This window comes from Juglans regia, chromosome 9 (genome assembly GCF_001411555.2).
Source record: "Juglans regia cultivar Chandler chromosome 9, Walnut 2.0, whole genome shotgun sequence".
Taxonomy (NCBI): Eukaryota; Viridiplantae; Streptophyta; class Magnoliopsida; order Fagales; family Juglandaceae; genus Juglans; species Juglans regia.
The window spans coordinates 16355225-16643582 of NC_049909.1; the positions used below are offsets into that span (position 1 = coordinate 16355225).

Genomic DNA, 288358 nt, shown 5'->3' on the forward strand with positions numbered 1-288358 from the left:
GCTTCTTCATCTAGTATCAAGCAAGGAGATTGAACACAGAAAGATGAGGGTGTTTGAAGTCATTTCTGCCCCATATCCTTATGCTACTCACATTCTCAACTCTCCATCTTAAACCTTCTTTTAACAGCTTCATTGCTCCCCATACACTCCTCCATATAAATGATGGTCTATATCCCAATTTAGCATCAAACAAAGAAACTGAACTGAAGTATTTTTCTTTGAAAATCTTGGCTGCCAAACAGCTCCCTGGATTCTGTAAGAGCCTCCATCCTTGTTTGGCCAACAAAGCCAAATTGAAACTCTCGAGATCTCTGAATCCCAAACCTCCCATCTCTTTTGATTTTCCAAGTTTTTCCTAGCAGCACCAATGAATGCTGCTGCTATTTGATTGGTTGCCCCACTAGTTTTTCCCAAACTCCCTGCTATTTGAGTTTGGTTGAGTTGGGGCAGGGGTCGGTTCCAAAGTTAACAAATTAATTTTTGTTGTTGATGCCGAGTTTAATGTTGCTGGATTACTGTAGTTGAACAGTGGGCTCGAGCTGGGAGATGCCGGAAGAGAAGAAATCAAAGGCTGATGTTGGTGCAGTTCCAGCGATGGAATGAAATGATGAAGTTCAGGCAGCTCAGTTGCAAATTGCTCTCTGGTGCTATTGGTAAGCTTGTTTTGATTTAGGAAAGAGATTGTTATTTTTGTGTTGCTGGTTAATTGTCATGCTACCTTTTTTTCATAAATTCAAGTGTTTGCACTTTTGTTTTACCTATGTATATTCTCATGAAAGATCTTAGTTTTTATGATGTTCCTTTCGAGGTTAATCGTTGGTCTTTCCCTATCATGGGTCTTTACTTCCTTTAAGATAACAAAAAGATCCTAGGTAAAAAATGAAGGATTTTGTCCTCTTTAAAGCACAACATCTAAGAAAGAGTTATTATTTTTTTTTTGAAACTTGAAGGTCCAGCCTTCTTATTATTAAAAAAAAAAAAACACCTCACTTATGGCAGAGGCAATAACCGTGGTAACAAACTACACCATCCCTTCCCAACTAACATTGCTAAAGAATAAAGAATAAAGAATTATTTGTTTGTCAAATGTCTACCATGTTGCAGCCATGAGACAACTCAATAGATTGTTACAAATGAACACACACATATGCTCTTTAAACAAGAGCAACCTCTTTAATATTCTTCCCTGTCTCCTTTTTTATGAATCCAACGTAAAGGTTGCTCCCACTTGAGTCACACTCTGAAAGCTTAGTGTCTCGACCACCTTCTGACATGCTTTTTATGAAGTAAACTAGGTGTCTCCAATTCTCCCCTTCAAACAACTTCTTATTCATTCTTAAATATGTGAATGCACACAATCCATTCCCAGAGTTCGACCTACTTGTCTCCAAAACTTGTCCATATGCACTTGCATCATACCTCTCTAGAGCATTCTCCCCTGCAAGTTCTATCCTAGCACTCCTAGTCGCCATCTTTACTTGTTGAACTAATCCTTCGGGCGAACTGTTTGCATTGCCGGGCTGTTCTCCATCTTTCATTTCCATGCAAGTGAAGTTAAATACAACTCCATGTTTGCCCATCATTCGTGCTATTGGAAGGTAACCATCTCTATGTCTAGTATTATAGTATCCAGCAGTTAGTTCAGGAGCATGTGACCTTGTTCTATAATGCCAGTGGATTCCAGCTACTTTTGCAGAAAGTTTTGCTTCAGTTCCTTGAAATATTCCTCTTGCAGCAAGAAGGATCCTATCACCATGCTCTAATAGCTTTCCTGAATACCAGTCGAGAAAGAACTCTGCATACTTGCTGCTCCATGTTCCATCCCTACGGAAAAATCCAGTATCCTCAGGAAATTGATTATACTGGCCACAATCATGGGGTCCACTTGTTCCCCAGTCTCTCTTCCCTATTGCCTCTGCTGCTGCTTGCAGGGAAGTTCTCATATACTGCATGATATATATAGATGCTTGTGTTAGAATATAACAGAGCTTAATTGGGATATATACAATTTCTTGAATTTCAGGTCATCATCATAAGCTATTGGAGTATGAACTTGTCCTTTTTCCTATTTTAAGTAAGCAACATTTACCTTGTCATAGCATTGAAATTCTCCAATTCCAGGAAACCTCCAAGTTCCATTGCTCTCTGGATAAGATGGATATCTGAGCTCCCCACAAGGACCCATTCCCACTTGAATTTCCTACCAAAAGAAAAAAAAAAAAGAATTTGAGTTCCTAAAACTGAAAGAAATGATTTCATTAATTGTACTCGTGTTGGAAAATGGATGATTAAGCATTCAGCTCCACCAGTGTCCCCAAAAGGATCAGAATTTTGAAAATTCTCTAAATAATTTTTTTTTATTAAATTTAAATCCATACTTCTCAATCTCCCCAATTTCCACAGAAATCTGAAACAGGTAATTTAATTGGTGTTCCCGATTCATTAAATTTGGATCTTACATGAACTACGTGCATTATATACTCGATAGAAAAAAAAAATAGAAAAAGAAAGATTGATACAAGAAAATAGTAGTTCCTTATATGTATGTTCTTGTGAAACTTGATAAAAAGAACCTACCAAAAAAGGACCAAAAAGAAAAAAAAAATAAAACGAAACTTGATGATAAAAAAGATGTAATATTTTTGTTTTCTAATACTGTTTAAAATCACTATTCAATTAACTGAATAATTAGTCCCAATGGGTATTAGTATGTAAATATGTCTGTAGATGGATGCTTACCACAATAACGTCGCCCAAGAAATCTCTGAATCTGTCACGGAAACTCCTCATGTAATCGCTGTAGACCTGAATGGGTGTTCTTCCTCTAAGAACAGGCAATGAATCACACCCCAAGGATATGTACTCAGGATTCCTCCTGCCTGATCTGTCTGTGTACACAAGCTCAGGGTTCTTGCTGATTTCTTCCAGCGCCCATGGAGGTAGAGGAATGCTGCAAGATTCAAGATAAAAATGATCGATTATTAATTGAAATTAATTATAAGTACTCCATCTCAAAGAAGAAAAGACCACTCAAAAACCTTTACCACCCACTAAATCATGTGATAAAAATTGAAAATAATAAATCAAGACCCATAAATATAAGCATTAATTAAATAGAAATCCAATCATGCAGAGATCCCAATTAAAAATTAGATCCTACCTGCAAGAGTCTCCAACATTTCCTCCACACTGATGAAAGGACATAACAACTTGGAGCTTCAAGCCATGCTTCTGAACCATCTGTACGAGCTCAGCATACCCTTCCCAGTTGTACCTCAGAGGTCCATCTTTCTCCACCAATCCCCACCATGCATCCACCATAACTCCTTCCACTCCTGCACTCTTCAGGGCCATCAAGCTAGCATTCATTGCTCGAGGCTTGTTCAAGTTCCCTCCGTGCGTTACTGTGTCGAGCGGCAGCATCAAAAACACAGGGACCCTTGCATCATTTTCCATGGAATGCCCACCCGAGAGTGCATGAAGCTGCTCAGGCTTCTCAGTACTACTTCTCCGGTACCCTTCCAACATCGAGGCCTTCGACTTCGAGAATGAGAGCTGTGCATCTTGCACTGAGTTTCTGATCACTCGGATACGGCATGACGGCTTGGTTTGAGCAAAGCAAAGTGCGCCTGAGAAGTAGTCGCCGGGAGTTTTCAGGCTTTCGGTACTGTCTTTAAGATTGATAAAAGAAGCTGAGGAACGTAGTGTTAAAGTCATTATTCTTTTTTTGCCGGTGGTATTTTGAGAAATATTGGTGAGGAAAAAGAGAGATGTGAGGATGGATAATGTTAGCTGTGGACCTGTGGTGTATATTTATAGAAGAGAATCTCTAGTTTTCCAGAAAAAGGAAAAAGTGGGAAAAGACATCAAATGGCCAGTCAGCTCCCTTTTTCCAAATTAAAGGTCATTTTCACTATATATACGCGGTTACACTTAATTAATTTGTCCATCTGATCGACATGAAAAATGAAAGGAGTTGCTTGGAAGTTTCATTTATTATTATTAACGGCACTAATATATCCAGTATATTTCTATGAGTGCTATAGATCATTCAAGAGATTATATAAAAATGAACTTACAAACTGACGTAATTTAATTAATTATGTGATCTGTTAGATCTATTTTATAATAAAAATAATTTTACAATCTGACGTATCACATTAAGCTACCGTATCAATTTGTAGATATATATTTGTATAATCTTTTTGTGTGTCAAAAGTATTTATCTATTTCTATATATCTAGAAAGATAGGAAAAAAATGAAAACACCTACGTACACACATATGGTAGAATAAGAATTGATTACAAATAACCTCTAGGAGTTGGCTTAAGTGGTAAAACCCTTGGGCTTGGAGATATGCTCACCCAGGTATAAGGTTCAAATTCTCTTTAAGTGCAAACAATCTCTTGGGGCCATTGGATTAGTCGAGAGCCTGTGCACTCCCAAGATTAGTCGGGACGTTGTTCCTGAACATCCAATGCCAATAAAAAAATTGATTATAGATCATCATTCAAAAATTAGTTTTATTAAAAAAAATTTCTTTTAGCCTGCCCTAGTAGTAATTAGATTCTGAACTAATGGAACTCATGAATTTTCCTTTGAATGTCGTAGATACCTATACTAGACATGCACAAGTACTGATATATATATTACTAGGTCCCTGCAGGAAATTAGTAAGTGTAAATTAAGTATTACTATAATATATATATATATATATATATTTATATGAGTTGAAATATCTAGAATGGTGCAAATTAACCCTTTGATATTTTGACTCAAATATTGCCATCATAATGGGCTAGCTGTACGTACTTGTCCTAGTCAAAGAGTTGTTTGTTTATGCAAGCTGGTGAGTCAGGCAACCCCACATGAAGAAGAAAATAGCATATATATATATCGGTCTGATAATTCATGATGAGTAGTTTTGTTTTGGCAAAAAAGCATATAAAAAAGCATAATATTATATATATATATATATATTGCAAATAATTAATCCACAAAAATAAGCTAGGTTCTCCTTGCTCTACGTATATATAACTTGTTGTGATGTGCTAGCTGTCCGTCCTAGCTTTATATATTCGGGGCCTTTTATGTGGATGAAAAATAATAATAACATTAATAATATATAAATAAGAGAATTTAATTTGATAAATTTTCTTGGTTCTGTTTTTGCAACTTGCTTAAGATAAGAAAGACCACCTAACTTAATTACGTTGTAACCAAGTCATGATCATCGATCTCTTTGCTTTCATGATTTTCAATATTATTGAATAGTCCGCGTACGTGCTCATGTGTCTTTCTGTTTTTGTTTGCTTCTAAGTTTGAATTAATATTCATTTCCTAACCTCCCAATGAAGGATAGCCATACACTTTTTACTAACAGTCGCTTGATGGGCTCCACTACTAATTAGAATATTAATTTTCATCATTTCCATATATATATATATATATTAAAAAATTTTATTTACAGTCTTGAATGGAGGAGTATTGTATGTGTAGTCTCATTGATAAATGATGGTAAAAGGAAAAAAAAAAAATTATTTTAAATAAAATATTATTATAATTTTAAAATCTTTTTAAATATAACTGTATGGACTTACATGTGCGGTTTCTAAATGAGAACCGTATATAGATCACTAACTCATGACTTTGCAATCTTCCAAGTTTTACTTGTCAAAAATATTTTTAGTCCTCACCGAAGTAGGAAAATGCATTGCATGCATGCCTCAAAGCAAGCAAACCTTTCTGCTTTTTGTTTTTTTCAAAAATAATGTCGCGGATTCCTCTAATTAATTAAATGTGAGATCGATGCTTTAGGCAAGCAACTAATATGCTTTCATATAATTTTGTTCCCCATATTTTTTGTATGGCTTTTTATATATAGTGATCATGATCATGATCATCTAGATGATCATAATTGACTTCTGAGCACAAATTTGTGGTACTTGAGATTCTAAATCAATGCTCATGGCTTTTCAGTGCAACTTTCGGCCTTCGATCTGCCATGTTGCTTCCTTAGAATACCAGCTAATTATAATTAATTGAATTAAGTACCATATATATCATGGCCATTGAGTACTCGTGTCTCCGATGCGGATCGAAAAAACAAAAATAATAATATTTAATTATAATATGCTTGCATTAATATAATTAATAATGCTTTTTATATATAAAGCCTATATATATATTAATATAGTGATTTGTTGTGAAGTGTCGATTCGATGGGTACTGACATATATATATATATATATATATATATAGCTGAAATAGAAGGGAAGAAAACGATCGAGCTAATTTAATTAATTAATTACATGGAATTAATTAAAATTGAGCACGTGGCCGCTAGCTGATCCTAACGTGTACGTGTATACTGTATATAAAGACAAATAGGGAATTGTTTTGCCTCCTTGCATGATATAGATAGTTTGGTCTTCATGCGAAGGAGAGTTCACTACAAGAAATAACGCTTTTTTCGGCACCTAAAATCGCTGCTAATAACCACAAAAATCGCTGCAAATAAGTATTTGCAGCAATTTTTGCTGCGTCGGCAGTCCGTCACAGTTGTTGCGCCTTTTAAAAAATTCGCCAGCGAAATGAAAAATTTGTTGCGAAAAATATTTATTTGCAGCGATTTTTTTTTCCCGCAAATATAATTAATTTCGCCGCAAATAATGACGGGATTTCACTCTTCTATCGCTGCGAAAAAGTATTTGTTTGCAGCACTTTATATTGTTGCAAATACCCAAAAAATCACCGTAAATAGCGCATATTTTTGTTACAGCGATTTTTAGAAACGCTGCAATTAGTAGCTTGCGTCGATATAAAGCATCGCAAATTTTATTCGGGGCGGTAATGTTTGCCATAGTATATTATTTGCAGCGTTTTTTAGTCTGTCGCCAATTCTTCATGTGTCTTCAAGCTTATTTGCGGCGACTTTGTTTTGCTGCAAAAACTTATTCGCATCAAGTTTTAGGTGCCGCAAAAAACCCCGACATATGTTTTTTGTTTTTGGCATCCAACTACGTTCGCCGCAGATGAGGAATATTTCTTTTTACGGCGAAATATTACTCGCCGCAAAAAATCGTTATTTGATTTTATTGTTTTGGCGTCCACGCTTGTTCGCCGTAAATAAGCTTTTTTCATGTTCAAATTATTTTCTCGGCGAATTTGAAATCGCTGCAAAAGTGTTTTTCAACCTAAAATATAAAGTATACGTACAGAATGCACAATTTGTAGTGGGTACCTAATTCCCTGCTCCAACTGATTCACAACATTACCAAATAGTACTTTAATCCAATACTTGAAAGCATAAAATGTTGTACATTAATATAAATTCAAGTTCTCATCCAATACATGATCAGTACATCATACCCTTTAAGGTTACTATAAACTGGCATATGGTGCATTAATGGAAGGCAATAAAGTCTTACAAATAGAAGTAGCTAATGTCTCTTACAACTTTAAAGTACAGATCAAACATCCACAATCCAGGTGATACAAGTATAAACAAATATCAAAAATATTTGGAAGGGTGGAGTTCATCCGCAACTTCGAATGAGGGGACATTGATGATTTGTGATGACTTGTATATTGAGCGGCAAAGATCGATCCAGCTGTCTGGAACAGGGTTATCGCCGCAAACATACACTGCCTTCTACATTCGCTGCACAAAAGAAATATCCAAGTTGGAAATCTGCAATTAATATGAAAACAAATGGTGTACATGAACAAATAATGGGGCAATTAATAGGAAATCTGCAGTGGAGTACACTGCCTTCTACATTATATAATTTTTTGAAAGCATAAAACTCACATGAACAAATAGCAGAAATTATGTAAAACCTATTAATACATTCTAAACCAAAAGAGGAAAAGAAATCATGTACATGAACCATGATTTCTTTTCTAGCTAGCTAGCTACCTAATAGTAATATATATTGTTAATCTAATTAAAAAAGGTATTAAAATGGAAGTATATATATGTATTCAAGATGATTATGATCTATATTAGATCATGTGGTACATTATATTTGCATATACCACATGCATAAAAAAAAATATGATTCCAAATGTGCACGGGTTGTGATCTATCAAGCTGCCATCTACAATTTGAGTACAAGGCACGAATCAACATCAACTATCAAGCTGCTGAGAGTAATAAAAACTATCAAGCTCTACTCTAAAACAAGTAAACAACATAACTAAATTTAACAAGAAAAGACTACACTTAGTGTTTTTTTATCTGTCCAGAAGCCTCGTATGATCTGAAGTTACTTCATGCTTTTGAAGGAATTTCTCCATTAATTCTACGAACATCCTATTAAACATAAAGAAAGTTAAGTTTGACACCCACCACACTTATACATCCATCATAAAGTTCCCAACTCTTGAAAACTATAACATAATTTAAGGCCTAATTTGCAATCAAAGTACATATCAATACTCATCCCAAGCATGCTGAGTAAAAACAATCCCAGACTCAGAGTCTAAGTCAAAACCTCTATATGCGTCTAAATGTCTAGGCTCAATAGGTACGCAATGGGATATGGGGGTAAACATATAAGTAATTCACAGGTAGATATACAAGTGTTGATGTCTGTTCTGGTAATTTTTTACAGGATACCATCAAGTACCTTAAAATCTATTCGGTGGCGTAGCTCACGTCCAGGATATGTGCATAGTCCAAAGTATGTGTCACCACCATGATCAGTACCCTGTGCACATTTTGCATAAAGAAGTTAATGGATCATATCACTGCAAGTCTAAAACATACAAAGATACATGCATGACAGATAAGCAGAAGGAAATGGCTTAAAATACACAAACGTTCTGCAGATATGATTCTTTTCTTTCTTCTTTCATTTTTCGCTTCTAATTTATAGATGATTGAGTTAAGAAAGTTTGAAGATCTTTTACTTTTTCTTCTTTTAAGTCTTCTTTTCAACCAAAAGAGAAATGATACTTGGACGGTATATAAAATGACAAGTTATTTCGTTATCCCATTTATCATAGACTTTATAACTCAAAATATACTTTTCTGACTAACCTCTTGATATATAAAAGCCGACAAGTGACTAGAACTACTTAAAATAGAATCAGACAAGTGTCCAAAGGATCAATTATTCTAAAAACTTAAACTTAAAAACACAACTCCAACAATACATATCAAGCTAACACAAATTGGCACCACCTTAATTGCCTTTATATGTGCAGCCAGAATCTGCACATGGAGCCTAGAAACTGAAACAAATGTTTTATATATCCTAGGAGTCAAAACAGATGTTTCATAGGGAAGACAAACTGCTAATCAAATGTTAAAGAATCAATAATCATAAAAGTTTAAACTTTTATGAACTCAGCCCCTCAAGGTCTATCAAGTTAAGACACTAATCGAACATCAAAATGATTCATTTTCCATAATTGCATAATCCAGTTTGCAAAACCAAACTATGGTCAATGTACATAATGTTTAGAAAGAAAGGCATTCAAAAAGTAGATACTCCTTAAAATTACCTAATTATGCTAAACCCTTCTCATACACAACATACCATCCAAGAAATGATTTTGAACCTAAGAAACAATCAAACAAAAAATTTCCTCCTCGCTGTGTGTACTGAAAACCAAATCCTCTCTTAAGAACTTCATATCCTTTAAATGCTTGACATATTTTGATAGAAAGCCTCTATGACTGTAAGTTCAGAGCATATTAAACCAGAATTTCATAACTAATACCACACACATTGCTGTTACAAAGCAGGAAGACAATGTAAGTATAAAAGAGTGTAAAAATAGTACCGGGTTGACAAAAAACAAGAACAATAATGTTAAAGAAAATGCCAGCAAGAAGCTGCATCAATTAAATAAGAAGCATGTCAATGAACCAGGACAAAGAATTGCAAACACTCCAGCAAACGGACGTCAATGCAATTTTGCTTTTTGCCAATATTGAATTTATGATCTCTCATCATTAAAAAAAAAAAAAAAAGCTCTCATTGAACCTTGTATGCTGCAGAAAAACTGTGTTGACACTTGTAGATATCTACTAATACAATCTATCACTTGGGGAACCAAGATTGGCCAGATGTATGGCGGATGTCAAAAAGCAAGTTAGGTCCATGAATAAATGTCTTATATTTCTCTCAAATGGACCACAAAATTTCTTCAACAATCTTTTTTTATTTATATCAGTCCATGAATAAATGTCTTACGATCTTTTTTTTTCTAATAAGTTAACTGTATTTCACTCTTTTAGGGAAGAAGAATGTATCAGAAGAATGTATCAGCTCATTCCCTACATGATGCCAGCCCAATCAACCAAAAAAAAAAGGAAAAAAAAACTAAGTCCATGTAGAGCATCAAAGTGTTAATATTATTCTGTCTTAAATACATGCTAAATCCAGTACTAGGCCAGGCATGTATAATGCCAACACACACACCTCAGCAAACCCAACATTATTCACGGCGTATTTTGGGGGACTATATATATATATAGTTATATTATATACTACTGTTTTTAGGGTTTAAAGGCCCGGCTATCTATCTATCCATCTATATATCTAGATATAGCTAGAGGCCTTGGCCTTTGTTAATAATGATCATTCTTTTTTCTTTTTCTGATCTCCAGGGCTATATGTGAACTTATTTCTATCATCATTATGAGAACCACAAAGGAAGTTATCCAGTATATGTTGAGCAAACTTGCTGACTTATTTGGGCTGCTAAATATGCCATTAATTATGATTTCTATTTCATATACCTTGTTCTGTTCTGGCTCTTACTCCCCATGCTTCCATGCTTACCTAAGTGTGTAGAGTGTTTAATTACAGAGAGAGAGAGAGAGAGAGGGGTCCCCAATGCTGCCCTGTACAGACAGAAACAGCGCACAGCTTCCCAAACATCATCATTAAATCAATGATGACAAAGTCCAGATTATCCAAGAAACTTGACATACGAAAATGGCAGATATGGGCTTCTATTTCTGCCATTTGAATTAAAAAAAAAAATTTTGAAACAGGTGTTCTAAGTCTTACGGCAGCTCAAGTGGCTGCAAATAGACTAAGGCCTTTAGGAAGTGGTCCTCCAAGCAGATTCCCAGAGTTTAAGTCATAGTGCAGTATTGTCATTGCAAACTACCAAAAATAGAAGCCCATTCCAAACTACTTATAACCATCTGATAAAACATAAACGGCCTAATTTGAAATTTGTATGTAACCCTTCATACACTAATTTGAAACGAGAACCAAACATACCGTTCATACTACAATCCTCACCTATAGCATACCATAACTAATTTGTGTACATAAAGTAGGCCTATCTATACTTGAGCAGAAGCACAAATTGGGAACTCGTATATAATGTATAAAAATTACATGAAATTCATATCATTTGTATAGAAGTCCATAGTAGAAGTAAATTGCATAGGGGAATGAAGACCTTCCGTGAATTTGGGCAAGATGCTTTTGTCCAGTCAAGCATCAGACAAAATACACATCCACGTACCATCAGTACATAACATATAAAATCGGATTCGCAGCGAACTTATGTGTTGGCAGAACATTTTGGGATTTTGTGGCGGTTTAATTCGCCGTAAGTATCGTTAAAATCGTTGCAAAAGTTAAAAGAATTTTTACGGCGAAAAGTTTCGCCGCAAATAAGCATAAAATCGCCGCAAAAAAAGACAATAATACGCACGGGTTGGAAGCCGCGTCGACCAAACCTATCGCCGTAAATAATGACTTATTGCGGCGAGATTTATTGCAGCAGACCAAAAATCGCTGCAATAGAGCCATTTTCTTGTAGTGGTTTTTGGGCTTAGCTGTGACCACGAGTTGAATATCTTAGGTCTACCATCATTATATATTATTATTATTTTTGAGGATTTCAAATCTTATCTTTCATTTTCCGTCTCTTTCATTCTCTCCGTTCATTGCAACACTTGGAAGAAAAAGAAGAAATAGAAAGTATAAGAGAAAATTAAAGCGATCAAGCTGGAGGTATAATTCGATCGATCGAGACTGCATATATATATATTTGCATTTTGGGACCGTAAATAATAATATTTTTATTGGAAAATCTCATTGAGGAGGTCGTATTCGTGCGTAATATTAACTTTGTCAAGTGCTGGCCGGCGCCTGTTGGCTGCATGATATATCTTTGAAAAACATGATATTGCTTAATGTTTGTTACATTGAAATTTTGAATGGCTCTCCCACCAAAAAGCTTAAAAAAAAGAAAGAGAGAGAATAGAAAAGAAACCCCACAACGGTGCCATGCAATATTTAGGGCAACCAGCTTGTAGCTAGATGTTTGAATCGATCCATCATGATCACGAGTACTTCATGATCATGTGCAGGTTTTATTAAAAATATTCAAAAATTACTGTATGTAACATGCTACAACAGAATGTAGTTTTTCCCGCGACCATGTCTGTCTATAATACTCAGATTTAATGCCACAAATGACTTTTTCTGGCATTATCTAGTCGTGGCAACATCGTCAGAAATAACTGGCCCAACATACTACTATATCTTGCGAACTCTATTTCTGTCCCAAAAAGGCTCTTTTCTGGCATTACCAAATCCTCAGATAAAGCATACATTCGCCCAGGAAAAGGTGGCCCAGCAGGTGGTCTCTTCGCTAGGAAAAAGTAATTATGGTGACTTGCCAGAAATGTATTTCCCATATTGGATTTCCGTCCATAATATATATGCCAGAATTAACCTCATTTTATTTGTAACCAAATTGTATCGTCAGAAATACTTTTTTCCCAGCGGTTTGTAATTGTCAGATTTATAGAGTTGTGGCATATATAGGTTCTTCAAAAACACGCAACATCTATAAAAATTATTCACCAGAAATAATAATTTTTGACAGGAACACAATGTCAGAAACGGTCTTCCAGATAATCCATTAAATAGATCAATTCAAGACATGCTTAACATACCGAAAAAAATATATTATTATTATTATTATTTTTTTTGTACAATTAATGCCACGGCTTACATTCAGATTTTATGTACTTGGTTCAGTATATGCAGATTTTATACTTGTAAGTGCATGGCTTACATTCAATATTTATGGACATGCACAAATCTGTCTTAAGCCGTAAACTACATCTATAGTGTTAACCAGAAGTGGCCAGCATAAATCCAAAATTATACCCAAAACGTAAGAACAGAAAGGGGAGCTAGATTAGCGTACATGCATATATTAAAATGGTACATCGTTTCATTGCATTTCACCAGCATGCACATATTTACATAAAACATGCAGTGGTGCAGGCTACACAAAATAACAAGCATGTATTAACTTAAAGCCTGATCGTGCATCTCATACATGAAGTTTTGGGATGTTCATTCTACATCCTTACATGAAGATCTTCCTAAACTGCATGCATGGAGGCTTGGATTCTTGGTTCTTTGTTCTGCTCAGGCACTCCAATTCTACCTTGTGGGATCTTTAGTCCCTATAACAGATAGCTGCAATATTGGATAAAGTTTGTCAAATATTATGTAAAAGTTCCCCAATTCTAGACTCAGAACCAGAATTATGTAAAAGGTCCCCAACAACTAATTATTTTCATCTCCTTTATAATAATGTAACTTCAAAACAGAGGAGGTGTAATGTGTAAAATCACCAACAGTTGTCCATAGTGTGTGCTTATGAATTAACACTAACATTGATAGAGAAATATAAAAAGCAAAAATGCATATTAGTCTATTATAAATAAATGTTAATACATGAAGTTGATAAATGTGTAACATCTAATGCAAATCATTCAAGCTTCATCCACCTATTTGACAGTCATTAGAATATAGTTCTGACTTTTTAACACTATTCCCAGAGTTTGTGAAAAGTCCATATATTGGTTGGAACACATCTCATTAACACTCAAATACTAGTTCTGGTGCCCTCGATTCATAGTCAACCCACTATCACTTTAGCATTTTAGTATTGACAGACCATCATTCAACTGGTCACTACAAAGAATATACTTTCCATGTCAAAGTTATGAACTTGATTTATGAACTACAATTCAGTTAACTTTCCTTATAAAGATCATGTAGTCATCTAACATGATGACTTCTAAAAAATGCAAGTAAAATAGCAGTGTGCAATTTTAGGGAAATGACATTAAAAAACTGGCTAGCATTAGGGAAAATATCATACCTGTACCATGCTAACCCATGCAAGATGCCTTTGTAAATACTATATTTCCATGGGCCTACTATCAAAAGGATACATGCTCTTTACTTAAATCTTTGTCTTGGCATAATTCACCACTTCCAACCAAGTCCCCACAAAACACCCAATATCAATTTTAAACAAAAGGATGCACCCAGATTTTACTTCTACTCCAACAACTTCAAAAAAGTTCAACATGATCAAAAAAACTCCCCACATCCCCATTATTGGAGGAAGGCTATGCATCTCCCGGAGTCTCCCGTTGAGACTCCCTCTGTGACTCCAATTCTGTAACACGGCTATTCAGCCTGTCAAATTCTTCAAAACAAGCTTGCATTTTTGAGACATCAACCATAAACGTCTCAAGTTTCCTCTTGAAGCCCTCCGCCTCAGCCTTGTTCTTCTCATTCTCCTCCCTAAGTCGTATAAACTCTCTATTGGACAACAATGATTCAGATGGTTTAGGTATAACTAAGTGGCCTAACCCTCTAACATAGCCCAATCGAGATCCCAAAACCTCCTTGAACACAGCATTTGCATTTGCATTATCATCCCCCGCATCTTCTGGTGGCATCTCATTCAACAGCTCCACCATCATATTCTACATTAGAATATAAGCATATCAGTTCTAGGCATTAACCATGTGAATAATCTCTATATATGTCTAGCAAAAAGTAAACGGTCCACATCTGAATTCACTCACGTAATTTTGCTCAGCAGCTTCAGTGACAAATCTCCCCTTTTTTCTAGACCAATGCACCTCTTTGTAAAAAGTAACATAATTCGGAGCTTGTTCCCGCTTCAATGAGTTAACAAACCTTATTAGTACATTCCACAAATGATATGAGTTAGAAATTAAACACAAAAATAAGTATGGGTTTAATGCTTTTACCTTTTCCTCCATTAGCCTAACAAAAGACTTCCTGCCACCCGTGTGATTTATCCTTTGATTGGACCTATTTTGTTTGTTCCGCGCAGATAGGTTCTACAATTAAAACAGGTTGTTGAATGTTATTTTGTATGAAATGATAAAACCTTTAATAACTAATAAAAACCAGCTAATAAACTTTAAAGGAATAGCATAAGAAAAGTTGTTGCCTTAAAGTCTTCACTCCCCCATCTCTCACACAAACATTGCCAAACAGCCTTGTCCACCAACTGTCCCTCCAGAAATTGCAGCTTCATGTGTATCATACTCCATGTACTTGCAGTGCAGTAGGTAGTGATAATCATTATATTTTTGAGCAAGTGCTATTGCCACTGTCTCTCGATAGTTGCTTTTGGTCCAATCCAATACAAAATTAGCCTATTAAAAACATTGACAAATTATATAAAGTTAAGTAAATACACTTGGATTCAATAAATTGGGCTTATGTGACACAATTCTTACTCGGACACGATCCGTTAGCTCATCCTTGTTCTGTTTATCAACACGACTCCAACTTGCATGTCGCATGTCTGCATAAACTTTCACAATCCAGGTCACGCTTGTTGAAAACATTGTCGCATTCTGACATGATACTCCTCTTTGGCCATCCTTAATTTCTACTGCTATTTTGCCAAATTTGCGAATGCGATCAAATTCTGTGCTTCTAGCCGATCCCCGTCCACGTTTTTTCTCGGGTGGAGCTAGAAAAGAAGACCACAGAATTATAATAATATGTTTAAAACAAGGATAGTAATTGCTGAATATTTATAATATTACTAGTAACACATGTATGAGTGGATTAATCTCTATACCTACAGGGACATCAATGTTAGACAATGATGCCTCATTAGCTGGAATTCTCACCTCCTCAGGGATCTCACTCGGTCCTTCAGTCTCCGCATCCGAAAATGAAATTCTCTCGTCTCTTAGCATGTGTGCTCAAAGCAGAGTTTCTGTTCCTCTACCACGAGCTGCTGCGCGATTGCCAGCACGCCCACCTTGTAAATTCTTGGTTCCTCTCATAGGCTGAACCATTATATAACCAACCACAACCCAAGTTTGTGGTTGGTTATATACAAGTAATGGAAAAATTAGTCTGAACTATATGGGTTACCAACCACAAATTAGCTTATAGAGAGTGATTAACCAAGTGAGAAAAAAACCACGTTAACCAAGTATATATAAGAATACTTATATCTGTATAAACTATACATTACCAAGTATCTAATAATGTCTAAAAAATGAGCAATACCACCCAGTTTTTACCCAAAGTGTAGAGACCTACTTGAAATGCATCAAAGTATAATATGTATCGAAAAATGTAAACTGAAAATTTCAAATAAGCACATTTAATGGCAAAGTCCTGGCATGTTAGTGCTGAAAAAAGTGTGCATGATCTTCTGATTATAAGGTAGAACCCTAGTACTAGTTGAAGCTCAAAACAAATATATTGCTTGATAATCCTGGAGAGAGCCCACCTACTAAATGCTTAAAAATAAAATAGATTTCACATGCATATAGTCCTACCATCGACACTTTAAGAGTGCTTAATAAACTGGTAACATTTTTTTCAAAACCGTAACCCATCCACCTCATTTTGTAAAGCTGAACAATTGTGTTTCTTGCGAACCCAACCATATTATTTGAGGCTTTCAGAAATATCATTACACATTATCTGATTAACCCATTGTTGAGCAGTGGAGATTAAAGGTAATGGAGGACTTACTTCTTGGTGTTCAGAAAATATCCTGCCCTCTACTGAGTGCTGAGATGTGTTGAACTTGGTGTTGTTGTAGTGCTAGTCAGCAATTGTTTATCAGATAATCCTCAGTTTGTCACAATTGCCTAAGTGAAAAACTGAGTTTCCGAGACTTGGTGAAGGAAATAATGGAACTAACCCTCAATCTAACCATGTATTCACTTTTACCATGGTAAAAGGGTAGTAGCTGCCAGCAGGTATACCAACCCTCATACAGCCTGTCTGAAGAGACTGTTCTTTGAAAGTGGAGCCAAAATATTTCAGTTTCCCACGTAAATGAACCCCTCTTACCGCGCCTTGTTTGAGGCCTCAGTTTCCAGTCCACGTTTTGGTTTGATAGTACTTGGGCAACAGGACAGTTTGGTTGGTCATGAATATACTTGTTTTTGTATGAATACTACTTGGGCGAGACATTTTGGGCCATTGGTAATTATTTTGGCCTTAATACAAAACATAACAATTGCTCCATTTATAATATAGCTGGAACCATTAACATTATTTCAACCACAAATCCATTAACATTATAGTTGGACTAAATGCACCTAAAGCCTACCAACGGCCCAGGTTCCATTTAAAACCATTAACCTTATTTCATTTAAAACCATTAACATTATAGCTGGACTAAATGCTCCTCAAGCCTACCAACGACCCAGGTTCCTTTTAGACTTTTTAACATTATTGAAATTTGTTTTTTTTTGCTCCAATTTCATACCTGTATTTCTAAATTTCATTTGTTGGGTTTATATTATATACATGAAGTTATTGATGAGATATAGACACCAATTGACATCAATTAGAATTATATGTCCAACCTTTGCCTGCCATTAAATAGGAAAAATTGACTAATAAAATGTAATAAGAGAAGTTTCCCAAATTATAGGCTGTATTTTGTCCAGTTCTATACCATTCCAACGAGATCTTACAACTTTTGCTCCTAGAAAAAAACATCTCTGCACTTATGGTTAGGATACCAATTTTTTGATTTATTTCCATCATTTTTCATTCATATTAATGATTTTAAATTAATATGACATGAAGTAGAAAAGGAATCAGCCTTTCTAGACAGAAATGATACTCTCGATGGTTGCTTTGACATTATTGTTCCATGGCACAAGTACGCACATGTATGCTCAATCAAATGGAAAAAGTATATATTCCAAACCATATATACTTGCCATTGTTGACACATCATGGCAACAAGCTTCAGGACAGTTTGCTATATAGTACATTCCAAAAACATACATAGTAGAGCTGGTTGTTTCCATAACTCCAATGCAATCATACCTAATCAGATTTAACACTTCTAAATGCCATTTTCTAGCATCTTTTACCATTAGTTCCCAGGACTGATTTTTTTTTAATTTTTTTAAGTCATTAGTTCCTAGTTTCATCTTCCCTAGTCTTTGTATTCCAATTCACATAATAGAGATACATGGTAGCCAAGGTTGAAAGAATATTTCACACACATCATAAACATGTTTTTTTCACCATTCCAAGGACTATCAACATTTTCTTCTCACTGAATATTCATAATAGCAAGGAAGTCAACCTATTAGTGGTCAATAAGTAGTTTTCAAAAATATCACCTGTTGAGTTCTACAACAAATATTTATTTCTAATATGACATGTGATCTGATATATTCAGTCAAAGCTTATCATGCCATTTTCACACATTTTCTGATATCTACATAACAGAAATGACAATATCCAGCAATTCGAGTTGTATATATAAAGTATAGCAATTTTCTGATCATTATATTTATGCAAATCAACTAGTAGTTAGAATTGAATCTGTCTTTAGTCAATGTCTGTTTCTGAACTCGAATGGAAATCTTCCTCATCATCATCCTCATAATGGTCAATATTGGGATCATCGTCAAAAGTGTCACCGTCCACCTCATCGTCAATAAAAGTATGGTCGATATCATTCCCAACATCACTGTGTACCGTATTTAAGTCATTAACTGCAACTGGTTCTTCATCCTCTCGATGCAATTGATTCACCAAACCACTATCACTTTGATTGACTGTACCATAATCATTGGTAGCATCTTCCTCTTGATATGCCTCACCATCATAGGAGTCCTCACCTTCGTCTAGGGCCGTTGGGATCGATGGAATGTCGTACACATTCCTGTTGGTTATCTTTTGTACCACTTTCCAATTTCCACTTATACTTGGGTCTTTTAAGGTAAAAAACTTGTGAGCACTGACAAGCAAGGGCGAACGGCTCATCCTGATACCATTTTCTAGATGTATTCACACTTGTAACATGGTCACCTACACGTATGCCTCGTCTAGGATCACCAACGTCCCACCAATCACATTTAAACAAGTATACAAGATGCCAGCCCATGTAGCATAATTCCAATATATCTGTCAACACACCATAGAAATCAACCGAGTTGGACTGATGTACTCCTTGTACAACGACCCCACTATTTTGTGTACGTCGGTGTTGTTCACGGTCCTTTGTGTGAAACCTAATTCCATTCATTATGCATCCACTGTATGACCCAACCCATGGATCTGGTCCGCATGCCAGAGCATAAACTTCATCTGTAACTTCACCCGGGTTTGAGTTGCGCAATTCTCGAATCTGTAATTTTCATTGATAATAATTGTAAGCGTCTTATGTGAAGAAATGAAATATGCACTGTGTAGAAATGAAAGTGTCAACAATTATGTAAGTAATGTTCATGACTTACATGGTTCTTGAACCAGTTGGGAAATTCTGTTTGGTGCCTACGATCAACGTTGTTAGTGTCCTCTTCTTTCATCTTGTCATAGTGTTGTCTGCACATAGAGACAAGTAGAATAGTATAATTACTTTTTAAAAAAGTATACAAGATGAAGGTTGAGTATGAAATTTTGGTATAGAGTACTATCGTACTTACTCTAGGTACTGTTCAATCTCAGGACAGTTGTTGAGCACGTACCACTCCGCTTTTGCAAAAAGCGGATCATCCAACCTTTTAGAAGAGGACGAACCCATCAGCCGAACCTTTTGAGAGAAAACAAACAAACTTCCCTCTTGATGGTCTTGACCGACATCTACATTTCGTTCCTCTCTATTAAAAGTTGTCTCAATGTCATGGAGATAAGTTGAACAAAATGTAAGGCATTCCACATGAACATAGGCCTCGGCAATTGAGCCTTCTGGACGGGCTTTATTTTTGACATAACGCTTGAACTTTCCTAAATACCTTTCGAAAGGATACATCCACCTATATTGCACAGGTCCCGCAAGTAAGGCTTCGTGTGGCAAATGGATGGCGAGATGCACCATTATATCAAAAAATGTAGGTGGAAATATCATTTCCAGTTTACAAAGAAGAATAGAGATGTCAGTTTGTAGCCTTTGTATGACATCAATGCATAATGCCCGTGCACACAATTTTTTGAAAAATGTACTTAACTCAGTCAAAGCTTGTCGAATATCACTCGTAAAGTATCCACCAATCACAACTGGAAGTAATCTTTGCATAAAAATATGACAATCATGACTTTTCATGCCTAAGATCTTTGATTCACTAACGTTAACACATCGAGCAATGTTTGAGGCAAAACCATCAGGAAACTTAACATTTACCAACCACTCGCAAAAAGATCTCTTCTCCAGTTTATTTAACTGGTAACATGCCAACCTCATCGCATAACGATCACCATCCTGTTGTAAGTGTAATTCTTTTCGTATGCCAAGGTTGGCTAAATCCCTTCGTGCATTGGCGGAGTCCTTACTTTTTCCATCAATATTCATCAAAGTGCCTAATATGCTATCGCAGATGTTCTTCTCAATATGCATGACGTCGAGGTTATGCCTCAAACCTAAGGAAGACCAATAAGGTAGCTCAAAAAATATACTTCTTTTTGTCCAATTCAACTCATTGGCTGTGCGTTTCCTCTTCTTTGTAGTTTTCCCAAACTATACATCTGTCACTTCTTTCAACTGTTCCATTATAGCATCTCCTGACAAATGTATAGGTTGATGCCGATAATCCGTATTACCATTAAAATCAACCTTTTTAGATCTCCACCTGTGCCCTGCCGACAACCACCGACGATGACCCATGTAACAATGCTTTCGCCCATAGACCAACCACAATGAATCTGTCTCATCATTGCATGTTGGACATGCCAGCTTTCCCTTTGTGCTCCACCCAGAAAGATTAGCATACGCTGGAAAGTCATTAATGGTCCATAGTAATGCGGCATGTAAGCGAAACCTAGATGAGGTAGAGGCATCGTATGTATTAACTCCATCTTCCCACAAATATTTCAATTCGTCAATTAAAGGGCGTAGATAGACGTCAATATCATTACCAGGTGCTTTTGGGCCAGGGATTAGCAAAGATAGTATAAGGTATGGATCTTTCATGCATAACCAAGGGGGCAAGTTATAAGGTACGAGTATCATTGGCCATATACTGTATGGTTTAGCTATATTGTTAAATGGGTTAAAACCATCACTAGCTAAACCGATTCTCACATTACGAGAATTTGAGGCAAATGTAGGATAATGGAGATCAAAATCTTTCCAGACCTTCGAATCTGCAGGATGCCTCATGACATTATCATCGTTGACCCGTTCAGAAGCATGCCATTTCATTGCGACGGCAGTCTTACTTGACACAAATAGTCTTTGCAACCTTGGGATCAAAGGAAAATATCTCAGCACTTTTTGTGGAATTTTCTTTACCTTATTAGTGCTTAACACCCACCTCGGAGTGTTGCATTTAGGGCACTTCTCTTTATCAGAATGTTCATTCCAAAAAAGAACACAATCATTCAAACAAGCATCTATCTTGGTGTAATTAAAGCCGAGGCTATGTTCCAAGCGGCATGCCTCATTGTATGAGTCAGGGAGAAGAGTATTAGGAAATGCATCTTTCAACAACTTGATAACCATGTTAAAGGATTTAACACTCCAACCACCAACTGTCTTGATATGAAGCAACTTTACGATAAATGATAGCTTTGAGAACTTTAGGCACGATGGATAGAGTGGACGACGTGCATCTTCTAACAAGTCAGCAAAGTTGGCACCTGGACCCCCTTCTGATACACCATGAGTAGGTCTTTGAACGCTGTCTGAGTGGTCCATAGAGGCTCCATGCTGAATGTCATCCAGCATCTCATCCATATCATCAATGTAGCCATCATTCAAGCTTGTCTCATCACCAGAATTTGAGGAACTAACACCCAATACTTCATCCTCACCGTGGAATATCCAGGCCTTATAAGAAGGATCAATCCCTATGATAAATAAATGGTCTTCGACCACATTTATTGGTTGGAAGAACATATTACGGCATCTACGACACGGACACCTAATGTCAACTCCTCCGGGTGCATGTTCCCGAGCCATAGCGATGAACTGGTTAACCCCCGATGCATATTCGTTAGACACAAATCTATCTTCAATATCCATCCACGTCTTGTCCATCTAGATATGATGCCACAAATGAAAGTGTGAAATGTAATCTCTATTGATGAATGTACAAAGTTCGAAACAAATAGCAAAATAACGAAAGACAAAATAAAAACAATTAAGCAAGTTGTTATTCTACTTGCTTAAGCCTATATCTATTTAATAAAAAAAAAAACCTGGATAACGAAATGGAAAGACTTCACTCAAGGACTATAATGACAGTTGTTGTCCGGGACTCTCCCCTATAATTTGGATATTTCATGTTGATATAGGACCAATATCAACATGGTATACATTGTAAGGACAAAGTAAAGAATATAGTGTACAGTGTAGGATATCTTAGATGGTTCAGGAAATGGCCTAGCCATAGCCAAGCTTCCAAGTTTGGCTAGAATATTAACTTTTGACTATACCAAATGACTTTTAGCTAGGTGAGTCCACATTGGACTAGTCATATTAAAGTGAAAATAAGAATATAATATTATATAGTTTAATAATATTTTATTGCATTTTGAAATTGTATATTTTGGCTGGAACACTTCATAAATAAGTAGAAAAAAGCAAAATATCTGCCCCAAGAAAGATCTAACACAATGTGAAAATTTTAACAGGTTCCAGCTAAATTTTAACGCATTTAGCGCATACAAACAGTCTACAAATATGCAGAAAAATAGTATAGAAATAAAAGTCATCATAAATAAGATAAACTTGTTGTTCTGTTTTGCTGATCTAGTATGCAAAGTGCCCAAACTGGTATGCATGTGTTCTGTTTTGCAAAGAAAAACACCTGCTAACATTTTATTCTGATCTGGTATGCATGTGCTCTAGTTTTGGGTGTGCTCACATGAGAGGTAGACAAACAGACATTCAAAAGAGCCCAATGGCTTGAAACTTTATAAGGCAGGCATTTATTACTAAATTATATACATCACAACCCAAAAACAATTTACAAAGTACTTCAGGTATGCCTAAATTTTCAGGTTAGTAGTGTTCACCAAATACTATTAGTTTGTATCTTTTCTTAGCCTTTTCTCACAAACACGATAAACCAAATTATTTATACATAAAAAGTAATCTAAACACAAATTATTTATATATACAGATTAGGATACCTTGGATTCAAAGGTCTTCAACAAAATAAATGAAACAAACAATTTAGTTTAATAAAAGATTGGGTCTAAGTCGAAAATTTTGAGATAACATATGATGACTTCAGAAATTTTATTTTTACAACTAAAAACACTACACAGCTGTATAAAAATGATTGATTTACGGAAACAACACAGTTGTATAAAAATGAAACTACAGTTGTACTATTTCCCACATATATTGTTAGTGCTATTTGTTACTGCTATTTCCCACTCGGGCAGGGCTTCGATAAGTAGTTCTTACTCCTTGGAGGCAAGTGGTATCGATAAAAGTAGAGCTACTAAATGCAAGTTGTGGAGGAAAGCTTCAAACAAAGTTCTGATCGAACTAAACTGCTTAATCAAACAAAACAAAACAGGGTTGCATTATAAACTCCACATCTAAAAACTAAAATACCATATGATTCCCCAACCCAACTATATCATTGTATAAAGGTAAGAAAAACTAAAAGATGGGAGTAAACACAATCCCTGTCATTTTGCTGTGAGTATCGACAACTTCACAGCATAATGTTTCTCTATTTTGCCTTGGGAGCAATGTCTAAATAACAAACCACGTCAGTGAAAGATACACTAAATTTAATAGGAATTTAGTCCAACTTCAACAACTAGACCATAAAATTATATGATGCCAGTTTGTGAAAAATTTTCCCAGTACCTTTAAAAAACAATATTCTGACTTGTAAAGACTAAACCACCAGAGAGTTAACTCTAAACCAAATGCAGCCAGAAAATGTAAAAACAAATTGTTCTTTTCAACCAAATGCAGCCAGAAAATCTACAAACAAATTGTTCATTTCACTTGGTATTTTCCCATCCAACAAATGTCCATTACATGCAATTAATAGAGTTGTCAAACAGAGGAGGATAATGGTTCTTTTAATTGAAATAAGCACATTCAATTGACGTTCATGGGATGTTCAACTATGTCTATGACTAAATTTCAGGTAACCAAAATAAAAAATATAACATTTAATAATCGTATATTATTAAACTAACAGATTGCATGAACTATCTACTAAGGAAATAAATAGGGAAACAATAAAACTTGAGAGTAAATGATTGGGCTGACCTTGCTGGATTCGCCCTAGATCCCTACGGTATAGGAATATAGTTCAATCGATATCAAGCACTAATTAGTGTCGAGGATCGCAACTCGCAAGCTCGCCACATAAATTCTTCATCCACAATTGATTCTCGTGTGTGAGGATGGCCTGAGTTGTAGAAATTGTTGTCGATTTCAACAATCAACTAAGTCGGCTAGCTAAAGTTTGGGATGGATTTCGGCACAGATGGTGACTGAGAATGGGAGAGAGGGTTTTATCGGTGTAGGTTTTTGAACAAAACCCAATATGGAGAATCGTGGTGGCTGTTACGAGAAGGTGGTGGTAAACTGTGGAGGTCAACTGGTTAGGGCATGGGTTTTCTAGAATCTCGCGGGAGGAGATCTTTCGCGAGAAGGAGAAGAGGCAGAGGGAGAGGAAAGAGAAAAATGTGGGTATAATTACAACATAAAGTTTATTGCAGCGACAATAGCTGCCCCAATAAACTTGTTGACAACTTAATTAGCAAGCGTCTAACTATTACTGCCGCGGAAGACTAAAACGCGTTGTAATATATCAATTATGTCCATAGCTTTTACGGTCACACTAATTTTTGCCGGAAAAAGATACTTTTTGTGGCCAAATTCTGAGACGTCGCAAGTTTAGTGTCTCAACAGGACAAGCAGCCTTTTTGCCGCCAGATTTTTGTTGCCGGAAAAAAAAGTGGCCGCAAAAGCCACTTTTTGTTGTAGTGACAGAACTCTTTCTATTTATTATCATTATCGTGGATTCGTAGTCATGTTTAAATTAATTAACCATGCACATGGAAAGAAAAACAAGGCAGTATCATCCAACCAAAGAGAAGAAAAGAAGGCGAATTATACATAGATCAGGCCGTCACTCACGGTTTTGAATTTGGAATATTTGAAATGACGATATCATGCATGCATGCAAATAAAAAGAATTACCTGTCAACTTCTATCGATTGGTAATTAATAAATAGTACTCTCTCTCTCTCTCTCTCCTCTCTCTCTCTCATTTGAATTCAAAAGTGAAAAAGTGCATGCATGGGATCCTGTACTTTTGGAGAGAAGCTGCATGCATGGAAGTATTAAATTAATAATTTTAAGGAAATCTTAATTTGATGTTTTATACCCGCATTAATATTGAATATAAATAAATAACAAAGAAATCATGAAAATATCAAACTCTATGGATCTATTAATAATATTAAAAAATTTAATTTGATTGTGAATGAATTAAGTATTAAATTAATAATTCAGAGTACTGTCTAATTCTAATGGTTATATAATTATAACCACAAACTAACCCTCGATATATATATATATATATATATATATATATATTTATATACACTTAAATAGCTTAATTAATTTGCATGCTGACTATCAAGGAAAACCCTAGAGTTGTTTTATTTAATTATAAGTCTAGTATAAACCCACAATATTAGGAATCTAATCATGTGTCATGTGGGTCATCGAAAATGATACTCTTTCATAAAGTTCACAGCCATCATGAATTGCAAAAGGGATCGAGGTAGTGAAATGCTTGAATTGGGGACAAGTTATTTAATTTGCCTACTTCTTTCAAACTTGCAACACAAACAGCTAGCTAGTTGTTGCTCTCTCACAAATAATGACAATATATGTCCGCATATATTGTTTTTCAAGCTGTCATCGATCCCTAGCTTGTTAATTATCTTGCTTATGGTTCACCATTTCTGAAGTACTGTATTAACTTCAAACAAATTAACATAAAACACCTCACTGCCATGACCAGCTATAACTCATAGAGCACACAAAAGGCCCAATCCAATGAGTCTAACGAAGAATTGGTATGGCCTAGACCTACTCTTCCTAATTTACAGTTTGAAAAAAGATTTTTTCAAACCCAATTTTCCGTTTCTACTGATAAATTGTATGAATGGAATATTGATGGACTCTCTAAATAAGAAATTTTCAATACCTTGAATAAAATGTTCATGGTTGCAAATGACTATGTTAATAACAACAGTCTTAGTCAAACTGAGACCATTGATCTATTATACTACATGATTTTCTAGTATGCTTCAACATTGGTGGGATAAACATCTCCCAAGAGAAGCAAAAGAAACTATTCAGAATGCAGTTAAGCATGATGATGATGTTTTACCTATTTTTTATACTACCATAGGAAAGGGGTATCCCTGATGATGTTAATACTTTGATCTATACTATCTTTAAACATTTTGTTGAAACTTCCTCCAACATTACTAATCATCTTAGTGATTATTTGAATAATTTGAGATGTTGTCAAATGTCTGATTATAGATGGTATCAAGATGTTTTTGTTTCTGGAGTTATGCTTGGGGATGATAGTCACAAACCCTACTGGAGAGAAAAGTTCATTGATGGATTACCACATTTATTTGCTTGCAAAGTTAAGGATAAGCTTACTGATATCTCGGGACTTCTTGATTATGATGATTACACTTATGATAATATTATCAGTACAATTAAGAAGCTTGGTATTAGTATGTGTAATGATTAAAAAATGCTTTGTCAACATATTAAGAATAGTAAGAAAGTCAAATATGAAATGGGTAATTTCTGTGAACAATTTGACATTCCTCCTAACTATTGCTCCTTCTAGACAGAAGCACTAGTGTTTTGATAAATCTAGTAATTACAAAACTCACGCTAAGAAAAATTATACTAAGCGTGATGAATTTTATAAGAAACGTATTTCTTCTAATAAGAAAAAACCTTTTTATAAGGAAAATACTTCCAAAAAGCCTCTTATTATTAAACCCATTTATGATAAGATTGATAAGATCAAATTGATCTATTATTTAGCCTACATCTTGAATATCGTCACTGAAGAAAAATGGAGAACTATATATATATATATATATATATATATATATATATAATAGACCTCATATCCATACTCCCTTGTAAGTTGGATAAAGACCTCTTGTTTATGCGAACTCCAAAACTTAAAAGTGGGAGAGAGAACTTGAGATAAATTTCCTGAATTCCATAACCAAGATTATTGAATGCCCAAGAATGGTGAACCAAAAGGCTTATTATGATATATATGATCGTGATTATAATATTTGAGAAATTATTTGTATAAATTTTAAATAGACAAACCTCATATAGGCCATTATAAAAAAAATGGATCTCACCTTAAAAAAAGTGTAAAAGAAACTATTCCTTATTAGTGGAATCGGCCACTTTTTTACATAAGACTTATATAAGATTTGTCTCTTTGAAGTTTGTATCTAGCATTACTCTTATAATATATATAATACTAATTATAAATTAAACACACACACAGAGAAAAAAATATCATGTACTGCTAGTCATAGGGACAGAACGCAAGCAAATTGAGCGGCCTGGAATGTATCTTGATATGGTTCCTATCGTAGCTCATCTATTGGGCAAGCAAAAAAATATCTACGTCCCATGCAGGCTCGTGCATGGCTGCATGCCAGCTTAATTCTGAGATTACGTAGGATCTAGCTGGGAAATTTCGTGTTGATGCACACAAAGTTATGTACGTAGATGCATGCATCCCTTCTTAAAAATATCTCCCATTAACTTTAAAGATATTTCTACTGATGGCTGATTTCTTCATAATTCTTTAATCTTGGAAGTTTCTGAAGTACTGATATTTTGAGAATATAGGATTCTCCAATCTCGCAGAATGCGCGCTTCAGCATATATATAAAGTTTATCCACAACATTACATATTTTCATCAATTTTAAATAACTAGTAAGTCTTTTAGAATAAAAACAATTAAGAGTTCATCTTGGCATTCAATATGTCCAGCATATAATGGTGCACTACTATAATAACTTCTTATTGATAATGGATTTCACTGTCATAACTTTTACAAATTGGCATCACTATATTATATATATATTTATATATATATATATATATATATATATATATAATATCCCAACAATTTTTTCTCAACCTTTGAATAAGTTGATTAAATTCCTAGCATTCAAAACCTGTTGAAATTTTGTTGTAAACATTGGCAAAGAAGAATATCAACGATTTCCATAACTTCATTTATAAATTTAAAATAAGTATTAATTCATATGATGCTATCGCATTATTAGTTGATGAAGCATCCCGGCCACATTGATTATATCATGAGTTTCTATTACCAATAATACTTTTATGAATCGAGCAAGCGGGACCAAACATTTTTATTAAGCTATAAATTGACAAAAAAAAAATAGTAGAACCCAACCCAACCCAACTGTGTTAGAGCACCGAATTACAAATAACATAGGACTTAAAAATAAAACAACTGAACCAAATGAAGCCAAAGGATAGTTTGGAATTAACTCCCCAACCTCCAAATACCTACTGCAGATGTGGTAGTTCCAGCAATATATCATATATGTATTATCTCAAAAAAAGAACGTACCTGTGTAGCATGGGAAATATTTTACTAGTCTCAAACTCTTCAAAATTCAATTCTGGGTTTTCCTGTACTTTCCTTCTGATTCCCACATCCTCGATCAAATTTTATGTATATGTCTTTATTTCCAACCTCAATAAATAATGAATTTCATGGCATTTCAGCAAGTATTTTGAAAAAATCTTCTAACCAGAAAATCATGTGCTTGAAACAAATGGCAAAAACCATTAAGAACCCAAAAGTCACTTGGTCAAGAAATACAAGACAACTAGCCAATCACAGCAATCCCATGATAATAAAAATATCTAATTTAATAAAAAATCAATAACTGATACAAAATCAAAATAAAAACAACCCTTGTCATAAATGCACTTCATATGAAAAAAACAAATTGCACTTATATTTTCATAAGTACTAAGATCCTATTAGAAAGCCCATAAGAACATAACCCAAGTAGATGGGATTCGTTCAAGATAAATGAATGGGAAAAGCAAACATATGTACAAAACCTGTCCAATTAAGACCCAACATTATTATCATGCTTTTTAACTCCACTACAACTCCAATATCATTTAATTCCAACACTTCAACACAATCCATCTCCATCCAAAGATCATACATTAACACCAAACATCTCAATACAATGCATTTATGTAGCATTTAACAAAGTCAAGCATAATTATGCAATTACAGACCATTTCTACACTCATTGGACAAATACTAATGTAATCAATGAGTAAATATTGAATGTGTCCATTACATAACTATGATACAAATATGAAATTACTCTTGAAACCCATGAACCTACTATTACTAAATCCACAGTCCACTTAAACTCAACATACAACAAACTAACACAATCACATAGCTTCACAATCTCAACCATGGCCTCCCTTGATTCAGGAAATCCAACACCACAACACAACTACACACTTAATCCCATCACTTCACAAATACCATTCACAATCAATAAGCCTATCAACAATGAATAGAACACACACATTCAATCCATCATCCAATTAAATTCAATATGTAACACGACACAAAATATACATACTAAATCCATAGTCCATTTAAACTCCACACACAAAAAACTAACACAACCCCATATCTCAAAATCCCCATGCTCCACCTACAACTCCATTTCAACCCCAACCGTCACAATCACTATATTCAGTCAACATGCCCATTTCAAAACTTTACAACACGCATATTCAATTTATCATCCATTTAAACTCAATGTACAACAAAGCCAAATAATCACATAGCTTCACGAATTTCAAATCGATACTATAATCATGATTCACAATTTCAAAATCTCCACAATCTCAACCAAGCATACATACACACCATACCCCTTTATCACTTGACATAAGCTAAACCAACACAATCATATAGCTCCAAAATATCACAACCTTCACATCACTATTCTTAGTTCATTGAAACTAATACATTCAATATATATATAAATATGCTCATCTCATTTATACACCAATCCTAAACACAATCATAAAGATTTATAAACTTTATTCATGGCTCAATACAATTCCAACCAAGTATAACACAACTTGCCTATGTTCAAGCATTCAAATACAATATCATTTAATCAAGTGTAATTATTAATCTAAGAGATAGGGAAATATGGGTTATACCAAAATTTAGGAGTAGGCTAGAGGTGGAACCAGAGGCTGCGTGGGCGAGGAGAGAAAATGTTGCTATTGAAATAGAGGGCCTCTCATCCGTGGAAGAGAGGAGGTGAAATGGCGTGGCACATGGTGGCTGGTGGTGGCTTCCACTAGTGTGTCCGAGTTACAAAAGGGAGGGGCTCCACCTTGGGGCATCTCCACGAGGGATCACGGCTTCGTGGTTTGTGGATGAAGGAGACGTTAGGGCTAGGCGCCACTAGATGGTTCTGTGCTACAGGCAACGGCTGGGTACGGAGGAGATGGAAGCTTCAGTGAGGAAGGGGGCATGTGATGGTGGCTTGCGGGTGATGTTCAACACAAAGGGGCTTGATTGTGGTGTTGTGTGGTGGTGGTTGGCCGTGGCTGGCGTGTTCGTGGTGGCTGATGGCGTGGGTGGCGGGTGAGAGATGGGAAAAACAGAGGGAGAAATTAAGAGAGAGAGAGAGAGAGAGAGAGAGAGAGAGAGAGAGAGGGTGGTCAAAGACTTACCGACATGACGAAACTACTATCGAAGACAGCAGGGACTACGACGACACAAAGGCAGAGAGAGAGAGAGAGAGAGAGAGAGAGAGAGAGAGACGTGGGTGGGGGGGTTCATACCATATAGGTATCGAGGGGAGAAAAAAGAAAAAAGGGAAAATTATTTAGTACGTTTTGAATTTTCCGTCTATTTTCGTTTTAATGGCATTTTGCGGCAATGGAATTTCGTTGCTAATAATTCAATAGTCACTGCAAATAATCAAATATCCTCAAAATATTTAGCGGCAACTTAATGTCGCTATGAAGGATAGGTTTATTGGCGGAAACTATTTGCGGCGATATCATTTTCGTCGCAAAAGTAAATGAATCATAAAAATTAGCTTTTTGAGACAAAATTTATTTCAGTGCAAATAATTCATCGCAAAAAGTTACTATTTGCTACCAAATAAAACATGCGAGAAAAAATTATGTCCCAAAATTCACTATTTGTTGGCGAAACTATTTGCGGCAATATCATTCTCGCCGCAAAAAGTAAGTACTAGCGGCACTTTTTTATTAGTAAAAAATGAATCATAAAAATTAACTTTTTGCGACAAAATTTCTTTCAGTGCAAATAATTCATCGCAAAAGGTAACTATTGGCTACCAAATATAACTTGCGAGAAAAAATTCTGTCCCAAAAACTACTATTTATTGTAGTGATATTTTGATTTATAAAATTTAAATTTTAAGGTTTATCTTCTAAAATAAAATAAAATTATGCCGTCATATATTAGAGTTATTCTGTCAATTACAAATATGAGATGACAAACGCCACTACAAGAAATCGGGCCTTTTCCAGCGATTTTAAAATCGTCGCAAAAAAAAATCGTTGTAAATAGACTCTATTTCCGGCGATTTTCAAGTCGCCGCACAATTTCCTCTGTGAAATTGGGAAATGGAGAAAAATCATTTTGGCTTGACTTTTTGCAGCGACTTGTTTATCTTTAGCGGCAAATTTTTTCGCCGCAAAAAAATTTTTTTGCACTGTAGCGTGTTAGTTTTCCGTCGAAATGAAAAAATCGCTGTAATTAATGGTGTTTACAGCGACAATTGTCGCCGTAACAAAATATGCTGCAAGTAAAACTTATTTGCGGCGAATAAAAATCGCCGAAAAAGGCAGATAAAATTTAAATCAAGCGGGTTAGGTTTTTCCCTCATTTGTTTCCCTCGCCGAACTCTCCCCGCCCCCTGCCCCCCTCTCCCCACATTCTTCTCCTTCAAGCCTCCGCCACGCACAGCCGTCACCGACGACCCCATCACGCCACCGCCACCTCACCTCGACAGCCAACCCTTCCTTTTCCCCCAGCCCCCGCGCCGATCTCTTGCCTTTTCCCCAAATGTAGCCTCACCTCTCTCTCTCGGATTTCTCTATATCGCCGCCGCTGGGGGCGCCGTTCGCCACCACCCACATCTCGGAGCCGTCGACAGTCCTCCGTTGGAGCCCCCTTCTCGTCCACGCCTAGCCGAGCAGCCCGTGGCCCTCCCTCTCTCCCTTGCTCTGTTCGCAACCCACGACCACCAGCTGTCCTCAGCGCTGCCGTGCTCCTCCCGAGCCACCACTCCACGCCAAGCTACCACCACGACCACCCCTGGTATGGGTTTTCAAGTTAATCTCCAAGTTAATCATGATAACGTGCTTCGACCTTGAAAGGTTAAGCGTGAAACATGAATAGTACTATATTATTTTCCTTTTAGATTTTTCCATAGATCTAAGAACAAATGCATGTGCATGTTTGTACTTATGTGTTTTTGTGTGGGTATATTGAAGCATCTCACCTGTTATTAGCCGAGAGTCATGAAATGTTAAATCCCATTTTATATTGAATGCATTTTAGTTATGACATATAACTGTATGTATATTAGGTTAAAGAGATTTCTATACATGCATTTAAAGGATACATGCTAGGTGATCTGTGAAAAAAAAAAATGATACCATTGCTTACAAGAGGAGAATAAAATAAGTTTTCTTATTAACACTTGGGGGCTTTTGTTGCTTTTTCTGAGTGAACATAAGAAATCATTGTATTGAGCAGATTTGAGCTAATGGGATATCTAGAGCAATCATTTTACAGTTTGATTGATGATAATTGGAGGCAAACTGTTCGATTGATGATAAACAAGACCATGATTTCCATTTGCTCTCATAATACTGTAAGTTTATTTCACGTGAAAATGATGATATATGGAATAATTTGGCAGGATTGCAAAAGGATCCAAGTGAGTTTCATTCAAGAGCTTGATGTACATGACATGACTACCCCAGGAATTTGGTCCCCAACCTAGACCTCCCAAAACGTCTAATTTTCTTTTTTGTTTTTGGTAAATTTAGATCAGTTCAGATAGCTAGGCAATTGGAAAATAATAAGTTGGCCGATATATACCATGTACATGTAATCTTTAGTACTTCAATGCATACATGCTACTTCCTGGCTTCTAGTTTCAGCCCGGTTCAAGTGTATATATTGAGCGATAAAAAATAGACATACTTTAAGATAGAGATCATACACGTAAAGTATAAGGTCTCACAATTTAATAATACATGGAGTAATCTAATTACTTTAAAAGGCAAAGAATGGGAACCAATTTAGTAATTAATTACCCTTATAATGAAATGAAATAGTACTTTATGAACTAAATTAGTATACCTTGAAAAGCTGGGACACGAAAAGCTGCCTTTTGTGGGTTTTATCTTTTGTTAATTAGATTTCTGTTGAGGAAACATGACTTCTTCCCCATATGCTCTTCTCCTGGTGAGGGCAAGACAATGGTCTATGCTGTACTTAAATCCTAGTTACATAAAGAAAATGGGAAATTTAAAATGATTATTTTACATTAATTGTGAACATTTTCACAAGGATTAATATTGTGGAAGAAAAACCAATTGATGGTTTGTAGCTAGGAGATCCTTAAAACGATTAATTTTCTTGTTAATGCTCCTTGACTAATTAGGTAGACATCCATTTCTAGAACACGACGTAGGACAGACATACAACCTGCATTAATTGCTTATTAGTTAATTGTTGGGATGCTATTATTAACTGTGCCAACCTTGTTGTGCAATCCTCATAACTTCTTTCAAGACTTCAGTTCTCTAAGGTGTCATCTATGGGCCAGTGTTAGTTTAGAAAAGTTACCGGACAGTAAAAGAGGAAAATATTCACATGTTCATTGTTGTACCAAGGATTTCATTACACGGTCAACAAAATCTGGAACTTCTACATCTCCTGCTCATTTGTCTGTAAGTTAGTGTTTTCACATGTTCATTGTTGTACCAAGACTCCTAGAGTACTTAAATGTCTTCTGTTTCAAACTTTGGTGCAACTTAGTACACAAGATTTATGTATGTAAATAATATTTCTTGATGAATATACTGATTGATGTTTGTGAAACTGCATCTTAATGGGTAGAATTCATTGTTAGAGAGTGAGAACCTCCGATGGTGGTGGCGTAGAACGGAGAGTCTTGTAGAGCTCTGTTTGACATGCATCTTTCTATTTACAGATAAATGAGAGGCGGGTACACAAAAGCTAAAGACTTTATAGGTGTACAAAATCATCAAGTTGAGATGATAATATATCTTCTGGTTCCCCAGTTTTGGCTGTGTTTAGTCTTTGTTATAGAGGGCTGATGACTATGGCTAAGAAGTAAGGGGTGCTCTTGCAGAAATTCTTTTCTCCATTATAGTTTATTAGTTTACATTGACCAATATCTCCAATTATCCAAGAAGAAATTCTCATTAGTTTTATATATATAATAGTCTGTCCAAGTTTCTGAAGGGGATCTATGAGCTTGCTTGTTTCATATCCATGGGGTTGGCCTAACCAGTATACTCCTAATGGCATCATGGATCGAGGGGTACCCTTGGGGCCATGGGGTTGGCCTAACCAGTATACTCCTAATGGCATCATGGATCGAGTGGCCTTGCCACCCCACCAACATTTTTTTTTTTATGTTAATTGCCTTAAGAACCTACTACAATGTCCTAGTGCTGACCAATTTGGATCCCAAGGTCTTGGCACATTGATGTATGCAGGAACAGGGATAGTTAAGGGAAGCAATCCATCTTTAGAGTGGGATGAACTGGAACTCAAGATCTCTCAGGTATGTTTATGGGTGTCATGTGTAGAACACTAGCAACGTTAATAGCAAATCCCTTTGCATCAATCATCAGCATTTTTAAAGACATTTTTTAATGCTATTTTAATATGTCCTGATATGTTATGTAGTTCACCAAATTGCTTAAAATTGGAGTGCCTCAGCTTGAACAGTTGACGACAGGAGTATAAATTGAAAGGTTAGTGATTCTCAACATGCCATTGATTGCAGCAGCTGTTGATGATAAAGAACATACACACACTATTCCTATGAGGTGTTTATTCTATTCACTGTAGTGTAACCATTAGTTCATAAATTCGTGTTTTACAATATCATGCATTGCAGTAGAGACATTATCCTAGAATGCAAGATGCAAGTTCTGCTAATTATTTTGTTCAAAACATTAAATTCACCAAAGCTTAAGATATTGCTTAATCATTTCCATCATCTTTATATATAACACCAAGTACACAATGATTTTGATAAATTTAAGATACATATTTTCATATTTTTTTCCTTTTCTTTTTCTGTTGGAGGATTAGGGTAAAAAGCCAGTGTTAGCATTTAGGAAGTCACCTGGGCTGTATACTTGTGAATAGGATTCCAGCAAGTGCTGGTATTGGGATTTGTTGCTTGTTTGTATATTCTGAAGCCATTATTTTACATGTACAATTTTGTGTTTGGAATAGCTTGATTTTGATCTGGTGCCTGAAAAAATGTCACTAGATTCACCAATTTCTGGAAACGAACTTGCTTGTTTGATTTTGTTGGATGTTTCATCTTATAACTTAAAAAGGTTTCTCCCTATCATTGTTCTCCCGTTCATCTCATTTGAGGCATTCTTCTCCTTTTTAAGGCATGTTTTGTGAATTTTTTTTTTTAATTTTCTGAAACACTAAATTTATTGCGGCGACATTAAATCGCCGCAAATAATATTTTGCGGCGAACCCTACCCGCTGGAAATACTTAATGACGACGATAATCTAAAATCGCTAGGAAAAAATAATGCTTATTTGTGGCGATTTATTAACTTTTTGTGACGGTTAATATCGCTGCAAATGACTTTTTTTCAACGATTTTAATGGTAAATGAAAAGGCCATTTCTGTCGATTTTTTAAACATTTGCGACAGGCTAAAATCGCCGGAATTATTAGTTTTCCTGACGATTTTTTAAAATCGCCGCAATCGATTTTTTAACTTTTTGTGACGGCGATTTTTTAAAATCGCCGGAATTATAAATCGCTGCGAACTCGCAGCGATTTATAAATCGCCGCAAATTATTAAATGCAGCGAAACTTGCATGTATTTGCGACGATTTTTAGCACTGCAAAAGACCCGATTTCTTGTAGTGACCTTAGGTCCTTCCAGATGCATTTGCATATCCTAAAAGCATCAAAGAATAAACCATTTCCCTAGATGTTAAATGCCACAAATGATGCCAAGATCAAGATAACACAAAATGAGAAAGCAGCATGAATTCATGCGTAGCACCAAGACATGATGTGCATGCAAGTACTTGTAGTGGTATATATAATGCTTTCTTGGCGAGATTAAAAAGCGATAATGCAGCAGCGCATCATTTTTTAATATTCACTACAAGAAAACTGTTAAGATATATAATAAATAATAAAATCTACATTTTCCTATCAGCTTAAACTTTTGGAATAAGTGATGATTACACATAGTATCAGAGCAGTTCGAATTCTGACTATACACTCTATCCCATTTAATTAAATATTCCATGTGTTGGATCACCTATTGAGGGGAAGTCTGGCCCATACGTGAGAGAGAGTGTTAAGATATATAATAAATAATAAAATCTATCTCTTCCTATCTGTTTAAGCTTTTGGGATAAGTGGTGATTACACAAAAACTGCTTATTTATGACCAGCTATTTCCTGTAAAAATGACTACTTTTTGCTCAAATGAGTGTTTTCGTCACAAATAATCATTATCGTTACAAATAATCGGTCGTAAATACTCGTTTTTGTAGTGATTAATGGAATGCCTTTCCTTCAGGTTTCAGTTTAAATCAAATAAATAAATCCATAAAAATAATGGCTTCCATCATAAACTAATTTTCTCATACGCTCCCAAAACTCTCTTATAATTGATTCATGTATTCTCTTACATGTAACTCATGCCTATGCAGACAAATAGATAACTGGATTCTGCCACCAGATATTCAACAGTACTCTGCACTAGGAAATGCAGACCCTATTGATTTGCCTCCAAGACGATAGCACTTGATACTAACGGGGATATCATGGAACCAACTGAATATGATTGTCCTCTCCACCCATATAGAAAAATAGGGTATATAATGCGATTTCAAATTCTGGGCTCATTCCAACCAAAGTGCTTGATACGGATTTGAGAACCCCATTCCATTCAAACTCATCATGAATCATGTAAGCAACTGGGTGTCGGAGTCTGGCTACAGGTTAGAATAGGTAACAGAAAAAATTGTTAAACAATTTATGTCCCCATGATTTCCAATTTTTCTATCGAGATCTGTTCCCAACCCATGATTGTAAGTGTGAGCTACTTCTATTTCTGACAATTTCCTGGATAACTTACCAGTCACCTCTAGCTTGAGATCGAGTCTCCTATGGAAGTAGTTTACAATTAGATTCTTAATTTTTCTCAAGTCTGACATCTGGAGGGTACGTAATGTCATTGTTTGTAGTATATATTCTATATCATGAGGGCGATTATTTAACTTCTTATTGATCTGGATGTTAATATATCAGCTAAAGAAGAAACCCAAGTTCTAGGTCTATTATATTTATAATGAAAACCTGGTTCCACCTTTCATCTTCTCTCTTTTCTTAGCTTCTATATATAATCTTCAACTATAATTTGCACCTATTTATGATGCATGCTTAATTTTGTTTGGAAAAATGGGTTAACAATATTGCATTTCGATCAATTTGAATTGAAATTTCCAGAGATCAAAACAGTACGTACTTGGATCTCACCTGCCTCAAAGAATGAAATGGAAAATTTAGACAACATAATAAAGCTTGAGCTTTTGATTCCAGAGGTGTATTTTTTTTTACAAGTAAAATAATAATTTATTAATATGAGTAAATAGGCATTGCCAAAGTACATATGAGGTACTATACAAACAAAATATATATGCACCTAGCTAGTTACATGATTCCAGAGATGCATGTAAATCTAAACAGTTTAGATCACCTTGCTATATATTGAGAAAGCAGCTTAATTAGTTGTAGGTTGTAGCCACGAGAAAGCAACACAGTTCACTGCCTTGAAAAAATGTTGGCCCCAAAATTTTCCAACATTAGCGTATTGCAGATCTCTTTAACCTTCTCAGATCCAGTCTGTTTTTCTTTTTTCTCTGCAGTACCATAGTACACTAACCTGTGGATTGTTATAAATGAAAACACACATGCTCTTTAAACAAGAACAACCTCTATAACATCCTCCACAGTTTTGATCTCTTTGATGAATCCCACGTAAAGGTTACTCCCACTGGAGCCACGCTTTAATAGCTTAGTGTCTCGACCACCTTCTGACATGATTTTTATGAAGTGAACTAGGTGCCTCCAATTCTCCCCTTCAAACAACTTCTTATTCATTCTTAAATATGTGAATGCGCACAATCCATTCCCAGAGTTCGACCTACTGGTCTCCAAAACTTGTCCATATGCTCTTGCATCATACCTCTCTAGAGCATTCTCCCCAGCAAGTTCTGTCCTAGCACTCCTAGTTGCCATCTTTACTTGCCGAACTAATCCTTCTGGTGAACTTTCTGCATTTCCGGCCTGTTCTCCATCTTTCATTTCCATGCAAGTGAAGTTAAATACAACTCCATGTTTGCCCATCATTCGTGCTATGGGAAGGTAACCATCTCTATGTCTAGTATTATAGTATCCAGCAGTTAGTTCAGGAGCATGTGACCTTGTTCTGTAATGCCAGTGGATTCCAGCTACTTTTGCAGAAAGTTTTGCTTCAGTTCCTTGAAATATTCCTCTTGCAGCAAGAAGGATTCTATCACCATGCTCTAATAGGTTTCCAGAATACCACTCGAGAAAGAACTCAGCATACTCGCTGTCCCATGTTCCATCCCTACGGAAAAATCCAGTATCCTCAGGAAATTGTTTATACTGGCCACAATCATGGGGTCCACTTGTTCCCCAGTCTCTCTTCCCTATTGCCTCTGCTGCTGCTTGAAGGGAAGTTCTCATATACTGCATGATATATATAGATGCTTGTGTTAGAATATAACAGAGTTTAATTGGGATATACATACAATTTCTTGAATTTCATGTCATTATCAGAAGCTATTGGAGTATGAACTTGTTCTTTTTCCTATTTTAAGTAAGTAACATTTACCTTGTCATAGCATTGAAATTCTCCAATTCCAGGAAACCTCCAAGTTCCATTGCTCTCTGGATAAGATGGATATCTGAGTTCCCCACAAGGACCCATTCCCACTTGAACTTCCTGAACAAATAAATGAATTTGAGTTCCTAATTAAACCGATGTCCCAAAAAGGACCAGAATTTTTAAAACTCTCTAAATAGTTTTATTTTTCTTTAATATAAAGCCATAATTTTTTTACTAATTATGTTTCTTTAAGTGAAGACAAACTCCGTCAAAACTTCATTCATTCATAAGATTCATGTTTGGATTCAAAAATACTACTCTTAACTCATTTCATCTCATCATTACAACTTTTTCAAACTTTCTAATAAAATACAATAAACAATTCAGTTTTTTTGAATTTTAAAATAAAAATAATATTAAAAAATAATATTATAATAATATTTTATTCAATCCAACCGAACTTTTCACTGACGTTCCCAATTTCCACGGAAATCTGAAACAAGTAATTTAATCGGTGTTCCTGGTTCATTAAATTTGGATCTTACACGAACAATGTGTATGATACTTGATGGAAAATAAAAATAGAAAAAGAAAGATTGGTATATGAAAATAGAGTAGTTTCTTATTTGTATATATGTTCTGGTGAAACTTGATGATAAAAAAGATGTAATATTTTTCTTTCCCAATACTGTTAATTAAAATCACTATTCAATTTACAAAATAATTAGTCCCAATAGGTATTAGTTTGTAAATATGTCTGTAAATGGATGCTTACCACAATAACGTCGCCCAAGAAATCTCTAAATCTGTCACGGAAACTCCTCATGTAGTCGCTGTAGACCTGAATGGGTGTTCTTCCTCTAAGAACAGGCAGTGAATCACACCCCAAGGATATGTACTCAGGATTCCTCCTGCCTGATCTGTCTGTGTACACAAGCTCAGGGTTCTTGCTGATTTCTTCTAGCGCCCATGGAGGTAGAGGAATGCTGCAAGATTCAAGATATATAAAAATGATCGATTATTAATTGAAATTAATTATATCTCCTGCATATGAGAGAATAAAAGACTACGGATCAAAAACCTTTCTCATCTACGGTGTCGGTTTAGTTATACAAAATCAAACTATCTCATCTCATATACTCATTATAAATTTTTTAAATTTTTACATAAAATATAATAACAATTCAATATTTTTAAATCTCAAAATAAAAAATATATTATAATAATATTTTATTTAACTTTTTACAAAATATCTTATCCCATTTTTATTATGTAATCAAACGAGATCAGGTGATGAAAATTGAAAATAAATCAAGAGTAACCATAAATATAAGCATTAATTAAATAGAAATCCAACGATAGATCCCAATTAAAAATTAGATCCTACCTGCAAGAGTCTCCAACATTTCCTCCACACTGATGAAAGGACATAACAACTTGGAGCTTCAAGCCATGCTTTTGAACCATCTGCACGAGCTCAGCATACCCTTCCCAGTTGTACCTCAGAGGTCCATCTTTCTCCACCAATCCCCACCATGCATCCACCATAACTCCTTCCACTCCTGCACTCTTCAGGGCCATCAAGCTAGCATTCATTGCTCGAGGCCTGTTCAGGTTCCCTCGCTGCGTTACTGTATCGAGCGGCAGCATCACAAACACAGGGACCCTTGCATCATTTTCCTTGGAATGCCCACCCGAGAGTGCTTGATGAAGCTGCTCTGGCTTCTCACTTCTCCGGTACCCTTCCAACATCGAGGGCTTCGACTTTGAGAATGAGAGCTGTGCTTCCTGCACTGAGTTTCTGATCACTCGGATACGGTATGACGGCTTGGTTTGAGCAAAGCAAGGTGCGGCAGAGAAGTACTCGCCGGGAGTTTTCTGGCTTTTGGTACTGTCTTTAAGATTGATAAAAGAAGGTGAGCAACGTAGTGTCGAAGTCATTAATCTTTTTTTGCCTTTCTTTGGTGGTGTTTTGAGAAATATTGGAGAGGAAAAAGAGAGATGTGAGGGATGGATGAATTGGTTACTGGCTGTGGCACTGTATTTATAGAAGCTAGCGAAACTCAGGTCACGTACGTCGCTTTTTCCAAACGTCACTTTCACCATACGCGTTTAATTTGTCAATCTGATCGACTTGAAAAATGAAAGGAATTAAGGAATTGCTTGGAAGGTTCATTTATTATTATTAATGGCACCATTAAAATATCATATATATTTAAAATATCATATATATATGTATGAAGATTTTGATTGAACATTATTTTAACTCATATCATTGTCATTATAATTTTTATAAATTTTTATATAAAATATAATAAAAAATTAATTTTTTAAAATTTTAAAATAATAATAATATTAAAAAAAATAATATTTTATTCAATTTTCAACTTTCATCTCAACTAATTTCATCTCATCTACGAAAACAAATGAGACTTTAAAACTATTTCATAGAATTTTTATTTTTTGAAAGATTAATGAGACAAAAGATATAGATATATATAGCCAAAAGATATATATATATATATATATATATATATATATATGTAGACGAATAAGAATTGATTACTCATTACATATTCAAAAAATCGTTGATATTCATGCTATAATATCATTGAATTTGCCTTTGATTATGAATATCTGCATGCTATATCATTGATATTCATTTCCAAACAGTTTTGAAATTTTGAGTGCTGTAGGTACCAATACTAAACACAATTGGTATATACTAGGTGCCTGGAACGTGTAAATTAAGGCCTTTTTTTTTTTGGACCCTCAAAGCATTCTTAAATATTTTCGAAACTTATCATAATTTATCTTTCAAACTTCACTTAAAAGATAAAATATTTTTTAATTTTAAATTTTAAATTTTTTTTATCTAATCATTACTTAACTATTATCCAAACTCAAAACTCAATATAATTTTTCTAAACTTTTAAATAAAACATAAAAAATAATATAACTTTTTTAAATTTTAAAATAAAAATAATATTTAAATAATTTTGTAACTTTATAATATTTTTAATTAATTTTTAATTTTTAATTTTTTAAAATTTAATAAAATATCTTAATTCAAATTAAATTATTATTATTTATAAATTACTTTATTAATATATACAAAATTATGAGATATTTCAAATAAGCCCATTACTAATCATAACCTAACAGGTGGATAAGTTAGGTGGATAAGTTGAAATATCTGAAGTGGTGCAAATTACTCTTGATATTTTGACTCAATTGCCATGTGGGACAAACTCTTGATATTTATGACTCAATTGCCTAGTAGCTGTACTTGTCCTGGTTTGAGAGATGTTTGTTTATGCGAAGTTAGTCAGACAATCCTGCAGTAAGAAAATAGCATATATAAATAAGGAAAACTCTACTTGACATCCACTGTTTGTTGCATTCATTTACACACATGATGTGTCCCGAGCCCCACCCCAACGCACGTTTTTGGTTTCATTTTAAATTTCTCCTTTCGTCTTCAACATTCGTTCCTCTCCCCCAACCTCTCGCGTTTTCCCGAGCCCCCCTCCCCCAAACACGAGATTGCCCTTTCGTCTTTAAGATTCGTGGCCATCGACCTCAGCCCTAAGCCACCACGACCCTTAGAGTCATCGAGCGAGCTCGCGGCCACCGACCTCAGCCCTAAGCCCCCTTGACCTCAAGCCCTAAGCCCAAACCTCAGAGCCATCGAGCTCGTGGCCACCGACCGACCTCAGCCCTAACCCACCAAGACCCCACCACGACACCATTTCGCCCCAAAGCCCCACCATACTACAAACTCGATTCCCTAGCCCTTGGTGTCATTTCAGTCCGTTTGGAGCATCTCTGTCCACCAACGAAGCCCTTGCCACCACGACCTCAACCCCAAGCCAGAAGGTCCCATCTTAGTCCACCGAAGCCGCCCTCAGTCCACCAACGAGGGTTAGCATACATTTTATTTCCCCTCTGTTTTAGCATACATTTTGTGTATACAGATTAAAAAATGTATACACAAAATTTATACTGTGTAGCATACATTTTATCACAAAATTTATACTGGGACCTTCTGACATTTTAGCATTCATTTTACTTTGACTGTGAAGGGTTAGCATACATTTTTTTTCCCTCTGTTTACTCCATATCTGTATCATCACTTAGTCGATTTTCATCACTTAGTAGATTTAGCATACATGTTTTCAAGTATAAATTTAATCTGCACTTAAAAATTAGAACAACTTAGTATAAATTTTTGAAGTATATAGAATAATGTATTTATCATCACTTAGTGGATTTTCAAGTATAAATTTAATCTACACTTAAAAATTGGTTGAATATTTAGCCTGGGACAGTTGCCTTTAGGATTTAAGATTCAAAGATTTGGTAGAACCATTATTTATATGCATTTTGTGATGATGTGGAACCTCACCAAGGAGCAGGACCTGTAGAGCTTTATTTAAGTACATTGAAGGTAACTATAAAAGAATTAGAAAAATCTATATATGAATCAGAACCTACACCATTTGTTTAAGTGCATTGAAGGTAGCTTCAAACCTATTGAAAATCACATCTATCTACTTTCTAGAAATCAGAACTCATTACTTATTAAAGAAAAATAAGAATTCATTGACAACAAATAAATTATGTTAGAGATCATGATTCTTATTTGTTTGCCTACCCAAACTATAATACGGTAAAACAAACTTTGATATTTGTCATATTTGCATATCAATTTGTTGATCAGCAGGGTGTATTTTATCATGTTAATTGTGGGAGTGCGCACTGTGTGCAGGGAGATGCGAGGTGTGAATTGTTCGTATGGGCAGATATACTTCATCTGCTAGAGGATAATTTTTGTGTAAGAGAGAATAAGGATGATGTACTATAGTGTGAGTATGATGTTCGGAAAAGAGAAGATAAACTAAGAGAGATGGGGAAGAATCTGAAAAGTGAAAAGTACAAATTGTTCTGTTTGTACTGGGTTCCTACATTTGTAATAGTGTTGGTTTGGTTCGGATGAATTCCATGTAAAAAGCACGTTGTATGGATTAGATTGGTAGCTCATGAATGGAAACAACTTGTTAACATCATGTTTTAATGAACATGTAATGAAAGAAGCTAAATCAACCTATGTAAGGTTTCATTGTAAAAATATGCACGAAGTCATCTGTATGGGTAGCTTCTGTGCAGTTTCATGAATGGAAACAACTATCTTTCCGTTGTTGGAAAATTGACTCTCAGATTAAAAATATGCTTACAGTAAAGTGGGTAGTTACCAAACATTAAAACATTTGAGCTATAGATATGTATTAATTAAGTGTATTTGGATCGCAGGATTTATGGTTGGCCACTGTGGTTGGTGATATTGTGTTTTATTTCCAGGATAGCATGGCATTTGAATGACTCTAATAGATATGGTGTTAGGGCCATGATTCAGCGTATGTTACGTGATTTAAAGAGAAAGAAAACCTCCATTAGAATTGGATGATTGATGCAGACTGCTCAATGTGCTCATGGTTGGTGTGGACAAGCGAAAACAAAGCACTATGAGCATTTATCTATATTACAAACAACTCAATAATAACTTCTCCCCTGTGAACAACGAAAGCTGATGATTCAAATAGGAAATACGTGCTATACCACGAATTCGAAAATCTTTTCTTTATTTCTGTAGTTTTTCTCATTCCTCCACCCGAATATACAATTAAGTTATAACCACAACTGATTACAAAAAAAAAAAAAAATGCAAAAAGAAGGAGTTACAACCATTAATACAACATGTCTCTCTTCTCCTTGGAAAAGAGAGAGCAGTCCCACCCTCCAAAATTTTAGAGAAACAGAAAGAGTTTCAAGAAGCACAAGCAGTTGCAACACTTGTGTGAAGCACAACAAGGGAGGCATAAGACCCATCCTGGATATTAATCAAAGTCTCATGCTTTCCTTTCTCCACAATTGCTTCTGCTCGCCGGACAATTGCAGTCCTCGTTCTCCTACTATAGTATCATAACCCTGCATTTTGCATCATGAAGAACAAATGTTTTAAGTGCCGAGTATTTGCAAATGCACCTTTGAGAAAAGAGTGCTCCAAGAATTGGTCGATCATTAAAGTTGGACCTAAGAAATAAATTTTGCAGCAATAAGAAACAAAATGATAGTACTTAGCATAAACCCTTTCATTTTCCCACTTCTGATTCTGCAACTTCCTTCTGATTGCCATTGCCTTCTGTGTTGCGTTGCATTTCAAGCAACTTTTGTTGATCCTCATCAATCTCTCGTGCATTTACTTCTTTTACATCTTTAGGCTTTTTGCTTGTAGATTGCCGATACATAACCCCACCAAGCATACAAATTAAAAGCTCCATTGTTCCCACAAATGTCGAATGCATGTCCCAAACAACCAAACTAATCACAACCGTTAATAGCTTGTCCGCTATCCCAAGAACAGTAAATCTTGTTACTGAAATGGCCCTCCGGCAAGAAAATCCAAAGAAAGAGATGGATAAACCAAACAAGCAAGATAACCCCACCGTTAAAACACCTGGAAAGAGTACCAATCTGACATGGAGAAGCAGCTCACTGTTGGTGAAGAGAGAAAGGTAGAATATAATTGTTGCAGGCGTGAATATATAGGTCAGGTATGTATGCTTTCCTCTAGAAATGAGTAATTCCCAATTTTACAATATAAATATATTCACATGATCCAACTATACCAACCAAAAATGAACATTGCTGAGTGGATTTGGTTTTTCACAACATCAATTGTCAAACTTCATTTAATTTCTCACTTGAAGAACTCAATGGCAAGTCTTATCTAATGGTAAATCTAACAAGAAAAAGAAAAGAAATTGATCAAATAAGCAGCGTTGTTGACTATCTACCAATGAAAAATCAAGGAAAAAAAAACAATTCAAAGAAAAAATAAAATTTAAAATAAAGAAAAGGCTAAAGCGAATAAAATTCCAATATTATGTTGAAAATTTTGAATCTCATATCAATATTAATGGCAATAACTTAAGAATCTTCTAATCAACACCACCAATTTTTTCCCAAAATACAATCACAAAGGAGAAAGCATCCATAATCTTGGCCATTAATCATATGTGGAGAACCAAGGAATGGCTCCAAAACATTTATAAGAGATATTCCAGATAAATTCACCTTTTGGATGAACATATATTTGCCACCCGAAGCAATATAAAAAAAAGCGAGATAATGCTAGACATTAAGAACTTCGGGGATTAGATGGGTATGCTGCTATGCTTTCCATGTTTCTCTCTCTATATCTCTCGGATTACTCGGATTACCCTCTTTTTCAAGAGGGATTTTAGAAAGAGAAACAATGAGAGATGCAGAAAACAAAGAAATAAAATAAGCAAAAAAGGGAAAACTAGCGGCAGGACTTCGAGTCGTGGACTAATATTTAAGCATTGTAAATCACTAAAAGAAGAAAAACAATGGAAATGCTATATAACAATTCTCTGAAAACTCAAGTAAATGAACATACAAAGGTATATTGAAGCCCAAAAAACTCAAATCAAATTAATAAAGAAAAAATAAAAAATAGCCATTGACGATAAGGGGGAGGGAGGAGAATCTCACATTTACAAATGCATTAATTTGAAATCAACCCAAGCATACATAAATAAGTATTACAGAGAGTGAATGAACGAGAAAATGCAACGGAAATAGAGAGAGAGAGAGAGAGATAGAGAGAGAGAGAGAGAGAGTTATTACAGAGGGGAGTGGCGGCGCTCGGGAGAAGTAGGAGCGTCGCGAGGTGGTGCTAAACAGAGAGACAATGTTGCGAGGTGGCGCTGGGAAGAGGAAGCCGACGTGGGTTCGTGGCGAGGAAGGAGGGTGGATTTCGCGGGATTCAAATCTGGTTTCGGGTTTGCTTCGTTCAACGAGCTCGCGGGAAGTGGCGGCGTTGGGCAGACGGAGGAGCGCTGCTCGGTGGCGCTGACGAGAGAGACGGTGTCACTGGGAGGCACTGGGTAGAGGAACCTAACGCAGGTTTCTGTCGAGGGAAAAGGTGTTCCGCAGGAGGAATTTGAATGGGGATGAAATTATTGAATCGCACATTTTGGTTTTAAAACAAAAAAAAAAAAAAGCGTCACGTAGTGTGTGCAACGAATGCACTACTATAGTGGTTTCTAAGTAACAGACCTCTATAAATAATAAATAATAGGGTGATGCTACAGCCCCGCTGGGTGCTTCGTTGGGAGCTTCTGTTGAGATGTAATATTATGTTACATGTATTTTAACATAATATTACATGTATTTTACATGTATTTTTTATATAAATTTTTTAATATTTTAAAATATTTTTAAAAAATAAAATAAATTTAAAATATTATTAAAAAAATACTTTCTTAATTAAAAAGTAAAAAAAATATATATTAAAAAATATTTTCTTAATCACGAAGTAATATTTTTATAATTTTTTATTTTACTTCATGATTAAGAAAGTATTTTTTAATAATATTATGATTTTTTTTTAAAAAATATTTAAAATGGTCATGCTACAGCCCCCGCTAGGGCTCCTGCTAGGCTTAGCATGTACTTTTCTATGTGTATTTTTTTAATTTATTTTTTATATAAATTTTTTTACACTTTTAAATATTTTTAAAAAATAAAATAAATTTAAAATATCATTAAAAAACACTTTCTTAATCAAAAAGTAAAAAAAAATTATTAAAAAATACTTCTTTAATTATGAAATAGAATAAATGTAAGACTTCCACCCACTAAATCATGTGATGAAAATTGAAAAGAGCAATGCTACATACAGTCGTGGAATGCGCAAACGTTATACAGTCGCTTTAAAAAAGAGTGAGGTCCACTATTAAAAAATTAATTTCTTTTCATATGGATCCCATATTTATTCATTTTTTTTAAAACGACTACACAGCACTTGCACACTCACGACTGTAAATATTTTTTCACAATTGAAAATAATAAATCAAGACCCATAAATATAAGCATTAATTAAATAGAAATCCAATCATGCAGAGATCCCAATTAAAAATTAGATCCTACCTGCAAGAGTCTCCAACATTTCCTCCACACTGATGAAAGGACATAACAACTTGGAGCTTCAAGCCATGCTTCTGAACCATCTGTACGAGCTCAGCATACCCTTCCCAGTTGTACCTCAGAGGTCCATCTTTCTCCACCAATCCCCACCATGCATCCACCATAACTGCTTCCACTCCTGCACTCTTCAGGGCCATCAAGCTAGCATTCATTGCTCGAGGCTTGTTCAAGTTCCCTCCGTGCGTTACTGTGTCGAGCGGCAGCATCACAAACACAGGGACCCTTGCATCATTTTCCATGGAATGCCCACCCGAGAGTGCATGAAGCTGCTCAAGCTTCTCAGTACTACTTCTCTGGTACCCTTCCAACATCGAGGCCTTCGACTTCGAGAATGGGAGCTGTGCTTCTTGCACTGAGTTTCTGATCACTCGGATACGGCATGACGGCTTGGTTTGAGCAAAGCAAAGTGCGCCTGAGAAGTAGTCGCCGGGAGTTTTCAGGCTTTTGGTACTGTCACTACAAGAAACATGCCCTTTCCCGGCACTTAAATTCGCCGCAAATAACCCCATAAATCGCTGCAAATAAGTATTTGCAGCGATTTATGTTGCGCCGGACTTTCGTCGCAATTGTAGAGCCTTTTAAAAGATTAACTAGCGATTTACAAAATTCGCCGCCAAAAATTTTTATTTACAGCGATTTTTTTGACTGCTAATATTATTAATTTCGCCGCAAATAATGTTGAGATTTCCGTCTCGTTTCGCTGCGAAAAGTATTTGCAGTGTTTTCTATCGTCGCGAATACATAAAATATTGTTGCAAATATCTTTATATTATTTGCAGCGTGTTCAAAACTCGTCGTGAATAATATTTTTTGCAACGGTTAAAATCGCTGCAAATAAGATTGTCTCTTTTGCAGCGACTAAAACCCGCCGCAAATAAGTTAATATGACCAGAAAATTATTTCCGGCGAACTATAGTCGCCGGAAATGATTTCAGGTAATTAAAAAAAATTGCACAAAACAGCAACATGAATTCTTCAATGACAGCAACATACTCATCACCATCAAGAAGATGTTCTTGAAGACCCAAATCTGGAAATAAAGTATAAATTGATCATGTATTAGAATGGACTCATGCATTCATGATATGGACTCATGCATTCATGATGATGATCAGAAAAGAGGGGAGGGGCGATCAAGGTGAATTTATAGATGCAAGTGCAGTTAATATGCAATACAAAGCAGGGTAAATAGACATAACCATGATTAAAAATCGTTTTTTTCTTAAAAAATGGGGGCATGCATTTTTTTAAGAAACATGGGTGGCAAGTCTCTTTTCTTAAAGTTAGAATGGTTGATGGTGAACAACTGCTTTTATGGGGGAAAAAATTATATGGCACAACTACAATATCATCACCACAAATGGATGAAAAAGACTTACACAAGGGGTCTTTTAGCAGCTTCTCATTATTAGTTCCAGCATAAGTCATCACAGGAAGCACCTATTGATGGAATACAAAAAAGGAAAAAATTAATAAGTAACAAATCAATTACTTGGGCTTCACACTTAGTTGAGTTGATCATTAAAGAATCAAAAGGAGAATAGAGGTCAAGAATGTATAGTGGAAAACACATTATGTATCGAGCAAAAATAGAAAATTATCTCAGCACTGAACAATAATGAAAACTTTTTTATGACTGATTGTAAGGAATTTAAGTACTGTGATCCAACTGTACACAATCAACTAGGAACTCTGCTGCAGATAAATAGAACCATCACACGGCTTATCAGAAATTATCACAGATTATACCAAATACTTCAATACTGCACATCAGATTCAAGTATCCGGACATAAAAGTTCACTATTTAAATTTACACCTTAGTGATGTGGCTGGAACACCTTCGCTGACACAGCAATTTACCGACTGCTGTTGCTCTCTCTCTCTCTCTCTCTCTCACACACACACACACACACACACAAGCATGCACAGACACAAATCAACTGCAACACCATTAAAAAATTTTGAAATTAGATGAGGACCTCAAGCTACGAGTGCTTCTAACCAAACTTAAATTATTTTCACTAGGTAGGAGTCATCTTTAACCATTCGGCAGCAGAGCAGGTTTGTCAAACCGTATTAGAAAGAGGATAAGCCTAACTTAAAATACATTTACATTCTATTCATGAACTGAAATTAAGACCAGTAGATTTCAGAAATGATGCTATGATTTGAATTGTCAAAGATGAGATCCATAAGCTTATCTGTATAGAATGATTTCAATGACCAACTGGCATGAATAAAATAATAATATAAATTGATATTGGTTGAAAGTGTGCAAGAATACATGTGGATATCAAATGCAAATGAAATTGAGTAGTCATGAAGACTGATATACTCATACAAAGAAGACTGGCAATGGATGGCAGTGTTATGATGGTGATGAGTAATCTCTTCATGAACTGAAATTCGAGTTCAACCTTTTCAACATTCATGAGAAGGACAATATGGGGGGAAGGGTTACACAGTCACAGCAAAAGAGATCATTCGTAAAGTTTTGTAATTGAAAAAAAAAAAATTTGAGAGAGACACAACCAATGCTGACTTGCAAACCTGATTGAAAAGACAATAACAATTGAAAAATTCTTTAAAGTACCATTCACCAATACCAAGAATCAAATGGAAGGCATCCAATTGAATTCTCCAGTTATTTTGTTAAGTATACTAACTCTCATATAACTACACAATATGATCACTCTCATAAAACTACACAATGTGATCTATCTTCAATAAAACTACTCTCCTCTTAGCATAATTATCAATGCCTTTTCCTAAAAACACCCAAATAATGAGATAATAAAACCCCTAAATTAGATTAAAGATAATAATAATAACAAGAATTCAAGAAGAAATAATCCTGCATCACATTAATTAGCATAATAATATATGCTAATTAATGTACTTTCATTCTTTACAGCAAGCTGCCTAGCTATAATTATATATATATATATATATATATCATGCAATAAGAAGCTGCAGTAGTAGTAGTACTAGGCTAGAAGCTAGATTCCTCTCAAACCTTTTGAAATAAGAAATAAAAATAAGTCAATTCTAATAACCATAGAGATTATAAATTTGGAATGAAACTCCAAGTTTAATATATGATGAACAAGGTTACCAACCAATTCTTTAAATTCAGTAAAACAAACACAATGATTTAACATCTTTATTAAGTTCCAATAAGGTATAGTCCACTCACTTTAAAGCTAGTGAAAGAAGTCAGAATAACAATGAACTACAAATGCAGTGCTGGCTGGCACCAAAAAATGGTAGCAGTGGAGGAAGCTATGAAGAAAGAAAGACTTTGAAACAAAGTAATTAGCTAAGCAGATTTATATGCAACTTAATAGAAATCTTCTAGTCACTTTATGTTGTAGTGACATTGTTCTAAATTAGAGTGGCAAGCTGTGCAAACTTCAGACTGGTTAGTTTTTCATTTGCATAGTTGCAGGGATATCAAAACCCATGTTAACAAATACCAAGAAGATTCCTCCCAAACATTTTGAAATAAAAATAATGTTAGATGGTACTAAGTTGGATGGAAAGCTAGATAATCATAATGAGCATCTTATACTTTTGATGAGTCTGCAACTAAGTTAGATGGAAAGCTAGAAATCCAATGAACTTGGTGAAAAACATGCATTATACTTTTTATCTACCACCTACAGCTAAGTTAGATAAAAAGTCAGAACTACAACGAACTCAAGTTGCAAAGACCTAAATTGCGAGAAGATTTCATTATAAACCTCTGCACTTACATATGGAAAGCAGAGGGAGAGAGAGATTCACCAAAAGCATATGCTGCAACATTGCCCTTGGTATATGTGGCAGCTACCTCTTGGATTTTCTGCATAGCATTGAATGAGCCCAACTGTGATTATTTATTATGGCCATAATGTCAATTACCATGAACATAGGTGTGCTATTTATTATGGCCATAATGTCAATTACCATGAACATAGGTGTGCCTAACAACCTTGTCAATTACACTAATGAAAGATATTATCAAATGATTTTTTTTCCCCTTTTAGGCAAATAAGGCTATATTGAGAAATACCTAAATCATCCAATATAATCATGCTTTTTTGGATATATGCTAAAACCAGCATGTAGACCATGAGTTATGAATTAGAAAAGGCTTAGATCATGTGCATATAGAAGATAAAGATGTAACACCCCGTATCCGGGAGGGTCGGAGCAGGACATGAAACAAAACCCTAGAGCTGCCAGTATAACACCAACATCATTAACAAAAAAATTGAAACAAAATCCTAACTTCATGTTCATAACCCAAATCCATTAAAGAATTACCTCCATCACAAAGCACCTCACAACTCTAAGCCACCAACGCAGATATCAAAGACACAATAATCTTGTTTATTACGCACCCTTGCAGCACAAAATAGAGAGATGAGAGAGAGAGAGAGAGCCAGTGGAGGAGAGATGACCCACCGACGAGGACGAAGAGCATGGTGGTTGTGGTGGTGGAGCAGGACCGAGGAGGCGTAGAGCTCGCGGAGCAGAACAACTCCAGCCCGTCGGCGTTGTGTACTCACACGGAGACTTTAGAGAGAGAAACATAGAGAGGGAAAGATGCGGACATCGAGAGAGAGAGAGACCGGAGAGGAAGAGAGCCGTCGGGGGGGGGGGTTTCCTGCGAAACAGAGGGGAAATGAGAGAGGGAAATATCGGGCGGGAGGGAAAAATGAAGGAGTCTGCGGGTTCTGGTAACTTTTAATTTTGAATATTACTTTTTCCGGCGATTTAATATCATCGGAATAAAGCGAAAAAAATCTTGTTTTTAGTTCCAGCGATTTTTGAAGTTAAAAAATCGCCGCAAAAAGTAATTTTCACAATTCCGTCAACTAATAATTTGCTGCAAATAAATTTTAACTTTTTGCAGCGAATACTTCTGTTGCAAAAAGTAAAAATCGTTGCAAAAGATTTATTTAGTATTTGTAGCGAACTTTTACGTCGCAAAAAATTAAAAATCGCTGGAAAAGATCATTTTATAAATTTGATGAAAAAATATTGTGGCGATGTAGAAATCGCCGCAATTAAACCCTTTTTGCAGCGATTTTATTTCCAACAAACATAAAATCGCCGCAAAAAGTCTTATTTCTTGTAGTGTCTTTTAGATTGATAAAAGAAGCTGAGGAACGTAGTGTTAAAGTCATTATTCTTTTTTTGCCTTTCTTTGGTGGTATTTTGAGAAATATTGGAGAGGAAAAAGAGAGATGTGAGGATGGATAATGGTAGCTGTGGACCTGTGGTGTATATTTATAGAAGAGAATCTCTAGTTTTCCAGAAAAAGGAAAAAGTGGGAAAAGACATCAAATCCAGTCAGCTCCCTTTTTCCAAATTAAAGGTCATTTTCACTATATATATACGCGGTTACCCTTAATTAATTTGTCCATCTGATCGACATGAAAAATGAAAGGAGTTGCTTGGAAGTTTCATTTATTATTATTAATGGCACTAATATATTCAGTATATTTCTATGAGTGCTATAGATCATTCAAAGAGATTATATGAAAATGAACTTATAAACTGACGTAACTTAATTATTTGATCTGTTAAATCTATTTTATAATAAAAATAATTTTATAATCTGACGTATTACATTAAGCTACCGTATTAGTTTGTAAATTTATATTTGTATAATCTTTTTGTGTCAAAAGTATTTATCTATTTCAATATATCTAGGAAAGACAGAAAAAAAAATGAAAACACCTGCGAACACACATATGGTAGAATAAGAATTGATTACAAATAACCTCTAGGAGTTGGCTTAAGTGGTAAAACTCCTGGGCTTGGGGATATGCTCTCCCGGCCTAGGTATAAGGTTCAAATTCTCTTAAGTGCAAACAATCTTTTAGGGTCATTGGATTAGTCGAGAGCCTGTGTACCCCCGGGATTAGTCGGAACGTTGTTCCTGAACATCCAGTGCCAATAAAAAAAATTGATTATAGATCATCATTCAAAAATTAGTTTTATTAAAAAAAATTTCTTTTAGCCTGCCCGAGTAGTAATTAGATTCTGAACTAATGGAACTCATGAATTTTCCTTTGAATGTCGTAGATACCTAAACATGCACAAGTAGTACTGATATATACTAGGTCCGGCCTGCAGGAAATTAGTAAGTGTAAATTAAGTATTACTTATAATATATATATATATATATATATATATATAATTAACTAGATGAGTTGAAATATCTAGAATGGTGCAAATTAACCCTTTGATCTTTTGACTCAAATATTGCCATCATAATGGGCTAGCTGTACGTACTTGTCCTAGTCAAAGAGTTGTTTGTTTATGCAAGCTGGTGAGTCAGGCAACCCCACATGAAGAAGAAGCATATATATATATATATTGGTCTGATAACTCATGATGAGTGGTTTTGTTTTGCCAAAAAGGCATATAAAAAAGCATAATATTATATATATTATATATATATAGCAAATGCTAGGTTCTCCTTGCTCTACGTATATACTTGTTGTGATGTGCTAGCTGTCCGTCCTAGCAGCTAGATAATATTCGGGGCCTTTTATGTGGATGAAAAATAATAATAACATTAATAATATATAAATAAGAGAATTTAATTTGATAAATTTTCTTGGTTCTGTTTTTGCAACTTGCTTAAGATAAGAAAGACCACCTAACTTAATTACGTTGTAACCAAGTCATGATCATCGATCTCTTTGCTTTCATGATTTTCAATATTATTGAATAGTCCGCGTACGTGCTCATGTGTCTTTCTGTTTTTGTTTGCTTTGAAGTTTGAATTAATATTCATTTCCTAACCTCCCAATGGAGGATAGCCATACACTTTTTACTAACAGTCGCTTGATGGGCTCCACTACTAATTAGAATATTAATTTTCATCATTTCCATATATATATATATATATATATTAAAAAATTTTATTTACAGTCTTGAATGGAGGAGTATTGTATGTGTAGTCTCATTGATAAATGATGGTAAAAGGAAAAAAAAAATATTATTTTAAATAAAATATTATTATAATTTTAAAATCTTTTTAAATATAACTGTATGGACTTACATGTGCGGTCTCTAAATGAGAACCGTATATAGATCACTAACTCATGACTTTGCAATCTTCCAAGTTTTACTTGTCAAAAATATTTTTAGTCCTCACCGAAGTAGGAAAATGCATTGCATGCATGCCTCAAAGCAAGCAAACCTTTCTGCTTTTTGTTTTTTTCAAAAATAATGTCGCGGATTCCTCTAATTAATTAAATGATCGATCGATGCTTTAGGCAAGCAATTAATATGCTTTCATATAATTTTTTTCCCCATATTTTTTGTATATATGGCTTTTTATATATAGTGATCATGATCATGATCATCTAGATGATCATAATTGACTTCTGAGCACAAATTAGTGGCTGAGATTCTAAATCAATGCTGATCATGGCTTTTCAGTGCAACTTTCGGCCTTCGATCTGCCATGTTGCTTCCTTAGAATACCAGCTAATTATAATTACTTGAATTACGTACCGTATATATCATGGCCATTGAGTACTCGTGTCTCCGATGCGGATCGAAAAAACAAAAATAATAATATTTAATTATAATATGCTTGCATTAATATAATTAATAATGCTTTTTATAAAGCATATATATATATATATATTATTGATGATCGAAGATGGTGACGCTAATCAATAGAGTAATTCTATAGTGTAATCGTTTTGAAAAAGAGTAGGGTTTATTATTAAAAAATTAATTTTTTTCATATGAATCTTATATTTTATTTATTTTTTTTTAAAACGATTATACGACTATTTTACAATTCATGATTGTAAATTTATTTTTTCTAATTAATAATATAGTGATTTGTTGTGAAGTGTCGATTCGATGGGTACACAATATATATATATATATATATATATATATATATATATATATATATATATATATATATAGCTGAAATAGAAGGAAAGAAAACGATCGAGCTTATTTAATTAATTAATTACATGGAATTAATTAAAATTGAGCACGTGGCCGCTAGCTGATCCTAACGTGTACGTGTATACTGTATATAAAGACAAATAGGGAATTGTTTTGCCTCCTTGCATGGTTTAGATGGTTAAGAAAGGTTTGAATTTAAAGATGAGTTGAGATAGTTTGTAAATAATAAAATAAAAGTTAAATTATTTATTATATTTTATGTAAAAATTTAATAAAATTATTTTAAAATTTAAAAAAATTAATTGTTTATTATATTTTATGTAGAATTTATAATAATAAAATGAGATAAGTTAAGATGAGTTAAAAAGAATTACGAATACAAATGAAGCCTTAATTTGGTCTTCACGCCAAGATGAGTTTTTGGGCTTAGCTGTGGCCACGTAGTTGATCTTAGGTCTACAATCATTATATATTATTATTATTTTTATTTTTGAGGATTTCAAATCTTATCTCTTTCATTTTCCGTCTCTTTCATCCCTCTCTCCGTTCATTGCAACACTTGGAAGAAAAAGCAGAAATAGAAAGTATAAGAGAAAATTAAAGCGATCAAGCTGGAGGTATAATTCGATCGATCGAGCTAGCCATCATGAATTGCAAAAGGGACAAGTTAATTAATTTGCCTACTTCTTTCAAACTTGCAACACAAGCAGCTAGCAAGCTGTTGCTCTCTCACAAATAATGATAATATATGTCCGCATATATAGTTTTTCAAGCTGTCATCGATCCCTTGTTAATTATCTTGCTTATGGTTCACCATTTCTGAAGTACTGTATTAAATTCAAACAAATTAACATAAAACACCTCACTGCCACGACCAGCTATAACTCATAGAGCACACTCAAAAATGCCCAATCAAATGAGTCTAACGAAGAATTGGTATCCCAGACTTATTCCTCCTAATTTACAGTTTGAAGAAAGATTTTTTCAAATCTAATTTTCTGTTTCTATTAATAAATTGTATGAATGGAATATTGATGGACTCTCTAAATAAGAAATTCTCAATACCATGAATAAAATGTTCATGGTTGCAAATGCCTATGTTAATAACAACAGTCTTAGCCAAATTGAGACCATTGATTTATTAACTACATGATTTTCTAGTATGCTTCGGCATTGGTGGGATAAGCATCTCCCAAGAAAAGCAAAAGAAACAATTCAAAATGCAGTTAAGCATGATGATGATGTTTTACCTATTTTTTATTCTACCAAAGGAAAGGGGTATCCCTGATGATGTTAATACTTTGATCTATACTATCCTAAAACATTTTGTTGAAACTTCCTCCAACATTACTAATCGTTTTACTGATTATTTGAATAATTTGATATGTCATCAAATGTCTGATTATAGATGGTATCAAGATGTTTTCTTTCTGGAGTTATGCTTAGAGATGATATATAGTCACAAACCCTACTGGAAAGAAAAGTTCATTGATGGATTACCACATTTATTTGCTCGCAAAGTTAAGGATAAGCTTACTGATATCTTGAGACTTCTTAATTATGATGATTACACTTATAATAGAAGCTTGGTATAAGTATGCGCAATGATAAAAAAAAATGATTTGTCAACATATTAAGAATAGTAAGAAAGTCAAATATGAAATGGGTAATTTCTGTGAACAATTTCACATTCATTCTAACTATTGCTCCTTCTATATAGAAGCACCAGTGTTTTGATAAATCTAGTAATTACAAATCTCACACTAAGAAAAATTATACTAAGCGTGATGAATTTTCTAAGAAACGTATTTCTTCTAATAAGAAAAAACCTTTTATAAGAAAAATACTTCCAAAAAGCCTCTTAATATTAGACCCATTTATGATAAGATTAATAAGATCAAATTGATCTATCATAGTGCCTACATCTTGAATATCATTACTGAAGCAAAATGGGGAACCTTATATATATATAATAGACCCCAGTATCCATACTGTCTTGTAAGTTGGATCATAAAGACCTCTTGTTTATGCGAACTCCAAAACTTAAAAGTGGGAGAGAGAACTTGAGATAAATTTCATGAATTCCATAACCATGATTATTGAATGCCCAAGAATGGTGAACCAAAAGGCTTATTATGATATATATGATCGTGATTATAATATTTGAGAAATTATTTGTATAAATTCTAAATAGACAAACTTCGTATAAGTCATTATAAAAAAAAAAAAAGGATCCCACCTTAAAAAAAGTGTAAAAGAAACTATTCGTTATTAGTGGAATCTACTTTTTTACAGAAGATCACATGTATAAGACTTGTCTATTTGAAGTTTGTACCTAGCATTACTTTTATAATATATATAATACCAATTATAAAACACACACATAGAAAAAAAAAATATCATGTACTAGTGCTAGACATAGGGACAGAAGGCAAGCAAATCGAGCCTGGAATGTATCTTGATATGGTTCCTGGCGTAGCTCATCTATTGGGCAAGCAAAAATATATCTACGTCCCATGCAGGCTCGTGCATGGCCGCTGCATGCCAGCTTAATTCTGAGATTACGTAGGATCTAGCTGGGAAATTTCGTGTTGACTCACACAAAGTTATGTAGACGCATCCCTTCTTAAAAATATCTCCTAATTTTAAAGATATTTCTAATGATGGCTGATTTCTTCATAATTCTTTAATCTTGGAAGTTTCTGAAGTACTGATATTTTGAGAATATAGAATTCTCCAATCTCGCAGAATGCGCGCTTCTGCACCTAATTAGGTCCTTAGAGATGCATTTGCATATCCTAAAAGCATCAAAGAATAAACCATTTCCCTAGATGTTAAATGCCACAAATGATGCCAAGATCAAGATAACACAAAATGAGAAAGCAGCATGAATTCATGCGTAGCACCAAGACATGATGTGCATGCAAATACTTGTAGTGGTGTATATATAATGCTTTTTTGGTGAGATTAAGAAACGATAATGCAGCAGCGCTTCCTTTTTTAATATTCACTATAAGAAAGCTGTTAAGATATATAATAAATAATAAAATCTACTTCTTTCTATCAGTTTAAACTTTTGGGATAAGTGGTGATTACACATGGTATCAGAGCAGTTCGAACCCTGACTTTACACGCTATCACATTTAATTAAATATTCCACGTGTTGGACCACCAATTAAGGGGAAGTCTGGCCCACTTGTGAGGAGGAGTGTTAAGATATATAATAAATAATAAAATCTACCTCTTCCCATCAGTTTAAGCTTTTGGGTAAGTGGTGATTATACAAAAACTGTTTATTTATGAACAGCTATTTTCTGTAAAAATGATTATTTTTTGTTAAAATAAGTATGTTTTCGTCACAAATAATCATTATTGTTACAAATAATTCGTCGTAAATACTCGTTTTTGTAGTGATTAATGGAATGCTTTCCTTCAGGTTTCAGTTTAAATCAAATAAATAAATCCATAAAAATAATGGCTTCCATCATAAACTAATTTTCTCATACCTCCCAAAACTCTCTTATAATTGATTCATGTATTCTCTTACATGTAACTCATGCCTATGCAGACAAATATATAACTGGATTCTGCCACCAGATATTCAACAGTACTCTGCAATAGGAAATGCAGACCCTATTGATCTGCCTCCGAGACGATAGCACTTGATATTAACGGGATATCATGGACCCAACTGAATATGATTGTCCTCTCCATCCATATAAAAAAATAGGGTATATAATGAAATTTCAAATTCTGGGCTCATTCCAACCAAAGTGCTTGATACGGATTTGAGAACCCCATTCCATTCAAACTCATCATGAATCATGTAAGCAACTGGGTGTCGGAGTCTGGTTGCAGATTGGAATAGGTAACAGAAAAAATTGTTAAACAATTTATGTTCCCATGATTTCCAATTTTTCTATCGAGATCTGTTCCCAACCCATGATAGTAAGTACTGTGAGCTACTTCTATTTCTGACAATTTCCTGGATAACTTACCAGTCACCTAGCTTGAGATCGAGTCTCCTATGGAAGTAGTTTACAATTAGATTCTTTATCTCATGTCTGACATCTGGAGGGTAGTGTCATTATTTGTAGTATATATTCTATATCATGAAGGCCCTCATGATATAGAATATTTAACTTCTTATTGATCTGGATGTTAATAAATATTATAATATATTAGCTAGAGAAGAAACTCAAGTTCTAGGTCTATTCTATTTATAATGAAAAAGGCCTGGTTCCACCTTTCATCTTCTCTCTTTTCTTAGCTTTTATATATAATCTTCAACTATAATTTGCACCTATTTATGATGCAGGCTTAATTTTGTTTATTGCATTTCGATCCATTTGAATTGAAATTTCCAGAGATCAAAACAGTACTTGGATCTTACCTACCTCAAAGAATGAAATGAAAAATTTAGACAGCATAATAAAACTTGAGCTTTTGATTCCAGAGGTGTATGTTTTTTTTACAAGTAAAATAATAATTTATTAATATAAGTAAATAGGCATTGCCCAAGTACATATGAGGTACTATACAAACAACATATATATGCACCTAGCTAGTTACATGATGCCAGAGGTGTATGCAAATCTAAACAGCTTAGATCACCTTGCTATATATTGAGAAAGCAACTAAGTTGTAGGTTGTAACCACAAGAAAGCAATACAGTTCACTGTCTTGAAAAAATGTTGGCCCCAAAATTTCCCAACATTAGCATATTGCAGATCTCTTTAAACTTCTCAGATCCTGTCTATTTTTCTTTTTTCTCTGCAGTACTATAGTACACTAACCTGTGGATTGTTATAAATGAAAACACACATGATCTTTAAACAAGAACAACCTCTATAACATCCTTCACAGTCTTGATCTCTTTGATGAATCCCACGTAAAGGTTACTCCCACTGGAGCCACGCTCTAAAAGCTTAGTGTCTCGACCACCTTCTAACATGCTTTTTATGAAGTGAACTAGGTGTCTCCAATTCTCCTCTTCAAACAACTTCTTATTCATTCTTAAAAATGTGAATGCACACAATCCATTCCCAGAGTTCGACCTACTTGTCTCCAAAACTTGTCCATATGCACTTGCATCATACCTCTCTAGAGCATTCTCCCCCGCAAGTTCCGTCCTAGCACTTCTAGTTGCCATCTTTACTTGCCGAACTAATCCTTCTGGTGAACTTTCTGCATTTCCGGCCTGTTCTCCATCTTTCATTTCCATGCAAGTGAAGTTAAATACAACTCCATGTTTGCCCATCATTCGTGCAATGGGAAGGTAACCATCTCTATGTCTAGTATTATAGTATCCAGCAGTTAATTCAGGAGCATGTGACCTTGTTCTGTAATGCCAGTGGATTCCAGCTACTTTTGCAGAAAGTTTTGCTTCAGTTCCTTGAAATATTCCTCTTGCAGCAAGAAGGATTCTATCACCATGCTCTAATAGGTTTCCAGAATACCACTCGAGAAAGAACTCAGCATACTCGCTGTTCCATGTTCCATCCCTACGGAAAAATCCAGTATCCTCGGGAAATTGTTTATACTGGCCACAATCATGGGGTCCACTTGTTCCCCAGTCTCTCTTCCCTATTGCCTCTGCTGCTGCTTGCAGGGAAGTTCTCATATACTGCATGATATAGAAGCTTGTGTAAGAATATAACAGAGCTTAATTGGGATTTATATATATACAATTTCTTTAATTTTAGGTCATCATCAGAAGCTATTGGAGTACTAACTTGTCCTATTTCCTACTTTAACTAAGCAAAATTTACCTTGTCATAGCATTGAAATTCTCCAATTCCAGGAAAGTTCCAAGTTCCATTGCTCTCTGGATAAGATGGATATCTCAGTTCCCCACAAGGACCCATTCCCACTTGAACTTCCTGAACAAATAAATGAATTTGAGTTCCTAATTAAACCGGTGTCCCAAAAAGGACCAGAATTTTTAAAACTCTCTAAATAGTTTTATTTTTCTTTAATATAAAGCCATAATTTTTTTACTAATTAAGTTTCATCAAGAGTCAAGGTTGATTTTCCATATCTTTTAAGTGAAGACAAACTTCGTCAAAACTTTATTCATTCTTAAGATTGTTTGGATTAAAAAACACTACTCTAATTAATTCTTTTTATCTCATTATTACAACTTTTTTAAACTTTTAAATAATATACAATAAATAATTCAACTTTTTTAAATTTTAAAATAAAAAATAATATTTTATTTAACCCAACTCAACTTTTCACTGACGTTCCCAATTTCCACAAAAATCTGAAACAAGTAATTTAATTGGTGTTCCAGTTGGTTCATTAAATTTTGATCTTACACGAACAATGTGTATATATATATATATATATATATATATATATATATATAATACTTGATGGAAAATAAAAATAGAAAAAGAAAGATTGGTACATGAAAATAGAGTAGTTTCTTATTTGTATATATGTTCCGGTGAAACTTGATGATAAAAAAGATGTAATATTTTTCTTTCCTAATACTGTTTAAAATCACTATTCAATTTACAGAATAATTTGTCCCAATAGGTATTAGTTTGTAAATATGTCCGTAGATGGATGCTTACCACAATAACGTCGCCCAAGAAATTTCTGAATCTATCACGGAAACTCCTCATGTAGTCGCTGTAGACCTGAATGGGTGTTCTTCCTCTGAGAACAGGTAGTGAATCACACCCCAAGGATATGTACTCAGGATTCCTCCTGCCTGATCTGTCTGTGTACACAAGCTCAGGGTTCTTGCTGATTTCTTCTAGCGCCCATGGAGGTAGAGGAATGCTGCAAGATTCAAGATATATAAAAATGATCGATTTTCAATTGAAATTAATTATAACTCCATCTCAAAGAAGAAAAGACCACTCAAAAACCTTTCACACCCACTCGTGGCAGTTTGATTACATAAAATCAAATTATCTCATTTCATTTCGTATAATTATTATAATTTTTTAAAATTTTTATATAAAATATAATAAATAATTTAATTTTTTTTAAATCTTAAAATAAAAATTATATTATAATTATATTTTATTTATGTGAATTGCATAAACAAACGAGATCATGAGATAAAAATTGAAAATAAATCAAGACACATAAATAGAAGCATTAATTAAATAGAAATCCAATCATAGATCCCAATTAAAAATTAGATCTTACCTGCAAGTGTCTCCAACATTTCCTCCACACTGATGAAAGGACATAACAACTTGGAGCTTCAAGCCATGCTTTTGAACCATCTGCACGAGATCAGCATACCCTTCCCAGTTGTACCTCAGAGGTCCATCTTTCTCCACCAATCCCCACCATGCATCCACCATAACTCCTTCCACTCCTGCACTCTTCAGGGCCATCAAGCTAGCATTCATTGCTCGAGGCCTGTTCAGGTGCCCTCGCTGCGTTACTGTATCGAGCGGCAGCATCACAAACACAGGGACCCTTAGATCATTTTCCTTGGAATGCCCACCCGAGAGTGCATGAAGCTGCTCGGGCTTCTCAGTACTTCTCCGGTACCCTTCCAACATCGACGCCTTCGACTTCGAGAATGAGAGCTGTGCCTCCTGCACTGAGTTTCTGATCACTCGGATACGGTATGACGGCTTGGTTTGAGCAAAGCAAAGTGCGCCGGGTGTTTTTTGGCTTTTGGTGCTGTCTTTAAGATTGATAAAAGAAGGTGAGCAACGTAGCGTTGAAATCATTGTTTTTTATTCCTTTCTTTGTTGGTGTTTTGAGAAATTAAGCTCAAAATATTGGAGAGGAAAAAGAGAGAGGTGAGGGATGGATCATGAATCTGGTACTGGCCGTGGCACTGTATACTTATAGAAGCGAAACTCAGGTCAGGTCGCTTTTCCAAAACGTCATTTTCACTAATACGCGCTTAATTTGTCAATCTGACCGACTTGAAAAATGAAAGGAATTGGTTGGAAGGTTCATTTATTATTATTAATGGCACCATTAAAATATCCTATATATATCTCCTAATCTTTTTATTTTATATATGTATAACGTGAATAGTAATAAATAATAATTATTATTTATGTTAAAGTATAATAAATAGTGATTACGATTCACGTTAAAAGTTAATAGTAATAAACAGTTATTACTGTTTACGTTAAAAGTTAGCTGTAATGAATAGTGATTACTGTTCATGAATCAATGTTCACGTTAAAGTCAACAGTAATGAACAGTGATTGAAAAATTTAGAATTTTAAATCTCAAGCCTTCATTTTGAATCTTTAGAATTGATCTAAAAGTAGAAATTAAATCATTAAAAATAAATAAACTTAAAATTGACAATTAAAATATAATTCAACTTTAATTTATAAAATACTAATCTTTTATCATTAAATAAAAAATAGAGATTTGTTAAATATTTTTAAGAGAATAAAATCATATAAATAATTAGAATTTTTAATATAATTTAAATCTCATAATATTCTTAATTAACTAGATAAAATGATTTTTTTAGTGCTCCCTAAGTCATTGAGTAGTGTGGTTAAATTCTACAATTTATATATTTTGTTAAGAAAACTATTACTAGAATATCCAAAATCTTTTAATTTTCATATTACTCATATTACTGTAACATTTTGTTATCATTATGATGCTTGTTAAAATTTAATTTTCTACTCCTGTACATTAAATGATTGACTAATTAATTTTATTTAAAAAATATATATTATTTTTACATTTTGTGGATATTAGTCACTAGGAAAACGTGCATTGCACGTCACTCACTACTAGTACTTAAAACAAGCTATAATGTCATGAACAATAATGAACAGTATTTTATTTGGCAATTTTATCTTAAACTTCTGTCCCTCAGTATCCAATTGTATTACGATTTTGCTCCTTTTTTATATAACGGCAACCTCGACATCATAGAGTACAGTGAGTTCTTGAGCCTTTTTGAGCCAGCCAGACCGTTTCTTTTAGAATGTGACTTGCTTGCTATTTGCATTCTCGATCCATCTCAATCTTTCCTCTACCTATTCTTGAGAGCATCAAACCCAACTGATCAAAAACCCTTACAAAGCCAGAAAACCAAACTGATTCTTGTCAACACACAAAACTCTGTTTTATCTTGCTGAGAAGGAGTTCTCTTTGGCTTTTGGGGTTACCTAGTAAACTTGGGAAAGGTAGGGTGGGTTGTTAATTTAAGAGAAGAATAAGATAAAGAGAAGAGGGGAGAGAGAGAGAGAGGTTTTACCCCCAAATGGCAAGAGCCTATAAATGGCAACCTTGCATGGCTCTGCATTTTATTTAGAGTTTACACATGACTCTCTTTGCCATATTTGGAGTGGTATTCTAGTGCTATTGGATCTCTTTTGGGCCCTATTTAATAATTTATTTGTTTTTTGAAATACAATATCCATGTGGGTCTGGTAGGAGCTACTCACGGCAGCAAAGTGGAGGAAAATCAAAGGGAGAGAAAGAGAGAGGGCTTTGGGCTTCGGCCTGTTGCAGGGGAAGAGAGAGGTTTGTGGGAGGATCAGATCGGCGTGGGGAAGGCTACCGGTGATTGTGCTTGGTGGTGGCGCGACAACGGCTGTCAACGACACTGGGAGGAGCCAAGGAGGAGAGAGATCTAGAGGGAGAGGTGCGTGCGGCTGGAGGGATAAAGGAGAGAGAGAGAAAAGGAAAAGTTAGGGAAAAAGTTAGGCTTTGAGATTTAAATACCAATATTTTATCTTGAGTCTCTAGATTTGATCCAACTGTAGAGGTTAAAATATTAAAAATAAACTAACTTAAAATAGATAATTAAAATATAAATATTATATCATAAATTTAAAATCAACTTTAATTTATAAAATATTAATCTTTCATCATTAATTAAATTATAAAGTTTTACTAAATATTTTTAAGAGAGTAAAACCATATAAATAATTAGAGTGTTTAACATAATTTAAATTTCATAATATTCTTAATTAATTAAAATCATTTAGATAAATTGATTTTCTACAATTATAATATTTTTAAGATTTTTAAAATATAAGAGGCTTACTTAAACGACGAAAGAACGTGAGAACAATATAAGAATAAAATATTATGTATTTTTTAGTGCTCTCTGAGTTATCGAGTAGTGTGGTTGAATTTTACAATTCATATATTTTATTAGGAAAACTATTACTAGAATATCTAAAATCTTTTAATTTCTATACTATTCATATTACTGTATCGGTTATCATTATTGACTAATTTATTTTATTTAAAAAATTATATTATTTTTGCCTTTTGTAAATATTAGTAATCTCTAATTTATTTTCTCCTAACTAGAAAAAGTTGCCTTGCACGTTGATTCACAACTAGTATATATGAATATCTCTGAAGAGTTATTCAAATTAAAAATCATTTTTTAAAATATCCTTTGCTTTTAACCTGGCCTAATATTTAGACTTAAACACATGAATTTGGTCACTCAAGCATTTTTTTTTTAGATATTTTCAAAATTTTTCAAAATTTATTTCCCAAATATCACCAAAAGACAGAACACTTTTTAAGTTTAAATATTCAATTTTTTTATTTAATTATTATTTAGTAATTATTTAAATACAAAACTCAATACAATTTTTCCAAATTTTTAAATAAAACACAAAAAATAATATAACTTTTTGCAATTTTAAAATAAAAATAATATTAAAAAAATATATTCAAATAATTTTGTAACTTTATAATATTTTTATTCAATTTTTTTTTTCTCACATTTCTTAAAATCTAATAAAATATTTTAATTTAAATTATTTTTTTATTATTTATAAATTATTTTACTACTATTTTATTAATATATATATATATATATATTTATATACAAACTTAGAGATATTTCAAACAAGCTAGATAAGCTGAAATATCTGCAAGTGGTGCAGACTCTGATATTTTGACTCAATTACCAAGTGGGACAAACTCTTGATATTTTTGACTCAAAAATTGCCGTGTTAAATATTAGCCGTACCTGTCCTAGTCCTAGTAGCTGTACCTGTCCTAGTCAAAGAGTTGTTTGTTTATGCAAGGTTAGTCAGACAATCCCGCAGGAAGAAAATAGCATATAACATGATCAATGCCATACACTGAAATATATCTATCTCGGTCTCTTAATTTCTTTTGCCAATTATGGCATAATATTATATGAAATTTGTTAGTTACAAGTAGTTTGGTACACTAAATTATGTATTAATATTTATATAATTTTTTTTATTATAAAAAATAATATATTTTTTTAAAATAATAAGCTCGTTTGTCTTATAAAAATTATTTTTATCTTTAATTTATATTTTTGTATTAAATAAATACCACGATTTAGGATGTAAAATTCGCTTACAAGAAGATTTTCCACATTATATATATATATATATATATGTAGCAACTTCCACAAAATGAGCTCAATAATTAAGAGTAGTTCTGATCTTTCATTGCTAGCTAGCTAGATAATGGGGCCTTTTATGACGACGACGACAGCTAGGTCTCTTCCAGTCGTTGGGGCTACATGATCTGAACTTACGTTTTCGTAACCAATTCTTTGCTTTCATTTTCATTGAATAGTTGTGCCATGTCTTTTTGTTTGCTTTGAAGTTTGAACTATATATTTCCTAACCTCCCTAGCTATGAGGGATCATCCCCATACACTTTTTGCTAATAGTCGCTTGATGGGCGGCTAGCTCCATCTAGATTGAGTACTTCTAAGCACGAAGTTTGAGATTCTAACTAGGGTATAGATTTAAAAAGTATTTTATTTCATCTTATTATTATAATTTTTTTAAATTTTTAAATAAAATATAATAAATAATTTAAATTTTTTAAATTTTAATCAAATTTTTTTAAATTTTAAAACAATATTAATATTAAAAAATAATATTATAATAATATTTTTTTTAACTTTCATCTAAAATCATCTCATCTTATTTTTAAAGCCAAACCAGCCCTAAATCAATTTTCATAGCTTTTAAGTGCAACTTTTGTTCTGCCGTATTGCTCACTATAACAAAAAAAACTTTTTGGGACGATTTTCTTTTGGAATGAAATGACAATCGTCCCAAAAAATGAGATTTAGGGACCAATTTTAATTTCGTCTCAAAAAAATGATGGAATAACAAAATTGTTCAAACGCATTCGAACGGGATAATTAGGGACGAAGTATTTTGTCCCTAATAATGAAACCGTTTGTATGTAATGTTTTAACCGTTCAAACGTACATTTTGACGCGTTAAGTACTACTATGATAGCGGGAAATTGTTCTACCGTTCGAACGTACAATTTTCACCGTTCGAATGATTAATCAGCACTGTTCGAACGTATATTTTGGCGCGTTAAGTATAATTATTATAGTGAAAAATTGCTTTACGTTCGAACGTACAATTCTACCGTTCGAATGATAAATCAGCACTATTCGAACGTGCAATTTGGAGCGTTAAGTAACATTATTATAACGGAAAATTGATCTTCCGTTCGAATGATGAATCATTACTGTTCGAACGTTATTTGCATGGTTCAAATGGTGATCATATGTTTTTTTTTAGAGAATTATATTTATATTAACTAGTAATTATAAAAAATTTATCAATTAAATAATAGGAATAATATCAATCAATAATTAGTTTAGAAAATATAAACTAATACTAATTCATAATTAAATACTGAATTTACAAAACGCTAAATATTGTCCATTCTAAAAAGAAATAAATAAAAAATAGGAGATCCTAAGACCCCAACTCTTTGCACACTTCATTGACTGTAGTTAAGTGTTCCCATATCTGTGTCAGTCGAGTACTGATGGAGACTTGAGTCGCAGACATGACATCAAGCTTCGTACGTAACTCAGAGATGGTACCAGTAATCTCTGTATGAAACTCAGACACAGCAGAATGAACCTCCATATGCACTGCATCGATCAATGCTGATGTTTGTCCGCTGATCGCTGCACTCATGACCTTGGCAATGTCCTCACGAGTAGCGTTGTGTACTGATGCCTCGGTCTGTCTGGATGTCCCAGAGGCCAATACTCCTTGATCTCCTGGCTGTGCATCTCTCTGAGGATCAATCGGGTTTGGAACATGTCCACAAAGACGCAGTCTCAAGTGTCCTGTGCTGCGTGAGAGGGTGGTGCTGTTGATCGGTCCGATCGGCTCCCGTTTACGCTTAGCAACATCAGGCACGACACCGGCAAATAGCAGAAATCAGATAATCAGGATCCCGAATGACAATATATCTATCGAAATGTACCGGAACTCTGATCGAATCCTATCGAATATATAACCCACCAGGTCGATAGTAATACCACGAGCAACCCGTATCATAAGTTTCGTCCGGTCAATGCCAATCTCTATCTTGTGCTGCCGAGGGTCAATATTATTGACGATGATCAAATTCAGGATCTTGAAGAAAGAAGATAGATCTGCCTGCTTGATGCTCTTCGTCCCATCATACGGGGGAGCATCTGGACCAACAACTAGATCCCTCACCTCATGATCAACAAGGGTATCGACCTCATCTGTATAAACTGGTGCCTCCTCCTCAGCTGTCTTCGCCTCAGCTGAAGGATCAGACTCTCTAGGCACCACGTTTGGATATGCATCTGGCAGCCTAGGAATACCGAGATGCTCAGAGAGTCCGTCCCGTGAAAATACAATTGAAACTCCTCGGACAGAGATCCTGTATGCCCCTTCGTCATCTGGGCTGGCACCACCGAGCTCTCTATAGAACTCAGAAACAATGTCAATATAGGAGACGGTCTCCCATGATTCCTCCCACTCATTTAAGACAGGTCCCCAACCACGATCGCTGAAGACTGATGGCAGGGAATGACTCTCCCAGACAAGACTCTGGAAGTCAGAAAACTTCACTTGTCACTCTAGTGAAACAGTCCTCTCCATGCCTGGACTGATACTAGTCTCAGCTAGATTGCGTCACTTACGTCCCGCCCTAGAAGAAAATATTTTAATCAACCTGAAATTTATAATTAAAGAGTTTATCCATACAACATTAACGATAAAAATATAATAAATAACTAATCACTAAATTACATATGAATAGTAATTTAATAAAGTGAGACATTGTAAACAACATAATTTTATAAAAATAATATCACATTATTTAATATTAATTAGATTAATATTAATAGAAATTAAATATTTAACAAAATGTGATAAATTTCTATATTAATTTAATTATAATATAATATTTATTCTCGTTAAGATTTAATAGAACTACAATATGGAATAAAAACATTGATTCACTAATATTAATAAAATTAATTATTCCGTTCGAACGCTTAAAATAATGTTCGAACGGTATGTAAACCTGTTTGGCTTGTATACCGTTCGAACGTATAAAACAACGTTTGAACGGTAGACTACATGTTTGGTTAGTACCGTTCGAACTCCCTAACCAGAGTTTGAACGATATGCGAATTTAACTCAGAGACTACGCTGAGTTGACTCAGCCATTGAAATCTGTTAATGATAAATCTTCAGTAACAGATAAGCACCAACACTCATCCATTCCGATAAAGATGCACCACAATACGGCAACACAGCAACTATCTTCTAGATAGAATTCCAAACCTCTAGACTCCTATTGTATTTAAACTTCTACTTCTATTGTACTACCTACGCTTATAAATATACAAGGCCTGCACAATATTTAGTAAGGCAAAATATTTAAAACTCATTCAGATATTATCACATGGTATCAAGAGCCTATAGACTTACGTCAAACACTCATGGCAGACTCTTCCTCTACTTCTGATATGCCTCCTCCTGGTTTTTCACGTAACCCACCTTTCCCACCACCTACGTCCACCTCTGTTGTGCCTCTTCACAATCTCATTACCATTAAACTCACACGGGATAATTACCTTCTATGGAAGGTGCAAGTAGTTCCATATTTAAAAGGCCAACATCTCTATGGTTTTGTCGATGGCAGTTTCACCTGTCCACCTCTACTTGTCAATTCCTCTTCAAATCAGCCAATATCAAATCCAACCTACACATCATGGATGCTTCAGGATCAACTCATCTTGAGTGCTCTCAACTCCTCATTATCCGAATCAATATTGACTCATATAGTTAACTGCACCAGTTCTCGTGATGTGTGGTCTACTTTAGAAACCATGTTCACTGCTTCCTCTTGTGCTCGATCTATGAACCTGCACTACCAGCTTGCAACGCTCAAGAAGGGCAGTTCCACCATAGCTGACTATTTTCACAAATTCACGTCTCTTGCGGACACCTTGGCTGCTGCAAATCAGCCGCTTAACGATTTCAAACTTGTTTCTTTTCTGTTAGCAGGTCTTGGTCCGGAATATGACCCTTTCGTCACCTCAGTGACCACCTGTGTGGAACCAATTTCTCTTCAGGATCTCTATGGTCACCTACTTGCTCATGAGCTCCGTCTGGAGCAACATCAACCTCCTGCAGATCTATCAGTGGCTGGTGCAAACTTTGCTGGCAAATCTGTCTCTTCTCGTCCTAACCGAGGGGGGCGTTATCAATCTTTCTCTGGCCATCGTGGTGCAACCAACTCTTACAGAGGATCAAGAGGCAGGGGACGTGGTCGCTCTCAGCCCTCCAAATTGGTTTGTCAAGTCTGCAACAAAGCTGGTCATACTGCTCTCCGTTGTTACCACAGGTACGATGACAACTATCAAAGTGAATCATCCAACATACAAGCCTATCCTGCCTCATCATCTCAAAATTCTGATCCTTCTTGGTATCCCGATACTGGCGCAACGCATCATCTCACTTCTGACTTTGCCAATCTGAATGTTAACGCTGAGGAATACACTGGATTTGATCAGATTCGAATGGGTAACGGTAATGAAATTCCTATTCGTCACTTGGGCACTAGCCGAATCTCCACACCAAAATTTTCTTTTTTATTACACAATGTCTTACACGTTCCAAACATCACCAAAAACCTCATTTCTGTCCAAAAATTCACTGAAGCCACTAACACCTATTTTGAATTTCATCCCACTTGTTTCTTTGTAAAGGACCACGCAACAAGGACAATTCTGCTTCAAGGGCCGAGTATTGTACCCACTCTCACCAATCACAAAGTCCTCTCCTTCAGCTCTCATTGGTGAACGTACATCTATCTCCCATTGGCACTCTCGCTTAGGCCATCCTGCTTTCAACATTGTTCGAAGAGTCATCTCCCAGTTCAACCTTCCAGTTCCAGTTCAATCCAATAAATCCGAACTTACATGCTCTTCATGTTTAAGTTCCAAAAGCAAGCAATTACCTTTCTCTCGGTCTTCTACTCGCTCTTTGAGTCCTCTTGAGTTAATTTATACTGATGTATGGGGTCCTTCACCTATTCTTTCAAATAATGGCAATCATTATTACATTACGTTTCTAGACGATTACAGCAAATACACTTGGTTTTATCCAATTTCTTGCAAAAGTGATGTCACTAGTATTTTTAACAAATTCCAACCATATGTTGAGCTCTTCTTCAATTGTAAAATAAAATCCATCCAATCTGATTGGGGTGGTGAGTTCCGCCCTCTAACCAAAATTTTTGACACTCTCGGCATTGTTCATCGTCGTTCATGTCCTCACACACACCAACAAAATGGTACAATTGAACGAAAGCATCGCCACATTGTTGAAACTGGCCTTGCACTTCTCCATCACAGTCACATCCCTCTAACCTACTGGGATGAAGCTTTTCACACTGCATGCTATCTAATAAATCGAATGCCCACCTCTCTTTTTCATCATAAATCACCTTTTGAAAGTTTGTTTAAACTCACTCCCGATTACAGCTTTCTTCGTGTTTTTGGTAGCGCTTGCTGGCCAAATCTTCGACCCTACAACCAATACAAACTCCAACCTCGCTCTACTCGCTGTATTTTTCTTGGCTATAGCATTCATCACAAAGGCTATAAGTGTCTCAATCCATCCACTGGCAAATACGTAATCTCCCGCAATGTCGTATTTGACGAATCTCAATTCCCATTCCAAGCTGAAACTCATATTTCCCCTAAGCCAACAGCCTCCTCCACTCATCAAACACTCTGAATGGCGTTAGGCCATGAACAATGAATTTGATGCTCTGCTGCGTAACCATACATGGTCCCTTGTTCCACCAGATAAAGCTCATAATGTTATTGGGTCAAAGTGGGTATTTCGGATCAAACGGAGAGCTGATGGCCAAATTGATCTGTACAAAGCAAGGTTAGTCGCAAAGGGTTATCATCAACAATCTGGTATTGACTATTTTGAAACTTATAATCCTGTCATTAAACCCACCACCGTGCGCACTGTGTTATCCCTAGCCTTCTCGGCAGGATGGTCAATTCGGCAAGTTGATGTTCATAACGCTTTTTTGCACGGCGAACTCTCTGAAGAAGTGTTCATGTCGCAGCCTTCTGGTTTCTCTCATCCTCAATATCTACATCATATTTGCAGATTACATAAGGCCATCAATGGCCTCAAACAAGCTCCAAGAGCATGGTTCTCTAGATTGACAAACCGCCTTCTAGAACTCTGTTTTCGTGGCTGCCAGTCAGATTCTTCTCTCTTCATACAGATCACCGATACAATCACTACTTACATTTTGATTTATGTCGTTGATATTATTATCACCAACTCCAAGCCCTCTACTATTGATGTCTTACTGCACTCACTGTCTGCATCATTCCCAATTAAAGACTTGGGTGGCTTAAATTTCTTCCTTGGCATAGAAGTTGTCCGTGATAAAGGAGCCATTGTGCTCTCACAGCATCGTTACATTCTTGACTTGTTAAAAAGAACAAATATAATGGATGCTAAACCCATAGGCTCCCCCATGGCAACAGCAACAAGCCTCTCGGCATTTGATGGTGAACCTTTTTCAGATCCTACTTTATATCGTAGTTCGGTTGGTGCTCTACAATATCTATCCATCACTCGCCCAGATATTGCCTATTCTGTCAACAAGCTTTCACAGTTTATGCAAGACCCCAAGTTACCTCACTTGCAATCAGTCAAGCGACTACTTCGGTACCTCAAACAAACACTCACATTTGGCCTCCAAATATCAAAATCCACCAGCACTCAACTCCGAGCATTCTCGGATGCGGACTGGGCAGGCTCGCGTGATGACAGAAGATCAACAGGTGGTTTTTGTATTTTTCATGGTAACAATCTTATTTCCTGGAGCTGTAAAAAGCAGGCAACGGTTGCATGCTCTAGTATTGAGGCTGAATACAAAGCCTTGGCAAACACAGCTGCCGAGCTTCAATGGCTCCAATCTCTCCTACTCGAACTGGGTGTTCCTCAAACTAAAACACCAATTTTGTGGTGTGATAACATCGGCGCTACGTACCTATCGGCTAACCCAGTCTTTCATGCATGAACAAAGCATGTGGAAATTGACTTCCACTTCGTCCGCGATATGGTAGCTCAACAACGACTTCATGTTCAGTTCCTGTCAACTCGAGATCAGCTAGCAGATGTTTTTACCAAAGCATTGTCCACTACTTGGTTCATGACACTCAGAGACAAGCTCAACGTGGTCTCCACCACCTTGGGCTTGAGGGGGCGTGTTAATGATAAATCTTCAGTAACGGATAAGCACCAGCACTCATCCATTCCGATAAAGATGCACCACAATACGGCAACACAGCAACTATCTTCTAGATAGAATTCCAAACCTCTAGACTCATATTATATTTAAACTTCTACTTCTATTGTACTACCTACGCTTATAAATATACAAGGCCTGCACAATATTTAGTAAGGCAAAATATTTAAAACTCATTCAGATATTATCACAAAATCTATGGAATCCTTTGATTCCATCGATTTTTTAACAAACAAATACAAATAGACTTAAATAAACCTTCCTACAATGGATTTAAGCAAATCTACGGTGAGTATTGATGAATAAATTGTTTTATCCTAATTTAAACAAATAATCCGTAAAAAACCTAAATTTAAACGGTAAAATAGTTAGAAAAATAGCATACCGGTGCTTATAGGAAGAGGCTTCGACTGGGTGCTGTTTGCGGTGGCGACAACAGCTTTAAATGGCGGAGATTGACGGTTCACTTGGAGAAAATGAAGTTTTGTTAATAGTTCGAACGTCCGTGAAAATGACTGTCCGCGAGAACTTATTTATGCAATACCGTTCAAACGGTTAAAATACGTTCGAACGGTTTACTTCAATAGATTTAAATATTATGCTAATATATTAATATATTATATTTTAGTTATAGTCTAATTAGATGACACAATATATGCTAGTACTATAGATGACATTATATATGATACTATATATATGTTATATATATAGTCTAATATATTAACATAATATATTTTAATTATAATCTAATTAGATGACACTATATATCACACTATATATATGTTATCTATATAGTCTAATATATTAACATAATATATTTTAGTTATAGTCTAATTAGATGACCCTATATATGATACTATATATATGTTATATATATATATAGTAAAATATATTAACATAATATATTTGTGGTATAGTCTAATTAGATGACACTATATATATGTTATCTATATAGTCTAATATATTAACATAATATATTTTAGTTATAATCTAATTAGATGACACTATATATGATACTATATATATGTTATATATATAGTCTAATACATTAACATAATATATTTGTGTTATAGTCTAATTAGATGACATTATATATGCTAGTACTATAGATGATATTATATATGATACTATATATATGTTACATATATAGTCTAATATATTAACATAATATATTGGTGTTATAATCTAATTAGATGACACTAAATATACTAGTACTATAAATGACATTATATATGATACTATATATATGTTATATATATAGTCTAATATATTAACATAATATATTTGTGCTATAGTCTAATTAGATGACACTATATATGATATTACTATGTTACTAAACTATAGTATCATCTAATATGTCTATATATATTAATGTTGTTATTTTATTTGAAGGTATAGTGTAAAAAAAATATTAGTAAATATTTACAAAACTGTTCGAATTGTTAACAATAAACGTTTGAACGGTTAATGTTCGAGCGGGAATGCATCCATTACTGTTCGAACATACTATTTATACGTTCGAACGTGAAAATTTAAGAGGGAATTTTTTTCCCGCTACATATTCTCACGTTTGAACGATTAGTAAATAACCGTTTGAACATGAAATCTTCTGCAAATACATGACAGAACATCACAATCTCGCTCTCCTCCTGCACGCCACTCTCAGTCTCTTACGAAACATAGACCCTTCGCGACACCAGGTATAATTCTTCCTCAATCTAGCCCCCAAACTCAAAAGAGTTTTTATCTCACTCAATTATTCTCGGATTACTACTTGTTGGGGAGCTCCTTTGCACGGCATATAATCTAATCTCCTTGTCTTTTGATCTCAAAAAATTCAGGTATGCCTTTTTATATTCTCATTTTGGTTTAAATATAATATTTTGCAATGTTAAAAATTTGTATGCTTTTGATATGGTTATTTATGTTGCTGTGAGTTCGTGATTAATGGGGTTTTTCGTTGTTGAAGACAACTGAAATCTGGAATGAATCCGTTCGAACGGGTTAGTCTTACCATTCGAACGTGTATGTTATGTTCGAACATAGTTTAGCACCGTTCGAACGTAAATTATACATCAATGTATTTACAATTAAAATACAAATATATAAGGATAGTTGTAAATTATATGTATTACTAATCTTTAAATTAAAATACAAATAGTGAGGATTTAATAACACTTAAATAGTTAATTCTAAATTAATAAAATTAAGTATTTAAATTAAAATGCTATTAAATCTTTAAATTAAAATACAAATAGTTAAGATTTAATAATACTTAAATATTTAATTCTAAATTAATAAAATGAAGTTTGTAAATTAAAATACTACTAAATCTTTAAATTAAAATACAAATAGTTAAGATTTAATTATATTTAAATACTTAATTCCAAATTAATAAAATGAAGTTTGTAAATTAAAATACTACTAAATTTTTAAATTAAAATATAAACAGTTAGGATTTAATAACACTTAAATAGTTTACTCTAAATTTATAAAATTAATATTTAAATTAAAATAATATTAAATCCTTAAATAATACCTACTAATTATGTTTTTGTTGTATTGTTGTATAAATAATATGTTGTTATTGTTTGACATATGTTGGTATATCTTGCATTGTTTGTTCATCAAAATAAACTTTAGACCCGTTCGAGAGTTATCAATCCGGATGAATGCTTGATTGATAACTCTTGAATTGTCCAGAGTGGACAGTTTGGGATTGTAAGATCATTCTCGCAATTATCGAACTATATCTGTTGTCGTCCAACATTATGAGTTTGGTAGATTCATCCATTGTTCTCCAGATATGCCGTTTCGGTGATGGTGCAACGACGTGTTAATCATCAGTGCACACAACCAAATGAACATATTTAGAGAACTATGGAGAGATGTTGCCGAAATTTTGTTGGACGTAATAGATAATAGACCATAGGTTGGCGAGTATGATCTTACAATCTCGAACGGGATATGACCAACTACCTGATGAAAGGTGGCATACTCCTTGATTGATACATGATACATGCTTGTTTGCTGATGCACACGTGATTGTTTGTAATGAATATAGTCGGCATGGATAAGAGTTGGATGAGAGTTAGCGATCGATTAGGTTAGAATTATAATATATATGCTGAAGGTGTTCAGAAATTCTTAGGGTAGATTTGGGGGGTGGGATGAGACACAAAATTCTCATCTCATCTCATCTCATCAATACACATTTTTCAAATTCCTATATAAAATATAATAAACAATTTAACTTTTTCAAATCCCAATTCAACTTTTTCAAATCTCAATACAATAATAATACTAAAACATAATATTTTAAACACTAAAACAAAATACAAAATTCTCATCTCACCCGCAAACCTGCCCTTAGAGTTCGCATTTGGTACATGCGATAGTGATGGGCGTATTAGATGTCCATGCAGAGAATGCAGGAATTTGCGTTCTCATAAGATAGACTTGGTGAGAGAGTATTTGTTTGTCAAAGGTAGGGGTGTAAATTCAAACCGGTAAACCGGAAAAACGGTCCGGACCAGACCGGTTTTACTGGTTTTGAACCGGTCTGGTCCGGGACCGGTTCTTAGAATGTGAAAACCGGCGAATTCCGGTCCGGTTCTGGTTTAGGCATTTTTTGGACCGGACCGGACCGAACCAGACCGGTTGATAAAAAAAATATAAAAAAAAATATTTTTATATATAAGTTTTATACAAAATATTATATGTATATATATTAAATATTAATATATATAAGTTTTATATATAATGTATAATTATAAATTTATACATTAAATATTAATTTATAATTTCATATATATATATATATATTCATATATGAAATAATTTCATATTCTAATTTATAAATTATTGCATTAAATGTTAATACAATATATAAGTTTATAAATAATACTAATAGTCTAATATAGACTATAGACTATAGTTATATTTATAATTAATACTAAAAGTTTATAACTAATAATAATATTAAATATATAATTTATAACTAATACTAATATATAACTTATAATTATACCAATAGTCTTAAAAAAAGGAAAAATCGGACCGGACCGGACCGGAAACCGGTAAAACTGAAATTACCGGTTTAGGAGGGTAATCGGTGCGTAATCGGTTTTGGAAAATACAAAACCGGTACATACCGGTTCGGTCTTAGATTTTGTTCAAAACCGAACCAGATTGGACCGGTTACACCCTTAGTCAAAGGTATTGATAAGGGTTATAGTGATTGGGTCTTACACGGCAAACCATATCTAACTTCATTTGAGGCTCCACATGAAGAAGAAGAGATCGATGAAGATGTACAACCAGAGGTTGTTGGAGATGAATACGATAAGGATATGGAGCAAATGAGGTGACATCAGTGCGAGAATGTTTATGGATGAAGGTGATACGGACACATCAAGCTCAAATGATGGGGGCCATAACACTTTTGCACGATTGTAGAATGATTCATAGCGTGAGCTATTACCAGACGATGATGCCTCGAATCTAACAAGGTGTGTGAGAACAAATGATTGGAAAATAACTGGATTAAAAAGTCATGATTGTCATGTCTTTTTACAGTGTATCTTGCCTATTGGTATCTGTGGGTACTTGACGAGAGATGTGCGAATGGTTTTGACAGAGTTGGATGTATTTTTTAAAAACTTATGTGCTAAGACGTTGAATGTAGAAGCTTTGGCGAATGGAATGAGAAATTGACATAATATTGTGTATGCTAGAAAGTATTTACCCATCGTCATTCTTCGACGTCATGTTCAACTAGCCGTTCATTTGCCACATGAGGCTCGACTTGCAGAATCAGTTCAATATAGATGGATGTATCCCATTGAACAATTATTGGGAAAGTTGAAACGTACAGTGGGTAACAAGGCCCGCCCAGAAGGATCAATTGTAGAAGCATATATTGACAATGAGTGGCATACCTTCTGTTCCGAATATTTCCACGGAGTTGACACTCAGTTTGATCGGCCGGAAAGAAACTTTGACGTTGACCGAACAAGACAACGGAATGTGTTTTCGATTTTTTCCCAACAAGTACGTCCAATTGGTGCAATGCGTGGATATGACTTGTGTGGAAGAGAGTTCGAGAAAGATCAGTAGTACGTGTTGAACAATTACCCTGAGATAGAGAACTACTTGAAGTAAGTTATAACTTTTTTTTAATTTAAATTCGCTCATTTACTTGAGATGGTTTGAAGAACGGATAATGACATTACATTTGCTTTACTCAATAACGAATAAAAAATATTGATTTAAATTTTGATATAATATATGTTTTACTCAATATGTAGGTTGTACAAATGCATGCGGATAATCCAAATGATATATCGGATGAACTGTATGCATTGGCACGTGGCTCATCTAGACGAGCTGTACGATATTCTGCATGTATTTCTCGGGGAAGTAGGTATCACACAATTGATCAAAATTGTTATAGAAAAATCCAAAATAGTGGTGTCCTAGTAGAAAGAAATAATGATGGAGAAAATATTGATTTCTTTGGGGTTATTGTCGATATAATTGGAATGAAATATTTGGAAGAGCTTGCGGTGTATCTGTTTAAGTGTGATTGGTGGGATTTAAGCAATCCTCGAACTGGTGTTAATAAATCAAAAAAATTGTATGAAGATGATTATTTTATTTTAGCTTCTCAAGCATCTCAAGTATTCTACTTAGATGACCCGAAGTTAGGAAATCAATGGTGAGTAGTACAAAAATATTCTCTAAGAAATATATATGATGTTATCCCCCAGGTGTAAGGACAAGATGAAGAAGAAGATGACCCCTCTACTCAAGAAGCATACCAAAAGAGTCAACCCGCCTTAAATTTGTTTGTGGATTTGTGTCAGTATGAGATGATTCCATTAATTAGAGAAAATATTGAGGCTGGAATTATTGATGCAACATTTGAAGAAAATGTTAATCATCTGAAGTATCTACAGATGATGAGAGCGAATTGTCAAATGAAACTGATACAGATTATGATTGACCAATTATGTGTTAACATTACACTTGATGAAAAATATTTTACTTATTGAATGTATCAGTAGTTTGAAATTATGCCGCCAAAGAGAAAGGAAGTTCGCAACCCATCTCAACTGGTTCTTACCTCTTCTTCAGACTTACCATTAGAGATTGATTCTACAGAACAAGGTAAAAATCTAATACTCATAAAAGTTATTAATTAAGATTCTATAATGGACATATAAATGAAATTGATTATAATGTTATATTTTATAGAGTCTACAGTACAATCTCGTCAAGGTCGAGGCACTACTAGAGGGGTGACGTTGGAAAAATATCGTAAGGTGGGTAAGATCAAGGTTAACATTCCTGACGAACATACCGAGGGTGAAGGACAACCAACAGTTTGGCTTGCATCGCATTTGTTTGCTCTTACACGAACTTACGCACCTTTAGCAACGACTTCATGGAAGAAAATCCCCCAAGATGTTAAAGAGTTTATCAAGAAGCGTTGTTTGGTAATGTTTAAAATATTGATTTAGTAGAATAAATTTCTATATTTTACTTAAATTTAGAATATTATAAATGATAATGTGTTTGTGACTATTTTTTTTAAGAATGATTTCGAATTAAATTTTGGTCGGAGAGAGGAGCGTAAGACTGTGGAAGAGCTTATGGGTAATGCATTCTGTAAATATAAGGCGATGTGTGGTGAGCATTATAATAAGTTTGAGAAGAAGGAAGATGCACGCCAACATCCTTTTTAAGATGTCCAACCTTCTGAATGAGAAAAACTTCGTGACATGTTTGAGGATCCATCATATCAGGTTTAATTAAATTTAATTATTTTACTTGTCCTATTTGTCATTTCGCTTTATAATATTTTCAATTTCTTTGTAGGAGCAAAGTTTTATAAACAAAACAAATAGATCAAAATTGAAGATTAATCATCATGCAGGCTCAAGATCTTTCCATCGCCTCTTTAAGAAATTGGTATTGCTATTTTTTTTATTGGATATAGTTAATTATTTAGATGAATCATAATGATTTTATATCTTAACACATTTATTGTAGCAAGATTTTAATACTAATTATGACCTGACAAAATTATATGCTGCATCGTACACTGATCGTAATAGAGAGTAGACTCATCCTGATGCCCGTGAAAATTATGTAAGTATTATAACATATTTTAATTAAATATATTAGGCTATTTATGACGATATTAATTTTTTATCTTATATATGTCTAGTATAAAATAGTTACCCTACGTGCTGACTCTGCGTCAGATCAAAATTCCTCAACAAGTGATATTGATATTTTTACACAAGTCCTGGGTCAACGTTCAGGATATTTGAGGGGTTTGGGTCGCTGTGTAAAGCCTTCTCCCTCTTCCTCTTCTTCTGGGATTTTATCTATGACTTCTATAGCGGTAGAGATTGCGAATTCCAAAATCGAAGAATTAACAATAAGACAATATGATTAGATGCTCAATTGGCAAAACAACCAGATATGAAGATGCGCCTCAAACAACATGAAGAACAATAATAAGAGTTTAGAAGATAGATGCAACTCCAAGTGCAGCAGCTTCTGCGACAGTACAGGCCTCCAAGCAACTGATAATTTTTTGCGTACAAATTTTGGGATTATCTATTTATGTACGACCAATGCCAGTCTCATGGTTATTTATTTAGTTCGCACTTATTATAAAACTTTTGTGAGTGTTAAACAGTTTCTAATGTATATTTTCAAATATTATGAATGTTTATTTGGTTTTCTATTATTGGCTTTCAATAAAATAGTTATCGTTCGAACAACAAAATAACGTTCGAACGCTCATAGAGTTCGAACGTTCATAAGTTCGAACGCAATTTATTTTCGTAGAATTCGAACGATCACACAACGTTCGAACGTCATTTATTTCCGTAGTGTTCGAACATAACTTATATCGTTTGAACCCATATACCATTCGATATGACCCTTTAACGTTCGAACGCAAAGCTAAATTCATACCGTTCGAACGAATTTATTTTTGTTCGAACGTATTTTACAATCGTTCAAACACGTTACTACTGTTTGAACGTAAAATTGTTTCCATTCGAACGATATTCTAAGACGAATTTCAACTGTGACAAAAGAAATTTCCGTTCGAACGGTTTCTTTCAATTTCATCTCAAAAGATATTTTTGGGACGAAATGATGATTTTCGTCCCAATATACCTTCTGGCACAGTGTTGTTGGAACGAGCTCGGGACGACTTTTTTTCGTCCTAAAAATTTTTTGGGGATGAAACGGCTATCTTTTGGGACGAAAATTTTCATTCCAAAAGAGCCTTTTTGTTGTAGTGGCTTAGTGTCATTGATACTAGGGCTGTACACTGATGGGTTCGGTGTTGGTTTCGGCGCAAAATCGAGATACCACCGACGTCTGCAATGGGTCTGTTGAACCGGCCGAAACAGAGGGTTTGGGGAGAGAAAACCGATCATATCAGTCTCGACGTGCGTCGGCGCAGGCTTCGGTCCACCGTAGGCGTCTTCTGTGAAGGAGGAGTAACTGAGGAAGAGTGAAGAAGTGTCTCGCCGTCGCTGCCATGGAAGAAGAAGAGAGTTGCAGAGGCTAGAGAGGAAGAAAATGACGCGGGGAAGAAGAAGAGGGGCATGGAGGGGTTATAAATTCATCTTAAAACGAGGCTTAAAAGCCAAACGGTGCCGTTTTATTATAATTTTTTTTTTAACTTTCAAGCTCTAAAACGACGCCGTTTTATATACATATATTAATATATATATATAAATAGACCGGATCGGCCGGTTCAGTAATTTTCCAGGGGTTCAAACCGGCCCCGAACCGTCGATATCGGTTTTCCTTCAATTCATTTCGACCGCCGACCGGTTCTTTGCCGTTTCTGGCTGGTTCTGTGCTCCGGCTGTCGGTCTGATCGGTTCACAGCCGGTTCCGACTGTTCCTGTACAGCCCTAGTTGATACAAAGTAAAGAATATATAATTTGTGGCAATATATGACACTACTTTCTTGGCACGAACAAGACACGATACGAAATAAACGGGTTTGAGTTTGATATGAATGTGTTTGAGTCAAAATGAGTTGACCTAATAAGACACGATTAATAAACATGTCAATTTCGGATCAACCTACGAAACTTACAATATTCATCCCTTATAATACGAATAAATTATATTTTTAAAATTTTATAAATGTCTAGTCTTATGTCATTTTTTGTTGTTGAGAATATCTAATATTAATAAATTAGTATTTGACTACTTAATATTAAATTATTAAATATTTTTTTATAACATATAATTTTATTTTATGAAAATATTAATTTTTATATTATATATATTATTAATTTGGATATTGATAATAAAATAATTCTTCTTTCTTTCATTAATGTAGTGTGTATATATATAGCAAAACGATTTTGTACATTAATTGCATGCATGAGATCAGGTCTTCTTGTTGACTGTCGACGATTGGATATATTTCTCTCCTGTCATTCGAATACCTTAATTGAACTGACCATTGAGAGTCATGAATGCGTGCCGAAAAGATAAAAATATTTAATAATATTCAGCTTGCATTAATATAATTAATTGCTATGTATAAATTAGCCAATTCTTGCTGAAAGCTGCATGTTCCATGCATGCGTGCATGCAGTACTATGAAGAAGATCACGCATCATGCTAATCAATAATCGGGTCATTTGTTGTGAATTGTCGAATTCGATGGATGCACGTGACATTCATATCTGAAATAGATTGGAATAAAACGATGGAGCTTTATTAATTATATGGAATTAATTAAAGAGTAATATTAGGTACAAATTCTATACGAACCTTTTATAAAAATATAGGTCCCATCAAAAAATTGCGAGTTTTTCATATTTTTCTCTAATTGAGTCTATCTTTTATATAAATGATTTGTGCGAGATTTGTGTATTTAAAATTTATATGTATCATTTTTCTTAATTAAAAGTGAGCACGTGGCTCTAATTACGTTTATGTATGTGTATGTATATACAAATATAAATAAAGACAAATTACAGCTAATATTTTTGCCTCCAGCTTGCATGATATAATAGATAGGTTGATATATGCAAATTAAAGGAGGGTTTCTGGGCTAATTACTAATTAGCTGCGGCCACGTAGTTCTAATTTTTCAACCTCATAATTTTTTGTGGAGGATTTCTAATCTCATATCTTTCAATATTATTCGTCTCTCTCTTCCCCTCATCCGTTCATTGCAAACTTACCTCATATTTCTCATTGAGGACGTCGTACGTACGTATATATATATAGTTTTGTTATTTATCAGTTTTTTCATACATTACATTTATTTTTATTTTATTTATTATTTTATTCTTTTTAAATTAATTGAATTTTTTTAATTATCATCCATACACTATATATTTAATAATAAAAAAAATTATATTTAATATATGATGTGAGGATAATGGATAAAATTTTTAATAAAAACATTAATGCTTCTCCCTGGGTCCCGACAATAGATCCCATTCATATTTTTTTTTTAGTTAATAATTAAGTATTTTTAAATGATGTTGAGGATTTTTTTGAAAAAATATTTAAACGAATTAAAAAATGCATGAAAAAAATGATCTTATTGCTTAGCAGTGTCAGACCCAGCTGTTTTGCAGAAATGCTCTATTAGACCTGGAACTTTTGGTGATCTGGTAAAGGCTCTAACCTCAATCTGTGATCGAGATACCATTGAATTATTTGCTGTTGCAGCTAGGAACATTTGGTATAGGAGGAACATGGTTATCTTTGAGAATTCTTTTATTCATCCACGTGAAGTTATGCAGACAGCCAAGAAATCTCTGGTTGAATTCAAAGCTGCTCAAACAAAGCTTCCTTCACCTTCTCAAAGGACGATAACAGAGGATTGGCATTGGAAACCTCCTCCACCAGGGGTTACTAAGATCAACTGGGATGCAGGATTAAATGAAGGACAAGGCAGAGCTGGTTTTGGTTTAGTAGCTCGTGATTCTCAAGGAAATGTGATAGTGTCCAAAAAATTTTCTAGGCCAAGCTTATTTGATCCTCTACTTGCTGAAGCTCAAGGGGCTTTGTATGCAGCTGATCTAGCAATAGAGTTGGGATGCAGTTCAATCATTCTGGAGGGTGATTCTCTATCAGTTGTCAAATACTTAGCACAACCAGTGGATAGATGGGATCGGGTGGGGATGATTCTAAATGATATTAAGTCTAATCTTTCAAGTCTAGCTAGTTGGGAAGTTAATTTTGTTAAACGTGCAGCTAATGTTTTTGCTCATCAACTTGCAAAAGCTGCACTTTCAATTCCTGCGGAGGTTGTTGAATTGGTTGTTAGTCCAGATAGTTTGGATGTTGTAATCCCTGATGTTGTTTAATGAAAGTGATCTTATTTAAAAAAAAAAAAGTGTCAGACCCACTCTAGATGGTCCTAGCATTGATACGTACGTAAAAACGTGGGCATCATCCAACTAAAGAAAAAGAAATGAAGGGGAATTACACGTATACAGCCTGTCAGTCACGATTTTGAATTTGAAATATTTGAATAGGAGAAATGATTTATACAAATTTTAAATTATAAAAAAATATTTCATCTTAAAAAATTATTTATTATTAAGGAGATCTATATTTTTATAAAAGATTTATATAAAATTTATTTATTTCAAACTTGTATTTAACATTAATTTTTTTATATATAGACGATGTTATCATGCACACAAATAAAAAGAACTTGTTGACTTCTGTCTATTGATGATACTCTCTCTCTCTCTCATTAAAATTCTTTTATTTTTTATTTCTTAAGAAAAGGAGAAAAGGAACGACCAACATAACAATTCTTCCTAATATAATTATAGGAGTCTCTTCCTATTATAAAATATCCGATTTGTACTATAGCTACTGTCTTAAAGGTAAGCCCATTATTATAATATCCTCAAAGTATCCAACTAGTCTAAAATCCACCGTATGACCCAAAAATCATAAATAATTTTAATTTATATTTTAATTCAAACTCCTGATCTTAAAATCATAAAATAACAGTTTGTACCAATTAATCAACTACCCCTTGGTGGTGTCTCTCATTTGAATTCAAAAGTTAAAAAGTGGGACCCACTTTAGGAGAGAATTGAGAAATATTAAATTAATAATTTTTAAAAAAATTGATGCATTTTATTCCGCAATATTGAATGTAATAATAATAATAAAAAGAAATCATGAAAATATCTGACTCTGTCTGAGAAATTTGATTTGATGTGAAGGAAGGTTTATTCAGATTACCGTATAGACTCTTCTGATGGTTAGAACCACACAAATTAACACTTGATGATGTATATACTTGAATGTAGAATTTAGATACAGAAACACTTTTATTTTATTTTATCTTATTATTATAATTTTTTTAAATTTTTATATAAAATATAATAAATAATTTAATTTTTTTAAAATTTTAAAATAATAATAATATTATTAATATTAAAAAATAATATTTTACAACTCATTTAAAATTTATTCACCTCATCCCACTATCCCAACCAGCCGTTAATTTGCTGAAAACCACACGGAATGTAATCATGCTACGGTTCCCATGCAATCCTAAATATCCTAAGCTCACCAGTGGAATGCATGCAGACTCCCTCCCACCAGCTTCTGTGATTACGTGGGATCCAGCTAGGAAATGGGAAATAATAGTATGCTCTCTCATTCTAATAGTCTATATATTTATTTATTTTTATTTAATAATTAAGAAAATCACTATCAGTATTAATATTTTTTTTTATTTTTTTAAATATTTAAAAAATATAAAAAAAAAAAATAAGGAAGTGGGATTTAGGGGCAGCACCCTAGCAATACACATAAGAAATTTTAGCCCAATTTAAATAGTGAGATGAGATAAGATGATTTTAGATAAAAATTAAAAATTAAATAAAATATTATTTTTTAATATTTTCATTATTTCAAAATTTAAAAAAATTATGTTTATTATTTGGGAAAAGATAGTCTCCCACCCCATTTGAACAACTTGCATTATTATTATTATTATTATTATTATTTTACTTAGTGATTAAGAAAGTGATTTTAAATATATTGGTGTATTTATTTTTATTTTTTAAAAGTATTGAAATGTATTAAAAAAATGTGAAAAGAAAATAAAGCTGGGCAGTACGCCCAGCGGTAAAAGTGGGGCAGCATAGTATCCTCACTCTTATTATATTTTATGTAAAAATTTAAAAAAATTATAATGATGAGATGAGATAGATGAAACCTCAATATCTAAACTGGGTTGACGCACACAAAATTAATACAAATGCATCCCTTCACTCTTCAATGACTTTGCGTAAACCATTTTTTATCACAAACTTAAACTGAAAATGTGCTTGCTGAAAGCTGATGAACAAAATGACATGGGGACCGGAAGAAGTCATCCTTATTGAGTAGAAATATCAAAACTTGGAGCCAACGTCATTACTGTGTAAAAATGAATGGAAATTACCTCGAACTCTTGTATTTATTAATTCAGGTTAACTGGAAATGATAAAAAAAAAAAAAAAAAGGAAGAAAAAAAGAGGACCTTAGCTGCATTTGCATATCCCAAAAGCATCAAAGAATAAACCATTTCCCTAGCTGTTTGTGCTGTAAAGTTACTTTTATTGTAAAGTAAATCTAACGTATCATATGAAATCATATTAGTTTGTTAGTTTACTTTTGTGAAATCTCTTTGTGGTTATAATAGTTCTTTCTACATATTAATTTATTTGTAATTTTGTATCATACTCGTCCAACCATGGCCTTTGTAGTTAATACAGTGACTCAGATCATACGGTCACCTTGAGAGTCTCCTATGGAAGTAGTTCTGATGTCTGGAGGGTAGCGTTAGTGTTTGTAGTATTCTATATGATGAGGGCGATTATCTAACTTCTTATTCTGGATGTTAATATATTAGCTAGAGAAGAAACCCATGTTCTAGGTCTATTCTATTTATGATACTTGGTTCCACCTTTCATATTCCCTCTTTTCTTAGCATCTAAAATCTTCAACTAACTTGAAGTTTTCTCAGCAAAACAATGGAAGGAAAGGATATACATGTCACTTACAATTTGCCCACGTCTTCGGGGAAAAATGTAACCTTGATAATCAACCCTGCCTTCATCTTCTTCTAGGTAAAACTGGAAAAAACAGAGATAAAAAATCATAAAACTCACCCTTAATTCCTAGCGTAAAATTAACAAGTTCAAAAACTTTAGGGTGTTTGAATACAGTCAACTTCAGAGAAAATCAAAAGCTACTTTATAATCAACGTATTTAGATTGAATTTGTTACTAATCGACAACAAAGCAATGGTATTAGCTGGGAGATTTCATACAGCCTGTAGGCATTCAAAGGAGTCGATCCTTTAGTATGTTCATATGTGAAATGTATCAACAGTGCTCCAACCCACCACACCATTCAACTCCCCTCAACCTACAACACCAGACATAGGAAAAGCTGAGTAGCAAGACACACACCTGGAGCCAGTTGTGGAAGCCAGAAACTTCTTCTTCACCATGCTGCTTAATTTCTCCAACAAATACGTGTTCAAAAGCGGAAGAGGAACCAGATGTAACACCTCGTCCATAGAGGTCAAACCAGAGACTAGTCATCATACTTTTAAAATCTTGATAGTTCTCAGATTATAATACCCTTGGATGAGAGATACTTGTGAAGATATTTGACTGGTGCAGTTCAATTAATTTCTTCTATAAATGAAGCTTGCTCTTGCCTCTCCTCAGACGAGACAACTTCTTTGCACCCTTCGTCTGGGTTATAATTGTCTAGGAGAGAACAGAAACGAGAAAAAGTACATCTGTGGAATATATTTTCGTTCACCCAGCTTAATAGGCTTCCTTGTGCCATATCTTCTTTTTGGAAGACCTTCTTCCCATCTCCACAGTCAATTTCATAGTCCTTACCAGGTACCAGACGGTTTATATCAAGTTCCCAAAGCTTGTTGCAAGCTTGTGACAGGTCAGCAAGCTCCTCTTCAGTGGGCTCTAAATAAGCACCATTTTCAACCTCATCAGAGTATTCTTGCTCAGTGGGAGCACGTTTGTATCCATGCCACTGATCCGTCTGAATCTGTCAATAGGTTGATCAAGTGAATCAGTTAGAAATTGATGATACAAGTAAATCTTCTCAGAATTTCTTGTTATGAAGAATATTATAAAATCCTACACAATTGATTGTGAATAGTGAATCCTAGTTTCTCAAATGCAGCTTATACTATTTCAAAATTGTTCAGTGGTACTATTTCAAGGTAACATGTCCAATTTTCTAGCCAAAGATCATCACTAAACCCCAGAACACAGTTGCTTCGAGGTACTGGATCTTCATTATCTAAACAAAAAACTACTAAATAGAATAAACCAAACATTTTTGTGGTCAGTAATTACTCTCTTTTTAACCAAAAAACATTTTCATCCCTGTCTCTCTCTAAAACAAACACACAAACCTTTTTTTTAGATCCATACATACAGCCCCAAAACGTTTGTAATGCTAACTACACAATGGAACTTGACAATAATAGTGCCATTGAGAAGTGAACAGAGAATAGATGACACTGCCCAAAATCATCTATCGGGACCAAGAGCAAGTTTACTGTGTTTTTGAAAGGTGATGAGTTGAGCAAGGAAAAAAAAAACCTTGTGTGACAGCTTTCGAGGCTTTTCACCAACAGTCTTCCAACCACCATTCTTCTCCTCATCATTCTCCTGTAAGAAGAGTTCAATCCCACCATAAATAACTCAAAATCTTAAAAGCAAATCCCATCATTTTTCTTTATAATAGGAGAATTAACAAAATCAACCTCTTCGTCTCAACGTTTTGGTCATAACCATTTTTAGAATATAATTTAGTTATTCAATTTAGCTTCACACTTCACCCCATTTCAACTAAATATTTCATGTATCAGGTCCATTTATTGAAAGATTTTGACCCACACATGGGGGAGAGTGTTAGAATATAAGTTAAAAGATTAAATTCACTTAATCCTATCAAATTAAGCTTTTCGATAAGTGGTAATCTAACAACCATGTTGCTCAACATCTTCAACCTTTTCTTGTCCCTCATGCACAGTCTGTATTTATATATTGTACAGATCATTCGTATTGTGAAGAGATCACAGAAGAGTTCAAAACTTAAAAGGAGGACGACCTATATCATGAATTAATACTCAATATAAAAGGTATGTTGACCTTTCAAATCATTATTCTTCATGACAGCATAGCAGGAATGGAGAACAAAGAGTCCTTTTAATGATCAAACGCATTCAAACATACAAGCACAAATAGGTGTTTAAAATAAGACTAGAGTTCCTATAAATGATCACAATCACATCCGAAGAGGGATACCTGCTTGTTGTCACCAGTAAATTTTAAATAAGAAATGCTTTTACAGAGATAAACACCAGAAAAAATTTACAAGTGAGAAGATCGAGACCATTCTCTTTGAGACAAAGGACTTGCCTTCTATCGGGTCAGTGTCGAGGGATAGTACACCAACTAGTTGGCTATTTTGAACATTATGACTAAACCCTGAAGATATCACAACTTAACACTACTCGAATTAATCAAAATTCTACAACACAAATCGCAGCCAATCCCCAGACTACAGTAAGACCCACCAAATGAGAGCAATAAAAAACACACACAAAAACTAAATCACCTTTTGAGGCCACCTCGAAGGTCTGGAACCCCAGAAATCCCAATCCTCATTCCCAAATTCACCTTTTTCCTGCAAAACCACATTTCCATTTCCATTTACACTCAAATTCCACACCGTAAATATCAGAAATCGTATTCACCAAACCTGTCTGCTCGGCCGGTTCTGAGTATAAGTATGAAGTCGATCAGAGCCCTCTTCACCTAGATCCGGCTCTCCAGACGCAACCTACGATTTTCAGCGCTGGTCAGTGATCGCGGGTGTCCAACTGTGAAAAAAAAAACGATCGATGGCAAAAAACCGACAAACCGACCGACCGGCCGCTGTCCAAACGGCGCCGTTTCTACCTAGGGTTTAAAGTTTTAAACAACCCGTGCTCCAGCCTCCCTCTCAGTCTTTGCTTCCCTATTCTCCTTCTCGAGCCCTCATTTTCAAATTCTCCAATTTTCATCCTCTTCACTCTTCACTCTCCAGCGGCAGCGGCCCAGCCTCCACGTCCCTCCGGCAAACGGCGCAACCCCGGTAATCCCACTCCAATTCAGACCCGTCAAGGAGTCCACCGCGTGTTAAAATAACCCCCACGGAGTCCACCGCAAGCCGTTGTTTTTTTTTAAGGTATGATTTCCTGTTTTTGTAACTTTATCGTCGTATCAATTTATGTCCATATATTTTTAATTATTTATTTTGTATTGTGTATGGACAGGGATTAAAAAACTTTGGATCAAACTTTTGCACTGTGAAATTAAATCCGAGAGCTAATTCGGAATTCTCACTGTGAGTGTTCTTGTTAGATCAGAATCAAATTATTAATTTGTGTGGTATTTGCTGATTTAATATTGTGTTGACAATTTTGTTATAAAATTATTTTGATTCTTGAAATAATTTATGAAGTTGGTGAGCGAACTAAAATCTAGATTAGAGTGGCTTGTGATATTTGTCACGTTGCAAATTAGTTACTATATAATTGTGTTGATTTTTTTTTGTTATTTGTTGTTTTAATTGTTGTGTAATGACGTGTTGTATATAATTTTTCACATTAGATGACTTCTTCGTCAAGTCCAACTGATATTGATTCGAACTCATCCTCAGTTGGAGAGAATGATAATTTGTTAAGGAATCTTGTAACTCACAAATATAGTGAAGAGGCTGTAAGGTTGGCGCTTGCGGAGATGATAATCATTGATGAATTGCCATTTAGAATTGTTGAAGGGCAATGATTTAAGAAGATGATTTAGTTGCTTGAACGTAGATTTAAAGTGTCATGTCGAGTCACGGTTGTAAGAGATTGTATGAAACTTTTTGTATCCGAAAAGGTCAAGCTTAAAAAGCAGTTTAAAGATGGGGGAATGAGGATTTCATTAACTATCGATACATGGACATCGGTACAAAATCTTAATTATATGTGTCTAACTGCACATTTCATTGATAGTGATTGGAAATTGTAAAAGAAAATTATTAATTTTTTTTTAATCCCTAATCATCGAGGGGATACTATTGGGAAATATATTGAATCGTGTCTCCTTCATTGGGGCATTGATAAGATATTTACTGTTACTGTTGATAATGCTAAGTCAAATGATACTGCAATTTCATATTTGAGGCATTTTTTGACGGGAAATATTTTGGGGGGAAAGTATATGCATATAAGATGTTGTGCTCATATTCTGAACCTTGTCGTGAATGAGGGTCTTAAGGAGTGTAATGATACGATTATAATGGTTAGAAATGCGGTTAGATATGTGCGCTTCTCCCCTGCAAGATTAGACAAGTTTAATAGATGTGTAGAAAAAGAGAAAATTGATTGTAAAAAAATATTGTCCCTTGATGTGCAATCCCAATGGAATTCAACTTACATGTTGTTGGAGGTGGCTGAAAATTTTGAGAAGGCTTTCAAGCGGATGGAAAGTGAAGATTATAATTTTCTCTATTACTTTAAAGATGGAAACATTGGGCCTCCTAGAGCTGAGGAGTGGGAGACAGTGCGAGTTTTTGTGAAATTCTTAGAAATGTTTTATGATGCCATTTGTCGATTTTCTGGATCTTTACATATCACGGCAAACACCAGTTTTTTAGAGATTTGTATGCTCCAAAAAGAGTTGGTTAGGCTAAGTGAGAGTGAAAATAGTTGTTTGATGAACATGGCCATAAGCATGAGAATGAAATATGATAAGTATTGGGGTTCATTGGATAGGATGAACTTATTGTTATTGATTGCAGTTGTCCTTGATCCACGTAGTAAGTTAGGGTTTCTTACTTTCCACTTGAAAAAAATTCATGATGAGAGTCGGGCTAAAAAATTGGTGTCGAGTGTGAGACAGTTATTATCAGACTTGTATGCGGAGTATAATGCTACGTTCGGTTCTACCTCGACAAGCGAAAAACATGTTCCCCATCTGGCATCTACACCCACAAATAATGGTGAAAACAATCATGAGTCACGATTTTTTTATGAGTGGTTGCTAGCATCGACTGCCTTTGGATCTATAGCTGCTAAAACAGAGATAGACTGGTATTTATCAGATAGTTGTGTGGCATTCAACCAATCTTTTGACTTGTTAAATTGGTAGAAAGTTAATGAGCCTAAGTATCATATACTTGCGAGGATTGCACGAGACTTATTAGCTATGCATGTTTCCACGGTTGCATTAGAGTTAGCATTTAGTACGGGAGGTCGTGTACTTGATCATTTTCGGAGTTCCTTGGCTCCGAGCACTATTGAGGCACTTATTTGTACTCAGAATTGGTTACGACATCCGTCAACGCCAATTGATATTCGAAAGTCCATGGATAATGTTGAGAGCTACGTGGTAGAATCTGGTAATGTTTTTCTCATTCAATTTTCATATTCATTTACTTTTATAATTTAATTTAATTCATTTTTCATTATTCTAATTTATTAATATTGATTATTTGATATTTTTCCATATAGAGAGCGGAGCATCATTCATCACAACTATTGATGACTAAAGAATCAAATACTGCATTAGGAATCTATTTGGAATCTTGAGGAATGAAGATTTGTGAAATTTTATTTTTAGAACAATTGTTGCTTATTTGCTTAAGACAATTTGGTTTTATTTGTAATGTGTATTAAACAATAAACATCTGGTGGAGTTTTTTATTTATTTATTTTTAGTTATCTAGTAATTAGTATATAAGACTATAAAATTTAAATAGTATTAGTAGTATATATATAGTAGTTATTAGTTGCTAATAGTATACATGACATTAAACTTAAAATGAAATTTAATTAAAATTCAGCAAAAAAATTTCAAAATGTTGATGATCTTGAATAATAAATTGAGCCTAAAAAAAAATTGAATTGGATTTTAAAAATGTCTAAAAAGAATGGCCCAGACCGATAAATCGATCGTGAACCGGCTGACAACCATTCGGCCGGTTTCACCCTCTTACACGATTAGTTTCAACCGATTTTCTCTCTCAAAAATAACGAAGTTGGTCGGTTTTGATTTTTGCACAAAACCAAATCGAGGGGATCGGTTTTCACCTCTAGTTAGCCATATGAACAGTTGAATGAAAGGAGAGAGAAACTGTGAGAGGGGTTGGTAGTTGAATAAATTCGAGGGTGGACCCTGAAGGCGGGAGATGGCAATATTGTAAATAAGTTTTTTTGTTTTTGCAATAACATGCTTTTGCCGACAAATTCGGGCGAGACGTGTCTTTCCTTTTTTCTTTTAAAAAGAATTAAATTAAATTTTCAACTCTTGGGAGGAGAATAATCATAATCAAATAAGAGTAATTATTAACCAATTTCGGGAGAGATCTCATTTAAAAAAAATCATTTTCTACTCTTAGAGGAAAATAATCACAATCAAATAGGAGTAATCATTAATAAACTTTAAAATACAAATATTTAATATTTTCATCCTATTATATATTATAAGTTAACTTGATTTTAAAAAATAATGATTATGTAAAGAAAAAATCTACTCATCATTCTCACATTACATACCATACATAATTTTTTAATTTTTAATTTTTTTCTCTTATTAAATATGTGATGGATAGATGGTGAGTAGAAGAACTCAATTAGTTTAGTAAGAATAAAACTATTTTTTTTTTTAAAATAAAAATAAGTGTGATGTGTGGTGTATGAGAATGATGAGTATCAAAACTCGTAATTTTGCTTCAAGTACAAAAAATAATAAAAGAATATAAATTTTGCTCAAATTGTCTATATAATATTTTTTTTTCAGATAATAATCCATATATATCAGCATTTAATCTCTCTAAATTAAACCACTTAGGGTAACCGAACTTAATTCATCTCAACTTATCATTACAATTTTTTTAAATTTTAACACAAAATATAATAAATAATTTAACTTTTTTAAATCTCAAAATAATAATAACATTAAAAAATAATATTCTAACAATATTTTATCATCTCAACTCAATTCAATTTAATTCAATTCAATTTAATATCCAAACGCAATCTTAATTTAATCAAACGATGTTGTAGATTTTTGGAAAGAAAATAATAAAATGTAGTGGAAATGAGAGGTGACACGTCTATGCTAAGAGATATAGTGGAAATGGGAGGGTGACACGACAGTGAACTAGTGTTGAATTATAATCAACAAGAACAGTGCCCATAAATTAGCCACATATATGTATATGAAAAGCTTTTACAGAAGTGTGGGTACTCATGAAGTCAATTCCTTCAAAAAAAAAAAGAAAAAGAATTTTAGATTGTTGCGTATATAAAATGGCAAGTGGCCGTACGTCAGTTTCATTATCTATAGATTCGAAAGAACTCCTGATCCATTGATCATGATATATATATAATATTACGGACGTAGAATCGATCCCTTGGTTTGTTGCCAGCTAAGTAAGTTCTCGGCCAATGTTGATTCACATGATCATCGATGCATGTTCACTGCCTTGTTCTCTATATTTAGTTAAAGTTATACCTCAAGTAAAACCAAATTATTAAGCATGTATGTTAACAAGTCATGATGTATTGCTCTTAAATTTCTGCTATAAATAGCGCCTGATCATCTTTACATCTCCATAACAAAACTGCACGAACGCATTATCAGCACTAACATCAATAGTGATTAGCACTTGGGTAAGGTAAAAGTTTGAGATCATCAGATGGGTTCGGAGAGAACTTTGCAAGCTACTCTTTTCTTCTCACTCATCAACCTTCTCTTCTTTACCCTTGTAAGTGGTAATTGCTACATTTGTCCTAAGCCTAAGCCAAACCCTAACCCAAGCCCGAGTGCCAGTAGTACTCCTGCAGCCACGCCCAATAGACGCCCTGAAGCTGGGAGTCTGTGCCGAGCTACTTAATGGAACGGTCGGTGCAGTTGTTGGGACCCCACCAGATGCCCCTGCATGCTGCTCTCAACTTGGAGGGCTTGTCGATCTTGAAGCTGCAATCTGCCTCTGCACTGCCATTAAGGCTAACATTATTGGCATCAACCTTAACATTCCCGTTTCCCTTAGCTTGCTCATCAATACTTGTGGGAATAAGTCCCCTCTGGCTTCCAATGTGCCTAGCTACGCATGCAAGACTTCTTTAGATCTATCTATCTGATTTGCAACGCTGCTGTGTATTTTTGTTTTTTTGTATGTTTTTCTGATCTCCTTCATGATGAAGTGTTTGTTAATCGTCTTCTAGCAAGCGTTGGTTAATAATGCAGACCCCAGGATCTTACAATTCTGATTGTTTATAAGTACTTTGGACTGCTTTTCAATTCTGTAGTGGCATGTCTATAATAATTGTACTACGTACGTACGTACGTGATCCTTATGCGTCAATTTCTACTGTACAAAACTGTCCAGGCCGCTAGGCATGCAGCTTGTCTATTTTAATTTTTAAGCTAACTTTGAATGATATATATTTATAAAGGACAATATATAGCATTCTTCGTTAACATTTTCTTTTTCCTCATATAATACATGAGCCCGTCGACTAATCATCTGCATATATATAGTATGTACACGAAGCACGTATGCCGTGATTTACGTAACCGCAATGGCAATATGACATATATCCTTAATTGTATAAATAAAGGGTAAAACTTAAAAATTTTATTTATTATTCTCACGTCATATACCAAATATAATTTTTTATTTTTTTCTCTTACTAAATATATAGTTTATAGATGATAAATAGAATAACTTAATTAGTTTAAGAAAAATAAGATTAAAAAAATAAAAAATAAAAAATAAATATAATATATAATGTTTAGAAATGATATATATATAATGTCATATACAATAAACCTTAAACGTCACGACGATCGACGTTCTCGAATCGCAGTGCTACATGCATGGATGTCATCGAGATCCCACGCGAGAAGCCCAAATGGGCTGCATATTTTATTATTTTTTAGTGCAAACAAGATACTAATACAATCACAAACCCACAGCTTTTGTGGGTGCTCATGTTGTATAAAGATTAATGTTATATATAGTCGTAGAGCGTATAAATATTGTGTAATTATTTTAAAAAAGAGTAAGATCTATTATTATAAAATTAATTTTTTTTATATAAATTTCGTATTTATTTATTTTTTTAAAAATAAATGCACGACATTTACATACTTACAAGTATTTGCAACTATAATTTCTTTTATACAAAACAACGGGCTCTGGCAGTAGTTTCGTAGAAACCCTATATACGTATACATGTACATTATAATATTCCCCACGAGACTCTTTTTTCCTCACCATTAATTACGTTCCCAACGACAACGAGTTGCTGTTGAGAAAAGTATGATTTTTACAAGGACATGTAAGTTTTCGTGACTATAATACTTTGATCATTACCATCGGAACATGTTCGACGGCTAGCAGACCGTACGGTTTCTACGGTACTGTACTGTTATTCCAAAATCTCTTCTGCAGTACTATAACTCCGTTGATTCTCAACTACATTGTTCCGATGATTCTTCTCATGATATCTCTGTTGGCAAGGGCAATACTCTTAAGGCTGTAGTTTCGTAGAAACCCTCTATAGCAATTATATTCTAAAATATTTCTTTTATATATATACTAGGAAAGGACATGTGTTCAGTTTAATTTTACATAATTTTTTATTTTCTAAACAAAAAAATTATTTTAAAAAGTAGAAATAATGAATTATAGAAAAAAAAATTCAGTTCATCATCTCCTATATTATACAGTAACATGTAATTTCTCATTTGTACCATTCAATTTAAACATATATATATTATATTGACGTTTAAATATGTATGTTTATACATCAAGAAAAGAAAAAGAAATCACATATTGATGTGTGGTGTGGAGATGATGAATAACATTTCTTTAAAAAAAATCATTTTAAATCTATCTCTCACATGAAAACCCAATTTTCATTCACGACACATGAGTATGCATAAAATGATACAATAAATGCCAAGATGCAAAACACAACATAAATACACACAAGCATAATTCAATTAAATAAACAACACATTCTCACATCTAACCGACCTCCATACTCATTGGACTCAAAATCTGACACAACCAACCAGACTGTAGAAAATTTGTTTGTGCAAAAATATATTCAGATCTCACAAAACTTTTTGGAAAATTACTTACAGTGAAAATATAATTTTTAAAGGATCAAGGATGTGTAAGAGGTGGCGGCACAATAACGTAACAATGTATTTTGGACTATGACCATGGATCTCAAAAGGCCAAATTTTGAATATATAGGAACAAAGGCTGCGTTTGGATGTTGAAATGAGTTGAGTTGAGTTAAGATGAAAGTTGAATAAAATATTATTAAAATATTATTTTTTAATATTATTATTATTTTGTAACTTGAAAAAGTTGAATTATTTTTTATATTTTGTGTTGAAATTTGAGAAAGTTATAATGATTATATAAGATGAGTTGAGATGAGTTTGAGATCCAAACTGACCCACTTGGGATGGCTAGGGAAGGGTTTAGAGATGTTGGTGAAGCAAATAGTGATAGTAGTTGGCTGCAGGTGGCGGCGTGGGTGGCGGTTGGAGGCCAAAATACCCAAATCAAAAAATGAGTTAGAGGGGTTTTAACGATGGTGGATTAGAGTTGAGGTTGGGTGGTTTAGGTAGCTGGATGGTTGATGGTGGTGTGGTGAAGAGATGGTGGCTAACGGCGGCGCGACGACGACACTAGAACGAAAAAGGGCCTTGGCATGGATTCCCTCGTGGCTGTTAATGGCGGCACGAGAGGGGTTGATATTGGAAGGGGAGGGACGCCAGTCGGAAGATAAGAGAATGGACTGGGTGGTGTTGGCTACCCTGGCGTGTGGCGGCGCACTGGAGGGGACAAAGAAATGGATGGGCCGCGACTTTGATTCCCTCATGGCGGTTAACGGTGGCACGAGAGGGACTGAGATTGGAAGAGGAGCGACACTGGCCGGAGGGGAAGAGAATGGGCGGGGTGGTGTTGGCCACGCTGGCGTGTGGCGGTGCACTGCAAGAGACGAAGAAATGGACGGGGGAGAGGGGAGGAGGGGCTCACCCGCGGGAGAAGACTAGGGGCAAAATGGGAATTTGGAAATAGAAGCATGGACAAAATGGAAAAACAAATTGTTAGAAGAAAATACTGTTCATCTCGATTCACACTTATATATATAGTAGATATGTTCTTTATTACTCTTATTAAAGGCCAACCAACCATGTGGGCCAACCTTCAACAAGTCGAAAACCCAATCTATGATCTTTGCAATACTTATTTTAAGGCATGCGAATTTCAAACACTTATTTTAAAAAAAAATAGAGTCTATCATTAAAAAATAAAATTAGATGCCATATTTACTCTTTTTTTTTATTTTTTTTAAAGGAAGTGAGCTTGTACACCACAACAACAAATATCATCTCTCTCTCTATCTGATTCACAATGGATATTGTGCTATTATAATCAACATTCTTATAGGAAAACTATCTCTTGTTGCCTCTTCCTAACATTTTCTTGCCCATAAAAGAAAAAAGAAAGAAAAGATAGCTGATGATAAGATCTTTAGTAACCTAGGCATTGAGTGGCTTGTCAGAATCTGTTGGTGAAATACACAATAATATAATAAAAATTACAATTGAAATAAAATTAAAACAAAGCTAGTTTGGACTGATGCACGGAAATATCGCTCTCTTTAAAGAGATTCAAGTATTCTGCAGTGTACAAAGTCTCAAATTAACCAGTGCATCAGAAATCTTCTTGACTTGACTCCTCTAGGATACAACAGCCCAACTGATCGTCGTATGACTCAAGCCTACTGTGCAGAGTAGGCTTGAGTCCAAATCTCCACTCAAAAGAACACATTTCTTTTATCTGGAAATACTCTAAAAAATATATACTCACTAAGTATATTTTTGTTTATAACACTTTTTTATCAAATATTCCACACACGTACACACCGTAAGACTACTCAAATATATATATAAATATAAAATGTGTATTGGACAAAAAAGTGACCCAGAACTTAAAGGACGTAAACGGAAATAACATTTACTAAATAAATTAACAACTACAAGGCCGTTAAGAAACATTGAAGAAACCGTTAAAGCAATAAAACTTATTGAAAACCAAAACGGTATGATAACTTAAAGACAAACTCTCTCCGTTCCGCTACTGGCAAATCAAGAGAATAAAAGCAAGCTTAAAACCGTTCAAGCAATAAATCTCATAAATCTTAATAATTATTTTAAAAAATACCAACAGAAACTAACTTCCCAACGAGCAGGAAATTGGACGCATAAACAGCAGCATAAAGATCAGAGTTGAGAGAGGATAGTTCATCATCAACACCGTAAATTTTGTATTTGTTTTGTACAAAAGAGTCTTGAGAGATGAGAAGGTTGATGTCGGGCCGAGTAGAAGACAACATGGGTATTAGGTAAAGACAGAAAACAAGAACGTGTATAGAAGAGGACGATAAAGGAACAACAAAGAGGAGCAAAGTTGTCATGGAAGAGTACACCACAAAGAAAGTAGAGTATTTCACCTCGAGCAGTGATAGCCTTACAACTTCACTACACTTTATTTACAACTTATCAATAAAATAATATTTTTTTAAATTATAAACACATCAAATTAAAATTAAAACTAAAATAAATATTTTGTTTTAAAAAGTATTATTTTATTAGAAGGTTGTAGAAAAATTGTAAAGGAGTAGTTGTTTTATCATCTCTCTTTCACCTAAGAGGGTATTGTTACTTAGAAAAAAAAATATTTCTCCAGCCGCTGAACTTATAATTTGGCAAATATATATATTACTAATAAGAGTTTATGCTACTTGTAAGTCTAATGTGTTAACACACTTCTTGTGAGACCTCAATTACATGTGTCACAGTACACCAATGGTGAGTCTTAGGCTTGTTTAGATGTTGAATTGATTTGAGTTCTTTATTAATGATAGTAAGTTGAGATAGTGAAGTGAATTTTGTGAAGTCCACCTAAGATGAGTTTAGATCTGTTTAAATTTTAAGATAAATTTAAATGTATTTATAGAAAGTTGAAAAAAGTTGTAAATCCTGTGTGTAAAGAGGTGTTGAGTTGAAAAAGTTATGGGTCTCACGTGTAAAGAAGTTTTGAGTTAAAATGAATTTAGTGATTTACGAGTGCTTATATGTTAAGACTCAACTTAAAATTAGACTGATATGAGTTGATCTCAATTTAGTTGGCCTTCTAAACGTGGCCTTAGTGGGTCAAAATATGGACTTATAAATTGAAATTTTCTATTAATAATATAGATTATTTAAAAAAAAATTCAAATGTCACAATAAAAAAAAAAAATTACTTATAAAAAATAATAACAAAAAAAATTTGGTGCAGTATTCTGGTTAAGTCATGATACACCTTGTGTTGCCTCAGACAACTAATTCTGCAGGTACCAATTATTTTTGGGTTCCACCCATTTGCTAGCAGGGGTATATATGATGATGCTAATTGAGCTGAAACGAAGTACAGCAAGAATGTCCTCGATAAAGATAAGAAAATGTTGCTCCAGCATGAAAGCTTAGCAGTTTAACTGACTCATTCATGAAATTATAAAAAAAAAACCATGAAAACACAAGTTCTGACAGACATTTACAGCAAAAAAACTGTCTCTGAAAGTGATGTACAAGTGTTCATGATGCTGCTGTTCCCCTATGACACCTTCGGAAGCTTACCATTCATCAATCTATCCAACACGGCCTCGCCTCCCCAATTGGAAAAAAGAGGGCGAAACCGTTACACTGCTGTACATTATTCAAACAAATGTTGTCTGTAATTTTTCTGTAGGGTGAGTTCTTTAAGAAGAAGAATTATTTTGTTTGTCAGGACATACTAAACACACGGACATGTGACAAAATTGACAGAAGAAACTACAATTAATGCACATACCGACCGAATAAAAGTAGATGCATGGGGCAGAGGCCTTCCCTTAAAGACCGAAACCAAAGGGGCCGATCACAAATAGGAAGATAAAATTCACTGAGTATCAGAAGTTTGCAACCGAAGCTTGGGGTTGTCAACAACCCTCGTGGGCTTCCAGTCAGATATTTCCTTGCTTTGTCTGAGTGCGACGAAGTGAAGTGCATCACTCTGAACTTGATAGATATGACAAGCCCATGGGTAAGACTCTGGAGCAGACCAAACCTCCTGCTCTTCGAATACCGTCTCCTCAGCAACTGACTCGGCCACACAGTACACTGAGTCAGGCTCTGGCTCTCTGAAACCTGCAACAGTGACGCATCCTGGAGAAACATATCCCTCTGGAGCCCGTGGATGCCAAATCGATACTGGAGTTGTGTAATCATCAAAGCAGTTCCTCCATACCTACACACGTAATTAGATGTTTGCTCTAATTTATGATATAAACCAGAAAGTCTATTAGTCAAGGAGTCATGCCAATGATAAATCATCACCAAATCATGCAAATATTTGCTTGCCAAAAGCACTAAGTGAGACACAAAAGGATTCTGGCATGTGTTTAACAAACTCGAATCTCCATTGAGGTTGCTCGGGAAGAAAAAAAGTCTATTGAGAGTTATGATGTGAAGGAAAGCTTAGCGCTCAGTGCAGTCAGGCTTGGCTCTTCCTCAAGTTCACGGGGAACAAACTTGATCTTTTCAACTTTTCCTTCAGTCCGATGTGATGACAGTACTGTGCCCGGACCATCACATTGACTGAAGTTTTTCACGTTTATAAAAGTGATGACTGCTTCCATTAGTATGCCAATCACCATTCCGGTCCAATATCCACCAATGTGCCAAACCTTCCGACATTGAGTAGTGATCACCTCAGTCTATCTACTACCTTCGCTTTGGCTCAGCCTAAGGGTTATACATATGATTTGACAATTGATCCTTCACATAGCAAACCAAATTGTCTCATGTATAGTATGTCACCTGGCTAGTGATATATGGAGAGTACATATTAATGGTTAAAAAAAGCTCCATATGAACAAAGGCAGCAAGGTCAATCTACAATTACCGTAACGTCACGTATATATATTGCAAAGGAAGGTTGGCTGCAAAATTCCCATCATACGTTCCATTTACTATATGCTCCTCACTTTATGTTGCTGTTGTTTTTATTATTATAATCCAGACTTTTTTAGGTGTAGAAGGCTAAACAAAAGCACTCACTCTCTTTGCCAAGTAATATTGTTTCATTTCCCTTTTCACAAAATACCGTTTCTGTCATCACCAGCAAATTAGGATCAAACTAGCAATGTATATGACTTGAGTTCGTTCAATGACACTTAAGAGGACAAACATATAATAGTTGGCCAATCTATCACAATGCAATTGATCACATATTTCTTACCAGGTCATAACCCACTGGAAGTACAAACGATCTGTCCACATTATGATAAACAGCAGCAACATTCGGAGCATGGATACCAACATGGGCAATATCCCCAATGGAGACATACCTGAAATGAAACAAGCCAGTTTTCAGTTATGATTATCAAATATGTTAGCAGCATAAGGTGTCCTAAAAGCATAAATGAAGTCAGATTTTATGGTTGAAAGGTTAAGATTTAAATTTGACAGTTTTAATATTGTCTAGGTTAAGTCCACAAGTTATAGGTGGAAATAAAACTAAAACTACAAACATTCTTTTTCCGGAATAGACTGGGCGGATTGTCCGCCTGGTATTTAGTAGGCGGGAGGGTGGGATTATAAACATAAAATAAAGAAGCCCACCTGCCTGGTATGGTATATAATGTAAGAAACCGTAATTTTTACCTCCATCCCCTTATTTTGATTCAGCCGCAGCCCCTTCACTATTTCTTCGTCTTCTCCCCTCTTCTTTCTTCTCTACTCTTCCTCTTCTTCTTCCCCTCCATCTCCCTCACCTCCCCCCTCCGCCTCCTCCTACTCCGCCTTTTCTTCTTCTCATCCTCTTCTCCATGTGAAACCCACGGCCTCGCTGTGGGTCTCCTTAGAGATCCACGGTCACTGCTTGGCTGTGGGTCTCTGTTGTGAGACCCATGGCCACTGCTTGACTGTGGATCTCTACAGAGACTCATGGCCCGGCTTGGCTGTGGAAGCCCATGACTTGGCATGGCTATCTCCTCTTGATCTGTGTTTTTTTTTTTTTAAATTTATGAAATGATTGAGAAGTTTAGGTTTAGTTCTGGGACTTGGTGTTTAGATCTATGATTTGGTGTTTGGATCTGTGATTTGGGGTTTGAATCCGTGATTTATGGTTTGGGTTACGGATTACCAGATGGTGGGTTGTACAATCCGTCTGCCCGTTTGGCGGTCAGGGATTCAGTGGAGCCGGGGGTGGGCCGAAAAATGCGAATAAGATTTGAAACTAAGACCTAGTCTCGCTGCCTTTCTACCACCTGAGCTGCATTTCTCAAGATCATTTGCATTAGGTGAACATTCTGTTCCATTCCAGCTTATCAACCATGTCAAGGAGGCTTTTGGAACTAAAAACCAAGAGCCTTTTTTGCAAATCTAAACTAGTGATTTTCAGTGAAACACCAGAAACAGGAGTTGTGTCCAATGATAAATCATATGTGCAGTACAAACTATATAGATGCTCAAATATATTGCAACAAGTTACAACAAAGTACTTATATAAAAAAACAAGTTGCAACAATCATGGTCGCTATTAAATAATAAGAAAAATGACTATATAATTCAAAAGGAGTTGAAAAAACACAATATACGTAAGTAATTACCCATATGGGCAAATAGGCCTCCAAATGCTACACATTCCACCATCTTCCGAGACCTAAAAAACAAAAGATGACAGTTCTTTACTTTGTCAACAGTTTTGTAAGAATGTAATACATCTTCTAAAAGGAAATAAGAAAGCAAGGTAATCAATAGAACACCTGTTTTTTGCACAATGTGCAACGCCCTTTTGATTCTTGTTCACTACTCCAGATCTTCACAAAGTTAACAACGTGTTTAACAAATCTTCTCTCGTCGGATGTAGAACTATCTGATGAGAGCCGTCTTAACTTCACAATGGCTTTGTTTGAAGAAGGTAATTCTCTCCCATCTGCTTCGCTCCAAGCAAAAGACACGTATCTCTGGCGTGAAGGAACCTGAGTGTAGAAAATCCATCCAAATATCACTATACATCCACAGAAGAATTAAGCTTTATGCATGCTACTGACCTTTAGAATGACCCCTTTCCTGTCAGATGCTTTCCACATCTTATGCACTACCGCACAGATCCTAACTGCCTGGGGCTCTCTTTGCGCTGATTCTTCGTTAACTCTGCACTTGATGACTCGGACAAAATTTTCTGACCTCCTAAAATTTTTGAGATGGAGAATGACGTGAGAAGGCTGGTTACTTCCTGCTTTTGCCAATTCCACTGCCATGAGCTCTTCCCATGGCACGTCCCACATGATCTTGCAAGGTTTTTTATCCAACTTGTCCTGGGCCGGACACTAGATGAAAGCAGGAGAGTGCATGGATATCAAAGACAAAACTTCAAAACGATCTATAAGGTATATACAAGAAAGACTCCACTAACCTGTAGTAGCATGACTCGTTTATTGGTCACTAAAACAATCCTGTCATAAGGCACATAAAAGTGTTGTTCATAATAGTCTGACCAGGCAAATTTTGAAGGCTCCTTGAATATTTCAGTACAGCCAAAATGCCGACTTGCTTCTGCAAGGTACAATATCATCTGGATACCAGAAAATAAATGAATATATGTGAGAAACAAATGCAGAACACACACACTCACAATAATTCTATTGACAGATTTTCCAAATGAAACAATTGATGAACTAACAGACAAGCATTCTCTGAACCATGCTTCTTATATTTGCAATTCTTTTTCTTTTCTTTACCAATCAAAAAGAACTGCAAATATAAGAATTTCAGAACTCTAAAGCCACTGAATATTAATTATCAGTATATTTCACCTCTCAACTTTAAAGAACAATATAAAAGGTCATTTCATTATCGACTAACTATAGGAGTAACGTGTACATAATTGTTCACATTCTTCATACTCTACTGATGAGTTAAATGTGATAAATTGAAAAGCAACGGAAATGCACCTGTCCACTGGCCTCTCTCTCACAATACTCTCTAAGAACACCATTAGAATGGATAGCCCTTGGGTTTCTGATTCTTTGGAAGGTGGTCGTACTAGAGAAAGCCTCCAAGCATTTGGTCCAACTTGCACCAATTCCATCAACGGTCAATGAGAAAAAATCTAATGCCCCACTCACTGGTTGTACAACAAATCCCAGGAAAGCACGTCCAAGTCCATGAGCAAGTCCTAAGAGACCATTCTGTCGGGCACTCTCAACAGGCTTTGTCACTACTCCCGACACCCCAAAAGCAAAACCTTGTGCAAGAGCTTCAGTTCCTTTAATAATCCCATCACCCACCCCAGTGATTCTCCTCGACGATGCCTGATCCAAATCATATCAGCTTTCAATTTACGTTACACTGTGTAGCTTGCCGCTTAAGAATAAGAATACTTTACCTGCTTTGAACGTAATTGCAGAAACTGCCCATCTGTAGATAGCTCTGCCAATCCTTTACCAAGAGAAGCCAATGTTGAACTTGTCATACCAAGCACATCTACTGAAAATATCAAATGTAAAGGATTATGGATGAGATCTCTCCAGATTCGGTTTCCAATTGCAGGGATAATGGAACTTTGCCGCATGAATCTGTCTTTGTGCATTACCCGCCTTAGATGCATCTGGAATAAAGGGACTACAGTGTTATGAGAAGCTATAAACTTAGACACACCTAGAATAAAGGGACTACAGTGTTATAAGTAGCCATAGACTTATATCTATACCATATTAAAGTTCATATAGCAACATTCTCTGGGATTGTGTGTCATGTGGTGCATTTGGAGAGAAAGGAAAGCGAAAATTTCAGAACTACCCATGCTGAAGTTGAGGTTATTATTCCTGTGTTTCTCCCATGACTGGACGTCAACAATGATTCTTTTGCTTTCCAAAGTTGGGGGAGTTTTGGATTTCTTGGATTCTCGATATTATTTTTTTAATCTTTTTGTTTCTCCTGTATGCTTCTGTGTACTAGGGTTTTGCTCCTTTTTTATGAACAAGTGACACCTCAAGATCTTATCTTTTTAATAAGGCCCCAGGTTACAAAAAATAAAATAAGCAAAGTTAATATTTTGCCATCAATTTATATGTAGGAAGTCTCCGCAACAATAACAAAGGTATCTCCAATTGTCCCTTTCTATATGAGTAGTGTTTGGAATAAACAGTTCAATTCATCTTCACATTAATCCTATAGAAGGCCATGCAGACACAATAGCTTGGTTCCATCATAGTCTTGAGTACATACAGCTGAAACTCCAGATGCAATAGGGAGATCTAAGTCACTTCCCAAGTGTCATGGAAACAAAATACTCAATCCATCAAGTTTCTGAAAGCGGAGGTCCTTCAGCATTTTCCTATATTATCCCTAACCCTTTTCAAAAGGCAAAAATTCTATCAGAAGTTCCCTAAATTTTACTTTCTTATTGGTAACCATGTCATTTTAATAAATAAACATAGACATAGATCGGGGCAGAGGGATACATAATAAATAAAGAAAAAGAACTGGGATTTACAGGCTCCTTTTAATTTTCTTTTTGCAGACCTGTAACAGAGAGCAAATTCATATTTCTGATAAAGAAAATTCCCTCAGATACTTGGAATTACATGGGCCTGGGGTTAGCTGAAAGGTAAGAGCTTTCAAGTTCCACTTTTCAAATTGTCTTAATACTTATGTTTGTCATGCTACAAGATATGGTAGGTAAGACTGCCAGCATCAACCAGAAATGCAATGAAGAAAGTGCTTCCACTAAATTGCAATTATTCAGAATGTATAGTCTAGATTGGGTAGTTCTCGGCCAAAATGCATGTAAAGCACACCAGACAGTAACAGTATCCTCTAAGCCTTTTGCATATCTTTTTGTCTAAATAAATTAACTGCATATTCGATACTCATGAACATCTGATTACATCCCATTAATAAATTTCACAGTAGGATTTGGCAACGTAATATGGAAGCAATCTGGTTCCCCAGATAGGTTAGACACCTGACCTGTATCTTGAATGCATTTCCAATGGCCGACAGTATGGGACTCCATACACCAAGAACCCCATGAGGTCTCTGTGCTGGTGCTGTCTCAAGGGACACTTTCAACCTTAGTTCTGAGACATCAATTAGGCTGAAAAAAAGGAATAAAGGTATAAGATCACCAACTCAAATAGCAGAATATTATCTTGTCACTGTTTGACTTGAAACTTTGGAACAACCAAAACAATCCCCTTAACTTTTTAAGAAAGTTTCAAATTAAAAAACCATTTGTAGTGTTGCACAAGGACAGAATGCACTATATTATCGCATCATGGCTTAAAATGGCACTGATTCTAACATGTGGGTCTTTTTGACTTCATAGGTCAACCAGTTGAAGTATGGCTTACCAAACAGTAATCCTACTTATCAAAGAAAAAAAACAGTATTCTTAAGATAAGTCGCATACGTTTCAAGACTTCAAGACAATATTAAGAAACCCAATTGTATTTTTTGAGCTACTATCACCCGTTTGGTGATACAAAAATGTTAACAGAAGCATCTCTTGCATACAGCATGGTCAAAGGTCCACAAGATGAGTTTATGCTAGTAAAACACTGCCAAATGATGTGTCATTGTTAAGGAGAAGAGTTTCTTATAATTAATTAAGCATTGAAGATGTTGTAATTCTTTTTACTAAACTTATGCTAAAAAAGAAAATAGAAACAACCACGGGCAAAAAGAACATGATCTGGTAAAGCTTAATGATATAATACATGCCATGAGTGAGAGAGAGAGAGAGAGATGAAAATTGTAAAATTTTTATCAAGGCATTGATTATGACAAACAACAAAATCGGGAAAATTACATTTACATAATAAACACACTCATGTAATTTGTTTTGACAACTTTAGTTCTTATGCAAGTCTCATACAGTAAAAGAAACAAATTGGGATTTGAAGAAGAGATCGTACATGAAACAGAAACATAGTAAAACAGAAATCATGAATACTAAAGCAGGAGCTGGATATTTTTCCAAACAACATAGCTTCTTAGGCATCACTCAGCCAACAATTTTGACTTAATTTCTTAACAGAATAATCTTTTTGGGTAATCCATTAAAATTTCACTTTTGGTAGATAATGGAGGAAGAAAACAAGATTCTTACTCAAAACGTATCTCAGGATCAACTTCTGTGACACTAGAACTTTGGGGAATACGATCTAGCTGAAGATTGTTGTAGAAATCGACCACCGCCCAAATAATTGGTTCATGAATATTTAGCCTCCAACACTTTTCAGTCACCTATAGCGACAACATAAATATTGGTCATATGGTGGACATATGTATCTTCTCAATTTATACCATGTACAAAAATAATTCCGAACATCTTTTTAATGAAGCATTACCCGAATATAAACATATGGGTAGACCTGGATGCCATCAGTGTTCTCATTGCGTTTTGTAACAGTCATCTTGAATACTGGATGATTCACATCAGAGGTCTGCTCAGGTGCCAAGAGCACTGGCATTGGTGTCAGAGGGAGTTGGTTGTTCAGCTGCAGATGACCCAGTATCAGCTTGAACCTGACATAACAAAAGACAGATTTTTTGCTTCAATTAAGAGGAGAAAAGTGAGCTGTAAACAGTCTTATTGAAGGATTTCCTTAACCTGCTAGAAGGTAATAATCTCATTGCTATCTGAGCGTCTATATATACAGCATGGCTACTTCTATATAAAGTTCATCTACCATTTCTCATTAAGCAATATATTAATTAAAGACATGTTTTTATCAAAGAGATCTGAGAGAGAGTTCACCATTAGGACAAAAAGAAAAGAAAGAAAGAAACCCAAAAGGCAGTCCACAATCACAGCAATGCCTTAATCCCTAGGGATGGCTCACAGCCAGGGACCAGGCCTGAGAAATGGTGGTCACTGGACTCTTCCTGCTCCCTCTTGATGATATGGACCAACACAAAAAAAGGTTGCACTGGTGGCTTGAAGATATCGACAAAATAAAAGTGACAAATGACTAGTAACAGTCAAGCCAAAAGGAAGGACAAAAATGAAAAAATTTCAGCTTCCAAACAATTGCTGCTTAGCCTCTCCTCTCACAACTACATGTACCAGTGTTCACTTATCAGCACTTTTTTTAATCTAATAGACGTAATACTTATTTGAAAAGCAAAAAAAAGAAAGGTAGCCTCTGAATCTTTGCAATAGGGAGACAGTCCACCTCACAGCAGAACCATCCAAAGCACCAGTTCAGAGAATCTACTGAGATACAAAAAGGGCAGAAAGGAAAGTAGTAAAATCAGTAACCCAGGGTTCTACATCTTGCAGAAGTACCATAGATTCTTTTAGTTCAATCACGGTGAAAATACCGGCAAGCTCACTGTGAGAACCAAGAAGTATAAGGCATGACTTTTTTACATGCCTAGAGTAAAGGATAGAGGATTAAAGCACGCATAAAATTCTGTTACCTGCTCGTTTTTCCACCATCATAGCCTGCTGAATAAGATATAAGAACTCTCTCCAAGTATAGGTAGGAGAGCTCTTTTGGTATATGGTCGACAACAGAAACCCCAAACACTCCCAACTCGATCATAAACTCTACAGGTGCAGCATCATTCTGCATCTTGCTCTGTATGTGATAATTTCCCCAGATTCCAGTTAGTGTCCCATCTTCCATGAACCTAGCAACCTTGACATCACCCATTTCAAAAACTAGGAACTGTAGATCCTGCTCCTCTGCCGAAATTAACCCAATCCTTTCCGGATTGAGTTTCCATACACTATTGATATCATTACCAACTACCTTAGCATCTATAAACCTTTCGCCATATGGATCCTCCCAGCAGAAATTTGTGGTAGAAAGAGGTTGCAACTGAATCCAGGCATCTTCAGTAAGTCCTGATTGGCGAATGCTGATTGTTTTGTGAAGTGCTCTATTCTCAAATCTATTCAAGGAAATATTTCATATGTTAGTCACAGTAATGCATGTGTGTGTGGTGTGAATATACTTCAAATATACAGGGTGAAGCACTATATATGGCTAACACAAGTGGGAAGATACCTGATAGGACCATTGGTTGACCCAAGACGGAATACAACAACAAAACGTGATCCTTCTTCATAGCCCCGGATTTCTGTCCTCAAAAATCTCCGAGTACCATTGTGCCTCCTCAAAACCAGGGAAATGGTATCTTCTTTTATAACTTTAATAGGAAATGACCAATTGGTATCCTCTAACCGGACCTAGCATACGTTATAAAAACATAACCATGTAAGTTTTCAATTATCATCCTATTATCATTAGAGATATCCTAATCATGGATAGCATTTTCTATGAATATACAATTATAAGATTCTACAAATGCAAAATTCAATTACATCGGGAGTTTATGGACTAGACTGACAATTTCATTAACGCCGAAGACACTCTTCGGGCCTTAATGGAGCCAAGGAAGAAGGAGGTGGAAAGAGTGGAGAGGAAGGCAAAGGCCCCAGCCAAGGCTATGGGCCACGAGAAGCCGGGAAAGAGTCCCACGATAAGAGAAGGGAGGAAGCGCTGACGAAGGGACCGGGACCTCGCTACGATCGACTGACGTTTACCATCCACGAGGCCGACCCCTCCACCGTCCATGAAGATGATGATCGAGGCATTGTCTGCCACTACTGCACGTACTATAGGTTCACCTTGCACAATACCGAATATTGCTCCTCCCAACAAGGGAGGAGGGAACACACACAACGGACAAGGCAACATTATCTGCCCGCCCGAAGGCAGGAGCGGGAAAGGAGTGGGAAAGGAGTAAAATGAAATTTTATTGATACGAATGAAGTAGGCGAAGCCTGTGTACACAAGAAGTATACAAAAGAACACCAAAATACATTCTAGGAACCAGAAATTAAGAACAGAAAATATGAATACTAGTTCCATTAAACACAATGGCTGAAAACCAGACTAATAAGGTGTGTACAAAAAAGTTCCGAAGTTCATTGTACGCTCCCTATCTTCAAAGCACCGAGCATTCCTTTCCATCCAAATAAACCACATAATGCACAAAGGAACCATCCTCCAAACTGCAACCACTTGGGGATAGCCTTGAATCTCCTTCCAGAAAGCTATTAAATCCACCACCCTCAAAGGCATAACCCAAGCCACACCAATTCTTCTAAAGATCTCGTCCCACAACACTCTTGTCACCTCACAATGCAGTAATAAATGATCCACTGATTCTCCATTCTTCTTGCACAAATTACACCAATACATAACAATGAGACCCCTCAAATTGTCTGTGGTCAAAATATTCCCAAGAGAGGCGGTCCATATGAAAAAAGCTACTTTTGAAGGCACACGAGACCTCCAAATACTCCTTCACTCCACTATTTTTTTAAATGTTCCTCACTTAAAAATCTTTTTAGAAAACACTTATCAAACACTACTATGTGTGCAGAACAAATACAACAAAAATCTCAAAAAAAGAAAAAAAAAACTAAAAATAGTTGTTGACAAGACCCTATTGTTCCAAATTCACTACTTTTGTTATTAATTTGTACTTATTTTTGTCAGATTGGTGGGCAAATACCAACACTCTATGGTTGCTAAAGATCTTCAATTCCGAACTCTGCTAAAGAGAGAAAGTACAAACATGAGCCCTACTCTCAACCCAATGAGACAGTAGACAATGGCATAACTTTAAAAAGATCGCAAACAACATCCAAGGATATGTATGTCTTACCAAACAAGTGTTAGGCCGACAAATGGAGATGATCAATCAATTCAGTATGGTGCAGACATATATAAAAAATCCCTCAAAAAATAAAAACGAAAGAAAGAAGAAGAAAAAAATCCTAAAAAGATATGCAAACTCTACAAACCTTCCTCTCCCCACTCTCAACTCAATGAAACACCAAACAATAGGATAACTTTTTTTTTTGGCATCGGGATCTGGGAACAAAAGTTCCGACTAATCCTAGGGGTACAAACAATGGGATAACTTTAAAGACATCATAAACAAAATGCAAGGATATCCATCTCTTAACAAACAAGGGTAACATTGACAAAGGGAAACAAAAAATCAATTCAATATAGTGCGGAAATATATGTGCATCCTCCCCTTCAAAAGAAGAAACAAAACCCTATAAAGATATACACCCTTCGCAAACTTCCCTCTTATGTGTTGGATACATCTCAAAGTAAAACCTCAACATAAGCTGCATCTTATCCTATCTTTCAGGGTTAGGAAAGCGACAGGAATTTACAATCAGAAAAAGTGACAGGAATTTGTTATAAGGATATTTTGTCATTTGACTATGTTTTCAACATATAGGGAAAGTCTCATTTTCACCCTCACACCTCAAACTACCAAAACCAACAATTTACACACCACACTGTTAAACCTAATGGAAGACCTAGGTTTCTATTAGGTTTAGCTGACCCTCAATTTAAATGTCTAAAACATGGCCTCACTAAAACTCAATGTAATAATAATAATATAATATTTTTTAATAAAAATAAATAATAAAATATATTAAAAAACAAGAAAAAGGAAGAAAGAACCCCCTATGCTCGCGAGCCATTCATTGGTAGTTCGAGAACGAGTCATCACGTGGTGACTCAAATCAAAGCCATGTGGAAGATGGTCCCTATCTGCATTATGTGGTGCATATGGCAGGAGCATAACGACCAGACATTTGAAGATAAGTAACGGACAATAGAGGAACTTCGATCTTTCTTTTTTAGAACTTTATTTCTATGGGCCATCGCTGTAGACTTTAATGGCCTAGACTTTCATGAATTTTTTGTTTCCATTACTGCGACCTAGATAGGCCTTATCTCTTGTATACCCTTTTGTTTACTCGGGCTATGCCTATCATCTTTAATAAAATCATTTACTTGTATATAAAATTTAAAGTCACCACCCATGTGGTGACTGATGGAGACTAGAACTTCACTTCGACAAGCACAAAGTAGATTAGCACCCACATCCCAAAGTCAATTGACTTCTCAGGGAAGGGAAATCATCATAGTAATCATGACACGGTTCTGGTGTCCACCATATCTACCAGATGCGACAATTATGACGGCTAACAATCATTGTGCCACTGCTTCCAACCTGGGGCATAGGTTACGCCCTAAGCCCAGTAGACTAGCACTAAAATGAAGGGTTTTAGAAAGAAGGAATAAAAGAAAACCATCCTATTATACCATGTCAAATCACCAATTAACCCAAAAGCATGAGCTGATAAGAAAGGGTGAAAATAATCATTTGAAACAATATTTTTGACATTTTCCATGCAAATCCTTTTTTTTTTATAGGTAGTAAAAAATTTTATTCATAAAAAAAGGAGGCATAGCTCAAGTACACATGAGGTATACATGAGAAGTACCTAATTAGATTTACAACTGAAAGTAGAAAATCATGGACATTTAGTCCATTAAAATCAATGACCCCCGCCCATAAGAACAAAGTTTTAAAGAAAAGAACTTTAAGCTCATTCATCGTCCTCTCACGATCCTCGAAGCTTCTATCATTTTGCTCCAGCCAAATGCACCAACACATGCATATAGGGGCCATCTTCAATATTGCTGCCACCTGAGGATTGCCTTGGAGCCCTCTCCAGCTTGCTAGAAAATCCACCAGCCTACGAGGCATGGCCCATGATAATCCTATTCACCTCAAAACATAGAAGCAAGTGATCAACTGATTTCCCATTCTTCTTATACATGCAACACCAGTACAACACCATTACACAACGTTTCCTCATATTGTTTGTAGTAAGAATCTTGCCTAGGGAGGCTGTCCAAACAAAAAAAGCTACTTTCAAATGAGCTTTCGTCTTCCATATATTCCTCCAAGGAAAAGTTGTCATACCTTGGCTAGTTAGAACTTGGTAGAACGATCTAACTCTGAATCTACCTTTCTTGGAGGGGCTTCACCTGATCTTATCTATGTTGCCCTCAGTCACATTGGTGGAATATAGTAAGGCAAAGAACTCGGTGATAACCTCCAACTCCCCATCTTGTGCTGCCCTAATGAAATCTACATTTCATTGAGGGGAACCACGAGAGAAGACCAAGAGATCAGCTACTGAAGCATCCCTTGCCCGCATGAGATACAAAACGCCGGGGAATGTTTCTTTGAGGCTTTGTTCACCACAACATTTGTCGTGCCAAAATTTGATTCGAGAACCATCACCTACTTCAATACGTGCATGGCCTAGGAAAGTCTCCCATCCTTTTCTAATGTGTTTTTACAAACCCACCCCACATGGTCCACGTACCAAATTCAAGCTCCATCCTCCCCAAGACTCCCCAACCTTCAAATCTATAACTGACATCCATAGGGCCCCCCTCTTTTGTTGGTACCGCTACAACCATTTACCCAACAAAGCTTGATTGAATTTCATCAAATTGCGGATCCCCAATCCACCCCGAGATATTAGTGTGCAAATGGTTGACCAGTTCACCAGATGTAATTTGAAATCATCCCCTATCCCACTCCACAAGAAATCCCGTTGTAGCTTCTCAATATGATTGGCTACCTTTGAAAGGTGCGGGAACAAGAACAGAAAATAGGTTGGACTCAACAAGAGAAACTTTGCTACTTGGACTCCAAACTTGACATAATTGGAGCCCCTATACACTCCAACGAATGAAGCCTTGCCTCCACAACCAACCTATGATATGCTTACGAAAAAGGAAAGACAGACATAGGGAACCATTCAAAACAACATATCATATCAAATTGAAAGTTACTGTCATCCAAGGCAAGGCGGAAGGCACTAGGGATCCAACAATAGATGTAGTATTTTGAGCTAAATAAAAAATGAACAAGTATTGAAACATGCACTGAATGTTAACATTATTGCAACAATGAGCAGTAAACTAACCAGGAGGTTATCTGAACTGCTTGTTTCTGAATGCACAAAGGAGATTCTTGAATCAGAAGCATGGAGAAGCTTTGGTTCATCTTCACTGAAAAACTTAATAAATATATCTTGGCCAAGTCTGTTTGTAAATGTCATGAATGGTCGAACAGTAATTACCTAAAAAGAAGATAGTAATTCCAAACCACATTTACTTAACAAGATGATGATGGTAATTATAATGGTAAATAAGAGAGTCAACAGCCACACAACATGATGTATAAGAAGCTTCTAAGTGCTCAACTACCTTTGTAGGAACAGACTGATATAGGCATGGTTTTGTAGTAATAAAAAGCCGTATACAGTTGCCATCAGCATCATAGGCATAGAGATCCAAAGATCCGTCCTATAGACAAAAGTTAATTATGCTCTTAACAAACATTTTCTCTCTGATTGATAAAATATTATGACACCAAATAAGGCTGATAGTGGAAATACCATGTCACCTAGGGGCGAAAGATCTTTAACTGGTCCAAACCGTTCGTCACCAGACTGGGCAATAGACATGGAAAGTCCCAACATATTAAAATTCATGGCAGAAGCTATTGTGTGACCTCCAAATAATTCCTCTTCAGTGATTTCCTCATATAATACTTCCTTTTTGTCCTTAGGCTGAATAGGAAGAGCAATCTTCCATGTATGTTTCTTTCCTGGCAAGTCCACAAGCCTAAATGTAAGTGGGGGGCACCTAGCAACTTCAAACCAATAAGGAGCATAGACTCTAATGATCTTTGCCAGCAATAATTGCTCCTTGTTGTAATTCTGTTCAAGAATGATTTGAACAATCCTGCATATGCCATATTTCGGAAGCACATTAGAAAAAACAAAAAGAATAGTTCAATTTATTGACCTAACATAGCTCAAATGCAAATAATCTTAACAAACTTAAAACTATGAAGCAATTAAGCAAATATTAGAACCTTCCAGATATTGAACTTCTCAAACTTATTGTTTTAGATGGAACTCCATGAGGATCAGACATGGGAACAGCTTCCTATAACAACCAAAAAATGGGAGAGGTCAAATTGGACTACTAACAGATTCCAAGAAGGAACGCATTGCAGCATAAATCAGGGATTATAAGTTTTACATGTTTTGGAAGCCATCCTCCTTGTGGAAGCAATGAAAAGAACAAAGGATTTCGTATGTCAGCACTGTAAATCTTTACAGTTTCTCCTAGACCAAATACTCCTCTAGAACAGGCAACAAAATGACCACTTGGTTGCATTTCAAGAACAGAATACTCAGCTGCAAGAGGAAGAAAATTGGTAACAGAAAGTGGTGACTTAACCACAAGACTCCAGTCCTGAATAGGATTAGAATGAATGTCTTTCGCAATCTCTGTTGCTTGTATGCTCAAGCAGAACCACAATTTATGGGAACGACTAGATGAAGTCCCCGTTATCTGGGTACAGCATAACAGTTCGTCACACTCAGTAAGACTTGATACACATATTCCAGAATAAACTTTTGGCTTACCATAATCCTCTGGTTCGCCAGGTTTTTCCACTACAGAACTCCATGTATATTCATCAGGATTAGCGAGATTAAAAGGCCTTACTTGCAAGACATACATTCCAGATTGTGACAAACTAGAGAGAGGAACAGGCACAGTGTCTCCAGGATTCAACTGTCCAATAGATATATCCCGCTTGAATTCACATGATATTTGTTTCCTACTCTTGATCCATCTCCTTTGCCTCGCATGGCTCACAAGCTTCTGAGTATCAAAAGACCCAGGCCATTTTAGACTATGAACATCTGAAGCATAAACCCAACCATCAGCATCATTGCTAGACGTCTTGTCCAAATGCCAATCATCAACCCATTCCCAGCCTGATGGCAACTCAACTTCAGAAATTGCCTGCATAATTGTTGGTGGTCAGACACAAGCTAACAGCTCTAAATTCATTATGAACTTGTCTAAAAATCACATGGTTCTGAAAAAAACTGTATGAGCCCTTCAACATCTAAACCATGTCCATTTAAAAAAAAATGTGAGCAGGAATTACTATATACAAGTTGTAAAATCACATTTTCCATAATGTGAATATGATGGTGATTTTGGTAACTTCTTTAATCATACAATACATGGTGTTATGATATTTGTCTTTCCGATGCATGTTAGCAATGATTTTTGCATATGCTCGCACACTACATAATACCAATATGAAAGTCATATCACAGGACCCTGGTCTGCCTTGTTGGTGATGTTCATCTGATATTGAATGACTCATGTTATTATGAGTTGGGTGGCTCTTTGTTCTTTCACATTATGGTCACACAAGATTGTAGACCACCTGTACTGATAAGTTTCAGAAGCAGCTAAGAGGCAGTCATCATGCCGCAGAAATCTACAGGCTATTTTAACCCCCCATAAATTTCTGAGTCATTGCACATATGTCCACTTCTAGTGCTATTTTTTCAGTACTTCTCTTCTCCAATCCATTTTGAAGGATTACTCAAACTTTTATTTGTTAATGTCTTTTTCTGATAACATTCAGTTTCCAACATAAACTAAAAAGAAAAAAAGAAGAGATAACCACTTACAAAAAGTAGGAATAAAGTTACTATCATTATTTATGAACTACTAATGCTTTTAGCAAAACACTGCGTGCAATGACCCATCTGCCAATAAGGGATTATGACTTTATCCTGGAAACTAATAATGCAAAAACTGAAGCATACCTTTAGCATAAGATGCATCCTACATGACAATTGTTCCAAGGCAATTTAAGTACTCACCTGATGGGAGCTTCCACCTTCTGAGATATCTTGGCTTGATTGAACCACTCTACCAACCCAACCAATGCTTGGGTCATATTCTTCAGTTTCAATGAACTCATCAGTTTGAATGCTTTTACCATCAATTTGTAAACCTTTCTGATCCGTTGTTTTATCTTGTGGTTTCATGTTCTCTGTGGAAGCTTTGGGTGCAAGACACAACTCGAGTATAAAATCTGTATTGTTATGTATTGAAACCAGTGACCTAATATTCACATATCTATTCCCATCCTTGACACTTACTTCACTGGCAACAACGTCATTGCCAAACCGCCAACAAGCAGCAGGTGCAGCATAGTTTAGCCTCACAGTAGTCCAAGGCCCTTCTCTGCTAGGACTAATCTGAATATGTCCAGAATTTCTATTGCTAACAACGGGTTGATTACTATCTTCATCTTCAGATCTTGGTGACAGGAGTATGGCACATCTTATTCTCCCACATGAGCCTTTACATTTGTCACTCTCAATCATATTCTGCATAATGGCCATGAAGAATGAATGTTACTAATTGATGCTTCATTATCAGCTAGAAAGTATGCACTAATCTAATCAACCTTATAATATATATACAAGAAGAAACCAAAATGAAACAAGAAAATTAAAATTCACCACAGATTCTGTTGACGATAAGTCTATCCAGGTCAATCTGGTCACATAATCATCAGAATCTGAACTGCCTTGGATGTTTCCTGCTATCTGCTTCAGGGGCACTGAAAAGTATCCAATCGGATCACCTGTAATACATGATATTCATTATTAAAACATACATTGCGGTTTGTGATCAACATGCAAGGCTAAAGGAGTTTATTCAGATTTATAAGGTAATACGTACACAAGAGAATTTATATTTTTTTGTGATAAGTAGAATAAGTTTACTGATGCAAAGGCACTATCCAAGTACACTAGGAGCATACAGTAGAAACACTTAACTAGGAAGAGTAATTAGGTCTAACAAATCCTGAAAACTGAAACAGGAAAAGCATAAATATGCTGCGGACTAAAGAGAAAGAGATCACACTTGCGGGAAACTCCTTGCCGAGGGCCTGTGCACCCTAGGGATTAGTTGGGACGTTGTTCCTGGACACCCGGTGCCAATAAAAAAAAAAAAAAAAGAGAAAAGAAAGGGATCTAAAAAAGGAATCCTCAACCTCCTCCACAACCTTCTCACAAGCCTCAAAGCTTTGAACACTGCACTCCCTCCAAATGTATAACATGAGGCAGTGCGAGATCATATTAAAAAATCTTCACTATGTTGGCAGCCAAACTGACCTTTCCAGCACTTAAAACGATCCACCACCAAGTATGCATGAGCCAATCCACCCTAGAAAAGGCTGAAAACAGCTTTTCGTAAGGCACTGGCTACATTACAATGCACTATCAAGTGATCACACAGTTTCCACATTCTTCTTGTATATATAATACCAATTTACTGCAATAATCCATTGCTTCCTTTCATTATACAGGATAAGGAGTTTCCTGATCCCACAACCCAAGCTAGGAAAGCCAATCACAAATCTTTACCACAAATATCCTTCAATGAAAAAGGAGAACTATGGAGACAACACCCTATAAAAACATTTGACTTCAGATATCCCTATCTTTGATAGAGCCCACTAATCCCATCTTCTCTTTCTTGTCTCAATCAAACAAAAAACAAAAGGCCATAGAACGAGGAAAAGGCCTCTCCCAATCTTGTACAGCTCTAACAAATCCCTTCTCTCATTGATTGGATTCATTTGAGCTCTGCAAATTATTTTCCTTAGCTCATGCGATAGTGAACAAGACTAAGGATGCCTCCTCAAGAGGTTTATCTCCACATTATACATCATGCCGGAAAATGATCCTGAAGCCATTTACCTCCTTGTATCTGGTAATTCCAGAGAACGCCCCCAACGATTGAATATTTTCCAAAGACCAACCCATAAACCCCTATAGCCTCACCAGAGAACCAATCCCCCACATACTACCATATTTTGCATCAATTACCTCTCTCCAAAGGTTTTCTATCTTGAAAGAGTACCATATAATCACTCCCCAAAAAGAGTACCTCTATCCTTGCAGTTAATGGAGAACAGCCATTGGACCGGATTTGTCATAAAATTGAGATTTTTTCATTTCCTTCCTTATCACACAAGGGCCCCTTAGGGAGCGGGCTTATTTATTGAAAAAGGGGGAGTGAGAGGGGAAGGAAGAATGGAAATGGTGTGGGGAAGGTTCGGAAAGCCCTCACTTCATTGATAGGATATTTTGATTCCCTTTTCCTCTCATCCCCGCGGTTCTGGTCTCTCCATGTCTCGATTCAATTGGTGACACCAGGTGGAAGAGGAAAGAGTGACATTAAATTAGTGGGCAATTTGATAAAGTACTTCTCATCAGTTGATTCTTCTTCCCTTTGAAAAGTATAACCTTTTTCAGCCCACTCATCTTCCGTCTTCTCAATGATATCCTCCCAAATGGTCTAGGTCTTCAAATGAGCTCCTAATGGAAGGCTGCGATACGCCATAGGCAGTAAAGCAACCTTATCAAGAATGCCTCTAAGTCATCTGCATCACCCACATTTTCCATTGTAAGTAATTCCAATTTTGACAGGTTCATGTTCAACCCAGATACAGCCTTCAAAGAAAGGAATAAACAGTGTAAAGAATGCTTATGGTCAGGGTTTGTTTCACTGAAGACCAGGGCGTCATTTACAGGAAGAGATGCAAGATGCCAAGTCCTTACGCATTCCCAAACCCTAAGGAATGCCTGATGATAGACCCTCCCTCACGAATGGTGATATCATCCTGCTTAATGCCTCAATCACAACAAGAAATGGTAGGGGGAATAAGTGTTCAACATGAAGTAGACCATGAGAGCTATGAAAGAAACCGATAGGAGTGACACATTCCATGACCATGAGAGCCTAATATTTGCCTGCCCTAATGGAAGTGTTTTGGGATTTGGGCATGATTTTTCCCAGCCCCTTTTATAGCGTGCTTGCTAGAACTTTTGCAAACACTTCATAGACTCCTACAAGTCTGATTGGTTGGAAGTATTCTATATCTATTGCTCTTGCTTTCTTTGAACAAGGACTATGCATGTTACATTATAACTCTAAAAAGTCACCTTTACCATGGAAGTCCTGAAAATCCTCCATCAAATCATTTTCAATCACTACTCAACAAACGTGGAAGAACTCCATGGAAAATGCATCTGGGCTCGGGACCTTATCTCTATTCAAAGCCTTTATTACCTCTTCCTCCTTAGATGATCTCTCCAGCAGCTGGACTCCTCCAGTCCCAAGGAGTTAAAGGAGGCCATCCAACTTAGGCCTCAAACTGAAATGCTCAGTAAACGTTGAACTGCTCTGTTGCTTCAACTTTAGCTGCCAACCACCCTACACTGACCCCGATGAAAACCAGTCTGCCATCATGTTGCTCTGCTCCACAATATTGACTGTAGAAGTCCTTGTTTCAGTGAAAGCTTAAAGACCCAAAAAATGCTCAGCAAACCCATTTGAAAGAAATTTTTTTTTACCCATCACACAAGTAATTGTAACCACAAGATAACCCACAACAAAGTACTAACTAGACTACCAACGTAGAAAGAAAAGAAAATGAGAGTCATCACAGGCTAGAAACACCATAAGCATCAGATACCTGAGAGCGGGGGAGAGAGAGAGAGAGAGAACATTTTTATTTATATTTGTTATTAGGTAAGAGATTCTAGATAATTACATTATCGTGAGTAGGGCCTAAGCCCATACTGATTATATGTGCATATCGTCAGTCAAAAGACAATCTCTATCATAGGGGAACTAATGACATAAGTCACAGTAACATGAGGTTCCTTAGTGCTGTTCTAGAGCAATACTTTAGTAGTTTCAGATTTCTTTTTCTTCTTTCTTTCTTTTTTGTTTTTATATATTTTAGTTAAAAGTAGGAAAAATGAAATCTGCTCAAGAGCTTGGGCTAAGATAAATCGGATTATCATTAGATACAAAGGCTTCCAAAGGGTTAAAATCAGCTAGCACAACATTTTAGTGACCAGAAAATAGACGATCAACCACTCAATTGAAACTGATGCTTTCCTTTAGATTCAAGATTGTTTTGAAGTTAAACTAATTATTCTTTGGTTTAAATAATAAGTACTTAATTCACCATGCATCTTATTTAAAACAACAAGGACCCAACTGAACTGCAGATCCATATATGGTGAACTTTTAGGCCTTGTTTGGGAACACATCTCATCTCAAAATCTCTCATAATTTCCTTCTCAAACATCACTCAAATTGTTGGAAAGTTTCCAAAATCTGCCTAGTCAACTCTGTTGTATTCTAGGAGATATTGGGTGTAAATGTGTGAATATTCTAGGAGATTAGTTTCCTTAGAAGTTAGTATTTAATTTATTCTTTCCTTTTTTCTCTTCAGCTGTAATCTATATATACTGCCTTGTACCTATATTTCGAATTTTAATGAGAATAATTCCTACAAATTACTCTCTCATTCTAGATGGTATCAAGAGCAAGGTTCCTTTTCTGATTCATCTAAAAACCCTATTCCCTCTGGTGGCTCAAATCAGCCCCTAATATCTTGTTTTTTCTTCCTTCTTCTTTGCCTTTCTTTTCTGTTGCTGTCAAGCCTTTTACCATGGCTGATACTTCAAACGAGGCCAAATCCAAAAGCAAACCAGAACCAAAACCTACCCATTCTGAACCCTACTCTGTCCAAATCACAAACATACGACTGAATGAGGCAAACTTCCTACGCTGGTCACAATCAGTCAGGATGTATATTCGAGGGAGAGGGAAGATAGGGCACTTGACTGGTGAAACCAAGGAGCCCGAGAAAACAGACCCATCCTATGTTATATGGGATGCAGAAAATTCAATGGTGATGGCATGGCTTGTGAATGCTATGGATGAAGAAATTAGTGCCAACTACATGTGCTATTCGACTACAAAGGAGCTCTGGGACAATGTCAGTCAGATGTATTCTGACCTTGGAAATTACTCTCAGATATATGAATTGCAGCAGAAAATCAGCAATACTCACCAAGGAGAAGGCAGTGTGACCAGGTATTTCAATGTTCTTAAGGGACTTTGGCAGGATTTAGACTTATTCAATAATTATGAATGGAAAAATTCTGATGATTGCAATCATAATAAGAAGATGGTAGAGAATGCCAGAATTTTTAAATTCTTGGCTGGACTTAATGATGAATTTGATGAAGTTAGGGGAAGGATTCTAGGGAGACAGCCATTACCTCCACTTGGAGAGGTATTTTCTGAGGTGCGAAGAGAAGATTGTCGTCGGAATGTCATGATGAAAAAAAAGGAGGATGAAACTGTGGAGAACTCTGCTTTAGTTGCTGCCAACCCTGCTCCTTATTGTGCTACTAGCACAGATCTGTCCACTGCCAATATTTCTGCACAGCGGTCCTATTCTAACCAAAGGAGGTTTGAAGATAAGCCTCGGGTATGGTGTGATTATTGCAATAAACCACGCCACACCAGAGAGACTTGCTGGAAACTCCATGGAAAGCCTGCAAACTGGAAGAGCAGCAAATCTGGAACCTCTGGCAGCAACTATATAGCCCCTAGAGTGAATGAAACAAAGGCTAATTTCCTAAGTGCTGAGCAGGTGGATCATCTTCTTCAATTGCTGAAATCCACTCCTACATCCGGTCCTCCTACTGGTTCCTTGGCCCAAACAGGTGATACCCCTAGTACCTACTCTTGTGGCTTAACTCTTGCACCATGGATTATTGATTCTGGTGCATCCGACCATATGACTAGTACTTCACAATTTTTTCAATCTTATTACCCTTGTCCTGGTAATAAAAAAGTCAGAATTGCAGATGGAAGTTTCTCATCCATTGCAGGAACAGGTTCTGTCCAAATCTCTGACAAAATTGAACTAAAATCTGTCCTTCATGTTCCTAAACTTGCTTGTAATTTGCTGTCTGTTAGTAAACTCTCACGGGATTCTAACTGCAGTGTCATATTCTTTGATTCCCATTGTGAATTTCAGGACCAACTCTCGGGGAGGATGATTGGCAGTGCTAGGATGATTGATGGACTCTATTATCTTGATGAGACCCTATTCAACATTAAACAAGCTCAGGGTTTGAGTAGTAGTAGTACTAGTTCAATGCCTGTACGAGAACAAATTATGCTTTGGCACCTCAGACTTGGACATCCTAGTTTTCTCTATCTAAAACATTTGTTTCCCAGCTTATTTAAAATTGTTGATTGCAACTCTCTTCATTGTGATACTTGTCATTTTTCTAAGAGTCATCGAAACACTTATCAATCAAAAGGTTATTGTGCTTCAAAACCTTTTTATTTAATTCATAGTGATGTTTGGGGTCCCTCAAAAATCACTACTGCATCTGGAAAAAAATGGTTTGTGACATTTATTGACGATCATACACGGTTGTGTTGGGTGTATTTGATGAGTGATAAATCTGAAGTTGAAAAATTATTCAAGCATTTTTATCATATGGTTGAAAATCAGTTCCAAACACAAATCAGTATTCTTAGAAGTGATAATGGTACTGAATACTTTAACAAAAGTTTAGGAACTTTTTTTGTCAGCAAAAGGTGTTCAACATCAATCTACTTGTCGTGACACCCCACAACAAAATGGTATTGCGGAGAGGAAAAATCGTCATTTATTAGAGGTTGCACGTGCCCTCATGTTTTCTATGCATGTTCCTAAATATTTATGGGGTGATGCTATTTTGACTGCCTGTTATCTCATTAATAGGATGCCTACTCGTGTTTTAAAATATATCACTCCTTTAGCCTGCCTAAAGGACCTTTTCCCTACTTGTCGAGTAACATCAGATTTACAACTAAAAGTTTTTGGGTGCACTGTTTTTGTTCATATACCAACCCATCTTCGGTCCAAACTTGACCCTAGGGCAGAAAAATGTGTTTTCCTCGGATATGCTCCTAATAAGAGAGGGTACAAATGTTTTAACCCTATTACAAAGAAAACTCACATTAGTATGGATGTTTTTTTTCCTTGAAAAACAGCCTTACTTTAGCCATAACTATCTTCAGGGGGAGAAAGAGAAAAGTGAAGATGAGTTATGGCAAACTTCTAATATTTTTCCTAATGTTTTCATTGACATTGACATGAACATCCATACTCCTTTAAAAGGTCAGGAAACAGAAAATTTATCTAGTGAAAATAATGGAATTCCTAGTCTACCTGTACAAGGTATAAGTGATTCACAACTAGGGGGAGAAATACTACCAGATATTACCTCATCTGAACTTCGTGTTTATACTAGAAGAAGAGATCGTCAAAATAATAGAAATCCTTCTTCCAATCCGGAGCAAAGCCAATCGTCATCACCTTTACAAGTTGGTCCTTCCAATACACCAGGTAACTCTTCCACTCCTGCTCCTTTTAAAGACAATTCTGCTGCTGATCTAGACTTACCTATAGCCCTTAGGAAAGGAGTTAGAACCTGCACCACACATCCTATTGCCAAACATCTATCCTATCATAGACATTCTGATACTCATAAAGCCTTTACATCCAATATTTCTCACTTGTTTATTCCAAGAACCATTCAGGAAGCCTTGGATCACCCGAAATGGAGATTGGCTGTTAAAGAAGAGATGAATGCACTAATTGCTAATGGCACTTGGGAAATTGGTGATCTACCAAAGGGGAAGAAGACTGTGGGCTGTAAATGGGTATTTACAGTCAAATTCAAGGCTGATGGTAGTATAGAGAGGTACAAAGCAAGACTTGTGTCAAAGGGGTTCACTTAAACATATGGAATTGACTACCAGGAAACTTTTGCTCCTGTAGCCAAGATGAACTCAATCTGTGTGTTACTATCCCTAGCAGTGAATTCAAACTGGCCCTTGTATCAATTAGATGTGAAGAATGCCTTCTTAAATGGAGACCTAGAGGAGGAAGTTTTTATGGATCTACCACCAGGATTTGAAGGCAAAGAAGGCAAGGGAAAGGTGTGCAATTGAGGAAGTCTTTATATGGACTTAAGCAATCTCCTAGAGCTTGGTTTGAACGCTTTGGGAAGGTAATAAAGAGTCACGGTTACTGCCAAGGTCAAGCTGACCACACTATGTTCTATAGACACACTGGTGGAGGCAAAGTAGCTATACTTATTGTCTATGTTGATGATATTATTCTGACAGGGGATGACAGTAATGAAATTTACAGATTAAAGAATATTCTTGCTAAGGAGTTTGAAATCAAAGACTTAGGTAACTTGAAATATTTTCTTGGCATGGAGTTTGCAAGGTCAAAGAAAGGTATATTTGTTTCTCAACGAAAATATGTTCTTGATTTACTCGGAGAAACAGGTTTTTTAGGTTGTAAAGCTGCAGAAACACCTATAGAGCCTAATCTAAGACTCCAACCAGCTAAACCTGAAGAAATAATCAATAGAGAACATTACCAAAGATTGGTAGGGAAACTCTTGTATCTCTCTCACACACGGCCTGACATAGCTTTTGCAACAAGTGTGGTAAGCCAGTTTATGCACTCACCAGGACCTGAACATTTTGATGTTGTATACAAAATCCTAAGGTACCTAAAGGGGACTCCAGGTAAAGGCTTATTGTTTGGAGGTCATGGGAGTTTACAAGTTGAAATATACACTGATGCAGATTGGGCTGGAAGTGTCACTGATAGAAGATCAACTTCTGGCTATTGCACATTTGTTGGAGGAAATTTAGTAACATGGCGCAGGAAGAAACAAAATGTGGTGGCAAGGAGTAGTGCAGAGGCTGAGTTTAGGGCTGTTGCTCATGGAATTTGTGAAGCACTATGGATTAAAAGATTGCTAGAAGAGTTGAAAGTTACTAGTTCATTACCAATGAAACTGTATTGTGATAATAAAGCTGCAATAGCTATTGCTCACAATCCAGTTTTTCATGACAGAACAAAACATGTGGAGGTGGACAAGCATTTCATCAAGGAAAAAATAGATAGTGGGGTAATCTGTTTGCCCTATATTTCTACAGCTGAGCAAGTAGCAAATATACTTACAAAAGGACTGCCTAAGAAACAATTTGAAAACTTAATTGGCAAGCTGGCTATGGAAGACATCTTCAAACCAGCTTGAGGGGGAGTGTTGGAAAGTTTCCAAAATCTGCCTAGTCAACTCTGCTGTATTCTAGGAGATTAGTTTCCTTAGAAGTTAGTATTTAATTTATTCTTTCCTACTTTATTCTTTCCTTTTTTCGCTTCAGCTGTAATCTATATATACTGCCTTGTACCTATATTTCGAATTTTAATGAGAATAATTCCTACAAATTACTCTCATTCTAGACAAATACAAACACTTTTCAATTTCAAATCTTCAACTTTTTGTTATCTAATTATTACTTAATCATTACAACTTTCCTAAACTTCCAAACAAAACACAAAAAAACAATTCAACTTTTTCAAATTCCAAAACAAAAATTATATTAAAAAATTATATTCTAACAATATTTTAACTTTATAATATTTTGATTCAACTTTTTCTCTCTCATTTCCCAAAATCCAATAAAACATTTTAACTCAAACCATTTCACTACTATTCACAGATTTTTCATCTCATCTCATTCCCCAAACGAGGCTTTAATCAGCAAACATAAAGGATGGCCTTTGCACCAAAGGATGAGCTCCCATGAGAATCAATTTTTTTCTCAAGTACATGTTTGCATTTTTATTATTCATGATCATCCCATTCCCTATCTTTCCATAGAAATAAAGATGTTTCCTCCACATGCCAAACAAAAAATTTCCAAATATGTTTCCAATAATGTCATCCTGGAAAAAAAACGATGCATGGAGTTGAACGGGGGATCTCCCTCCTCATGTGCTGCTGCTGCATTGTGGATCTCAAATGTGTGTGTGCCCACCATATGCAGAATTCCTCTTCATAATTTCATTGTGTCCTAATTCAACTATAAGAGAATTGGAAACAACACACAATTGGCTAATAGATCTAAATACTCAAAGAAGTACCTTTCGCCATGTCCGTCACAACTAATTCAGCCAAGTAGTAGTCCTGTGCAAATTTGGGCAATAAGAAATGATAAGGTGATAGAAATAAAAAAAAGTTTGAAATACTTCATAACTGTGAAAGCAAAAATGTCATCACAAAATGTGGTAACTTCTATAATTACAGCTTGAAATGAATTGAAAATATGTGGAGAGAACTTATCCATTGTCTAAAACCAGATTCTCTTTTGCAGAATCCAAAGGACTGCTGAAGAAAAACTTTTAAGTAAAATTTTGTAAATTAGGGCTTGTTTGGATTCACAAGTCATCTCAGCTCATCTCAACTCATCTCACTACTATTCATTACTATTCAGTAACTTTAACTCACAAATTTCACTACTATTCACAACTCATCTCATTACTATTCACAATCCATCTCAACTAATCTCAGCTCATCTCAAGTCATCTTCGAATCCAAACATCTCCTTAGTCTCAAGGATTAAACACGTAAACCTCCTCAACAATGGAGCTTGCCAAAATACAGTACGAGCTTATGATATATTAATCCCAACATCATCGGATTAAGCAAATTAGTTATGGAGCTAATCTATGATGCTAAGTACTCATGATCAGAAGCCTGAAAGTTCGTTCCTAAGCACATGTAATCACAAGTTTTCAGCTTAAGTCCCTTCATAAGTACATTCACTCACAATTTTTCAGCTAGCAAGGAATATAATTGTAGAGGATTTATCAAAGTAGAATTGAGAAGAGACAAAATTATGCAGAGCCGATGTTTAAATTAAACTGTCAAAATTTCCGTGCCACTGAAAACATCTGGAATGTAAATAATAGAGCTTTAAGGATCTTCTATTCTTTGTAAGCTCAAAGATCAGGAAGTGAAGACTCATGAAAAGACACAGGTAAAAGATATTTCCTAGAAAATGTAATGACAAGGAAAAAAAGATTTATCCACTTACTGGTGAATCAACTTTGAAGAAAAATACTTCATTCCAGTTGACCATTTCAAACTCAGAAGATGAGAAGTTATCTGAACTGCTTCCACATGTGCGTGCACTCTGCTGATGAAGCTGTGACTCAGAAGAGAGGTTCTGAACAGGACTAAGACGAATTGCTACGGAATATTGGTGAGAAGTTACGGCTTCAACTCTTGGGAACTGCATTACAGGTATATCCATGCATATGAATAACAAAGTAAAATCAATTGCAAAACGAGAAAGGCATGCCATAAATTCGTGATCCCTCCATCTCAAAATATATGCTTTGGTTTTAAATGCCACGAGTATGGAGGAAAAGGAATAAGTATTATAATTTTCATGGAATATACTTCACTATATAACTGAGCATTACTTCTAGTGAGATGCTTTATTTTTTGAAAAGGGCAACGGAAGCACAGGGAAGTAAAAAACCCATGCCTCCAGTTCTAGAAAGTGGCCGCTTATCCAGGGCATTCCATGATATAAAGAATCACATCTATTAAAAAAGTATAGTAGTCACTGTAGCCATGTATGTTTTAACAGCAGTATAGTTGTCTGTCTTGTTAATAAAATTATTAGTAATAGTTTAACTTTATGACCAGGGTAATGGAATGAAAAAAAAATGCCAGTCTTCCCATATTTTGCAAAACATTTTTTCGATAGGTAATATTCTGCAAAACATCATAAAGAAATTAATCGAATTACATGCAACTTCATCTTTGAATGAAAATAGCTCACATACCTGTCCATCCACTATAACGACTGTCACCATTGTTCTAGCTTTTCTGCGAACTTTTCCTTTCAAGTGAGAATCTGACACGTTTTTTGAGACTAGAACTTTTACAGGCTTCACATCCCCGGATGGCATCCAAATTATATTTGGAATTCCCCTCATATCTGTAGCTCTAATGAAGATGTCCTGACCAAGCTTGTTTTGAGGGATTATATAATAATCTCTGGATTGATGAATATCAAATACTGATCTTCCACCATGAGTAGGAGAAAATGCTTCCTATTTGATGCAATGTAAATATAAGAGGCGTTGGCAAAAGAACAGAAAAGTAGAAATTTTAGCAGATGCAGACATACGGAACAACAACAAAAAACAGTGCACATGTAAAAACACAAACAATGAGAGAAGATAGAGATTTACTCTCTTTCTTTGATATTCATGGACATGACTCAGATTGTTCCAGCTTGCATAGGCTTGAATGATCATATTTGCATTAGAGACTGAGACATTTAAGTTTAGATCCCTAGTTGAGGTGACACGTAACTGAGAAGCTGCACCTGGGGCATTAAAATCGTAGAGGTACCTACAAGAATGACTATAAATTAGGAAATGAACAGAAATAATGATTTTATAGTAAAGATTAAACAAAGTATCATAAACAAACTCTCGAAAGCTTTAAAGAAATATTTAAAAATCAAGAAATACAGTGAACAAATAAAAAGATGAGACTATCTTGCTTACAAGTGACTTTGAAATTTGCCAATGATCTGAAGCTATAAACTAGAGGTGAAGATTGCAATCCTTCAAGATTGAGATCCATAAATCCAAGATTTGTTGTGCGATGAAGTGTTTTTTTTATTTTGTTATAAAAAAACATATAGAGTTGACACTTGAGATCAGAATATCATCGGCAAAAATGCATGTGCAAATAATTTTTTATTTCCTTCTATCTTGAGGGAAGAGTTTAGTTCATTGCGATGACAATGTTCTTTCTTTCTTTTTTTTTTTTGCGGGCCCAGGTGGGGTGTTGGGAGCATAAAAAAGCAGAGAAATGTACTAATAGAGAAGAAAACATGGTTCAGGATTCCTACCACATGGAAATTCCTAACAAACCTCTTTAGAGATCAAGGTAATGAAAAAAAAAACCAAGAGGTGTTTCTTTAAATATAAGAAGGAATCAATATATAAAACTAGAATTGGGAGAATCCTTCTAAAGAATTACAGGATCAAATTTAAAGAACCAACAACTTCTATATTGGGGGACAGCAACTTAAGAACCGAGAACCCAATGCTATTAAATGTGTGATTATTTCTCTCTCCAAATGGGGGAATGCTTTTCAAATAACACTATCCCCAATGCCTTCAACCCTTTTCAACTGAAGCAAGCCTCAACCACTTCTTGAGACATTACCCAAAACTTTTTGAAGAATATGTTGACACATCAAAAGATGAGTATAATCAGAGTGGCACTACCCTCGTGATGCAGGAAAGGGGTTACAGGACACGCGATTGAAGAAAGTTGACTGACACTATCCTATATAAGAAAGGCTATTTTTTTCTTTAATCATTGTAACAAGTCTAGACATAGGCAAGAGACTTGTTCGGGGCTTCAGAATAGGGAAAGTTGCGCAAGCATCGACAATAAGGATGAGCACTCCCACGCTATCATTTCTTCTACTTCTAAAAATGTAGCACCAGCAAAGAAACGATAGAAATGCTCCATCGACTTACAACAATGCATTCTCCAGTGAATGCATTGATTCCTGGACTATTGATTAAGAGACATCTAGTTCTACCATATTTTCTTCGTATGATCAGTTTTTAAGGACTAGTCAAGGGTATATTTGGAGCTTCTTGAAAGCAGCACAAAGGCCAAGAACACCTTCCTCCAGAAAATATGAGATTAGACTATAGAAACACATGAGAGATTCAACCGTCTTGATTCTTCGACTTGGAAAGCTCAAAGCAAACCTAAGATTCTAAGAACAGATCTTCCAATATTTTAAGCATTCCAAACAAGTAGCAGAATTCAAACTAATAATTAATAAAAGCATTCGTATACACAGTAATTAGAAAGAAATCAGGTGCTAATTCTTTACCACCAGCTCCCCATACCACGTGCCAAAATTAAGCCATCCCACCATTCCTAGCTTAAATAAACACCCCCCCCGGGATACTTTTCTGAATTTTTTTTTTTTAGTAAAAGATTGTATTGATAAGAATAGGCATAGCCCAAGTACACAAGATGATATACAAGAGGTAACACCTATCTAAGAAGAAGCAATGGAAACAAGAAAATCATGACATCAAGGCCATTAAAATCTATAGCTATGGCCCATGGAAATGAAGTCCTAATAAAAAGAGATCTAAGTTCCTCTATCTTGCGCTCCTTGTCTTCGAACGTCCAGTCATTTCGCTCCTACCACAAGCACCACATAATACAGATAAGAACCATCTTCTACACAACTTTGATTTGTGGAATACCTCCTATGTTTGTCTAGCTGGCCAACAACACAGCCATTGTGGCGGGCATTACCCAAGCTAGCCCTAATCTGCAAAACACTTCATCCCATAACACTCTAGTAACCTCACAATGCAGTAAGAGATTATCCACAGTCTCGCCATTTTTCTTACACATGCAACACCAATCTACTATAATCACCCTACGTTTCCGCAAGTTATCTGTCGTCAAAATCTTACCCAGAGATGCTGTCCAAGCAAAGAATGCCCCTTTGGGAGGCGCCTTATTTCGCCAAATCCTTATCCATGGAAACTGATTGTTCTGCAGCTGTGTGAGAGACTTAGACAAAAAAAGTCCTCAAAGCTGCCAACTTCCGAATCTTGGGCCACCTTAGTGAAGTTGATGTTCTATTGGACTTGATTCCCAAATATCGCCAAAAGATCAGCCACTGAAGCTTCTTTCTCGCATGTAACCCGAAAAACTGAAGAGAACGATTCCTTTAGGGCATTATTCCCACACCATAGGTCGCTCTAGAATTTTATTCTAGAACCATCTCTCAACACGAGTCTTATATGACTATTAAAAACCCCCCACCCTTGTCTAATGTGCTTCCAAACTCCCACCCCATTAGCCCCACTTATCTCTCGTGCACCAACCCCCCCCCAACCCACATACCAACATATTTACAGTCAATTACCAATTTCCATAAGGCTTTCGGTTCCATATTATATCACCACAACCATTTCCCGAGTAAAGCCTAATTGAAAATCCTTAGGTTTCTAATTCCCAACCCTCCAGAGGATAATGAAGAGCATACCTTGTCCCAACTGACTAGATGAAATTTGAAGTCATCCCCCATGATGCTCCAAAGGAAATCGTAGTGAAGTTTCTCAATCCGGGTCGCCATACTTGCTGGAATTGGGAATAGAGAAAGAAAGTACGTTAGTAAATTAGACAAAGTACTCTTGATTAAGGTGATTCTGCCACCTTTTGACAAGTACAGTCTATTCCAACCTACCAATCTACGTTCTATCTTCTCAATCACTGTATGCCAGATTAATTTAGCCCTTGAGGCAGCCCCTAATGGAAGGCCAAGGTAATTCATAGGAAGAGAGGAAACCTTACATCCAAGAGTGTTAGCCAGCTACCGGATGTTACGAACATTTCCAACTGGCACCAACTCTAATTTGTCAAAATTCACTTTCAAACTTGATGCTGCTTCAAAACAGATAAGAAGTGATCTCAGTGCCCGAACTTAGTTTTGGTCTGCCTCACAAAGTATTATTGTATCATCTGCAAATAGTAGGCGAGAAATGTTAAAGAGCACCCCTATTGGGGTCACCAACCAAGAATCCAACCACAAATCCATTATTAACCAAAGTCGTTATCATTCTACTAAGCGCCTCCATAACAATGACAAAGAGGAGTAGGGACAGCGGATCTCCTTGTCTTAGGCCTCTGGAGCTATTAAAGAAACCAACTGGGTTGTCATTCACCAAAACTAAAAACTTCGTTGTTTCTATACACCAGCTGATCCACGAACACCATCTCTCCCCAAATCCAGTTTTCATGATCATAGGCCTTCTCCATATCCAACATTCGACCTTACATAGGATTCCTGTATTGCTAGTTTTTAGTCTACTATCTAGCCATTCATTAGCAATGATAACTAAGTCCAATATTTGCCTACTCCTTACAAATGCATTTTGGGGTTTTGTAATGATCTTTACCAATACCTACCCTAGGCAATTTGCAAGCACATTGGAGATGATTTTATACAGCCCATTCACAAGACTAATGGGCTGATAATCCTTAACCACCAATGCCCCGATCTTCTTAGGAATAAATGCAATAAAGGTGACATTGATGCTTTTCTCAAATTTTCCAGCCGAGAATAGTTCTTGAATTACCTTCATTAGATCCTCCTTCATGAGAAGATTGAACGTAGATTGGCAGGTTAGAAGAGATTGTACTTGTCGAAAGGTGGCAGGATCACATTAATCAAGAGCACTCTGTCAAACTTACCAACTTACTTTTTATAATTATTCCCAATTCCAACGAGTGTGGCAGCCCGTATTGAAAAACTTCATCAAGATTTCCTTTGGAGTGGTCTAGAGGATGAATTAAAATTCCACCTGGTTAAGTGGGATTATGTATGTTCCCCAATTTATTTTGGTGGGTTGGGCATTAGAAATCTGAGGGTCTTCAATCGGGCCCTCCTTGGGAAATAATTGTGGCAATACAATTAAGAACCAGAAACTTTATGGAAGTCAGTGATTGAATGTAAATATGGAGGTATGTGGGTGAGATGGAGCACTAGGGAGGTACAAGAGGCGTATGGAGTGGGAGTGTGGAGGCATATTAGATGAGGATTTTTTTTTTTTTTTGGGGGGGGGGGGTTGCCCGCCACACTAGACTTGTGCTGGGGGATGGCTCAAGAATAAAATTCTGACACGACTTATGGTGTGGAGAAAATGCCCTCAATGACTCATTCCCTTCACTCTTCAGGATTGCAAGGGAGAAAGAAGTTTAAGTGGTGGAACTCATGGAGATATCTAGGGGCTTAGTCCAATGGAATGTGAGCTTTACTAGGGCTGCCCAGATTGGAAAGTTGATAGTTTTGAGGACTTCTTTCGACTCGTCTTCCATAAAACCAAGCCCTCAGAGTTGAGACAAAGGCCTGTGGCCTGATTGGCATAATCTCCAACCTCCAAAAAGGAGGTTTGGAGAACGAAACCCACCCCCTCAAACCCAAAAAACAAAAAATAAACCTTCAGAGTTGACACACTGTGGTGGGTACCCGTAGGTAAATGTATATTCTCGATTCGCTCTTTCTATAAGCCTCTCATACAATTGCCAAACCACAATTTCATGGAGTACGATTTGGAGAAATAAAGCGCCTCCCAAAGCGGCGTTTTTTGCTTGGACAGCTTCACTGGGCAAGATTTTGACAATGGACAAATTGTAGAAACGCAGGGTGATTATAGTGGACTGGTGTTGTATGTGTAAAAACAGTGGTGAGACTATGGATCATCTCCTTTTGCATTGTCAGGTTGCCAGAGCTTTATGGGACGATATATTCAAACGGTTAGAGCTAGCCTTAGTTATGCCTTGCTACAGTGGTTCAGTTTTTGGCCAGTTAGACAAATCTAGGCCGTTTTCCACAAATTACAGCTATATGGAAGATGGTACCTATTTTTGTTATGTGGTGCGTATAGCAGGAGTGTAATGACCGAACGTTTGAGGACAAGGAGCGCACACTAGAGGAGCTAAGATTATTTTTTGTTAGAACTTTGCTTTGATGGGCCAACGTTGTTGATTTTAATGGCCTTGATCTTCATGATTTTCTTATTTCCATTTCTCCCTCGTTACCTCTTGTATACCATCTTTTGTACTTGGGCTATGCCTATTCTTATTAATACAATCGTTTAATTTTCAAAAAAAAAAAAAAAAAGATCCTCTTTCACCACCTCAAAGCATGATTGGAAGAAACCCATAGAAAATCCGTTTGAACCTGGTGCTTTGTCTTTTACCATTCTCCTCACCACATCGTGAACCTCAAGTCTCCTCAAAGGGCCTCTCCAACCAAGAGACCTTATGCAGCTCAATAGACTCAAAAGTTAGTCCATCAAGCTTTGGCTGCCAATCTTGCTCGGTAAGCAGGTGTTCAAAAAAATCAGCAACATGTTCTCGAATTGCGGAGGCCTCCATACAATCCACACCATCTATATTCAGCATCTCAATGTTATTGGTTCTCTTGTGAGAGTTAGTCACTCTATGAAAGAACTTCGTACTTTAATCCCCTTCTTTTAACTACAATAGATTTTTTGTGCCAAGGAATCTCCTCCAATAATGTAACCCTCTCTAATTCTAAGACCAACTCTAACTTCCGTGATAATTCTTCTGAGATAAGGACCCGGCCTCCTGTATCCTCTCTAACTCCTATAACTCATCCAACATGGATTTCTTACGTTCACCTATATTGCCAAAGAATAGAGTATTCCAAAGCTTTAGATCTTTTTTTAAAGCTTTCAGTTTGCTTGAAAAGATGAAGCTAAGGGTACCATGAAATGATATGAAGACCACCATTGCCTAATCTTGTCCACAAAACCTTCAGATCTCAGCCACATATTTTCAAATTTAAAATATCGACACCCTTCTTGGATCCCACCACAATCCAACAATATAGCGATGAAACTAAAAATATGTCCAATCTAGACCATATCTGATTATTGGACCACATGAATGTTCCTCCCATAAGAGGGATGTCCACCAAACTCAAATAAAAAATACACTTCGAGAATTCTAAAATTGCTGGTCGCATCCCATCCTACTTTCGCCTAAACGTTCGCTTGGGAACCTTATAACATTAAAATCCCCACCTATGCACCATGGTAGGTCCCACCAGCTATGTACTCTAGCTAATTTTTCACATAAAAGTCTTTTGTTGCTGTCCAAGTTCGGCCCATAAATACCAACAAAAGCCCACAAGAATTTGTCTTCCACACTCTTAAAGGAAACTGCCACTGTGTGCTCCCTAAAAATTCCTCTATTTTCTCCACCACCCTTCTATCCCACATCAATAGAACACCTCCTGACGCCCCATCCGATGCAAGATAAGCCCAATCCACATATGGACAGCTCCAAATACTTTGAATAGTTCTTCTTGGAACAGATTTCAACTTAGTTTCCTTTAAGCATACTATGTCCGCCTTCCACTCACGAAGCAAATTTTTTATACGAAGACACTTGTTGGCCTCGTTGAACCCTCGGACATTCCACGAAACAATTTTGGACTTCATAGAGAAGAGGCTAGCTCCTTCCCTTTAGATCTTTCTCGGCTTGAGCTGCCCTCCTAATTTAGAGACCACATAAGTCTCTTTAACTCCCTATGTTTTTTGGAACCAGTTATCTTAAGCTAAGCATGACCCACTTCAATGGTAGTAAGCAAAGCCATAAATTGTTCCTCAAATCCCTCACACTCCATCCCCACACAATACTGAATTTCCTTCACCTTATGTAGAACCCAATTAGAAACACCAGACTGACTTGGTAACCTACAGTTTAGGGGTATTGGCATTGCCCATTTCCTTCTCCACAAAGAGATTCTTACCCTCCCATTTAGAGGGGCCTTGCATTGGGATAAGCATTTATTAGGGCCCTTCAACAGCTCCCTCTTCATTTCCAGGGATAGGATAAGCGTCAGAATAAGCACCACAACCTTCTTTCGTCTGCTCGTTGGATTTTTCTGGACGAGGTACCACTTCCCTGCTGCTCTTCGGCATTTTCTCACCAAGATGCGTCAGAGATCCAATGCTTAATGATGAAGAGACATCTAGAGCCCTAACAGAAATGGCTTCCGATGGATCCTCCACCATCATCGTGTCACCCTCTGGGCCATCGATTGGGGTCCCTCTGCCATTTGCGAAGCCTTTTCCAGCGAGGAAGCCAAACTCCCATCGATCAAGGGTCGTGGGTCACCCTCCTCTCTGATCCTCCACACAGGCTGGGTCTCATGCCTTTCCTTTCTTCCAATTTGTCCCATGGGCTAAGGCCCTAAGGCAACAGCCCACACGTTCTATTGTTGTGACTTTGCTGGGTCCACGTAGGCTACTCTCCACACGGTCTGCCATGCTGGGTCCTACGGCATCCAAGCCCAGGCCCATTTGATCCCTTTTGCACTACCCATCTAATACTATTAATTCCTGTTTCCTCCAAGCCCAAGCCCAAGCCCAAGCCCAAGCCCAAGCCCGTATCAAGTCCACTGATCTCCAAGCCCACGTTCATAGCTCTTTTTCCTCTTCACATTGTATCAAATAATTCACTCTGTCTTGAAGTACACCCAGTTGTGCCTTCACGTCCATCAACATACTGAGTACGCCCCCCCTCTGCTCGGTCGACAGCAGACCTGCCACCGCCACCCTTCCATTGCGCAGTGACTGTTCCAATAGTACGAGGAGCTCTATCCAACCCATGCCCGTTACCCTGACTTGTAGAGGCTCCTCCCCAAGCCTTCACGTTGCCTATGTCTCCACCCTATTTTCATGGAGTTGCACCGACTCCAAAGCCTCCCTATAAGAACAATTTTGTGAATAAAGCACCACCACCAGTGGTCTCAAAGGTGCTCCTCCTCTGTTGTGGCTTCCGCCTCTCCCTTCATTTGTGAACTCCCACAGCGCCTCCATCATCATCCTCCATCCCTTCCCCTCCATATCTTCTAGAATGAAAATAAAATTGCGCTTGCTACCACCCCTATATTCCACTATCGCCATGAAACGCCCTCAAGTATTTAAGCACTGTTGCACTATGTTACTGCGATTCCCTTCCCTTACCATGGTGTAGAAGTCCTTTTTTACTCCTTTCATGCAGTCCACCAGTGCTTTAGCAAGCCACTGAACCATGGACAAACTCAATCTCATGTTCATCACCTTCCAGCTTCTCTCAATGATAAGCAAAAAGCTTCCCTCCTTCGATAACGAAAAAACCTTCGATTCTGTCACTAGGGGTTTTGAAAACCCCATCGTGATCACACTTAACAACTCCAAATTCCTACTAATCTCACCATAACAGACCACCAAACGTCATCTTCGTCATCTTCATCAACTGTATATGGGTTGTAAGGAGAGAAAATACAGTTCAAACTGTTTAGAACATTTCATAGGATTTCTCCATTGTCATTGGCATGCAAGAAGTTTTATGGATGAACAATGTTAAGCAGCATAGATAGAAATAATAGTTCATGAGCCATTTAAACCAAGTCTCTTGTCCACTAGCCCTAATAAACCCCATATTGAATCCTACAATATCCCTCCAAACATGAAGAAGCTGTCCAAATGAAAAATAAAAATAAAATGACAGCTTTTACATGAGCCTTAGTCTTCCGTATATTCTTCCAAGGAAAGCATTTCATAACCTGAATAGTTAGAATTGGGTACAATGAACTTCTCTTCCTTAGATGGATTCCAAAGATGCTTATTTACATGTCCAACCCTTATTCTCATAGAGTACAATAAATTAAAAAACAAACTGTCAACTGTTAACTTTCCAGTTTTGGGTCACAATGAAGAAACTGGCATTCCACAAAGAGGAGTCATTGGAGAGTATCATAAGATCCGCCACTAAAGCCTCTGCACCCTCGCAATCGTATATACTTCTGGAAAAGCTTCCTTGAGGGCTCTCTCCGCACACTATCGATCATGCCAAAATTTGATCCTAGCGTCATCCGCACCTCAAGTCTAGTGTGTCTAGTGAAGACTGCCCGTCCACTTCTGTATTTTTCCACAAGCTTACCCAAATGGTTTATTGGAGCACCACTCAACCCAAGCACCAAAATGCTTGGAATCAACTACAGCTTTCCAAAAAGCTTCCCCTCTCAAGTTCATATCCCCACATAGAAGCTTATGGAGGGGAAAATACTTCTTACTTTTATTCATTGATGTACAATAGCATATATACTACATACACTTGACGATTATACCCTCACAAGTTACACTTATTACAACCATGTCCTCTAACACTCCCCCCTCAAGTTGGGGCATATACATCATATAAACCCAGATTGAAACAAATAAGTTTTAACAGACTCCAATACAAAGACTTAGTGAACATATCTGCGAGTTGATCGGCAAACTTCACAAAAGGTGTAGAAATGTTACTGCTTAGTATCTTATCTCGAATGAAGTGACAATCAATCTCTATATATTTAGTCCTCTCATGGAACAAAAGATTAGAGGTAATATGCACTACGGCTTGATTATCACAAAATAACTGGATAGGAATAAGAGCTAGAAACCCAATCTCTTTAAGTGTTGCAACCATGTTAGCTCACTAGCAGCGTGAGCCATTGCCTTGTAATCAACTTCTGCGCGAGATCGAGCTACTACTGCTTGTTTCCTACTCTTCCATGTAACCAAGTTACCTCCCACAAAGGTACAATATCCAGTAGTAGATCTTCTATCTGGAGATATTGCCCAATTAGCATCTGAAAAGGCTTCAACCATACGATGTCCATTTGATCGATACTGTAATCCAAGGCCAAGGGCTCGTTTAAGATAACAAAGAATATGAATTACAGCATCTCAATGCCTTTTTAAACTTGAATACAGTACCTCGATACTCCTCCTGAGCAGCAAACCTAGATGGTTGCTCCATATAAACTTCTTCATGCAAGTCGTCATGCAAAAATGCATTCTTAACATCCAGCTGAAATAACGGCTAGTCTAGATTAGCAGCAAGGGAGATCAACACTCGAATAGAGGAGATTTTGGCAACTAGGGAGAAAGTCTCCTCGTAATCAATCAATGTCATATGTTTAAGTGTAACCCTTAGCAACCAAGCGGGCTTTCAAATGTTCCACCGAATCATCAGGATGAAATTTGATTGTGTATATACCCATTTACAACCAACAGGTTGCTTACCAGATGGTAGTGGAACAAGATCCCATGTCCCATTATGGTGAATGGCATCCATTTCATTTTTCATAGTTGTCCTCCATCCCAGATCAGATTAAACATCCTAAACTGTCTTACGAACAGAAAACTTTGAAAGCTGAGAAGTAAAACATGAGAATGAAGGAGATAAGACAGGATATGAGACAAATTGACTAATCGGATGTTGAGTAACACAAGATCGAGTATCTTTGCAGAGAGCAATAGGTGAGGAGTCTGAAGTACTGAGTAACTTAGGATCTGAAGATGGAGACACGATTGGTAACGGCATGGAAGCCGGCAGCCACAAGCAACGTGAGTAAATCTGTAAAGGTACTGGGGGAGCCATCAAGGAGGGTTGGGTAAGGTTGGGTGAGTATGAAGGAGAAAGTGTAAGAGTAGATAACAATAAAGGATCACACTCAACACTCGAAGCTGCGTCCGAGAAATAGGGTATGGACTCAAAGAAGATAGCATCAGCACTCGTGAAATAGCGTCTATGAACATGACTATAACAACGATATCCTTTTTGAGTCTGAGAATGATCAACAAAAAAACATTGGTAGAACATGGATCAAGCTTATCAAAACCTGGGTCATGGTTATGAACATAGCAAACACACCCAAACATTTTTGGAGGAAGGGTAAATGGTGATAATGAAGGAAACAAGATGGAGAAAGGAGAGGAACCATCGAGGACGGCGGTGACATCGAATCCGGCAGCATCTAATACAAGGAGAGAAGCCACTGGGATGCGCGGAGGACGACGACGACATCGAATCCAGCCGCTACAAACACTGGTGAGCTTGATTTCGGCGTGAACCATTGTACACCACCGTACACCACTTACCACCATCGACAACCATGAGCTCTGATACCATGTAGAAGCTTATGGAGGGGAAAATATTTCTTACATTTATTCATTGATGTACAACAGCATATATACTACATACACTTGACGATTATACCCTCACAAGTTACACTTATTACAACCATGTCCTATAGCACCCACAACCATTTTCCAAGTAAAGCCCTATTGAATACAAGAAAATTGCAGATATCCAATCCTCCCCCAGAAATTGGTGAGCATCCTTGGTTTAATTTACAAGGTGAAATTTTAATTCTTCACCTATCCATCCTATTGCAGCCTCTCAACCACCTTTTGACAAGTACATCCCCTTTCAAAGAGCCAATCTACGCTGATCTTTTCAATGAAACTATCCCAAGTAGACTTCATCAATCTTCTCGATGACAAAGGTGTTTAGCTTCCTTAATCCCAATTATCCAATCCACCAAGTGAAATTTGAAGTCCACGTCTATCCCACCCAATACCCAACACGAAATTCTGTTACAATTTTTTCCAGTCTATTTGCTATTGTAATTTTTAGCAATCTACTTGGGAAGTGGGACTTACACATAAGAACTTGGTTATAAAAACTGTAAAGAAACAGATCTCTATTTAATACACAATAAAGAATTTCCCCTTTTAACGAGAATGTAATAATTATTGTTAAACAAAGCACATTAAAGGATGAAATAAAGAACATACTAAAAGAGCATGGTGCTCAAGTAGGGCCTTATTGATTTTCCCAATGTTCAATGCCAAGTGCCAACTAATCCATCCACTATTATGCTGAGAGTACATTCTTTTTATTTTTTCAGGATAGGGGGGAGTAAAAAATAAATAAAAAATCCATACAATCAAGAAACTACAAAGCTGAAGAAGAGGGAAGGAGATCATGCGAGAAACTTTAGGAGTTCAACAACTGTACAAAACTGTAGAACCAGAACATAATCCATTATTTGATATAAGAAAGTAGAGTCTCTCAATGTTAGTGAGCTTGTGCTTAATCCACATACAAATTTCCACTGCACAAGCGTTTAAAATAAAATAAGAGCAAAATACAAATATGCTTTGGGATTATTATACAACAACTCCATCTTTTGTAGATCGCCACTAAACCATTCTGTGGTTTATAATTAAATAAAATCATTATACTTTCCATCCTAGTTAATAAATTTTCATGTGGCATGCCAGGTCACACAAAACCAAAAATTAACCCGTGGTTGGTCTTGAGAATGCATTAGAATAAAAATGTTCAACTCCAAATCCAAGGATAGTGTTGCTTGCCATCCTCAGCGAATACACTAAGCCCAATGTACACAAACTGCTAAATGAAAATTTCACTTTTACTCCAAACCATAGGAAGTTTAGGTGATGGTTTCTAAAGATAGGAAAGTAAATAGTAATAATCACTGATCAGAGGAATAAATTTGTAGTTTATCCTACATATAATAAGAAGCTTCAAGTACAATAGATTACCTTAAAAATCCATCCACGGGCTCAATGAGAGGCTCCCAAGAATCATACTTATCATTATATGAACGTGCAACCAAGGAGAAGTTGACAGTGGAACTCAAGTAGTCTGTTCGTCCATGTAAATTAAACCCAATTCCACTAAAAGATACATTGAACAATGGAACCATCTGCAAAATTCCAGGAAACATAATCATTGGGAAATTATTACAACCAGATGGCCATGGTACGATCATCTATTAAGGAACAATCAACAGTTTTTTAAACAGCATAACAAGAAGAAACATAAGTTTCTACACTGTTCCCGAAAAGAGAGAGAGAGAGAGAGAGAGAGAGAGAGAGAACTATAACAAATGAGTTCATATGTCACAACAAACAACAATAAAATTAGATGTTCACGAAAATTAGAGTGTCCGTGCATTCTCTGGAGAGGCCTACATGTAAGCCCAAAAAACATAGGTACTAAATAAAATAGATCTTGCATTGCATGCTGAGAAATCTAGCAAGAAACAAAAATAATGCAAGATAGCCATATATTTAAATATTAGACCAACTACTATAACTCCTCAGAAAGAAGCCATCTTTATGCAATCAATTTGAACAAACCATCAAAAATCCTAAACCAGGTCATAAAACTCTATTGTTATTTGTCAGGCAAAAGAAATACTTCAAATTATCAGTATGAATGCTTGTTACACGGAGAAAATATCGAAGATGTTCAAAAAGAGACAAGTAAACTTCTAACTAAATAAACTATTAGCTCATAAGCAGAGGACGAGGTCCACTTGCCTAGAAAAAGGAAAGCCTTAAGGAGAGATTGTGGTGTGATTGGATCACAACTGTCCCACACTAGAACGAATAGTCCCATATTGCCACCTCTAAGGCTTTGGCCCAGACATTTTAAAGTTGGTTGGGTGCATCGCATGCTGTCAAAAAACCACCCCATACAACTCATCCCACCCTTTGTGCAGGAATATATGAAGGTAAGCATTCGTTATATTTATAACTAGAAGGCTCCCTCTTCAAGAGATCTTTACACACACTATTATATAACTAGGGGATTGCCCCGACTCCAATGAAGTCAGAATCCAGGAATCCGAACTTCAATTGGAATTAAAGTCATTTGTCGACAACGACTCGGAGCTAACTACGGCTCTGGATGCTCGTCAAAGTGAAGTCAGAGTCCAAATTTGCAGTCGCCAAATAGATGAAAAAGGCAGAGATCAGAGAAGAAATGGGACATGGAGACAAAAATGAAACATATCATCACAATTCAGAAAAACAGAAACCAAAACGCAAACTCCGAAATCAGATAAGTCAAAAGTTTGGAGTTTTTGCACACCCCAATAAATAACAAATAACTATATTCAGTCATTTTCTCACCAGCACCGATTTCCAAACACAGCAGATGGGTTTGACATTTTATTAATTACATTAAATGAAGCTCCTCGGAATGGTAATTCTTACCAAGCCACTATAGTCATCAAAGAGTGCTGCAGAAAATGTTGTGATTTCTGCATCAATGACAGTATCATCCGAACCACTTGGTACACCTGAATCTGCCAGCTTTAAAGCAAACCTTCTAGGAGGTTTTTTAAAACCACTACGTACAATGAAGGATCCCAACTCATTATCAACCAGCCAAATACTGAATGATTCTGCTGTAAATTTGGCATCAGATGTATCCCATATACTTTCCTCCAGAAACTGATCCCCAGTGACCATATCACTGCGAATACATCTTAATGTGCTGAACTCATTCTGCTTTGGGGTGCTCTTCGATGCAATACAACCTAAGGAAACAAAGCCCGGGGGAGGTTGAGGTAGCCAGAAAGATATGCTATCCATTCCCTTCTGTTTCTTGATTTTCCCAACAAGCTGGAAACCCAGAGGAGCTTTAAAAAGCTCTTCATCTTCAGCATCATGAAGAACAATGCAAGTATTGGGAGGCTCATACCTAAGTCCCAGTAACAGTCCAAACGTAATAGATTCCATAAAAACAACTTACCAAAAAATAAAATAGATTCCATAAAAACATGGACATTTATCATTATGAAATATCATTATGAAAATTAAAAGTATCACACACCCTTTAACAGCAATGTCGCCAAAATAAATCATCCCTGGCGGGACAACTGGGCGCCATATGGATAGATTCTTCCTTGAGTTTGAGCCTTGATTCCACCATATTAATCTAAAACTAGCAACAGCTTCGAAACGCCGGCCAGAGTTTGCAGTTGCCGATCTTTGCGATTGTTGTGAGTGTATATGACCAGAAGGGGAAGCCTGGGCATCTGAACTTGAGGTTGCGTTCGCAAAGCCTTCTGATAACCCAAATATCATATGACGCAAATCATATGCTCCGGCTGTTAAGCCATAAGAAGCGGGAGCTGCTGGCAAGAAAGTGCCAACAGAATTGTGCACTCGCCAGAATGCCACACTTGAGATAGATCTACAACTCGAACCAGGAAAAAAGTCAAATCAAAATCACATTTTTATTATAGCTGTTAACATGAAATATTCTTGATATACATTGTCATTCGGTTTCCTTACAGCTTAAGATTTTCGAACAGATGATCTCCGATACAATATCAGAGCACTGTTGCCTAGAAGGTCCTTGGTTCCAAACACTAGCAACCCTATTCCTATAACTCCATCCGATGTGGAAGGTCTGCACATGAGAGAAGTTTTTGGGAGTGGTGGGTCCTCCCAAGTACAGTGTGTAGTATGCTTTTCATATATATATGGTTGGTACACCCACTATTAACCTAAGTTATCTGGTGCTTCTCCGAGCAAAAGCAGGTGGTGGTTAGGATGGGATGTGTGCTGTTAATAACAGGCAGCTTTGCTATGTCCAAAGCATACAGATGGCAAACTGACCTCATGTTGGTTAATCAAATCCATTAGATAGAAATGTATCTAGACAGCTCAGAATGCAATATAAAACTACCATTCAAAATCCATGGCTTCTGTAAAAGTTACACATAAAACTGATATTGCAACAGAAAATTTACTCTTGAGAATTTCACATACGTGGAAGTTCTGATTGCAATACAATCCCTCAGGGAACAAGGACAAACTAAAGAGGCCAAGATACAAAAAGCAGAAGATAGCAGTGGTTGCGTTCTTCCAGGTGAAACCACACAGCCCAATGCAACATAACCTTTCGGTGCCTCAGGTAACCAGATGGAAAAGTTGCTGTCTCCTTTACTCATACCATTTGGTACCAAATCAGAATTATTTACCTCTTGATCAGAAATGTCCCCAGAAGATAAAGGTGACCAAATAAATTTGAAAGATATAGGTCTTTTAACTCTAACAATGTTGGTATTCACAGCAAGAACTCCTTTTGTAGGTGGCTTGTCCCTGTCATGTGAAAGACTGATGCGATTACATAGAAATGACTTAAACAAAGGAAGAAAAAACATCAATCTCTATGGAAAAGAATAAATAGTCTAAAGAAAATAACATTAGCAAGCGATTTCAATGACAATGGTGTGAGATAGTCAAAGAAAAAGCATCAATCTCTATAGAAAAATAAATAAATAGTCTTGAGAAGATAACATTAGCCAAGAGATTTCACTGACAATGGTGTCAGATAGTCGCCAAGAACAGCAAAACCAGGTGGTGCACGAGGCCTCCAAAAGGCATGTATTTGGTCAGTATGGGGATCTGCAGGGTGCAACAATTAAGTCATAAGTGATCTATATTTAACTCTATGTCGACATCTGACAGTGCTAACCAATAATGATGAAACAGCGTGTTGACATACTTTTTATTGTTCCAACCTTGTCAAACTGGGAGCAGACAAACGTCATTTTCTTTGAAGTCGTCCTTAAAAATGTCAGGATGTCCTCTTCAACTGCTAAAAAAAGCCTCAAGATGCTGAATGAAAAATTCATGAGTATATCTGAAACAGATAAATGCATATTGGTCTTTCCAGCAGCATTTGAATAAATGATGGAGGAGTCAAAAGGCTCCAATATCGTGATCCCATTACTCTCCATTGTCAAGCCAATTGCATTTGCATTCATCTCAATATTATCACCCTTTGAAACAAGCCTGACAGCAGCAATAAGCACATCAAATGTCATCTTTCTGCCAATCGTCTCATTACTTCGTTCGATATTTCTCTAACATCCAATATTTGGAAAACTACAAGCAGTATGCGAGAATTTAAAGGATTGGAAAAAAAAAATATTGGTCCGTTTCGTTTTTGAAAATAATGGAACTAATTCATAAAACAAGTTTCTGAAATTATAAAAAAACATGTCAAAAGTTTGTAAGATAGGTTACCTAGTAGCTATTTTACTGGTCAAGGGACTCGGCATAAAGAAATCTCATAGTAAGGGAAAAAAAAAAACTTTCAATCATATCAAGAATTTTCAAAATATTAAAAATAAATATGCCCATATAGGCTGTGGATATAGCTAAGTTGAGCATCATAAAACCAAGGGATTAAATTTCCTGTTAATCTGTCACTTTTGGTAGGCTCACAACTGGTTATGTATCATTAGCAGAACAAAAAAATGCACCTAAGAAAAACACAAATAGAAAGAGCAGACGATTTTCAACTAGGATAAACATATCTAAACATTTTTAATAAATGACTTAACGTATATGATGTTAGCAAATAAACCATACATGAATTGTGAAAGAGAAGACAACATGGACCAAAACTCCAAATAACTTGCTAACAAAGTAAATAAGTTCTCCATAGTGCAAGAGACAAGTGAAAATGCATACTATCAAACATTCTTATGTGATTTTTTTTTTTTTTTTTTGACAAGTAAAAAAGAGAACTCTTTTGTGAAATATGTGACCATGGGATCAACAAAAGAAATATTCTGGTACCCTAGATAGCTTAAAATGATCAGATTCAAGCAGGTATACTAGGTTAACTCATTGTAATTGTACAATATAGGCCGATAGATATATACACTTTAGTCCATAAATATACCAACCACGTAGCTATGGAATATAATAATTCAAAATATCTATATTTTCTCCCTGTTAGTAGTAGAAAATAATTAAAAGCATCAGAGGGGTGAAACCCATGCACATATAAATGGTACATCTAAGGAAAAACGACACAGAAAAAAAACTTGGGAATCCTAAACTGGAGAACATCAATCCAAAAGAACCATACATCCAAAAAAGCTAGCCCCAATCAAATTGAAAAGAAGAGATAAACCCAAACCCATCCAAATAGAGCCTGAAGAGAACCCAATTTGTCCGAATTTTCTGTGCCTTCAACGCCTACTTATTCCTCTCCACTCACACACCACACCAAAAAAAGGTACGGCTCTCCAAGCAACTAGGCTCTTCCCTTCACCAAACTCCAGACCCCATCAAGCATAGAAGTTAAACAGCGAAAAAAACTAGCCCCAATATAATGCACAATGGAACTGACCTGCAAAATGCATCCAACTGTGCATGCAAAAGTTGGTTAGAGAGAAGAAGAGATTCCCCAACACCTTTTGATGGATTGTAAAAGGTCAGCTCTGGGCCAATAGCCTGCATGGAATATCATAATTGCAGAGGTAACAGTGTAAGAGAAAGGGTAGTAAAATGCACTAAGACACTTAGTAGCAATACAGCCTCAGCTCCTTTTTTTGGTTCATCTGTCGCACTATGAGATTCTCTGCCTACCTTAAACCCAAACAAAATTTTTGCTTACTGAACTTATATCACTCATGTTCAAACAACTGACCTCAATAGTAGAAATTTTGTGGAAAAGGGCAACTTGAAACAGTTGTTGTCAAAAGAGATCAGAAGAAATTCCTCTATTTTGGTGATGACATCTAACCTTAAAAACCTGCTTGAGGACACCATTACTTTATAATCACGTGGACCAAAATGCCCATGTCACTTCTAATTTTGCAAAGAAGCATGCAATTTTTTTTTTTTTTTTAATGACAGGGGAACCACCCCACCGCAGAGCCCTTCAGACTCACCCATGGAACCTAAACCTCTGGAGAGACTAACACAGCAACCCACCGCCATGGCCTACCACTTTAATCGCAGTTGATCCTGGGAGAATCGAAGCTGTGATATGGGGCACATGCACACTAGTTCGCCCTTAGCACTCTCAAGCTGAACTTAAGTTATCCATTGGAAGCTCAATCTTGCTTCAGCCTAGATTTTAGTTCCGATAAGTAACTGAAGCTTTTATTAAAGAACACAGTTTTCAGTTCTTCAAACTTGTTCTAGGAATTCTGCAGATGTCCAAAACTTTGGAGCCGCCGCAGTTGATTTTTATTTTTTGTATTTCCATCTTTATTTTTTTTAAGAGACAGCCTCTTTTAATTTCCAATAAAAATACTCATTGCTAATCAAGAAAATAAAATTACTCTCCATCCCATAATAATAACCCACTTTTCCATAAATTATGCAGCTAAAAATTAGGAACGCTCACTGATTTTTGAATCACTGATACAAATTAGGGCCCCTAGGAAATTATAACAAACTCAACAAAGAGGAAATGATGCAATACTTAACCTGCAACTCAACAATAAACTCCATTGACCTGTCAGCTATGATATCTTCAGATGGTACATCGTTAACGCTTTCTCTTGAGGTGCTAGAGTGAGGAGCCTCATTCTCCTCCAAGTAAACATGATCATCATTTGAAGCAGAATAACTGCTATCAGCTCCAAGAAAAACACAAGAGTCCAAATACAGCCCATTCTACAGCATCAAAATCATTGGAAGGCTTAAAGTTCGGGGCAAACATATAGTACTTTTATCATCAAAATGAGAGTGAACCAGAAGGCATTAATGTAAAAGTATAATACCTTGATCACAACATTTTTGAATTGCAATTTCTTCCCATTCCCAACATATATTATTGGTTCTGTACTTGGTGCTGAAAGATTAAACCCCCGTCTGTCTTTCAAAAACATTACTCCCCCATTGCCATCATAAACAAAGAGATCAAATCTTGCATCATCAGCTATTAAAGGTCTTTCGGGCGAGAGAGATGCTTCAGCCGACGGCTGCCGGTAAATTGACTTATCCAGAATGATTGCATCAATGACATGTAAATATTTCGTATCTTCCTCATTTGAAAGCATGTTTCCAACAGATGGAACAAAAAACTCAACCACAGCCAGTAAAAAATCAAGTGCAACAAGCATTTGAGGCCTTTGGACACAAAAAGAAACAGATGTTGTATGATTAGTAAACCTAGCATCAAGAATAAGCATTGGAGGAACTGGTTTAACATCATTCTCCCCAAAAACATTTGCAACAACCACGTGCTCATTTTCATCATAAGTCCCTATGTGTAGACAGCTGTTCTCAGCCCTTCCTATTGCCAGCTTAAACTCTGGTTTGGTCCCCTCACGATCATCAATCACACTGAAACCCTTTAGTGTTGCTGAGAGAAAACCTTCTCCAAGGGTATTGGACTTGTAGAGTAGCCAAGCATCACTAATCTGCATAAGAAGTTACACCAGAAAATCTTTTACATCCAAAACTGAAAACTTGTGCAATGAATATAACTAGACATTCTACAATGTTGAAAGGGAAAACAGAGCTTTGGATATGAGAGCACCTTATGTTAACTTCAACAGAAAAACATACATTTTACATACATTTTACGATGAAAGGATAATAACAATCTGAGTCTTTATTGATTTCCCATAAAAAATACTCAAGTAGTGGCTATCAATCCAATCTGTATAACGAACACTGACAAATTGTGCATACCATTAATTGGGTAGGATTTACCAAGAGAAACTTCATGAGTAAAACGAAGAGAGTCAACTATTAGTTCTATAGGTTTAGCCCTTTGCTGAATCAGGATCTGAGTTTCTTTTCTTTCTTTCTTTTTCCTTTTGCCAAATTAAGACCTGGGTTTTGGCCCTTCGCCAAAATGGTCCCTCTATCCTTTTTGAAATGAACCAGAGAAAGCACTAGATACATATGCGCAATAGCCCAAAAAGACTACTCAATTTTGAAGATGCCCTAGAATCACTTATAAAGCATAGTTTCACATGGCAAGTAGCCAATGTGAGACTTAACACTCATGACCACCTTTAAGGAGACGTTTGGATTCGCAGATCATCTCAGCTCATCTCAACTCATCTCACTACTATTCATTACTATTCAGTAACTTTAACTCACAAATCTTACTATTATTCACAACTCATCTCATTACTATTCACAATCCATCTCAACTCATCTCAAATCATCTCAAGTCATCTTTGAATCCAAACATCTCCTAAGACTTACCATTCTACGTCAGTTATTCATATTCCTAATGTCAGACTAGGGTGTTACAAAATCTCCCTCTTAAATTCATCGCCAGGACCATGTCAAGTAGTACTCCAGTACGACATAGCTGGCCTTATTAGGTAGCTTTGATAACATATGAAATTATCCAAGGAAAGCACAAGCTACATACACATTACAACTAGCAGTGACATTATGTGATGCGACCAATGAACCCAACATGAAATAAGCGGGTTTGGATTTAACGTAAATGGATTCAAATCAAAATGGGTTTACCCAATAAGATGTGATTAATAAATAGGTCAATTACAAGTCAACCCTTATAACACAATGAGATTAAGGGGTTGTTTGGTTGTTGAGATGGTTTCATCTCATCCTATCACATTTCATCACATCTCAACATCCAAACACCACTCAAAAATACACTTTTCAATTTTAAATTTTCAACTTTTTCATCTAGTCATTACCTAATCATTACAACTTTCCCAAACTTCCAAACAAAACACAAATAATAATTCAACTTTTTCAAATCTCAAAACAAAAATTATATTAAAAAATTATATTCTAACAATATTTTAACTTTATAATATTTTTATTCAACTTTTTCTCCCTCCTTTCCCAAAACCCCATAAAACATCATAACTCAAACTATTTTACTACTATTCACAGATTTCTCATCTCATCTCATCTCATTCCCCAAGCATACCCTAAGGATGACACTCCATTGCCGTCTTCGAATTCTATTAATGTTTAGATTTATGCTTTTTGTTGCTGGGATTTAACATTGATATTATTACTTCACTACTGCATATCTCAAAAATATTAACATGCTTTCTGTTGGTATGTAATCTTTTTTTTGGAGATGATGTGACTACTAAAAATTTTAAAATTAATTTTCTTATGTATTACTGGTTTGGAAATTCATTATGAAATATTTTATCATGAACTTGTTATAGTTGTGAATCTTTTATATTGTTATCTTTGTATTGTATATGAAATTATGATAATCTGGTCAAAACAAATACACAAGTCGGTTCAACCCATTTGTATAAAATGGGTTGAAATGGGTCATGTTTGAATTAACCCAACTCGAGTTGAAAATTAAACGGGTTATGAGAGTCATTTCGTGTCATCCGTTATTTATATGGATCGTGTTAGAGTTTTAGGATCTAACTTATTCAACTAAATGGGTCAAGTTCGGGTTGACCCATATTGTTGAATATTCATGACTTGACACGAATGTGGAATATTTACAATTCCCAAGGTGGGACTAGGGTGCTACAACTTTTCTGCCTGAAATTAATGATAAAGGTGCCACGTCATTCTTTACGCATGACACCACTCATATGCTAAACACCTCCAAAAGCAATCCAATAGAAAAACAAATACCAAAAAATGAGATAAAAATTACTTAAAAAAATTCCAGCAAGGTAGAGAGAATTGGGTCCTCCATCCATAGACTCATGATGGACAGGTTGGATCCTCCCAACCTCCAACCACTGCCCATTGGAGGTTGGATCCACAGCCCACAACATTATAGATGTTGATAGGAACCTCCACCGCACAGTGGAGTCTAAGGGGATCCCAACCTCCATTCGTCCAATGTGTGGGGGTGGAGGGAGGGTTTACCTTTTCTAATATGTTTTTAATTTTTATTGTTATTGAACACATAGCAATGATGACAGACTGCACTTGTAAAAACTCAACACATTGAGCCTCTGCCATCTAAAACTTGTCTCAGACAGAGTTGGGCAAGAAATATGGATTCCTTTTCATCGTCAATACAGTAGTACATAGGCTTTATCATCAATGGGTGGTGGAGTGAAAGTTTGATGGGTTGTATTGTTGTTTTATCTCTTGCTTTCATCTTATTCTTCTCTTTTTTTTCATTACAAACGACAAATCAAGTATCAGAGCATATTCCATCCTAACTAGAGAATACATCAAAGAAGAATCAACCATCGGATGCTGATGTCAACATGAAGAATGAAGCCTGCAATTACAACCAACATTTCATTGGCTTCTTACTTGAAAAATATCAAAGTCAATTAAAGGTTGTTTGATACATTTTTTTGTCAACACTTCCTATACTCAACTAATTATTGGGTTTCTTTTCGGTGGTTTTTTTCATATGATATGGTACAAGCAAGTTTAGTTATATAAAGGAGGAGATCTCAATCAGTGAATAAAGAAATTTGAAACATTGGTTTGTTATTTGTCTTCTAAGGCAACAATCACAGTGGTCATAACCACCTTCGCCATTTGATTTCAATGAAAAGGAATTTCAGCCAACATCATTGGTGACGACTATCTTGGCATGATGATCATCCAATGTCAGTAATGATTCTTATGGGAGAATTATTGGACACTTATGACACAAAATCAATGTACTCACTTAGCTAGTCTGAATCCGTTTGCTCTTTCTTCTATCTTTGTTTTGCGCTTACTTTCGTCGCATCGTTCTAACGATATGTAATAATTCGTGTACCTGGTAGACAGAAATTTTTTTCTGTTTATAATGATTCTAGGGAGCTCCTATTGTAACTTGGACTAGTTCTTTTTTAATGTAAGACCCACATACAACTTCGACATTCCTTTAATCGTTACAAATGTTATCAGAGCCAATCCCTAATCAGAATTGCAATATTTGTTGAAGAGGTGACGTTTTGGAGAGATATGGAGGAAATGAATCTCATATTGTATTTCTATAGTGCGGTTTTCCATTTTTATTAATGGTTTGACATATGGATTTTTTAGTAGCTCCCATGGTTTCAAGCAAGGGGTCCAGGGGATAAGCTTTTTCAATTGTTGTTTGAGATTGTTACAGAGTAATTAAGAGAGAGATGCTATAGTTTATAGGGGTTTGTTGCCTCATTACCCAGTGGATTCAAGGGATAACGAGAAGTTGTTAGTGTTTCGTCTCATATTTTTAGACTGTATATCGATTAGGTTTATTGGGGTATATCGATTTGTGAGAGTTCAGTCCATTAAAGGTTAGACTGTTTTAGGATAATTGACGCAATCTCAGGAAATTGAAGTTAGATACATGAACAGTAAATTTACAAATTTGATGTCAATATTATGGAGTCAATGTGATTTTAGGGTTATGAGGACTTGAGGTTTATGGAAATATGGGTTATTTTAGAAGTTCAGGTTTTAATTACAAAATACATGCTTAATTAGAAATTGATGTAAGTTAAGTGCCTATTTTATAGGTAATCGGCTTCGCCCTGGAAATATTGGATTAACGCTATGAGATAAGTAGCATGATCATACCCTTACATATATATACGGTAAACGACATGTCTTTTATAAAAAGTGTTATGCATGTACGCCTTCCATTGGAAACTCTTTTAACGTACCCAAGTCATGAAAGAAATGATTTTTGACTACCATGACAGATTTATAAATGCCATGATTTTATGCATAAGTTTCGTGTTAGTTGCATGACATATGCATCACGATATTTTATCAAAAAACCATGATTTATATGAAGTTAGTTATACATCAAATATTTATGAAAAGTCATAATTATACGTGAGAGTTATGCACCAAAATATTTATGAAAATTTATAATTTTATGTGAAGAGCTATGCATCAAAATGTGTATTCAAGGTCATGATTTTATGTGAGGAAATATGTATCACGACATTTTATGAAAAATTACAATTTCATTTGAAGCCTATGATATGATAAGTCACGATTTCATGTAAAATATGACTATAATATGCTAAGAGAAGATGATAAGAAAGTATGCATGTAAGGTTATGATGAAGTATGAAGATTAAGATACATAACGGCCTATGTTACGATATGAAGATGGTACCATATGTTTATGGGTATATTGCATTGCCAGGATGTACATGTTGGTAGTGAACCCAGTGTGCCTTCCTTGTATATGGATTTCACAACCCGCGGCCACGGGTATAATATGAATCTACTAAGATTCGCTAATCCTAACTCATGAGGGTCAGCAATGGATATGAGCCTATGACAAGTGAAATACAAGTTAAAGGCATTTCATGCACAGATCAAGTTCATGTTCATTTTCATGCTATTTATGTATTTAATTATGAGTATGCATGTTTTCCAAGAAACCCTAGGTTACTATTATGTTTACTATATGATGTGTTGCTTATTGAGTATTCAACTCATATTTGTATGTTTTTAAGTTTTAATCTCCCCAGGTGAGTATTCAACTCATTTTTGTATGTTTTTAAGTACATAGCCCAGGAAGATGAGGCGAGGCCTAAACAACCTATGACATGCTTAGTTTCATAATTTTAGTTTAATAAGTTATTCTTGATAAGTACATGAGACTTGATTGATTTTAATAAGTGCTTCCACAGAATCTCTTTTAGATTTTAAGTACTTTAATAAATATTGACTTTATTTATTTATGAAATCTTTTGTCACTTCGTTAAGAAGAAAAAATTTTAAGTCAAGGTTAGTAGCACACCAGATCCCTGAGATTTCTAAAAATGACTTTATTCATAACATTGGGGCAATAGGGTGTTACATTATTTTATTTTATCGAAATTATGCAGAACAACTTCGACACTTGCATTGTCTTTTCTTTTATTGAAGTGGATTCAGAGTTGAAGATCAATTTAGTGAAATTTGAGATTATTCCTATTGGTGATGTAGCAAGTTTGGCTCATATTCTTAGTTGTAAAGTTTCTACGTTGCCAATTAAATACTAGGGTGTCTTTGGGTGCTTCATACAAGTCTTTATGTATTTGGAATGGCATTTTTGCAAAAAATGGAACCATTAGCTGGATGGAAAAGGCTTTGTTTGTCTAAGGGTGGCTGTTTTTTTTTTTTTTTTGTTCTTTTGATCAGTGTCTAAGGGTGGCTGGTTGACTTCCCAATTTCACTATCTACCACCTATCCTTTTTCCCATTCCAGCAGGACTGGCTAATAGGCTTAAAAACTCGAGAGATTCTTCTTATAAGGGAATTGGTGATGAGTTCAAATTTCAATTAGTGATTTGGTTGAGTATTTATACCCCAGTAAAATCAGGCAGTTTGGGGGTTAAAAATTTAATTCAGTTTAATCGAGGAGGCATTATGAATATTGGTACCAAGTATAGTAGATTGGGTGGAAGGTCTTTGAAGAACGTAGAGAGGCCATTTGACGTAGGACAGTGGAAACATACGAGGATGGGGTGGAATTCTTGTTTTTAATAAGAGGGAGTGGAATTCCTTTTTTTTTTTTTTCTAAGTAATAAGAGGGAGTGGAATTCTTTGTCAAGATTTGTTAAATTTGTGGTGGGTGATGGTACTACAATTAGCTTTTGGCCACAATGTGTGAGGACAAATTTTTAAAGATATCTTATCCGGGGTTCGAGACAAAGGAATAAAAAATAGTTTCTCTATGGCCTCCTCATTTTGAGACATTTGGGCTTTGGGTATAGTATCGCTCATTCAAAAGATGCGTGAGTGGCAAAGAATGTGCAAATCCGAAATGGAAGTAATTAATGGAATATACATCTTACTAGACTTGTGCAAGAGTGGAAGGTGGATCTGGTTTCTTCCTTATGAAGTGAAGTCCTACCATAATGTTATAACTTTACACAGATTCCAGGATTTCTTGGAAGACCATTTAGAGAGTGAAGACCCCTTTGGGAGTGGCTTTCTTTGTGTGGACAGCAGCATTGGGTGACACTTTGACAATAGACAACCTGAGGAAGTGGATTGTCACTGTGATTAATTGTTGCTGTATGCGTAAGATTGATGAGGAGACCATTCATCTTCTTCATTTCAAAGTAGTGAGAGATTTATGGTGTTTGCTATTTACAGGGCTTGGTGTGGATTGGGTTACACCTAGCAAGGTGAGAGATTTGTTGGTTAGATGGGGAGGACAGGAGGTGTTTGGTAATTTTTTGGTAGTGTGGAGGTCGGCAACTTTATTCATAATGCGGTGCATTTTGGTGAGAGCAAAATTCATGGTCTTTGGAGGATAAGGAAGCTTCAGTGGAAAAGCTAAAAAGATCACTGTCCACTTCCTTTGTACTTGGATAGCAACTCATGATACTTTGTTTTTTCCCAGTTTTTCAGATTTTTCGAATTGGAGTTTTTCTTTTCCAATTTTTTTTTTTTTCAAGAAGAGTCAGGGCCACCTGTCCAATAGTAGCCCCTATCCTAAATTTATTAAAGACCCTCACTTATGGCAAGGAAAACCGTGAGACCATCCACAAACTTGAGGAATACACAAAAATAATAAATAAAGACCCAAACCCAAATTTAGAAATATTATTCGAGCAACTTCAACCAAAGAATAAACAATGAATCAACATAGTAAATAAGGAAGTCCCCAACTATCTGTACGCACTAAACCCCGAAGTCTCCTAGGACCAATATCTGAACCAATAAATTGAAGACTATTATTATTAGCTCCCTCCTTGGCTAAATAATCAGCAACCATATTTCCCTCTCTATATATATGACAGATGCTGCAAAGAAGAGTGTGAAACAGCATTTTAAATTCTTCCCAAAAATCCCACATATACCAAGAATTACAAACCCCAGTTTTAATCCATCCCACCACCACAGCAGAGTCAGATTCCACCAATAGATTGTATAGTCCAAGCTGATTTGCTAGTCTCAACCCATCTAGTAGGGCCCTTCCTTCTGCAACTGTGTTGGTCAAAGACCCATAAAACTTTGCAAAACCAGCAATTGGACGTCCCCCCGCCTCCCGTATAATCCCACCCCCACCTGCGGCACCTGGGTTGCCAAAAGAGCTTCCATCAATGTTCAAAACCCATTGCATCCTTCTCGGCTTAGGCCACGCCACAGCCACTGGTGGCCTTTTCACTATCTGCAATATTGGGAAATTCATTTCCGTAAAAATGCTCTTATCCCTTTCATGGAGGCACTTAAACTTCTTCACTTGAGAAAAGATATCTAACAAAGTCCCTTTCACATTCCGCACCACAGCCCGCCATTCTGCACATACATTTTCCATTCTCGCTGCACACCGGAAATGCCACAATGCACTTATAATTAATATTGGTAATATGCCTCGACACATCCCTGCTTGTGAGGTTTCTTTTCCAATTGAACATGGGTTCTCTTGTATGTTTTTATCTCGTGCAATTGCCCCCCTCAATGGTTTCTAACGAGATTATATTACTCATCAAAACAATTATAGGAGCTCCAATTGTAACCTTAAATAGTCATTTTGGAGTATAGCCTTTATATGGTTTTGCATTTCTTTGGGAACCTCGTCTCAAAGGCCACTTCCATTGCAATAAACCATCCTTGGCGCTACCTACTCTTTCGACTAGCATAAGAGCTTCATTCTCCTTGTATATTTTTCATCATCTTTTGAGATTTTTTCTTCAGAGTCAGTTCTTTTCAGTTTTTTTTTTTTTTTTTTTTTTTCGAGAAGCTACCAAAAAGGGTCAATGAGGTACTTATGTCTGTTATTTAGTCCTCTATGTTCAAGCTATTCGGTATCTTATATTTTGGCTGATTTTTCATGTATTAGAGCTATTTGAATGGTTTTGGTGTTTGATTACAAGATGTCAGAAGTGTGTTTAACCTTAAAAAATAACTTGTGAAATTAGACGGGGGGGAATTACCTTGCTACGTCATAGTCTGCTGCATTCACACCCAGGCTTATTAACCAATTGTGACAAGTAATTTAAACCTTCTTAAAAAGAATTTACGTTGAGAAACTCCTACAGATCAAAGCAATAGCCATGTTGTTTGGAAGTTGATAAAATTAATCTTGAAAATAATGAAAAGAAAAATACCTGCACAGTAGCCAGATATGCATCTTTTGTTGATCCTGGATGTAATCTCAATTCCACCAGATCAATAATAACAGACACCTTCATCATAATCCAGGCTTCCCCATTTGTAGTTTCTGGTTCAATGCCAGCTGTATTCTGAGGAAAGATGGGTTCTATTGCACCAACAGAATCTGTACTAGAATCATGTTTCAGTGGAGGCACAACATGTGGAGTCTCAGAAATATTAGAAAGTGCACATTCAGAGATAATCTGGTACTCCCTACTCGAAAGAGCTGCTTTCAATTCCTCTATCTGAATAAGCACGAGATCAAAAAAAGCGATACATATAAAATGAGTGCTTATTTAACTTGCAATTATCTAAAAATATCTAGGGAAACAACAATAAGCTCTTGATGTGACATGCCAGTAAACATATGCAGTGTATTACCTTAAGTGTAACCTCAGTATTTGGTATTCGATGCAACAAGTCTCGGAGTGACCTTTGAATGATGACTGAAACACCCTTCACATCTTGAATTATGCTCTCACCAAGTTCGGCTCCGGTACCAACATTTAAATTGATGTCCTCGACCTATCCACAAAAGAAGGCCAACAGGCAACAAGGTAAGTGAAGCAGCAATGGCTTTTGGCCTTACCCATGACTTACTTTGGTCTTCCCATGGGAGATCCCTTCAAAGCCAAATCTATTATGGATGATAATATTGAGAAGATGGAATTATTAAGAAAATATTATGAAGATGAAATGACTATTTGTCCAAGGAGGGTAGACGTACAATTAAGAGCGTGCCATCAAACTTACCTTTATGTGTTTTGTTTCCACTCCCAGTTGGAGTTATAGCGGGATTTTTTCTGGGGTGGTTTGTGGACAAAGTCTAAATTCCATCTTGTGAAGTGATCAAAGCTGCATTCACCAGTGCAGGGGGTGGTTTAGGTGTGAGGCATTTAATTCTTTTCACCCAATCACTTTTGGAGTAGCTATAACATTACGTTCGCGAAAGAGAGGGTCTTTAGAGAGTGCTGATTGCATTTAGCACAAAAAAAAAAGGGAGCTTAGGAGGAGGTTAATGTTCTCACGAGGTCAATGGGTCATTAAAGGTTGTCTTTGGAAGACCCATAGAGAGATTAAGGGCATTTTTCCCACTTCACTAAATTTGTGGCCAATGATAGGTCCACGGTCCATTTTCAGCATGATGTGTGGTGTGGAAATCAATCTTTGAAAGGATCTTTGAAAGGTGTTACCCTGGAGCTATTCAACATGACAAGTTTTAAAGATGCTTATGTGAAGGATCATTTCTCATCCGTGGTGTACTAGAAGAACAATTGTTGGTAAATAAAACTTTATCTTGTAACCAAAAAAAGGCAAGAAATCAATAGGGACAAGCAATTGGTAACAACTTTTTCTGACCTGAATTGTTAATATTTCCAAATGCACAGCATTTATTTCGCTTTTATGTCCACAATACCATTGAAATGTGTTCTTGACGGTTATGTGAACAATGTCAAGCTTCAAGTAACTGTATAATACAGAACACAAATACTTGGATCAGATATCTCACTGCTATAGGGGCTCACATAAACAAGAAACTTAATTATGCAAAAACCAATATACATTAGTATAAAGCCAAGATCAACATACTCAAGGCTGTCTGTCCTCCGAGGCATTAATATAATGGGCTTCCTAAAAGAAAGATCCAACTTTACAGCAGGTGATCCTTCAATTTCACTAGTTGTAAACCACTTCTCAGAATTTGTTACTTGATCCTTTAGTTTGACAAATGCTTTTGAATTGTTGGGAACCAGACCCATAAAATAACTGACCACCTACATGTTATTTTACAGGTATACGAGCATTCAGATTATGTATATGTACTTGATATATGAATCTAAAAGTAGATTACCTCCTGGAGAAACCGATTCAAGAAAACAATGCGTACTTCAGAAAGTTCCCCAAAAAGGCTATACTCATAACCTTTATAGTCTTCATCGTCAGCATTGTAAGAAGTAAAAAGCAACTGCATGATAAAGTGTAAATATTAGCATCACCACCATGATAGAGTATAGGGTTGTAGGGTTGGCAGCCCTAGGGCTTATGAGTTGAGGATAGAGTATCACATAGATAGGAGTTAGGGCTATCTTTGGAGTTGTGGTTTAAGTAGGATTAGGTAATTTGAAAGTGGCTTGGCTTGGACTATGCAGGGGGGTTTCAGCTAGGGCTCTAGTGGGTTGGATTTTATGGGCATTTTTTTTTTGGCACCAGGTATATGAGAACAAAGTCCAGACTAATCCTGGGGATTGGGTTTCATGGACTTTTTGGGAGCGTTGGCAAAGAAATTCTTGGGCTTGCCCACCCTTTCATGGGCCTATGGGCCGAACCTCCTATTGGGCCTAATGGGCCAACCACCACTCATTAAATCTAAATTTATAATGTTTTTATAGGTACAATCCTATCTACCCTCTAATAAATCCTCAGAAAATAGACACGGGCCTAAAAGTGTAAGTTCTACTTCTTATACTAACTACCTTCTATAAATAGAAACCCTAAATAGAGAGATATCTATCTTTCCTAAAATAGAAACCTCAAAGGTTTGGGGCGTTACAAGTGTACACGACACACACCTAAGCATTCAAAGGGAAAGGAGAAGAGAAATACGAAAGCCATGAACGGTATCATAAATATGAGGGTCCACCCAAAGATAAAAGGGTTTGAGGGGGGAAAACTTTAATACAGTCAGCAGATTCCTTACAATCTTCAAAACTCCAATCATTATTCTCTCACCAGTAAACACCATATTAGCCAAGTCACTTTCCACAAATCTTCACAACAGTGGAGATTGTTAAGATATAAAATAAATAATAAAATCTACATATTCCAATCAGCTTAAACTTTTGGAACAAATGGTGATTTCACAGAGATTAAATAGTTCTTCTCGACACACAAGGTGATCCTCCACACTCTTAGGTATTATCCAAACCAATTCAAAAAAACAGTGTAGAATCCACGAGGCATTTGCCACCCACAGTGAAGCAAAAGATGCTCAACAGATTCTCCACTACTTCAGCACATACTACACCAACTATCAAGACACAGCTCTTCTGTAAATTGTCCAAAGTGAGAATCTTCCCAAAAGCAGCTGGCCAAATATATATATATATATATATATATATATATTTATAAATAAGTGACCCGCTATTGGATATAGAGCATGGTAGAAATATCTAACTTCAAAGCAATCACAATTTGGAAGTGTCCACTGAATCTTCCGTTATTCATCTCTCCCCAGCCTGAAAGAATATAGTTTATCAAAGAAGGAAATGAAAAGATCCACTTCTAAGTCTTGCCCCACCCTAATGAAGAATACATTCCATTGTCGAGAACCTATAAAAAGACGTAAATTATCCACCATGGATGCTTCCCTAGAACAGGTAATACTAAATTATTTGGAAAAAGCTTCATTGATAGTCCAATCTCCACACCACGCCAAAAATAAATCCTAGAACCATCTTCCATATTTAAACTAGTAAAGCTGGCAAATTCCTTCCAAAACGTCCTTATAGTCTTCCAAATACCAACTCAAAGCTACCCGTTCACTTCATTACTACACCCACACCAGTAAGTACCATATTTAGCACCCACCACCACCAGCCACAAACTCTCACTCATTTGCATGCTGCCATAACCAATTCCCCAGTGAGGCATGCTTGAATAAAATAACTTTCAAACCCACAAATCTCTTATAGATAAAAGGCAGACAGACCCCAATCCACCCCAGGACTGCTATATTGTCTTTGAAAACAAAGATAAATTTTGGAATTCCAATACTTCACAGTCCCTTAACTAGGCACCAGTTGAAAAGGGGCTAAAAAGAACCAATCATGAGAATTGTCCACTATTATCAAACATACTCACCTTCACAAATACATACTCAAGAACCAAAATCAGTAGATAGCGAGTTTCCAAATTTCAGAATGGAGAAAAAGAAAACAAAAGGTTTTTGGAAAAGAAAATACAGGAAAAGAACGAACTGGTGAAGACCTATGTCAAAGGTTTTTGGAAAAGAAAACACAGGAAAAGAACGAACTGGTGAAGACCTACGTCAAAACAAAAAAGAAAGAAAGATAAGTTTTTTTAAGAATTTAACTTTTAAGTTCATAAACTCAAAAATTTTCAGAGACAATTGATCTTGCTAAAAAATACGAGAGAGAGAGAGAGAGAGAGAGAGAGAACCTCAACAAATGAACTGCCCCCAGGATTTCTCATGTCACAGACCCAGAAATATATATGGCTACTAGGAAGACTGTCATCACTTATTCTCAAATTTCCAAGGGCCGCTTTAATACTAAAAGATGATGGGAACACCTAGAACAAGAAACACATTTTATAAGCATGAGAAAATATTCACAAATAAGAAAAGATAAACAAACTTTGAAGCCTTGAGGATGGGAGGATCAGCCAAACCTTAATATCTGTCAGCAAATTATCTTGTGACAGACTGGACAGCTTAGTTTCATCTTCATTCATCAACACAATTTGAGCATGTGCCATGTGTAATTTTAAATTGAACATGATTCTGGATTTCCCTTTTCCTAGCAAACCTTTAATTACTGGGTCCCCAACTGTAGTTGAATATTTATCATCAATTACATCTTTGGAGACTTCCTGTTTCCCAGTGGCTGCAGAAGAACTGTCACTGAAAGATTCACAACTTTCATCCTTGATGTTAATAGCATTAGAAAACTCCATGATGGCAACAACTGTTGGCCGACGACAGAAAAAAGACAGGGTAGCCAGGGTCACCGTGACCTGAAAATTCATTTTTATAAGCTACTCACACAACCAAATAATGGACTATAGGCAGAAATTTACACACTCAAAAACCAACCTGATTATCTATATTATTATATCCAGGAGAGTTCCGGTCATAAATAATTATTTGGGCTTTCACAAAACTATCCAAAGTATCAGATAATTCGATATCCTGCCTCTTAGTTCCAATAGCATCAGTGGGCAGTAGACCAGAGATACGGTTAAAACTAGGGGGGGGCTTCAATGATAAAATCTCAGATCGGGGTAAATTTGAGGAACCCAAATACTCAGATTCATTTTTTGGTGACCATGGTGGATTGTCAACGGAATCAATTAAATTCTCCTCTGCCTCATAGAACTTATCGTCTCCACTTGGAGTTACACAATTGTTGGCGCTTTGATCTCCAACATCATAGAAGGATGAATTTGCATCTGTACTCCCGATAAATGACCTTGCCAGAAAACAAGGACGAGACACTTTGTTGCGGCAAATTAAATCTTCAACCTCCAAAGATTTAAGCACAGTGCCAATGAACATATCATTCTCTATGATTGACAGCTCAACCTGTTTGTACCAATGAAGAACCTCAAAAGAGTGAAAACAAGAAGTACGCTAAATCCAAAAAAATAAGAGTGTGCACTAAATATATACAGTTATATATCTACATTACCTGACCACCAATTGCTCGAAACTCAAATAGATTACTCTCTTCAGCAAGGAGGACATCCATGTAGCTGTGGTCGTGCTAAAGAAAAAGCAGTATATCTCTCAGGGTTATGAGAACTTCCATCACGAGGCAACTTCACATAGTATAAATAGCCTAGGCTTACCTGATAACTATAACTGAAGGAAACCTTTAGTTCATCAAGAACACCAGCAACAAATAGCCTCTCTGTATTCAATACATCAATTGCATCACGGTTTTCACCAAGTTCAGCTTCAGAATCCTCTGGCTCTGATGAAGTTTCTGATAAACTAGTAATAGGAGCAGCACCCTGCAGAGAAATGTGAGAAAATCCATATTAATTTCTTTGCAGCTAAAGGCATTGTCTGATCAAAGGCAGGAGCTGGTTTTGAGCAGAAAGCTTTATCTTGCACCAGTACTTCTCGTTCTACAGCGCTGAGTTTAAAGTACATCACCCAGCATTAGCCGTGAGACCGATATACAACAGAATCAATATTATCTAGAGATTATGGAATAGAAAAAGGAGTGCAATTTTAAAACTTAATACTTCATTTTTGGTTTTTTCTTTCGACCTTCACTTCTGAAGTTGCAAGAAAGATAGCTAAATGGTATTCTAAAACTTTGCAAAGGGGATGCCTCTATTAAAGCACTAATGTCCCAAAAGCTTCGACTAGTGGGAATAGGTGAATTTAGTCCTTTATTATTTTATCACTCCCCCTGTGTGTGAGTCTAAGTGAGCAGAACATGTGAAACATTTAATTGAGACACTATGAAGTCAGAATTTGAACTAACAACTACTGCTCCAATAACATGTTAAGTCACTAATTGTCTCAAAAGCTTGAATTGGAGTGAATAACTGAATTGTATCATTTAAGTTAATTTAACAGCCCCTTCCTATATTCTTACCCCAATTTCCCTCCAATTCTTCAGCCATATAGGAAAATTAAACCTTGAGCTATTTTATGAATCAAAGAACAAGATCACCTGTAATGACGCTATCCAATATTATTAGGGATAAATTATTGATAATTTCATTGGGTCTAAATTAGGTTAATGGGCCAATTATAGAAGCCCAATTGAGTGTTTGAGTATTTTTTTGAATAGACTACAGGCCTAAGATTTTTATTCTGACGGATATCGAATTTTATTGGGCTTGCCATGTTAGTTAATATCATTAAATATTTTTTACTGGGTCAAATCTTTTTATGGGACGTGATAATTAGCTTAAAATCTTTTAATAAGCCAAGTGGGAATTGGCCGAAAAATTTATAAGAGGGGTTGTATTATTTTTAGATGTTGAGTCGAGGCCTATAATTCACTGAAAAAGCCCAAATCTCGTACGCCCAAAACCCGAGGCACACACCCGTTTGCTTTAATCCGTGAAAACCAACTTGATTAGTTTCTCCATCCAGCACGATTCCACTCATATGCACATCCACGTCTCTTCCATTTGTTTCTCTAGGGTTTTTATCAGTTTTTTTTCTTCTATATATATGCTCGTTACACATTATCACACACACCCTCACATAAATCACCTTCAACCTTTAGACTAGAGTTGTCGCCGCTCGTCCTCCTCATCACAAAAGGTCAAACCGAGACCTCCACTCCACACCACAACACCATGTACCCTGTCCAGCCCCTATTGTCACCCCACTGCCACGAGTGAGCCCTCCACTTAAAACCGATGCCACCGCCCAAGCCATGCCAACATAACCACTTGCACGACGGAAAACCTGTGTGATAGCACTGCCCAGCCCCACGTAAAGCAAAAACATTGGCTTCCTTCCATAAACCACTACCACCCACTCGCATGGCAACGCCACCACAATCACGTATGGTTGACCAATACTCCTCAGCCATTCAACACAAAAATGCAGCCTCACCAACGCCAAAGTACCTCTGTTTTTGCTCCATCAAAACAGAGCAATTTCGGAGCCCACCGTAGAGCCAAGTTTCCACCTTGTCAGCCGTCGCTCCCCGCCAGAAACATCCACACCTCACGGCCACAGCTCGGTTACACTACGCCCCAGACCACCATACGTAAGTCCATCTCCCTCATGCCATGATTCTCACACTATGTTCTCCCTCTATCACTCATGGCATGCAGTTTCTCTCTCGCTCTCTCTCTTCCCGTCTCTCTCTCTCACTCATCACTTTCTCTCTCACCCCCACAGCCTACCACCGTTGAAATTCACCCCAAGTCGCCACTCGTTGCCTAGCTCACGGTAAGCCCTCTGGCTCTCGCATAAGTCCATTGCCAAATGCGTGAAACATGAATTTTAGGTAGATTAGTTAAATTACAAAAATGCCCCTGCCTTTTTAGGATTACCAGTTGAAAATAATTTAGTGTTTAGAAGATTTTTGGTTTAGGAAATATAGGTGATTTTAAATAAAATCACATGTTTAATTAGAAATTTATACAAATTACGTGTTTATTTTTATAGGCGACCGATTACGTGCCGAAAATAGTGGATTAACGCTGCAAAGTAAGTAACATGATCATACCCTTACATGTATATACGGTAAATGGCATGTCTTTTATAAAAATATTATGCATGTATGCCCTCCATTGGAAGCCACTTTTTACGTACCCAAGACATGATAAAATTATGAAAATTTATGATTTTATATGAAGAATTATGCATTAAGTTGTTTATGAAAATTTATGATTTTATGAAAGGAGTTATGCATCAAAAGATTTATAAAAAGTCATGATTTTATGTAAGATGCATTAAAATATTTATGAAAAATCATGATTTTATGTGAGGAAACATGTATCACGGAAATTATGAAGGAATGTGATTTCATTTGAAATCTATGATATGATATGACAAGATATGACAAGTATGCATGCGATTTCTCTTGAAATCTATTATATGACAACTATGCAAGTATGATTATGATAAAATATGAATGATAAGATATGTAACGGACTATATTATGATATGAAGATGGTACCTATGTTATGGGCATATTGCATTGCCAAGTCATACATGCAGGTAGTGCACCCAGTATATTTTCCTTATGTATGGATTCCACAACCCACGATTACGGACGGAATCGGAATCTTCTTAGATTCGCTAACCCTAACGGTCATCAGTGGATATCAGCCTATGATAAGTGAAAGATAAGTCATGTTCATGTTATTTACGTACGTATTTATGAGTGCGCACGTTTTTCAAAAAATCTTATGTTTAATATGTTTACTATATGATGTGTTATTTATTGAGTATTCGACTCATTTTTGTATATTTGTATGTTTTTAAACCATCACAGGTGATAACATTTATGAAAATGAGACTACAGGACAAGACTTGACCCAGGAAGGCGAGGCATAAGCTTAGACAAATTATGCTACGATTTGTTTTATGATTTAAGATTTAAATAAATTATTTTTGACAAGCACATGAGATTTTAGTATTTTTTTAAATAAGTGCTTCTGCAGACTCTATTATGGATTATAATTATTTAATAAAGTTTGTTTTATTTATGAAATCTTTCACATCTGGTGCATCATTAAAAGAAAAGTTTTTAGTTAAGTTTAATAGCACACTGGCTCCCTGAAAATTCTAAAAATGTCTTTATTTGAGAGCGGGGTGTTACATCACCCATCACAAAAATGAGTCAAAGAGCCAAGAAATAAATAGTTACTAATACTAGTCAGTAGTTATCGTTACAGACAACACCATTGGTAACAGTTCAAATATTAGATTAGTAGTACCGATAAATAATTATAGTTACCATAACAATGTTGTTAATCTATAGGCATACTGTTGCAATAGAATTTGTATTGAATCTGAAAAAATTTACTGAGAGAGGTATGCTACACAAAGATAGGATAAACAAAGAGCTCGGAAAGTTGAAGTTCAAATTTCAATCAATCGTGATGCTCTCTCAAGATCAAAATTATATTTATACCACATAAACAGAAGATCCCATGGCATATAGTGATATGAAAAATAAAGCCTTCACATGCTAGTTAGTAGTTGTATAAAATGATTAAAAGCACAATACTAGACAAATACAAAAGCAAAAAAACCATCTCCATCAACCTAACAAAATAGTATGATCTCTACTACAAACCTTTAAATTTTATTTATGAACGACTCAATGGGTATTCATTGGTGTCTTTCAGAAATGTTGGAAATTTGAACAATCTCAATGCCAAAATTATCTGTTTTACCTAAAAGAAGCAGAGGCCTCAGATATTGAGGGTTTTCGTCCTATCTACTAAGTCAAAGTTGTATACAAAAAAACGATTATAAATTTCTAGCTAATAGAATGAAAAGGGTGTTGTAAAATGTCATTTCTAGAACTCAAATTGCTTTCATTTGGGGGAGACAAATTCTAGACATGGTCCTCATCGCCAACAAGTGCAACAATAGTAGACAACAATCAAAGATTCGAGAAGTACTTTATAAGTGGAGAAGGCGGATGACAAGTTAATTTGTTGGTTGTATTTGCTAAAGAGATGTCGCTTTGGCGAGAAATTGTGCTTTCTTTAGTGTTTTTCCATCCATTTTTTTTCTTTTTATCCCACCATCTGAAACCAAAGATGCGGTGCTTTTCCATCCTGATCAATGGTTCTCCATATAGTTTCTTTTACAACTCTACAGGCCAAAAAAGGGGGGCCCACTATCTCTCTAATTGTTTGTAGTTGCCATGGATGCATTAAGTAGAATGTTGGCCATGGCTGTGGAGAGAGGACTCTTACCAGGTTTTGGGAAGCTACAAAACTTATGAAGAGCTGGTTGTGTTGCATGTCCTTTTCACCAATGATGTTGCCTATTATTATGCTTTGAAACAACATCGGGATTCAAGATTAACTTTGCCAAAAAACTAGTTTATGTGGTGGTCGTTGAAGATATCGATGGATTGGCTAGTATGAGATGTAGGATGATAACTTTACCCATGAGGTACATGGGACTATCTTTGGTGACGCCAGTCAAGGCAAAAATCATAGGGGATGACATCGTTGACAACGTTTGGGAGGGTGGAATCGAATCTATCAATCAAAAGGAGGCAAGCTATCTCTGATCAAAAATACTTTTATCTAACTTGCCGTCTTATAATCTATCATTTGTAGCAATTTCGCCCAGATGTCTTCTTTAGTTAGTGGAAGAATATGCATGAATTGGAAAGAGCACGGGCATTGGCGTTCAATATTTCGGCATTGCTTGGGTGATGCCTCAATGGGTCATGGAGTTACTACCCATTGGGAGAAGCCATTATGTTGCCACTGTAGCTTGGAAGCTTGGAGGTTCATTCCATCATGTCGAACAAGGTGTTTATGTTAACATATACAATTTAGGAATGTTTGGCTGTAACATGTATATTTATCTCTCTGTTAATATTAGTTGTACACAATATATTTACCATGTATAGATGCTGAATATTAGGAATACTTACTTTCCGATGTATATCCCTAGTATTCTGACATGATATCAAGAGCAAGGTTCGCAACTCTTGCCTATTTCGAAAAACAAAATCTCATCTTTGGGGATTTTAGCACCATCTATTGCTGGTTTCTGGTGAGTTTGTGGATTTCGGTGCTCTTTGTTACGTGTTTCTAGTTCCCAGAAAGCTGTCGGCAATCTCTATTGCAATTCCCGGTTGGGTTTTGCATTTCGGTCATGTTTGTGCAATTTTCTTGCCTCCAGTCTGCATTTCGGCGCCGTTTGTGCGAGTTCCTTGGGTCTCTTCTGGATTTCGGCACAATTTCTCTTGGTTTCAGGTTTGACTTCCTCTTTTGGCACTCTTTATTTTGGTTCATCTTTCGGCGCAGTTTTTCTTCTCTGGTCAGTTCGGTGTGCAGCTTCCTTGGTTTGTTGGTCTGCGTTCTTTCTGTAATCCCTTTTTGACATATGTTTATTTCTGGTCTGGGTTCTTCTTGTTCGACACTTTTGTTTTTTTCTCTTGCGCATGTTGCAGCCATCTTCTGGTGGGCTATTTTATTCTTGGTTCCATCATGTCATCAGATAAATTAGACTTGTTCCTTATTCGTTTTACTGGCAAAAATTATTCCGCTTGGGAGTTTCAATTTCAATTATTTGTCAAAGGGTAAGATTTGTGGGGTCATATTGACAAGAGTGATCCCGCACCTAGAGATGTAGGGGCTCTGTCTAAGTGGAAAATCAAGGATGCTCGAGTTATAACCTGGATTCTTAGCTCGGTTGAGCCTCACCTTGTTCTCAATCTGAGGCCTTATAAAATAACCGCTAATATGTGGAATTACCTTAACAAGGTTTACAATCAAGACAACACGGCTCGACGCTTTCAATTTGAGTATGAGATGGCTAATTTCCCACAGGGAAGTCTCTCCATTGAGGAATATTTTTCTGATTTTTAAAATCTTTGGGCTGACCATTCAGACATTGTTTATGCTAATGTTCCCGCTACAGCTCTCTCTGTTGTTCAAGCAGTGCATGAAACAAGCAAGAGAGATCAATTCTTAATGAAGCTCCGTTCCGACTTTGAAATTGCAAGTTCTAATCTGATGAGTCGTCATCCTATACCATCTCTAGATGCTTGTTTGAGTGAACTTCTTCATGAGGAGCAGCGTATAGTAACTCAAGCTGCCATGGAACATTGGGCTACTGTCAGTGCCCCTGTTACTATGGCTTATGCAGCACAAGGGAGGAATAAGGGTCAAGACATGTGTGCTGTCTAGTGCTATAGTTGTAAAGCTTTTGGTCATATTTCTCGGCATTGCCCACAGAAGTTCTATAATTATTGTAAGAAACCGGGTCATATCATCTCTGCTTGTCCCATTCGCCCGGAACGGAAGCAGGGTACTGCTTATCATGCCTCCACTGGTGCCTTAGCTTTGCTGCATTGCCTGCTACCTCGCAAGTTGTTTCTTGTCCTGCTCCTACAACCTTGGCAAACCCGAACACACTTACTCCTGAAATGGTACAACAAATGATCATTTCTGTTTTTTCTGCTTTTGGGCTCTCAGGTAATCATAAAATTCTTTCCAAGCCATGGTATTTTGACTCCGGGGCCTCTAACCATATGACCAATATTGTTGTTCCTCTTTCCAATGTCAGAAATTATGATGGAAATCTGAAAATTAACACCGTTGATGGCAATTCTCTACCTATCAGCGTTGTTGGTGACATTTTCTCTTCCATAACTGATGTTTTTATCTCCTAACCTCTCCACAAATCTTATTTATATTGGTCAATTGGTTGATAATAATTGTAATGTCCATTTCTCTCGTTCTGGTTGTGTTGTGCAGGATCAAGTGTCAGGGAAGATGATCACAAAGGGGCCTAAAGTGGGACTACTCTTTTCTCTCCATGTTTCTCCTACCATAATTATCCCTAGTTTTCCTTTACTTTTCTTTGCATGTAATGTTGTTAGTCCTGGAAATAAGATGTGGCATAGACGTCTAGACCACCCAAACTCATATGTATTTCGTATTTTGTTTAATTCGGGTTTATTGGGAAATAAAGCATGTTCTTCTCTTTATCTTTCTTTTAATTGTACCAAATGCAAACTTGGCAAAAGTAAAGTTCTCCATTTTCCTCATCATGCATCTCATGCCTCACAATGTTTCGATATTATTCATAGTTATGTTTGGGGGATTGCACCTATTGTTTCTCATGCGCATTAGAAGTATTTTGTTACTTTCATTGATGACTTTAGTTGCTTTACTTAGGTTTATCTCCTACGGGCAGTTTTTTTAGTATTTAAGTGTTTTCTTACACTTCTTGAAACTCAATTTTCTGCCAGCATCAAGGTCTTGCACTCTAATTCTGGCAGAGAATACATATCTAATGAGTTTCAGGACTTTTTTCAAAGCAAAAGGATCATCTCTTAGCGTTCTTGTCCTTCGATACCGCAACAAAATGGTGTTGCTAAGAGGAAAAATCGTCACCCTCTTGATGTGGTAAGAACCCTTTTACTTGAATCATCTGTTCCTCCTCCTTTTTGGTGTAAAGCACTTTCTACTTCGGTTCATTTGATCAATCGCTTACCCTCTCCTACGTTAAACCATATTTCTCCTTTCTTTAAGGCCTTGTTTGCTTACAAGGATGAAACACAAAACTCTGAAAACTTTTCTAAATTTTGTACGGATAGACTATCTCTTAAAACAAACACTCATTTTTTATCTCATCTCTTATTAATTTATTTACTGTTTATGAACTGTACTATACTAAAAAAAAGCTAACCTGAAGTTACTGTTTTGTACAAAAAAGCTGATCTGCTATCTAACTTGGTTTACTGTTTTATACGGTTAGTTTATGCGAACACGTCCAGGAAAATGCTAGAAATCATTTGGTGTTACTGTTCATGCACCATTAAAAGTGGGTCCCACCAGTATTAAAAAAGATGCAGGGAAAAAAAAAAACAAAACGCAACACAGCTCACAGGAAAATGCCGAAATGTAACTCTGAAAACATTTGTATTGGTTGTGGATCCTACAACCATAAATACATCACAAAAAAGTCAAACTAATCCCATCTCATCTCTATAAACAAACACATATCTCATCTTATCTCATTTTATCTCATCTATACTCAACATATCCCAATACCATTTACACATATCTCAAAAAATTTCATCTCATCTCATCTCTGAAAACAAACGAGACCTAAGTTGTTTGGCCACTTTCCTTCATATTCTGATTTTCGTGCATTTGGTTGTATTTGTTTTGTGCATCTCCCTACTCAAGAATGACAAAAACTTACTCCTCAATCTGTTAAGTGTGCTTTTCTTGGTTATGCTATCCCTCAAAAAGGTTATGTTTGTTATGATTCCCATGCTCGTCATATAAGAGTTTCTAAGAATGTGGTTTTCTTTGAAAATAATATTTCTTTCCATCTCATGTTGAGCTACCATCTCCATCTTCATCTCTTTTGCCTAACTTTTCAGATTCTCCAACAATTGTGGAAAGGTTCAAACTTGATTTTGTGTATGAAGAAAATAGTCAACATGAGTCTGGTTCCACTTCCTCTGTGTCCCCTCCAAATTTTGACCCGGCACCTGATCCTGCTCCTGGTGGATCATCGGTCTACTCGTCCTTCTCAACCCCCTGATTGGTATGGTTTTTCCTCCTCTGTCTCTCTTGTAGCTACTTTATCTTCTATTTTCATTCCCACTTACTACAAACAGGCCATGGAACATGAGTGTTAGCAAAATGCAATACAATCAGAACTTCAAACACTTGAGGAGAATCACACTTGGGATATTGTTCATTGTCCTCCTACAGTCAAAACTATTGAGAGTAAATGGGTTTTCTCTGTAAAACTTTGTTCTGATGGCGCTTTGGACCTATACAAAGCTCACCTTGTAGCTCTGGGTAACAATTAGGAATATGGAGTTGACTATGAGGAGACATTTGCTCATGTTGCCAAAATGACCACAGTTCTAACCATCTTAGCTAATTCCACTTCACAATCGTGGCAACTGTATCAGATGGATGTGAAAAATGCATTTCGTCATGGTGATCTCCAAGAAGAGATCTACATGAAGTTTCCCTTTGGTATGACTACTCTTCTCCTCATGATGTCTGTAAGCTAAGGCGTTCTCTATATGGGCTCAAGCAGGCTCCCCGAACTTGGTTTGAGAAGTTTCGTAATACACTTCTTACCTTCATCTTTCAACAAAGTCAGTATAATTCTTCTCTCTTCTTCCACAAGTTTGCGGCGGGTATAGTCCTTCTCTTGGTTTATGTGGATGATATCATCATTACTGGCATTGACTATGGTTTGATTACTAAGCTTCAGAAGTTGTTGCATGCAACTTTCCATATGAAAGATCTTGGCCAGCTCACATACCTCTTGGGACTGGAAGTTCATCATCGGGCCAATAGTATTTTCTTAAACCAACATAAGTATATTCAAGATCTTATCACGTTGGCTGGTTTGGAGGACACTTCTTCTGTTGATACTCCTATAGAGGTAAATGTCAAATACAGGAAAAATGAAGGGGGTCTTCTGGATGATCCTACTCTCTATTGGCGCCTGGTTGGGAGTCTAATCTAATTGACCACTACTTGACCGGATATCTCCTATGTCGTTCATCAGGTCAACCAGTTTATGTCTTCTCCTCGGCACCTTCATCTTGCTGCATTTCGCCGCATTATCCATTATCTTCCAGGGTCGCCTACTCATGCGTTATTCTTTCCTACAAGCTCATCTCTTCAACTTGTTGCCTACAGTGATGTTGATTGGGCTGGGTGTCCGAATACGCGTAGATCTACTACGGGTTGGTGCATGTTTTTAGGTGATGCCTTAATTTCTTAGAAATGTAAGAAACAAGATCGTGTTTCTAAATCATCTACTGAGGCTGAGTATCGTGCCATGTCTACTGCTTGTTTTGAAATTGTATGGTTATGCGGTCTTCTAGAGGAGCTTGGGTTTCCTCAGACTAATTCTACCCCTCTTTATGCTGATAACATTAGTGCTACTCAGATTGCAAACAATCCCATCTTCCATGAACGCACCAAACACATTGAGGTTAATTGTCATTCTATCTGAGATACTTTGGAGAGTCGGGTGATATCTCTTCCTTACATTGCTTCTGATCTCCAAGTGTTCGATGTCTTCACCAAAACAATGGCTCGACAGCAGCATCAATTCCTTGTTGGCAAATTGTTGCTGGTTGACTTACCAACATCAATTTGAGGGGGGATCTTAACATATACAATTTAGGAATGTTTGGTTGTTACACGTATATTTCTCTCTCTATTAATTTTTTTTTTTAATAAGTAAAAATATTATATATATCAAAAAGGAGTAACCAAGTACAATGAATGTATAAAAAAAACATCTTGCCCATATTAGAAGCCCCTAATGACCCAAAAAACCCGTGAAAAACAATCCAAAATACACCAAGCCCAACCCCAACCCCTTGTTTCCTATAGAAGTAAAACTCTACCCGAAAACCCAACCCTAACCCCTTATTTCCCTTAGAACTAAAACTTCACAATGCCCTCCCTTTGGACTTCCCTCTAGTTGAGCTACCACCCTTAGCGTCGTAGTTGATTGCCCAATGAAGACATTCTAACTCCCTGCTTTTCTTGAAACTTGATTTGGTTTCAAGTGTGTGGCTTATCTTAATCGCAGTGATTAGTTCTTTAAATTGGTATTCACATCCTCATGTGAAATCCCCACGAACTGCTGAATCTCGATAACTTTAGGCAGAATCCAATCCGCTATTAGAGGAAGAGAGACCAGGGGAGCAACATTATCCACAGACACAGTATCCAACTGCACTTCCGACTCTAAACATTCCACTACACAAGGCACCAATGAGCTTGCTATACAAGGCATCAACGCCAAGCTCATTGGTTCTCCAGACTCGGTTAATATTCGTTGTACACAATATATTAAATATTTACCATGTCCACTCAGTAACAAGAGTTCTTAGGTGAGGCTCTACGTACGAAGCCTAACCCGTGTGTGAACAGAGATTCAAGAGAAACCCTAACCTTCCTATCCCACTGTCAACCCCCCCCCCCATCGATCGGAGAGGGACACCGCAGTCACAAACGAGGCCGACGGGCCCCGACATCCTCTTTTCTTTTCTTTTCTTTTTTTTTTTTTTTTTTTTGCCGGTGTCGGTCTCTGTGCACTTTGAATCTGTCGCAGAACTGATTGACAGACCCAGGCGTCTCCGTTGTGGGGCCTCCGACATCGGTCCTTCTCCAGCAACTGGTATTTTTCTGCTGCTCTTCCTTTTCCTCCTTCGGCAATCTGCGATCTAAGCTTTTCCATTAGCCACCACTACAGATTGTTTTGACGGAATCCGGCGACCACATTGTGGGCATCTGACGTCATCCTCTGGTGATTGGAAGTTCTCCGTTATCTCAAGGATTTTTTTGCAAGAAAATCCGTGAACTCGGGGCCTCCAACAGATTTGTGTTTTACCTTGGAATGAAGTGGAAGTAGTAGGGAGCACTAGGAACAGATTTGCAGTGGGATTTGACAATGATGACGAAACACGATGTGGTTTCGTCCTAGTTGGAAGGTGAGAGATGGTTGATAGTGGAATCAAGAACTTTCATTTTTACAAAAAAGGGAGGAAATATCTTTCGCATTTCTGAACGTAGCAAAAGGATAGCTAAGTTCATATATCTAGGAAGGACGACAGCTTCATGGGTGGCTAAGGGGATTGAGAATTGTTTAGACCTTAACTGCCGAAAAGGTTTTTTCAGAGAGCGAAGGATGGGTAATAGAGTTTTTAGCATTCAACATCATGTTAATGCAAGGGGTAGTTTTCTGCAGCTCTCAGAATTCCGTAATGGAAGGAGGAAAGGTTTGTTGATGATTCCAGAGGGCGCAAATGGCATTGGATGGAAAGGCTTTCTGCAGTCCATTCTAAGTGTCACCGAATCCAAAGCCACTTCTCGAAGTGGAGAGTTTGTTGATGGGAAAACAGTGGGAAGGCCTTCCTCAATCAAAGGTGCTTCGTAGGCAGCGGTGTTGAGGTCACTGACGGGTAGTCAGGCCGAGACCAGCTCAGCTATAGAAAGAAAGGGCAAAGCACTTGTAGGAGACAAAAGACCTCAAGTGACTTTGGGAGAGTTGGAAGAGGTCTTGTGGGATGTCAAATCTCAATTGAAGGGAGTTATAGATTATGTAAGAGATCTAATGATTAAGATGGATAAGGGGTTGGACCTAGTCGTGGGTACAAGTGTACCAGCAAGTGTGCCGGAAAGTGTGCAGGCAAAGGGTGTGTTAATGATAGAGTTGTTGGACGCTGGCATCTTTGTTCATGCCAGTGTCACACTATGCCTTATGAGGGAGCTGTAGGGTCTCATGCACCAGTTACAGATGTAGTTGGTCCTATCCAGGGTTCATTTGTAGTTAAAAACGGGGGTACCTCCAAGGTCTCAAGTATTTTGAAAGAAACAGTCAAGCCTCTTTTAGAAGATGCAAACGGGGTAACAAATGGTAGTGCTTCCCCTCTTGAGGAAGCAATAGGGTCAAACAAAGTGGCACGGAAAGGATTGTCGAGGGGTGGAGCATATACACAAAATGTTGATGGAGGGGAAAACAACCATATACCTGTCAAGCAACCATTTGGCGAAAAGGAAATTATCGATTTGTCATTGGTGCCTCGCGTGGGGGAAATTTAGAATTGTCATTGGTGCCTCGTGTGGGGGAAGGTTTAGAGTCGGGAGTGCAATCGGGTATTATGGCTAGGGATAATGTCATTCCCCTGGTTTCTCTTCCTCCGATTAATGATATAGCGGGTTCAACAACAGATTGGATTCTGAATAAAGATAATGGATTTCTACAAACCCTGGGACTTTCATATGGAGAACAGGGAGAATATGAAGACTAATTTAAAGCACTACTCACTGCAATCGAGGCGAGCCACACGCTTGAAACCAAATCTAAGTTTAAGAAAAGTAAGGAGTTAAAGAATCTTTCTTAGGCAATCAACTATGATACAAAGGGAGCTAGCTCAAGTCGAGGGAAGGCTAAAGGGAGGGCTTTGGGAAGACGCTCTCGTAGTGGGATGTTTGGGTAGAGGATTTTTTCATGGAATCTAGGGGATGGGGTCAGGGAGGTGTATCGATAGTTTTCCAAATCGGACTTTGTATATTTTGGGTAGGTTTTCATGGGCTTTTGGGTCATTAGGGGCTTTCTTGTATAGGCTAGGTATTTTTCTTGTATACGTCCAGTGTACTTGGTTACTCCTATTGACATATATATATATAATATTATTACTTACCAAAAATAATTAAATATTTACCATGTATAGATGTTGAATATTAGGAATACTTACTTTCCGATGTATAGATAATATATACTTTCCTTGTAAAGATTGGCGAATGGCCTTGATAATGAGAAATGACTGAACCGAGATGGTCAGTTTTTCCAAAAGCTCTCTTCGTATTTCTGGTTTGCCTAGTATTCTGACAATTTATAGATGGAACAAAATATAAAATAATTGAAGGATGTGAGAAGATTGTGGAGGAGCTTAATTCAATGGTGCTAAAAATGTTGTGTATGGATGTCGGCTCAGAGTAGCTGTGGCTGGTTTTTGTTTTCCTCCTTTCTAATCGGATGCTTTTAATCGTATACACCTTGGGTACTTGGGTTGCTACTTTTTGCTCTTAATGAAATTTGAAGTACTGATCAAAAATATATTCTTTTCATAAGGAGACAAGTAAAGAACTTCCACCAGCAAGAATTGTTACAGAGATACTTTTACAGAGATGCTTTCTATATCTAAATAGCATAGCAGATAAATAGATAACGTGTACAGTAAATAGACTCTTCGTGTACAGTAAATAGACTTAACGTGTAAATATCAGCTAGCGTGTATAGTAAGACCAGCCGCAATTAAGCGCTGGAATCAGTGCTTAGTTGTAACCCTTTCCTATATAAAAGAAGGAAAACAATGGAAAGAGGTATTCAAACCAAACTTGACATGGTATCAGAGCCACTACTCTGATATTCATTTCTGTGATCTTAATCCTTGAGTGTTGGCGTGTTGCGACGGGAGGAATTTTTTTTTTTCTCTCGCTGTTTCCGCAAGTTTCTCTTGTGGTGTTTTCACTTGTGGGCTCGAGTATTTGGTGGCTGTCGGAGTTATTTTGGGTGTTGCGAACACTGTTTTGCCTTGTGGGCTCCTTCTTTTGGTGCCTTCTCGTGGTGGTTGGGCAGCTGTGGGGCAGTCAGCCATTTCTGTGGCAGACGGCAGTTTCTGTGGAGGTCGACTCCTTCTGTGGGTGGCTGTGTGGTGGTTGGCTACGTCTGGGGTGGTTTGTTGGTGCTTGTCGGCAGTTTCTAGGTAGTTTCTGGTGGCTGAAGACGTGCGGGTGTCACCTTTGGTGAGTATCGGCAATTTCTGTGGAGGTTTTTTTTTGTGGCGGTCCAAAAGTTTCTGGGTGGCTGTGTTGCAGTCGAGTCTCTCTACTGGTTTCCGTAATTTTCTGGGCAGCTTTCGAAGTATTTCTCCTTTGTCCGTAAGTGCCTTTTATTCTTGTGACTTTGGGCCCTTTATTTTTAGTCTGGGCCTTTTATTTTGGGCGTGGACTTATTTAGGACCTTGGGCCCCCCCTTGTTACCGTGACTTTGGATTTGGCTTATTTTGATCCTAATTTGAGTTAGGCATGCCGCTTATTGGATTGACTACATGAGCATATTTCTCTAAGTGTTTTTCATCATGTCTATTGAAAATACTATTGTTCGTTTTACTGGAAAGAATTTTCCTACATGGGAATTTTAATTTAAAATGTTTTTGAAAGAAAAAGAATTATCAAATCATATTGATAGTTCTGTTCGAGTTCCCACTGATGAAAAGGAATTTGCCCAATGGGAGGTCAAGGATGCTAAGGTGATCTCTTGGCTATTGGGAACGATTGAGCCTCATCTTGTCACCACTCTTCAGTGTTTCACTACGGTTCAAGCTATGTGGACCTATCTGCATCGTATTTATCACCAAGACCACAGCACTGGAAATTCCAATTGGAATTGGAAATTAGCAATTACACTCAAGGTAATTTGACCATTGAACAATTTTATTCTGCTTTTATTAACATTTGGAGTGAGTATTCTGCTATTGTTCATGCTAAGGTTCCCACGGCGGCCCTCGCGGCTCTTGAAGCGATTCATGCTGAGAGTCAACGCGATCAATTTTTGATAAAGCTTCGACCAGAATTTGAGCCTGTTTGAGCCAGTTTATTGAACCGTAATCCGGTTCCTTCCTTGGATATTTGCTTGGGAGATTTATTGCGTGAAGAACAATGATTATCTACTCAGATGTGTATGACTTCTGAGAATGTCTTTTCTGAGGCTGTGAATGTCGCCTATGCAGCACAAGGGAGAGAGAGAAACAAGTTGCAGTGTTTTAGTTGCATGGAGTTCGGTCACATTGCTCACAACTGTTCGAAGAAAGTTTGTAACTACTGCAAGAAAGCGGGACATCTCATCAAAGACTGTCGCGTGCAGCCTCAGAATCGCCAATCCCAAGCTTTTCAAGCTGCTGTACAGTCTCCTTCTTCATCTTCTGCACCGCCTACTATAAGCCCTGATTCATCTGTTCTCACACCAGCAATGGTCCAACAGATGATTGTGTCTGCTTTTATGGCTTTAGGCCTGCAAGGTACGGGTACTAACTCAACTTTTTGGATTGTTGATTCGGGTGCTTCTAATCATATGACTGGTAATACGACGGGTCTCCATGGTGTTCGTAAGTATAGAGGCGCGCAAAATATTCAAATTGTTGATGGCAGTACTCTTCCTATTACTGTTGTTGGTATTTTGGGTTCTTCATTTCGCGATGTTTTTGTCTCTCCTGAATTGTCTACCAATTTGATTTCTGTTGGACAATTGGTAGATAATAATTTTGATATTCACTTTTCTCGTGGTGGTTATCTTGTGCAGGATCAGGTGTTGGAGACGGTGATCGCGAAGGGGCCTAAAATAGGACGTTTATTTCCATTACAGTTTTCTATTCCTAATGTTGTTTCTCTTGCTTATACGGCTACTGCCAATACTAGTGAAGTCTGGCATAAGAAATTAGGTCATCCTAATTCTGTTGTCTTGACTCATCTTATGAAACATGGTTTTTTGGGCAATAAAGATTACTTTTCTTCTTCTCTTGTATATTTTGATTGTGCTTGTTGTCATCTTAGTAAAAGTAAAACTTTACATTTTCCTGTGCATGGTAGTCGTGCTTCTAACTGTTTCGAGATCATGCATACTGACTTTTGGGGTGTGAGTCCTATTATTTCTCATAGTCAGTATCGTTATTTTGTGATGTTTATCGACGATTATAGTCGATTCACCTGGATATATTTTCTCCGTTCTAAAGCTGACGTATTTTCTGACTTTCAAAAATTTGTTGCGCTTGTTGAGACACAATTCATTACTTGTATTAAAACTTTACGCTCCGACTCAGAGGGAGAGTACATATCTTATTCTTTTCAAACTTTTCTTCAACAAAAGGGGATCATTTCCTAGCGTTCTTGTCCTTATACTCCTCAACAAAATGGAGAATCTGAGCGTAAAAATTGTCATCTCTTAGATGTCGTTCGTACTTTGTTGATTGATTCTTCTGTACCTTCTAAGTTCTGGGTAGAAGCTTTATCTACTACTGTCTATTTGATAAATCGTTTGTCTACTACTACTCTATATTATGATTCTCCATATTTTCGATTATTTGGCATATCTCCTGAGTATCAATCATTTCATACCTTTGGGTGTGTTTGTTTTGTTCATCTGCCACCTGTCACGTGTGCCTTTATGGTATATAGTCCTACTCAGAAAGAATTTGTTCGTTATAATGCTCATGCAAATAAATCCCGAATCTCACGGAATGTGATATTCTTCGAAAATCAATATTTCTTTCAGTTTCAGGTTATTTCTGATCCTCCTATTACTCTTCTTCCCGCTTTTGATGATGTGTCTTCTTCTATTAAGCGATTTCAACCAGGTATGGTGAATCATCGACGTCTTCCCCCTTCTTCAACGCCCCTTCCAGACACTGATCCGTCATCTGGTTCTGCAGTTCCTATACCTCGACAGTCCACCCGGGTTACACATACACGAGATAGGTATGGTTTTCCTCACATCTCGCTTACTGCCACTCTCGACACTATTTCTGTTCCACACTCTTATACCCAGGCATCCACCCAAGCATGTTTGCTATGCAAGAGGAAATCCAAGCTCTTCAAGACAATCATACTTAGGATCTTATAATTTGTCCCTTTGATGTCAAACTTATTGGTTTTAAATGGGTATACTCAATCAAGTTTCTAGCTGATGGCTCACTGGACAGATATACGGCCCGTCTTGTGGTTCTTGGGAACCGACAGGAGTATGGTATTGATTATGAAGAAACATTTGCACATGTTGCCAAAATGACTACTATGCGGACTATCTTGGCACTTGCCGCGTTGCAAGGGTGGTCTCTCCTGCAGATGGATGTGAAAAATGCTTTTCTACACTGGGATTTGAAGGAAGAAATCTATATGTCCCCACCTCCCGGCATGTTTGCTACACCTTCCTCAGAGGTTTGTCGGCTACGCTGATCACATTATGGACTGAAACAAGCTTCGCGTACATGATTTGAAAAATTTCGCTCTAACCTGCTTGTTTTTCATTTTACTCGGAGTCAGTTTGATTCCTCTCTTTTTCTTTGCAAGACTTCTACAGGAATCGTATTGCTTCTCGTATATGTCGATGACATTGTGATCACTGGCTCCGATACTGAGTTAATTAAGCAATTACAACAGCATCTCAAGGCCTCTTTTCACATGAAAGATCTTGGCCCCCTGCAGTATTTTCTTGGCCTTGAGGTACAGCTTACTCCAACTGGTACATTGTTACATCAGCACAAATACACGCAGGACGTTATTTCATTGGTGGTCTCCAATCGGGTAACTCTGTTTTTACTCCTTTGGAGGTAAATCTTAAGCTTCGTCAGGAAGAAGGGGAGCTTCTATCAGATCCATCATTGTATCGGCAACTTGTTGGGAGTTTGAACTACTTGACGATTACTCGTCCTAACATTTCTTTTGCTGTACAACAAGTTAGTCAATTTATGCAGGCTCCCCAACATCTTCATTTAGCCGTTGTCTGTCGCATTATCCGATATTTGAAGGGCACCTCTACACGCAGGTTGTTCTTTCCTAAAGAATCTTCCTTACAGTTGGTGGGATATAGTGATGCTGATTGGGCCGGATGTGCAGATACTCGTCACTCTGTTACTGGCTGGTGCATGTTCATAGGCAATGCACTCATTTCTTGGAAGAGTAAGAAGCAAGACGGAGTTTCCAAGTCCTCTACTGAGTCTGAGTATCGTGCTATGTCTTCCACATGCTCTGAGATCACATGGCTTCGTGGTTTATTGGATGAACTTGGTTTTCCTCAACTACATCCCACTCCTCTTCATGCTGATAATACCAGTGCTATTCAGATCGCCGCTAATCCTATCTACCATGAGCGTATGAAACATATCGAGGTCGATTGCCATTCTATACGTGAATCCTTTGACAAATATGTGATTACACTCCCTCACATTTCCACTGAACGTCAAACTGCAGACATATTTACTAAAGCTCTTTCTCGGCACCAGCATCAGTTCTTGGTTGACAAATTGATGTTTCTTGATCCACCAGCATCAATTTGAGGGGGGATGTTACAGAGATACTTTTACAGAGATGCTTTCTATATCTAGATAGCATAGTAGATAAATAGATAACGTGTACAGTAAATAGACTATTCATGTACAGTAAATAGACTTAATGTGTAAATATCAACTAGCGTGTATAGTAAGACCAACAGCAATTAAGCACTGGAATCAGTGCTCGGTTGTAACCCTTTTCTATATAAATGAAGGAAAACAATGGAAAGAGGTATTCATACCAAACTTGACAAGAATTACACAAAGCAAAGCAACCAAATTGTAAAACAAATTTCTATCAACTAAAGACTCAAATCATTTAAATGCAACTAAGGAAAGTCCTGCCACCCTAAGGTACAACTCAAGCCTAAACAAAAAGAAGCATACCCACTCATAACATGAAACTTTCTACGATAATTATGATAATGACATTCAAAATAGAAAATCAAATTAGGTAAATTGAACTAAATAATTGATCTACCGATGCACGATAAATAGCCCCCTGCAAACGGCTGTGCCAAGCATTTCTTGAATCATCTGAATCGCATCTTAATATTAATGCATTTGCATCCTCCACAACCTATATAAAAATGAAAGTTGATATGAACTGATATTCAACCCTTGAGATTCTATCATAATCAAACGTATGGTGTAGCTAAATTATCTCTGTAGTAACTTATAAAGACATAATTACAACCTTGATAATTGGTTGTGCAGCATTACAAAGAGCCAAAACATGTTCTTCACCACCAACAAAATCAGGTGGAACTTGATATATCTGCTTTCCTCGTAAACTACATTAAGAATATCAATACAATATATTTATTAAAACCAATGTAGATGGGAAGGAAGGAGATGCAGAAAATTTTTAATACAATTTGACTACGAATGACTAATTGAAATACAAAACAATGAGTTTTGTAAGACTATAACCTTCCCAAAGAAGCAACTTAGGATTCCTATGTGTACCCATAATGTTAACAGGTAAAAAAGTGGGCAAACAAAGAGAATTACAACAAAAAGCACAGTAAGACAGCTTCTAGGAAAGAAAGAGGATTACTGAAACAAAAATGCCAATGCCTGTGCAACTTTACAATCTGTGTGTAACAACCGTATCATAATATTCCAATTTTTATCTTTTAAGAATTTTACTTATAAAAAAAAAAATTATCTTTAAATGTCACGCACTTAGAACAGCGATGCACATCAATTTCGTGGTGAGCAACTTAGCTCAACAAACTGATATATCTGAAACTGCTCCATCGATTTTTATCAACACATTTCATCTTTTCACGAGCTCTCCTTGCTTCATGTTTCCAAGCTTAAATAAATAATTATTGTAATATAATATAATAATCTGTCAAAGATAACAAGCTTTTTACTTGGAGATCTGGCCAAACTATTAAGCACATACAACCAATTGCTCTTCTGGCCTCACCGGCTCTTGTTTCTCCAAGTCACAACAAGGTTGTTAAATTAAATTTCTAGTAGCCTACAATAAAGTTCTGTAAAGAGTCACGAGCTTTTTAATTGGACAAAGTTTCTTTCACTCCAATATTTCCATTGTTTGAAGGAACATTTCCATCTTTTCTAAACCATATTTCAGAAATCTCAATTAATGTTAAGATCTAGTCATGCCAATTATCCATGCAATTCAGAAAAATTGGCTTCTGACCTGATACGCTGCTTGTAAGATTTAGAGAAAGGGCTCTCAAGTACATAGAGGAAAGGCCCAACCAAGCAGATGTATCGCCGCTGCCATACAGCTTCCCTGTTTCCAACACCCTAAAACGTGAAAACAGAAGAGAAACAATGTCAGAAGATACCATCGTATATACAGAAGTATTGGGTGAAAAGGGTGGAGAGAGAGACCTTCCATGTGAGAAGGGACAACAACCCTTCAAAGTCAGCTTGATTCCAAGGTAGTAGTAAATCCAAGTCCTCACCATCTCTCCCCTGAAAGATCTTCATCACTTGCATCAGTCGATGATACCGAGCTGGAGAAAAGTGAAATCCCAATGATGGCAGCCGCACAGCAAGTCTTGTAGAGGGATAGGATGGGTTTTCTAATCGAATCTTTACATCAAAAATAAAGTAAGTTTCAATAGCATGAGTTGTCATGACAAGATTATAAAAATGAACACCCATACTGGGCCAAAACTAAAGAAATATGTTGGGTATTACCTGTTGAAGCCTCAAAATTACACCACACTTATCAATAAGGGGCAAGAAACCAACACCACTAGTGCTGGCAGACAGATCATACTTGTTGGAAGGATTTTCACTCCAATGGTAGTCCCCATCAACCAAGAAAGCAGAAATATCACTCAAAACCAAATCAAATTGCAGATACATATCGAGCTCCTCAGGTGATCCAACTTCATGCTCATCCTGCTTACATTTTATACGCTCCACATGAATTTCAGCTTACACAAGTCTAGACTGAAAAAATTAGGAATCAATACCGTGCATTAACCTGTGTCCGAATAAGCAAATTCCCCAAATCAAGCAGAAGTTTTGTTGCATGGGACTTGTCAGGATGAAAATCAGTAGGAATAGTAATTTTGGGAGCAGCAATATCCAAGTTCAACAAAAACCTGCAATCATATAAAATGTTAAATGGGTTATGTAGATAAAATATACCAATAATTGCCAACCATTTGCACCAACCTTAATACAAACGCATTATAAATCAGTTGGGTGTCTGTAAAATAAATGTTCAACAATACTAAAAACCAACACCTCTTTTCTTGGTGGGTGGCGGGGGGTTGAGAAAGAAAAAGGAACAAACTGCTACTCAACAACATGTACATATAACTTTCCAAAGCTGTAAGAGGTGTAACCCTTGCACGCTTAAATTTTGCCAAAATCTCCAACTAGAAAAATAACTTAATCACTTACAAAGGCCTTCGATTATCATCTCAAGACACTCTCCTACAGAACAGACCATAACAAGATAAAACATTCCAAAATCTAGGTCCAAAAGCACCAAGGGAAAGCTAGCACCAATAAGAATTTCATAACAAAAGTTTTTCACTCAAATTCAACGCCAAAAGTTAAAACAAAGTGCCCAACCTGGCATGATCCTTCAGTGCTCTGTTTACTTGCTGCTGAGCAGTGCGCTTCACCCCATCAATTGTCATCTAAGAAAAAACGAAAAAAGACCTTTAGTACACCAAAGTCAAAATGAAGCAAACGAACCATAGTTGCTGGAACAGAATAAGTATAAGCCTCTGCACTGTAATTGGGATTAGACAAACTCAATTCTAAGTGGTGGTGATCAAAATATAATGGCAAACCACCCCTAAAGCATATACCACTTTTGGATCAATATTTGAAACAAGGAACAGGCAGGTTGGTTTAATCCAACGGGCAACATGGAAATATTTTCTGAATCTTCATAATGTGTCGAAACTTAGTTCAATTCATTCAGCACACCAAATGAAAATAATAACAGAACCATTCCAAGGTATCAAGAGCACTGTTGATCACCAGTACTGACATTATAAGCTTCTCGATTCTCTAATATGCACTCCTTTCCAACAAAACACTCCACGGTGTTTGGATAAGCAGGTTGTGGGTTCTTAACTATTGTTTACATTCTCCAGTCCCAGATTGACTAAATGCTGCTTAATTCCACCCTTTTAGTTCCTCTCCCAATTGATTCCAAAAAAAAAAACAATCTACAGTGATCAAGTCAAGCTTTTCCTCTCTGAATATAGTCAATTCCAGCAAGCTTGGCCAGTACTTCAATGTAACTCCAATTAAACTTTCAAAGGACCAGCAAGAATAGAACAAGACCTGAACAGCAGTTGCAGTTTCCAATGCTATTGTCTGACTGACAGCAGTATTGCTTTCAAAAAAATTGATGATTTGATCAATGGATTCCTTCAGATACTGGCCAAAACAATTGTAATCAGTAAAAGAACACAAACTTATGAAAGAAGAATCAGAGAATAAGAGAATAGGAGCATACAGTCATGTAACAGGGAGAAGCTTTAGCAACCATGCTCCAGTCCACCTTACTATCGAATGGCTTATAGCAGAAAACGCCAACTAATGAATCATAAGTAGTAGCACTCTGCAAGCAGGTGGGAAAACATCAGGTTACACCCCTACTGTGACGCAACTAATCAACTACAAGTGACAGAACTAGAGCAATCTTTTTCTCTCTGTTCTCTCTCTCTCTCTCTCTCTCTCTCTCTTTTTTTTTTTTTTTTTTTTTTTTTGGACAAGTGACAGAAGTAGAGCAATCTGAAACATTCAAGGGAAAGGAAAATCAAACCTCAGCTAGAAGACCATTTGGAGATGACAATCGATATGATCCTAGTTTCATGTCAAAGGCTTTTGTCTCGGGATAAAGCTTTATGGAGCAATCAAGGCCTTCGCATGATAATTCAGCAAGATAATTCTGGGCCTCATCAAGAAGCCTTGAAGCATTATGTTTCATGTGAAGCTCTAAGAAGGTATGAAGCGCATCCTTCTTGTTATTAATGATATATGACTGCCCTTCTTCACCTTCCTTATACCCTATAATTTTATTTAACTGTTCCCAGTCTTCCTCACTGAATTTAAATGACTCATCTTCATCTTTCGAAGATTGGTTGTTCCTGGAAGAGCACATGCATTTCGGTGATCACCCTAAACTCTAAGGCCTGGTTTGGATAGTGAGTTGAGATGAAATAAATTGAGATGGTTTGTGAATAATAGTGATATATTTGAGTTGAAATGAGATGAGTTAAAAATTGTTTGAATTAAAATGTTTTATGGGGTCAGGAAATGAAAGAGAAAAGGTTGAATAAAAATATTATAAAGTAAAAATATTTTTAGAATATTATTTTTTAATATTATTTTTGTTTTGGGAATTGAAAAAGTTGAATTGCTTTTTGCATTTTGTTTGGAAGTTTGAGCAAGTTGTAATAATTAGATGAAAAAACTGAAAATTTAAAATCGAAAAGTGTTTGAGTTTGTGATGTTTGGATATTGAGATGAGATGGAAGCATCTCTCTATCCAAACCAGGCCTAAGGCATTGCCATATATGAAGACTTTGGAACATATGAAGAAAATTAGTTTCAAGCTAAAATTTCTCACCATCCGAATGGCCACCAAGACTTCTTTGGTTTCTGTTTCTTTGAGTCATCTTCTGATCGTATTGATTTCTCCACAAACTTGTGCGCCAACATCCTGTATGAAAAAGAGAGTCGGTAAAAGTACTGGAAAAAAGAGGTTAGCAAATAAGATCAGAGTATTGTAGCACATAGCCACTTCAGCAAGTATGTGTGGATGCATGCCTGTTTTTACATTCACAAGCGCATTTATTCGCAAGTGTGCAAGTGTGGGATATTTTGGATTGCACGTAAGCATTGTTATGAAAATAAAAGATAGAACTGCATCTGGAGAACCTTTAAAATCCCGCATGCCCCTCTTTCTTTGGAAAGCTCTTTGAGAGGAGCTTGCCATGTGTGCTAAACAGCATTAGAGAATATATTAACTATTGATAATTCAAGACAAAGGGGAGTCGTGATACTAGATTGCTGTTGGTCTTTTTTCCCATTCTTAATTAGTGCTAGATTGGCGTTGTCTTTTTATAGGTAAAACAATGTGGAAACCACCGATCATCTTCAGGTGCATTACTAGGTGGCTAGATCAATGTGGGGCTGGGTTTTCTATCTTTTCCGGGTAGCATGGGTTATGCGACAACAAATGGTAGAGTTGTTTGCCTTGTCAGAGAAGTAAGAATGTTGGTCAGTGCAGCATGGAAGTTTGGCGGCAGGTTCCTTTAAGCTGAATGCAGTGTATTTAGAAGGAATGCCATGCTCAGATGCTAAAAAGCTATGCCAGGATGTTAGCTCATGATACTTCTAACTTTCCCCGTCATCTAGAATTTTTGTCTTTTCATTTTACTTCTCCCTAGATAGGTGCTTTCTCCAGTATACCTCTTGTATGCATTGGGTTGCGCCCTTTTGCTCCTTGGTGAAAAATTGGATTGTTCTTGCATAGGCTCCTAGGGCTTGCACTAATTATAAATTCGTCCCTAGAGTTAAAAAAAATTAAAACTTGATTCCTAGGGCAATAATCTTGTAACAAATTGGTCCTATCCACACAGTTAAATCTTCGACAGTAAATGATGGCGTGTCACTAACTTCTCGTGTTAGTACCAATAGTGTGAGGAAACAAAATGCGTAGTCAACATTTAGAAAAACTGAAAACAACTCTAAAACACATAATCATATAATATATTTTTCAAAATGTAAAGAAAAAAAATCAACAAAATATAAACAAAAAACCTAACATTTTAAAAATACTTATAAATTTGCAAAAATTAAAAATAAAAAGAAAAAGCTTATTGCCCTGAAATTTAAAATGAAAAAATTAACAAAAGTTAGAAAAAAATATATACGAATTAAAAAAATATAAAAGTCAAGTAAGAAAGAAACAAAACACATAAGAACAAAAAGACTAAAACATTAGGAAAAAACTCAAATAAAAGTTTTAAATGACTAGAAAAACGTGGGGGGATTCCCCATCTCATGGAATTCTACAGGATGTGTCCTGGCCCTGTGAATTGGAGATCCCCTAGTAAGTGGCCGCCAAACTAGAGGAGGAGGACCACCCGCGAGGTGGGTACAGCAACCTGGGAAGGGAAAATCCCCCTGCCCCTCCTCATGGGTGGCTGCGTCCCACGGTGGGGATCTCCCTCCCGTGACCCCTTTTCCAAATGTAGTTATATTTTGCTACATTTTTTTTTTTTAATTTGGTTTTCTTTTTAAATTTTATTTTTTTAACCTTACATTGGTTTTGTGATTATGTGGTGTTTTACGATTTTTTAAATGTTGAATTGCAGTTTTTAAACATGCCTCGTGGTATTGATTTTGAGGTGGCAGGTGAGTTGCCATAGAAGTAATAAAATACACAATTATTACCCCAGGGATCAACTTTTAAAATTTTCTATTGCAAGGATCAGTTTGTAATAAGGGCGAACCCCAAGGTCCTGTGCAGTAATTATCCAAAAAAAAGTACAATTACAAAGAAAGTATGCAGTGTGTGTACTTCTTGTTATCACTTCCTTCACTCCTGTCATGAGATCTAAAATATTACTCCACAGGTTAATTAAAAATAATAACAATAATAACAACAATAGTAGAAATGAAGACAAAAAATCATTGTCAATAGGAGAAGATTCATATATCTTGACATGTGAACACGAAACTGAGGATCAACATATGATGACCTCTCATAATTAGAAAGGTCTCCAGATTTGATGGCTGAGTATCACGGTACCCATGCTGGAGATTCTAGAAGCAAGACCAAGGAGGCACGCAAGTTCAGGGGATGGTGCCGTCCTTAGCTATCATGAGTGCAAAACGATGCACTCAGTACTATAACTATATAGTCACATTTGTTCCCACATATATAGACCATTTCTATATCAAATAACCGTCAGAAAATACAATTGACATATTATGACCAGAAAGTATACCTCCATTGAAGTATGAGTTCAATATCAAGTCCACGATCTAATTCCTCGATGTCTTTGTTGTCATCAACTACAGTCCGACCGAGGTCAGATTTAAGCAGTGAAGCATATAAAGAGATATATTTCTTTCGTAAGCTTGCCAACCTCAAAACCTGCTCCCACGACAATTTCCCACTGCACCAAACATAGTTTTCTTGGAAAATATTGAAAGAAAGCCATATTCAATTTCCAAACATGTCTACGTTAATACAATTGCTAGACTCCAACACCCAAAACAGAGAAGAGAAAGCAACCCACAAGCCAACAAGGCCGCATCTTGTGGAACATTCCTCTTATATGACTTTATTTTAATCCAAAAGCATACAGTCACAGATCAGGCATATGTCACTTACACGGAAATTAAGTATTAACAAATGTAAAAACCTGTCATTTCAACAGCCTAACACCATTAAGCTTAACACAGAAATGGAGACCTTGAAGCACATGCTAATATAATTAAATTCCTTCCATCAAATGACATTAATCAAACCATCCAAGAAGACAGGTTAGAAAACTATAAATGTATAATATTATATTATATTATATAGAAAAGGCTCCGAGCAGAGTTTATTCCTCCAAGAGCATGTCAGGCCAGGCTCATGAAGTCGTTTCATATCACTACGATGTTTTTTGGACCCTGTCCCTTTTTGGGCTCGTTTGGACACTAAGGTTGTATTTGAATAGTGAGGTGATCTCAGATATTCTATGAATTGTAGTGAAAAAGTAATGATAAAATATTGAATAGTAGTAAATAGTAATGAATAGTAGTGAAAAGTAATAATAAAATAATGAATAGCCCCACTACCCAAACTAGCCCTTAGAGTATTTTAGAATTCTGTAAATAGTAGTGAAATGGTTTGAATTAAAATATTTTATTGGGTTTTGAGAAATGAGAAAAAAAGTTGAATAAAAATATTATAAAGTCGAAAAGTTGTTTGAATATAATTTTTGTTTTCAAGTTTGAAAAAGTTGTATTGATTTTGGTGTTTTGTTTTGAAGTTTGAAAAAGTTGTAATAATTAGATGAAAAGGTTGAAGATTTGAAATTGAAAAGTGTTTTGTTTTTTAGTGATGTTTGGGAAGGAAATTTTGAGAAATTTTGAGAATTTCTCATTTCATCTAATTACCCAAACATACCGTTAGCGCTCCATCCTCACCCCTAACCCAATCCTAAACCCAAAAAAGAAAAATCCAAACAAAGGTCATTCCTCACTCTTTTCTTTTTAATTTCACATACAACTGTCAACGGACAGCTTTGCTGTCCATATTTGTTTCCATATTTGTTTTCTTATTTATTTCCTTGATTTACTCTTCTGTACAATTAGCATAATATTTGACAAATTGTATATGGATAGAATTAGCGTATACTTATTTCTTTCCATGTATAGAACTCTTGTGCAGTTTATATAATAAACCAAGATCACAAGGCCAAGGCATTCGGCTATTCATACAGAACTTTGACTTAATTTTACATGGTATCAAGAGCCGCTTGATTTTTTTTCTCTCAATCTCATATTTCGGTTCGTTTGTCGATGCTTTTTCTCTTATCCTTGGTTCGTCTGTACCATCTTGCCCGCATGATTTTTCTTTTTCTCTTCTCCTCGGTTCGTCTGTCGACGCTTTCTGGAGTGTTCTCAGTGAACCCGACGTGCAAGCTTCTTTTTGCTTGGTCTCTGTTTTCTGGGTTGGTGCTGTCGGCACCTTCTGTCCCTAGTGTGATAAATTTCGGCAGCCTTTGTTCACATCTGGCATATCGGAAATTCTGGGTTGGGCATCTGGGCATCTCTGTTTTCTGGATTGTGCCTTCATATCGGCATCTTTGTTTTCTCGACATCTCGGCACTTTTATGTGGTAATTGTTTTTTGGCAGTTTTATTTGTCTTCATGGTAATCTCGACAATTCTCTGTGTCTCTCGGTTTCTATTGCTGACCAATGTGCATCCTTTGAATTTTTTTGGTTGATTTGCTTTGTGTCAGAATTTATTTATTTGAGATGAACTCAGCACTTGTGTGTGTCAAGTTTACCGGCACAAATTACTCTACTTGGGCATTTCAATTTGAACTTTTCCTGAAGGGAAAAGATCTTTGGGGCCATACTGATGCACGGATGTCGCCCAAACATCCACTACTGATAAATCCAAAGATCTCGGGGCTTCTCCTTCATGGGCTGTACTTGATGCTCGGATTATGTCTTGGCTTCTTGGTTCGGTGGAGCCACATATTGTTACCAACTTGCGGGCCCATCACTCTGCTCAATCCATGTGGAATTATTTGAAGAAGGTTTATCATCAAGCTAATGATGCTCGTCGCTTTCAGTTAGAACATGTGATTACCATGTTTCAACATGGTAGTCTTCCATCCAAGACTACTACTAGCATTTCTAACTCTTTGGCATGAATATACTGATTTGGTTATAGCGGATGTTCCTGTTGCCACTCTTTCGACTATTCAGACTCTTCACGAGACTAGCCGGCGTGATCAGTTTCTTATGAAACTACGCCTGGAATATGAATATGTTCGCTCCTCTCTACTGAACAGATCTCTTGTTCCTCTTGATATTTGTTTTGGTGAGTTGCTTCGCGAAGAACAACGTCTTAGTACTCAAGCTATTCTGGAGCAATCTCACGAAAATTACAGGACGGCAACTGTGGCTTCTGCTGCCCAAGGACAAGGGTCACCTATGCATTCTAAAAATTTGCAGTGTTTTTGTTGTAAGGAATATGGGCATATTGCTGCCAATTGTCCTAAGAAATATTGTTCTTATTGCAAGAAGAAGGGTCACATTATCAAAGAATGTCATATCCGCTCCAAGAATCGTCAGGCCTAAGCATTTCAGACTTCTGTTATTGTCCCTCCGGCAGCGACTTCTGTAGCACATGGATCTTCCTCAGGTGCTTCCTTTGATCTTGCACCTCCTGCAACAAATTACTGCACACCAGAAATGGTACAACAGATGCTAATTTCGACATTATCTGCAATGGGGTTTCAAGGTAAAAATTCTACTAAACTCTGGTACGTAGACTCGGGAGTTTCTAATCACATGACGAATACTCTCACCGCTCTGTGTCATGTTCGGCCCTATGCTAGTCAATCTGCCATTCAGACTGCCAATGGCAATTCTTTGCCAATAGTTGCTGTCAAAGATGCTTCTTCTAAATTTACTAATGTGTTTCTTGCTCCTCAAATTTCTACAAATCTTATTTCTATTGGTCAATTAGTTGATAACAATTGTGCTATTAATTTTTCTGGTGATGGTTGTGTTGTGCAGGACCAAGTAACGGGAGAGCCAATCGTGAAAGAACCTAAAGTGGGGAGCTTGTTTCCACTATTTTTACTTGTTCCAGCACTTTCTCCAGTCATTCTATTAAGTCTTTTGCTTGTAATAATGTTCATGATCTGAGTATGATGTGGCATCGTCGTTTAAGCCATCCCAATACTCAGATCTTATCTCATGTATTGCACTCTGATTTTTTTGGTAATAAATAACTTTCTTTATCTCTTGAGTGTGATTCTTGCAAACTTGGTAAAAGCAAAACTCTTCCCTTTCCTTTGCATGCTAGTAGAGTTTTTCACTGCTTTGATCTTATCCATAGTGATGTTTGAAGACCTTCCCCGATTAGTTCACATGAAAAATTTAAATACTGACTTTCATTGATGATCATAGCAAATTCACTTGGGTTTATTTTCTTCACTCTAAATCTGAGGTCGGTCTTACTTTCATTGAGATTTTAGCGTATGTGAACAATCAATATTCTACGACTATTAAGACATTACGCACAGATTCTGGTGGTGAATATTTGTCTACTGAGTTTCTGGCATTCTTGGCTTCTAAAGGTATTATTTATCAACGTTCATGTCCAGCAGAATGGAGTAGCCGAATGCAAAATTCATCATCTTCTTGATGTGGTACGTACTCACTTGTTAGAATCCTCTATTTCATCCATGTTCTGGGTTGAGGCTCTAAAAACTGCTACTCACTTGATTAATCGTTTATTTTCCTAAGTCTTACATATGGAGTCTCCCTATTTCTGCTTGTTTGCTAAACAACCTTGTTATGATAATCTCTGTATATTTAGTTGTGTATGTTTTGTTCATTTACCTCCTCATGAGCGACATAAATTATCTGTTCAATCTGTTAGATGTGCATTCTTGGGATATAATGTGTCAAAAGGGATTTGTTTACTATGATCCTACTTTACATCGTACACGCATTTCTAGAAATGTTATTTTATTTGAAAATCAACATTTCTTTCATGTGTCCTCTGTGCCCTCTTCTTCTACTGTGGTCCTTCCCTCCTTTAAGCAGCAGTTCTCAAATCTTCATCAAGTCAACTCTCGCTTTAAACCAGATATTGTGTATACAAGACGCTCCCTCCCACAGTCTCTTCTAGTGGCTCACCCGATATTTGATCCTACAATGCTCCAGTACTAGTCAGTTGCAGCACCTCCAAAGCCCTTGGTATGTCGCTCTCCTCGAGTGTCTGTACCTCCAGATAGGTATGGGTTTTCTTCTAGCCACTCTTTTTCAGCTCTTATTGCTGCTGCATTGTCCAATTTTGATATTCTCACATGCTACTCACATGCTGTCAAGCATGATTGTTGGTGATAAGCTATGCAGGAAGAAATTGCCGCTCTAGAGGCCAATCACACCTGGGACATTGCGCCTTGTCCTTCCACCATAGTTCCCCTCGGTTGCAAATGGGTTTACTCCATCAAGATTCGATCTGATGGGAGTTTGGTTCGTTATAAAGCACAGCTTGTTGCACTTGGAAATAATCAGAAATATGGTGTCAATTATGAAGAGACATTTGCTCCTATGACTAAGATGACCACTGTTTGTACGATTCTAGCTCTTGCTACTTCCAATGATTGGCCACTACATCAGATGGATGTCAAGAATGTTTTTCTTCACAGGGATCTTAAAGAGTATATTTATATGAAGCCACCACAGTGATTGTTTCTCTCTCCGACATCACATGTGTGCAAACTTCGTTGCTCTCTTTATGGTCTCAAACAAGCTCCGAGGGCCTGGTTTGATAAATTTCGCACCACTTTATTACAATTTTCATTCCAGCAGAGCAAGTACGACACTTTATTGTTTCTTCGAAAATCAAACATGGGTATTGTTGTTCTTTTGGTTTATGTTGATGATATTGTGATCACTGGTTCTGATTCTACTTTACTTGTCCAGCTCAAGACTCATTGCTCAGAATCTTTTCATATGAAAGATCTTGGGTCTCTCACATATTTTCTTGGTCTTGAAGTGCATCGCAGTCCTTCAGGTATTTCACTCAATCAACATAAGTATGCTAGTGACTTGGTGGCTACCGCTGGACTACAGGAGGCTACTTCTATCAATACTCCCATGGAATTAAACGTCAAGTTTCGCAAAGAGGAGGGTGACCTACTTGATGATCCCAGTTTATACCGAAAGTTGGTAGGTAGTCTTGTCTATCTCACCATTACTAGACCGGACATTATATTTGTTGTACAGCAAGTCAGCCAGTTTCTTCAAACCTCTCGTCATCTTCATTTGGCTGTTGTCCATAGAATCATCCGCTATGTTCAGGGCACTTCTACACGAGGCTTTTTCTTTCCTGTAGGCAATTATCCTCGTCTTGCTGCTTATAGTGATGCTGATTGGACTAGTTGTGCTGATACACGTCGCTCTATCACTGGTTGGTGCGTGTTCTTAGGTGATGCGTTGATCTTCTGGAAGAGTAAGAATCAAGACAGAGTTTCTAAGTCATCTACAGAATCTGAGTACTGGGCAATGTCTCTCGCTTGTTCTGAAATTATTTGGCTTCGAGGTTTGCTTGCTGAGTTAGACTTCTCTGAGACCGATCCTACACCTTTACAAGCCGATAATACAAGTGTTATTCAGATCACGGCCAATCTTGTCTATCATGAGCATACAAAGCATATGGAAGTCGATCGTCACTCTATCCATGAAGCCTTTAAAGCTCGTGTTATCACTCTTCCCCATATTTTCACTAAACGACAAATTGTTGATATCTTCACCAAGGCTTCCACTCGTCATCGGCATTGCTTCCTAAGTAGCAAATTGGTACTTGTTGATCAACCCGCATCAAGTTGAGGGGGGTTGTCAATGGACAGCTTTGCTGTCCATATTTGTTTCCTTGTTTATTTCCTTGATTTACTCTTTTGTACAATTAGCATAATATTTGACAGATTGTATAGGGATAGAATTAGCATGTACTTATTTCTTTCCATGTATAGAACTCTTGTACAGTTTATATAACAAACCGAGATCACAAGGCCAACGCATTCGGCCATTCATACAGAACTTTGACTTAATTTGACAACAACGTGATCCTGAAATGGTAAATTGATTGAAGAACGATGTCAACAGGTACTAGACCTTAATGCTCAAGGTTAGACTGTTCAAAAGACTATGATAAAGATATCCAATACGATAGCAAAATGCTAAGAATGAAGTTTTCATCTCAGCTAGCAACTACCCCACAACAAAAATTCACAGAATTATGAAGATTTCTTATGGTTTAGCATGATTGAAATTTTAATCTTTTCGTCTAAAAGCCCCTAAAGTTTCAAATATCCCAGTACTTCACAAGCTCCGTACCCCAACAGATATCACATTAATAAGTTCATGCCAGTTCAGGAAATAGTACACGCATTGATATTCTTTTCTTAAGTAAGCACCTCCACAATTTTAAGAAACAGTACAATAATCTGGCATCTATATTTGTTAAGTGATGGAAAGGCCACATGCTGATATATTCAGCCAATCATTGAATTGCATGCCAATTTCTTATGGTTGTCTAGAATAACAAAAACATCAACTGCACAAAAAAAAAACCATGGCAGATGCTTAAACCTCTAAACATATAAGCATATCACTGCAGTATCCTATATTCATCTTTTCTTGTTAAGAGAGATCCAGAGGATAGACAGCAATTTCGCAGTGCTTTCAGCCAAACAATTGCATGAATCTATGAATCAAGCCATATTAATGGAATCCTAACCACAATCGTTGAGCTTCCTAAAAATTGATCTAGCACAGACACGCAACATGTGGTGCCTCTTAATGCTACCCATTCCACCCGTCATAACTTTCTAATGCGGCACAATTTACCAACTTAAAGCTCCATTTCTCTTTTTTATAAGTACAATGATATTATTAAAAAAACAGGCACAGGCATATCACAGTAAACAGGGGGTATACTTCTAGTATGCCTAAAGAGGGAGGGGAAAGAGATCAAAAAACTCCAGAATACTAAAATTGGGAATAAAAAGGTGGGCTGCCATCCAATGGTAAATAGTAAAAAATAAAGCCTTGAGCTCTTCCACCATCCTTGATTTGCCTTAAAAATTCCACTCATTTCTTTCCCTCCATCAGCAACACATCAAGTAGATCGGGGTCATTTCTATCCATCCAGGGGCAACATCTTGCATGACTGACTATATACAAACAAACAGAAAAATAACAACAATAAAACAACAAATTACTTAATTTAGATACCTCGCCTTCTTCATCTGGTCAGAAACAGCTTTGTAAGCATACTTCCACCAAGACCTAGGATCAGATTTCACGGAGATGTTCGGACGATAATGGGCATATTGCAACCGTTGATTAAAGGCAGCAAAGTTATCAGCTAATTTTAAAATATGCCTGTATCCGTCCTGCAAAAAATAATAGCATACTTACCCAAAGGTTGTTAAATCCAAAGCTATTAACACCAAGCACTGGCACCACAAAGCATGATGAAGTGGAAAAATTAGATTGAACCTTCGATAGACAGAGCGTCACATCATCCAAGTTTACTACTGCTTTTTGCTGAGGTTGACTGCCATCAGCAAATTCATTTTGTCGCAGCTTTGTATACTTTGCCTTCCCAGAAACAGGTTGCAGAATGTAATTATGCTTCTTTGTAAGACTATCAGCTGGTTTGCCATCCTTAGTACCAAATCTAAATACCTGAATCTCATAGTAAGCCATATAAGGATGACTGGGCTGCCAAACTGGGTAGAGCACTCTACACATTATATTATATCAAAAAGACTAACAGCAATACCTTAATCCACTCAGAAGGAAGCAATTCCTCCCAAGATTTTTCAACATGCCATGGAACAATATCAGAATCCAAATAAACTGCAAGCCGGTCAAGTTCAACAGACTGTAAAATGATAAGGAATGAAACAGTAAGAACAACAATAAAGACAATACAAGTATGGAGAAAAGAGATTCATCATTAATGAATGCATGCATCAACCAACTCCTTAGATTCTTGAAACATAAAGACAAGCATGACAGTGAAGCTTATAATAAGAATTTATATCAACATAGTAATATAAGAATCTTTAACATAGTAATATAAGAATTTTTCTTACAGCTAAGAAAAACCAGGAGCATTTATATCAATGGAAAGAGAGCACAGCCTTTGTACCCAAAGTACACGAACACATGGGTGAGCCCCCTTTAGTCAGAAATACGCATAAGAGAAAGTGCTAACCTTCTGGACACGGTCTAGTGAGCCCCCAGTAACAAAAGTCTCCTCCTCATTATCATCAACAGTCACCGCTGAGAGCTTCTCCAAGGTTACGCCAGCAGCAAATTGGTGACCAGGATTGCTACAAATTTGAAGTATAGGGTTCAACACAAGACCATAGAATATACCAACATTTGACGTCTTTTTTTTTACCTCTCAAGATCTTCATATCTGATATGAATATTTGAAATTGAAAGCTTCAGATTTCCAATTATCGTGTTGACCAGGGATCCCAACCAGGACTTATTCTTCGAGGACAAGAAAACCAAAAAGAATAGCCCATTTGTCAGATTAGTAAAGGATGGTTTAAATCAGGACTGCACGTGCATGGGAGTTCCAGGAAAGAATGTGCCAGGCAAATAACAACAACAACAACAACAGTTCTGATAAAAAAAGCTCACGTGGTTAGGTGAGCACTATACCATTTTACATGGTAGTACAACAGTGATAAGATCTCAAATAAGAAGCAGGAAGACAAGAAGGTGTTATGAATAGGTAAAGCAATCCACCATTCAATTATACATATTCGGGCTGATGGCAAAAACATAACTTGTGTCCATACAAAGAACCACAATCCTGATTGATGATAGAAAACAAATCCAAAAAACTTCCAAAGAGGCAAATGAATTACTTCATGTACACATGCATCCATGCACATGCAAAAACTAGTAACAAATTGCAAGCAAAGGAAATGCAATACAGAAAGATCAGGGAGGGCAAATCACTTGAGGTCTAAACATTGGACTCGAGGCAATTATTATGTACACATACACATACTTGTTACTCTAGCTGTCTGATATTAAGGTAATTAAGATGCATTCTTAGCAGTTTAGAAATCTCTAGCTAAAGACTACAGGATTCTATAGATTATGAAACATACAAAAACAGCAGGACCAGCTAGCTTCCATCCATTAAGCTCTGCCAGGGCTAATTAGAGGCTAAACTACAGGATAGAATTCTTCATTGGAGGATTGATCATCTTGCTCTAGAAAACTCCTCAAATTTCCCCCATAAGGTTTCAGAACACTTTTTGCCAGTATGATGGTGCCAAAATCATTAAACAAGAGAAAAGGTTTCTTCTTGAAAAAAACAACAATAAATATTGGCAACCAGATATCCTGATAGGAGGTTATTAACATTGCCTAAAAACGTTTAGTTTAGATATTTAAAAAGGAAAATAGACTCCAAGAAATATAATTATTGATTATTCTTTGCTACAGACAACTTTTTTTTTTTATCGGTAAAGCTACAGACAACTAAAATAGAAACAGCATTCAGGTATGCGAATGGCATAAGTATCATATATTTTACTTTTTTCTAGGTTAAAAAAACAGCAAAATATATGACGTTTTGCTTTGTACAGATCAAGGTTAGCTTAAATAATCTAAAGTAATACTGAATCTTGCAGATGATCACCCAGTTCAATTCAAATACAAAAAAAAAAAAAAATCATATTCACTAAATCAAAGTCGCACAAGTTGACCGTTTACTTTTCAAGAAAATATTAGATCAATCAATTGGATCATTCCAGCCAATGGACCACCAAAATCAGTTTGCTCTTCCATAATAAGAAAATAGGTGGGAAAAGAGAATGCATGAGAACCTTTAACAATGATTACACAGTAATTGTTAAATAACCAATTACTCTAAAGTTTAAACTGGTATAAAAATCAATGGTACAACATGGCAAATGTTTGAAGCAACCATGTATTGTTAGTGGTTTCCATAGAAATAGCAACAGTGACTCCTTTAGTAGCTCCATTCATTGTGTAGTAAAGGCTCTAATGATAAGTGTTAACAGTTTTTTTTTGTTGATTGGCACTGGGTGTCTGAGAACAAAGTCTAGACTAATCCTAGGTGTACACAAGCCCTCGGCAAGAAGTTTCCCACAAGTGCACATTGGGTAATTCAAGAGGAACTTCCTCCAGTTTGATGACTCGTAAAAATTATTTGAACCCAAGAGAATTCGAACCTTAGACCTGAAGGGAGCATACCACCAAGACCAAGGTCATTACCCCTTGATCCAAACCCTAGGGTTCGGCGTTGAAGTTGCTAATAATGTGCAACACTTGGATTATTTAGAAAAGACAATTAATATTAAAGGGAAGAATAACTGGAATGTAATTATGACATGATTTGGTACAATTCTCATACATGAGATGAAATACTCTTCAATATCAGAAATGATTGTCGTGACTGGTAAAGTGAAGCAATTAATTATTATAAAAATGTTGATCCCCAAACTCACAAGCGCAAATTTTTTGCTTATAATAGCACCTTAACATGTATCAAGCCCTCACAAAGAAACTCTTCAAAATTCCAAAAATATATTAAAATTTTTATAGAGATTATCATAATATGCCAAAGGGGGAACCAAACCAAGTAGGAGAACATGAAAACACAAAGCTACTCATCCCCACCCCCCACCCCCCAAAACCCGGCACCGCACAAGGAAAACAAATAACGGAGGGGGGCAAAAGAGGAGAATTATAAATCGGACCCTAAAATCTAGAGCATTAACTAAGGGCCACATTCTTTCACTACCATGACATGAGCACTTGATTTTCATCTCCTTCTACTTTATGGAATTCATTTCATTCTTTTGAAGATAATTTATGACTTAGGGCTCGTTTAAAACACAACTGTTCTTAGATTTTCTCAAACTATTTCACTACTTTTTCATTACTATTCAAAAATATTCTGAGATATTCTTAGTATCCAAACAAGCCCTTATCACGATATGTAAATACACTCAAAAGCATATGAGTAATTTGGATGATATTTGAGAAATCTATCAAATGAGTATATAAATATTCAACTCTTACAATTTTGGCCAAAAAATATACATATATTATGTAGCTACGCACTTCTGCAATTTCATTTTTTATTTCTTTCGATTATCACAACGTCGCTAATTGTGATAAGACTCTTCAAAGTTGTAAAGTGTTCAGATAACAGAATAAGAAGGGGAAGATCATTTGGAATCTTGTGACATCTGCAATACATATGCATGTTCCCATGCACTTGCATATCTACCTCAGTATTATGACTACATTCAAGTGCATAGGGTCATTGAGAAAAGTTTAGAAAGCAATTATCCAATAAATAACCAACGGAGTCATCTTAAATCATACCATTTCTGACTTCAGTTGCTGTGATCTCTCCAACAGCTTCAATTCCATTTCCTATTTCCAAAGCAAGAAAGCATTAGTTAGTCTCAAACATCTGTTGGCAAAACAGTGTCTGCCTGTAAACACATAACCGTATCCTACCTGCACTCGTCTTTTCTTAGCTTCCTGGACCGCATCCTCACTACTTCCTTCAACTTGAGTTTCTGGTTCGGCTAATATGAAAATTCGATCCAGGTAAACTAGAACAGGATCTTGGCCAAGCCTGCTCCAAGGAACCTTAATTGGAACATCAAAAACCCTCTTAAAAGACATATATTTGCTGCAAATAAACAGTATATAATATGCTACACTATAGAAAAACATACAGAGAGCATTTCAACATGGCCAAGATTCAAAAAGCCACTTCTAGCATAATCTTCTATGACAAATAATTGCCTGTTTTTTCAGAACTAATGATGCAAGGGTGAAATTAAGGGGGGAGAAAGAATCAAGCGATCACAACCAGATGAAAAACATCACCCAAGAACCCTTACGCTAAGAAACAAAATGTTTTTTAAACAACACTAGGTGTCCTTTTAATTAGCTAAGCAGCCCAGTTAACCAATTGTCTGGAGAGAAGCAATGGAACCCAAAGGACAAACGAACCCAAAATCACTGTTACAAGCTCCATGTCCTAAGATTCCTTGCTTGCAGTATCTAATCCCGGTAAGAATGGTGGAAAGCGTTGGCTAAAGATACCAAACACCCAGCTCCTCCACATATCTAACCATTATGACATATTAGGAACCAAAGGGGTCAAATTAAATCAGACAACCATGCCTATAGTTTTTCCTTTTAGATAGCTAACAGTGACCATTAAAGCTCGAGCTAAATGTCAACCACTTAGAGTCAAGTAGACCTCTATCTTTTCACCACAACTCAAAGGTCTACAGGAGAAAATATATTTTAACCCTACGCATATATTCAGCATCTAGTGTAGCTTTTGCAAGAAAACTTCTGTGCAAGTTAATAAATATCCAAGCTACTTCTTGTACCACCACCAAAAAATATACAAACATCAGCTTATCAATAAGTTCATAACACCACAAACTTTGAAAACAGAAAAGCAAGGGTGGCTCCCTTCCCTTAAGGTGTATAGAGGCCAGAGGTATCAAAGGAAAACTAGGGTTTTCTTTACTAAGATGCGGCAGCTAGGTTTACATGGTAGCTAATCTCCTACTTTACTGGGTTGCGGCTAGGGTTACATGGCTGCTAATCTCCTACTTTACTGGGATGCAGCAGAATTGAACTAAAAATAGATAAGGATTTATTTTCTAATCTTATCTTGTATTTAAATTAAACTTGTACATATTTAGGTAGGATAAAGTCAGGTTAGTTTAGATAAAGATAAAGATATAGTTTGTTGAAATTCAAATTGAATTCTCAATCTTATCTTTGTAATTATTTCTAGAACTATTTTTTTATAATGAGAAGGAAGCACCTCAAAGGGGGTATTCGGCCAAATCTGACATAGTATCAAAGCTACTCTGATTTCCTATTATTTTGCACTTACTCGGCCAACCCTAAAAATCTTTAGGGTTTCTGTTTTCTTTTTTTTTTCCAGAGGCTGCTTCTAGTTTCTTGATTTTCCTGCGGTCCTCTATTCACGGCAGCAGCTCTCTCTTCTTGCTTTCTTTCTCTTGTTTTGTGCTTGGTCTGTTTTCATGGCATCTAAAAAATCTGATTCCTTGTGCATTTGGTTCAATGGTAAAAATTATTCTGCTTGGGCATTTCACTTTCAGCTTCTTGTCAAGGGTAACGAACTCTGGGGTCATGTTGATGGGACTATTCTAGCCCCTGATAGTGCAAAGGAACTGTCTACTTGGGAGAGTAAGGATGCCAAGATCATGTCTTGGATCCTAGGTTCTATTGAGCCTCACATCATCCTCAATCTACAACCCTACAAAACCTCCAAGGTTATGTGGGAGTATTTGAAGAGAATCTACACTCAGAATAATTCCGCTCGAAGGTTTCAGTTGGAATTTGAGATGGCTAATTTTTCTCAAGGTGGCTTATTAGTGGAGGACTTCTATTTTGGTTTTCCAAATATGTGGGCTGAATACATTGACACTATGTATTCTTCTGTCTCGGCAGCTGGTCTCCCTCGTGTGAAAAGTGTGCATGAAACTAGGAGGGATCAGTTTCTTATGAAACTACGTCCAGATTTTGAATCTGTTCGTTCTCAGTTAATGAATAGAGATCCAGTTCCTTCTCTTGATGATTGTTTGGGAGATTTGCTTCGGGAGGAGAAAAAGTTACTTACTCGGAGTACAATGGAACGGCAGCTTGCATCTCCTGCTCAAGTGGCATTTGCAGCACAAGGAAAATCCAAGGGCCGAGACTATAGCACCCAATGTCCAAAGAAATTTTGTAACTATTAAAAAAATCTGGACATATTATCAAGGACAGCCCAATCCAACCTCCTCGGAAGCAAGAGAGTGCCTATTCCACCTCTGTTGAAGTCTCGGGTGCATCCTCTTCTCCATCTCTTGCCACTGCCACTCATGCTTCAGGCACTACTCTTACTACTAACTACTCTTACTCCTGATATGGTACAACAAATGATAATTTCTGCCTTTTCCGCTTTAGGCATCTCAGGTAAAGCAAGGTCCTCCCCAAATTCTTGGCTAATAGATTATGGTGCCTCAAATCCTATGACTAATAATTCCACATTGTTACACAATCTTGAGTCCTATGATGGTCCTCTCAAAATCCACACGACAAATGGTAGTTCACTACCAATTTCTGCCGTGGGTGATATGTACTCTATCATTCGAAATGTTTTGGTTTCTCCTACCCTCTCCACAAGTTTACTTTCTGTTGGACAGCTTGTTGAAAATAATTGTAATGTCTCTTTTTCATCTTCTGGTTGTGTTGTACAGGATCGAGTGTCCGGGAGGATGATCGCGAGGGGTCCTAAGGAAGGTCGGCTATTTCCAATAAATCCTAGTTCAGCTTCTATTGCGTCTAGTTCTTTTATTTCTTGTAATGCTGTCCAAATAAGTACTAAGGATTGGCATCGACGTTTAGGACATCCCAATTCTAATGTACTCCAAACTTTGTTTAAATCTAGTGCTATTGATAATAAAAATTATGTTTCAATAGAAACAATTTCTTTTGATTGTACCTCATGCAAACTTGCCAAAAGCAAAGTGTTACCGTTCCCACAATCTGGTTCTCGTGCTTCTCGGGTGTCTGATATAATTTATAGCAATGTTTGGGGTATATCTCCTGTTATATCACATACTCACTACAATTATTTTGTTAGTTTTTTTTACGATTGTAGTAGATTCACTTGGATCTATTTTCTCCGTAAAGTGAAGTATTTTCTGTTTTCAAGGCCTTTCTCGCACTCATCCAGACACAACTTGCTTCCTTTATCAAGGTCTTACGATCTTATTCTGGGGGTGAATATATGTCTCATGAATTTCAGAATTTTCTTCAAGAAAAATGTATTCTTTCTTAACGTTCTTGCGCACCTACACCACAACAAAATAGGGTAGCTGAGCGTAAGAATCATCATCTAGTTGATATGGTTCGGGCTCTTCTTATTGACTCATCAGTTCCATCTCGTTTTTTGTGTGAAGCATTAGCTACTGCTGTCCATTTATTTAATAGATTGCCCACACCAGTTTTACATAATGGTTCTCCCTATTCCATATTGTTTGGTCACACTCTTAATTATTCTAATTTGCATATCTTTGGTTGTGTGTGTTTCGTTCATCTTCCACCACATGAAAGACATAAATTGACTACTCAATCTATTAAGTGTGCTTTTATTGGATATAGTTCCACTCAAAAAGGATTTCTTTGTTATGATCCTAATGCACGAAGAATTCGAATTTCCAGGAATGTTTTGTTTTTTGAAAATCAGCAATTTTTTCTCTCTCATGTAGATCCTATCTCACCTAGTTTTTCAATTCTTTTTTTTTTTTTATAAGTAAAAAATAAACTTTATTGATATGAATGAAATAGGCAAGTACCAAGTACACAAGAAGTATACAATAGAACACCTAAATACATTCTAGGAGCAATGAACTAAAGATAAGAATTCATGAGTTCAAGCCCTTCCCTATGCCCATTCCTGATACCTCTTCTGCTCTAGTGGTTTGGTTTAAACCTAGTTTTGTCTACACTCGACGTCATAACACCCCTTTAGCCAAGTCTCCTATGGCTTCTCAAGATTCTCCTACTCCAGCACCTGATCCAACATCCACCATAGTTCCTACCGCTCTTGTTCCTCAGAAATATACCCATGTCTCTCCCACCAGCTCGGTATGGTTTTTCTTCCCCCACTTTTATGACTGCTACATTATCTTCCATTGCTATCCCTTCTTGTTATAAACAAGCTATGGAACATGAGTGCTAGCAGCAAGTGATGCAGACAGAACTTGATGCAATTACGGCTAATCAGACTTGGGATGTGGTACAATGTCCTCCTTCTATCAAACCAATTGGTAGTAAATGGGTATACTCATAAAGCTTCGTTCTAATGGCTCACTAGAACGATACAAAGCTAGATTGGTTGCTTTGGGGAATCGCCAAGAGTATGGCATAGATTATGATGAGACTTTTGCTCTGGTTGCCAAGATGACTACTGCTCGCTTGTTACTTGCTCTTGCTGCTGCTAAATCTTGGCAATTACGTCAAATGGATGTCAAGAATGCTTTCTTGCATGGCGATCTAAATGAAGATATCTACATGAAACTTCCATCTGGTATGCCTATTTCCTCCCCTACGGCTGTTTGTAAATTGAAGAGGTCTTTGTATGGTCTTAAACAAGCTCCTCGATCTTGGTTTGAGAAATTTCGCAATACTTTGCTAGGGTTTTCTTTTAAGCAAAGTAAGTACGATGCTTCCTTATTTTTGCACAAAGGTGATGCTAGAGTAGTATTTTTATTGGTATATGTAGATGATATTATCATCTCTGGTTCGGATGGACTTTTGATTCAAAAACTTCAGCAACATCTTCATAATGTGTTTTACATGAAGGATCTCGGCGATCTTACATACTTTCTAGGGTTGGAAGTTAGGTCTCAGCCACATGGTTTATTTCTCAATCAACACAAGTATATTCAAGACCTAATTCAGTTAGGGAGATTGGAAGATACTACTCCAATTGATACTCCTCAAGAGGTGAATGTTAAGTATAAGAAAGACGAAGGCGAACTTCTCCCGGATCCTACCTTATACCGTAAGTTGGTTGGCAGCTTGATTTATCTCACCATCACACGCCCTGATATTTCCTATGTTGTCCACACTGTTAGTAAGTTCATGGATTCTCCACGACATCTTCATTTTGTAGTTGTTCGTCTGATTATTTGCTATCTACTGGGACTCCTAATCGTGGATTGTTTTTTTCTAAGGGTTCTTCTCTTCAATTAGTTGCCTACAATGATGCAGATTGGGCTGGATGTCCGGACTCTCGACGTCCTACTACTCGATGGTGTGTCTTCCTTGGGGATTCTCTTATCTCTTGGAAGTGTAAGAAGCAAAATTGTGTATCTAAGTCATCTACAGAGGCTGAATATCGGGCAATGTCTGCTGCATGTTCAGAAATTATGTGGTTGCGTGGTATTCTTTCAGAACTCAGCTTTGCACAGGCACATCCCACGCCTCTTCATGGTGATAATACAAGTGACATTAGAATTGTAGCCAACCCAGTTTTTCATGAACGTACGAAGCACATCAAGGTTGATTGTCACTATATCCAAGATGCCTATGAGTCTAAAGCAATCATTCTCCCTCATGTGTCCACTGAACACCAAGTAGTTGATATCTTCACCAAAGCTTTGACTCGACAACGGCATCAATACCTAATTAGCAAATTGCTGCTAGTCCACTCACTAGCATCAATTTGAGGGAGGGTATCAAAGGAAAACTAGGGTTTTCTTTACTAAGATGCGGCAGCTAGGGTTACATGGCAGCTAATCTCCTATTTTACTGGGATACAACAGAACTGAAATTCAAATAGATTAGGATTTATTTACTAATCTTATCTTGTATTTGAATTAAACTTGTACATATTTAGATAGGATAAAGTCAGGTTAGTTTAGATAAAGATAAAGATGTCCCTCATGTGTCCACTGAACACCAAGTAGCTGATATCTTTACCAAAGCTTTGACTCGACAACGGCATAAATACCTAGTTAGCTAATTGCTGCTAGTCGACTCACTAGCATCAATTTGAGAGAGAGTATCGAAGGAAAACTAGGGTTTTTCTTTACTAAGATGCGGCAGCTAGTTTTACATGGCAGCTAGTTTTACATGGCAGCTAATCTCCTACTTTACTGGGCTGCAGCTAGGGTTACATGACAGTTAATCTCCTACTTTACTGGGATGCAGCAGAACTGAACTACAAATACATTAGGATTTATTTTCTAATCTTATCTTGTATTTAAATTAAACTTGTACATATTTAGATAGGATAAAGCTAGTTTAGTTTAGATAAAGATAAAGATGTAGTTTGCTGAGATTCAAATTGAATTCTCAATCTTATCTTTGTAATTATTTCTGGAACTATTTTTTTATAATGAGAAGGAAGCACCTCACAGGGGGTATTCAGCCAAATCTGACAAGAGGTCCACTATTTGTCCAGCATAAGGCAAGTTTCCACATTCAACTCACTGGTGTTAGACTTTCCAGGTTGTGTACTTCTAAGGGAGTTAGAGGCATAGAAGTCCTTTAATATCATAATGGTAAAATATTCAGTAAACGGTTTTGTATAATTCATCGTCCAACGACAAAAAATAAGTCAATGGGACCCGTTCCAAAAGAGTCAAGGCATTTCAAATTCTGTGTTGACACAAAAGAATTAGCAAACCTCTGAAATTATTTCAATTTGGACCTAGGACATATAGGCCTCGTTTAGATGTTGAGATGAGATGAGATGAGATTGGATATTTACAAATAGTAGTGAAATAGTTCGTGAATAGTAGTAAAATAATTTGAGTTGATATTTATGGAGTTTTGGGAAAGAAGAGGGAAAAAGTCAAATAAAAATACTATAAAGTTAAAATATTGTTAAAATATTATTTTTTTTAATATTATTTTTGTTTTGGAATTTGAAAATGTTGATTTTTTTTTTTTTTTTTTTGTATTTTGTTTGGAAGTTCGGGAAAGTTGTAATGATTAGGTAATTTTTAGATGAAAATTTTGAAGATTTGAAATTGAGAAATGTTTGTGTTTATGGTGTTTGGATGTTGAAATGAGATGAACCATCTTGCAATCCAAACGGGGCCATAGTATAGTTTCAAATCGCATCTATTTCGAAAACAGATGACAGATGTTTTGTTTCATGGTAACTTGCTCATGTTATTTGTTTATTAGTAGTTTTTTTATCTGTAGTAACCCTACTCAAGTTATGAAACTTTCACTGTTGGGTTAGCCATGCACTTCACATGTTCCTAGCAATTCATATGGCATCATTGAATGATACAAGTCTTAGATAAGAATCTATAACGCACTAGAACCCCCTTATTGAAAATCCTTTACTTCGATAGCATCTAGGATGATACGGTAGAAAATATTCTATTTGAGAATGTCATGGACAAATGTATTCCTTTCTTTTGAAGAGACTTGGTCAACAGTCAACACTAAATGCATTTGGTACAAAAACTTTGGGGCTGTTTTCCAAAAGCCCGTTAAATATAGTGGTTCTTACATAAAGAAGTATCAGATTATACATACTATAAAACTTATACGATTATCAATTGTTGGGATTTTTTTTTAGAACAAATCATGAAGTTCCCTTTGACGGTATTAAGATTTCATTAAATACTTATAGCAGCTTGCTAAACAGAGAAGATTGGTTTAAAAAAGGCATAGGCCTTGGGCAATTTGGCAAAGTAAAAACTATTTGAAGAAAGAGCATAATTAAGCAAGAAACAGACCAAACTAAACATAACTGCATTTATGAAAGGCTTGTGGTCGATTCAATCACAAAGCTATTGCATTACTCGGCAAACAAATAGGCGAACAGCATCATCAAAATTAAGAAAAATGCAATGATTGAACCTTTGACTGAAATTTTTTTTTTATTGGCATCGGGTGTCCAAGAAAAAAGTCTCGACTAATCCCAAGGGTGCACAGGCCCTTGACAAGGAGTTCCCTGCAAGTGCACCTCGGGTAATTCAAGGGAAAGTTACCCGAGTCCGATGCCCCTAGAAATTGTTCGCACCCAATAGGAATCGAACCATAGACCTGGAGGGAGCATACCACCAAGACCAAGACCTTTACCACTTGAGCCAACCCCTAGGGGTTCTTTGACTGAGATTAAAATTAAGATCACATAAGTTGATATGGAATCGCTAAAATAAAAGCAAACAAAAAGAATAACATATCCTTTTGAACTGACTTCGGTTCAAAGTCTAACAACACAGATTTCTTTTTATTTTAATGTCATATATGGACATCCGACTTCTCAAGTCCTCCACCCATTTGGGAATTCAAGGCATTTGAAAGTAGTTCAAGGGAAGGCAAACTATTCTTCTTGATTGGAAAGGTCATTCAAAAATTACCAATTCCAAGGTTGTACCCCTCAAAGAAAACAACTCCACAGCTACAAAGGATTTTAGAAAATATTTGTAATAAAGGAGGGAACTGATTTTTATGATTAGACAATCATAACAAAACGGAATTATATTTTTAAGGTATAATATACAAACTCTTGAGACTAGAACCCTGCAAACCTTAAGTTTCACAGATCCAAGAAATCCCGCCTTGACCTTCACAGGTAACTTTAATTCATTGAGTGCTTCAGGCTTCAACTGCATATTTGTTAGCTCCACATTCCCTATTTTACATTTAGGCAACAAAGGAAGAATCATTACTCCATTATGGAACAATATCACATATGATAAACAACTTTTAAGCAGCACAATAGAATGCCTCTATTCATCAGTGGGGGAGGGGAGGAGAAAGTGGCTAGACAATTAGGGGGGAGGGGGGAATTATGATTATACGCTCTTAGATTATTTAAGTTGATCGTAAAATTATCTCAAACCTTGTTTTAATATAAGAACGGAAATTGTAAATTGTGAGTGAAAGTTTAATAAAGAAATTATGTAAAACGTTTTGCCTCGCATGAAATAAATTTAATAGAACAAGTCTCACTTCCACCTAAAAGATAAAACACAGCATCACTTTTTCCTGATAAATAAATTAAATAAAATATGCAGCAAAGTCCAGAACAAGAGTCCATGGAATCTAGAAAATGATCCATGATATAAAGATAAAGCCTGTATCCATAAAGCGTCCCTAGCAAGAATTGATTTTAGTATATACACAATTGAATTCTGTCCAACATCAAAGCATCCATGAGTGCCAGAGGAAAAGGACTGAAAGAAATGAAGTGATGCTTCCATGTTTACTGACATTTTTTACCATTACACTTTACAGGAATTAATTTGTATTTTTATGCCTCACAGTTTAGTCTTATATGTATTATAAAGTTTAAATTTCAGGGCAAAGCACTCCAACTTCGGTAAGATCAGCACTAGGCAATGGCATATCAAACAAACTAATCAAACTGTCTAAAAAACTTAAGAATTATCTAAAGAGTAAGGGCAGAAAAATTCCATTTGATTAAGTGAGATAAGATCGGCACCCCTCTATCTTGTAGAGGTTTTGGGGTTAGAAAGTTGAGAACCTTCAATAAAGCACCATTAAGGAAATGGTTGTGGCAATATCATCAGGAAGGGGGTGATCTTTGAAGGAATGTTATTGATATTAAACATGGGAGTATTTGGGGAGGTAGGTGCTCAAAAGTAGCAAGAGGGGCATATGGTGTGGGAGTTTGGAAATTTATCTGGAATGGATAGGGAGATTTCTTCAGAAATTTCAGATTAGAGGTGGGAAGGGGAACACGAATCATATTTTGGTACGATATATGGTGTGGTATGTTGCTTTGAAGAATGTTTTCCCTTCTCTTTATAGGATTGCGTTGGATAAGGATGCTTTTGTGGCTTATTATATGGACATTTCTACTGGTTTTCCTCAATGGTCCGTAAGGTTTATTAGAGCTGTTCAAGATTGGGAGGTGGGGGATATTACTGAATTTTACAATGTGTTATATGCATTGAATTTAAAGGCTGGAGAGGAGGATATGTTGCTTTGGACTCATTTGGGGAATAAGAATTTTTCGGTCAAATCGTTTTTTAAGTTTATGTCGACCCATTCTACTATTATTTTCCCTTGGAAGATCATTTGGAGAAGTAATGTTCCTCTCAAGATTGCTTTCTTTGGTTGGCTGGCTTCCAATGGAAAAATATTGACTTTCGATAAACTTAGAAAGCATGGCTTTATCATAATGAATTGGTGCTTTATGTGTAAAAGAAATGGAGAATCGGCAGACCACCTTCTTCTACATTGTGATGTGGTTAAGGCTTTATGGGATGAAATTTTTACTAGGCTTGGTATCGCATGGATAATGCCTAGGAGGGGGGTCGATTTATTGTCATGTTGGAGAGGAATTCAGGGCAATCGTCAAATTGCGGCTGTTTGGATTCTTTGGAAGATGGTGTCTTTATGTCAATGTGGTGTACTTGGAATGAGAAGAATGGTCGCTGTTTTGATAATAGGGAACATTCAATCGGTTTTAGAGATTTTTTCTTTCAGACATTGTTACTTTGTACTTCAGCTATTGTATTGAATGGGATCGGTTTTAATGACTTTTACATTGTTTTTCACAGCTCTTAGCTTGTAATTAGTTCCTCTTACTTATCAAAAATAAATAAGAAAGAAATACAGAATCTTATTTCAAAAATAAGTTTGTAAAACTTATGATTTTACTCTGACATCTTACTATTTTAGCTTGGTTTTTTATGAAGTACATAGATGCTCAACTATACATTCACATATTTCGTTTATGGCTCTCCTATTTGTGGCTCCTTTTTCATTATCATCCTTCGTTAGCTAATTATCTCTTCCCACTCCTATGACCAATACAATTCAATACAGTTCAACCATACAAATCATCATCTCCACCGACCAATGTTCTGTCTAATTCTCAATCGTTTAGACAGTTCAATCACCTAAAGAACCATTTCGAGCCCTATAAAAGTTGGAATCGCCCTCACATTCCTAATCGGAACCATCCCTGAGCATCTAACTTTCAACACAGAACCGAAGAATCTTCACAACAAAACTTTAATTAAAAAAAACAACCCACAAACAGAGAACTCAATCAAAGCTAGGGAAGAGAGAGGGCGGAGGGGGGGGGGGGCAGAGGAGGAAATAAACCTTGCCAGACGCTGATCTTGAGGGCCTCCTTGTTGAGGCCCCTCACATAATTCCCAAGGTACCTCTGCAACAAATTGGCCACCTGTTCCTCCAACATCTTTACCTCCTCTACCTTTTTTCACCGTCGGATCAGATTCTCATTACGCTCAAACCAACTAAAAGGGAACTCCAATTATCAAGATCCAGAGCATGCAAGTTCGAAGAATTCTTCTCCATCAACCTCACAAACAGAGAGACCGACGCAGAGAGAGAGAGAGAGAGAGAGACAGAAAGAGCTCTCAACTTCTCAAGAGACTTCGGCACCACGTTTAGTGAGAGAAAGAGCGCCCCAAGCACCTTCTTGATTTACTTTTAAAGGGGTATATGCGTCCATACGTGCCGGGTGTATCTCCGGTAGCCACGCTTCGCAATAAGCTTCCGCCACGTCAAGTTTAAAACTCGTGACCTGCACGTGTGAGAGGGTCAACTATGAAGGTTTCTACGTGGCGAGTTTTTATGGAGGAGAGGAGCTGCTTGCATTGTAGCAACATTGAAGAAAAGACAAAAGGCGTTTCGCAATGGATACAATTTCCCGACAAAAACGTGACCGTCAGAAATTTGGGGAAAGTACCGTTTTCTTCAGGCGGTGCTGCGGACGTGGGATTCTCCCGTTAAAGATACGTTACGCTCCATTTTTTTTTAATTATTTCTGTATTAAATTAATTTTTTGAGTTGGATCTTGAACTGGAATATTATTTGTTTATCGAATTGACTTCAAGTACAAGAGAATCTCTCCGAAAATTCAAAAAAAAAAAAAAAAGTAAAAAGAAACAATTTAGAGATTAAGGAAATGCTTCGATAATAAGATCAGATAAAATAAAATGTAATGATAATTTTAAGAAGGAAAATGTTATTTAACTTCCTCAAGTATACCGCTAACGTTTTTTTTTTTTTTAATGTTTAAAAACAGTTACTAGTATTGAATTTGTGTTTTTGTAAATGTTTAAAAAGTATTTTAAAAATGTTTTTCATTTAAAAAATGAAGAATGGACTAGCGGTGAGTCCAATAGAAAAAGCTTGCGGCCGACTAGTAGGATCCTTTTGTAAATAGTAGTAAAATTTTATTAGTTATAATATTGAGTAATACTAGATACGGTCTTGGATTGTACAAACGTCGCGAAATCCTTTTAAAAAATAATGGAATCTATCATTAAAAAATTAAATTTTTTCTGTAGACAATGAAGAACAAAAAATAGACGAAAATGCAACAACACTTCAGCAACATGGTGACACTCTCGTGAGAGTATTTGTCCCACAAGTTAGTAATGGATAAAGGAAATTGAGTGCCTTCAATGTGCACCAATGACCCATGTTTATAGGGCATGAGACACTGGTTGGCAAAAGATACAACTATTAACAAGTGACACGACCTTTTGACTAAATCAAAAAGTTTTGTCTCTTGACACTTCTTCAATCACCACCCCTCATGGAAATCATCATCATAGGGAGGGTGTCATTCTAAAGGGTATACATTTTGATGATCACACTCTTTAAAATTACATCTCTCACTTGATCACATAAAACGGTGATAATCCAATTAAGTATTCTAACTTGGTGCCAATATAAGTTTTCTACCACTCAACTCTCATTTGCATACTCATGTAGATTGAAGTCAAAGCATGACAAGTCTATACGTGCACACGCTTTTGTCATTATCTTATATAACCGCACCCTCTATCATATGTGCTCCCATAGACCACATATAAATGGTGACTTTATTTCATTAAAAAATTTAGTAAACGGCATCAATTCTCCATGACTGGATCAATAATAGATATCCTTATCATAATTGACGATTTCAGCCGAATACATAACACATTTATCGACCTGCACTGAATTTTCATTAAGTACTTCCACTATAGGCTATTCCTAAAACTTTCCCTGATCACTTTATCAGCGATTTTACAAATGATCGACCAATTATTTGATTAATCAACCTGCATTAAAATTTTATTAAGTACTTACCATAAGGTCATTCCTAAGATTTTCTTAAATATCTTATCAGTGACTTTACAAATGACCAAATTTTCATTTAGGTATCACCATAACTCCAATTTTCTAGGCGTCCCCTTAATTTTCTAAGTTATGTATATTGACCATGAAATTGTTTCACCTAGGTTTCTCTCAACCCCATTCTAGTCACATGTTCTCTGAATTTCTCCAGAGATAATTTTTTGGTCATCAAATATGCTACCATATCGGTCGAGGAAATAAAATTAAACATAACCTCACCTCTTTTCACTATATCTAAAATATAGTGATAATGCACATCAATGTGTTTTCCCTTAAAATTTTGTATTTCACTTTTTATGAATGATATGGCAATTTGATTATCACAAAACATATTGATTGATTCTGTGGATGTACCCAAGTTTAAGCTCTCAATAAAGTATTTCATCCACTGCATTACTCACTGCAGTACTACAAGTAATATATTTTGCTTCCATAGTAGACTTAATAACACAACCATATTTATTACTCAACCAATAAACTGTTATTCTACCAAATATAAATATATATCCAGTTGTAAATTTTCTATCATCTATATCAATACCAAAATCAGCATCACTATAACCAATTAATTTTATATCACTAATCCTAAAATACATTTTCAAATTTTTAGTACCTTTTAAATACCATAATAGACACTTCACTGTTTAGCAATGTTCTTTACCTGGATTGGATTGATATCCGCTTACCAATCCTACTACATGACAAATATTTGGTCATATACTTATAACTATATACATGAGACTTCCCACAGCTTGAGCATAGGAAATTTTAAGCATTTCACTTATATTCTCCTATTTTTTGGGCACATTCTTTTATTTAAAGCATTACCATTGTAAATAGGTATACTTAAAAATTTACAATTTTCAAACCAAATTTTTTAACTACTTTTTCTAGATATTTTTATTTATCTAAATACAACATTTTTGGATTTCTATCTCTATAAATTCTTATATCAAGAATATAGGCGATTTCTAGGGGTGTAACCGGTCCGGTCCGGTTCGGTTTTGGATAAAATCTAGGACCGAACCGGTATGTACCGGTTTTATATTTTTCAAAACCGATTACGCACCGGTTACCCTCCTAAACTGGTACTTCCGGTTTTACCGGTTTCCGGTCCGGTCCGGTCCGGTTTTTCGGTTTTTTAAAAATATAAATTTCATAATTTGTCATTAATAATTTGTTTATAAAAAAAAAAAATTGATTTAAAAAAAACTGTTTTATACTTTTATTAATATATTAGACTATATAATAGTATTAATATTAGACTATTGGTATAGTTATAAGTTATATATTAGTATTAGTTATAAACTTTTAGTGATTTAGTATTAACATTTTATGTAATAATTTATAAATTATAATAAGAAATTATTTCATATATGAATATATATGTTATATATAAAATTTCACATAAAAATTTATAATTATACATTATATATAAAACTTATATATATTAATATTTAATATATATAAAATATTTTATATAAAACTTATATATAAAAATATTAATTTTTATTTTTTTTAATCAACCGGTCCGGTCCGGTCCAAAAAATTCCGGAACCGGAACCGGCCGGTTTTTACGTTTTAAAAACCGGTTCCGGACCGGACCGGTTCAAAACCGGTAAAACCGGTCCGGTTCGGTCCGGTCCGGTCCGGTTTTCCGATTTGAGTTTACACCCCTAGCGGTTTCACCCATGTCTTTCATTTCAAATTTAGATTTCATGAATTCTTTTGTTTCATTCATCATATCTAGACAATTATTTGACAGTAATATATCAACATATAATGATAATAATATTAATTTATTATAATTTTCTATATGTATACACAATTATCTAGTAGAGTCATTTCATATCTCATTTTTAAAATTGGTGAAACTTCAAGTACTACTGTCTATGTCCTATAAGTTGAAATACTATTGATTGAATCATAAATATATCATCCTTTAATTCACCATTAAGAAAATATGTCTTTACATCTAATTGATATAATTCCAAATTCTTCCTAACAACAATAGATATGATAATCATTACAAATGTGAATTTTGTCATAAGTGAATACATGTCTACAAAATCCAACTAGTTGTTGAGTATATCCCTTAACCACTAAACTTATTTTATACATTTCTAAATTATCATCAACTTTAAATTTTCTTATGATAACTTCTTTACAACTAATAAATTTTCTGTTTTTTGCAAGATGTGTTAACTCACAAACATTATTTTTATTTATCGATTTTATTTCATCTTTCATGGCCTCAAGCTATTTATCTGAACAGAGATACTATTTATTGCCTCAGAAAAATTTTCAAGATCGTTTTCTAAATTTTACAAACTAGTATTTAGTGCATAATGATTTTGAAATAATATTTATGGTCGGCTGGTTCTTGTACTCTCATTGTCTCCAACATGAATACCTGAAGATTGATTTTCATCTAACTTTATTTTATTTTTATTACTATGTATCTGAATAATATCCGAGTTTTCATTGTTAGACTCTGTGGAGATCTTTTTATTTCCGAAAATTTCTTCCATTCAGTTTTTCTATCCCCGAGGAAGCAATACTTTTATTCGGTGCCATAAATAAAAAACTTTAAGAAATTAACAACAAAAAGAATATTGAAATAATAAATGTGTTCTATTGTAAATAAATTAAATACACTAGTTCAATTCCGAGAAATTAAAATTATTGCAAAATCAATATTAACAATAATCAGTTGATTTAATCCAAGGTGGTTATGTCGAAATTCTCATATTATATTTTAAATAAGAAGAATAATGAAAGTAATGTCCCGTTCGAGAATTCCCACGAACTTCCCTTGATGTTTTCTCCCTTTTCACAGAATTTATGGCGAGAATCTCGATCAAGAGGTGTTCTGTATTGATTTGGCACGAAATTTGGAGTACAACGACTTTTGAATAGACCAAATGGGCTTGAAATGACCCAAAAGATTCAAAATACCAAATCCGGCCCAAACCGATTCAGAAAACCATGTCAACTTGTTCAACTAGTTCAAACCAAGTCCGTGAGAAGAAAAATGGTGATCAGCAGCGCGGCTAGCAACTCAGCTCGGCTCGAAGATCTGCTTGCAACTCTACTTGAGTTTGCAAAAGGTGATGAAACGGCATCATTCGGTTTAGCCGAAACGACGTCGTGTTATTTCTTACAAGTAACTTCCAACGTCCTTAGAACGGAGTCATTTTGCTCCTTGCTTGAAACGATGTTATTTGATATGGGAACCGATTTCTCAGCAACCTCAAAACCAAAATGTCGTTTGGCTCATCACTTGGCTGAACGATAATGTCATTTAGTTAAGATTAATTTAAATCTTGGTGACCGTTGGACAATAATGTAACATAAACTCATAAAACAGAACAACATAAACGGGACTTAACAAAATTATAAGTCGTCTGATAATTTTTTAGAATGGAACAGAACATGGAAAATGGCGAGACTAATGTACTCCAATTGATACTAGACTTATATAGAGAATGTGCTTTAAACTCATAGAGCAACGGTAACATTGTGATGATTTACTATTTGAACAATGATACATACGAGTCTCAAATATATAAATTTTGTACAGATTTTTTGTAAAAAATTAGATTCTACCATAAAAAAGTTTAACACATTTTCATGGTAGCGTACACTTTTTTACAAAAGATTTGCCCAAGATTTGTACATTTGAAACTTGTCTCTAACATTTATGCGTACTATATTTGAGGGGAAGGGAACTTAGGGAAGGAGAGGAGTTAACAATGAAGAACAATCACAAATAAAAATAAAAAAATGAAGGGAAGGGACATCAACGAAGGAGAGGAGGCCATGGGCAAGAGAGAGACAGAGATAACAATCACATAAATTAAAAAACAATGCTTTGTGATAGTATTAGACAAGCCAAGTACTTTGAGCAAATTGTAATTACAAATTTGTTTATTAATGTACATAATTATAAGTTGGAAGAAGTAATAATTAATGATCATGACCTATAAGATCCTTGTTTGAGTGCATGCCTATGTTGTTGAATGACCAAAACTGAGCCATTAATGTTGAAGTCCGAAGAAGCCAAGAGGTCTCCAACGGTGCCAAGCTCAGGACACTCCTCCCAGTCACAAATACCGGTTGTCAGCGGTGAGTGTCCTCGCCCACCTTTCCCTACTATGAACAAAGAGTACAAATCCCCAATGTCTCTAAGAGCTGCCACCGTCTCTGCTGCATTGTTCACATACTTCTCCACATATGCAACTTGGCCCGATGACACGTCCCTGATCAATATATACCGATCAGTCGCATATAAATCAAAAAATATTTTTATTTAAAGATATTTATATCACACATTATTCACTTGACATAATTTATTTTAAAATATAAATTTTAAAATTTGAATCTTACATATCAAATCATGTCATGTGAATAGCGTGTAATTTAAAAACTTCTAAATAGCACTACTCTTTAAAACGATTTTTTATTTAGATAATTGGCCTATAAAATTATGTATAATGTACGACATTAACCGATGTGATTGCGGATGAAAAATTCAAGATAAAAGAGTAATATTACGCTATAGTTATAAAGAAATTTAGCAAACATAAACCCACAAATGTCTAGATCATATCGATAGGAAACTAATCAAATTAACGTTAAATGGTTAATGGTACCTATTATAGAAGTCGGACAAGAAGACATTGTCAACTTCATTAGTGCCATTCCCGTTCTCTAGTCTTGACAATGCCCTTAACACTCCATCAACCCCATCTGATGCTGCATTAGACCCATCCGCTGCATTATCCTTCTGGGAATTGTATACACTTGGGGATGATATTGATGACGACGAAGCTGGCAGGAACCTAATGACAGTCAAGTTTATCCGAGGATGAGCAGCGATGCGTCTACTCCATGCAACAGCCTCACGATCGTCTGGACCGCAAAAGAACAGAGTCGCAACATGCTGCACAGTTTCAGACCCAAGCAGTTGCGAAAACCCAGGAACCCCGTCAATGCCTCGGCTCACAATAACACCAACAGAGCATGGAGCATGGCGAAGAATCTTCTGGTTTGTTGTCCGAACACCCTCTTTCCCACTGTCCATTTTCCCATCAATTCTTTGGTGCTTGTGGAAAGGGAGAAGAATAATCGACACCCGCAAGTCCTCGGCGATGTTACAGACATCCTCGTACAAACTTGTGAAGGATGACACGGCTTTACATAGGTGGATCAAGATTCTTGTCTCTGCTGTAAACGCATCCATGGCGTCATGGATTCCCAGAACATCATTTCCGCCATAGTCTTCGTCGTCGCTAAGTTCATGATCTTCAAGTTCATGATAAGATACATTGGTCCTGCGTTTTTGTACGAGTTCTATTAGGTGCATTAAATAAGGGTTTGTTGGTGCTTTCTGAGAGCCGCTTAGTGCTGATATGAGTGAGAGAATGGCTGGCATATGACGAGGTCCATACACACATGCGAGCAAACTAAGCTCTTCATCTGCACTATGTATTATTTCAAGGGCTGTCCGCTTATTTCCAAAAGATCTTTCGTCTTTTCTCAGCAGGAAAGCTACAATCGGGCCTGAGATTATTGTGTTGACGACTATTGATATCAGCAAAAGATTATAAGCTTTTGGACTCCACAACTGAAACGGTAGCAAAATCGTATCCAAATTAGACTTTCTTGTCATGGTACTTTAAAAAATTATAAGCTATGTATAACATGACCCCTTGCAGCTGCCATGACATGAGCTGATTTATAAGAGATGGTGCTTTTCAGGCACACCCCTCCACATAGATAGCATGACCAGAGCTTATTTTCCACATAAATTTTTTTTAAAAAAATTTTGAATCTGACATGTCAACCGCTAGAAGGGTTCATTTTTTACACCGGTGTGTATAACAATGAAGAAAAACTTACAATGAGGGTCTTTGAAGAGGAGCCAATGAACAGAAGATCAGCATGGCCTTTCAGGTTCAGCAAAAAACCAAGGAGAAAAGCCTCCTTCAGTGGAATTTGTAGGTACTGGCACGCAGCAAGAGTGCCAGTAATCTTGCTGGCAACGCTCAACAACACCATGACAACAACAATAAGCACATTATTCCAGCTATTCAGAAAGCTCGCATTAACTCGGAACCCAATGTAGCCAAAGTAAATAGGAAGTATGAAGTTGTGAACAGAATAGGTAAGCTTGTGCACCAAAGTCCTTGCTGTTTTACCTTCCTTGGGGAACAACAGGCCGATGAGAAAACAATTCATTAGGCTATTATAATTAGCCCATTCAAAAAACATTGAGCTCCCCACAAGAAGTGACAAGATGAAAAAAAACTCAGGATTTTTCAAGTACTTTTGGTTCTGATTCCGTTTGTTGAACCAATTAGCCAAGTACTTGTTTATAATCACGACTGAGAAACTAAGGAAAATGCAATAGGAACCATATTTCAGGACTTTCCCAGAATTAAAAGCGACAATGAAATTGAAAATTAGAAGGCAAGACATTTCATTTACGAGTGAAGAAACTATTGCCATCCGACCAATGTCCGAGGTATCAAACTTCAACTCCGCCGCCAAACGAATCACAACCGGAGAGGCTGTGTAGGCTAAGATTAACATGATGATGAAAACGAAAGTGAACTTGAAATCACGCTCTTGTAACTGGCGATAAAGGAAGAAGGAGCCTCCCAGTCCAGAGATAAAGCCGAATACGACACCACCGTATGCGAGAGCGCTCACCGCACGTAAGTTGCGTTTTATGTAAGGAATGTCTGTTTCTAGCCCGATCAGGAACATGAATATGATACGGCAAAATAGACCAAAAATTTCATAGAAATCAGCAGAAATACTTTGGAAAAAAAATTCTCTCACTTTTGGAATATTTGATAGCCCTGAGGGACCCAGCACCAATCCAGCCTACAATGAAGAACAACCAAGGTGGTACTGTTAGTTGTGACATATATACATGCATGTTTTGGAACCTAAAAAACAAATCAAATAGAAACTGCTGCAAATTCAGAATATGTTTCTGTGTGTTTGAATGATGAAACGCTAGCTTACAAAGATTTGAGCAATGGGCCCAGGTTGACCAAAGGCCTTGAGCACGAGGTGGAAGAAGTGGGAGATGACAAGAATTCCAGACACTTGCATGGCCATTGAGGTAAGAGGATTGAAGAAATCCTCTTGACAAACCATGCGGTGGGTGGCGTCCATTTTCTTAATCTGTCTGCAAGGGAACGAAGAATCGATCGAGGAAGACAAGAAAGAGGGTAAATTGATCACATGCAATTTCGGATTGTCATGATGGTTTAGATCCCCTTTTCACTAATGGATCAATGGGATCCGCAAAAATTCAACGTCTTTTTTTACTTTTTCTCGTCTTTGTCATCAACTTTGGCATCCTCGCATGATAAATAACAAACATTTTTTGGGGTGTCCTAGATGGAAAGAGATCTGCGAACCGCAGTAATGGTAGGATTGAAAAGACTGATCATCAATGTATGAGGATTAATTAAGGAACTGATGTTCAGAGGGAATTTAGGCACCTGAGATCGATTCGTATCGGCCCCTTGATATGGTGATGTATGGGGTTGGGAAAGATGATGAGAATTAATGGGTGCTACGTGAAGAGAGGGATGGGAAGAAGCATGGAAAGAAAAAAAAAAATGAATCTTTGCTCTGTGCGTAATCTTCTCCAAGTCTTAAGCGTTGATAGATTAATTCGTAATCGAGAGGAAGAAAAAGAGAAGAGTATGAACGTCGAGTGTATGAACGAATTATTTGTTTGTGAGAATGAAGAGAACAGAAAGTGGAGTTGTCTTCCTCAAGGGAATGGCCACACAAAGTTGTCTTTTCCAAGAATAGATGTAGTGGAATTTCTTTCTCACTTTTTCAAGGAAAAAGCTAATTTGTCCACTAAATGTGACCAATCAACTTGATTACTTGGCAAATTTTTTTTTAATGATTAAAGAATTGATTTTAAATATATTGATATATATATATATTTTTAAATATGAATAAAATATTTAAAAAATATGAATAAAATAATAATAAAATAAATTACAAAATGCAATTATCTTCATGACTCATGTTTTTAAGATTATTTATATAAAATATTTTTTTTTTTAAATTGCATTCAATGCATGTATGGATTTTGCCTTTTCCTTACTAAGAGCATTGTCATATTTTAGATATTGAATTTATGAAATGAACATATGATAATGAAATTTTTTGAACTCATAATCAATTTGAAAACTTTTTAAGAAAGTTAAAATCAAGTCAATAGATGGAGAACCTAAACTCGATGAGAACCAACATATCCTTGCATAGACTCCCTTTAAGTCATTCTCATAATAAACTCAATTATTCTAAACTAATAAAATAAGTCATTTAAATGAATTAAACAAGTTGAAAACCTTTAAGTGCTCAAAGCCTTTAAGTTATGTTGTTGTCCTCTTCCATAGCTTATCAAATGAATCAAAACTGGATATTCATCCTTCAAGCCCATCTTGAATGTTGGGCTCTTGTTAAACTCGTCTCAAATGGATTACATCAATCATTACATTACCTCCTTAATTTTCTTGATTGTTGACGTTGTAATTAGTCCATTTAAAACTTGCAAATGATCTCTAAGATTAGGTTCATGTTAGTGCCCATCAATTTATCATTAAGATAAACTCTCATGTTATATTATTAAGTGCATCTGCAAAGATGTATTGGCACTATTTATAACTATAGACATATTTACATATGTATAAATCTAATATAACCAATTTAATAATCAAATTATGCAAATATATATTTACATTTACATATACATAAACCAATATCAATGCTCTCGTAATGCAATTCTTCCACCCCAAACGGCCCAACATCCAACCTCTCCGTCAAGTAATCTTTCTCATTCCTCATTTTCGTTTTCCTTTTCTATTTTGTTTATTTTATTTTGACCTTGAACGAAGTCTATGACTCTGTATTTAGAAAATCTAATTAGTTGTTAATGTGCAACTCGAACGAGACCCAACCCTTTATATCCGTCCGCCCAAAGGTGAGTTGGGCAAAGAGACTACAAACTGAAACAGCACTACTATTTTTAAAATTAACGGATTTTGACGTTATACATTATATTATAAAGTTATTTTTATTATAAAATAGAACTATTATTTTTTATAAAAACTTATCAATTTATATAAAAACTTATCAATTTATAGATTTATTGGGGGAGATTAGGTGTGATGAACATTCTTCCGAGGTAAATACTAAATACACTGCATCTCTACCATTGATGTGTCGTGCAGCCTCTACCTTAGGAGGCATCATCCTCTTAATCAAAGTCTAAGGACTTGTTTGGAGTTGTGTTTTAAAAATACTAAATACGCTCACGTTGGAGGCGAAGCTGTTTGTCACTTTCTTTTAAATTTGGAAAGAACTGCTCTGCTAATTTTAATAGTTCGATTTCAGAAACAAATTACAGTCATCGCTCCCTGCTCGTTCGCCTCTCTTCCTTCCTGATTTCATCGTTTGTTTCAAGAAAGCGACGATGATAATTTGTCCAAACTTACTTTCCTCCACTTCTTCGAACGCTTCCTTTATCTTCTTTTCTTTTCTTTTCTTTTTCACTGGTGTTTCCTTAAAGTCCTTCGCCAAATTCCCCAAGCCCTCTTTTTCCGACCAACCAAGAAACTCTCCCTACTCTCACTCTTTCACTATAAGAACTGAGTTTCCCCATAAAGGCACCAAATGAGGTTAAAAAAAAAAAACAGAATCATCATCATCATCTTCTACCTTTTATTAATCAATTCCCAATTATTCATACCACGTAAATAACTCATATGAAACATGGTAATGGAGGTCGCAACGAATCCAACAAATCTAAATCCTCAGCAAATGACATACGCAAATCACCAAACTTAAAAACCGAAAGATGAAAAGAATCAAACGAGAAACGAAACTGAAGGGAGGCTACCGACCCGACCAAGTGAGGAGAAGTTTGGTATATATTTCTTCTCACAACATCTTTCATTCAAAATGGCTGATGCTTTTGCTTTACTAGATATTTAAATACATCAAAAGAGGAAAATAGCAACTCCCAAAGAGATATCTCAGTAACATTCACAGTATCAACATAAACAAAATTCCTCAAAATGCTTCTTCTTCGTCTCTCAAAAACCCATTTTTTTTCTCCCTGTAAAGCATTTAGACATATTTTTTCTATTCATTTCTTTTATGTATATATAAATATATTTAAGCGGCAGCTATAGTGCTTGTTCGGAAAGGGTAGTCCTGGGTTTCGTTAGGGGAGGTGGATTCTCTCTGCTGCTTTTTCCTCAAAGCCTTCATAGAAGAGGAGAGATTCTGATTATTCTCATTGGCTTCATCTAATTCTATTTGCTCTTGTCTGCAGTCTTCACTACAGAATGGTGTGTCCCCTCTGCATATGGTTAACCCAAAATTCCCATTATTCAGATGAACATCATTTGTGGGAGAAATTTAAAAAAAAAAAATATACAACACTAAACTATTATCGAAACGAGAATATAGTAAGAAAAGTTATGAACTTGACAGCTTTTCAGGGCGGTTGAATAAGAAATTTGGAGAATTTCCATTCTTAATTTTCATATTTGCCAAGAGGTAGCTTCTTTTCCACCAAATAAGGACTACTAAGACAACATTTTCAACAAAGCACGCACTTTTTTTTAAGAAAAATGGTTAATGGTTATACAACTCAACAGAGCAGAGTGCAAAAGGTAAGTGGCTAACCTGTACATGAAGATGTCTTTGTTATTCCCAAGTGGTTTCTTGCAGAGAAAACAGGCTTCCAAGAAATGGGGCCGGTGCTCTTCGAGTCTTGCACCATAGAACCTCCCAGATCTCGGAGACAAAACCGAAGCACTTCTGAAACTACTCCTCGTATTACCATTACAAGGAGCACTGTAACACAACCTAGACAAGAAAGGTTGTCTGTGGTGCTGGGTTCCAGAGAAGCCAGCTTCCATGTCTGCCAAAGAGGCCAACCCATCATCTCCCTCGACGAAACATGGCCTTCTCGTAGAAATAGCAGAGTCCATGAGACTAACAAATGTATTATGTCCTCAAATGTATATCTGAGATGAACGAATTGCAGAGAGAGAGAGAGAGAGAGAGAGTAATGCGAATTGCGGAAGGGAAAATGGGATGTGACGACATATAAAGAAGTTGGGAGAAGAGAGGGAGAGAGCAATAAACAACGGCAGGTTTCAGGAATCCGTACAAGTGAATCCATTGGCTCAAAATACCTGCATCTCAAAGTACCCACCAACCTGCCCAAATTATCACTGTTTTTCTCCAGTATTTACAATAATGGCATATACGAAAGGTTCATGGAGTGGCAGTTCCGTGATTTTCTTAAGCAAGTGAGGGTGAAAGAAAAGATATTTCTTTGTGGAAAGGGCCCCAAAGATGTTGCAAGCCGGGTCCCCACTCGCGGCCCAACCTCACATGATCTCACTCACCTGCTTCTTTACGTTGTAACGTCAAGATTTTACTCTGGGAAGTGCGGGGAAAGGAAATTAAAGCCTAACGAACACGCTCGTACTGTGCGCGTTAACGTAACGTTCACACTGCCCGCCCACGGTCGTAAGATTCTGCCTCAACTTGCTCGGCAAGTCATAGACTTGTTAAGTTTTAATTCACAAAAAAAGAAAAAGTTTTAAAAATTGTATATATTGCTTAATTTAGTTTAATTCATTCAAAAACAGTTTGCTAATTCACACATCTAGATTTAAGATTACATTAAAACTATTTCAAATTGATTATAGATAAACAGGATTTTATAATATTTAAGATTATTATTTTTTATATATGGAGAGGGAGATTCAATACTTTATTATCTTAAAAGAAATTAAAATATTATTAATTGATCCAAAAGATCTTGGTAATATTTATTTAATATTATTTCAAAATTCAAATAAATTTTTTATATCTATTTAAAAAATATTTTCTTTTTTCAAATATGATATCTATTTTTTATTGTACCATTTTCTTAATAAATTTGCAACATATTTTTATAAGTTTCATTAGTTATAAACGGATGTGAAAATATACCGCTTGTCAGGATCATAATAAGGAGTGGTTTGAATTTAGAAATAAGTAGATATAGGTTATGAACAGTAGAATAAAAGTTAAATTATTTATTATATTTTATGTGAAAATTTGATAAATTTGTTTTAAAATTTGAAAAGGTTTAATTGTTTATTATATTTTATGTAAAAATTTGAAAAAATTGTAATGATGAGATGAGATAAGTTGAAGTAAGTTAAAATTCTAATACAATTAATATAAAAAGATTCTCATGTTAATCTTGATTTAAGGTTGTTTTGAGATATTTTTAAATATTTTATAAACAATAAAATAATAATAATAATAATAAATAGTTATAAAAATATATATATATTAAAATAATAAATAATATAAAAATATTCTCTTGTGAACTATTATTTTCGATGTATATATATATATTGGAGTCAAAAAGAAAAAGTAAACAAAGAAAACGGAGGGCACGCGCCATAATGCAAGGTGGGAGTCCCAAACTCAAAGTCCTGGGATTCTAGCCACCCCACTCTCCTCCTCAGGCGTGGTTTCCACTTTTTGCCCTTTATTTCTCCCCCACCTTTTGTCCCTACTCCCAGTCCCTACCTCCCTAAACTTTACCCCAGATTCTTTTGTCGTTTTCTCCCCAAAAACACTCCAAAACCCCACCCTCCGGTCCCACTAGACCATCCCAGGAGGTCCCCTCCACCATCCCCTCCTATGATGTCATGGGTCCCCCTTCATAACTGGTCTTGTTTTTTTTATTAATAAATTAAAAATTACAAACTCTTTTCCCTAGGTTTTTGTTCCCGTCTGTACCGACCTGCCCATTTTAACCACGGGCACCTGCCCTCCCTCCTCCATCTCCGATTACTCACAGCCCTTTCCACGTGTCCTTTAACTCCTGGTACCACCGCACCAGCTAGGCCCATTCCTCGGTCTCCACGTGGCCAGAATCGGACAAAATTGGTTTATTCATTACTGACGGTTGGATTACATTACTCCTAGAGATTTGCCGTCCGTTTCTTCTGGAACATCCACGGATTCAGTTAACTTTTTATTAGAAGAATTTTTTTTTTATTTTAATTAAATTCTTCTATTCATTATTTATATTTTTTATTTAATTAAAAAATTATATATTTTAAATATTTAATCCCCTTTAACAGTTGCTGCTATTTTTACTCAGAAAAATACCAGCAGCTTTGTTAAGTGTATCGCTCAAAATTAATTATAATGCATTTGAGTTTTTTTTTTAAATAATCAAAAAGGTTACCGTTCCTACATTTATGTAATTTTTTAATATTTAAAAAAAATAGAAACTAAGTACAGTAGCAGTGTACTCAAAAAGAGTACCCGATCATTTCGAGCGAGGAAACATATATAAAATAATAAAATATTTAAAAATAACATGTATGAAAAAATTTTAAAAAAAAAAAATTCTATAACTAACGCTAGCTCCGGTGACTGGAGTATGGTACTTTGAGCGGACTACTTCTTAAAAAAAAATATCTCACCCTTTGACTTGGGTGGCCTTGGACGTGATGGACTTGATGCACCGCCCGTTGGAATTATTTAGAGACGCGTATGTTTGACCCATCCTTACTAAGGCAACAATTTCACAACGTAATTGAAGAAATGGTCACCTTTTTCTCTTGAGTCTTGTTATTACCATCCTTACTTATTATGACTCATTTAAATACCATCACGGATTTCATGATTCCATCTCCTTTTCTTCAATACTTCGTCTCGCGTTACATTTTCTTCTTCTCTCTCTCTCTCTTTTTTTTTTTTTTGTCATTTTCTAGGCCATGTTGATTTTGTCATCTTATTTTACTTTGACTGTGGAATTCATGGGATACTAGTATGAATAATAACCTTAGTAATTAACGTCAAAATCCTTAATTATTTTCTCCAATTTAATACATTCTTTTTTATCTTTTTTTCTAAAGCTATTGTTTTTGTTATGTTTTGATAAGTTCCAAAAAATAACTCAAAAAAGTATTTTATCTTTTTCTTCTCCACAAAACTCGATCGAAAATATTATTTTAATCACGATGAGATATTTATAAAAATATAATATATTTAATTTATTTTTATTATAAAATAAATCTAAGTTATAGTATGTAAATATCGCTTTACCGTGTCAATGGATGCGTCGCTATTCTAATGATGTGATTAGGAGACTATAAGGCCACGGATTCCCTGCTTTTTGGGTTGCTTCATTTTTTAATAAAAAAAAAAAAAAACTAGAATCAATCAAATTTTCACGTACCAAGACTTTGAAAAACAATCCGAAAAAAGAAAGAAATTAAAGGGATGTCATGGACCACAACCCGATGTAATCAAATAGTGACACCCCCATGTCCTCTACTGCTAGAGTTGTCACTCTATATAATACTATTGAATCATTGATGCGTGAACGTCAAGTTCTATTGTAGAGAGAATATAGAGATAAAAAATGCTATATATATATATATATATTTTTTTTTTATTTAAATATATACATATTAATAAGTATGTGTGCATTTATTTAAATAGTACTATATATACTTTTACTTTTACTTATAATTTTACTTATAATACTCACTTTATTATATTTCTTTTAATATTTAAATTTTAAATTTTGAATTTTATAACTTTCAATATAAGTTTTTTCTTAAATACATTTAATATTTTCTTATTTATTTAAACACATATATTTACATATCAATATTTGTGTACAAGAATAAATCAATTTTTTATTTGAACTATCGTCATAAATTATTTTTTAGTTATTAAGAATTGTTTTCTTTTGTTCTAATCTATATATTTTTCTGTGTATTTTATTTAGACATTAAGCTATCATTAAGTTGTTTTTTTATTTTAATTTATAATAAATAAAAGCGAGACATGGATGCTCCTAATAATTAAGCTAAGTAATAAATAAAACATATGTCAAACAAGTAATAATTATATATATATAAGTGTCATCTTCACCATCTAAAATGCATTGCTGACCCTTTAATTGCATAGGTTGTTGCCAACCTTACTTAAATACTTTTAGCAATACTCAAACCTTCAACAAGATTGAGTTTAGGGTTCTTTCACCTTCCTCTTCCGATCACAACTAACGATCATCATCGATTTCTGAATCTGACTGTTCACTTACCTAGCTTTAACATTATGCATTGTATAATAATCCTAAGATTCAATTAAAATATTAAAAAAATAATATTTTGAAGCGAATACATCAAATAATGGATTTTCATTATTGATGCTTGAAAAATGCATCCTAATTTATTAATTAAATATTCTAGATATAAAGAGATTACACAAAATTAAACTTACAAATTGACTTGATTTGATGTGACCAGTGGTATTTCAGATTATAAAGTTATTTTTATTGTAAAATAGATCTAACAGATTTCATAAAATTATATCAGTTTGTGGATTTATTTTATTTAATTTATTTGTATATGTAGTAGTTCTCAATTCATTAAGTATATTTTCCTTTTGCTTGTATAATTTTTGTTGCAAGGATTCACACGCAATCCCCTATTCATTTAATTAAAGTCTACATTCAAAACGTATATAAGTCGTAGGATTCTGATAGAAATAATGGAAATTGGTCCCAAGTTAAATAATTTGATAGAGACAATGATAAAGACTTTTTTGTTTCAGTGGTTCTAGGAGTGGAATTCGGGACAATGCACTCTTTGAAATGATTAAAAAAATAATATAAATGATATTTGGATTCACATCATTGTATACTCATTTAAAAAAAAAAAGAATAAATATAAAATTTATGTATAAAATTAATTTTTTAATAATAGATCTTACTATTTTCAAAATAGTGTGCATCGTTTACACAATTGATTACTATATCTAACTCTAATCATAAAAAAAATCGTTCTAAATGTGAAACTAAATTGATCGACTAATCTCCCAATTTTAATGGCTTCTGTTTCAACTCCGGCCCTCTAAATCTTTATTTCAATAGAAATTAAAAATATAGGTGTTATAGTTACAAAAAAATTTCACAAATTGACGTGATTTTATATGATATATTAAATTTACTTTACAATATAAGATAACATGTATATTAAGTCATATATATTTGTGAGTTTACTCTAATGAAATCTCATTATAATTATAGCATTTCTAAAAAATATATTATAAAGACAACAAGAAGATTTTAAAAAGATATTTATCACCATCTCAATCATTATTATTTTATAACAAAAAAATATAAATAAAATAATAAATAAATAAATTTTCAATCATTTTATATCACATCAGAGAACGACTGGAAGATCAATTTTATTTGCAAGTGGAATGGACTCAGCCAACAGACTTATTGCTATCGCTTGCAATAAGCGACGCGGTTTTCATTGATGTCAAATTGTTTATGGTCCCCTTCTTTGTGGGAATAAAATTAAATAATTTCTGGCGTTTCTCTTCCCTTTTTCTCACTACTTTGCTAAAACACGCTGTTTTGAAGGTCGCATTCTTTCACTTTCAATTCTTAAAGGTTAAGTAAATTGATTAAAAATATAGCTGATTTGCAGGGGAAACTGAGGGGAAATTCAATGAATTTTCAATGAAATTTAAAGATCTGTATTTTTCAACAATTATTTTAATAGCAATTATATGGATTGTTTGGTACAACTACTTAACCAATCCTGCAAGTGAATGAAGACCCCGTAGTTTTAGGCCCCGTTTAGATATAAAAACAGTTTCATCTCATCTTATCTTATTATTATAATTTTTACATAAAATATAATAAAAAATTTAAAATTTTCAAATCTCAAAATAATAATAATATTAAAAAATAATATTTTATTCAAATTTTAACTTTCATTTAAAACTATCTTATTTCATATCACTATCCAAACGAGACTTAGAGTCCACGGCAGATTTATCTTTTTTTGTTTTTTCAATTTTTTAAAAAAATTATGCATTTTTTTTTTTCTGAATTTAAGGATTTTTTCCTCAAACTCCAAATTCCAAAAGAAGGGAATAATAAATGAGTATCAACCCCCAAGAGAAGCCTAAAGTCTTTGTAGTCAATAATAGCAATGCCAAGCACCAAACATGAGTAATTTCCACTCCTTTCGTCGAGAGAGGGTCTAAAAGGAATGGTGAGAAATTAGTTGAAGCTTCTCCATTCCTCGAGACGTGAATGCAATGATCTAGAAAATGATTGACATTTTTTAAAACTTTTATTCAAATATGTAGATTTAGATTAAGAGAAAAATGGAAACAATTTCACAATATTTTTAATAGGAAACAAATTATATACACCACACTACTATTATACTTTTCTCAACATATCTCATTTCATCATTATTATTTTTTCAAATTTTTACATAAAATATAATAAATAATTTAACGTTTTCAAATCTCAAAACAATAATCATATTAAAAAATAGTATTCTAACTATATTTTATTTAATTTTTAACTTTAATCTAAAATCATCATATCTCATCTTAGCATCTAAATCTCACCAATTTTTATGAAATTTTAGAAAATGAGAGAAAAAAAGTTGAATAAAAAATTATAGAGTTATAAGAGAGTTCGAATATAATTTTTATTTTGAAATTTGAAAAAATTGAATTATTTTTTTATCTTGTTTAGAAATTTAAAAAAATTATAATGATTAAATGAAAAAATTTAAAATTTAAAATTTAAAAATATTTTTATTTAAATAATGTTTAAATATTGAATTAAAATGATTTGAAATATTTGTAAAACCAAATCAGACGTAAGTCAAAGTTTGGTTGGTAAACCTTTATTAATGTCGAATCAATAATAATGATAATTCAATAAGGGTTAAAAAAATCAATCAAGAGTAATGTTATATATAATATTTGAGTGTGTAATATCTGCATACTTATTTTAAAAAAATATAGAGGCCATAATTAAATAAATAACTTTTTCCCACGGTCTTAGATTTATCATTTTATTAAAAAAAATATACGAGAATTGTATATTCAAAAACTATAAATATCATTTCTCATTTAAATTAAATATATTTTAACAGATCACGTGTGCCTAATGTGTATACAAAATTTAAAATTTAAAATTAATTAAAAAGTTTTAAAAATTGAAAAATAAAAACTAAAATAAAAAAGTTGAAATAAAAAAGAATAAAAAACTTAAAAAGACAAGAAAACTATATATGTAAAAGAATTATATATTTATAGAACTATATATTTAGTATCCAAGGTTTGTTTCCAAAGCACCGGGAATGTCCTTGAACGGGAAACCACACACTTTGGTCCTCGTGCCAGATTCCTTCTGCTTTTCCATTGCTTTGAACTTTACTTTCCTTTTTCTGATTATTTAAGAAGAGCGGTGTCTTTCCTCAGTGGCATGTATGTCCAAGATTCCCCGCACCAAGTCCATAAAACTTGGACACAGTCACGCGAACGGACCAAAATCATACACGTGCCCACCGCTTATTCTCTAACCAAAATAATTTAGAAAATTATATGGTGACTATCAAATATATATACTCATATATTTTTTTATTTTTTTCGTAATCATTAAATATGGTAATTATTAGTATTTTTATTTTTATTTTTTTCTTAATAATTAATTATGTTTAAAAAATATTGAAAGAAAAAAAAAATCATTTGTACTAATATATACAATTGATAAGCACATTTGATAGTCACTCTAGAATTATCCAAATAATTTATAATCTGACATACATATATTTATATTTTAGGAAAATGATAAAAATAACTACCCATTTATAATTTTTCTACAACCTTCCGATAAAGTAATATTTTTGAAAATATTTATTTTAATTTTGAATTTAAATCAATATTCTCCTTTCACGTGTTACTTTTATTCTAATATATCTCATATATTATTTAGACATAATTTAATTTAAAAGATAATTTTAAAATTTAAATATTATTATTTAAATGATGTGAATCTACTATATAAACCAATTTACAAAACCTGATATCTTGACGATAAGTGATCAAAACTTAGAACTAGTCACTTTCTACAATAACAAAATAGATATCTACTAGCCATGTTCTGTTCATGTGAAATAGTTGTAATGTATCACCCTACTCGTTAAAAATAAAAAAATTATTTGTCATTTGTCACCCTATGCATTTTTAAAAGATATTTGTGAAATAAGGCTTAAAACTAGATAAATGTGAGATTAGAAGGTGCGAATTGAGATTTTCTAGAATTATCGATTGAATTCTATAGTTTAGAGTGAGAAAAAGATAAATACACTAATGAGGCTCGCCACTTCTCAACATTTATAATTGTCCTATTGAATTTTTTAGAAAATATTAGATTATATTTTTTGTTCTGAAATGATCTCAAATGATTCGAGTTAATCTATAAATAATATTTATTTTGTGGATCTCATGGAGATGTATTTAAATATATGAAATAGATTGAAATATATTTAATTTTTTATGAGAAGATAAAAAAGTAATAAGATTCATAAATAATTGATTTGAGATAGGATCAGGCGAGCTCGACATCCAAACATATAAATGTTTAATAAATGTTACGAGATTCGTTTTATATGTCTATCTATATTCAACTATGAACCATACAATTCAATAAATAAATCTGAAAGAATCTACATTTGGAATGTGTAACACGTGACATGTCTTTATTTAAAGTTTAAACCATTGGCATCAAAGTGCACAACATTAGGCAGGCCATTATAGTGGCCCCAAATTACGGAGAACCGTATGCTTTAGAAGCATGCATGTGAGAAAAAGATAATTAAGTAAACGACAATACCTTACAAAGCGTTGATTAAAATCATGAGACCGTCGTTTCATGGCACAGTAATTATTATCACTCTTTAACGAGCATGTTTCCTTTTCTTTATAATCTAAAGCTAACAAAAGTTAGTAAATCCAATCCCCCCCACCCAAAAGGACCGATAAAGATGGATACCTTTCACTTAAATAATAGAAAATACTAATTCCACCTTTGATTATTTTAAATCTTCTAATTTCATTTTTTTTTCATTTTTTCCTCTTATTTCTTTCAATATGTTATAATTATTCAATTATAACAAGAAAATTAAGTATAAAAAATCAATTATCATTTAAGAAAATACAAAATTTGAAACAAAAATACAATTTATTGGATTTGGTCACTTAGGATCATTTATCATGCCAAGTATCATTTTAAATAGATGAATTTTATGTATCAGCTATTATTCACTTTCACACCCCACACTTATATTTTTTTTATTTTATTTTTCATAAGACGTGGTGGTATTTTTTATAAGGTGTGGGGTAGTGAATAGTAGCTGATGAGAATAATTTTTCTTTTCAATATATATATAAGACCAAACATTTTTTTTCTTTATTTTTTATTTCATAGATATAATTTAAAAGTTCTTTTTATTGGAGTTTATGAAAGGTATTTTTCTTGGATATAAGCTATGTTTTTTACAAAAAAATAAAATAAAAATAAAAAACCAAAGATATCCTCTTTTTACACCTTATAGTGAGTTTTTTTTTTAAATGTTACTTTATCTCCTAATTTATATCATTCACTTTATCATTTGATGTGACATCACAAACTATGCAACTTATTAAAAAATTTAAAAATATAAAAGCATACAAGGAATCTAGAGTTTTAATTTTTCTCTTTTTATATTTTTGAGTGTTATTTTGTTTCAAATATAAATTTTAAATTTGTCTAATAAATTAGGATGGTGTCACATCAAGACAAAAAAAACAGAGTGATATAAATTTAAGGACAAATTAACATTTCACCCTTTAGGGAGTAATAAATCTACACAAATCAAACAAAAAAGATTCCCTTAGCTTTAGATTTTAACGAAGTAAAGGCCTAAGATGAGAAAACCAAAGACTTTTTTACTCTTATGTTGTGCAAGTGGAACGCCCACGGATTTGTCGTTGTCGTTTAATTAGATGGGTTAGTGGTTACTACTCAACTTCTTGTTCGGATTCTTTTTCAACACAAATTTTCATTCTTGAGTTTTCATTTTCAATTTACTTTATTTTAAATATGATTTTTTTTTTTGGTTGCTTTTTTCTCTCTTCCCTTCCCTTTCCACGAAACTGTCCAAGGCTCATATCAATATATGCTACATTGCTATGATGGCCATGTTGCCGGGCCACCATACCTTTTAGGTAAGTCTTGGACATTGGCCCGTGTCTAGTGATAGAGATAGTCTTTAGCAATTCATTAGAATAAAAGAAAATAATAAAAAGGTTATAAAAAGAAGTTTCATGCACGATAAATGTTAAAAATATAAAGTGATTATATAAAAAATAAATCTGTAAAATGATGTGATTTCACGTGATCGTGATCCATTAAATATACTTTACAATAAAAATAATTTTATAATCTAACATATTACATCAAGACATAACACTTTATAAGTTTACTTTTATATAATTTTATTATTGCTAAAGTATATATCTTTGAACATATGGTATAAGAGCTGAGAAAGAAGAGCAGAATAGCTATAACTGCTATGACTCAATTTCAATCTTCCTGGGTGGCCATTCACAACTTTTTAATCATTATAACTTTTTAAACTACTACATATAATATAATAAATAATTTAATTTTTTTAAATTCTAATTAAAATAGAAATAATATTAAAAAAATATTAAAAAAATATTTTATATAATTTTTAATTTTTATTTCATCTCATTTATGTAATCAAAGAGGCCTAACAGTCTACTCCATTCGTGGAGATTAATTTAATTAAATCAATAAGTATATGATTAAAGATAACAGAATTTAAAATATGAAAGGAATGAGTAAATAAGTAAGCCAACAGAACTTTCGCACGTGTGTTTCCTATGCACCCATCATGCCTGCAACCCCTTCTCGATCCTACTGTCATTGTGGGAATCTTTACTATTTTTTTAAAATAAATATCTATTAAAATAACTATGACTCATATAATTATTCATTATAATTAAAATAATTATTCTTTTTTAAATGCCTTGGTAAAAGATTATTCTCGCTTTTGGGGATTCGAGGCACTTCATCTTATTATTATATCAAGTTTCTATGACACTAATAATATAGTGCGGACACGTGGTGTCGGCAAAATGATACGCTTGTTAGACTTTCAATGTGCCATCAGCCATGTTTATTTTATTTTATTTTATTTTTATTTTTATTAAATTAATTAAATTCTTCTATTTATCATTCATCCATCACATATTTATTATAAAAAATAACAATTCATCCATCACATATTTATTATAAAAAAAAATAATATACAGTGGGTAGGGATGTAGAATTATTCAATCAATTAACTTCTTTTGGGATAGAGTTACGCTGCTAGGACAACTATTCTTTGTGTAACATTATCGTAATTTATTAAAAAATTAAAAAATTAAAAAATTAAAATTAAATTACAAATATAAAAAAATAAATATTAAAATCTTAGATTTTCTCTTCCTCTTTCACTTTTATATTTGTATTTTTTTTAAGAGAATTATACTCATTATCTTTATACTACACATCACACATAATTTATTTATTATGTATTCTCTTACTAAATTTGTGATGTATACGTGATGAGTAAGAATTCTTTTATTTTTTAAGAATAAAATAAATTAAAAATTAAAAAATTATGTGCAATTTGTAATATAGAAATGATGACTAGAAAGAGCTATTACGATTTGAAATAATCTCGGGGACAACCAAGATACACCTTACGTGGTATGATCCAAACCACTCACATGAAGCCTTTGAATTGGAAATACCATCGGCTATGAGAGAGAGAGAGCAGATGAGAGAGAGGGGATAGATGGTCTGGTGCATTTTGCATTTAAAAAAAAGAAGAAGAACAAGAAGAAGATGACGACGTAGCGGTGAACAGTGGCTGATTTGTAGCCCAGCTCATCATGACATATGTGGTCTAGAGCCCTATGGTGTCAATCAATAATATGCAAGAATTAGGAAGCTGAAACTAATGAGGTAGCTAGAATATGGTGGATTTTGCCCGTGCCTGAATACTATTTCACTGGTATTTTCACACGGCCCATTTAACAAGTTCAAATGGGCCTTCTACCCTTTAGGATCGGCCCATTTAACAAAGCACAAAAGAGTTCATGGGTCGAAATAGTGCAAATCGAAGACTCTTCTACTATTTACTGAATATACCAACAGTGCCCAAATTTGAGCATTGGGTCATCACAAGTGTAGATTGATATTTGCTTATACATCTTGGGCTCTAAAAAGCCAGCCAGCCATCAGCATTCTTGGCCCAAGTTCTTTTGTCAAATTAAGCAAATCCCGACAAGAAGAAAAGAAAAGGAAATATAATGTTGAAGGGTTGATTAAGGTTGTTCTTAATTTCAAATTTTGCAAAAGAACGAAAAAATCTCTTCAAGTCTTCCTAGTTATTTGAATTCTATCGTCCTCAGTCAGCCGTGCTAGTTGTTCTTAAAATATGTCTTATCAGTTGTTATGAGTAAGAATAATTTGATTAAGGGTCTGTTTGGATAGTGAGATAAAATGAGATGATCTGTATCCAAACGAGCTCTAAAGACGGAGAATAGTATTAGGGATTGTATATAAGTTCATTAGGGTACCGAGGAGTTATTTGATTTGAAAGCCATGATTGTCGGGTGGGACTGAGCTTTTGAGCAAGTTACAACATATACACACGCCAAGAACACAATTGAATTATTGTACCCAATGACCCATGTGCTCTATATGTTTCTCTACACTTATTTCTTTCCTTGAGTAAAAGAATATACACGCAAAATTTAACTGAATCAATCAGACGTGTAAACTGCGAGAAAATCGAGTGAGAGCAAACCCACCAAAAACTCATCTCTTGCCTGCAAAAACATCATAGTCGTCATCATTTTGATGAAAATTTGTTTGGAGTTTTTCCAATGGTGTCCCCATAAAGAGTACATCTAATACCCGAACCACCGGCCAATTTATGATGCATGCAAGTTTTACCTCGATACCCCAATTTGGTTAGCAATGCTGATAGAGAAAAAGAAGAAAAGTGGGCAGAGTTCCCCACCTAACAGAAATAATGCAGAAGAAACAAGAAGCTGAAGCTGAAGCTGTACCAGTACAGTTCAGCTTGAAAGTGATGAATAGTTTGATCTCTCCTCCATGCTCCAGTTTGATTTTACGAATCTTGGGTTGTCATTCTGCCATGGATTTATACATCATTGTATCAAAACTGGGCCCTTCTCTTTATTCACAATGCCTTATGGGACACTCTCCCATTTCTCACCTGCAAATGTGCCATAACTATCATAAATTCATTATCCACTTCTGCAACACTATGAATACAAATAATTTCCCTATGTCATTTGTAAGTTACTCACTATAAAATGGTTTTTAAATCTGTTTTCTAGCAAAGTAAAATTATATTTACCCACTTTTACCCTGTTTTCTAGCAAAGTCAAATTATATTTATAGTAAAGGCTCGTTTGGATTCAGAGGGTGTTTTATCTTATCTCATTATTATAATTTTTCTAAATTTTCACACAAAATATAATAAATAATTTAAATTTTTCAAATCACAATTCAGTTTTTTCAAATCTAAAAACAATACTAATATTAAAAAATAATATTTTAACAATCTTTTATTCAACTTTCATTTAAAATCATATCATCTCATCTCATTATCCAAATCTTGTGTATTTGTGGCCTTTAAAGATTTTTTAGGATCGTTACTACAATTCCATCACCTTGTGTCTTAACAATGAAGAAAATATTGAATTACGTTGGAAATGACAGGGAGCTACTAATGCTGAATATCTGGCTATGCAAGAGTAAATCTTGCTCATTTCTTGTTGTTCCCCCCAGTGTTGACTTCCTTTCACATCACTTTCCAGGCATTAATGCTTCTTGCCAGAAGTCTTGGTTGCTTAAGCTCGAAATACACGGGAGAAGGACAAAGCAAGGGAATCTCACGACTTGAATTACTGTTTACCACAACCTTGAATTACAAAGGACCCATTTTACACAAATTCTGTCATTATAGAGAAACCTGATGTATGTGGTATCATGAGAAAGCGAGCTGAATCCAATCCATCAAACTAACCAAAACATATAGATGTAAACAAGTCCAGCCATCAAGAACTGTCCATCGTGACTTTTAAGCATTAACTTAATCTGGTGCAAACATAACCAAAGTAGTAAGTTATCCTCGTTGCATCAGTCTTATACATCGATCCCAAGACTACGTCAAAAGAGTAATGATACATACACAACCATTTTTAAAACTTGAAATTTAAACCAAAAGAGAAACTCAAAAGGGTTAGCAATTTTTTTAATGAAGTAGCATCATCAAATTGGTTCATTAGTATTCATATCAAAATGGAAAAAACCCCTAATTACAAGGATAAAATAGTGACCCTACACACCTTGATGATGTTTCATTGTTTACACTCACCAAATTATGGGATCAACTACTACTGTAGAGGGCCCTCACCCCAAGGGAAAAGAACAGAAAAATATAAAAATAAAAATAAAGAACCCTTATTAAATATGTGAAATTTGCAGGGCTGCGTCCTACACACTTCACAGTACTGTTCACCACAAATTTTACCTACTAGAATTAATATGATAACTGTCATTGATCAGTTTCATCCTCCCCAAAAAAAAAAAGGTATGCATGATGGGTCAAAATAATCAATCTTCGGAAACGTAGACATGTTATACATCAGTTTGTAGGGTCCCCACAGCTACTTCTGATGCCAGATTTGTTAGGACTGAGATGCTTTTCATGTTTTAGCCATTGTCCCTTCTTCTTCATTTTAATAGGCGCTGCTGCTCAGAAGAGTAATAATCATCAGGTTCAGGGCGTTTGCTTGTGCCAGTCAGTCCCCTGCAGAAACATTTAAAAAGAAAACACACAGAGAGAGGGGGGAAATGATGGGGTTGGGTGTGAGGAGTGAATTAGAATCACTTGATTTGAAAATCCAAGCCCAGATCAGATAATGGCCCATTTATATTCTTGTTTATTTATGTCAAATTGTTATCAAATTAAATTAGTAAGTCTAGCCCATTTGGTCAAGTTATTTGTATTAACCAAGGAACTTGCGTATATTCCACTCATAAAGTAATATTATAAGACCCAAAAATGGGACGAAAAGGCTGAAAAATGATACAGTTTTAGAAAGAGTAATGCTATCAGCCACAAAAAGATTATATAAAAGTAATTTTATAAATTGACGTAATTTTATATAGTCTATTAGATATATTTTATAATAAAAAATTTTTATAATCTGACAAACTACATCATGACACATCAATATGAGCGACTCCAAGCACGTCCATTGAAGCATGAAGGCTATAGTGGATAGAACTTAGAAGGCAAATTATCTACTGTTTTTATAGTGCCTTTTTCTTGTTAAATGGAAGTACAAGTTCACAAGAAAAAATATCGGTATCTTAATATATATTTTTTAATAATCTTAATAAGTCCGACAACAAGTGGTGTGTCGGCGTTTAAAGTTTGTAAGCAACAAAGCTCAGTAATGAGTAAACTAAGTTAATTAACACAGCAATCGATCTGTTTATATTATGTATTAGGAAGTGCATTCTTTATGAATTTGTATTCAGGCTTGAATATTGGGTGCTATTATTAGAAACTATGGTTAACAGTTCCATCACCATCTACATTTTGATTTCCTTTATCTATTTTTGTTTGGAAAGTTTTACAGCAACAGCAAAAGCAAAAGGAACCGTGGATTTTCACCTAACAAGATTGAAGAAAAGGAAAAGAGGCAGATGGAAGAGCTCATGTTCTGTAGTACCGAATGAAGAACTTGCATGTCATGACAAGGACATACCAAAAAATAATGTATCAGATCAATCTCTCTCTCTCTCTCTCTTCTTTGTCAAATTGCAGTCCATGGTGCATCATATCAAGGGTCCCGTTGGCCTCACACATATCTTTCTTTTATCAGTAAATGGGCTATTTGGCTGAAAGTAGTACTGCTCCTATTTTGCATATCATGACAGGTGTGTACGTACGTTCTGCTTTTTAAATGCTTAGAGCTGTGTGTTCGGTGCATGGCCATGATTCATAAGTGTTATCATCATTTCCAAACAGAGGGGAGAAAATAATAGATCTACCTTCCTTCTGCAAGGCTTATTCATTTTTCTTGTTTTAATGTCTTGAGTCGACCCAAAAGGCCATGTCCTGGTTGATGAGTACTCCAAGACTAACCCATCCTATATGGTGTAAGGCTTTATTGGTAGTTTTTTTTTTTCCATCAAAGTTACATTGAATTAAAAAAGAGTATATAAGAGGAGAGAGCGGGGGATCTTGACAAAAACTCATTATGAGATCATAAATTGGACCCAAACCCAAGAGATCGCTAGATGCAATAGTTGTTTTAAAATCAAACTGGTGGATTTGTCACATACGGTTGTGATTTACTTCCGTAAAAGCAGCACTGCAACCATATGATCCAGAGTCGTTGACGAAGATCTTCACATAATTTTTTCATAGATTTTCAGTTAGAAAAAGCAGTAACATAGTTAAATAGCTAGAATTGAACAGTTTGAGTCACTGGTGGCCTTCTGGAGGTACATGCAGTGGAACCGGCGTCTGTGCTACACGCGCCGGTGAGGATGGGGAATGGGGTCAGAAAGATCTAGAGGTAAGGAGTCCAGTTATACCGTGTGTGTGGTGGTAGGAGGCCGAAAAACACGCATCAACGCGTGGGAAATTAAGCCACACGACTTTGGTGGCGCATGAGGAGGAGAGGGACCTTCCCTCCGGTCATGAGGGTTTACGGAGTGGGGTCAAGATTTGGAGGGTGAGAGAGAGAGAGAGAGAGAGTCCTAAGGAATTAGTCCTTTTGCTGGCTTTATTGATAGTTTTGTGGTTATATATTTTTGTTAAGAGAAACTATATTGTCATCGTTTTAATTATTATTTAATATTACGTAAAAAAATAATATTGTAGGAATTATAAAAAGATAAGATGAGAAATGATATTTACAGTTATACAAGCGCCGTGCAGTCGCTTTGAAAAAAATGAATAAATATGAGACTCACATTAAAAGAAATTAATTTTTTAATAGTGAACTCCACTCTTTTTCAAAGCGACTGCACGACGTTTGCACATTCCACGATTGTATGTAACATTACTTTAAAAATATATATATTTTTCATTTGGTTTAAAAAAAAAAAAATTCCTTTTTCTTCGTAGTTGATGGAACGTGGAGATGATTGTAAGTATTCTACAATTCACTTTTATCTTTGTGTCAAGAGAATGAGAAGCTACGTGCACCACTACAAATCTTGAGAGAGAGAGAGAGAAGCATAGCTAATAAAGGGGAGTTTTTAACCATAGGTGGCGGTGGCACAGATGATGAGTAGTAGGCATTATTCCCACGTTAAAGTCATCCTCAAACAAAACGATAAAATAGTGCGGTGGACTTGTAATGAAACAGAGATCAAAATAGGACCAATAATAATAGGAAGAAGACAGGATGATATATCTGTCTTCCACTTCCATCCTTGAAAAAAGCATTCATATACATATTATATATGATCTGGAGTATATATATATACTGCATGCATGCCTTTCAAAAGCATTGCAACTGCTTGCTGCATGGACGCCATTTCTGATCTTTTCTTTGCTTTCAAATACATACATATATATAAATGTCAATTGCTTTCTGCCATAGGTGATAATTCCTCTTCTACGACCAATATAAGTGATCACCACGTACACACCAAAGTCCTTATCATTTACCTTGCTTTCAAACTTAATTAGGCAGTCCAATTTGTCCTATGGATCGAATCACCCACTTAATTAGCCTGCAGGCCCCATTTAAATTTATGAAAACCATACATACCTGAATGCTCATCTTAAGTCTTAAGACAATGGGGTATGTTAAACGTGCAGTTCTTAATTTGTTCCATATATCTTGGTACCATTTGGATAGGTTTGCTATTTGAAAAAACGGGCTGATTGATTAGGTTGATCGATGAGAATTAAATCAAACATATATAGTTTCAAAATACAGGACTTGTTGTGTTTGATCTGAAAGTGAAACGGATGAGATCATCATTTACTCGATCCCTACATTGGAACTAAAAGGAATACTGTTTACCTTTTTTCTTTTAAGTAAACCTACAAATTGACGTTATTTGATATGATATATTAAACTGTAAAATTATTTTTATTATAAAGTATATTTAACATATTATACAAAATCATGTCAGTTGTAGATTTACTTTTATATAATCTATTTGTAATTGTAACATTTTTTTTATTTTCCTCTAGAAATTCTGTGGATATATATATATATATATATATATATATATAGCATTAGTGCATTTTGGTTACGAGATGTAAGCCAAATACATCCATGTGAACTTGGATAAACTCACAGAAGGAATATATTGTCAAGAAAGTTAAAAAGTTTCATTGAAATATCATGCATGCATGCATGCATGCAATCTGCATTTCAACTCAAAGAAGTTTTTTGCTTCTGCAATTCAAAGTCTGAAAATGAATCATTCAAGCAATTTAATTGTATGCATTCAAACATGTCCGGCCAACTTATTCAAAACAGTCGCCAAATTAAATGTTCTACGTGCATGCAGCCGTAGAATAAAAAGATTTCCAAATCTCACAAAGTCGTGAGTCAAACTGATGAAAAATGATTTTCCCCTCTCACTTTCTACAACTTTCTGGATTGGAAAAACAATAGTAAAGAACATCAAATTAAACATTTCATGTACTATTAAGGTGGTTTCGTCCAAATGAAGAAGGAATCATTTGTAATTATTATTTAATTCAAATGTGGTGAATCGTGACCTTCACTGATATGAAAGGAATATTTTATTGTCCACCACACGTACATGACACCTCAAATACCCATAAATCCAACTGCTCTTTACAATATTCCTAAAAATGTAAAATGTAAAATTAGGGTATTTTTTTTTTCTCCAAATTAAAAAATACAAGTATTTTTATTTTTATTTTTAATTAATTTTTTTGGGCCACAGCAGGAAGTGAGTGTGACCTGCCCTTTTATGATACACCTTCCAAAGACAATGTGGCGTGATGGCCATGTGATCACAATCAGATTCCAGGAAATCAGAAAGTCAGAAACAGTTGGGGGTGTTCTAGGTTTGTATAAATGAAATGAAATATTGATTAGATAGATATATTATTTATATATATATATATATATATGCTTATATTAGGAAAATATCTCTTCTGTTCTTGACCTGTCCTATCAAGAAGAATGCCCCCAACTCTAATTATTTAATTTACTCACCTCATTTGGTCAGACTACTTATAAGTATTGCCATTTCTCTTTTCTTTTTCTTGATAATCCTACACCCCATAAAGTAAAATTGTTTTAGTTATCTTTTTTGTTTTTTGTTGACTTTGTTAGCGAATGCCCACAAGGCATGTTTAAGGAGGATTAAATGCTTAATTTTCAGTATAAATTCCTATATTTTTTTAATAAATAAAAGTGTTATAACTATAAAGAGATCTTACAAAAATAAATCTACAAATTGATATGATTTCGTAAGAAAAATTATATATATCTTTTATGAGATATGTTTATGGTTAAAGAATTTCTCAAAATTTTTTAATGTTTTTGTTGAAAACTAGAGATCAATAATACCTCAAAGGAACAAATTATTGTTTGAACTCAAGGAGGCTGCCTTTTCAATGCCCTGAGAAACTCAGCTACTTCATCTTGAAGATTCAACGAAATAATGTTTGTGGGTACTGAAAGATTTGCTTCCCTTTGAAAAGGGTTGTTGGCTGTAAGATAACAACAGCAGCAGCAGCAAAGTGGTACCATTGTTGCCATCACAGTCATAATTCAAACAGTATGTATGTATGTATGTACTAGTGGTTAGGCATGATCCGGCCACTTGCCTTGTCGCAGCCTGCCGTATTAAGTTCGTATGGACCATTCTCAAGAATCTCCCTCAGAACAATCTAATATATATATCTCATAAAAACTGTCTACTTGTCATAAATTTTTAAGCTAATTAGCACAATATATAATAGTAAACATGTTGGGGTGCATTCATTTTTTGGATGCGGTGGTCGACGGTTGATCTCATGGCTGGCTGGCTGGCCCCATGCGGAGACGTTTTCATAAGCGACAGTACTACGAGTTTTGGTTCAGATCAAAGAGACAAGTCATTTCTCTTAAACATGAGTGTCAGTCGACTGCCGAACACCATTCCAACAAATTGGCACTATATTTTTAATTGCATTTTTTACAAGGCAATAGTTAAAAGCTAAAGGAAAATGCACACCTGAACTCATACATCATTCATATCCAGGATATATATATATATATATATTATTGAATAAAAGAATTGGAGTTATTAGGGTTTAATTTGGAATAAAATATCTAGTTGGAATTGAGGATCAACCAATTAAACCTTCCTAAATTGAATCTAGCTATCTGTTGACTGAATAATCAAGTAAAACAAACAAGCCTAGCTAGCCTTGCAAATTCCTCAATTCACATCATCTTTAATAGATTGTAGAAAGTAAATTGAATTTCAAATCAAAATCTCCAAATCCTATTGCTTGAGAGAATTTCACTCTAAAGTTCAAATTAAGTTAACAACTTACACTACATTTTCACTATAATGGATCATTATATGTGCCAAATGCTTGAATCTTAACTGCATTCAATACTTTCACATCTAAACATGTTTATTTCCATTTTTAAAAAAAAATATATCTTTTTTTTTTCTTTTTTGTGGGCATTAAAAAAAAAAAAGTGTAAACCCCAAGAGGCAAGAAATCAGTATATCAAGTACTGATTGAAGTGTAGCATTATAATTTATGTATATGATAACACCCACTAACATGCATGTCCGATTGCTTATTTGCAATTTTAGAGTGTGCACATCCCGCGCATTAGCCAAGAGCTTCATGACATATGACCCAATTCACTAAATGAAAAACCTAGATTTGAAACCCTCTACCCCCATTGTATCAAAAAAAATTTATTTTAAAAAACCCCATGCACTACTTACCATAAATAAATCTAGAATTCACATAAAATTCTAAAACTGCATCTAACATGATTCTTTTAGCTCTAAGAATATATCTATGGCAATTTGACATTGTTCTCAATTATACGGTTTATGGATGATAAAAATCTGAAAAACTATTCCCAGATCATTTATTGCAGAAAATGTGCACACTGGAAACACCCGGTAAAAAAGTATATATGAGGACAAAGTAATTATAAAATAAAAGAATTTCTAATATGAATTAAACTTCAAATAAAAAGAGCAAAAAACAAGGCCACTACCCACGTGGCACATGTACATTAGGGATTTCCACTCCAAGAGAGGGAAAATTAACAATAAAAAAAAAAAAGAACATAATGTAATTCTTATTATACTCAATATTATTTGATTTTTTTCTTTGTTTTGATAGGAAAAAAAAAAAACTGGCATTCATCTGGTCGGGCCTCTTACCGGGCCATGGCTATTGACAATTGGGCTCGGGCCCATTAAGAAAGGTAAACTTCAATGCTGGAACTTCTCAAGGTGAGACAAAGAGGGCAGGCTTGAGCCACTTGGTCACACTCTGTACAGATGCACATATGCCGGCACGGCAACAGAACTACCGAGGCGACACGTTTCCGACACGCTTTACATCTCGGTCCCGATACGACGACACGGTCCGGGTCGATGTACGCCGACCCGGCGTCTTCGACGTAATTGCCCTCTGTGCCACCCACGGCGCACCCCAGCGAGTCCTCCATCCTCCTGCTATCCCGTGCGGGTGATGCACCTCCTCCTCCGCCGCTTACTATGGCCTTCTGGAGCTGTGCCTGGAGAGTCGCGGCCGTGACCTCCTGGGCCTGGGCCTTGGCCTGCCAAACCTGCGCCTCCACGCTAAGTTGCGCCGCGCGTGCCTCCAGCTCGTTGTTCCTACGTGTGGCCTTTTCCACCTCCGTCTCCTTCTCCAGTAGCCTCCGGGCTACCGAGCCCTCCGCTGCGGCCAGCAGCGTACGATAATGCCTCTGCCTCTTCTCTGCTAATGTGCGCCGCAGTTGCTCTCCCTGTGAGCCCGTCGACAAAAAGGGAAAAAAGTAGCTTTTAGAATTCCGTGAAAAATCACAAAAGATGAAAGCAAACCATAAAAATATTAGAAAACCCATTTAAGCGAAGAGAGAAATAAATACCTGGGCTTGAAGGAATTGCTCGATTTCGTCTATCTGTTGTTTGATTTGGGCTGCAACGTCTTCTGCTATTAGAGATAAGAAAGGAGATGATGAGTGGCAAACGTTTTGTTGCTGTTGTTGTAATTGTTGTCGCTGGTGTTGTTGTTGCTGTCTTTGTTCTCCAAAGGATAAACGGAGTCCGGTGGAGACGACATTTGGCTGTTGGATGTTGTTGTTGTTGTTGTGGAGCTGAGAGACGTCTATAAGCTGAGAAGGTTGAGATTGCAAAGAGAACATTGGATTGATATGAGGTGATGAGGAGACCCCAGTACTTTGTGCAACTTCTCTTGCTCTCTTGCGCGGATTATTATTAGCCCCCACTGTGATTCAAGCACAAAGATAGCACATTTCATGAGGTACATGCTAAACAAATTAATCGGAAAATCGAATTTTGTTCAATAGCATAGGAGCGAAGCTCAATTGGGCAGGCGATATTTTTTACTAAAAAAAAAGTCTTACCTCCATTGTTGATGAGTAACATGTGGGATTGATCAAGAAACCCTCCTGGTTGTGTCTGTAATGAATAATCATGTCCCTCTTTTCCGTTTCTACAATAAGGCAATGAAAACAGAGGGTTAGGAGGGAGAGAGAGAGAGAGAGAGAGAGAGAGAGAGAGGCAAACCTGTTTAGGAGGAGAACATTAGAAGGGTATTGAGCCTGGACGGCCATTATAGATGAATAGAGAATGAACGATATTGAATGCTAGATAAGGTGAAGAGCCAAATGGGATAGGAAGGGATGGGATATGTATGAATAAGAGGAAGCCAAGGGATATATGAGGAGAGGATATCAAGAGGAAGTACGGAGCAATGTGAAGGGCCAAGCAATAAACACTAGCACATAACAAGCATGATAGAGAAGGAAGATGCTTCACCTAAAGCCAAGGCGGACTCTTCAATGGGAGAATTTGGAAGAAAAAGAAAAAACTTGGGAAAGATACACCGAGAGAGAGAGAGAGAGAGAGAGAGGGGAATCAAAATGAATATAAGATGGAAATTATGTCTGTTGAGAGGCCACCACCAACATCAATACCACCATCCTTACACTTCTTCTCATCTCTCTCTCTCTCTCTCTTTCTCTGTTGCGCTTTGTTTTCACCTACTTTTCTTTCTCTAATGTTTGCCTTGTTTTGCAGTATATGATTTTGTAGGATTAATATGTGTATATGTTCCTATATATCTATATATATATGACACACACACAGAGAGGGGGAGAGAGAGAGAGAGAGAGTAAAGAGAGACGGAGAATAGGGTAGAGGAAGAGATAGATGCGAGTGAAACGAATCAGTCCAAGAGAGAGACACCTTATTCGGCTCTTTTTCTTTCTGTTTGCTTTCTTTCTTTAGCTTTGCTTCTTCTTCTCCTCCTTCGCGTGGGGTTGGCTTTTCTTGATGACCAGTACTCGTGTTCGCTATCACCAATACCAATATTATTTGCTTCTAGATTATTTATTCATTTATTTAAGAAAATCCCACAAATACTATTTATATTTTTTCCAAAAAAAAAAAAACCCAGCCGATCGTGGTTTGTAAAATAATAATAATAATAATAATAATAATGGAGAGAGAGAGAATAGAAAATAGGGGGGATGATTCGTGAATAGTTTTGTGTTGGATGTTGCCAATGCTGAGCGAGCAAGCGTCTTGGTCTCTGTCTTTTTAGAGTAATTTTACATACAATTATGAAGCGTGTAATTGTTGCGTAATCGTTTTGAAAAAGAATGGAATCTATTATTAAAAAATTAATTTTTTTTATGTAGATCTCATATTTTATTTATTTTTTTTAAAATGATTACGCGACGGTTACGCAATTTACAATTGTAAATATATTTTTTCACTTTTTTTATATGTCCCATGCGAGTACGCGGTCTCTTGCCAGGCCAGCTTTGAGCCTTTGCCCATGCCTCTCTCGCCCTCTCTCCCTCGTATTCCGCAGACTCATATAATTAATTCCATACCAAAAAAAAAAAAGAGGAAGAAGAAAATTTCATGGTCAGGATATTCAGAGGTCGTCTACGACTGTAAGGGTTTATCCCAAGATTTCATAAAAAATATACTTTACAATCTTCAAATTCAAATTATCTGGAGCTTTATATTTGCTCCTCAAACTATTGAAATTCACACTTGTACCCTTAACTTATCAAAAATTAACATTTTGTACCCTCTATTTTAATCTAGAATTTTGTTACTCATCATTCTCGCATACTATATTTTTTTTTTTATTTGTTTTATTCTTCATAAATTAATTGATTTTTTCTATTCTTTATCCATACACTACATATTCAATAAGAGAAAAAAAAAATTATATATGTGTGGTAAGAAAATAATAAATAAATTTTTTCTTTAATATGGTCGTTAATTTTGTTTCATGTTGTCTATTTTTCATTCATCTCAATCGCTATAATTGAATTATGACGATCCAAAACATTAGTTTATGTTAATTTGAGTGTGTAATGTGTCATTTTTTATATTTATTTGGTGCGTATTTTGTCTTCCTACATATATGCCAATTGAAAATGAGAACAGATATTTAAAAAAAAAAAATTGGGATGGAATATTATTGTATAATTTTTATTTTTAATTTGTTACTAAAAATATGCTCTATTTGAAAAAAAAAAAAGAAGAAGAAGAGAGAGATGTATATCGCCAGGTTATGCGCAAAATCATCTTTCCATATCTCCATATTGTTCTCATATTTGTTAAATCATGTGGAGAACAAGATTTTGACTTTTACTTGGTTTTGAAGATTCAAACCAACAGCTATATATATATATATATATATATATATGCTTCCTTTTATTTATGTTTCTTATCTTAGAAAACAAAAGAACAGATCACCCTATAACTCCAACCTAATTGCGTGGTTGTTGGCTGAGTTCTCTCTTTTTTCCTTTTTATGAAGTTATGTTTTTTTTTTTTTTTTAATATCAATATTTCATCTTTGATTTTGTCAAAATATAAACGTAGTTCTTTTAACCTTTCGTCGCGGGAGACGAATGAAATAATATTTTTTAGGAATTTTCTATCGCTATTTTTGTAATAATTGTAACGAGATTTTTGTTGAGAAAAAAAAGTATAGGAATTTACATGCCAACATTTATAATGGGTCTTAATTATAGCTAGACTCCGGCTATATTAAGGATATAGAGATGATATTAGTTATAAGGTAATTACATTTTCTTGGTCATCAATACATGGCATGTCTACGTTTTCATCTCATCTTAGCCGTGTTAATTGGGTTAATTGGTGGATCTGTCTAACAGAATCTCTAGAAATTATGCTTGCCCTTTTCTAGAGCGGGTTTCTATAGGGCAATTCAAGATGGTTTATAGTCTTCTAAACTATTTAATCAAGAGAAGTATTACAGTTACAAATAAATTTATGATAGATGTAAACATATTAACTAACATGAGTCTATATGATATATTAGATCTATCTTTGTAATAAAAATAACTTTACAATCTGACATACTGTATTAATCGATATTAATTTGTGTGTTTACTTTTACAAGATTTGTTATAGCTAAAACATTTATCTTTAGTCAATCACCTTTGTAGATGCCATTTTTTTTTTTTTGTATTTGCTCGATCAAGAAAACCCAAGTAGTAGGAACCATCCTTTTTGTTGCTATTATTTATATTATATGATTTGCTCTTATTAGATGAATATCATCCAAAAATTCAAAGGTTTTTCAAGAGTACTAAAACCAAGGTTTTGAATGCCAGTGTCGTACTGGCCGGTATTTACCGTATCGGAACAGCAATCGGCACAGGAAGATAGATGTTTCGTATCGGATCAAATATCGGTCATTTCAGTGCATTTTGGTTAATATTGGCCGATTTTTAGTGTAATGGCCGAAATTTTGTAATTTTTTTTATTTTCAATATATTTTCATAATTTTCACTTCAATTCTTACATTTGAAGACTATTTTCTTAACTTTTTTAATCCAATTTTCTCGATGACTGAAAATTAAATCCCTACTCTTCTTTTTGTGATGAAGATGAGTGATTTTTTTTTTTAATAGTTGAATTGAGAACTTAAAAGTATCATTAAATTTAAGACTTGCATTGATGTTATTTTAAAATATAATTTATACACATAATTAATTTATCTATATATAAACTATCACAAAATAATACTAATATTAAAATATTTCATTCAAATACCTTAATTCGAAACGAGATTCAAAATTTTGACTAAAAACTGCCTAGTAATGAAGTGGCTATTAATTTAATTAAAAAGGAAAAAAAATGGCAATTTCAAGACTTCTACCAAAGAGCTGTTTTTCTAGACCATATGTGAATGCTAGAAGACGTACGACACCTAGCAACGCAAAGTTGTAGAATTACTACGTACCAAGAAAATGTTTTCCGGATTCATAAAAGCAAGCACTTTGTGGTCCAACGTCCATTATTATGACAATGTGCTCATACATCAAAAGGAAAACCAATTGGTTGGAGATTTACAATTACAAAAAAGTTTCCATTTTGCAAATAATGGTATTAATTATAACAAAGTATACAACTTTCAGTACGAAAATATTTAAAAATAAGTTGAAGAATGATGAGAATGCCACCTAAATTTTGAAGCGAGAAGACGGGAGGCATCGGAGCTCCGTCATCATCGTTAAAGGATGTCGAAGAGGATTTTTTACAATAAAATTTTGTGTGGAGGGTTGAATTTTTCATTTATTTAAAAATAGCATCTTGATATTACAAAATTTGTAAGCAAAAATGGAAGAGTCTCAAGTGAAAAAGTTAAAGAGTTGTGTATTGATGAATGGTGTGATCATCCCCAAAACCAAGAAGGATCTTCAAACTTTAGTTAATGGAGTAGCAAAACAAAAGAAAGAGGAGGCCATCTACCCAAAAAAAATAAAAATAAAAATCGAAAAAGCAGAAGTATTGTGAAAAAGAGTGCTTGAATTTGGCATCACGCATTTTGTCTTTGCTTAAGGTCCCACTTTAGGTCCTCTCTCTCTCTCTCTCTCTCTCTCTCTCAGAGTAATATAACCTGAACGGCAGACACGATTCTCTCTTTCCCAACACACGACTAAAAACCCTTTGTTTTCTTCTCCCTCTAAATTAAGACAGCATTTCCCATCCATTTTAATCTCTCTCTCTCTGTGTTTGATTGTTTCGTGGGTTTTTTGTTTTATTTAGAACATAATTTTTATGCTCAATTTAATTTGATATATAGTTAATAAAATAGAGAGAATCAAATTGTCTAATATTTTTTCTTAAATAATGCTATTATGTCGTCTCATTTTACTCTATCATTTTGACCGCTCATATATTTAATTTTTTTTATACTCGTTTTTTTTACTTACTTTCTAAGAAAGTAATTATTAGTGTATTGATATTTTTTTAAAATGTTTAAAAATATTAAAAAAATATGAATAAAAAAATTAAAAAAATAAATTTTGCCCAAGAGTCACGCCCAATTGTCCCTGTTGGGAGGCAACCTAGCTTGCACTCTTTTTTCCTTTTACCTGCATGCACGGTCTATATGCATTCTGCAGATGCATGCATGTATCAAACCCTTATTATTCCACATTATTCTATAGTTTTTTGTTTATAAGAGCAGGAAAAAAAAAAAAAAACCCAACATGCTGACCATTATATGGTGGAATTTGTACATGATGATCAATCAGTGTTTTAAAAATCCAGATTGAATTGGTTGGCCTCATGCTTATAAGTTCTACTAGCACGTGGAAATATATAATATAACTTTTTAAAAAAAAGTTTTGATATATATATAATTATTATGGAGTAAATTAATAATATGGGTTAAAAGTGAAACCCACATGTTGGTGTAAATAATGACATGCACACAAATATATTTATATTTTATTATTTAAGTCAAAGAAAATTGGCCAAGTCAACTGGCCGGGTCATGTTCTTTTTTTTTTTTTTTCCCGCAATATTCTAATGTTAGATTTAATTAGCACCAGATAAAAATACATGAGTGGGAATAGATTTTCAGATACAGTTATTCTATAATTTCTATGATTAATGGTTTGATCCTTATAAACCCTTCGATCAATCTTGAATTCTCCTTTAATTTTATCTCTTGAGAGTTAAGTAAACTCGTGCTTCGGGCTTCGACCACATCAAATTAGCCCCAAAAGCAGAACTCAGAAATTCGCTCCATCTTATAAAAAAAAAAAAAAACTTTATGCATAGAGTAAATACTTGTAATTTGTTTTGAAATTTGCTATTTATAAATCAGTAAGACCCTTTAAAATTATAAAAAGATTTAAATATGAAGAGAAATGGTATTTTCAGTCGTGAAGTGCACATGCGTCACGCAATCCTTTTAAAAAAGTAAGTAAATACAGGACCTACATTAAAAAAATTAATTTTTTAATAATGAACTCTACTCTTTTTCAAAACGATTGTACTCCGCTTATGCATTCCACAGCTGAATATAACATTACTCAAATATGAATATTTTTTATAGTAATTGATGTGTTATGGTTCATGTCATGTCAATAAAGGAGTTTAAACATATATATTTTTTTAATTTCTTCGATATTTTGAGAGATTGATTTAAATTCTTCTAGATTTTTTTTTCCTAGACAAATGCATATATGACCAATTTAGTCCATAATCATTTGTTTTTATTTTTTGTATAAAGTTTTCCACACCAACTTTACTTGAGAAATTTCTTTGAACCTAATCCAACCATTCTTCCCCCCCACCCATTTCCATGACCCACACACTCCTCCCAAAACTACTTTTTTTATTGCCCAAGTATTAATTCCCCTCCTTCACTTTCCTTTTTTTTTTCGTAGTCTCTCTTTCTTTAGGGTTAAGTTTCTTGGACTTTTGTTTTCATTGGCGTTGCACTATCCTCATTAATTCAGCTCCTCCACCACACGGTTTACCCACTACTACCAATGCTAGCTAGCTCTTTATTCCAAACCAAAACCACTCCTAACCATCCTAATCACAACCTCACATGATATTGTGTGTAGCAACCTTGAATATTATTAAAAAAAATATATCTTGTATACTGATGCGACATATATATATATATTTTCAGTGATTTCAGAAAATTATTATTGAATAAAAAATTATTTAAAATTACGATCGGTTGATGTGATTGAAGACGATATAATTTAAGACGAGAAATTAATAAATAGAATAGGAAGCCGGACCACACATTTATTTATGAAATGTGAGGGGAGAGATTAGAGAACGATGTCAAGTGTAAACACACAAAAACACCTAATATTTGACAAGGCACACATGATCGATCCTGTTGAATCTTGACAACCTTAGAGGCTGCCAACAGCCATGCACCCAATCCGCCGCAACAGTAGTTGAAGATCATGGGATTAACTTATCATGATCATTGGAAGGAAAAAAAAAAAAGAAACTTATCATGATCATGACTTGAAAAATCTCCATCTGCCTTTCTTTTTTCCAAACTTTCTGCAAATTGATTTGGTCCACTAGATTCGTTTCTGTCATTTAATGTCGGCATAAACTCTATAATCCCTACCAAATTGAAAGTAGTAGTTACGGCAAAAGAATTTTCAGTTCGAACCGAAAAAACCGACCGACCGGCCGATCGAAAATGTGTGTAGTCTGTTCGGTCCACTATTTGTGGGATCGAAGGGATTCGGTCCGGTCTCGAGATCTGTAATTTTTGAACCGAACTAGACCGAAACTAACCGAATTAGTATATATGTTTTTTTAAAATATTTATATATATAATATATTTTTTTATATAGTAATTGTATAAGTTAATTATATAATTTTTATCTAATCTATTATCATTAACCATATAAAATATTAAATAATATATGCTATCAATTAATAATGTATCATAAATTATATGATAATATATGTAGATACATAATACATTTATACATACTCTACTATTTACAATTAACTAAAGTAATTAGGTAATTTTTTTAAAAAAAAACCTAAGTGCAAGTAAGCATGAATAATCTATGTACAATAAAATTATTTGATATTTATTAACTATATATAAGATGTACAACATTATTAATACTTATACACAATAAAGATCAATGAAGTCTAAGTTAGTAATTAGTAATAATTATCAACATCATAAACATAATTATAATTAAATATTTTTTAATGAGTTAATTGTATAATCTACATTAATAATTCACTTAATTTTAATAATTTTAATATGTTTTTATTAATTTATTTACAACACAAAAAAGATGAAATAAAATAACAGGATCAGACCGACCAGACCGATAGCTATTGATCCAATCCGATCCTTATGAGAGTTCGATCCTGTCTAGAAGAAAAATCATGAACCGAAGGAGTTCGATCCGGTCCCAAAAATCCCCTCTAGACCAACGGGAGTGGACCGAATTGGCAAATTCACCCCTAGTGTAGTGGAATGCATATGTGGGGATGATCTAGGAAAAAAGTTGATACTTTTAAACATATTCGCGTTTACTGCTCAATAATTTAGAACTTTCTAATAGTTCTATTTTTTAGCTTTTCCTTTCAAAAGATAAAGCTACGAAGCTCTTTAATATATAAGAAATGTTATTATGATCCCTAGTCATTCACTTTGTCACTTGATGTGGCATTATAGCGTCGTGTCACGTGGCTAACTTGTTAAAAAAAATTAAAAACACAAATATAAAAAAATAGATAAAATCTAGAGTTTTAGTCTCATTCTTTATATTACATTGTGGTGCAATGAGCTATATAAATTAGACCGCATAATATCATTACGATATATATATATATGTATATATAATAAGTTCATAATATTTACATAATTCATAATTTTATTTAATATTATTTATAAATTTATAGTACGTATTTTTGACAATTTAAAATAATGTGAGATACAATTAAAAAATATATATATCTCACCATTTTTATTAAAAAAATAACTATTTTTATTAAAAGTAAATCTCAGATTTGATTATCCCCTCTTTAAACTGTACAAATTAATTTCAAACTGAAAAACCATTTACTTTGTGTTCCACCCACTTCATTGATGTCATCGTGGATCTCTTGGACATGATTTAACGTGCACATGGTCGTGCTACTGCAAGTCAGAGAGACCCCTGAATTTGTAGCCAAATCAATTTCATGAATTTTTGCTATTTTATGAATTTTTGCACTTGTTTTTCATTAATCTTTAAAGAAAGATCCAAAAAAACGAATATTCTTGGGAGAAAAAAACAATCAATAAATAGCTATGAATGACTCAACCAAGTGAACGACACGACACCAAATCAATAAGAACTCATCACGGATCCACCTCGAAATTGTGCACCATATATATATATATATATATATATAATAATCGAGACTAAAATAATCTTCTTCTTTTTTTTTTTAATTTTTGAATTAAGAAGAGTAATGATATATGTGTTGAGGTAGAGTTTTATTTATTTATTTATTTATGAGAAGTGTCAGTGAGAGGGACAGGAGGAGGAAGAGGAGGAGGGTGGGTGTGGGTGGTGCTATAATTTAGGAGGGAAAGGGAAAGGGAAAGGGAGGTTGGTACTTTAGTCACAGATTCTGACCATCATAATGCATGTCAGTCACTCACAAGAAGCACAGATTCCACCAAAATAAGACTGAAAGCCTCGCCAGGATAAAGTTGAAGCACCATCAGAAGGTGCGAGAGCTTTCTTTCTTTCTTCTTGTTGCAAAATTATTTTAGCTCATTGCACCTTAAAAATAAAAAAAATATTATAATCATAATTATATAAAAATAAATTTATAAATTATTATATCTTGTAGAGAAATATCATATTATAGAATTATTTTTATTATAAAATATATCAATCGAATTATATAAAATCATGTCAATTTATAAATTCATTTGTAGACTTTTAATAAAATAAAAAATCTTTCATCTTTGTAGTTAAGAAAAAATCAATTTGTAAGTATTTTTTTTATTAATATATTAAACATATTATTAATGTAGTTATTGTCATTTTTGTTAATATAAAAAAAATTAAAATTTTAAAATTTTTTAATAACTGCAATGAATTTCAATAGAAGTTGAGTATGTACTCTGCAAGTTGTAAGTAACATGACTCTTCTAATTATTGTGGACACAACTTTAGAACCATTTCTCATTTATATATATATATATATATGATTTTAATGGTTATTTAATTTATTAATATATGGTTGGGTGATTACTTCATATTTAAGAATATTATGGTACCTTGCCGACAATTGATTGACTTGTGGAATTTGAAGACATTTTTTTATTATTATTTTCATTTGAATTCAACAATTTCTTTTTTAAAAAAAATAAGTATTTTACATCCGTACACATTCAATAATATTCAATGTAAAACATGGAAAAACACTTGCAATTTTTGTCAGAATTTGAGGAAATTGTCCAAAAGGGAAACTTATGAATACACCTAGATATTAAGAGAAGAAACTAAACATAATTAAGAATATTAAAAAATAATATTGTCATAGTCATAAAAAGATTATATAAAAATAATCTCACGAATTGACGTGATTTTATGTGATCTGTTTAATCTATTTTATAATTTGACGAATCACATGAAATTATTTTAATTTATAAAATTACTTTTATATAATTTATTTACGATTAAAATATTTCTCTTAAAAAAATGAACTTAATTTTCCAGACAACTCAAAGTTTTATAAATTTCTGGGGGTCCAAAAATTAAATTATTGGAAATTTGATGTGAAGACAAAGTGGGCCACAAAAGAAAGTTAAGACCCACCTGAGTCGTACAGATTTCATCCATTTGTAATTTAACCACAAACCTCCAAAAAAAAAAATCACATTCTGCTGGCAGCATCGTTGCATTGGCAGCATCATCAATATGGAGCAATTTTATTTTTATTTTTATTTTTATTTTTTGGGTTAAAAAACAAAAGCCATAAATACAGAAAATCAGTGGTCCCTTGGATCTCAGCAGGGTATCAAAATACTTAAAATGCTACTGTACCCATCACATCAAGGCATTACTCATTATTATTATTAATTTTAAATTTTAAATTTTTTATATATAAATATATATTAATTAGGGGGTGAGAAATGTCCAAATGCCTGTAAATAACCACGAATACAAGGCAGGCAGGCAAGTGTATGTTTTTTGTTGCTGCCTAATCTGACACCAACTCGCATAGTTTAAGAGCTGCATGTCTTTGGGACCAACTCTGAGGATTTCTGACTTTTATAACTCTCTTCAGAAACTGATCTTCCATTGTGGGTTGGTTGCACTATTATTTTGTGGTCCTCACGGCGAGGATTCTATATATGAACCTTTTTTTTTTTTCAAGCATAGATATAAGGCTATGCATATATAGCACAATTACTCTTGAATAATAATATACTATTTGATACGACAGAATTTTATAATTATAAAATAATTTAAATTTAAAAATGCTCTTAAAAATTAAATGTGACATGTAACACAATCTTAAGTATTATATATATATATATATATATATGATAATTCGGCATGTAGTCTTGGAAGATAAATAATCAACGCCAAATTTAGATGGGAAATTAATTAATAATTAATCATAATATTGGAAAAGGAAATAATTTGATCATCGGTGCATGAAAAAAAAAATTGTTTAGAAAATTTAAAGATCACTAAAAATATGTAGATCAGATTGTATATATGAAGGAAAATTGAAAAATGAAATATAAAAAAAAAAAAAATCGTTCTATATATTGAAGATCAAGTTTATTGAAGAGTATAAGTGCAATCCTCAAAATGGCCTTCCATCGAGTGTTTTCCGACCTAGAACAAAAACCAAAAGGGAAAAAGCTAGAAAAAACTACGTAAAATTGTTATAGATGATCATAATAATTAGGATCGAAGAGAGAAAAAAAGAATTGTTGAGAGAGAAGATGATCATTGATATATATATATATGTATGTATATGTAAACGACATGAGAACTTATCGATTAATCTTATAAGCTAGCTGTTTCCACTTGTTTCTTGATGATCACGAACAATCCATATGATCATGATCATGAGAAGAATATATTATATGAAAAATAATGCAGAACATTATTATTTGAGCAAGACGTACAGAAGTATAAATTTTGAAAGCGATTCAATCCGGGCTTAATATAAGTTGCATGGAATCACATGATCATGAGCTACGTACCTACTTACGCCACGACGACTACGTACGAACGATGCAAAGCCAATTACCAATTATCTATGATTCTATATATATATATATATATATATAAATATATATGCATCAACCTTTTCATTAATTCTAACCACTATTGCAAGCATATTGAGGATTGAGATCAGGCAGTACGTATATTATACGTCGCCCCATGACTTTGAATTAGCCTCATGCCTTTGATTCTCAACACTTCTTTAATTTATATGCTATCTCTCCCTTTCAAAGTTTCTCCATCATGGGGACCAGATTAAAGTTCTGGGCATTAATGGGTACGTACGTACGTAGGAATCAATCAAGCATTCATTCAACCCTAATTTTAATTGGCTTTGTGTGTGTGTATATATATATATATATATATATATACATTGACCTAATTGGATGCAAACAAGAGAATTAGCATCTGATCATCAATATCTTGATCATCTCTTTCAAAGGTGCCAATGGAATATATATATATAATTTAGCTAATTAATTCCCCCAGCTGGCTGCCTCTTTTTTATCTCTTTACCACTTCTTCTTCCTCGGGGGATGGCACAGATCTAGGTCTAGTCTTTTTCATACCTTTACTTTTTCTAACGTATAATGAGGGCAGCTAGGCTTGATTGATTTGGTTTCTCAATTGGTTTGAGAAATTATAGTGAGGATCAAGTTACTTGGATACAATTGAAAAATCCAAAAGAAGATCAGGAAAATCCCTTTAATTTCCTACCAGTACTCTTGCTTTTAATTAAAACCAAGTTTTATCAATTTTTATTACAACTTCTATGGATAAAACAACATGATCACTTCTTCCGAGACAAACTTGCTCATGAAGTACTTGCCGATAATTTGTATTTTTATATGAGATCAAGTTAATGCTACAGTCATAAAAAAAAATTCATAAAATAAACTCATACTCTAACGTAAATTAATGTGATGCATTAAATTTACTTCATAATAAAAAATTTTTACTATTGATGTATCACGTCAAACTACATTAATTTGTGAATTTATTTTTATAAAATTTCTTTATAACTAAAATATTTCTCTTTTAATATTGGACTCCAAGCCCTCGCCTTCTTTTCTTTTTTCTTTTTTCTTTTTCATCATCATGCATGACTCATTGGCTATTAAAATATTTTTAAAAAAATTTAAGGTAAATGTTGTTTGAAAATGCGTGAAAGGGAAAAATAGAAAAAAGAAACAGACCACTAGCAATGGATTATACATCTACATATTTGCATAATATGACTTTCAATTAGACTGCATTGAATTATGTATATCCAAAAATTTACTATAAATAGTATTTCTACAAATTTGAAGATATACTATTCATTTTCTAAATTTTATTTTCCTACTTTTTTCTCTCTCCTCGCCCCTTTCTCTCTCGACACCAACAGAAACAAATCCTCTCTATCTTTCTCCTTGCTCTCTCTCACGACACCAATGGAAAAAATTCTGAAAAAAAAATAATTTTAAGAAAAAAATAATAATATCCTTAATAATGATTTTCTTGTAGATTCTTTCAAGTTCGTCAAGTAAATTTTTTAAGTTCTCTATATTTATAAGCAAATTTTTTAACGGTACATAAACAATAAGAGAAAAAATTAATTTTTTAATAATAGATCTCATTCTTTTTTAAAATATAATTACACGATATTTACGCATTTTACAATTATATATAAAATTACTCAAACAGTAAACTCTATATCCCCTGCTATAAGCATTAACTTCAAATTTTACAAAGACAAACATGGCCGTTGCCGAAATGTGCAGTACCATGCATGGAAAAGTGGGGCATGGAGCAAATTATTGCCTCTTCAGGAGGGAAGAAGGAATTAATGTTGTTGTACACGTGATTATGAACGATCTCAATAATAATATATAATAAGTAATGTTATATATCACACTCTTATCTTATTTTGATCATACTAAATAGTATATAATATATTTATTATCATTAGATGATAAAAAACTATACAATAAATGATCATTTAATGATGATCATAAATATATCATATCTTACTTAATTGAATGAAAATGAAATGATAGTATATGGTATATAGAATTTTCTAAAAATAAATCTCTTCCGCTTTTTTCTAATCTTTATAAGAATTTTAGTGCATAAATTAAGATATATAGAAATAGATACAATAATACGTACATGAGCTTTTCGATATGTATCATTCTCCGGATATAGAGCTTACAAATTTCAGACCCATCCTCTCATCTCACAATTAATTAGGTGATAAGACTACTTGAGCAAAATTTGTCTTTCGCAAAAGACATGAAATGAATTAATATTAAAATTAAAAATTAAATAAAATATTGTTAAAATATATTTTTTTAATATTATTTTATTTTAAAATTTTAAAAAATTAAATTATTTATTTTATTTTATATAAAAATTTAAAAAAATTATAATGATTAAATGAAATGAATTGAGAGGAATTATGAAAACAAACTATATCTTATTGATTAGTATATATATATATATAATTACAAGAAAAAGATTTATTTGTTGTCCGTTATTTATTATAAAAATGATTATTTTTTTATTAAAATAATCAATTTTTATCTTAAATAATCTTTTTCATTATAAATAAATAACTATTCGATTTTCTAATATTAATTAATTCCCTTTCTCTAGGAAAACGACACATTAATAAAACTTAACCCGTCAGATACACATACCGCGTGCACATGCAATATCAAAGAACCAAGAAGGATGGGCTCTCTCTATTTCTAATGATTCTCACAGCTTTTCTAGTTTATTGTTTCTCAGATTTTCTAAGGAAGAATCCAAAAAAGCTTGGAACCAAGCAGTAGCTAGCTAGCCACTCAATTCTGGTACCTACATGAACATCGATATCTTGGCATTAATCTTCTTCTTCTTCTTCTTCATTTTAATCGCATCATTTACGAAGTTGCATGCACGTGGAAACTCCAAAAAGAAAATGTTTGCATGTTGATCAACCAAAAAAATATTATATTTATATATATATATATATATCAGCATGTCGATCTGTAGGTATTTTGATATTGGTACTGTTCGATGGAATTATAAGCCGCAAACTCATTCATTTTTCTCTTGTTTATTTTTGGTGATTGTTGTTTAGGGTTCTCGATGGGAGAAGGCTTTTTTCCATGAGAACTTCTGGCTTGATCATCAGAAGAGCTTTTTTCAAATTATGGAAGTCATTTTCGTACGTACAAGCTGGTAAGAGTACTGATATGTTTGGCTCTCGTCATTTTCTGAAAAGAAAAAGAAACACCCATTTATTTTGTCAGGGAAATGATGAGATTTTTTAATTAAATATGCATACCCCCCTCGAATCATTATAACAAATAGAAGCCATGCCATGCCATGCCATGCCAAGTAGGGCATTGATATGTAAACAAGTTCAAAACAGAGGAGCGTCATGAGGGAAAGTTGTTCATTTGATATATTAATATGTCATTTTCAAGCTGGATGATCATCCAAATTTGACTAATCTAATAAGCCTCTAAGAAATGGGTAAGTAGAAAGTCTGACCTTTGGGTGGTTTAGGTTAGCTTAAGTTTGGGTAGTGAAGTGATCTTAAATGATATGTAAATAATTAATAATAATAAAATATTAAATAATAATAAAAATTATATAAAAATAATAATTAAATATTAAATAATAGAGATCCCTCCACTTTCTAAACACAGTCTATTTAATATTGGGAGGGAGTAAATGGAATCCATGACAACACTAGTACTCAATGTATCACCCACCCACCCACCCGAAACTAATCCATCGAAAGGAAAAAATAAACAACACATTTTCCAATGAAAAATATATATATATTTGAAATTAACTAGACAGCATAACACGAAATTCTTCCATGTATTCACCTGTACCCCTAATTTATTTTCACGTGATGAAATCAGATCTACTATCTTTTAAACTTAAAATGTTAGAAAGTAATGAAACTAATCGTTTAAATTCTTCAACACCAATTAGAAACATAGAATAATAAATAAATACTGATTTAAACAAGTACTCGAAGCATTAACTTTTATTTTATTCGATATATATTGAGAGAAACTTGAAATATAAGACAGATTCATTGATATATAGTTTAATGAATAATAAGATGATCAGGTAAGTGGGCATATTTATAACTTTTAGATATCGAGAGATCAGAGATGTTATGCTTTGCTTTTGATCTTTTGCTTTTGTTCCATGGCCTGTATATTAGATCATCTTGAAGATTGGAAGATAGCCACAGGTACTAGAGATGATGGTGAGAAGGCATGGGTGTTATATATATATATATATATATATATATATATATATATATATATATTATACTGCTGCTGATGACTTTCCCACAACCTCAACCAACATTATTAAGAAAAGAAGCTGACAAAGGAAAAGTCTCCTTCCTATGTAGAGTACAACCTCAACAGTCCATGCACACCACCCCCCAACCCCACCTCTCTTTAAAAGTTTATGGTATTGGTGTCTGTATTTTTCTTTCCTTTGCCTCCACGTTGTCTACCCTTTTCCCTCTTGACCTTCTATCTGATGCTATCATTAACTCATGCCACCTCTCTCACTTATTTGGCACATCTTCCCATTTCAAATCTCCTTTCCCTTGCCTCCCTGATCTGATCTCTCTAGCTAGCTAGCTAAGGATTGCCCACCTACCTCAGTTAAAAAATAAATAAATAAGGAAAAGGGTAATAAATTAAAGATGGAGATGATGACTTTTCTTCATTGAAATCTCTTTTCCAATCTCGATGATTTTGTAAGATGACCTTGTGCATGTTTCAAACTTTGTGTTATAGGTAGGTTTTCAAAACCATTTCTACACAAATAAATCTCATTTACATGTCATGCACCATACCCATTTGTCAATCTAATAGATTACAAACAAGTCATCTTTTTATCATCAGGATCCTCTTCTTGACTATGCATGCCAAATAATATGGGTCCAGACCTGTAATCCATTACTTTTTTTTATACTTTTTTCCTTTAAGTGTCCTATTGGTTATAATGGAGCTATTGTAGAGCGGGGGCTTCTGTCCCTTCTATTTCTTGCATAATGACTAAACACAACTCTCTCTCTCCCTCATCAAATGTGGGTGGATTTCTCCCTTTCGAATCCAAAGAAAATTAGAAAAACAGTAAGAATTAGATCAGTTCAAGAGTAATTACACATGAGTTATTCTAGTCTTAATTTATTCTGTAGAGCACACTATTCAGATCAAGGAGACGTATGGATTCGAAGATGACTTGAGATGAGTTGAGATGAGTTGAGATGGATTGTGAATAGTAATGAAATGAATTGTAAATAGTAGTGAGATTTGTGAGTTAAAGTTGCTGAATAGTAATGAATAGTAGTGAGATGAGTTGAGTTGAGCTGAGATGAGCTAAGATGAACTGAGATGACTTGCGAATCCAAACTGTGCCTTAAATAGTAAGAATTTTCTTTAAATTAAATTACATCATATAAATATTTTATTAATTATTATAAATTAGATAATAATTAAAGGGGTTGTATATTTTTACCAAGAACCAACTATGGAGGGACCAAATGTTTTTGGGATAACCAGCTAAGAATCAAATGGAAAGCAAGGTAGGTAGGTACGTAGCTTTAGCACTCGGTACCATGTATTTTCTCCGGCCTTCTTTTTTTATTCCACCGTCGAGATGTACACATTGCAGTACACAAAAAACCGAAATTGACATATGACAAAACAGCTTTTGGGTTCACATGCACACTATAATTGGGCTAAATTAATAGGACCAAAGGAAAGTAAAGGAACGCTTCTTCTCTTGTACCCAATCCATTCACTGTTTCACAGACAGACCCCTATTAATCCTCCTCTGTTTTTTTTTTTTTATTGTTGGCAATTAGTAAGCCATTTACTAGAATAAAAACAATGGGGTATACTTCTTTGTACTCTTTACCCCTAAGGGACCCAATTATTTTTTTCCCCTATTTCTCTTTGCTTTGGCTGTCAGCAATTATGGAATTGGTAGGAATTTGAAATCAGGCACATCATGTGATCTACATATGTCTTTGGGAGACATGAAATTCAAAGCACTTGTACCAATTTCTAGTGCATTTTATTTCGATCCAAAATTATTACCCACTTTTTTTTGGTATTGGCAACTTTTATTGTTACCTAATTTCTCTTAATTAAGATTGATTGTGTAATTGTGTTTTTTGTAAGTTTTTTTTTTTTCCCTTATTGCCACCTCTGATCATTTTAACAACCCATTTACATAAGTTAAGCATGCGTGTTAATAATACATCATTTATACTGAGACTCGAAAGCTTCCACATCAGTAATATGTTGAGTATATAAAAAAATAGTACTTATAAATAGAGTTTCTCTTCGAACAATATAAATAATAATAATAATTAATGACATCATGATTTCATAATCGATATTTTTTTTTCTTTTAAAAATGATCGATGTTCACAAATTTTCTTATGTTCTTCAAGGAAAATTTAGATGATTCTAAATTGAATGGACATTCCTTTCAAATCTGTTGATCATCTTATCCCTTAGTCTCATTGGTAAGTACCTCTCAGTCATGTGGAGTATATATATATATATATATTCATATGCTAGCATATATAACACGTTAAACACAAATTAAACAGAACATGAGACACATGATGATAAGATATATATGCATGTAGACAAGACCAAAACCAAAGTTTGTTTGTTCTATTATGCAGATGTAAGCTGAGACGACAGAAACATTGTTATATTATTGTCGTTGCATGCCCATTATTATTTTTCAAGCATTAATGTGAAAATGAAAACCCTAGTTATAAGTCTTCCATGCGGTATTATCATTATTCAGTCATGTGTAGAACTTCTGGTGGTGGTATTGCTCCTGCTACGTCTATTTATGACAACTATTTTGGCTCATATAATATATATATATATATATATATATATATATATATATATACAGAAGTAAACAAAAAAGAAAAAGAAGGAAATTTTAACACCTTCTTTCTAGCTTTTGTTCTCAAAGATTCTTTGGTGCCCCATCAAAGAAAGAAAATTTCAATTTTTCAAGAGGAACTTTTTTCCCAGAGACAAATGCATGCTAGATATGCCATTCATTCAAAATGATGATCATGATGATCAATTAATTTGCAGGCCAAATAATTAAAAGATATTTACAAACATTACCTAACAACTAACCTAAACATGTTGGAATTAAGAAATGGGCTAAATAATTATTACCTCTCACACACAAAAAAGTGCTTAAAAACGTGCAAGTTGAATACATCATATTATATATATATATATATATATATATATATATATATATATATATACACGCGCACAATGCATGCCAACACTACAAGAAAAACGGTCTATTGTGGCGATTTTTTGTCTGATGCAAATAATATCGCCCAATAAGCAATTATTCACGGCGATTTTTGGGTCGATGCTACTTCGAATGGGCACATTTTAGATTTACCTTTTGCAGCGATTTTAAACACATTTAGGGTGTATTTTTAGAATAATTGCTGCAAAAAAAAATTATTCGTGATGATATTTTAGTTTCGCTAGCTAACACTTTAAATGAGTCAACAATTGCGACGAAACTCTGACGCAGCATAAATCACTGCAAATGATCATATGCAACTATTTATGAGATTATTTGTGACGAATTTAAGCACTACAAAAAGTCATTTTTCTTGTAGTGCAATGAGCCATATATATATAATAGGGTACAAGAGTACACCAAGTCTTTAATAATCTCATTAATTAATTTTTGGCGTTTTGAAAATGCCGACAACCTACACTTATTGCACTCTTGTCCAAAGAAAATGGATGATCCCATCCCTTTAACCCTATATATTTTCAATCTCATCCAATCTTACTGCCTTGTCCAAACACACACCAATAATCTTGCTTTGAAATCGTCAAGTCTTGTACGTACTACAATAATAGTAGATCTAACAATCTCTCAAGCATGATCGAGTTCATTGAGTTGCATCAAAATATATATATACATATATATATATATATATAAAACTTTAGATATAAGAGATTACACAAAAAAAAATCTATAAATTGATGTGGTTTGATGTTAAATTATTTTTATTATAAAGTAGATCTAACGAATCCCATGAAACCACATGATCAGTTTGTAAATTTACTTTATATAATTGACTTTATGTATGTAACAGTTCTCTAAAAAAAACCATATTAAGGATGAATTTGGCAAGAATTGGTTGTCTTTATATATTTCATGCAAGAATTGAGCAAAACGTCACAATGTTTTTTCCCCAAAAAAAATGGATCCTTTTTTTTTTTAATCCATGGTTATGATCTATATGTATTAGGTGGGGTGCATCACAATTTTTTTTTTTTTTTAAATAGAAAGGTATTGCTAAATATTATGATCATTATCTATTATATTTTGTCTTACACAACCATGAACGGGTCCTACTTGCTGATCATGGAAAAAAAAAAAAAAGGAGCCTTTATAGAGGGGAAAAGTTAGCATGTATGAGGATAAGCAAGCGACAAAACTTCGAACAATCAACCATATTATTATTGTTGTTTTTGTTGTTATAGTCTCAATTTAATTATATCATAAATATTTTAATCACAAAGAAATTTCATAAAAGTAAATTTATAAACTGACTTGACTTGATATGATATATTAGATTGTAAATCTGCTAATTTTACTATAGAGTAGATCTAACGTATCATATAAAATCATATAAATAATCTGATGGGATATTTGAACCAAGCACCCACATAATTTAAGTTAGGATTTACGTAACATTTCAAGAAAATTAAGTTTGGGATATTTGGCATTTCTTCTTTGGATTTTTTGTCTCTTGGAATACTTTATACTATGTAACATAATTATGGGAGATGATGGATCAGTTTTCCACCTTCTTGCCTTTGACCCGATCGATACAAAAATCCCAAACTGTGCCGTGTTCCTAAATCAAGCATTAATTAATCAGATAATTAACATTTCTTGACCATAAGGATAAGCCACCACACCAATAATCTTGTTGTTTGGGGCATTATCTTTTAGGTTTTAGTGGTTTGAGGATGGACACAATCGCAGCTGTTGAGGGATTTAGATCAAAGTTTCTGTACGTAGGACCATGAAAGATCTCAATCTTGAGTTTTTAATATCTCTTCGGGTTTTATCTATGTTATTTTTTGTCCTAAATTTTATCATTTTCAGTCACAGATAGTGATGCGACAAGTTTGAAGTATCTTACTTTATTCAGACGGTCTCAAATTAGATGCCACTTGAACAGTTAATACACTATCTCCTTTTTTTATTATTATTTTAGGCCAAATTAATAGCAAATACCCTAAAGCTACGTTTGGATGTTGAGCTGACTTCAGTTCTTAGATATTAAGTAGTGGAGAGAGTTATGTGAGGCACATCTAAACTAAGTTTAAAGTGTGTTTGGATATTAAGATGAGTTTAGTACTTTTTATGAGAAGTTGATAAAGGTTGTGGGTCCCACGTATAAGGAGGTTTTGAGTTGAGATGAGTTTAATAATTTGAGAGTTGGGTGTTTGAATGTTAAACTCAGTTTAAAATTAGACTGAACTTAGCTGAGTCTTGTAACCAAACGCAGCCTAAGTTAATCCTATGAACCACCTTGTTTCTTCAATCCAGGTTAGATTAGAGCTAGCCATTTGAAGTGTTGATTCATTTTTCCATGTTTTAAATTCCCTACTTGATCTACTACCTCTTACCCCTACATGCAATAGAGCAACACAATACCTTGAATTAGGCAAAAAAAAAAAACATCAAAGCTAATTGCATGCATGTACAAACTTTTGGTGAGACATGTTAGGGGTTCTAGAATAGTGTGCAAAACCACATGGCCCTGTGGGACTTGGCAGACAAACATGATCTTATTGAAATCCTTCTTCTTCTTCTTTTTTTTACCAGAACAGTTTAAGGCATAAACTAGTGGCATTGGACTGGCTGAAATTGCAGGCTCTGATAGTAACAGTTCACAATTATAGAGAGGCCATGATTCTTGGCTGCACATACACATGGGGGAAGACTTTCTTTTAGAAAAAGAGGAATATCATGTAAACCAAACATCATCACATAAAACTGATTCTCCCTTGTCAATTTTGAGGTTTCTTGATAGCCATTACAGGGGGCATATTGTGTATATCTTTCTTTTTAACTGAAGGGACTTGGCAGCACCGTTACCATGTGATATTCTTACCTTTTCTTTCACTACATTTAAGTAATGATGCGTGTTTATCATTTTTCTATTTTAAAAGAGTAATGATACCTACACAATATATTTCACAACATATATTGTAAAAAAAATGGTATTTTTACAGGGTTTTAGCGGCGGTCAAAGGCCACGAAAACAAAAAACCACACAATTTTGTGGTGTTTTTATATATATAAAATAACCATTGAGCCATCACTTGTGGTGTTTATATATATATATATATATATATATAAATATGGAACTTTGAAATACCCTTGTGCGCATTATATTCACCTGGCAATATGATCACAAACATTGGGGTCTTTTGGGTAATATTCATGTCTTTGTGTCTTTTTGGTGGGATATAATAATTTAGTCCAAATGAATTAAGATTAATAATTAGAAATAATCATGATTAAGATTAATAACAGGTTGGGAGCACTCGCCATGATGATGGGATTGATTAATTTGAAAAAAGCCCTAGAAAAGTTGATGTTGAGATAAGTATGATAGCCTTGTTTCGAAGGAAAATGGCCTAGAAAGATTGATATCATCCACCAAGAAATTAAAGTAGTTTTTTTTTTTTTTTTAATTTTTTTCCCTCTGAATATCATCAACAAAGTAGTTAGTTGTGCGTTGAGAGGGAATGTAGGAGAATAAAGCAAGAAAAGCAAACCCCATTAAAAGAAACCCACAAAGATTAATGGTTCAGAAAAAAAGCTTGGCAAAGAGACACTCTCATAAGGATGGAATTTCTTTATCATGATGAGCTGCTTTTAGTTAGAACCCATTGAGAATTTTTTCTTATTTTTGTGTTGTAGACTTCCTTTTTTTAACAATCCATGCGCATTAATCCCACTGCCGTTTGGGTTTATATGATCTATTTTATTAGGTTTCGGCCTCCCAATGAATGGTGTGCATCTTGGGCCTTTCAAACACAAATAATGCCATTAGAAATTCTTTGGTCCCTTTTGACCTCAAAAGAAGAACTACTTGTTTTTGGTTTTTTTTTTTCTTAATTCCAATTGAAAGAACCAAATATATAGATAGAAAAGAAGTATTAACTTGACAATTGCTGAGCACCATTTCCATTGGCTTATAAACAAACCGTCCGTCAATCATGACCGAGTTAAAGAGCAATGTATAATGGAGGAAAGCTTTCAGATAGATCAGAGATATGACATCACTTGAAAACCACATATTCCAAATTATTTTGGTGTTTCTTGCAAGATTGAGAATTTGAAGTCTCTTTCTGCTACTGACCCACTTTTCTTATAGCCCAAAGAGGCTGCCACCGAATTTTTTTCATTTTCCTGAATATATATGTATATATATATATATATATATATATTTCCTTTTTGTTTTGAAGATTAGACGGCTATGGTACCCCTTTTATTTAACCTTGAAAGTCAAATTTAGAAAAGTCAAAACTAACAGAACCTTGTGGAAATCTCAGGAAAACAAACAAATATGTAAATATAAAAGCAATGGGAACCTGCTTCTCTAGACCATCATGTCGGTGGCATCTTCCTTTATAAAATTGCAGAAATTCACATCAAAGAGTATCCTATCATCCAGCCTGCACAAATCAGAATTGGTTGTTTGTTATGTTGGGACTTGGAATAATACAAGGTTTAGACTTTGGACTGGAGTAGATAGCTATGACTTGATTTCAACATCCAAATTTAAAACCTGTACACATTTCCAAATCCAAATCCAATAAATTCTCAAAAGATATTAAAATCTGAATATAATTAGATAGGCTGTGTAAAACTGAATTAGTATTATCAACATTGGGTTTGGTTATTTGGAACACTGAACATCATCATTAGGACATTTTAACTTCCGAATAACCAATCCCAGTGTTGGTAATACTAATTCAGTTTTTCTCCCAGTTAGTGCAAGCCAGTAGTGTATTCGAGAGGTGTAGGTTTGCAACTTAAAAGAAGGAACAAAATGAAAATCCATTTTGCACAACAGAAAACCCATAAAGACAGATCAATATCTAAGCATTTGATTCTATAGCCACATTGCATAAGAATCCGCAATCAACATGAAGATATTTGCATCCACTATGTTACATCAGTGTACAGTATTTCACAGTTACTTTAAGAGATTTGATCTTCTGAACAAGCTAACCTTAACTCTTTTCTCCAATTGAAAACCCCTTCCAACAAATCATAAATTTTCTATCTGCTCAAGGGATGAGAAATGCGAATCGATCCTGCTGAGAGTTTCTTGATCAATATCTGTCGTGCTAATCAATTTTTTCAAAGAATAATGAAACTTTTTTCTGGGTTCTGAATCAATTATAGGAGTCTGATCCTCCAGGGATGCATCTTTAATTCCTGTTTGATTAGATACTGTGTCCTGATTAAATAGCTGTAGTTTCATCTCCAAGCAAGATTTAAGATCCTCTTCATTTCGGGCTTTGTTCAACTTATCAATAAGATCACTTATAGTCGATGCCTTCTCAGTCTTCGAAATTTTGGCCTTTTTTGTTCCTTCATTTTGTTCATCTTGGTCATTTGGTTCATTAATGGCATCATCCAAATCGGGCTTCTGAAGCTCTTTTAATCCCTCATCAACAATTTGTTTAATCCTCCTCCTGAAGTTATCTTTTCTTATTGAGTTTGATCTTAGCTGCAACTTCAGTCTCGAGACCATTGTCTCAGTGTTGGCCTCCATAGAAGTAGGTTTAGGGTTTGAAACAGATGACTCGTCTTCAATGGACCCTTCAAGAATAGATTTCACAGAAAAAACTTCTTCAAGTAGACTAATATTATGCATGTATCGGTCAAAAGCTTCATCCTCCACTTCAACGTTTCTGTCCCTGTATTCCTTTAACTTGGAAAATCTCCATTCATTAATTGCTGCAGCATCCTGAGAAAACATCCTATATCAGGACAAGTAATTCTTACTGCCACAATATCTCAAATATGAATGAAAATAAATTGATTCATTCCTTTTACCTTTTTAGTCAGTGGCTTTCTCGAACGGAGTGGGATTTGCACATTATTGAACTGGGCAAAATTGTTGGAAAGCTGCCGAAGTGATACAACTCTAAGCGAAGCCCTGAGATAAAGCCCAAACAAAACAAAATGTTCAAGGCAAAATAACTTGAAACAGCAGTGGTACATATATTTGTAAGAACTATGCCAAAGAAGTTGCTGAAAAGCAATGCCAAAAAGGGTTACAGCGGAGCCTCATAAAAGAAAGCATACTTAGCGACTTCAATTGTGGAAATCAAATTTGACAAAACAACACTTAATTTCCATGCAAAATGTGTCGAAAGGGATATTCAAAGCTGGTGGCCATTGAAACTAAATATTTCAAGATATCCTCTGCAAACTCAGATAATTAGAGATGGCATCGCCGAGAAGATGGAATGTTGATTGGCTGGGTGGAAGAGACTCTCTCTCTAAAGGCTGCTGGATAACTTTGAACAGAAATACATATCCAATTTGCCTACTTATAGTAGCATGTGGGAACGTCACTTTAGGGATGCTGTGGGTCTTACGGGAGTTCTGGTGTGGAAAAATATTGGGAAGGGGTTGGGAACTCTCTAATTTTATCCTATTTTAGGTTCAAAGATTAGATTTTGGTATGATGTGTGGTAGGGCTATAGGCGCCTAAATGCAACTTTACCCAAAATGTTTAGGATTTCTCGTTGTAAGAAGATCTCAGTAGCAAATTACTGGCAACTTTCTCATGGTACTAGACAATGGAATATCACCATTAAAAACTCGGTGCAGTAATGGAGTTGATTTCTTCATTCTTTCAGCTCTTCTGCTACTTCAGGATTAGAGGTCGGGTGTGGAGAGGATCCTGCGGACCCCTTCCAAGAAAAGGAATTTTGATGTTAAAACCTTTTATCATTTCCTATGCCCCCTCGAATCCTCCATTTCCTTGAAAAGATATTTGGAAAAACAAGGCTCCATCGGAGGTGACTTTCTATGTGTGGACAGCAGCATTAGGCAAGATATAAACTATCGATAAGCTGATAAAAAAGCGCATCACAGTGATGAATTGGTGCTGTTCATGCAAGAAGAGCGACAAAACCAGTGCACTACAAGGTGGCTAGAAATTTATTGGCCTTAGCTTTACATTTTTTGTGTGTAGCATAGGTAATGCCACAACCAGGTAGGGCTGTTGGCTTGTTGGAGATGTCAGAATATTGGTCAGTGCAGCACAGAAATTTGGCGGGTGGTTCTTGTGTGCTTAATGTTTCTTTGCAAGGAATGCAACGCTTGGAACTTTGAAGATTGTGAGATTACAGTAGTAGGCCAGGAGCCATTATGCTAAAAACACAATATCTGTCAGCTGCCTATAGTTCTAGCTTTTCCAATTATCTAGAATTTATGCATTACTTTTACTTCTCCTCCCTAATTGGGCACTTTCTCCTGTTTGTATTCTTTTTTTTTATCGGTTGTATTCCTGTTTGTATTCTACGCCTTGATAAAATTGCTGGACTAATTTGAAAAAAATATGAACTTCGCATATGTAACTTAACTATGTAAAACAAAGAAGTGAGACAGCAGACTTTTTTTGGTATAAAGTTTATGTATTGCTACACAGCTGTGAAGATAATAAGAATTGGAGGCAGGACTGAAAAGGCTGAGCAAAAAGAAAAGAAAAGATAAATAAAACCGTTATGATACATAAGGCTCAATATAATCCCGTGGTAGAAAAGGACGAAGAATACATACAATACATATTTGTGTTTGAGAGAGACTTCTTGAGCCAATCACATCCCCAAAGAAGACATGAATCATTAAAGATGGGGTTTCTTTAAATGAGTAGTTGAGTGAACTATTCAATTGAATGATGTTGAGCATGTTTCCCAACAGCCAATGGCCAGAGAAACAGGCATGAAAGAGTGCAATGCAATTCTTTACAAAAATTATATTCTAGGTTGTTGTTGTTGTTGTTGTCCTAAACACTAGAAACATGAGTAGAAATAATTTGAGATGGAATTAATTGCATGGGGTTTTTTTATTGGCACCAGGTGTCTGGAAACAGTGTCCCGACTAATCCCAGAGGTGCAAAGACCCTCGGCAAGGACTAGGAGTGTCCTGCAAGTGAACCTTGGGTAATTCAAGGGAAAAATCCCTTAGTCTAATGGCCACTGGTAATTGTTTGCACCCAAGAGGATTCAAACCTTAGACCTAGAGGGAGCATACCATCAAGACCAACTAACCAAGGCCTTTACCACTTGAGCCAACCCCTAGGGGTTATTAATTGCATGGGTTCTTGATGCTCATTACTTACCCAGAGGGAGATGCCTCAGATGCTTGTTGGTCGAACATGGGAGTGCTTGAGCTCGATGTCTTGTCTGGAACAGTTGCACTTGCTTTCAAAACTGCATTCATAATAAATAAGATAGGAAAAGAGGGAATAGGGTCATTCTCACCAAAAAAAAATCTGAAACAAAGACATAAAATCTCCTTCTCAGCCTCACTACAGGAGTAGAGCTTAGATTTACAAGATTCACTCCTTCATAGTACATACACTTCATGTGACTAACAAAATTAACATTTAAACCTCTATATATTGATTGATATTGCTCCTCTAGGCAGCAGTAGAGCCCAGGCCTGGGTTCCAAACCAGCATCCATAGCAAGCAATGCCATTGTCCCAATGGCATTGTGCAACGCTTAGGGTTACATAGTCTCACACAAGTCAATAGAGAAAGGAAACTTTGCATGTATGTATGTATGAATGTACAGTCTTTATATACTACATTAAAGTCATGAAAAATCCAACAACTCAACAAGTTAAGATTACAAAATCTCAAACTCTAAGCAAACAAAAATAAAGGAATCGCCAGCCCAATTATATATGCATTACAGTGTCTTAAGCCTAAGCTTAAACAAGTCCACATTCAAAGCATTTTTTTTATTGATCCTTCGGAGGAAAACTTGTGCATGTCCCTGACTAGCCAAAAAGAAGAAACATAGGAACAAACTTCTAACAGTCTTTATGTTAGAGTTGCAGACTGAAGAGATGAATTAATAGCGAAGGAGCATTCATAGGTTCAGAATAGGCACTTATTGAACAATGGTGAATATAACATCAATGGTGAGCAAGTTGGGTATATTTTACTATTATATGACAGTTAAACTTCACATTATTGAACAATGCTGTCGTCAAACAATGACCACGAGACAAAAGGACCAGTGTTCAACACTACATATATACTTCAAATTAGCATACCGTGAATGGGACAAGGATTTTGATCTCTTGAACAGCAACTCTTGCATGACTTGAATGGACACCTACATTGTCAGTTTTGTTTACGAAAGATATAATCTCAATGTGTAAAAATAAAGGAGAAATCAAAACACATTTCTGAAAAACTTCTGAAAAAAAAAAAACCCATAAAATTACTTTTCAACCTTAACCATCCGTAAAAATACATTTCATTTAAAAGGGGTTAAAGGGGTTCTATTAGATGGGCAATAGACATGCTCGAATGGGTAATCATACTGCTTAACATGCCTTTTTTCTTTATTCTTGAAAGACCTAGGAGCCACCGTTTGATGACTCGGGAATGTAAAATCTTCCATGTTCGACATAGAAAGTTAGATTTATGCAGCTCATATTCTAACTAGCCCATCCTCGTTATTTGTTTCTTAAGAGTTCAAGAGGTTTGAGGCAAAGGAACGCATTTTAATCAATTATCCCGCCTTCTTACAATGTCGTATAGTATAATGTTCAATTCATGTGCCTAAGAAAGACCTTCCTCTCGGTTCACATTTTCTATCGACCATTTTTGTAGTTTATCCGCTGCACAACACTAGTCAATATCCCAAAACCGCGACTTCTATTGCAATTTGACTTGATTTTCTTTCTTGCTTTCCAAATCGAAAAATGAAAAAATAAATATCTCTACCAAGGAAGAACTGCATCAAGAAAGTAATTAAACCCTCCAAAAACCCAAAAGGTAATACAAAAACATAGAGGCACACATACCAAAAAATTCTAGGGTTTCGAAACCTATACAAGCGCAAACCAAAATAAGCAAGAGAATACCTGGAGCGAGCAACATTGCCGCATATCTGACACTTAGGCTTGTTGAGCCCGCGGAGGGTCTTCGGCGGCGTGTCCGTACGGTGCGAGGAGTTGTGGGATGCGGCGGGGGCGGTGGTATTGTGGGACGGAGCTGGCGACGAGGCCGCCATCGATGAAGGTTGGAGCTTTCCGAGGTAAGCTTCTAGGAAGCCAGCGTTGGAGCTTTATTTGTGTTCGTTTGTTTTGGCGCCTGAGAAATTTCGTAGGGGAGTTCTAACTTAACTTCAGGCACCGATACAATGGAATATTAATAATAATAATAATAATACTAATAATAATAAGGGATCGGAAGCACGGCACCCGCGGCAATGGGGATTCTTTCATTGCGGGCTAATGGGCCAATGGCTATACATATACGGTTTATTTAAATGGGCCGGGTCGGTGCATATTTTTTTAAACTTTTTAATACCAAATGTCAGCCAAAAAATAAAATTATATTTAAAAAGCAAATTGATCAAATGGTGTTTACAAATCAATGATAACATATTGAGGAAGGAAAAAAATTCCATGGTATGCCTTTTCTTGAGAAACTATTAGCTTGCATAACGTATCCCCTCCTCTCCCATTCGGAATCTGAATCCATAGATGCTGAGTCTATCATCTTTTTCTATCTGCTTCTAAGAGTGCTTAAATGGTCATTATCCGAGTGAAGGGATGAATTGCATATCTCACTCTTATTTCATTATGATAAGGTGATATTGTCAATCAACTTTTAATTTTTTTATTTTAAAAAACAAATCATCGTCCACAAGAATGATGATAAGTATCATCGATGTAAAATATGGTAATAGTGTGATATGTAGTATTTGTCGTCAAGGAATGCATCATCACTCGTCCTTGAAAATTACTCCTGTAAAGATAATATTAATTGAACCAACTGATTTTGTTTTTTGTTTTTTGTTTTTTTAAATCAAATGAGTTCATTCGTTGGGTAATAAAACGGGTACAAGACCATAATTTTTAGTGGCGCCGACTACATCTATGGTATTTGAGAATAGTGCCCCATCTATCATAAGAACTTAATGCTTGTCTCCAATTAAGAGCATTAGCATTAATTTACGTGTATACATATATAAAATTACATCTTTTACATAATTATTTTGTCATTTAAACAAAATTTTTATATTGACTTATGTATATTTGAGGCAAAATAATAATAAAAATATTATTATTATTTTATTATTATTATTATTTTGTTAAAATCAATTTTTATATATATATTTTGCAATTAGCATCTACTATATACATTTGACATTAATAATAAAAAAATAATTTTTTTATGTATTATATTCAAAATATAATAAAATGAAAAAAATATATATAATATATTATAATAATAAAATGAATGTGCATGTGAAGATTTGTTGTGTTGTTGAAAGAGGAAGAAAATGAAAAGATTGTGAGAGAGAGAGTGCGAGGGGAGAGAAATAATGATTAAAATATGTTTTATAGAATGAATAGTAATTATTCAAATTTAGATAAGCATTGTTCATAACTAACTAAATATTTGGATATGTATAAACCAATATAGAAAATTTTAAGATCATATTATATAAATATTACTTTGCATATACATATACATAAGCCAATATAAATGCTCTAATACGATTATAGATTATACTCTTTTTAAAAAAACTTTGTTACCCAGTCACTCTTGTTGACAGAGTGAGTGACTTCATTTATTAATCACTTAAAATGTGTCACATCAGTAAATATGATTAAGAATGATAACATTTAAGATAAATAATAATATTTTATGAATTTGAAAACCTTTCACACTTTCTCCTCTTTTACTACCTACTTTTTTTTTATTTATTTGAGTTATTTTACGAATCAATTTTATTGATATTATCAATGAAACTGATCTTTGATGAAATCGTTTTTTCAGGTTCTAATTGAACTAAGGCTTGTTTGGAAGAGTTTTCATATTGTCTCTTCTCGTCTCATTTCATTCTCAAATATCATTTAAATATAAATATTTTTTAATTTTAAATATTTAATTTTTTAATCTAATTATTACTTAATCATTATAATTTTTCCTAACTTCTAAATAAAATACAAAAAATAATTCATTTTCAAATCTTAAAACAAATATAATATTAAAAAAATATATTCTAATAATATTTTAATATTTTGATTGAACTATTTCTCTCTCATTTTTTAAAACTAAATAAAATATCATAACTTAAATTATTTTACTATCATTCACAAATAATTTAACTATTATTTATAAATTTTTTATCCCATCTTATTTTTCAAATATCCTTATATTTTTCTATACGTACAATTAGGCCAACTGATCACTAATAATTTTAAAAGAGTTGACTAATAAGTTAGGACTCCTACTTTGATCTATGGCTTTCGGAATTAATTAATTAAAAAAATTAGGAGATGTCTTCGGGATAGCGACAAAATTGCAATAGATTAGCAAAATTGGTTGTATTGTAATGTTCTCTATCCACTTATCCAATAAAATAATGGGGAAAAATACAAAATAAATCGCTATTGATAATATACAAAATAATGGAAAAATTTTTTAAAAAAAATAGAGAAAAGTTCTGGAACGGTCTGGTGACCTTTCCCAATTTACACCGACCAATAGAATTTTAACATATATAAGATTTATGTGTCTTATAGTGTCCTCTACTTTATTGAATCAACTCTCTTCTTTCTCCCCCTCATTTTTCTTATTTTCCCAATGAACTATGTTCTTTCTCCTCTCCCCATTGTCCCTTCCTCTCTTCTCTCCCCTCTCATCTTTATACTCTTTGTCTTGTTGGGAACCCGTCTCCAATCTAGAACCTATTGGATTTTAGCCATTACTTGAAGTTTTTTTGTTTCTTCTGCATATTAAGCATTTAGGGCTGTTGATCTGGTGTGCAGTTTTTATATGTGCGATGCGATGATTCTTCCATAGTTTTAAGAGTTGTTTTCATCTTCAGATTAAAAAATTATGGTGCATACCTCTGTTCATAGATTTTGGAGGCTTGGGCTGCGTTTAGTTTTCAAATTCAGTTCAACTGAGTTCAGTTTAACTTTAGGCTGAGCCTAATATTCAAATACCCAACTCTCAAATTACTAAACTCATCATAACTCAAAACTTTATTACACGTGGGACTTACAACATTTTTTAATTTTCCATAAAAGTAATAAATTCATCTTAACATCTAAACACATTTTAAACTCAATTTAGATGTGCTCCACATAACTCTCTTCACTACTTAACTTACTACTATTCATAAATAACTCAATTCAACTGAATTCAACTCAACATCCAAACGTAACCTAAAAAATCATGGTGCATAACTCTATTATGGTTTCAAAATCCAAGAAACAACTCAAAAAATGTATTTTTAAATGAAATCTTATTATTACAGTTATCCATAAGAACCAATATTACATCTTGGATATAATGAAAATGATAAATTTTATTTTGAATATCACGTTCTTCTGTAAATTTATTTTGAATGTATTATATGCTTCTTTATTTGAGCTCCTCAATAGAAATTTGAGCAGGACGACGGGTGAAGAGAAATAAAATAGAAAAGAGGGGAGAGGAGAGAGAGAAAGAGAAAACAAAGAGAAAACACTTTATATTTTATAAAAAAAAATTTATAAATATAAGATATGAGAATAAATAGTAACTAATAGATAGAATTTAATAATGTTATGGGTACCGACTGATTTTATTTTTTGTTTTTTTAAATCAAATGAGTTGATTCGTTGGGTAATAATATTTTAATTTTATAATATTTTAATTCAATTATTTCTATCTCATTTTCCAAAACTAAATAAAATATCATAACTTAAATTATTTTACTATCATTCACAAATAATTTAACTATTATTTATAAATTTTTTATCTCATCTTATTTTTCAAGTATTCTTATATTTTTCTATACGTACAATTATGCCAACTGATCATTAATAATTTTAAGAGTTGACTAATAAGTTAGGACTCCTACTTTGGTCTATGGCTTTCGGAATTAATTAATTAAAAAAATTAGGAGATGTCTTCAGGATAGCGACAAAATTGCAATAGATTAGCAAAATTGGTTGTCTTGTAATGTTCTCTATCCATTTCTCCAATAAAATAATGGAAAAAAAATACAAAATAAATCGCCATTAATCATATATAAAATAATGAAAATAAATAAAAAAATAAATCACCACTAATAACAAAAATAGAGAAAAGTTCTGAACGGTCGGGTGACCTTCCCTAATTTACACTGACCAATAAAATTTTAACATATATAAGATTTATGTATCTTATAGTGTGCTCTATTTTACTGAATCAGGTGCATTCTTTCTCCCATCTTTTCTTTTTTCTTATTTGCCCAGTGAACTATGCTCTTTCTCCTCTCTCCCTTTTTCCCTTATCTCTTCTCTCCCCTCTTCTTTGTCCTCTTTGTCTTGTTGGGAACCCATCTCCAATCTAGAACCCAATGGATTTTAGCCATTAATTAAAGTTTTTTGTTTTTTCTGCATATTAAGTATTTGAGAAAGTCTACTATGCCGTCCCAAACATATTTCTCGGTTTGACCGCTCAGTGATTTTTATTTATTTATTTTTTACTAAATGATGAAGAAAGTAATTTTAAATGTATTGATGTATTTTTTTTAATATTTAAATACATTAAAAAATGTAAATAGAAAAATAAAAAAAAAAGTTATTTTTGCAACTAGCGTTAGCACCACTTTTAAGTATTTAGGGCTGTTGATCTGGTGTGCAGTTTTTACATGTACGATGCGACGTTTCTTCCATAGTTTTAAGAGTTGTTTTCATCTTCAGGCTAAAAAATCATGGTGCATACCTCTCTTAAAGGATTTTGGAGACTAAGACTGCGTTTGGTTTTCAAACTCAGTTGAGTTCAGCAGATTTTAGTCTAACTTTAAACCGAGCCAACATCTAAATATCAAACTCTCAAATTATTAAATTCATCTAAACTTAAAATTTTTTTACATGTGAAACCCACAATATTTTTTAACTTAAAATATATTTATACGTGAGACCTACAATATTTTTTAATTTCTCATAAAATTACTAAATTTATCTTAACATTCTACACACTTTAAATTCAGTTTAGATTGACTTCACATAACTCTCTTCATTACTCAACTCATTACTATTCATAAATAATGCAATTCAATTGAGCTCAGCTCAACATCCAAATCCAACCTAAAAAATAGTGGTGCATAACTCTATTATAGTTTCAAAATCCATGAAACAACTCAAAAAATGTATTTTTAAATGAAATCTTATTGTTACAGTTATCCATAAGAACCAATATAACATTCTGAATATGATGAAAAATATAAATTTTATTTTGAATATCACGTTCTATAAATTTGTTTTAAATGTATTATATGCTTTTTATGCTTCTTTATTTGAGTTATTTAGTAGAAATTTGAGCAGGACGACGGGTGAAAAGAGAGAAAAAGGAAAAGAGGGGAGATAAGAAAGAGGAAAATCAAAAACAAAATGATGTAATGGAAAATACTACTCTTACCGTTTATTTCTACCGCTCTATTTTACCGTTGTGATTTTTTAATTTTTTTTTTACTTAGTAATTAAGAAAGTGTTTTTTAATAATATTGTGATTTTTTTATTTTTTTTTTAAATATTTAAAAATGTTAAAAAATACATATAAAAAAAGTAAAAAAAAAAAAAAAAATAGCCTAACGGTAGCTCCCAGCGGGAGCTGGGAGCGGTAGGCGTAGCATCACTCTAATGTAATCGTTTGCATGTGGTTTATTATCTACTTTGATGCAACCCATACGTGATAGTGTCTTATTCACGGGTGAAAAGGGATTTTTGCCACCCGACCGACTGGGAGCGACTCTCATAAAAATAATCGGAGCAAAGATGCATGCATTTAGTGGCATTTATGTCACCCGGGTGAATAGGTTCAGCACAATGCACATGAAACACTATTTTATTACTGGCATTGCATTATTTATAGGACTGGTTGTGAAAACTCCAATCAAAATATTTTGTCGTGGCCTTCCTTTTCTCGACACATTATTTTAGAATATAGATGTTTTAAATCATATAAACTTATTTTTATTATTAAAAATATTTAATGTATAATATTAAATTATATTATTTTATAATTTTAATTTTATAAATTAACTTTTAAAATAATTTTGTATTAAGAAAATTTTATATACCACGTCAAATTATAATATTTTATAAATTTTCCTTTACGATTACAAGCACCGGAGAAAGAGATAGAGTATACCAAATAAAAAATGTCAATTGATCATATACATTGGACAATAGATAATTATAGGTTTATTACCTCTTACCATTCATTTACTATTCTATAATGTATTTAAAATTTTTATTTTTTTATTATTTTTTTTAAGTATATTTTTTAACATCCTTATTCATTAAGAACAAATTAAAAAAATATACAATTTTATTGATAGTCACTTCCTTAACCATTAAATAAAAAAAATAGTAATAAACATGTGGTAGAAGATAATAAACCTATCATTATCCTTAGACAATACTCCTAATAAAACCCATGAAGAGATAAAGACAGAATAGTTGACTTGTGTTTGGTTTTCTTAGTGACTACGTTATTAATAGTTTAAAACACATCTCTAAATATATATTTAAAGGATCAATCCACAAAGACCCAAAAGAAAGCATACTTTTTGAGATGATAAGAATCCACAAAGATTCAAAAGAAAGCCGAGTCTTTGAGTTGATAAGATGGGTTTATCATTCATTGATGTTTTTATATTATACATATTAGATGCTTTCATTGTCTCTATTTGAATCATCGTGAGTGGTGGCCAAATATGAAATTTGTAGTGTTTTGAGCATTAGGTTTCTTCAAATCTCTTTTATTTGATAATGAAAAAAATGCTATTTTTTATTATTAATTTTGTCATCTTTAATCACACAAGAGAATTGATATAGTCACAAAAAAATTATATAAAAATAAATTTACAAACTGACATGACTTTATATGATACGTTAAATCTACTTTACAATAAACGTAACTTTACAATTTAACGTGTTATATCAAACTATGTCACTACCCTATAATCATTATGCAAAACCTTGGTTTTTTTTTTTTTAAATAAATTAAATAGGTAATGGGTTTGAAGATTTGAGATGTAATAATAGCCAATAGTGGTTTTAGGTTGATGAAATTGTTAACATTAATTTCCATATATCTATTGTAGAGAAGTGTTTCAGATATAAAAATGTTCTATAAAAATAAATCTTCAATATAGATGATTTTATGTTATACGTTAAATATATTTTATAATAAAAATAGTTTTACAATCTATTATATCAAATTACAGCAGTTTATGAGTTTGTTTTTATATAATTTTTTTTATAACTAAAGTATTTGTCATATTTAATAAAAATATTTTTTTTCCTTAAAAAACGTAGTTTCCACTTTCCACCATTGATCTATGTTTTAATTATATATAAAAATAAAAAACAGTCCATATTGATAAAACGCACATGAACAATGTCATGACTTAGTAATGGTCGGAGGCACCTCTATGACCAATAGCACGGCTTCTATCCCATCAGTCATTATTTTTTATCTCACATTTTATATTTT

At 35.1% G+C, this 288358-nt stretch overlaps 11 protein-coding genes and 2 pseudogenes across 15 annotated transcripts; 1 reads left to right on the forward strand and 12 right to left on the reverse strand.

The window, feature by feature from the left end:
* Positions 1-1050: 1050 nt before the first annotated feature.
* Positions 1051-3795, reverse strand: LOC109003759 (beta-amylase 3, chloroplastic-like). Its single transcript, XM_035693693.1, has 4 exons — positions 3161-3795; positions 2740-2950; positions 2090-2200; positions 1051-1946 (listed from the first exon to the last, which is right to left on the reverse strand). Exons 1-4 carry the CDS (start codon positions 3715-3717, stop codon positions 1155-1157), a joined length of 1671 nt encoding a protein of 556 aa, XP_035549586.1. The 5' UTR covers positions 3718-3795; the 3' UTR covers positions 1051-1154.
* Positions 3796-13172: 9377 nt separating this feature from the next.
* LOC109003760 lies at positions 13173-17096 on the reverse strand. Of its 2 annotated transcripts, XM_018982041.2 has the most exons (8): positions 16840-17096; positions 15978-16139; positions 15576-15814; positions 15284-15491; positions 15078-15170; positions 14889-14984; positions 14171-14786; positions 13173-13479 (listed from the first exon to the last, which is right to left on the reverse strand). In XM_018982041.2, exons 4-7 carry the CDS (start codon positions 15416-15418, stop codon positions 14424-14426), a joined length of 687 nt encoding a protein of 228 aa, XP_018837586.2. In that variant the 5' UTR covers positions 15419-15491; positions 15576-15814; positions 15978-16139; positions 16840-17096; the 3' UTR covers positions 13173-13479; positions 14171-14423. The 2 variants fall into 2 exon arrangements, with proteins under 2 accessions (XP_018837586.2, XP_035549689.1); XM_035693796.1 differs by lacking the exon at positions 16840-17096 and having other exon boundaries at positions 15926-16824.
* Positions 17097-20797: 3701 nt separating this feature from the next.
* On the reverse strand, positions 20798-22318 carry LOC109003749. Its single transcript, XM_035693859.1, has one exon. The coding sequence runs from the start codon at positions 22316-22318 to the stop codon at positions 20798-20800; it is 1521 nt and encodes a 506-aa protein (XP_035549752.1).
* A 15972-nt stretch (positions 22319-38290) lies between these two features.
* LOC109003761 (beta-amylase 3, chloroplastic-like) lies at positions 38291-41605 on the reverse strand. The gene is made up of 4 exons (XM_018982046.2): positions 40983-41605; positions 40371-40581; positions 39602-39712; positions 38291-39456 (listed from the first exon to the last, which is right to left on the reverse strand). Exons 1-4 carry the CDS (start codon positions 41534-41536, stop codon positions 38662-38664), a joined length of 1671 nt encoding a protein of 556 aa, XP_018837591.2. The 5' UTR covers positions 41537-41605; the 3' UTR covers positions 38291-38661.
* Positions 41606-45309: 3704 nt separating this feature from the next.
* LOC109003750 lies at positions 45310-49179 on the reverse strand. Its single transcript, XM_035693860.1, has 2 exons — positions 48614-49179; positions 45310-46150 (listed from the first exon to the last, which is right to left on the reverse strand). Exons 1-2 carry the CDS (start codon positions 49177-49179, stop codon positions 45748-45750), a joined length of 969 nt encoding a protein of 322 aa, XP_035549753.1. The 3' UTR covers positions 45310-45747.
* An 11885-nt stretch (positions 49180-61064) lies between these two features.
* On the reverse strand, positions 61065-64385 carry LOC109002565 (beta-amylase 3, chloroplastic-like). Its single transcript, XM_018980363.2, has 4 exons — positions 63774-64385; positions 63188-63398; positions 62378-62488; positions 61065-62232 (listed from the first exon to the last, which is right to left on the reverse strand). The coding sequence occupies exons 1-4, from the start codon at positions 64310-64312 to the stop codon at positions 61438-61440; spliced, it is 1656 nt and encodes a 551-aa protein (XP_018835908.2). The 5' UTR covers positions 64313-64385; the 3' UTR covers positions 61065-61437.
* A 24735-nt stretch (positions 64386-89120) lies between these two features.
* On the reverse strand, positions 89121-94277 carry LOC109002566 (annotated as a pseudogene).
* A 2718-nt stretch (positions 94278-96995) lies between these two features.
* LOC109002564 lies at positions 96996-97403 on the forward strand (annotated as a pseudogene).
* Positions 97404-102858: 5455 nt separating this feature from the next.
* On the reverse strand, positions 102859-216342 carry LOC109002567. Its single transcript, XM_018980364.2, has 64 exons — positions 216019-216342; positions 213468-213571; positions 204880-205014; positions 204742-204792; positions 201761-201855; positions 201572-201689; positions 201134-201235; positions 200848-201036; positions 200581-200741; positions 193043-193213; positions 190654-190746; positions 189847-190171; positions 189538-189642; positions 189363-189458; positions 188637-188704; positions 188038-188158; positions 187746-187952; positions 187434-187637; positions 187237-187346; positions 186259-186355; positions 186043-186141; positions 166612-166776; positions 166452-166526; positions 165857-166345; positions 165433-165777; positions 165202-165333; positions 162875-162988; positions 162613-162797; positions 162382-162490; positions 161404-161547; positions 160977-161267; positions 151774-152415; positions 151478-151666; positions 150390-150493; positions 148749-149038; positions 148564-148648; positions 148010-148342; positions 147066-147428; positions 146444-146933; positions 144983-145146; positions 132194-132356; positions 131783-132052; positions 131023-131220; positions 130070-130112; positions 120696-120820; positions 120048-120560; positions 118393-119166; positions 118223-118296; positions 117741-118089; positions 117550-117648; positions 117267-117422; positions 112444-112625; positions 111851-112327; positions 110776-110953; positions 110535-110671; positions 109394-109520; positions 107808-108029; positions 107374-107733; positions 106836-106994; positions 106471-106749; positions 106183-106398; positions 106027-106079; positions 104655-104763; positions 102859-103661 (listed from the first exon to the last, which is right to left on the reverse strand). The coding sequence occupies exons 1-64, from the start codon at positions 216113-216115 to the stop codon at positions 103314-103316; spliced, it is 13068 nt and encodes a 4355-aa protein (XP_018835909.2). The 5' UTR covers positions 216116-216342; the 3' UTR covers positions 102859-103313.
* Positions 216343-221912: 5570 nt separating this feature from the next.
* Positions 221913-225806, reverse strand: LOC109002568 (cation/H(+) antiporter 2-like). The gene is made up of 4 exons (XM_018980365.2): positions 225109-225806; positions 223975-224964; positions 222726-223699; positions 221913-222332 (listed from the first exon to the last, which is right to left on the reverse strand). Exons 1-4 carry the CDS (start codon positions 225259-225261, stop codon positions 222047-222049), a joined length of 2403 nt encoding a protein of 800 aa, XP_018835910.1. The 5' UTR covers positions 225262-225806; the 3' UTR covers positions 221913-222046.
* Positions 225807-228026: 2220 nt separating this feature from the next.
* On the reverse strand, positions 228027-229319 carry LOC109002571 (FCS-Like Zinc finger 2-like). Its single transcript, XM_018980367.2, has 2 exons — positions 228808-229319; positions 228027-228478 (listed from the first exon to the last, which is right to left on the reverse strand). The coding sequence occupies exons 1-2, from the start codon at positions 229113-229115 to the stop codon at positions 228292-228294; spliced, it is 495 nt and encodes a 164-aa protein (XP_018835912.2). The 5' UTR covers positions 229116-229319; the 3' UTR covers positions 228027-228291.
* Positions 229320-250329: 21010 nt separating this feature from the next.
* On the reverse strand, positions 250330-252586 carry LOC109002572 (E3 ubiquitin-protein ligase BOI-like). Of its 2 annotated transcripts, none has more exons than XM_018980369.2 (4): positions 251939-252586; positions 251776-251864; positions 251278-251636; positions 250330-251154 (listed from the first exon to the last, which is right to left on the reverse strand). In XM_018980369.2, exons 1-4 carry the CDS (start codon positions 251983-251985, stop codon positions 250600-250602), a joined length of 1050 nt encoding a protein of 349 aa, XP_018835914.1. In that variant the 5' UTR covers positions 251986-252586; the 3' UTR covers positions 250330-250599. The 2 variants fall into 2 exon arrangements, with proteins under 2 accessions (XP_018835914.1, XP_035550174.1); XM_035694281.1 differs by having other exon boundaries at positions 252191-252493.
* A 20881-nt stretch (positions 252587-273467) lies between these two features.
* LOC118349393 lies at positions 273468-280995 on the reverse strand. 3 transcript variants are annotated; one of them, XR_004802374.1, is made up of 7 exons: positions 280729-280995; positions 279910-279971; positions 278966-279056; positions 276667-276769; positions 275834-276577; positions 275190-275273; positions 273468-273506 (listed from the first exon to the last, which is right to left on the reverse strand). XR_004802374.1 is itself a non-coding variant. In XM_035693776.1 (6 exons), the coding sequence occupies exons 1-5, from the start codon at positions 280875-280877 to the stop codon at positions 275873-275875; spliced, it is 1110 nt and encodes a 369-aa protein (XP_035549669.1). In that variant the 5' UTR covers positions 280878-280995; the 3' UTR covers positions 275076-275273; positions 275834-275872. The 3 variants fall into 3 exon arrangements, 2 of the variants coding, with proteins under 2 accessions (XP_035549669.1, XP_035549670.1); XM_035693776.1 differs by lacking the exon at positions 273468-273506 and having other exon boundaries at positions 275076-275273; XM_035693777.1 differs by lacking the exons at positions 273468-273506; positions 275190-275273 and having other exon boundaries at positions 275688-276577.
* Between the last annotated feature and the right edge of the window lie 7363 nt (positions 280996-288358).

Excerpts from the sequence above, each read along its gene's own strand:
- LOC109003759 (XM_035693693.1), bottom strand. The coding sequence starts at position 3,717 with ATGACTTTAACACTACGTTCCTCAGCTTCTTTTATCAATCTTAAAGAC. Across the intron at positions 2,951-3,160 it reads AATGTTGGAGACTCTTGCAG|CATTCCTCTACCTCCATGGG; the intron begins GTAGGATCTAAT and ends TGAATCTTGCAG. Across the intron at positions 2,201-2,739 it reads TCTTGGGCGACGTTATTGTG|GAAATTCAAGTGGGAATGGG; the intron begins GTAAGCATCCAT and ends TTCTTTTGGTAG.
- LOC109003760 (XM_018982041.2), bottom strand. The coding sequence starts at position 15,418 with ATGATTATCACTACCTACTGCACTGCAAGTACATGGAGTATGATACAC. Across the intron at positions 14,985-15,077 it reads TTAGGCTAATGGAGGAAAAG|CGGGAACAAGCTCCGAATTA; the intron begins GTAAAAGCATTA and ends AACTCATTGAAG. Across the intron at positions 14,787-14,888 it reads AAGCTGCTGAGCAAAATTAC|AATATGATGGTGGAGCTGTT; the intron begins GTGAGTGAATTC and ends ATTCTAATGTAG.
- LOC109003749 (XM_035693859.1), bottom strand. The coding sequence starts at position 22,318 with ATGGACAAGACGTGGATGGATATTGAAGATAGATTTGTGTCTAACGAA.
- LOC109003761 (XM_018982046.2), bottom strand. The coding sequence starts at position 41,536 with ATGACTTCGACACTACGTTGCTCACCTTCTTTTATCAATCTTAAAGAC. Across the intron at positions 39,713-40,370 it reads TCTTGGGCGACGTTATTGTG|GAAGTTCAAGTGGGAATGGG; the intron begins GTAAGCATCCAT and ends TTATTTGTTCAG. Across the intron at positions 39,457-39,601 it reads AATTTCAATGCTATGACAAG|TATATGAGAACTTCCCTTCA; the intron begins GTAAATGTTACT and ends TATATCATGCAG.
- LOC109003750 (XM_035693860.1), bottom strand. The coding sequence starts at position 49,179 with ATGGGGTTATTTGCGGCGAATTTAAGTGCCGGGAAAGGGCATGTTTCT. Across the intron at positions 46,151-48,613 it reads AATGTTGGAGACTCTTGCAG|TGAGCTGCTTCTCCATGTCA; the intron begins GTAGGATCTAAT and ends CTTCACCAACAG.
- LOC109002565 (XM_018980363.2), bottom strand. The coding sequence starts at position 64,312 with ATGATTTCAACGCTACGTTGCTCACCTTCTTTTATCAATCTTAAAGAC. Across the intron at positions 63,399-63,773 it reads AATGTTGGAGACACTTGCAG|CATTCCTCTACCTCCATGGG; the intron begins GTAAGATCTAAT and ends TGAATCTTGCAG. Across the intron at positions 62,489-63,187 it reads TCTTGGGCGACGTTATTGTG|GAAGTTCAAGTGGGAATGGG; the intron begins GTAAGCATCCAT and ends TTATTTGTTCAG.
- LOC109002567 (XM_018980364.2), bottom strand. The coding sequence starts at position 216,115 with ATGTTGGAGGAACAGGTGGCCAATTTGTTGCAGAGGTACCTTGGGAAT. Across the intron at positions 186,356-187,236 it reads TCTTACAAGCAGCGTATCAG|TTTACGAGGAAAGCAGATAT; the intron begins GTCAGAAGCCAA and ends TTCTTAATGTAG. Across the intron at positions 117,649-117,740 it reads TTTCGCCCCTAGGTGACATG|GACGGATCTTTGGATCTCTA; the intron begins GTATTTCCACTA and ends TTTTGTCTATAG.
- LOC109002568 (XM_018980365.2), bottom strand. The coding sequence starts at position 225,261 with ATGGACGCCACCCACCGCATGGTTTGTCAAGAGGATTTCTTCAATCCT. Across the intron at positions 223,700-223,974 it reads CCTCTTCAAAGACCCTCATT|TTGTGGAGTCCAAAAGCTTA; the intron begins GTAAGTTTTTCT and ends CTACCGTTTCAG. Across the intron at positions 222,333-222,725 it reads TTGTCCGACTTCTATAATAG|GGACGTGTCATCGGGCCAAG; the intron begins GTACCATTAACC and ends TATATTGATCAG.
- LOC109002571 (XM_018980367.2), bottom strand. The coding sequence starts at position 229,115 with ATGGACTCTGCTATTTCTACGAGAAGGCCATGTTTCGTCGAGGGAGAT. Across the intron at positions 228,479-228,807 it reads AAAGACATCTTCATGTACAG|AGGGGACACACCATTCTGTA; the intron begins GTTAGCCACTTA and ends AACCATATGCAG.
- LOC109002572 (XM_018980369.2), bottom strand. The coding sequence starts at position 251,985 with ATGGCCGTCCAGGCTCAATACCCTTCTAATGTTCTCCTCCTAAACAG. Across the intron at positions 251,865-251,938 it reads AATGTTCTCCTCCTAAACAG|AAACGGAAAAGAGGGACATG; the intron begins GTTTGCCTCTCT and ends GCCTTATTGTAG. Across the intron at positions 251,155-251,277 it reads AGCAATTCCTTCAAGCCCAG|GGAGAGCAACTGCGGCGCAC; the intron begins GTATTTATTTCT and ends ACGGGCTCACAG.
- LOC118349393 (XM_035693776.1), bottom strand. The coding sequence starts at position 280,877 with ATGGCGGCCTCGTCGCCAGCTCCGTCCCACAATACCACCGCCCCCGCC. Across the intron at positions 279,057-279,909 it reads AAATCCTTGTCCCATTCACG|TTTTGAAAGCAAGTGCAACT; the intron begins GTATGCTAATTT and ends TTATGAATGCAG. Across the intron at positions 276,578-276,666 it reads GAAAGCCACTGACTAAAAAG|GATGCTGCAGCAATTAATGA; the intron begins GTAAAAGGAATG and ends ATGTTTTCTCAG.